This window comes from Lissotriton helveticus, chromosome 2_1 (assembly GCF_964261635.1).
Source record: "Lissotriton helveticus chromosome 2_1, aLisHel1.1, whole genome shotgun sequence".
NCBI classification, from domain to species: Eukaryota; Metazoa; Chordata; class Amphibia; order Caudata; family Salamandridae; genus Lissotriton; species Lissotriton helveticus.
In genome coordinates, this window is record NC_136059.1 from 1,960,784,535 (window position 1) to 1,961,053,975 (window position 269,441).

Here is a 269,441-nt window from a genome sequence, read left to right on the forward strand (position 1 = left end):
AATGTCCACCCGGCTATCCGACAGTAGTGGTGCACAGATCCAAACCCAGGGGGAGAAAGGAGAAGCCCCACCGTCGCTTTGGTGGAAGCCCACGACTCACCACACTCCAGTCACCACAGGATTTACTCACGGGGAGGTGGCCGGCTCTCCATACACGCGGTAAGTAACTCTGTGACACTCGGTCCACCCAGGACAGCCCTCCACTGGTATCGTCGTGCAGGGACTGGCCGGTCCAGCGTGTACATCCACTCTCCGCAGGGGCACTCACAGATTCCCACCAGCGACCACTGAAGAGCCCCAGGGGGAGGAGGGGGGTTTCCAGTGAGGACACGATCCCGTGTCTCCCAGTTCCCAAATGCTGCCTCCAAGGAAATCAGGCAACAAAGGGGGCGCCAATGTCACATCTCCCCCCCCAAGGGCCAACACCTCCAAACAGCCCCATCACCAGGTCCCGGCGTGAGGGTCCGACAGTATATCTCTTGGGCATCTAGGGGACACCGACAGCCACAAAACGCCACTTGGTGTTGCCTTCAAATGCACCGGACCCCGCTCTCCTCCTCTGCGTGGTCCGGTGCGCTCCCAGTATAAGCTCACCCTCTGGGGGCACCACTTTCAGGGGGAGTCAGCTGGTCTGCAGAGCAGCAAGGCTACTACAAAAATGTCTCTCCCCTACTCCACGGGGGTCCACAACGACCACATTGCCCGGCCGAGACTCTCCCGACGCGGCTCACCCGCCGCGCCCCGGCCGAAGCACACCGCCCGTGTTGGCTCCCCACAGGACCCCGGCCAGCCGCGTCTTCAGCCCCACCTCGAGGGTGTCTCGCGGGAGGATTACAAGCCCCCACTAGTGTCCAAATCTCTGTGTCGCCGCTGGCCGTCTGCCGATGAGTTGCGGGGCCGGACCGGCAACTTCCGGTTTCCGGCCCCAGTGTTGATCGCTCTCGCCGCGGGCAAGCAGCGGAGGGTTAGCCCAGGCCCAACTCCCCTCAGGTGGCCAACCCACAGCAGCCTCTGTTGCCTCTGCCCCTCTATGCCTGCCCTCCATTCTCTATCTGCGTGCCCTTGTCTCCTCCATCCTGCCCTCCGTGGTAATTTGCTGTTGATGCTGGCCTGCTATCAGCTTATCGCCCAGCCCTTGCACTCCTCCCAACTGCGTTCGGTTCTCTGTCTGTGTGCCCCTACCCCTTCTCGCAAGCCCTTCATTGTCATCTTGATGCCCATGCAGTTTTGCCGTCTGTGGTCAGCTTGCTGCCCCTGCCTGTGCCAACCTGCTCTCCATGCTCAGTCTGCTTCTCCTGCTCCCCTCCCCTAGACCTACATTCTCTGCCTCCCACTGGCACTTGCTGCCCCTGCCCACGCCTGCCACCCCTTTGTAGTCAGCATACTGCTACTGCTACTGCCCTTACCCTATCCTCTCCATTCTCCATCTGCGTGCACTTGCCCCCTCTCACAAATTTGATTTGATGTTTAGTTTTGTAGCACGCTTGGATGCCCTAGGGAATCTTGGTGCTGCTCCTGAAATTAGGAAGGAAAAACAAAACTAATTGCTGAAAGCCATGTTTTGAGGAATTTCGTGAAGGACAAAAGATTTGGACTATCCTTCAGACTCATGGGTAGAGAATTCCATAATTTAGCAGATCCCAAAACAAAACTTCGCCTGCCCTTTGTGGTCAGCTTGCTGCCCCTGTCGATGTCAGCCTGATCTCCATGGTAAGCTTGCTGCATCTGCTCCCATCCTCTATGCCCTCCATGCATGCTTTTGCTGCTTGTTCTCCATTTGCGTGCCCCTGCCCCCTCAGGTCTGCCCTACACGGTCCGTTGTGCTGCCAGAGCTTGTATCAGCTTGCACTCAGTGGTCAGCATGCTGCTCCTTCCTGCCTCTTTCCAGCCATGTGCATGTTTACTTCCTGCATGCACCTGCCTCCTCCCACCTGCCCTTTGCGGTCAGCTTGCTGTCCATGCTGACCTGCCCTTGTGGTCTTGATTCGAATTTTTAAATGATGTCATATTTTGACATTGAAAGGGTGTTGCAGAACAGAAGAGGCAACATCAGAGTGAAAATCCTAAGGAAGCTTGAGTCAAACTATATAATTGAATTAAGCAATAAAAATTCCTGCAGGTCTCAGTATAGAAGAAGAGCTGGCTACACATATGGATTGAATTTGTTTGTAACAAGAGCTGAAGATTTTTGTTGAGATAAGGGTTGGACACACTTGATAAGTCTGTGTGTGTGGCGAGGATTGAAACACTTGGCAATTTTTGTCCATATACGGGAAGGTGGAGTCTATACTTAGTACGTATACAGCTGTACATTGTAGTTCTGGTGATGTCAATGTGTACTCATGAAAAAATATTAATGCAGTTGGGTGCCACTAGGCTTAGAAGAGTAAGTATAAGGGACAGAGGCTAACCAGATGAACAACAACTGGACTATTGGTATTAGCTAACATTGAAACACAAGCCCACTGGGGAATGATTTATGATTGGTGCTGATGTTTGCGGCTTACAATATTGTTACTAATAATGGCGACAAAGAAGATCATAAGGGCACAAATAGTTAGTACATTTCCCCATTGGAGCATGGGAACTTAACTTATATCCCTGTAAAAACGGATAATTGCATTACATGAGGATCATAAGACATTTATGAACTTGAAGGGCGAACATAACCCAAACAGGCAAATGCATGCTGCTCAGCATATACCACTGTCGGATGTCCATGATAGGCATCAGGGAGAACCGCTGTCAGCAAGATGGAAAATACAAATAATAGCAGTGACTATCAAGACTGGTTCTGGAATGAGAATCTTTTGATGACACACCTTCGAATTTTATGTTGAGAACATACAAATGAGATTGCAAATAGTTAATCCTGACACTGAATGAATTAATATAAGAAGAACAACTCTTGACTGACATACACAAACAGTGTTCTGTTTATGTGTATGGGTGTCCGTTATTTATGTTGATAGAAGGAAGGAAGACTATTAATCTGATGAAGTCGAAAATTCCAAAACACTTAATCGAATATAGTGAATTTACTGCACAGTATCGCGGGGTGCAGGCATCGTTCTTCTAGCCTATATATATTAGCTTGAAAAAACAACGTTTATAGTAACATTTAAAAAAAAACATTTTTATTGGTATTCATCATAATCATATTAAGCCAGTAACAGACATTACCAGAATTTTACATCCCGTATGTTATGATACAGTGCGTTGGTAATACAATCAATAGCTTCACATCGTAAGTAATCTTATACGCACCTGTTTGCATCTAGGGACAACAACCCAACCAGCATAACAATAATGTGACATTTTCTGGGATATTGCATTGTGAGGTTTATTTCCCATATCTGCCACATAGATTTCCAGGATCTGGAAAGAACCTATTTTAGGGACATGCCTAAGTGGCCAGGTAGGGGGAAGGGGGGACCACATCTGGTCAATCGGCTGCTACATTAGTTCCTCCAGACATGCTTACCCATGAGGAGCCCTCCGGAGATACCTGTCTCATATGTGAGCTATCCTGGAACTGACCCATCAATCGCCTTCCCAATAAACTACTGCTTCTATCTCTAGTCAGTGTTATTTAGTATGTGCTCTCTCACTTCCTTGATCTCTAGGCTATCAGCGTTTCTCCAATTCCCACCCCAGTTCAGTCTCAGTCACTGCCATCTGAGTTTTGTTCTCGCTCCGGGTGCACCCAGTTCTCCAGGATTTCTGTCCATTGTGCAGCAATAGGGTGCCTTCGTAGACTCCTCGCCTCCTCTCTAATCAGAGCCCTACTTTATGCAGCAGCCCAGCATGTAACGTCCTGTCTCCAGACACTCACCACTGGGCCAGCAGATTTTCAGGCCACGGCTATCCTTCTTCTGGCAAGAACCAGACGCAGATTCACAAATCTGTTCCCGACTTTTTGTTTGGGTGGGTGACGGAAGAGCCCTAGTAGGCAGACCCCAACCACAAGACGAAACTCGTGTCACAGCATCCTGCTCACTGCCACGACTACATCCTCCCAGAACGGCACTAAGCTGGCACATGCCCATGTCATATGTATAAAGCATACCAAAGGGGATGATGGATGGAGTGCTTGAGCAAATCAAACACTCACCCCCAGTCAACTTATCCGGGTTTAATCCATCACCATGCTTTAGCTCACTCCACCACCCCAGGTCAGACATGGCCATATGTAAATCAGTCTGACCCTGTGCCTCATGGGAACAGTCCAGCCCGAACTGCCAAGCCATGTCTTTCCTGTACCGGAAACAAGCATCCTGGGACTGGTTTCGGATTCATAATCCTCATCAGCCACGCTATCTTGAATCCAGTGGTAGAGTGAGCAAGGGACCCACGTCTGGGCATACCCTGCCAACTTAGGGCGAACAAAGCGATGCCAAAGGGGATGATGGACGGAGCGCTTGAGCAGATCAAACACTCACCCCCAGTCAACTGATCTGGGTTTAATCCATCACCATTCTTTAGCTCACTCCACCAGCCCAGTTCAGACATGGCCATATGCAAATCAGTCTGACCCTGTGCCTCATGGGAACAGTCCAGCCCGAACTGCCAAGCCATGTCTCTCCTGTACCGGAAAAAAGCATCCTGGGACCGGTTTGGTATTCATAATCCTCATCATCCAGTCTATCTTGAATCCAGTGGTAGAGTGAGCAAGGGACCCATGTCTGGGCATACCCTGCCAACTTAGGGCAAACAAAGCGATACCAAAGGGGATGATGGACAGAGCGCTTGAGCAAATCAAACACTCACCCCAGTCAACTGATCTTGGTTTAATCCATCACCATTCTTTAGCTCACTCCACCACCCCAGTTCAGACATGGCCATATGCAAATCAGTCTGACTCTGTGCCTCATGGGAACAGTCCAGCCCGAACTGCCAAGCCATGTCTTCCCTGGACCAGAAACAAGCATCCTGGGACCGGTTTCTGTTTCATAATCCTCATCAGCCAGGCTATCTTGAATCCAGTGATAGAGTGAGCAAGGGACACACGTCTGGGCCTGCCCTGCCAATTTAGGACTAACAAAGTGATACCAAAGGGGAGGATGGACGGAGCGCTTGAGCAAATCAAACACTCACCCCAGTCAACTGATCTGGGTTTAATCCATCTCCATTCTTTAGCTCACTCCACAGCCCCAGTTCAGACATGGCCATATGTAAATCAGTCTGACACTCTGCCTCATGGGAACAGTCCAGCCCGAACTGCCAAGCCATGTCTTTCCTGGACCGGAAAAAAGTATCCTGGAATCGGTTTCGGATTCAAAATCCTAATCAGTCAGGCTATTTTGAATCCAGTGGTAGAGTAAGCAAGGGACCCACGTCTGGGTATACCCAGCCAACTTAGGGCAAACAAAGCAATACCAAAGGGGATGATGGACGGAGTGCTTGAGCAAATCAAACACTCACCCCCAGTCAACTGATCTGGGTTTAATCCATCATCATTCTTTAGCTCACTCCACCACCCCAGTTCAGACATGGCTATATGCAAATCAGTCTGACCTGTGCCTCATGGGAACAGTCCATCCCGAACTGCCAAGCCATGTCTTCCCTGGACCGAAAACAAGCATCCTGGGACCGGTTTCGGATTCATAATACTCATCAGCCAGGCTATCTTGAATCCAGTGATAGAGTGAGCAATGGACCCACGTCTGAGCATACCCTGCCAACTTAGGGCGAACAAAGCGATACCAAAGGGGATGATGGACGGAGCACTTGAGCAAATCAAACACTCACCCCCAGTCAACTGATCTGGGTTTAATCCATCACCATTCTTTAGCTCACTCCATCACCCCAGTTCAGACATGGCCATATGCAAATCAGTCTGACCCTGTGCCTCATGGGAACAGTCCAGCCCGAACTGCCAAGCCATGTTTTCCTAGACCGAAAACAAGCATCTTGGGACCGGTTTCGGATTCATAATCCTCATCAGCCAGACTATCTTGAATCCAGTGGTAGAGTGAGCAAGGGACCCTCGTCTGGGCATACCCTGCCAACTTAGGGCGAGAAAAGCGATACCAAAGGGGTTGATGGACGGAGCGCTTGAGCAAATCAAACACTCACCCCAGTCAACTGATCTGGGTTTAATCCATCACCATTCTTTAGCTCACTCCGCCACCCCAGTTCAGACATGGCCATATGCAAATCAGTCTGACCCTGTGCCTCATGGGAACAGTCCAGCCCGAACGACCAAGCCATGTCTTCCCTGGACCGGAAACAAGCATCCTGGGACCGGTTTCGGATTCATAATTCTCATCAGTCAGGCTAACTTGAATCCTGTGTTAGAGTGAGAAAGGGACCCACGTCTGGGCATTCCCTGCCAACTTAGGGCAAACAAAGCGATACCAAAGGGGATCTCCATGCCACTAGAATTAAGATATCCTGGCTGATAGCCAGAAACCGGTCCTAGGATGCTTGATTGCGGTCCAGGGAAGACATGGCTTGGCAGTTCGGGCTGGACTGTTCCCATGAGGCACAGGGTCAAGACTGATTTCCACATTTAGCCTATGGAGTGTCATATATGTCATATGCAAATAATTATTAAAGTTTAATGACGTTAATACTTGACCGCCCCCCCCCCCAGAAGTCGGATATATGCCGAGTAAGATCTTCTACACGAGAGACATCTTTTTCCCTCGGCTGCCGTGTATATCGTTTTCATCACTGCAGTTATCCTAATTGAGCTGTTAGGAATCCTCATCAGTGACACACATCTGGATTCCGTTTTTATCTACTCGAATGAGTGTCTGTCATCAGCCTGCGGCTAGTTTTTTGAAGTGGCGAGGAATCCCTATCAGTAATCTACATCTTGGCCCCATTGTATTTACCCAGATGAGTATTGGCAACCAGTCTGCGGTTCGGTAAAGTTGTTACACAGGGTGAAACTGATACCACGTTCACCAAAGCGTGAGAGAATATAAAAGTTCCTTGGCTCATGCATGAGATATACATTGACTCGAATTTTGAATTATGACAATATGATTATTAATAGGACAGCCTAAGGTGTGTCCTATCAAGTGATCCTTTGTATCCTCACATCTTTAAACATCAAATAAAGCTGTATCACCCCTACCAAGCATTCAATATTCAATGTATGTGCATAGACGGTGTTCCTGATGAAGGCAGCAGTGCCGAAATGCGCGTAGTTTTCAATTCTGCCGCTTGCCATCATCAAATCATCAATCTTCAGATATGTCAATACATACTAGTTGATATCATTGCATACCCTGAATGGAAAGCCATACAACTGTCTTTGTTATTAGTTATACGTTTATATTTATAGGAATATTTTTGTGTATCAAAAAAAATATGAAGAAAGATAAAAAAAGTATCATATGAATGATCAATGAATTTATGAATTACCTTAAAAGAGCACAAAATTAATAAAATGAAAATATTTTTCTACAATTGTAGTGGGTGATTTGCACATTTTTTTTTATAAGTAATCTGTAATCACACCTAGAATTCATTAGTCTTTTCTGTATTTAGAAGCTTGCTATAGTTTTCTTTACACAAAAGTTATATTTCCCTACGCATGGCAAGTACATTTGGTTTGTAGGGGTCCCTTATTTTTCTAAAGAATAATTATAAAAGTAACATTATAGTTGGGTGAATTGCTCAGTAACAAGGTAACATTTTAAACAATAAAAACACAGAAAAAAGACACCAGTTATAGATATAGCAGTCTCAAGTAACAATACCTTGTGCCCTAAGGTAACTATAACTCGTGCCTTCTCTATGCACACAGTTTTCTCATCAATAATTTCATTGCTATTTCTAGCTTTTTTAAATGTTAAGTAGTATTTTGTCACCATAATTAAAGCCAAAGATCGTGTGCGGCGGGGAGTTGGTCCAACCTCCTGCAGGCAGTCAGCACAGAACAGGCAGCCAACCCCCCACTGCCCATGGCCGGGCCCTGTAGCCAACTCCACCACAGGCAGTCAATGCCAAGCTGAGCACAGCCTTCAGCTGTGTGCAACAAGGGAACTGGGCCAGGCCTTGCGGTCAATCCACCAAGAAGCAACCAACTCCACGCTTAACACAGAGAGAGGGTGAATGCAGGGCTGGCTTGTGGCCAGGCCCTGTTGCCAGCCACCCCACAGCAAGCCAACACCCCCCACAGGCAGCCAGCCACCCTCAGGCTGCCAACCCCATGCTGCTAGCAGCTTTTGGAGTGTGCGGCGTAGGGTTGGCCTTCGAGCCCCAATCCAAAACATATACATTAATAGGTCCTGGGAGCCCTATCCCTGAGTTGAATTCCATTAAAAAGGAGAGGGGGATGGGGTGTCCTTGAGGCCTAATTAGGCTCTGGGAGAGAGTCTGCGCTCCACCCTCCCTTATGTTATCTCAGCCCTGGGGGTTGGGGTTCCCGGGGCCTCTCAAAGGCTCCGGGAGAGGGGCCACGTAACCCACCTCCCCAAAATAAATACATTTATATGTCATCCCCCCAGGCCATGGCCCACACAGGGTTTTTTTTTCTTTAAATAAGCACAGAGTCTGTGCTTGTTTTTTAGGTTTCGACCTGGCGAGGGGCACGCAGTGCCACTCCCAGATCGAAAACTATTGTCTACAGTAGGGATGTCGGCACCGCCTCTGCCTCTCATTGGCTAGCTCCATAAATGGAGGCTAGCCATTGGGAGACAGAGGCTGTCAATCGCGCTTTCTCTTGAAAACGCGATTCGGGGGCGTTTCTGGTGCTTTTTTTAAGCCCCGCCCCTTTGTCCCGGGCCGCGCTGCGATTGGCTGCCGGCCCGGGACACCCCCGTGACATCATTCCCGGGCCGCGCTATGATTGGCTGCCGGCCCGGGACACCCCCGTGACGTCAGCCAATCACAGCGCGGCCCGGGACCTGACTTGTTTTTATTGCCACAGATTTGCAGACTCTACATGAATTAACTGCAAAATGATTTAAAAAAATAAACAAATGTCAGACCTAGGCGGGGACCCTATATTTTTTTTTGCACTTTTTTAGTACTCATGACTAACTTTAAGATGACAACCACCACATCCTGGTTAATGTGGTGGCAGCCTATCAAATCTCAGCTGGAGATTTGTCGGCTCCACAAATCATTCACAGCATACAATATACAACATTTTTTTAGCATTAATTGCTCAAAAACTACTGAACGGATTTACACTAAATCACAAAAGCACTCTCTTTGGAGCAAGATCTATCTTTCTGCCATATTTGGTGTAAATCTTTTCAGCAGTTTGGTTTGTATCTGTGTCTAAATTTCCTATTGAAAAATGAATGGGGAAAACCTGTATTGAGACCCCCCTTTTTTTCAGCTCCCGCTTGATGGATCATCTTGAAACTAATCAAAAGTAGCACATTTTTTAATCGGGTTGTGGCACCAAAGTTATTAGCAACACAGTAACAGCATTTAATATTGGAACGCGATCCTAACTATAACTAAGCAGTGGCAACCGTACTATAGATAGTAGTGAATGCTCCCGTTCACTTCTTTTTTTAAATTTTTTTATTTTATTTTTAGAACTTTTGAGACAAGTTACAACCAGTTCAAACAGGTCTTCAAGTCCCCCCACCCACCTCCCACAATTGGACTAGATATTCAGTGTGATATCAAACACGTATCCACGTTCTTTCCATGGAGTTACACAGCCATTTAGCCAACAGCCCTGTTAATAGGGCAGGCGGCGTTGTAAGGACACAGAAATATTTACATGTTCAGATCTGAGAAAGCTAGGAGGCAACATCTCCATGTCCCGCAACCCAAGTCCAAGCATCTGTGAAAAGACTCAGCATCCAGTGCGCAACGTGTACTACACATTCTCCCCCTGGGACCCCTGTAGCTCCGCAACCAGGTCTTTGTCTGCACTAGCAGTCAAGTAGGTTTGGTAAAGCCCCCAAAAATTCTTCGGTCTGCTAGTGGGGGGTAGCAGTTCGCTGTAGATCTCAGATTGCGTGCAGCAATACAACAGATCGTGTGCCCATCTCTTAGGAGTCGGCTTCGGTCCCCTCATCCAGCAGCATGCCACTACTCTGCGCGCAATTAGGAGCCCCATGTCAGCTAGCCTACGGATTGCTTTCGGCAATTTCTTGGTGTAGCCCATTAAAGCCATCGCAGGGTCAGGGGAAATAGCAATCTTGGTGATAGTACTAAGTTCTGCAAAAAATTTCACCCAAAAGTCATTTATACCTGGGCAAGTCCATGCTAGATGGAGGAAATCAGCGTTGAGGGAATGACACCTCTCACACTCCGCAGTGGGTCTAAGACCATACCTAAAGAGTCTGGCCGACGTATAGTATATACGGTTGAGAAATTTGAAGTGGACCAACCTGTGCCGTCCATTCAAGGAGAGTCTCCTAGTGTTGGTGCAACAGTATGTCCAAGTGGCGTCATCCAACATCCTTTGTAAATCTACTTGCCAGGCTAATCTCGCTTTAGTGTACGTATTCTCCCTATGTGATTGTGACAGGTGTAAAGGTGAGTGAGCAATTTCTGTGAGGTTGTGGCCTTAATGACATACGTGAGTTCCTTCACTTCTGGCGGTTCTGCCATGTCACTCCCTAGGAGTTCCAAACAAGCATGACGCACCCTAAAGAAGTGGAATCTCGTCAGTAGTGACGGGTCCTCCTGGTCAGCCTGTGCTTGTTCCCAAGTTTTTACCACCCCGTCCCCAAACAAGTCTCCTGCTGTCTCGATCCCAAGTGTCCGCATAGCTTCCAGTACCCCCTTCTCGCACAGTGGGGACAGCCACCGCGTCCAGTCGATAGGCATGCTAGGGGAGTACAGCAGCACACCATTCTGTCTCTGTAGGAGGTTATTCCATGCATGTGTCGTAGCCGCAAGTGAATCTAGGACTCCCGTGCGGCGATCTACGGGGTCAAATATCGTGTGCGGGAGGGAGAGTGGTTGAGCAAACAAGGTCTTCATTTTCACGTGAGGTATATCTTTGTGTCCGTGCACCCATGTATGGAGGTGTGCCGCCTGTGCCACCCTATAGTATAATTCTAGGTCCGGAGCCCCCAGGCCCCCCATGCTGTATGGTAGTGTGAGGAGCGACCACTTCGCCCTTGGCTGTCCGCCCGCCCATGCAAGCCTAGTCAGTTCCTGTTGTAGTCTTTGAAAGAACATTTTGGGGAGCACCATCGGAATGGACGTGAATAAGAAGAGGAATCTGGGGAGCACCACCATTTTCATGATAGCAATCCGCCCCATTAGGGAGAGTGGGAGTTTACACCATGCGGTCACGTCATCCTCCAGCCTGCTGAACGCAGTACCATAGTTGGCTCTAAATAGGGTCTCCGGGTCTGTGTGTAATTGGACCCCAAGGTACCTGACCGTGTCCGTAGTCCAGGTGAGTGGGTATTCCATGGTCGTGGGCCGAGTAACAGGAGTCAGCGGAAATGCCAGCGATTTCGACCAATTGACTCGAAGACCTGACAATGCGCCAAAACGGACTACCTCCCTCAACACCGATGTCAAGTTGTTATCCGGGTCTCTGATATATAGTAGGGTGTCATCTGCATACATCGAGACCACTATCTTGTAGTTAGGGAAACAAATGCCCTCATTACCATGGTATTCTCGGAGGGCACAAGCTAATGGCTCAGCGACCAATGCATATAGCAGGGGAGAGAGTGGGCACCCCTGTCGAGTGCCTCTAGTGATCGGGAAAGGGTCTGTTACTAGGTCGTTAATTCTAATTCTAGCGCGCGGCCTATAGTATAGTGTTCCTATCATTTGTAAAAAAGGGATGCCCAGACCCATGCGTTGCAGCACCTTTCTCATGAAAGGCCACTCCACAGAGTCAAATGCTTTCTCCATGTCTAGGAATACTGCTAACGCAGTCCTATCTTGTCGTGTGTGTTGCATTGTGCCTAACACAGTGCGGATGTTGTATGTCAAATTTCTGCTCGGGATGAAGCCAGCCTGTTCCGGGGCAACCAGCTGGGGAGCCAGTAAGGCTAGCCTAGTAGCTAGAACCTTAGCGAACAGCTTCGCGTCCACGTTGAGTACGGATAAGGGTCGGTACGAGCTACATTCCTCCCTAGTCTTTCCAGGTTTCAGGATAGTCACTAATAGCGCCTCTCTCATTGATTCCGGCATTTTGCCCTCCACACAGATGTCATCAAAGAGAGCCGATAAGTGCGGGATCAGCTGTTCTTTGAAGGCTTTATAAAAGCCTGCCGTAAGGCCATCTGTTCCCGGGGCACTGCCTGACTTCATGCTCATTAGGGCCTCGGATATTTCCTCTCTTTCTATCGGGTGCATGAGAAATTCCCTATCGGAGTTCGGCAAGAAAGGGAGATCTATATGCCCCAGGTAATCCTCAATGTCCTCGTCTAGATCTCCCCCCTGAGCTGTGTAGAGGGTCGTGTAGTAAGTTTTAAATTAGTGAGCTATGTCTACTGGATCAGTGAGGGTGTCGCCCATGGCCGATTTTATCTCAGTAAGTATCTGGCATTTTCTCCCGCCTCCAATTATCCTGGCCAATCGCGCGCCTGGTCTATCTCGTTCACCATACACTCTAGCAGTAGCATATTTTCCCATGTGCTTGACTTCCCTGTCTGCTTCATCGTGGTATTCCTCAAGCAAGATTTTAATTTCGTTGCTCACGTCGCAGTCAGCGCTGTCTCTCTGCCTTTTTTCCAACACGTCCAGCTGCTTCTCAAGGTCTGCCAGTCGTGTACGAATCGACTTCAGTACGCCCGAGTGTTTGGAAATCGCCACCCCACAATTGTATACTTTAAATGCCTCCCAGACAGTCTGGAAGCTGTCCACTGAGCCAATATTAGTTTCGAAGAATAGGTCTATGGCTGCAGCCAGTTCGCCCCTAAATACTGGGTCCAGTAACGAATAGGGCGGGAACCGCCAAGTGAAAGGCGGGATAGACGAGCTTTGGTTTACTATCTCCAGGAGCACAGGTGAGTGGTCTGAAATAGTTCTGGGAAGGACCTTACAACTAGTAATCAGGTCTAATCTGGAATCTGAGATCAACCAGTAGTCAATTCTGGTGTGTATGTTGTGATATGCGGAGTAGTGGGAATAGCCTCCCTGTGTCGGATTGCGCGATCGCCAGGCATCTCCAAGTCCCAACGCGTCATAACACACTGTAGTTCCACCGCCGCCGCAGCCGGTTTACGGTGCGGGCCAGCAGATCTATCTAGTGTTGGGTCCAGGTGAGGTTCATATCTCCCCCCCACCAAAGGTCATTAGGGTTGTAGCTGCGAAGTTTACTCGCCAGCCCTTTGTATTGACAACAAATAAAGACATTCCCAGTCCAGTGCACCTAGAAATTACATAGCGGCCCTCCGAGTCTGCCTCTAGTGTTTGTTGTGTGAGTTTGGATCTAGGGTTAACCCACGTCAAAACGCCTCTGGCGTGTGTAGTGTATCCAGCAGCCGCCACATTGCCTTCCAGTCCCCTACAGCGTAAGATCCTACTGACCATAGTGAGGTGTGTCTCCTGAAGCAGGGCCAAGTCTATATTGTGTCGCTGCAGATAGCTTAGGACCTTGCGCACTTTTCTGTGGTCATTTAGGCCGCGCACGTTCCAAGTGAGCGCCCTAAGTCTGTCAGCGCGCACTGCGCCTATGTCTGCTGCCATTGCTTCGGATTTGCTACGCAGGCTCTCGCGGAGTGAAGGTCGCTCGTGCATTCTCTCTGTGCGTTGCTTGTGTGTCCATTACTTGCTACACTGTGTTTCGTGCTGTGCGTGCTGTGTTGCGCTGGGTAAGGTGTGTGAACATCATAGTAGTACAATTCCATCCCATCTCCCCCCCAGTCAGAAGTCCCCCCCCCTCCCACAGTAGACCATCGCCAACTCGGCCTAGCCTGAAATTACTCCCCTCCCCAAAACTCCCCAAGTGACCCATACTGGTCCCCAAAGGAACCCGTAGTGCTAACAGCGCTGGGGCAGAGGTCGCCAGTAGTAGACCAAGTAACAATTACAATTAAACAGTTTTCACAGTCCTGCTCCTAGCTTCATCACCTGGTATATATCTCTTAACGGCAGCCCACATCAATGTATCTGTACATGCCGGCTAGTGTTCTTTTCCGGGATCGTCCCCTCCACAGCCACCTAACTAGCAGGCTCCTCACCTGCCAGCCCAGGTCAGGGGCGAGTGCCTGATGTTCCGGAGCCAGCCAAAGTCAATCATAAGGTATAAAAAGTACAAGTATATCATGGAATAGTCTCACCATATCTCGGAGTTGCAGAGCTCGCACAGGCAACCCATGACTTCCTCCGTCTCCACTGTCCGTAGGATCGAGGAATCAAATAAGCAAACCTCAGCTCCTGTAGTATATCCCAGTCTTGCCTCAGGTCATCGCTAATCGGGGCGATGCAGGGGGTGCTGTGCGGTCATTCTTGCTCGTCCAAGCGGCTTGAAGGTTCCCTTTCTTCCGGCTGTCCCCTAGGGCTGTTCCTTTGTTCCTTAGTCCAAGTCTTGAGTGCCTTTTGGAGGGCCTTCGGGTCCGTGAAGAAGTGGGAGTGCCCCTGTCGGTTTATTCTTAGCTTCGCTGGGTACAGCATGGCGTAATCCAAGCCAAGATCCCGGAGTTGTTGTTTGTATGGAGCAAAGTGCCGCCGCTCTTCCTGCACCTTCGCAGTGAAGTCCGGGTATAGGGAGATATTAGCGCCCTCGAACTGCAGCTGCCCCTTCTCCCTAGCCACTCGTAGCGCGGTGTCTCTGTCTCTATAGTTTAGGAGTTTCGCAATTATGGGCCTCAGGAGGGCCCCAGGGCGCGGTTGAGGACCCAATGTGCGATGCGCCCTCTCCACAATGAACATGGGCGAGAAGACGTCGTCGCCCAGCAAGGTGGTCAGAAGCTTCTCCACAAATAGCTCCATTTTGCCTGTCTGAGTAGTTTCCGAGACTCCCGTGATTCGTATGTTGGATCTCCTGGAGCGGGCTTCCAAATCCTCCAATTTGTCCTGAATCACCTGTAGAATCTTACCCATGTGCTTGCGGTCTTTATCTAATTCCATTTGCCCCTCCTCAACTTCAGTCAGGCGTCTTTCCGACATATCTAGACGTTCCGCATGTTTGTCCACTCTTTCGGACATCCTGTCCATGCGGTAAGAGAGGGCATCGATCTTTGTCCCTATCGACGCCATACTGTCCTGCAAGCCCTTCTCCATGGTGACAAGCAATTCCTTAATGTCAGTATATATCGAGTTTTCCTGGGTCCCGGTCTGCCGCCCAGTTTCCGGCTCTTGTGGATCTGGTGCCTTCGCACGCCGCTGTTCGAATGGGAGTTTAGTTTGCGTTTTATCTCCTTTCCCCATCGTGCAGGGACAGCTCTCCGTAGTTCCGCGCCGCGTAGTCCGCCCCAGGGGGGGGGAAGGGCTCGATGGATGTTGTGCTCCCGCCGCTAGCGATTCACCCGGTTCCCTCAGACTGCTCACTGGGGGGGGGGCCTCCCTCTTCCTGCAGGCCAGGCCTCACCGACCAGGCCAAGGCGGGGGGGGGGCCCACAAGACGGATCCGGGCAGCGAGTAATGCGACCACTGCAGGAGGCCGCGAAGGGCCTAAGATGGCTCCGCTGGGGTATAGTGTCCCCCACGCCAGTCTCGGACCCCCTGGCGTGTCACCGCCGCTGTCGCAATATGGCGCTGTGGGCACAATTGCCTGAGTCGCCCGAAGGAGCGTCAAAGCAGAGCCTGCGAGACAACCCTGATGTCTGCGGGTGAGAAGCTCCGTCAGCGGTGTCGAGTCTCTTGCGTGGAGGGCGAGAGGGCCTCAGATAGCACTAGTGCTCTGCTACGACGCAAATCTGTTGCCACCAGCGCTCCTATGCCCCCCAGGCCGTTGCAACTGCTCCTAGGTCTCCCCTGTGCGGCCGCTCCAGGTCTCTCCCAATGCCGGGTGTCGTCCCTCAAGTCTCGCACTTCGGAAGCGCCGTCTGCTCTCCGCTATGTTCTGGGACCTCAGGGCAAAAGCAGGGCACTCCCCTCAATGTCAGCTGCCCACAGGGGTCCACTCACTCACCGCCGTCTTCGTCCGGGCTCCAGCTCGTAGGTGGCTCAGCACATTATCCGGCCCGCAGCAGCTCCCGGTCCTAAGACCTAACTCTCGCCGCACGTCGAGCGACGCAAGCCGGGGGCGGCTCCACTCTAGACCGGGGCTCTGCGGCCTCCGCCACCGAAGTTTCGGACGGCCGCCGCTTCCGCTCTGGTCGCCAGAATTCTCCCGCTCCAAGCACCGAATATCCCAGCAGTACTGAGGTGTTGCGTGCTGCCTTCGGTGGTCGGCGGGTGCCGTTATTTCAGGATAAATGCCGGATAAATTGGGTGATGTAGCGTAGCTCGGCGCTCAAGCGTCTACCATCGACGCCAGCAAGCTCCGCCCCCGATCGCTCCCGTTCACTTCTTATTCTCGATCTTGAGCATCTGACAGCAATTGACAATAATGATAGACACTATCCCATTGCCAAAAACTTCAGCGAAGCACACTACAGGAACTGCAATCTGCACAGATAATTTGAAATTAAACAGACCCCTACATGATAATAGGGCTGGTAATACGGTATTACAATTGAAAAGAAAAGAATCTAGATAAATCATTTAAATGAAAATTAAGGGTCCCTTGGGATGGAAACGGAAAAATAAATTAATGTCCATCTGAGTGATTACTGCAGTTTTGTTTACTGATCAGCTATGTACATAAAAAGGAGCAATTTTATTGAAAATGAAACGATCCTCAAATTCACCCATGTAAATATTGTCGACATTTGGGGCACAAGCTGAACCCACACTTTCTCCCTGAATTTGTTTAAAGATTGATTTATTAAATTCAAAATAATTTTCTTGGAGGACTGTGCTCAGACATTCAAGGATAAACAGATTATCCACAGGATTTTTGTTTTTCTCCGATGCTTTTTTAACTGCTTCTAACGCCCCCCGTTGGGGGATGTTAGTATAAAGCGCCTCTATGTACATAGAGACTAGAATATCAGGGTGTTGGTTAAACATAATTCCTTCAATGAGGCTAATAAGATGTCCTATATCTCTAATATATGCTGGAAGCACATGCACCATAGGTCTAAGAAATTTGTCAACATATTTTGGCAACGGTTCAGTAATGGAACCGATCGTTTCATTCTTTCCTCCTTAGATTAGGTTCTTAATGAGGCAATTTGAGTTTTTTTTTATTAACATTAATCTATTTCTACTTTAGTTTTCGCCCGAATGCCCCTCAGTATAGAATTGAGTATTGTCCAGCGAGGTGTGATCCTGACATGTTGTTCTACTATGTAGACCAGTGGTATAATCTCGTCTCTTTTCCAGATCAGGCTCCCAAGATTCAGGAGCTTTACATGTACTATATCGTAGTAAGAAAGACAACCACCCTGGTATCTTCAGTCTTTAACGTAACAGTTGGTATGTCTTTGTGTATATATTCATCTTTTGATGTGCACAGGGTATTCACTGGCGTCTTTCACTTTTTCACGGTTTTGTGACATTTTCTATCTTCAACAATAAGTTGATCTTGATTCCTATTTCTTCTTTCTTTTCGGATAATTCTTTCACCTGATCTTTTCCTGGCACAATGGATTCTAATATCTCCTTGTACTGTGGTGTTGGTTCTTCCAGCAGCTTCTGGCTATAGTTGTACAGTGCATTTAATGAATATGTAATTATATTATGTCTCATTGTCCTTTACAGATGATGTATTTATGTTTATTTGAAAATTCCAAGATTGAGCCCCCTCTTGTCAAATATATTTTGTTGCTTGATTACTGAATATTGAGGAAAGCATCGCCTACCAAGAATTGTATTGACTGCGCCCTGACGAAGGAACTGTGGACACGGGTCCTTTCCGAAACGCGCGTCGGCGCTCTTTTTGTGTTTTTTTGTTATAATTGCTGTGTATATTCTCTGTATTCTTTTTCACTGTGATGTCTTGTCTGAATTACTTCACTGTGGTTTAGTTGTCCATGCTAGATTGGATGAATGTAAGGATGTATGGCTTTTTCAGGTGCATGAGTGATATTTAGGTTTTGGGGGGCTATTGTATATATATATATGATGTAAATTTGGAATTGTATATATATTATATTTTTCATGTCAAATAATAAATAAGAAAAATGTTTTTCAAATAATTTCTTGTGGGACAATGTTGATGTATACAAGATAAAGGATATACTACCAATGTACTAATGTGTTACCTAGGAGAGGTTTGTTCTTGTTCTATTTTGCTCCCTGCCTTCCTCTCCTGGTATCTTTTGAATTCAGGGACCCTCTTCTGGTTTTGCAGTAAGGGACTCTCAACACCATGTCTCCCATCGTTGTTAGAGAGGCAGTAAAGTCTTTTAGCTGGTACTTCCTACCCTTTTCTTCCTGGACAGACTACACGGGTTTGATGACTCACATGCACAGATAACATTTTATCTTTTTTCTATGCACATAGTTATCCCTTGATAAACCTTGCTGAAAGTTTATCTGCAATATGGTGGAGTTTTAATGGCATGGTTAGATGAGGAAGATAATATGTTTGTATCAGACCGCCGCCACCTGCTACTAATGTTATTGATGCCCAATTGGGCCAGATAGACAGAATGTAGGATATATTTGACAGGATTTACATTCATAGGAGTTGTAAATTTAAACATGAATTTGAGTATTTTCCTTATGTAATGTCAAGGCAGACATTAAAATAAAATATATTGTCAAAGAGCTTAGAAGAATGCAGGTATATTGTTCATGAGGTGAGAATACAAGATACTTTCTTGTAGGTTTTTGAAAAATATCTATTTTAGTGAATTCAAATTAATTGATTTGGAGACTGCTTGTGCCCACCTGGGCATAACCTGAAGTACCTACATTTGATTTGTTTGTTACTGAGGTTATTAAATAAATTCCATCATAATTTTAAAACAATAATAAACATCAGGAAATAAAAAATAATCATGTTTTATTTTAAAAAACCAAAAATCGTAGTGATTAAAATTATTTTAACATATAACTTTTAACTAAATTACATATTAATGAAAAGTTATAATGCTAGTAAAAGTGGATTTTTTTTAATTATTGTTTGAAAGTTAATTATAGTAGGCGGGTCTTGGCCATAGCAAGATGGTTGCTCCCTACAGAATCTCTGCGGATGGGAAATTAGATTGGGCCATATCCCCGTTTAAGGTAGGACTTGTTGCCTCAAAATTCAGACAGAGATGTGGGGCAAACTGTTACAGACCAGAAACTGAGAATAGAGATCATGTCATGTCTATGAAAAGGCTGTAATTCAACCCGGTGCTTACCCACTACCTCCAACCAGAATGCATCGCAGGCAAGGAGGAAGACATCACCAGCTCATCACAGCCGATGCCAGCGGGTGGGAACTTGGCATCACTGAGAAGGTAGAGTGGAGCTGAAATAGAGCACCGGACAAGGAAATCTAGGAGTAATCGTGGTGTGGGCAGGTAGCATAGTAGTGATTGCACACCTCCCCAGTATCAAGAATCAGCAAATTTTGTTCCAGCTTTGCCTCGCTTAGGGAGGTGGGAAAGATCCTTACGGCAGGCCTCTGGAATAGTGTAGTTCTCTCTTCCTGTTACTGTCTAAAAACATCTTGAATCACGTGCCAGTGCTTAATTTGAGCCAGTGGTTTCATGTGCAAGCACCAGCAGTTAATTGTCAACACCAACACTTATGGCACTCTGCCACATGGTGGGGCTGTTCATCTAATTTAGAGATGAGAACAACAACAGTTGTTTATTGATCCAATATACATTACAATTACTAATACCAGGACCCTAGCCCTTCATATGGCTTTGAGGTCCTGGAACAGTCTGAATTGTCACACTTATAGAAGGATAAAGGTCAGTAGTTGTGTTGGTACTGTGATTGGCAGAGATGGCAGTAGCAATCAGTGGCACAAGCTGAAGTTGACTCCTGAGAAGGGCCCCAGCAATTTTTTTGTTTTACAAACTAAGCACTGCTATTTACAATACGACAATCCAACATCATATTATATAAGCCAGCTTTGTTACCATGGCAGCAGGAGCAGCATGCCATTCCATCAGGCTGTAGCTTGATTATCATGTGGGGGGACATAGACGCTCTGTGTGATTGGCAGCGGTAGCTGGTGAAATTTATGAGTGGTGGGGTAGAAAGAACCAACATGAACTTCACCTGACCGCCATTTTGTGGATTCTTGTCCTTTTCTTTGGTCCATTGGATTCCATCCTGCCGACCTTCAGTAATTTCTCTTTTGCTGGACTGCCTTATCTCTTTCTCCCCCTCAGGTCCCCCTCTCTCCTCTCACCAATCTCAGCCTCCGACTCTTCTCCCCCACATACCGCTCTCTACCCTTTTTATTTTAGTTTGATTTTTTTTTTTTTATTTCTCTTTTCACTCTGTAAATATGTGATATATACTTGTCCAAGTCGAATCGCTGGTAAAATGGAATCCTGAGAAAATCTACTATTTGTATATATATGTATATAGTGATAACTCTAACCACTAGTATATGTAGTAGACCTTTGTACTCACTACCATTCCTATATGATTCTTAGAGTTTATCCATTTGGATCTCTTCCTTGAGTGACTTTACAACTTGTACATTTGCAATTTTTTCTATTTGTATCTCTTCCCTGTGTGACTTTACAACTTGTACATTTGCAATTTTTTTCCTGTTTGTATCTTTTATGTAACTCATGTAATCCTAAATCTTTATGTATCGCAACTGGTTCTTTTGTAAAGCGCTCTGACACCTTCGCGCTATAGATAATCGCATTAAATAAAATAAAATAAACCTCTTCTGGAGGTTGATTTGTGGGTTGCAACTCAAACTTGGCCTACACTTTCCTGGATCATCAATGCTAATAGGAATAGCTGCAGTTGTTCACCTGATAAAAACTGCTCAGGTAACGGTTGTGAGCTTATCATACAAACTCTCAGATAGAGGGCAGGTGAATGTCTGTGAAAGAGTAATAGCCGGGAGGAGTTTCACTCAACAATTTCTGACTTCATATGACTCAGTCACCACTCACTCACCCGAGCTGCTCCCACAGCCACCAGCACCACCCAAGAAACGATCCAGACACTTCAGTCCAGACCACCCTTCAAGACCTCAGCCCATGTGCACACTCATGAAGTCCACGATCCACCACACATGAACCACCATGTTTACACCCTCCATGTTGTATTTGGGAAATGGCTCCTGTTTATGAAGGCATTCACACTGTATCCACTAATCATGGAAAGGGCAAGTGAAAAGGGAATCATTCCATTTGCGACCACTTTGCGACTGCAACTCCCATCACAATTACTGCTGCGGTAACCTTTTTATCTCGTAGTTACTACCAGGTTATCTGTGTCGTGTTTTATCCATTTGGGACAGAATTGTGCATGCTGTAAATACAACAGAAACACTGTGCTTTGTTTCATGCCATAATTTAGCAGTTTCGCATAAAGTTGACAAAACTGCATTTATTTAATTAATATGGATTATATAAACATCACATGATAAATCCCTGAAGGTAGCCCTGTTTGTTAACCTACTTAACTACAACAACAGGTTGATCTACAGTGCAAAAAGAAATACAGTAATGATCAAATAAAAATATGAGTGACTTGATTATACGCTGCCATGGCCTCCATAAATGTAGTTATTCAAACAAAATGTTTCAATGCATTTCACTAATACTTTTTTCATTAAGGAGCCTGTTGGAGAATCTATAAATGTGGTGCGCAGCATTTTATGGAGGATTCAAAACCAGAGAAGGGTTTGGAGCCCAAATCTGGCATATGACATATGCCATGACGTATGCCACAGCATGTCACATTTTTTTGGATATGTTGTTTCAGGAATAACTGTGTTAGAATCCACCCCCACCCCCCCAGAATTGGTAGTGGGTTATTTTAAAGACATATCTTTTATCTGGGTTGATTAAGAAAATAAATATTTAAAATGTACAAAAACATTCATTTTTATTTGGAGGGTCTTGAACCCTTGCCCTAGTACATGATCACGTTTTGCACTTACCACTACACCACTTAGTACCTCAGTCATTCACTGTGGCTAAACATTTTATGAGACTGTGCACAACACAGACCATCTTCCATTTCCATGCTGTTTTGCTTTCACATGCCACAAATCTACACTTGATTTTCCTTATTTATAAACAAATAGCCACTCTTTTCTTCCACTCTCAGACTTGCTCCATGCATTTCTCTTTCTTACCTAACCATTCCCAAAGTCTCATTCCACAAATTAAGGGATTTCCTTAATAGCAAGCCTTGCCCCCCTTCTACATGCCACAGCATGTCACACATTTCTGACATGCACTGACTTCACTAAAGAGGCCACCAATCTCACAGACACTGCTAGGGGTGACTTACATAGGGACATCTTTCATTTGGGTAAAATAGAGGAACAAGAAAAAGAATATAAAAACTGAATTTCCGAGGTGGAGTTTGAACCCTTCTCAAAAATCACTCATGTTCTCTATGAGCTACAGCTGTACTATCTATTGGATTGTGAGGTTTAAGTGGCCCAAAGCCATTTCATCAGGAAAGGACTGTGCCCTCCTCTCTTTTCTGTCTATGCCATTTTGTTTTTATATGCCTCAAATTCTATGTCATGACCCGGAGGCTCTGTTTATGCTTCTTATATTTTTACTACATTACCCATGCTTTCCTGTACCTCCCATGTCACATGCTCTAATTATACATGAACTACCCATATAACTATAGAAGTCACCATTTTGTTTCCTCTTTCTTTGCTGCTTCACAGCCAGATAAGTGCAGTTTAATACTTTATGCTTGTACTGACGTAATTATAGATATCTCTTATCTCTATTGCTTAGAATGTTTCTTTTCTATATGCTTGTAATGCCATAGTTGTAGGTATTTCCTACCTCTATTTGCTGTTAATGTCATGCTTTCGATGGGTTGCGGTTCTATGAGGGCAGGAGTGGTAAGTTGACCGATCACCTACTGCATGCACTACAGCGCTGGGATTTCGCCTTCATTTTCTGAACACTTACAGCGGTCGGACTCCGACGCTGCTTGCTGCCTCAGTGGAGCAGGGAGCAGACAGCGCACATCTCGCTGATGTGCACAGTCCTCTTTTACTTGCAAACAAGGACCACACAATGTGCATGTGCAGAAATTGAACGTGGCGATCAGGGATATTGATCTGAGCATTTGCTGACATTTTCTACAAGTAACATGACTTGGCTCTGTATGTGGTGCCAGGGGTGAATTCTCCCCCTACTCCCTGTCTCACAAGTATATGCTGTGTTGTATACATTTGCATAGGCTTTGCCTCAAGTGGGTTTTGTGGTCCAGGCATCTCCCTCCACATTTAAATTAAGGCATAATCCTTGGCCTTACAGGGTTAGTTCCACTCCCCCCCCCTTACTCTCTCAACTCCCAGTAAATTGAGTGTGCATGCAGAGAGAATGGCACAATGGGAGCCATATAAGGCGGAGGCAGACAACTACCATGAAGAAGGTATTGACCAGCTAGAGCGAGATTTGGTGGATGCACTGGACTGCAGTGTACAGCAATGAATGTATGATGTTACTTAGCATGCCATTATTTAGCATGCTTTTTTATGACGTTTTTACTTCGCAAGTACCTTTATTTAGCAGTATTTTATAATTATAACGCATGCCATTACTTCGCAAAATCATTGAAAACCATTAAAGTGGCATTACTTAGCAGTACATTACTTCACAGGTTTTTACTACACATGCAGATTCTTTTTTTCTTTTTTTACCATACACACCAACACTACCCTCCACGCCACCTACATTTCCCTAAACCCTAAAACACTACCCTACACTACACATACACAACAGCACTACCCTAAAATCTACAACACTTCCCCCTATACTACACATACACTACAACACTACCCTAAACCCTAAAACACTACCCCCTACACTACACATACACTACAACACTATCCTAAACCCTAAAACACTACCCTAGACTACACATACACTACAACACAATCCTAAACCCTAAAGCACTACCCCCTGCACTACAACACTACCCTAAACCCTAAAACACTATTCCCTACACTACACATACACTACAACACTATCCTAAACTCTAAAACACTACCCCCTACACTACACATATACTACAACACTACCCTAAACCCTAAAACACAACCCCCTACACTACACTACATATACACTACCCTAAACCCTAAAACACTACCCTACACTACACATACACTACAACACTACCCTAAACCCTAAAGCACTACCCCCTGCATTACACATACACCACACTAAACCTTAAAACACTACCCTACACTACATGTACACTACAACACTACCCTAAACCCTAATACACTACCCCCTACACTACACATACACTACAACACTACCCTAAACCCTAAAACACTACCCTCTACACTACACGTACACTACAACAATACCCTAAACCCTAAAACACTACCCCCTACACTACACATACACTACAACACTACCCTAAACCCTAAAACACTACCCTACACTACACATACACAACTACCCTAAACCCTAAAACACTACCCCCTACACTACACATACACTACAACACTACCCTAAACCCTAAAACACTACCCTACAATACACATACAAAACTACCCTAAACCCTAAAACACTATCCCCTACACTACACATACACTACAACACTACCCTAAATCTTAAAACACTACTGCCTACACTACACATACACTACACTACCCTAAACCCTAAAACACTACCCCCTACACTACACATACACTACAACACTACCCTAACTACACTGCCCTACTTACCTCTCTCTCCTCGTGGGCCCTCTCTTCACCTTCAACCATGGATCCACTCTTCTCCTGCTTCATGGTGTACGTCGTGGTGGATAGTCTGCAAATAATTTAATTTGCGAAGTAACCGTATATACGAAGTAACGGCATATGCTAAGTAAAGGCATGCTAAGTAGAAGCATGCGTAGTAATGGACTATGCGAAGTAAAAGTTGCTAAGTAAAAGAATAGCAAAGTAAAAGTTTCTTACCTACAGCAATCGGTGAATAAGGCCCAGGTACGGCCGCAAGGTACTTTCACGGGGCAGCTGTGCGAGTTTGCATGCCATAAAGGCTGGCAACCCCAACTTCCTCCGGCCAACAATGAGGTGGGCCCATCAAAAAAGGGCAAAGTCAAGAGTAAATCACAGCCAGAGGTACAGGGAGAAGCTTTTGCAAAGCTGAGGCACAAGAGAGAGACTGAACATGATTATAGTGCCAACCTACAGGGAGAGTCCTCTCAGTCTCACAGCTCACAGCATGCAGAGGCCCTAGACTCAGACTGCTCTTACCACACTGAGGACTGTGATGAGGGTGAGAAGGCAAGACCCAGTAAGAAGAAACGGGCTCCAGTCCATACCCTTCGGGCGCTCCAATTCAATCCCACCCAAATAATTCTCCCCAGGGAGTCCAATTGGGTTCCCCCTCCAGAGGTTGCGGAATACCTTCAAACCCATCTATAGCTGGGCTTTGATAAAGAGGTACGTGCACGCCTCTGCATGGAGTGTCCCCGCCCAGACGTGGTGGGTAAGGTTGCAGACACGCCTGAGGTAGATCCCGTCATGGTCACTTTTATGAAAAAATACGCAAGGGACCCGAAAAAGGGCCTGGATCGCTCATGTTGGATGTGCCAAGATAAACTACTTGACCTTGACCTGACAGGAACCTTGACTAAGATCTTAGACTTAGCATACTAAGCCAAAGAGTCCAACACCCCAGTAAATACTGACAATCTGATTGGCTGGGCTCAGCGAGCAGTCTGCATGTTAGGGAACACCAACTACACCATCTCTACAGAGCACCGGATATCTATCCTGATGAGATTAGATCCTACACTCAATGATCTATCCACTGGGGAAGCCTGCACAGTGGCTGACAGCCTATTATTCCGGGGCTCTCCAGATTTTGTGCCACCTAGTCGACTATATGCAAGGCCCAAATGAAGCTAAAGTGAGTATTCTGGAGAGGCCTTTTTGTCAGGGCCGGGTGCCATGGAGGGTGCACCAGGATGTGGAACCCACCAAAGCTCTCAACAAGGCTACTATGCCTGTGGGAAAGGTGGTTGGTATGGAGACCAACCAGATCCCACCTACTATCCCACTCAACCCAGAGGTGGCGGCCCCAGATTCTGCCGCAGATCCAGACAGGGACAATAGAATGCAATCCAGGACACAGGATCTACTGGTATGAGTTATTCCCTTGTGGGAAGTAATATTGGGATGAAGAGTGCTGCTAATCATAAAAATTGTACCTCTGGTCGCTCCCCACGCTGCACGGCTCCTCCTGTGCACCCGTGACTCTCCCCTCTGCTGCCGCTGCCGGGAGTTCGCTGCTGGTGTGCCCCTGGTGACTGTCTCTGCATTCTTCTGCTTAGTTGTTTTTTCGCCTTGACTTTTGCTTCTTCACTCTATATTCTGTATTTTTGTATTTTATTCTGTTAACGCTCCTTGCGCCCCTTGCCCTCTGTGCCCCCCAGCCCCACACTTCCCACCGCTGCTCCCCTGCGGCCCGCCCCCTTTTGCCTTCTGTGTCCCTTCCCTCGCCCATTGGCCACCCCGCTCCCGCCTCCCAGCTGCACCTCCCTCCCACTTCGCCTCTTATGGAGGTCGCCGCGCGGAAGCCCGTCTGCGCCCGTCCGCGCCCAGTGCCAGAACCCCTGTACCCCGCGTCCCCCGCAACGCCAGACTGTACTACGACTCCAGCTCCCCCACACGCACTCAACCCCGGAAGACACCACCCCTGCTGCCAGGCCATCCCAAAGTACACCCAAGGTCCTTTCACCTGCCGGAACTGCAGATACACCAGCATCCGGGCCGCCAAACCACCAGCCAAGAATATGGAACGCCTTCCCGTCTGACATTAGAAGTATCCACTCCTTGGCATGCTTTAAAAAAGAGGCCAAATCCTTCCTCATGGCCAAATTCCTTGGCTAACCTGCTCCACAAGCACCGAGAGACTGATTACCTTTGTGATACCCTGTTCTATTGTATGATACCCTGTGCTATTGTATGATCCTTGACTCTGTAAAGATCACTGTGTCAATGTATGACCATTTATTCTGTAAAATGTTCCTATATACTTTTTCACCCCCTCCCTCCCTCCTTGCACATACCCCTTTGACCCCCTGCCTACCATATGACCCCTGTTTCTGTATACCCCCCCTATTTATTGCTATCATTTTGTCAACCGATTCTTTCTGTATTACTCTTGAACCTGTAAAGCGCTCTGATACCCTCACGGGTCAAGTTGGCGCTCTATAAAACTTTAAAATAAAATAAAATAAAATAAAATACCAGCCAGAGAACCCAACCACCTCAGATGCATCCTCCTCAACACCCGCTCCGCTCGCAAGCACGCCATCGAACTCTGGGACCTCCTAGACTCTACCGCCCCCGACGTCGCATTCCTAACGGAGACCTGGCTGAACGCCACCTCAGCACCTGACATCGCTATAGCCATCCCACAGGGCTACAAGATCTCCCGCAGAGACCGCGCCCACGGAGTTGGAGGGGGAATTGCCATCGTCCACAAAGACACCCTCAGAGTCTCGACCAACACCGACGAAACCCTCACCACGGCCGAGCACATGCACTTCCAGATCCACACCGACCCCAACACGACCCTCAGAGGAACTCTCGTCTACAGACCACCCGGACCACGACCACAGTTCAGCGACACCATCGCCGATCTCATCAGCACCCACGCCCTCGCCTCCAAGGACTACATCCTCCTCGGGGACCTGAACTTCCACCTCGAGAACAACAACGACGCCAACTCCACCGCCCTGATCGACAATCTCGCCAACCTTGGACTCAAACAACTCGTGACAACCCCCACCCACGCCGCTGGGCACACGCTGGACCCCATCTTCTCCTCAAGCCCGCACATCTCCTTTGACCACACCACCGTACCCCACTGGACCGACCACAGATGCGTCCACTTCACCTTCAGGAAGCCCACCACTCAGCACCGCACCCAACAGTTGCCACGCCGCAACTGGGGCAAGGTCACCATGGACCAACTGACCACCACCCTCGCCCTGAGACCACCCACCGACCCCATTGACCCAGCCACCGCCGCTACCAACCTCAAACAGTGGATCATCGACTACGCCAACACCCTCGCCCCTCTCAAGATCTCCCAACCAACCACACCAACAAGAGAGCCGCCTGGTTCACAGAAGACCTTCGGACCTCCAAGCACACCTGTCGGAAGCTGGAGAAGAAATGGCTCCACGACCGATCACCAGACAGCCTCGCAGCCCGCAAGAATGCCACCCGCAGACACCACCAACTCATCAGGACCGCCTTCAAAGACCGCCTAGACAACAACGCACACAACACCAAAGAGCTCTTCAACATCGTGAAAGAACTCTCCAACCCCAGCTCCAACACCAACGACATTCCACCATCACAAGACCTGTGCGACTCCCTGGCCACCTTCTTTCACCGCAAGATCACCGACATCCATGACAGCTTCAACTGCGACACACCCGCACCCACCACCGAAACCACCATCCCCGCGACCTCCACCCACACCTGTCGCCTGACCGCCTGGTCCAACGTTAACGACGAAGAAACCATCAAAACCATGAACTCCATCCACTCCAGATCCCCTTCCGACCCGTGACCCCACCACGTCTTCAACCAAGCCAGCACAACCATCGCACCCCACCTCCAGAAAATAATCAACATCTCCTTCGAGACAGCATCCTTCCAGGACAGCTGGAAACACGCCGAGATCAACGCCCTTCTGAAGAAACCCAAGGCGGACCCCTAGGACCTCAAGAACTTCCGGCCCATCTCCCTGCTCCCGTTCCCGGCAAAAGTGACAGAGAAGATCATCAACAAACAGCTAACCCGATACCTCAAAGACAACAACATCCTGGACCCTTCCCAATCCGGCTTTCGCAGCAACCACAGCACCGAAACCACCCACATTGTCCCACCGACGACATCAGGACATCAGGACCCTGATGGACAAAGGAGAAACAGCCGCCCTCATCCTCCTGGACCTGTCAGCTGCCTTCGACATGGTCTGCCACCGCACCCTATCAGCGCGCCTCCATGATGCCGGAATTCAAGAGAAAGCCCTGGCCTGGACCACATCTTTTCTCTCCGGCAGAACCCAGAGCGTCCACCTCCCACCCTTCCGCTCAAAATCCACTGAGATCATCTGCGGCGTCCCACAGGGATCCTCCCTCAGCCCAACGCTGTTCAACATCTACATGGCACCTCTCGCCCACGTCGCACGACAACACAACCTCAACATCATCTCCTACGCTGACGACACCCAGCTGATCATATCTCTCACCGAAGACCCCCACACTGCCAAAGCCAACCTCCACAGAGGAATGAAGGCCGTCGCCGACTGGATGAAGGACAGCAGACTGAAGCTGAATTCAGACAAGACGGAGGGCCTCATCCTCGGACCCACCCCATCAGCCTGGGACGACTCCTGGTGGCCCACATCGCTAGGCACAGCCCCGGAACCCACCGACCACGCACGCAACCTGGGATTCATCCTCGACTCCACCCTCTCCATGACCAAACAAGTCAACGCCGTCTCCGCGACCTGCTTCAACACCCTACGAATGCTCCGCAGGATCTTCAAATGGATTCCTCTCGACACGAGGAAAACCGTCACCCAGGCCCTCATCACCAACAGACTCGACTACGGGAACGCCCTCCTATGCAGGAACAACAACCAAGCTCCTGAGACGGCTGCAACGCATCCAGAACGCCTCGGCACGACTGATCCTCGACGTCCCCCGACGCAGCCACATCACACCCCACCTGAGAGGCCTGCACTGGCTCCCCGTCAACAAGAGGATCACCTTCAAACTACTCATCCACGCACACAAAGCCCTACACAGCACCGGACCAACATACCTCAACGACCGCCTCAGCTTCTACACCCCCACCCGCAGCCTCCGCTCCGCCAACCTCGCCCTCGCCACAGTTCCACGCATCCGGAAAACCACTGCCGGCAGTAGATCCTTCTTCTACCTCACCGCCAAGACCTGGAACGCTCTCCCTACCAGCCTACGACAGACCCAGGACCTGCTGGCCTTCAGACGACTTCTCAAGACCAGGCTCTTCGATCCGCGGCAGCTCCTCCCCCCCCTCCAACCCCCCACCAGCGCCCTGAGACCCTCACGGGTATGTAGCGCGCTCTACAAATGCTCTGATTGATTGATTGATTGATTGTAAGTGCATATCCATGGACCCATTTGTACTGGAGACCATTCAGGGCTTCAAACTGGAATTTTATGAATCTCCAACTCATCTGGCCCCCAAAGGCAAATATATTTTTCTCAAACACAACAGGTATGCCTGACAACTCCATAGCCCAAAGGGTTCATGAGACCCACCTTTCTGTTCGAAAAGAAGGGCAGAGGTCACTACTAGTCCTACATCTAAAATATTTCAATGTCTGGATAATGTACAGACATTTCAAAATGGAAGAAATTCTCTTGCCAAGAGATATTCTACAGGAATGCGAATAGAGGGTCTGTCTGGTCCTGGGGGATGCCTACCTCTCCATCCCCATATTCCCACCTCAACGATGGTTTCTACAGTTCATATGACGGGAACAGTGCATGGAATTCAAATCCGTTTCATTCGGTCTCTCATTGGCCCCGTGGTGGTCACTAAATTGATGAGACCAGTCGTAGAAGCACTGAGGGCTTGAGGAGTATGTCCAATTGATTAAACAATCTCCTGTTGATGGCCCAGGACCTTCAGATACGCAGGGCTAATCTATCATGGACCATACAACTTCTTCAGAGTCTGGGATTCCTGATCAACTCCCAGAAGTCAGTCCGGTCACCAGTCCAGCAAATGACATTTCTGGGTTTCCAGATAGAATCAGTCCGAGCACAATTTCCTTCCAACCCAAAAGATATGCAATATCAAGAGGGAATTGAGGTCTGCGTTGTGCCAACAGACTGTATCGTTGAGGTAGATTGTCAGAATTGTGAGACTCCTGGCCTCATCGATACAAGCCATATTTCCAGGCCCCCTCCATTACAGAGCCCTTCAGAGATTAAAAATCCAACACTTATGGAAGGGTCTATCTTACACAGAACAAGTCCCACTGATGGGCAAAGCCAAGACAGAGATAACATGGTGGTTGGACCACATGGAATCCTGGAATGGTCGAGCCATTTTCTGCACCTCACCAGAAATAGGGATCGAATTGGATGCCCGCCGGTTCGGTTGGGTTGGGAAGGGAGGTGCAGGACAATGTTGACAGCGGGTCAGTGGTCGGAGACGGAGCTCAGGCTCCACATAAATTGCCTGGAACTCCTGGCAGGATCTTTCGCTATCAGGGGGCTCTCCCCGATAAAGACGAACTATTATATCTTACTGAGAATGGACAAAATCGCAGCAGTACACGACATCAACAAACTGGGGGGGACAAAGTCCCGTCTACTAGCAGAGATTACCAAGGACTTCTGTCACTTCTGCCTCGATCATTGCATCTCCCTCATAGTGGAGCATCTACCACACGAGGAACACCATAGCCGACTAGAACTCCAGACACTTACGAGATTTCAGCAACTGGAAACTTAATCACTCAGCCTTCCCAGCTCTGAACAGATTGTGGGGCCCATGTGAAATAGATCTGTTTGCATCATGACTCAATTGGCAACTGACACATTTTTTGAGCCTGCGCACAGATCCGATGCCCAATGCAAAACAACAGTTGATGGACAGAATGCAGAACAATGTCATACATTCACCCCAGTACAGAGATGTGGGCCTAAATCTATCGTTTTTTGCTCACCACACCACCCCAGTTCAGACATGGCCATATGCAAATCAGCCTTGACCCTGTGCCTCATGGGAACAGTCCAGCCCGAACTGCCAAGCCATGTCTTCCCTCGACCGGAATCAAGCATCCTGGGACCGGTTTCTGGCTATCAGCCGTCACCGCCAGGATAGCTTGACTCCAGTGGCGTGGAGAGCACGGGACTCACGTCTGAGCATACCCGTCCCACTCGGGGTGACAAATGCAAAAACAATAGTTGATGGACAGAATGCAGAACAAGGTCATACATTCACTCCAGTGCAGAGATCCGGGCCTAAATCCATCGTTTTTTTGCTCACCACACCACCCCAGTTCAGACATGGCCATATGCAAATCAGCCTTGACCCTGTCCATCATCCCCTTAGGTATCGTTCAGATCCAATGCCCAGGCGACAGATGCATTTATCCAGGACTAGGATCAGTTCCGAGGCTCTGCCTTTCCCCCATTCCTGATGATTCCTGGTGTCCTGTCACAGATCAGTAGACAAGCAGCAGAAATAATTTTGGTGACACCTTACTGGAGAGCGCAACCTTGGTTACCAGTAACTCTAACTCTAGCGAGTGCGCCTCCAGTTCTACTCCCAGTTCAGCTGGATCTCCTCTTAGACCCGGAAGGTATTCCTCATCCATTGAATCTATCAGGTCAACTCAAGCTGATGGCTTGGATGGTTTCAGGCAAAGATGGCATACCCAAGGCATTTCACAACAAGCTGCATCCTTCATCAGGCAGACCTGGCCAGATAACACCCATAAAAGATATTCTTTAGCTCGGAGGAGATGATGTGCTTGGTGCAACACATGGAGTGTTGATCCCGTGGGGGCACAACATTGTATAGTAATACATTTTTTATCAGAACTAGCATCTTCTAGTTTAGCATACCGATCAGTCATCACTTCAGAACGGCAATTTCCGCAGGACACCTTCCAGTAGAGGGTAAACTATTGGATGAACACCCTCTAGTCTGCAAATGGATGAACGGTATCCATATGGTCAACCCTCCGAGACCCAAGTATGCACCCATTTGGGACAAGAATATTGTTCTCAAATTCTTGGAGCAATGGCCTACCAACAAATACTTGTGCAAACAGCTTTCGGGCCAAGCTCACAATGTTATTATGTCTGATTTCCTCTAAGAGGGTATTGGACTTACGAGTATTGGATCTATCAGGTAGAGTATTCTCTCCAGAAGACATTTCCTGTACTATCACACGCCGCACCAAATCGATTTCCATGTTGGTAACCTATCCAAGTTTCCCAAACAGAAGTAAATTATGCATGGTGCAATGGCCAAAGGATTATGAAATCGCTACTTGTGATATGAGATAGGAGGCTGGAGGAAAACTATTAATTGCCTTACAAAAACCCTAAAAACCAGTGTCTGCAGCTACCTTTGCCAGGTGGATGAAATGACTACTGACAGATGCTGGTGTCAACATTTCTGTCTTTGTGGTGCATTGTGCAAGAGAAGCCATGGCATCCAAATCATATGCTCTCGTGTAGAAGACATCATAAGAGCGGCAGACTGGATCTGAGTCTACATGTAAGAAATACTATTATAAACCTATTGTAGATGTGGCATCTGTGGTGTTAACACAACTTTAAACTAGCAAAATCGGAGCCACCGGTCCTGACATAGAATGAAAAGGTGTCTAGCTGAAACATCAAGAATTTCCAATTTTATTAAGTACATGGAGGTGAGGCTCACCCTTTAGATGCAATTGTCTTTGAACTATAATTCAATTGTTAAAAGTGTATTGTTATAACTAATGTTGATACAAAATGTTGTTGTTTCCGTCTTATTTCTCCCACCTGATGATTTTTGGCAATAGTCTATGCTTTATATTTATGATGCCAGATTTTACTTTGGGGATCTCTCTCTATTTCAGGAAATGCCCAGAACAGCTTTGAGATGCACTCTGCTTTGGAATTATTTCCCTTGAGAGGAGTTATATATGGTGTGTTGACTCGCTGCAATTTTAATCCCATTGCAGAGTTCAGTCACGGGCTGTGGTTGGTGATACACATCCCTGTTTGATCAACTGGAATTTTTAAGTCCACGTTGGGATGTATGGATCTTTTGTGACTTTTACCCTGTTTCCCTGTGGAATACTCTGTTCTTATGGACTTATCTAACAAAGAAAGAGGACACAAAATTATGACTTCCACAGTTACATGGATAGCTCATATGTGATTGGAGCATGTGACATGGGAGGTCCAGGGAAACATGGATAATGTAGTTTGTGTTTTACTTTATTGAGATTGGCTGCTGAAATGAGTAGTACAGAAATGAGAAGCATATTCCTCGCCTCCGTGTCCTTAATAGAATTCTTGATGCGTCTGCTTTAAAAATGTTCATCCACACTTGCTTTTCATGCTTTATAAATAAATAGCCCTCCCTCTCTTTCATTTTGAGACCAGTCCCATAAGTATGTTTCTCACAAACTCCTTCTGTATAACTTCTGTCACAATTTCATATGTATTTTGCATGCCTCAAAAACTCTTTTACTTTTCAAGACTGTTAGCCACAAAATAGCTATTCATTTTTCTCTTTGTGTTCTATATAATAGGATTGCTAAATGTTTCCAATTATGTAAGAAAAGTACATTTAAAACATTCTACTGGTCGGTCTAGAACCCTGGATAACAACCAAGCAGCTTATTAGTTACTGTATTTTGCTAAAAGGTTTTTGCATCCAATAACATGAGTGAGGTCAGTTGCGCAGTTGCTGTACGCTATCTCATTGTTTGATTTTATGATGTTCGCTTTTTAACTGGTGGCTAATTACCTCTTACTTTTGTATTTTTACTTGACAGGCTCTTACCTCCACATGCTGGGGAATTTCTCTTCCTTCCTGGATCTCCCTCGTTCCGCCGCAGCTGTGTGCCGATTGGGCGGAGGGCGTTCCCGAAACAGCCAGACTTGCGTCTCACGGCAATTCTGGGTTTTTCCTATTTAACCCCTTCCGTGCTTGTGACGGAATCACTCCGTCATGAGCCACGGAAGCACTGTGCTGGTGACGGAGTGGTTCCGTCACGGCGCGGCCGCCCTGCCCACGCTGCAGGGATTCCGCACCGTCACAAGCACAGCGCGCCCGTAGCTCGTGACGATCATGGCGGCACCGCGCGGCCCCCCTTCCCCCCAGCGCCGCGGCGGAATTACCGTTGCGGCCAAGGGGTTAAACGCATGCCATGGCGGTTGCGCTTCTGGTGCGCCAAAGGCGCACCTAAGGCAAGCCCGTCTGCGTCCGGCCGGGGCCAGCGGCCAAACCCCTGCTCATTTTTGCTTGTAGCCTCGACTCACTTACTCCTCTCAAGATCTTAGGAGTTTTAAACCCACCTCTAATGATGTTTGTCAGGTTCTTGTGCCTGATGCCAGCGTCAGTTTCTGCTCTCATTGTTTATTTGATAATATCTTCCCCACCTATTCCTGGCCTGGCCCCCTCCTTTCTTTCGGAGGAGACACACCTTTCCAGAGTTGACAATTCTGGCTCACATTCAACTAAGGTTTCCCAATGTTTTAGTCTCAATTGTCCCAAACACCAGCTGCCCCCATTTCACTTCCTAGTTGACATGGATCCAGATGTGTTGAGACCTGGCGCCACGACGGGTCCATACCAGATGTGGTTGCAACATTACCACAGTATTTTGCTCTATTAGGTATAAATAGACCTCTTAAAACTGGTTTAGGAATTGCCATTTAAAAAAAAAAAATTATAACTGCAAAATTGAGGCATTCACGATTCCCAACTGTGAAGCTCTACTTTTCTCTTTCCCATTCTCACCTAATCTTACCTTTTCTAGTGACCGCATATACCCTCCCCCTGGCCCATCTAAAAACTGGGGTTCCCTGTTGACCGAATCACTTGCCCCTCTTATTCTTCGTGCTGCAAATTTTCTGTGCATGGGGACTTGAATTTTAATTTTGATGATCCTAGTAATAGATCTGCTCAAACTCTTTTGGACAATCTGTTGACCCTGAATCAAGTCCTCACCTTCCCATGTAGCAGGTCATCTTTTGGACCCTATTTTTTCGAATCTTCCTACTGTGTCCACTGCTCCTCCCATTCAGCTAGGCTGGTCTGAACACCTTGCCATTCCTTTCTTTATGGATTTCTCCTTGGTTCATTCAACGCTCCCTCTCACCATGCCAAAGAAAACTCAGAGCTGGCCTATTCTTGATATGAAGGCACTTAATGAGCTGCTTCAGCAGACTTTTCCTTCCATTTCATCTCAACTAGACTCAGACCAGCTACTTGTCGATCACTGGTTGTCTGAGGCTGTCGATTCCATTCTTCCCCTTTCGACTAAATCCCAATCTATAGTGCTTCCCCCGCTCCGTGGTTACTGACTCCCTTAGAAATGTAACAAAACAATGTAAAGTTTAGGAGAGACTGTGGAGACAGCATTACGCCCCAGAGGCCAAAGCCACTTATATGGAGGCACAAAAAAAATATCATGCTCTTTGCAGATCTGCTCGTGCCTCCTTCTATACTGATAAAATGATGTCCGCCCAAAATTGTCAGAAACCCCTATTTAAAGTGGTGTCCAATATTTTCTTGCCATCCCCCTACCTTCCATTACATTATTACAATGAACTAGCACAGTTTTTTCACAATAAAGTTGTGTCTATTCATCGTGCGCTTGAGTTGGATTCCTATTCTCATGACAACTTCATCTTTCCCACTACTCAACTTTCTGACCAGGTTCAATCAATCAATCAGAGTACTTGTAAAGCGCGCTACTTACCCGTGAGGGTCTCAAGGCGCTATGGGGAAGGGGGGGAGGGTGCTGCTACTGCTCGAAGAGCCAGGTCTTGAGGAGTCTTCTGAAGGCGAGTAGGTCTTGGGTCTGCCGTATGTGGGTAGGGATGGTGTTCCAGGTCTTGGCGGCGAGGTAGGAGAAGGATCTGCCGCCGGAGGTCGTTCGTTGGATGCGGGGGACAGCGGCGAGGGCGAGGCTGGCGGAGCGGAGCTGGCGGGTGGGTGGGGGTGTAGAAGCTGAGTTTGCTGTTCAGGTAGGCTGGTCCGGAGTTGTGGAGTGCTTTGTGTGCGTGGGTGAGGAGCTTGAAGGTGATCCTCTTGTCGACGGGGAGCCAGTGTAGGTCTCTCAGGTGGGGGGTGATGTGGCTGCGGCAGGGGACGTTGACGATCAGTCGGGCGGAGGCGTTTTGGATGCGTTGTAGTCGTCGTAGGTGTTTGGCTGGGATTCCTGCGTAGAGTGCGTTGCCGTAGTCCAGTCTTGTGCTGACGAGGGCCTGTGGCACCATTCTTCTTGTTTCGGTCGGGATCCACTTGTAGATCCTGCGGAGCATGCAGAGGGTGTTGTAGCAGGAGGAGGTGACGGCGTTGACCTGCTTAGACATGGAGAGGGAGGAGTCGAGGATGAATTCTGCGTGCATGGTCAGTGGGTGTTGGTGCTGTTCCCAGTGTGGTCGGCCACCAGGAGTCATCCTAGGCTGAGGGGGTGGGTCCGAGGATGAGGACCTCCATCTTTCCGAGTTCAGCTTCAGACGGCTGCTCCTCATCCAGTTGGCGACGGCCTTCATTCCCTCGTGGAGGTTGGTTTTGGCGGTGTGTAGGTCCTTGGTGAGAGAGATGATGAGCTGGGTGTCGTCGGCGTAGGAGATGATGTTGAGGTTGTGATGGCAGGCCACTTGTGCGAGGGGGGCCATGTAGACGTTGAACAGCGTCGGGCTGAGAGATGAGCCCTGGGGGACGTCGCAGATGATGTCGGTGGCTTCGGATCAGAAGGGTGGGAGGCGGACGCTCTGGGTTCTGACGGAGAGGAAGGACGTGGTCCAGTCAAGGGCCTTCTCTTGGATTCCGGCGTCTAGGAGGCGTGTCTTTAGAGTGCGACGGCAGACCGTGTCGAAGGCCAGGAGGATGAGGGCTGATGTTTCGTCGTTGTCTAGTTGGCGCCTGAAGTCGTCTGTGGCGGCGATGAGGGCTGTCTCGGTGCTGTGGTTTCGTCTGAATCCGGACTGGGACGGGTCCAAGATGTTGTTGTCTTCCAGGTGGCGGGCCAATTGCATGTTGACGATTTTCTCGATGACCTTTGCCGGGAATGGGAGCAGGGAGATGGGCCGGAAGTTCTTGAGGTCCTTGGGGTCCGCCTTGGGCTTCTTGAGGAGGGCGTGGATTTCAGCGTGCTTCCAGCTTTCCGGGAATGTCGCTGTTTCAAAGGAGATGTTGATGACCTTCCGTAGTTGGGGTGCGAAGGCTGCATCTGCTTTGTTGAATACGTGGTGTGGGCACGGGACTGACAGAGATCCTGAGTGGATGGAGTTCATGACCTTGCGTGTCTCGTCGTAGTTGACGTTGGACCAGGAGGTCAAGCGGTTGGCGCTGGTAGTGTTCACAGGGGAGGTGGAGTCTGGCGTAGTCTGGGTGGTCGTGGTGTTGAAGCGGTCGTGGATGTCAGCGATCTTGCAGTGGAAGAAGATGGCTAGTGAGTCGCACAGTTCTTGTGAGGGCGGGATGTCGTTGGCATTGGTGCTGGGGTTGGAGAGTTCCTTTATGATGCTGAAGAGCTCCTTGCTGTCATGTGCGTTGTTATCCAAGCGGTCTTTAAAGGAGGATCTCTTGGCTAATCTGATGAGGTGGGGATGTCTGCGGGTGGCGTCCTTGTGGGCTGCGTGGTTGTCCGGTGTGCGTTCGTGGAGCCATATCTTCTCCAGTTTCCGTCATGCGCGTTTGGAGGTCTGGAGCTCGTCGGTGAACCAGGTGGCTCTCTTGCTGGTGTGGCTGTTGGAGGGTTTCTTGAGCGGGGCGAGGGTGTTGGCGCAGTCGTCGATCCACTGTCTGAGGTTGCAGGCTGCGGCGTCTGGGTTGGTGGGGTCAGCGGGTGGGTTCTGGGCGAGGGTGGTGATCAGCTGGTCTTCGGTGACTTTGCTCCAGCAGCGGCGAGGCAGCTGTTGGCTGATGTGGTGCCTGGTTGGTTTCTTGAAGGTGAAATGGATGCAGCGGTGGTCGGTCCAGTGGAGTTCGGTGGTGTGGTCGAAGGCGACGTGGGTGCCCGTGGAGAAGACGGGGTCCAGCGTGTGGCCGGCGGCGTGGGTGGGTGCGGTGACGAGTTGTCTGAGGCCAAGGTTGGCGAGGTTGTAGATCAGGGCGGCGGAGTTGGTGTCGTTGTTGTTCTCGAGGTGGAAGTTCAGGTCCCCGAGGAGGATGTAGTCCGTGGAGGCGAGTGCGTGGGTGCTGGCGAAGTCGGCGATGGAGTCGCTGAACTGAGTTCGGGGTCCGGGGGGTCTGTAGAGGAGTGTTCCTCCGAGGGTGGTGTTGGGGTCGGTGTGGATCCGGAAGTGCAGGTGTTCAGCGGTGTTGAGGGTGTCGTCTGCGTGGGTGGCGACCTTGAGCGTAGACGTGTGGACAATGGATATTCCTCCACCGATTCTGTTGGCACGATCCCTGCGGGTGATCTTGTATCCGTCCGGGCGCCGAGGAGTCGTTCCACCAGGTCTTGGTCAAGAAGGCCACGTCTGGGGCGGAGGTGTCGAGCAGATCCCAGAGCTCGACGGCGTGTTTGAGTGTGGAGCGGGTGTTGAGGAGTATGCAGCGGAGGTGGTTGGGTCCAGTCCTTGAAGGTTTGGTGGCTCTGTCGCAGGTGAAGCTGCAAGTGTAACAGGAGAAAGGTCCGTGGGTCCGTTTCGGGGCGGCTTGGAAGCAGGTGTGGTTTCGGCCGGCGTTGATTGCCTAGAGGGTGCTGGCGTCGTAGCGGTGTTTGGTGTTGTGGCGTTCGCGGGGTCCAGGGGTTCTGGCGCTGGGCGCGGTCCAGACGTGGACGGGAGCAGAAGGGCTTGGCGCGCCAGCGGCGCGGCCTCCATAAGAGGGAGAGAGGGAGGGAGGAGCAGCTGGGACGTGGGAGCGGGGTGGCCAATGGGAGAGCCGGGGGTGGGGCCGCAGGGACGCAGCAGCGGGAGGAGTGGGAATGGCGGGAAAAGGCGGGCAGCAGCCAGTAGGCACCGGTGGAGGAAACCTGAGAACAAAATAATAACAGTGACATAGTTAGGATGTAGGAAACCAGGCAGCGGGAGCAGACGTGAACAACACAAGTATCAGGCTCGAAGCAGCTGGCAGCCGTGTGGTGGCGTGGGGAGCGACCAGCCGCGAGCAGGGTCAGAGGTCGCTTCTTCACCACTGCGCGGCCTTCATAAGAGGGGGAGAGGGAGGGAGGAGCAGCTGGGAGGCGGGAGCGGGGTGGCCAGTGGGAGAGCAGGGGGCGGGGCAGCAGGGACGGGAGGAGTGGGAACGGCGGGAAAAGGCGGGCAGCAGCCGGTGGGCACCGTAGGAGGAAACCTGAGAATAAAAAAATAACAGTGACACAGTTAGTATGTAGGGAACCAGGCAGCAGGAGCAGAAGTGAACAACACAAGTATCAGGCAAGAAGCAGCTGGCAGCCGTGTGGTGGCGTGGGGAGCGACCTGCCTGCGAGCAGGGTCAGACTTCGCTCCTTCACCACTGCGCGGGGTTGTACATGCATAATCCTTGTTTGATGTTGCTAGACATGGATTATTAAAGAAGACTACTAGAAACCTACAACCTGACTACAAGTGTCTTCTTATACAGAGTACAAAATATTTATGGCGACGAGGACCAAGGACCAAGACCCAAGCGTACTTAAGGAATGAACACAAATCCAGAGACTCCTAAGAAAACTTTGTAACCAGCGTAACTTGAAGGAAAAAAAAGGAAAGAAAAGTATGGAGTAAAAGGCAACTCAGCCCCACCAGTGTCCAGTCATCGGACGGCCCCAACCTGTTGCCTGATCTTACTCCATGGACTAGACCACAGGCAAGGTCTCTTTGTTAAGGTATGAATGGTCTGTCTTTTACCCTACCTCTTCCTGTTTTGAGTCTGCTGTTTGGATGTATCTACAGCATCAAAGGAATGGTGGCTGTTCAACATATGAGTTAGACTGAACACTGTGAACATATTCACATGTACCACACAGGAGCGGTGTGGTTGTTACAATTGGTGAAAGATGTGCGATATATGAGCAACACTGTGATTATCTAGAAAGAAAGACACACGCCGGAGAACCTATGAAGAATTGTATCTGTTCAAGTTGTGAGTTATAGTTTAACTCAGTGAAGCAAATTCACAAGTTCAACACTAGTGTGACGTGGTATTGCTAATTCTAGTGCTCAGGTAACAAGGAGTGTGTTTTCAAAGATTTTTCACAAAGTGAATATTTAGGAGACCTTCAGGTTTTTCACAACCTGCATTGGAGTTCGCAGCACAAAACTTCTTTCTGATTTTCAAGACCATTTTGACTGTCACTCAGATGGACAGTTCTTTGTGACTAGCTGTCTTTGGTGGCATGTGATTGTGGATACAACACGAATACGGTCTCACAGGAGAGTGGCTTTGTGACAGTCCAGTGCAACCCGGTATGAAACATTAATACAAGCGGGTGAAGCAAAGAATAAGAAAACTATGTCTGCATCTTGCTTCTTTTGGATTTGTATACTAATTAAAAGCCATCTGGTAGGAGAATACTTTATTTTTACAGTGTTTTAGTCGCTCACGTATTCTTCATGGTTACCTTGCAAGAGTTTACCGTTGCGCTTCATTTTGAATATTCAAATGTGTCTCGCGCACCTCACCTTGCTAATCGTGCCGCGTGGAGCTCATTCAACCTTCCATGACGTCTTCTCTTCATCACGTTCTTGAAGGCTGTAGAAAGACGTTTGGGTGCAGGAGCGCGATGTTAGCCACCGGGCTTGCGTCCCTGTACGTCCCGCCATCTTTGTATTGTAATGTCAAAGCTTTTGTTGTGCTTTGTTGCTGAGGGACGTCGGTATCCTGCCAGCCCCACCAGGTATATAAGGAAGGGGTCCCGGACAAAACAACACAATTCACAATTGTTAAATAACTCTTTACAACAAAACAGATAAATCAATGCAAAAAGATTTATTACAAATTTTGCATTTTAACCGCTCATTGGTTACTTTTCATCAATAACACAGTACAAAAATTCTTATCTATGTGCCCACATACACAACAGGGAGGGGGGTGAAATGAGGGAAAGTGCCAAAGTTTTAAAAGGAATAAAGAAATGATCAAATTCGTTCGTATACGGATATATCCAAATTCAAAAACCAAATGTTCATGTGATTCCTTGAGAACAAGGTCCACAATACTGTGCTCATATAGAGTCCTTCATAAAATTCATGTAGACCACCTAACTCCCCTTCAGCTGCTTTAGTCTAGCTTGGGGGTAGGAGTTGGTGAAGAGATTGGCGTCTACGTTTCGACCCACTTAGCACGTAGGATATTCGTCCTTACAGCGGGGTCTTCTTCAGGACGGGAAGGTTGTGGGTGGGCAACCTCCTAACATACACAGGAAGCTGAACCAAATTCGGGTCTTGAGCCAGAAGATTCCCAAACCTTAGGGGTATATTCCTGAAACCGCCCGTTCGCTTTCCTAACTCCGTCTCGCTGTTGTCCACCAGGAGCAGCCTGCCTAGCTGCTCAGCTCATCTCCAACTGTCACACACTCATACACACAGGCAACCAGGCATTCCATTAATCACAGGCACACCAACATTCCGTCTCCATCTCTTGCTCTGGCTGAGCAGCTAGGAAGACCTAGGCTGATTTACATAGCCATGTAAATCTCAGGATACAACACGCGGCCTCTATAAGAGGGGGAGAGGGAGGGAGGAGCAGCTGGGAGGCGGGGTGGCCAGTGGGAGAGCAGGATGGCGGGGCGGCAGTGACGCAGCGGCGGGAGGAGTGGGAACGGCGGCAAAAGGCGGGCAGCAGCCGGTGGGCACCGGCGGAGGAAACCTGAGAACAAAAAAATAACAATGACACAGTTAGGATGTAGGGAACCAGGCAGCGGGAGCAGAAGTGAACAACACAAGTATCAGGCACGAAGCAGCTGGCAGCCGTGTGGTGGCGTGGGGAGTGACCTGCCTGTCTCATATCTGCACATGTATTAGAAATGTTCTTCAGTGTATGACTCGTCCCACTCTCTAAGACGCTCCGTACCCTTTACTATTTATTATATTTGAGTAATGTAACTTTTACAAAGTGATGAAAGCCCGCGTTTAGTTCCTCAAATGTTAATTTTAGCCTTAGCTGTAAAATCTTTTCTTTGGTTCATGTAATTCAGTAAAACCTCTTTAAATGCATTTCTCTGCCGGTACCATGTCTCTTATAGGACCAGGGTGCAGGTAAAAAGCAGACGGGCTCAGCTTAACCATTGTTGTAGTTTCAAACAGAAACGAACACTCATGCAGAACGTCTCTTGATACCTACCACTGTTCAAACTTTTCTTAAGCCGATCTATTTTAATGCTGTGTCAGAAATCTCCCACCCCATTACACTGTTTCAAACATCAATCGCTATCTACCAGCAAGGTACCTTCGCAGTCGCACATCACAGCATTTGTGGCATCAGCGTGCACATTATGTATGTTGAAGCATTCCGAGAACATCTTACCCCTTTTCTACCATACAAGTCATTAATTTTCATTTGTGCTATCACTTAGTTTTCCTCGTCTAGAAGCCTAACGTCATAATTTTGTGTCCGGTCATGGTAAGAGGAGGCATTTAGTGTTTTTAAAAAGCACAGTTTTCAAGACAGCTGCTGCAAAGAAAGCCTACCAGCATAGTACAGAACTCTAGCTGGTGTGAATAGCCTAGTGGGGTTGCTGCTTTTGTCACAGAGATCCCTTTGTTACTTGTGATTCAGCTGCACCTGGAGCTGAGGTTGGGGTGGACTCAGGGTGCTTTTTTAAAAAAAATTATTATAATATGTTTAAAAGCACCTGCTGCAGAGTTCTAGTTTCTCGTTGCTCAAATGGGTGTAATTTCTGATGTTTGTCTGTTTTCATTAACGTTATTGCATGATTTTGGTTGCAGGAAAGCATCTAAGTAGCACACATTTAGTCATAGAATGTCACTCATAAGTATGCTGAAACTATGGCAGCTATGTATGCCATTAATTTGATTAATTGCCAGTCACTAAGGAGCCAAGAGGCCCGGTCCGGGTCAGTGCAGGCTGGCTAAGGCAGTTGTTGTGTCCTGATGGACACAGTCTAGTGTTTTTGCGAACCACTCACACTGAAATCTGCAGAAGCTATTTTTTGGTTGTCAAATTACTCATTCTCCTTTGTAAGGATCTCTGTCGGTAGCCTACAAACATTGTCAAATCCACTAAAGCATGTTTGTTACATTTGTCTGCGATTTCACCATATGTTTCCTATACGCAATGTATAACTATTTTGTTGTATTGGCCCAAAGAATAGCTACGCCTCATTGTTTAAAGTATTAGCCTCACCTACAGTGGTTTCCCTGTTCTCCTCTCCCGAAATTCGGGTCAAGTTGCGACCCTGATCACCACCTACTGAAATCCGCACTTCTTTACCCGCACTCCATTAACTACTTACGTTAAATCTCAGAAAAAAAAACATCTTTAGTCAGTCACATGACAGTCCTCTGGCCATCATCAACTAATTACGACATTCACTGAAAGCAAATCATGCCTTGGTATCACCAGAAAAGGCAGAGTAAAAGACGTAATAGGCGGGGACTTAATTTCCAGCCAATCACTTTGGGTAGCTTTCTTCCGGGCTGAGTGACGTTTGTTCAGCAGACCAATAGGGACGCCTTTGAAGCCGGAAGACGATGGTTGTTGTTTATTGCTGGGTTGTGCTTGAGTGGTAGAGGGAAGGGAGCGCTGCTGTTAGTGTTGTGTTTTGACAGTATTTTCACACGAGAATCACAGCACCAGAAGGCTTTAGTTTTTACCACTCACCAACCCGCTCGGGTCTCCCGTGCCGCCGTCGATCATGGCGTGCACTTGCAGAAACTGGCGGCGCTGGATCCGGCCGCTTGTGGTGTTTCTTTATGTGCTGGGTCTGCTTGTTGCCATCCCGTTGTGTGTCTGGGAGATGAACAAGATGAAGGTAAGAGCGGTAGTTCCCGGAGTGGCACACTTCCCCACAGATTTGCCTGAGCACAGGTTACCTGTCCTACCCCGCACTTACTACTCAATACAAGGTACATATCTTTTATTGTAAACCCGTAAAGAACTAGCGCCTGATGTGCTCACCTAAACCGTTGTCTTGGGGCCCCTGAAGGGTTTGTGTCTTCTGTGCCGCAGGTGCTGTAGGGGCTTGTGTTACACCCCTGGTTATGTGGAAATAATAAAAACCAATTTCCACACACACGTTTTACCAGTAGAACTGCATGTCTGTGCACATTTAGCGGCTATTTCAGCGAAAAATGTGCTATCTGTCAATGACAGAGCCCTATTACACCATGCTTCATTAATACATTTGGTATAGAGTGCACCACTGGTTACATACAGCACCCATATCATTCTCCTGCGTAATGGGTGTGGCTCACTTGCTACCTTGATCTTTGTGTGATGTTTGGATTTTTCACATCCACTATGACTTGGGTGCTGTAACGTTGATGATAGCACACCCACTCTGAAAATTATACCAGCACTACTGTCCTCACCTGCGGCCTTGCACTAACACAACATAGCCACGTAACGCTTTACAAAGTTCCATAATAAATAAAGGGAAGAGGGTCTAAAATTGATTGGATGGGATAGCCTATCCTGAGATCTCTCATGGATGGACTTCCCTTCTCTGTGGTATTTCTATCTGTGACATCTTTCATTGCCTACCCTGCTCTGACTTCGCCCATTGATCTCATTAATGAGGTTATTTTAGAAGTAGTGTGGTGTTTTCACATCAGCTTTACTCATTAGAGACTCTTTTGAGGCACTCTTATTACGGTTTTCTTTAACAAGAGCGGAACAAAAATTATATGTTTACGTGTTTATGAAACACAGAATCAACAAAGCTCAGATAGTTAAGAAAGCATGCACTGGTACAATCTTCAGATTATTTGTGCATTGCCGAGAGCAGAAATCGTTAATAGGTGGGATTTTCTATTTTATAAAAGTAGATTAGGGGATTCTCGGGTAACAGATTTATTACTGACATTCTATTACAGATAGAAAAAAAATATCCAAGCGGTAAAATCAATAACAGAATAAATAAATACAGCTGTGTGTAACGAACATCAGGGAGCCTATTTTGGCATGGAAGGAAATTAATAATATGTATTATTATAAATGAGTGTTTTAGATGGTTTTCTGAGAGACAATTTAAAGTACAGTTTAAGCTCTATTTGAAAGGGTGAGCTGCCAGATCAGGACTTTTATTGTCCCACCACACATGGTCTATACCATTGCCCTTTAAAGTATTCCAGTGCTGTTTTTAGGAGTAAGTTTAGATTTTGTTGAATTAGGAGAAGAGGAGTCTTTTGAAACCAACTCATTTGCCACAATAAATATGTTAATAGGAGTCCGGGCAATCAATGTGTGCCTGTGATGCACCCTAGGTCCAGATCCTACTGAAACAAAGTCACGTTTCAAAGATTGTATGTCCCATGCTGACAGGTGGATGAGCACAAACCATATGCAGTTAAATGGAGGCAAAACTGAGATCGTACTGTTTGGCAAGGCTCACTAGCATTGGTCAAACGACTGGCCCATGTCCCACTCCAAACCAGATGGTACGGAATTTAGGAATACTATTGGACAACAAACTATCAATGAAAAATCATGTTAGTTACATCATAGGTTCCCAGTTTCGGAATCATGCGTAATCTACGCAAAGTTTTCAAATGGATTCCACAAGAAGCCAGGAAACCATTAGTCCAGGGTTTGGTTATTAATCGCATGGACTATGGAAATGCCCTGCTGTCTTCAATAAATGAAGACCTCCTGTCTTGGCTTCAGATTCTACAAAACACAGCGGCTAGGCTGGTACTCCTCCTCCTGCCAAAATCTCCTTCGTCCCCTAATCTGAGACATCTTCACTGGCTTCCTGTGACAAAGCGAATCCGTTTTAAGACTCTCTGTCTAACACATAAAAGCATGTACGGAAGAGGCTCAGGGTACTGGGTAAATAAGCTAACCTGGTACCAGCCTCGCAGGACCCTGCGTTCCAGTAATGAATGACTTCTCACACCCCTCAGAATCCGTACTACTGGAAACGGAGGAAGGTCCTTCTCTTTCCGTGCACCAGCTCTCTGGAACAAACTACCTCTACATTTACGCACCATCACTGACTACAATTGTTCTAGCAAGAATCTAAAGACATGGCTGTTCGATAATTAACTGTCTCCCCTTACCTGAGCCGACCCTGGAGTTATGTCCGCGAGCGCCATGAGACCTTCGGGTGATTTGTGCACTAAATAAATGCCCCTGATTTGATTTGATGTAAACACAGATAAGGGAACAAAGCACGACCAGTTAGGGGTCAAATGTACCCCAGAGACTGTGAGTGGGGTGAGTCAAGGGTTCAAAGACAGGCCAGAGGCTTTTCATCACTTTCTGTTTTTTTTTTTTTTTTTATCAACCACATCTTGCTGCAGGAGCCAGGGACAGGCAGTGTTTACAAATGTGAGTGTAATTTATAAGAGCCTACAAAATTAATAACACAAGAAATATATTGTTTTTATGCACTGTAAAATAAGCCTCTGACATGCATTATAAATCAGGTAACGTCTTCTTTAACTAAATATCATCTCAGTCTTTTAAGCATGAGGGTGGAAATACATCTCTCTAGAATGGGCATCAGGGAGATAGCTGTGCACTGAATAGAGACATTTTACTTGCATCTATATGCCTCTGTAGTAACAAAAGCACACTGGAGACAGAGGAAAGTGGATAGTGGCAGGGGAGAGAAGAACACATCAAAGACGCTTGGTGGAAAATACATGCACTCTCATGGAGTGCTTTACAAAAAATAAAAAATTCTGCCCAAAAAGCAGAGAGGTGGTAAAGAAGCTATGCTCTATGGGATAGACAAACACAAGCCAGATGGGATCAAACAAATGAAGCCAGTAAATAGAAAGTCAACAAAAGTGAATGACAAAACAAAATGTCAAGATTAAGGGATTCCCAGTTTATCTGTTCTGTTCGGTAGACTTCAACCTAAAAAAAGAACATTATTACATGTATTAACATTTGAAGTTTATAAACGTCACTGTAGAAATAAGAAAAACGTCTGTACTGCTTTGTCATGCACGAGCCATTTGACTGGTAACAATTTTGGGATGCAGTGTATACATTTGCAATAATCTCACTGGGGTGACATTGCAATCTAATACACTACATGCTTGTTAAGCAGCGGTCTTTAACAATTTTACTTTAGCACAAACCCCCCTCTTTCATTGTTAAAACAAGCATTTACAATGCAATAGGTCTCGCAGCATTAAAGTTTGAGTTATTAGCATTGTGTATGACAATGCGTTGCATACAATTTTTAGCAAACTTTGAATTGGTGAGCAGTGAGAGTGTGTGCAAGAGTATGCTGTTCTTGAAAGCAGTGTGGTAGAGAGTGCAGGAATTTGGATGACCTGAGCAATGTGGATGATGCACCTCACGCACGGGGCTGACGCAGTTATTATTCACTCAGCTCTGATGATGCACCTCAGGCACGGGCTCACAGCTGTTATTATTCACACAGCTCTGATGATGCACCTCACGCACGGGGCTGACGCAGTTATTATTCTCAAAGCTCTGATGATGCACCTCAGGCACGGGCTCACAGCTGTTATTATTCACACAGCTCTGATGATGCACCTCACGCACGGGCTCACAGTTGTTATTCACACAGCTCTGATGATGCACCTCACGCACGGGGCTGACACAGTTTTTATTTACACAGCTCTGATGATGCACATCAGGCACGGGTTTGAACGGCTGCACGAGCTTGAAGAGCTCAGACTGGCTGATGGGATGAAAGGCTTAGAGACATCGCTCTCTGGTGCAGAGTGAGTGTGAGTGCAGAGTGAGTGACTGCAGAGTGAGTGCAGAGTGAGGGTGAGTGCAGAGTGTACATAGTATATGAATGTGTGATTGGTAAACAGATTTGTATGGGGTTTGTATGTTTTTGAGGACGGGAGTGCAGAGTGAGGGTGAGTGCAGAGTGTACATAGTATATGAATGTGTGATTGGTAAACAGATTTGTATGGGGTTTGTATGTTTTTTGAGGGCGGCAAAAATAAGATGGATTTGACCTGTCATCACTATTGAAATGTGTCTGTGTCATTATTTCATGTGTATGGGGGGCTGGGGCCCAGACCCATTACAGTCAAGATGCTGAAATATGAATGTTTATTAAAGCGTACGTGTAAGTGACAGTATTCTAAGCAAACCGAAAACAAAACCTCGCCTTAACAGTAGGTACCAGAAACAGGAGATACTGACGATGCCCTGTGCTCCACATTGAAAAGAATATAGCAATTTATGGTGAGCGAAGAATCGGCCAGGGTGCTGTCAGGAGTATTTATTCAATAATAAAGCAAAAGGGAATGGCAGCTGTGGGATTTGAACCCACGCCTCCAGAGAGACTGGAGCCTGGAGAATGGAGCCTAAATCCAGCGAATTAGACCGCTCTGCCACGCTACCACACTTCAGAGAAAAGTAATGTTTACTTCAGGACACCGATAGGATGCTGAGGTTTGATAAACAAAGCAAAATGATTAAACCACTGTAAGCATCAGATACACAAGTTGAAGGAGAGCAATAAAAATGCCTCACTGGAGAGGAAAAGGGTGGGTGCCTAGTGTGCAATTGTTACTGAACATTATATCTGTGTTACTCACAAACTGCACAACCCCAATCGAGTCTCCAAAAATGTACGTAAAGTACACAACTTTAGAGGTTTTTTCAAAGCAGTTTAGAAACATCTGCTCTAAAATTGTCCTGACTTGATAATATTCTAAGCAATAGCGCATACTGCTGGGATAATTTATTACGTCACAACTTCATAAAGAGTAGTTCATTAAAAAGTTAAGCACCAAGTTCCACAACGGAAAAGCTCATATATTGGGTGCTTCTCCCCCGCCACCCTCCATGAGACAGCCGCCTGAGTCTCCCTGCCCCCATGATGCCAATGTGCTTCTCTTCTGCCCCGGTCGTACTACCTCCACCTGGGCTCTCCATGTCACTTCTCCCCCCCGCCAACCCTCTTAATTTCTTCTGCCTTCCACGCCAGCCTTCCCCGTTTCCTGTTGCTCTCCCCATGTCCACCCCTGTATTAAATTGCATTTGTACTACTTTGTTTCTTTTTCTTTACAGATCCAACTTGGATCAGTAAATAAAAAAAACACATTTGCATCATTTGGTAGGCACATTCAAGAAAAAGGCGAGGGAATGCGCTGGTAAGAAAGGAAAATCACCAAATGGCCATTCAGTGTAATGCTTGATTGGGCTGGTAACAGGGTCGGAGCCCCAATCCACTGCGTGCGAAGTCGGTCAGGTAGGAGATTCCTGGGGAAGGAAAGACGGGAGGTCTGCCCGTTACTTGCCAGAATCGGGAAAGGAGAACGAGGGAAACAACATTAAGTCTAAGGTTAAAAACAAGGGTTTCAGAGTGTGCTTACTGTGGTGAAGTCAATTCGAGGGGAGGAGTGAATCCGAAGACAGGAAAGTCGCTAGGATCAGCGCCGGGCCACCACATTCGTGTCTGGTGAAAACCGATGTCTCAGGAGGAGTCTGAACTTCAGCATCAGAGAAAACGAAACCTATCGTGGGGCGGGACTTCCGTATTCTGAAGCCCGCGCCCACGGAGTGCCTGGCCAGAGGAGCGGTGGTGACGTGGGGCTCCCATGCCCGAGGGAGAGCCCCGCGGAGGCTGAAGAAGTCCGTAGTAGCGGTAAGTGGGCCTTACTTGTAGGGGGGTGGCGGGGGTCTCGGTGCGCTTGTATGTGTGTGCGAGTGTGTGTATGTATACGGCGGGGGGGGCTCGGTGCGCTCGTGTGTGTGTGCGTGCGCGTGTGTGTATGTGTGCGACGGCGGGGGGGCTCGGTGCGCTCATGTGTGTGTGTGCACGTGTGTGTGCGGCGGCAGGGGGGTTGTCTGTATCTGTGAGCATTGCAAGGGAATTGTGGCCTGCTCAATGGAGGGCGCGTTCTCGTGCGCGTGGCCTGTTCCTGTCGCTTTCTTGGAGAGGAGATGCGCGCGGCCAGGTCCTGTCTACTGGAAAGCTGAGTCGCTAACAATGGGTCTCTGGCGAGACAGCGCTTCGCGCTGTAAACGCCACGAGACCTAAAAAATCACCTTGAGCCCCCCACCCCCAGAATGACAAACATATTTTCCCCACAACAAATATTCTACAAAATGCTAAATACTGCAAGCAAATGACTTTTGTTTCTAGGGGAGGGTAAGACATAATACGAAAGCCAAACACTTCAATTGGGATGGCTGGGCAGAAGAAGATATTTAAAATGTTCAGTATTCATTCTCACAGTAAATACCATATGTGAATTTGAAAAATTATAGTTAGCAAAGAGACAAAATATGTAAAGGAATCAGGGAAATTGTGACATTAAACCATTCAGACATTGCAGTTACGTTCAGTTAGCCTGTGGAAGTAGATTATTAATAATCTACTGGTGCAGGGTCACCCTTTAGTCTGCGGGTTCTTAACAAGTAAGGAGGAATCAACACTGGAGTGAAGTACCATGAATCATTTATTTAGCATTTATGAATGGTAGCCCATCCCACTAGCACCATAGAGGTACTCTGGGAGAAGCACACTGAACAATGGGTTACATGGGTTTTTATAGCAAGAGATCACAAACAAGGGATACCCAGAGGTAAATAGAGCTTTGGGAAAAACACACAAATGAGGTAACGGCAAGAATCGACAGCCTTGGTGTCTTGTGCAATTGCTACGTCCTAAGGCTGAACAACAAGATATGCTATCTGAGTAAACTTTACTTGAGGATTAACCACTGTCTGAAAACCCTCAAACAGACACCAGCTGTTCTTTTGCTCTGACTCTGCATGTGTACACAGCCTACAATGCCCCAATCCAGATTCTTTACTCATGTTTATGCAGATGCAGTGTCAAGGATAGAGCCGGGCTGGAAGCAGGGCAAGGGTGAAAAACGGATGAGGCATGGCTTAATCAAAAAACGAGAGAATCAGATTTTATATTTTAACAGTCCTTCCTTTTCAGCCTATGCTGAATCCATTTTAAAAGTACATGTATTAATCTCTGATATCAATATTCATAAGTTTGTACATTTTCAGTTTGCATCATCATTTCTCGATTTGATTCATGAACATTAATCTCAGGAGGTTTAATAATATTACAAGTAGCTATAAAAGCTGTACATATCGTAGGGGCATATTGAATTCAACAACAGTAGGTGAGAAAGATGATTCCTATGGTAGCTATTCCCATTAATAATTTCCAGCCCATGTATAAATAATTCCCCATAACCACTCAGACCAAGTTCATGTTCCTTGTTCTTGATATATTTCCGCAGCTATTTTATGCGATTTAGAAATGGCGTCATAAACAGATGGGGCGCGGTCAGGTATGAACACCCAGCAGCTACTCCCGATAATGCAACATGCTCCACCACGATCAGCTAATACTATGTCTAGGACCATTCTGTTTTGTAACGTTACAATTCTCGTAATTTGAATCTCTTCCGTAATATTTCCACGAGCCATTGCTGTTTGATTAGTTACTGCTTCTACCACCCGGGTCAGACATCTAATCTTCCTACTATTTAGGGCTGCCCCAACAAAGAAAAAGAATCCCAAGTTAAAATCGACATACTGCTGTAATACTGTATCAGTTTGATCTACTTCATCTTTATTTAGAGTTCTTTTAAGTCTATTCAAAGAAATGTCATTAAACAGTCTCTGGTCTTTGTAAATAGATGCAGGTGTTAAGAATACAGGAGGAAGCAAAAAGGACACATAATAAGTTCCAGACCAGCCGACTGGTAGATGATAATAACCTTTATTTCCACAAATGAAATAAGTGTTATGTGAAGATAGGAAACTACTATTGTTCGTTCCAGTGATATTCAATATTGTCGTACAGTCACTTTTCCCCACAGGAATACTGCCAGTACTGCTCACAGCTCTGGTGACAGCAATAACAGGAGGTCCATTACCTTTGACTGTTCGAGTGTTAGGAAAAACATATCTTGTGGAGGAATTTCCTCAGCGATACTCCTCCATTTCCCATACAGTTCCTTTGGCCTGCGGGAGGCCTTCCTCATCGGGGTAACAGACCTTGTTTAACTGAGCACTGAGTCTTCCAACATCAGCTAGAGTAATATTATTGATTGCAAAGGCCCACAAAAGTGCGATCCAGCTCTACAAGGTCCATTATGTGAAAATGGCAGGGGAATGAGAGGCGTTCCTCATTTTTTCTGACGAGTTGGCATCATTCCACATACCCAGCAGTTGGTATTGTTCTTAGTATTATGAGTATGATGTAGTATTTGTATGAAAGTGTTATTGAGATAGGATGTTCGGTGCTTTCGCTCCTGGATGTTTGTTTCCGGTTCAGGGAAGACCTGGCTTGGCAGTTCAGGCTGAACTGTTCCCATGAGGCACAGGGTCAAGACTGATTTGCATATAGCTGGGTCTGAACTGAGGTGGGGAAGTGAACTAAAGAATGATCGATTCAACCCAGATCTGTGACTGAGGGTGAGTGTCTGAAAAGTTACAGTGCTCCGTCCATTATCTCCTTGTGTTTGCTATGTCTGACAAGACAGCAGCTCTGATTTCTTTCACTAAACACACACTAATGTTTTTAGCATGATATTTGTCTATACTTCCACTGCGTATAAGAAATTCGCCTGTTGGTCTTGTCTTGCCCCCCCCCCCCCCCCCCCCCCCCCCCCACACCCCTCTCGCCCCAATATCACTCCTCCCTAGGAGGCTGTCCCACATTTGTAAGTTAAGTTCGTTTTTTTGTATAGTGTCAATAGATGCTTGAGATTTATTTGCATTACAGTAACGTTGAGTTGTTTGCCCAGAACTATACTTTTTGGCCATTTGTGGAAGATGGGGTATAAACCCTGGGTTTCCAGTCATACATCGTAAAGTTTACAGACAGATGCTGCCTCATCTTAGCTCTACGTTTATAGGAAAGGACGATGATTTGTGCATGGTTATTTTTTAGGAGATACATTAGTAGAATGTATTCATTAAATCTGACTTGCAAAGTACACACTTCACATACACAATCTACATGGCACTAAATAAGAAATCTTTATAGAAGTGAGGTCAGTTTTGGTGGAAAACAATGTAAATTAGTGCTTCCACTGCAGAATAAGAAACGTGGTTTTGAGCAAAGTTCTCTTTCTATTTTCTGCCCTCTTTTTGTCTATAATAGTATGTAATGGATTGCTCCACCAAGTAACTCATTCACCATTTGGCGTTTACAATCTGTTACATATTTTTTTTTTTTACTACCCAGACTTAAAAACGTTAAAATATTGCCAATGAGCTACCCTAAATATATCTCTGATGAAAGTATTTTTGCTTTGCACTGTCTCGTTGTTTTTTTTATATCTCTTTGGGTTTTTTGCTGCCCTTCTAGTATGTGTTGTATGTAATAATAGGAGTTTATATTAACTATTTGTAATTGATTTATTAATGATATGCCTTTTTAATCAATAATTCTGTAGTAATCGTTTTCACTACTTTTATAAAAATGCCATCCAGACCTTGAATACTTCAGGTCACATTTATTGCTTTTATGATTGCAATTTTTAAACTATATGTTTAGAGATCTTACTGATCAAAAATATGCAATATATGAAATCTTTCTAGAACATGGGCAGTCATAAGTATTTTCCCAGGGGCCAAATAGTTTGGTCTGTTATGTGACTGAAAGCAACAATGATTCCAGCAGTGCGGTGGTTGGGGTGGGATTGGCGGTAAGGTAGAATTATGTACATCTAGTGGCTGCATTGCTCAATGTGAAACCAGAAAACCTACCTTAATCCTGGCTTTCCTACATAACAACATTGTTTCTTCATTATCACTTATAGGAGGACATCGAAATGCATAACTTCAGGATGTGCACTGTACAAAACATTCTCATGTGTTTCATTTAGTAAACTACTATGTTGTTCATGTATAATCGGAACCCATGCAACCCAAAGAGAGCACATAACAAATGGCTTGCTTCTTAGTTCACTCTTGGTATTCTTGTCTGCGAGCCAAGAAGAATGAATGTTTCTAAGTTCATGTTTGAAAACTATTGCTTTAGAAAAATATATATTTCACAGAGCACTGACATAATATGATGTACTAAGGCAAACTGGTTCTTCATGTTGATGAACTGCACTTTTTGAATCATGATAAGACTAATCCTGGTGTTACACTGTTGGTGCAAGATGTCTTTAAAAATTAAAGTGTTCCTTAAGATAAGTGGTGCAGGACCCCCTAGTTACTTCCTTTCTTTAAATTCAACTCTGTCGACCTCTGAGGCGGAAGCCGGAGGTGTGTTATTGTCTGTTGTAATCTGTTTTTAAAATTGATACTTTCACTGTCACTGCACTGCTTTTAAGATTCGCACTCACCTGCATGTAAAGCGCTTCGCTTCCAGCGCCTAGCAGGCTCGCCTAATTCCCCCCTGATACAGCCGAGTGAGGGCTAAGACAGGGAAACTCCCCTCCAACCGCCTTTGCCGCTCGAGGGGTGGACATGCCCACTTCGAGGCCACGCCCCCCTGCAGTACTTAAGCGCTGAATCCTAGCGCTGATTCAACTCTGTCGACCTCTGAGGCGGAAGCCGGAGGTGTGTTATTGTCTGTTGTAATCTGTTTTTAAAATTGATACTTTCACTGTCACTGCACTGCTTTTAAGATTCGCACTCACCTGCATGTAAAGCGCTTCGCTTCCAGCGCCTAGCAGGCTCGCCTAATTCCCCCCTGATACAGCCGAGTGAGGGCTAAGACAGGGAAACTCCCCTCCAACCGCCTTTGCCGCTCGAGGGGTGGACACGCCCACTTCGAGGCCACGCCCCCCTGCAGTACTTAAGCGCTGAATCCTAGCGCTGATTCAACTCTGTCGACCTCTGAGGCGGAAGCCGGAGGTGTGTTATTGTCTGTTGTAATCTGTTTTTAAAATTGATACTTTCACTGTCACTGCACTGCTTTTAAGATTCGCACTCACCTGCATGTAAAGCGCTTCGCTTCCAGCGCCTAGCAGGCTCGCCTAATTCCCCCCTGATACAGCCGAGTGAGGGCTAAGACAGGGAAACTCCCCTCCAACCGCCTTTGCCGCTCGAGGGGTGGACACGCCCACTTCGAGGCCACGCCTCCCTTCCCTCATCTCAAATGTGCCGGCCATACCAGCGCAGCGGACGAGCGCAGCGGGAGCTTGCCTAAGGCAAGCCCGTCTGCGCCCGTCCGCGCACGACCGGGCACAGGGCCAGACACTATGCCGGACCCCTCCGCCACAAGGAGACACTATTCACGACGAGATCTCCTCAGCCTTAGAGCTATTAGAAACAGTAACTGCCATGTCATATCCGATCCCACCGACCCCTTCACTATATGCAACACCTGTAAAACTGGAAATTTAACCGTTCCCAGTGCTACTCCCCCGTTTCCGGGGCTCAAAATAGCGACACTCAATTGTAGATCGCTGCCCAAGCACGCCCTACTCATAAACCATCTTATCGTCGATTACGAGTTAGATATACTTTTTTTAACCGAAACATGGATCACCGGACACTCTAACTTCGACATAGTCTCAGCCCTCCCCCCGGGCTTTCTTATCATGTCCCAACCCCGTCCTCTTGGTCGAGGAGGCGGACTGGCTATTATTCACCGAGACTATTTTACCTGTCGATCCACTGAGACTCAGAGCCAGGAGTCGGAGAGCTGCCATTTCTCGCTCCAGCTTTCCCCGACAAATTCCCTGTCGGGCCTTCTGGTCTATCGGCCCCCAGGGCACTTCGGCCCCTTCTCTGCTGTTTTTCTGGAAACCGTTGCATCCCTGGTCCACCTAACATCTAACTTCCTGATTACAGGTGACCTTAACATCCATTTCGATGACCCGTTCGACACAGGAGCATCCAACCTCATTTTTGATCTGGGCGCCCTCGGCCTCTCCCTAGCCAATTCAGGAGCCACGCATTTGAAAGGACATCTGCTCGACCCTGTGTTCTCGAATATTCCTGCCCTTCAGTTTACTAACTCCCTCCCCCTCCCGTGGACAGATCATTTCCTGGTTTCGGTCTTCCTCCCAGGTTCTTTTAAAAAACCTCATAAACCTCCAACCTTCACCAAGAACAGATCCTGGGCCAGACTCTCGGTGGAAGACTGGGCCCTGGCTCTGGATGCCACCACCCCCAGTCTCACAGCCGACCCCGCCATTGCGGACACTCAGGTCAGAGACTGGATTTCCTCCTCCCTTGACAGCCTCATCCCTTTGAAAAACCGAGAGGTCAAAAATAAGATCAAGGGCCACGCACCTTGGTATAATCCCGACCTCAGAGCGCTCCGTAAAGAGTGTAAAAAGGCCGAGAGAGTGTGGAGGAAAGACTGGCTCCACAGTAACAAAGACCTGTATCACATGGCAGTAAGACGCTACAAAACTGCCCTGAAGTCAGCCAAATCGACATACTATGATAATAGAATTAAAACCGCCACAAACTCCTCCAAAGAATCATACCGGATAGTCAAAGAATTACTGAACATCCCTACAGTACCCTCTTCTCACTCCCCCCCCCCAGACAGAAGTCAGGATCTGGCCAATTATTTTGATTCTAAAATCCTGCGGATACTGGATTCCCTACCCACCGTTAGCCCCCCTTCCATCTTGGACATAGTGGACGGTAACAACATTCCACAGCTGGACACTTTCAGAGCAGTCTCCCTCTCTGAAGTCACCTCCACGCTGGAACAAATGAAAAGCGGCTCCCCTCTTGATCCAGCCCCGGCGAGATTCCTAAAAAAGGTATCTCACAAGATAGCCCCTATCATCAAAGACCTTATCAACACTTCCTTGTCGGGAGGCATGGTGCCCCCCAACTGGAAAAATGCAGTCGTTAAGGCCCTGCTAAAAAATCCCCAACTCAACCCGGACGACATGGCTAACTACCGCCCTATCTCGCTGCTCCCCTGCTTCAGTAAGATGGCGGAAAAGCTAGTCAACTCGCAACTGTCCCAATTCCTTGAGACCAACCATCTCCTGCGCCAATCCCAAACCGGGTTCCGACCCGGACATGGTACGGACACCGCCCTCCTCTCTGTCATCGAGGAGGCAAGGGGCATTCTGGACTCAGGAGGATCGGTGGCAGTGATCCTCCTGGACCTAAGTGCCGCCTTTGATACGGTGGATCACCGTGTCTTATTACATCGCCTGGCCAAGGCAGGACTTGTGGGCACGGCGCGAGCATGGATTGAATCCTTTCTCTTCAACCGCTCCTTCCAGGTGTGGGACGGTAACTCTCGGTCAGACCCTCTTCCTCTCAAGAATGGAGTTCCCCAGGGGTCGTCGCTCAGCCCCACCCTGTTTAATGTTTACATGGCCCCCTTGGAAGACGTAGTGGCCCCTTATGGTATAAAAATAATAAACTACGCAGACGACACTCAACTAGTCGTCTCCTTGTCTCACCTGGATAACCATCCTGACAGCCTGCTGAACTGTCTTCAGGACATCCACACCTGGATGTGTGACTCGGCCTTGAAGCTGAACGGTGCAAAGACCGAGATTATGCTTCTGGGCAACAAATGGACTTCCATCCCTCCTTCTGTTTGGCCTGACTCCTTTGGCGAAATCCCCGCTCCTAAAAAGGAGATCAAAACTTTAGGAGTATGGTTGGAACCCGACCTAACCATGAAGACGCAAGCGACTAAGACTGCTGGTACGTGCATTGGTCTCTTGCGATCCGTGCGTAAGATTCTACCCCTTCTCCCTCCGCTTTCTAGGAAATTACTGATCCAGGGACTTGTCTTAGCCCGGCTCGACTACAGTAACGCCATCTATCTCGGGGCTCCGGAACACACCCTGGCCAAACTCCAACGCACCCAAAATGCGGCGGCCAGGCTTATTATGAACCTCCCCCCCAGAGTTTCAGCCAAGCCTGCCCTCAAAGCCCTACACTGGCTTCCTGTCCGCCAGAGAGTAGAATTTAAAGCCCTTTGTACCACCCATAAGCTTATCAATGGAGTTGGCCCAGCCGCACTAAGACACATGATTACACCATATAAAGCTTCCAGACCCCTCCGCTCTGACGCCGAACATCTGGCCACTGTACCTAAATTCAGGAAGGCTAGAACCGGCGGCCGTCGCTTTGCGGTCAAAGCGTCCAGAGGCTGGAACGCACTCCCTCACAGCCTTCGTCTGGAACCCTCGCACACCCTGTTTCGTAAGAAACTTAAGACCCTTCTGTTTCCTAAATAAATCCTTCCCCTCTTCCCCCCTTCTGGTCTGCACAGATTTATAGCGCGGGGATGCCTACGGGTCACCAGGCGCTCTAGAAATCACAAAATAAATAAATAAATAAATTGAGAGCCTGTTGATTTAGCATCATTTTAATGTTAGTGCTGAGTCGAGTAAACAACAGCTCAGTGCTGCTGTTGACCAAGAGCCCATATGTAAAGGTCAGGAGTGCCGCATGCCGCCTTTGGGCCGTACTTTGAGTATTACTGTTTTAGAAACTTTACCAGATTCTGATCATCAACAAAGCCTGCAGGAGCTGCCATCTTGTGCTGTCTGGAGCTGCCATCTTCTGCAGGCTGGTTGCTCAACCTCACTGGCTTTACACTCCATTGCCAGCACATTTGTGCTGGTTTTAAAAGGCCCTGCATGTGCACATTTTCACAATCCCTGCTGTCCACCATACATGGTGTGTGAGAAACCTGGTCCCTGTACCTTGATCATCGTGAACTAGGGGATCTTGCAGACACCCGCATGGACAACCCTCTGTTAAGTTCTGTGGCCCGATCAGGAGAGAGACACTATCTGAGACTGGGCTTGAGCCGTCAATGAAGCCCACATAGTGGTCATTTTGGAGCAGGCTGATTACCTGACCTCACAGAGTTTTAGCACCACCCCAGCCAACACATGCACGCTTTGGCCTTAAAAGGTCTTGTGTTTACACATTTTCACCGTCCCTGCTCTCTATCGTATCTGATGTATTGGTGATCATCTACTTTCTTTCATTTAAACACATCACCAACTGAGCTAATTTCAGTTATCAGAACAATTAAACTAACCTGTGTATCATTCCACCCTTTCAGTCCTTAGACCATCAAACCTATAGCCTTAGCATACACTACTTTTTTGGTGCCTGACCGGTCTTTCATTTCAACTGCTCTCTTACTTTAGGCACTCTATTGAAAAAGCTACATATCCATCATCTCCTGAGGAACATTTACCCAGTTGCTCAATTTTCATCTGGACTTAAACTTCTCCTGCTCACTTTTCTTCAGACATCCTCATCACCCCTTTCCAATCAGGTGTCCAAATGCTGTGCTGTATGGAAACAGTATTTGTACACATAACTAGCCTTTAGCACCTCTGAATATCGAAATTGACCCCCTTCAACTATCATACTTGTCAACATGTCCTCTTATTTCAACTTTGTTGATCACACAAGTTTACACTTCTCACACAGTTACCTCTCCAGCTACTCTTACACAGTGGTTTAAGATTTAGATGTCCGCTCTCAATCCACTCCCAGTGGACATCTCCCAAAATGCAGTCTTTGACATTCTTCTTTACTCACAATACACCACCTCTATTGGTGTCATGTTTCTCTTCATTGTCTTGAATCACCTCTTTTCAGAAAACATCTAGACTTTCTTCTTTAGAACCTTTACTTCCTGCACACTTCTCCGACTGCCTCACAGCCATTTGACACTAGATAGCACTACAGTCACCCAAGCTGGACTCCTCTAAAACTGTGATCCAATAACCCCCTCCTCTTCTGCACTTATACTTACTGAAGTTCTCCCCTTCCTTCTGGAATACTTGAAATGTCAAGCATTGCTGGCTCATTTTAACTCTCAGCCCAGCATTAGACACGAGACACATTTTGTGCTGATTATTGTATGTACACTTAAAATTTTGGTTGGAACCCTGACTTCAATCATCTGACGTTGATGGCAGAAGTGCACAATTGAGATGGATAATTAAACCTATTGTTTAGAGACCTAGGGTCAGATGTATCAAGGCTTTTACCGGTCGCAAACGGGCTGATTCGCAGAATCAGTCCGTTTGCGAACGGTAAAACGCCTTTTGGGATGCATCATCCCAAAAGGCATTTGCAAAATAGGTAATTGCAATTTTTGCGATTACCTGTTTCGCGAATGCATTTAGGGAATCGAAATGTGCGATTCACTAAATGCAATGCAAGAAGCATTCTCAGAATGCGACTTTGCATTAAGGAATCGCAAATTACCACCAACTTCAAGTTGGTGGTAATTTGCAAATTCTTAGAAAAATGCACAAAATTGCATTTCTCCAAGTGCCATGTGGGCATGCCCTTAGGGCATGTGTGTGCGCCACATGTGCACACATTACATTTTTGGGGGTGCATCGGGGTGGCCTTTTGGCCCCTTATCACCCTTGAAATTGCATGCGCAATTTGTGATTACCAATTTGGTAATGGCAAATTGCGAATGCCTTCCCATTCATTCCTATGGGCCTCTAGGCTTATAGGAATGAATGGGAAGGCATTCCTTAATAGCGAATCGCAATTTGCAATTCGCTATTAAGGAATATGTGGGAATCACTATTTCTTTTGCGAAACCTACATACATTGCATTTTGCGATTCTTTAATAGCAAATCGGTAAAATTCGCTATTATAGATTCGCAAAATGCAATGCTGATACATCTGGGCCCTAGAGACTATTCAGTTTGTGATATACGATATTTAGGTAGATCTTTGTTGTTTTGTGTTTTGAAGAACAGTTTTGAACTTAATCGAGATTCTGGGAGCCTTTATCTCAATGCATCAATAGTGCGAGTATTACATTTGTACATAGCAAGCTGTATTGTTTGCATTTCTGACTTCTATTTTTGTCTCCCACTGTTTCTAGGTGGCTGTGCACACCAGGGCTTGGTTCATTGCTGGAATCTTTGTGCTGATGACCATACCAATAACTCTATGGGGAATACTGCAGCACCTAGTGCACTACACTCAGCCAGAGCTACAGAAACCAATTATAAGGTATTCCCTTGTCGCCTTTCTGCACTTGGAATTATCAAGAAAAACTGCATATTTATTATGTTTTGTTCATATACCTAAAATATTTATGCTTTGTTGAAACAGGATACTATGGATGGTCCCAATTTACAGCCTTGACAGTGTAAGTGTTGTTGAACTATTTTTAAAAACCCGCACAAAGTACTTTCAGTTGAGCCCTAGCATGTATTCAGGGGTAATATGCTGCATAATGTTTATCTTGTTCAAAGTTGGTGATGGGTGGGTCTTGTATTTCATGATGAGTAATGTTAGTTCTTTAAGCCCTTTCTTTTGTAACACTATTCACCGTAGCATTCTGCTCTGGCAGTGTGATATTTGGAAACCTTTGTGGTGTGTTAAAGTCTAAAGCTCAGAATCATCATGAAAGGAAGCCTGGTGACCGAAGGTGTAATCGAAGTCTAGACCGTCAACCAATGTACAACTAGTGTGATTGAGGGAAGAGCCTCTGTATCTTATTCAAAGTTGTCCATGTGGTTCGTAGTACAAAAGGGGGTGGTGATGGACGGAGCATCTGAACCAATCAAACACTCACACCCAGTCAAAAGATCTGGGTTTGATCCATCACCGTTCTTTAGCCCACTCTGCCACCCCAGTTCAGACATGGCTATATGCAAATCAGTCTGACCCTGTGCCTCATGGGAACAGTCCAGCCCGAACTGCCAAGCCATGCCTTCCCTGGACCGGAAGCAAGCTTCCGAGGACCGGTTTCTGGCATTCCAGCCGTCTTCAGCCCGGCTTGCTTGAATCCAGTGGCAAAGTGAGCAAGGGACTCACGTCTGAGCATACCCTGCCACACTTATGGCGGCCAAAGCGGTACAAAAGGGGGTGGTGATGGACGGAGCATCTGAACCAATCAAACACTCACACCCAGTCAAAAGATCTGGGTTTGATCCATCACCGTTCTTTAGCCCACTCTGCCACCCCAGTTCAGACATGGCTATATGCAAATCAGTCTGACCCTGTGCCTCATGGGAACAGTCCAGCCCGAACTGCCAAGCCATGCCTTCCCTGGACCGGAAACAAGCTTCCGAGGACCGGTTTCTGGCATTCCAGCCGTCTTCAGCCCGGCTTGCTTGAATTCAGTGGCAAAGTGAGCAAGGGACTCGCGTCTGAGCATACCCTGCCACTCCTATGGCGGCCAAAGCGGTACAAAAGGGGGTGGTGATGGACGGAGCATCTGAACCAATCAAACACTCACATTCAGTCAAAAGATCTGGGTTTGATCCATCACCGTTCTTTAGCCCACTCTGCCACCCCAGTTCAGACATGGCTATATGCAAATCAGTCTGACCCTGTGCCTCAAGGGAACAGTCCAGCCCAAACTGCCAAGCCATGCCTTCCCTGGACCGGAAACAAGCTTCCGAGGACCGGTTTCTGGCATTCCAGCCGTCTTCAGCCCGGCTTACTTGAATCCAGTGGCAAAGTGAGCAAGGGACTCAAGTCTGAGCATACCCTGCCACACTTATGGCAGCCAAAGCGGTACAAAAGGGGGTGGTGATGGACGGAGCATCTGATTCAAGATAGCCTGGCTGATGAGGATTATGAATCCGAAACCGGTCCCAGGATGCTTGTTTCCGGTCCAGGGAAGACATGGCTTGGCAGTTCGGGCTGGACTGTTCCCATGAGGCACAGGGTCAGACTGATTTGCATAATGGCCATGGCCACAACTGGGGTGGCTGAGTGGGCTAAAGAATGGTGATGGATTAAACCCAGATCAGTTGACTGGGGGTGAGTGTTTGATTTGCTCAAGCGCTCCGTCCATCATCCCCTTTTGTATCGCCATGTGGTTAGTAGACATTTTGCCCCGCATCAAAAAGAACTGGAGTGGTAGCGCTGCCATGCCATGCTAGCATGGGAGATTTGCGATACATTGTTATCCCTGATGATGGAATCCAAAAGCAGAGTTCGCTCCTCCAGGATAACAGAACTAATTGCACTGTTCTTAGGAAGTTTTATCCCAGTATGTGGGATATCATTCTTGAACTACATGATTCAGACTCCACCATGGTTTGTACTCCGAGCCAGGCAAAAAAACGTGGCTTTAGAGTGGGCAGCCTCTCTGTCTCCAATTTCACCCATGTAGCTACACCTTAACTGCATTCCTGGGGGCTGAAACTGTGCCGAATTTACCATCAGGAACTCACCTCTTTTAGCATATTTTAAATATGGCAGGGATTCAGAGAGGAGGACGGTGGCAACAACGATTAATACATGCCAGTTTTTTAATGATGTCTCATTACCACCCATCACTAAATCAGGCCAGAGGATGCTGACTGTGTAACTTGAAGACTAGATATGTAGTCTTGACTGTCCATCATGTCCGATATGTGCCAAATGTAGTAGTTTTCAGAAAACTATATCAAACTTTTAGTTGACCGTGGACTAGCGTATCGAATGGCTCACACCTGGCACCGCACTTACTGACACTCTGGTGTGGTTTATCTTTGAATAAGACTTTGAACCTATATTTTATTTGTTCTCAGTTGCTTTTCTATATTTGATTACTATATTTGATTACTTTCAGCTCACGCTCACAAATATTAAATTGAAATCTTCGGTTAAACACATGCTGTCATACTTCTTGTGTTCTACCCCATTCTATTTCGAACTGGGAGCTCATCTTGTGGAGGGATGAATATGAAAATATTTCTGTGGCATCAAGCATTCAGGGTCAGATGTACGACTCTTACATTTTGCGACTCGCAAATTGATTCACTTTGCGACTCGCAAAATTACATTTTCAATAGTGTCTCAGACACTGTAAGTGGTTCCTAATGGGGTCGCAAATTGCCTGCCTCATTAATATTCATGAGGCAGGTGCTATTTGCGACCCCATTAGGAATGCCCAACACTCACAGGGATGGTGGCCTGTTGGGTTCAGCAGACCACCATGTCTGTGACTGTTTTTTAGGTCTCGCCTAGCGTTGAAGCGCGCATGCGCTGCTCCCTCTGCGAAGCTTCTTGTAATCAAGTCAATTTCAGAAGTGGAGTCTAGGCTCCGCCCCTTCTTTCCATTGGCTTGCGTCATCGTGCATGCTAAACCCTGGTTTCCATTGTCAGTGAGGCTTTTTAGTCCCTCCTTGTTACCACCCTGTCTCCTTTTGGCCCCTTCCACCCTGGCTGGATCTTATACTTACAGCGTGACACGGTGTCTCTTAATTATCCGCTAAGCACTTTTTTCACTTTTTTTTCTTGTATTAGCACAATGGCAACGCCCTACAGAGTAGCCCTCCATTGTGCGCTCTAATTTTAATGTCGGCTGTGTTACTTTGTGTTGTGTGCTTTTACTTAATATCAGCCAGGGAATAGCTGCGAAGTTGTGCTCTTTCACGCAATGTCGGCCGCGTTACTTTGTTTACCCGCGGACGCCGTGCTGCCAGGACCCCACCACAGATTCCTTGAGGGGGGGCAACAGCCGTGGTATCGGAGCACGTACCCCTAGGGTCAGTCTGGGCCGCTTCCAGAGCAGGACTACTCGGAGGAGTCCGGTCAGACGCATACAGGGTGCCAGCTATTCAGTTGTGATTCATTGGTCTTTGCCAGGCTTTGCCCGTGCACTGTGTAAAGTAAGCATGGCCTGTGTTGAGTTCCACCTGGCTAGAGGTGCTTCCTCGGCCTCCTGTGTGCGTCATCGCTTGCCCAGCTCCGGAGGGGGTCCTCGGGTGTCCCGCTTGTTGCATTTCATGGTTTTTTAGAACCGTATTCTGCTACAAATTGCCACTAAAGACAAAGTGTTGGCTTCTTTTGCTTCCAATTGTCCCTACGTGTGGAGGCTTCCATGCATGCCGGGGAGGGGTCGCTCATTAGTCACCGTAGCCGGCATAGTCCCTCTCCAAACACCTCTTCTTCATTTGTCTTCTGGACAGAGCGCCCTCTGCATGGAACAGGGCAGAGTAGTTAGCTGATTCGGTGCATTTCAATAAAGTTGTGTTCGCAGCTGAGCGGGTGCGCTCCCTCGCTCATGGTGCCTACTTTCATCGCTGAAACCTCGGGGTGGAGCCCTGGTGAAGCCGTGCACGCTCGGGTAGGCCTGTCGAACACTGCTTGCATGGTCCCCAGACTGCATTTCCATGGCAAGAATTTGCAATGCAATAGATTTTGTATTTACATGAGTTTAAGCTACTGGCATTGTAACTGAAAAGGCCTTTTATTTATGTTTTGAAAATGAAAACAAAAATAAAAGGGATTGTTATTTGCAATGTTAATAGCTCAAACTCACATGACCTATTGCATTGCAAATGCTTGTTTAAAAAAGAAACGTTTGTTTCTTTTTTTAAGAGCAGGCCCTGGGACCACAGCCTGCTCAGAAAAAATATTTTTGCATTTACAAAGGGGTAGGGGTCCCTGGGGACCCCTTCCCGTTTGCTAGTGGCTTACCACCTACTTGACGTAGGTGGTAAACTGCAAGTGTTTTGCAACCGCTTTTGCGGCTGCAAAACAATGGTACATTCCATTGTGATTCACTATTAGGAAGGTACGCCCCTTCCTAATAGCGAGAGTCACAAACGCTATAGCGTTTGTACATGCCAGGACCCTTTTTTGCGGTTGCAAATGGGCCGATTTCCTGTTTGCAACCGCAAAAAACGGTCGTACATCTGGCCCCAAGTGTCAACCTGATTCTACTGATTGCTTCCATAGTAGGAATATGATATTCCTCAATAGCATAAATATACCACTAGGCATGTACTGTGCATATTTTTACAATAATGGATCTCATGTAAACTAGATACCAGCTCAGTATTTCGTAGTTTAAACCTGAAAGAAAAACATTGCAGTCTCAAACACTCATGCAGTCGTTATGCTGAAGATACAGATAGATGATCAAATTAGGGGAAAAACTACAATTCGGTATTGCTTTTTAACATATGGCAGAGACTGCAATGTAAAAAGTGGCTGTATGATACATAAACTGGGCACCAAGGTCCAAGTTCACATTTGCATGCTAGAAGTAAGCTGCTGTTACACCGAATGGTAGAGATTGTCTTCCGTTCAGAAGGGTCAAGGGGTTACCGACACTTGTCATAGATGTAAGGTATTTTGAATTTGTTTTTGCTTGGTGAAATCCCTGGAAAAAGAGTGCAAATAGCATGCTCACCAGTGAATTTCACTAGTTAAAACATTCTCACAAGCAACTTTTAAAAACGGATCATTGGCTACCAAAATAGTATGAAATTCTATGGAAAAAATCCAAACTCATCTGACCCCTGAAACTCTTCTAGTCCCGCACGGAGCTCCCCACGGAAGGAGAAAGGGAGCTCCTGGACCTACTCCTAATCGCCGCAGCCAAGTTAGTACTAACGAACTGGAAGGACACCTCTAAAGCATCTTACAGCGGCTGGCTTAACTGGGTCACTTACCTAAGAGGAGCCGACTCCCTAGCGATAAGATACTCACCATGGAAAACCTCCTCCAGAAACCTATGGGAATCATTGGACAAGTGTTAGACCCCCTTTTGACCCGCTTTAAATCTGAACTATTGAACGCACTATCGAACAATAAAAGTGTAATCGAGCTATAAATGTACACCACTGCCACTACCACCGCGATCGCTGACGCAGCCGGATCTACTCTGTAATCTCTCTCTTTCTTTACTTATTCACACTCTTCTCTTCTCCTAATCCACTTACAGCCTACCTTTACTGTATAACCAAGCAAAAAAGGAGACCACCCAAAATACTTACTATGTAACACTTATCTTGTACCTCTCAGGATGGTTTCCCATACAAACTTATCCCTGTGCAATGTTTGTAAGTGTATAAATACCATAAATAAAAAATAATAATAAATCTGAATACTACTCTCGATACTTTCAAATCTGACCGCTGTAACCAAGTCGAAAACGAAACCTCCTTGGATGGAAAAAAACAGGGTCCCCTGATTACTTCTGTTAGATGAATGTATTCTAGTCGTACAACATAGTAGTTTGTTCTTTGAAAGTTGTCTCCGTTCATATTTCATGATCTGCACACAGCCTTCTGAAATGAAGATAAATGTCGTTGGGCTGCTATTAATGAGCTCTAATCTGGATCATAATGATCCTCAAACTCTAGGCCTGTTCCCAGTTGTTTATTACATCTGCTAAAGCTTTAACACTGTGACTGAGGGGCTATCTTGAGCAATTTAGCTTTTCCGACCAATTTAGTTTAATGTCTGTTGGATGTACGTTACTTGATGCAGGGTATCGAAACTGCCAACAATGCATGTGGCTTTAGTTAAAAATGTAGGTTTAAAATGTGGTTTAAAACTGGTGTCGCTAAGTAATTTTGTAGTGCCCCTTCGATTCCCTTATTTATCAGCCTAGAGAATGTAATTCTTCCTTTCCTGTCACATGACTAGCATATTTAATGATGTTGTATTTCCTTTCCACAAGGGTACAGTATATGATTGCTATATTTGGGCTTTCCAGAAGTAGAGATAGGCCAGCATCAGATGATTCAAAAAGTGTTATCTGCTCATATGTGTTGTTAAATTATGTGTTCACATTTTGGCTGCTCAACAAGAATTCCATGGTACCTGCTATCACAGCAGATAGTTTAAAAAAGTTTTTTGTCACCCAACTGTCGGCATCCCTCCTGATGGATGAGCTTGGGCCTTATCCTCCTTGTTTTGTGTTTTCTTTTTTGAGTCAATTTCAGGCTTCCATTGGCAGTGAAAAGAGAGCAGTGCAGGAGGAGGAATTTAATGCACGTTTTCATAAAATCCCTTTTCTAACATTCATTCCCTTGCCAATCGCCAATATTTTCAAGCCTTATGGCAGCCATGAAGACTTGTCTTTAGTATAGATGTTTCTTTCACTTCATACCCCAGCAAAACAAAGCCACTAGGTGAGCAGTCGCTCAGAAAATAACAATCTTTAACATATTTTCGATTCAAACAAAACTTGAGTCCGTTATCAGGTGCTCACATATCTCACCTGTAGGTTTGCGCTATCTCTCTACTTGATGCACACATTAGCTGTTGCTGGGGTAAATGAACCGGCCTAATCTACCTTTTAATGGAGAAGAATTAATTTTTGAAGTGCCAGACTCTGGTGACATCCATCATAGGGCAACCTCCTAAGAATAATAAAATGACTTAAGAGGGTCTCCAATGCGTCAACACCTCAGAACCATCTATATCAAGGAAAAGATTGTGATATTTCTTGTAATTGGCCTGCTGCAGTGATGTAACATTAGCTCCCGCAGTCCTTGCGGTGCGGAGGGCCACGAGCTCCAGGGGCCCCTCTCAGCACAGTACACTGAGACCAGAGTGGTAACTAGTGACTTGTATTGGGCCCCCTCCATGTACTTTGTAGGGGGACCACCTCAAGTTTCGTTACATCACTGACCTGCTGTCACTTGCAAGCTACGTGAGTGATGTTGACAAAACGGCAGTCACTGGTGCAGCATCTTTCATTGACCTTCCTGTCTGTCTTGTTTTGTACGGTCTTGCTTTATCCCTGATTTAAACTCTTTCTTCAAACTCAGGCCGTTAACAACTTTCCCTAAGTCCTTGTTGTCCACCAGCTCTGTTTGCTGTTGGTACAGCTCTTTAAGCAAGCACCAAGGTTCTGAAGGCGTAGCTGCAAAGGCTAAAATCGTGTACCAGTGGATCTGGAGGTTTGAGCAGCCGAGGGGCCCACAACCTTCACTATCATTTGCACATTGCAGCAAGGTACGGAAATTCGTATTGTCTCCAAGACTTCATTTCAGTTTCAGCTGATAAGTTTATTAATCTTTCCTTGTTGAGTAATACAGCAGTGCTTGCTGAAAAATCTATTACGTGCATGTTAGTCCGTTATTAGATCTCCAATTATGAGTGGGGACAAGGTTTAATAGATCTGTGCGTCCACTGTCTTTCCGCCCAGTTTAATTATTCAAATGATGATATAGTGACAGGTTAACTTTGCCTTCACAACTCAGCATCCTCCTTTCGTAGTTAATCAAATATCTGTTTGCCTCAAAGTACTGTCTCATGGGAACCTGTCTTCTCCAACTGCACAAAATATGTAAACCAGGTATGCATCATAAGCTTTCAAAATCGGTCATCTGTAACAGTAATAACTTTTTGATGCAATATCCTATTCAGATTTTCCCATTTGTAATAAAACTCTTTCACAAAAAACGAATACAACTATAAATTGCAAAAATAGCTCAACTACATATTTTTGTTCTTCAAAAAATGTCTTCAAAGGTATATTGCATGACATCTACAATGCATTGAACATCTCAAAGTGTTTTAAAAATGTATAAGTCATATAAAAGTAGTTTACCGTTTGTGGACAAAGTATCATTCTCAGTACCTTTTTAGAAATACTCTTTAGATAGTTAAAACATTAGTATCAAATACTAATGGCAAGGGACTTTAAAGGCTGGGCATGCTAAAATGACACGTTTTATGTATTGAACTGCACAACTACATAAGATGCTGTAGAAGTGAATGGGACTCGAAGTTAATTATCTTGCTATTAATAAAATAATGACTAAAAATCTTATTTTTGATCTAATTATATTAAGATTGATTAGATATTTGAGGAGTAGCTCAACAACTTTCAGTTGTCCAAGATCACCAACTTACCACAGAGTAGCTGGGATTCTTATGCACTTATTAACCTTTTCTTTAGGGACGCGATGAAGTAAATTCCTGTGAGTTGAATTGGCCTGAAAACATTAAGAGTGTGATTTTTAACTATTACCGATCTGCATCCCCATATCTTGCAAAACCTTACAATTTATTATGATTCCTCCATCCAAAAGGCAATCTAATAATCTTAATTCCTATACACTTCCAATAAAAGCAACAAATGTCTGTTTATGATAATCCACACGCATGTTAAAAAACAGCCCTTACCAAGGGGCCCCAGACTCCGCTAGAAACACACAATGACACATTTTAATTCATTCATATTTTAAACCAGGGACAAAGGAAAATTAATACTTTACATTTTTCAGTAACTTGAGTTCTGGACAGCATGTGTAAATAGGAAAACCGCTCCAGTGACCATCTCCAGATCTGCAATCCTTTCTCCTGTGAAATGACACAATCCATTTTCACCTTTACAAAGCTATCCTTCTCCTTTCTTTACACTGTCTTACATTAAAATTGAAGCCTTTCCTAACTCAGAAAACATGATTTGGCACTTTTCATTTTAGTCACACAACTAACAATTCATACATAACTTACTTTCACTCTTATTTCCTGTTTGATTCCTCTATTAACTTAACCCCATAGGGCAGTGTGTACTATACTTAACTTCAAGTAAGTCTTCATGAGTACTTGGCCATATCCAGCACCGTAAATTTGTTTTTGGTGGTAAAGTAATCTCCCTGTGTAATGATATGAACCTAATCAACTTACGACAGTGGCCTATTTCAAGAATGCCATTGTTTTTTCTTCTGATATATAAATTACCCAGATGCCTGTATAAACATCAGCATTGGGCTCAGTAGGAAAACTCTTCAATATGGACATTCCTCCAAATAATTTAATATTTTTCTGAGTTGACCTGGATTACGGGTTTGCACTGCTTTGCACCCTTTACATTTCAGACAAAAGGCCAGTTGGTTTAATTTTATCGGCTGGCCTGTCTCTTTGTTGCATTAATGTTCATCACAATTTATAGACTGTTCTATTTTTAACCCCAAAGAAGCTGAATTCATGTTTTGTGACTTCGAGCATAGTTTTAGTTGCCTCACATAATCTTATCTCTTTTTACTAGATGCAGGTTACACTCTTTCAGCTCCTACAAATGCCTTCAGGTTCTATTCAGCGAAAAACACGTTTTTTTACATGTGTGTCCTGTTTTTCCACCCCACCAAGCCTACTGATTTACTTAGTGTGTTTGCAGGGCATTAACCAATCTACTTGGGAAAATTCTCTTTGCAGTGCATGATTCTGTACTGCAATATCAGCAGATATAATTTTATCTAGAATGTTCGATGTACCCTTTACGCAGTGGACAATCTTGATCGAAATCTCTATTAACCTAGCACATCCTAACATCACGAAGATAGGCGATCTATATCCGAATCATCATATCCTCTCTATATCCGATGACACCCGGTTTCAGGACAGATCTTTCATGGATGCCTTTATAATGCAACGTATTTGCTCTGCACTGAGAGCCACACTCCCTACTTATCCGATTGCGCCAGAACCTATGGCCCGCTGACGTTGATAATTGAGAGCGAGACTGGTACCCATCTCATTTCCAAAATGTATAGGTCCTGTGCCGGTATTCGACCGGTGTCAGATGTTAAAGTGCGCACTGCATGGGAACGCTATCTTGGCCATTACTGACGATCAATGGGAAAAATGTTGCATGGTTACGAGAGAAGTATCCCTCAACAGCAGGCACAAACTCATTCATTTTAAAATCCTCCGCAGATTATATCATACATCAGCTTGGTCACTCAAAATTGATCCCTCCAGGCCGCACCACTGCCTGAAATGTGCCCCCCATGCGGACTTTGCCCATCTTACATGGACTTGTCCTAAATTACAGACATATTGGGAACAGGTGCATGCCACACTGGGTGCAGACATCACTGACGCTTCTTCCCACACCAGAAATTGCTCTCATGGGATATACGGTTAACTTTTCCAAAAAGATTAGGAGGTTTGCTGCACTTGGGCTGTTGTTAGCTAAACAGGAAATAGCGCTGATGGGGTAGACAAACAGCTCCTACTCTACAGACTTGGCTGCATAGCCTGGCCCGTACAGGGCGTATATTGAGGGGAAATGCCGAGAGACCACCTCACAGGTTGAAAATGGCATAGTACTGGAGGGGGTAGGATAATGGGCCATATTTTTAGACATGTGACTTTTATGTTATCTGAAGTGTCCTTAGATTATCTTGGTTTTATATGTTTGAATATTTTGATAAAGTGGACAAGTGGTAGATAAAGACTAGACTTGATGGCCACTGTAGTATCGAAGATACTGATTAGACGTACCAAGAGATTATATAACACTGTTATTTGTTATTTTGAACATCCCTCCAGCTGTGATGCATAAAAAATGGATCTATATATTGCAAGTATGTGACTGATTCGTGACGAGATACTTGACGGTGTACCACATTGGATATTGGTTGTTACTTACTGTATGAAAATTTGAAAATAAAGATAAAAAAAAAAAAACCTAGCACATCCCGATTCAACTATTCATTACTTAATATATTAGAGCGCCCTTTCTTCAGTATATATTATGCAGGATTAACCATTAGCCTCAGTATTTCATGAGCGATGTGATTATACGCTTACCAATTCTTTATGACATTTCTCTTACATAAATTATTTTGTTTTAGTGGTTCCATAGCAAACTTAGTATATCTTCCTCACCCTCGAATAGAAGATCGAAAAGTATACTGGGTGCCTAAATAGCATTTGGGGTATATATAAATATTCTTCTCTATGCCTTTTTATGCCATCGGCCCAGGTTTGTCTATAATAGCAGTCCTCAAGTTTGGGAAATTTATAAAAGAGAAAGAACATACTCTTGAATCCATTAAGATTGTTGGATAGATTTAACAATTGAACAAAAAAATTAACTGATGGAAATTAATCAATCTTTGAATTACCTCACAGTGGTACAAGTCCCTAATGAAACTATGGCATTTTATTGCCATTTTTAGGGTCAAGCCTAGCCTGTGAGTGCATGCGCTAGCTAGCGCATGCGTTCCACTTGCGAGACTCTGTTGTTTACAGTAAAGGGCTTGGAGCTCGCCTGATGCTTACAATTTGTTGGCAGCAGTGGCCTTCTTCGTTGCAGCCTTTTAATTGTCCAGCACACTGCAAACATCACAACAGTTCCTTACAGTGGAGCAGGGACCAAGCACAGATTGGTTCAACTTAATCCGTGCCTTTCCGCTGCTTCCAACATGATTGAGGTACTATTGCTCTTCCCGCACCCCTATCCACTGCCTGCTGCTTACTCCATAGCGTTGTTTTTTTGGATTCTCCTACGTTCACGAAGCGGCAGTAAACATACAGTCTTAATGAAGAAAAAATGGGAATAAAAGTATGTAGAAATGAGGAACAATGCAACTATCTAGTGGGGTGAGCAAAATGCGGGGACAATACATGCAATTATAATTGGGCCACTTTTATCGGTAATGTTCCCAATATGTATTGCTAGGCAAAATGCATCATTGAATTGTTTGTCTTGTCTTCATGCCGAAATACTTTTCACACCCTTATCCTATCGAATAATGAGCTTCACAAAATAAATGTTCCTTGCAATTGTTTTCAATATGTGGGTGGCCTTTAGACAATCCCACAAGCCTTTAGACAATCCCACAAAGGTATGTACAAAGGATTTACCTTGAAACCCCGCTATGAGGGCAGCTGCGGTGCCCCTCTGCAAGGCATTCCTATCAATTCACAACATTGTAAGAGTGAATGTTTCTGCAGAACATCTCTGAGAGCCTGTCAACCCCTCCTCCCAACACAATTCCCTTACAGATATACAAAAATCCAAATCCAAATCCAAATTTACTCACCATCCTCCTGAAACATGTCATCAGTTGAGTTAAGTGGTGTGTACATGGAGAAGTGTGGCTCACTGGTTAGAGGAGGCAGACCTGGAAGCAGATGTCAGCCCGGGACCAGGGTTCAATTCCCGGCTCGGCCGGGTCTTGAGTCCTAAAATGTCCATGGACTCGACAATTCTCGCTCCGGTGCCTACTCGATTCATGGGTTCACACTCTGCGACTCTGGGCAATAGCTTGCTTAATCTCCACAACGGCCCCTCGCGGCGGGATGCCTGGCTTTCACCTTGCGGATACCCTGCCGGGGTTATCTCACAGGGGAATACCAGGACGGGTTCCCTAAGCAAGCGCTTAGAAACCGCTCGGTGATTTGCGCTATATAAATTCCTGTACATTTACATTTACTGCTCCGGGAAGGCTGAAAATGTCAGTTACTTCCTCCCCATTATATACGAAGCTTGTACATCGATGTCATATTGTGCTGACATATGACATAAGCACAGAGAGTCACTGTGTCTAGATGTAAGCTCGGTCAGCAGTTTTTAACTTCCTGCAAGGCCTCATTAGAGTTGTGTGTCTTATGCCTGGCCGCATCTCAATTAATACAGACAATGACGGACAGATCTAGATTATTGTGTTGCAAAAGCACACCATTCTGTGAGAAGGAGCAACTCTCTACCCTAAAACTTGGAATTATATAAATTGAATGTTGACTGCTTATCAAGAAACACTTTGAGATTTTGGAAAGTTTACGTAGAGGCATGGTTGGAATTTATGGACAGAATAGTGGTACACAAAAACTAACCTGTAAATAATATAACTTAAAGTATCCACATGCATTCCAGATACATGTCTGTTTTCACAAATTCTATAATCTTATGTGTGTGGAGTCCCTGCAGTTTACCAATTACTCATAGAGTAGGGAAACGGTGACATTTCATAAATATGTTTTATTTTCCCTCTTGAAAAATAAGATTCGACAAAATGCTTCCTATTCCTACACATGTCCTAGTGGAAGTTCATGTACAGTACCACACACTGTTCTGCCCTCCCCCAGACACATTCAGGTATAAGTGTGAGCGGAATGACCATGACCAGCATGGAGAATGCTTTACCGCTAGTTATGAATATCGACAAGCACACTACGGTGAGTGTAAAACTCATCAGTCCTGCATTGTCCTGACCCTTCCTTTGACATTTTTCACCATGTGCCTTGCATGCACGAGTTACAGGTTTTTCGATTAGTGTGCTTCCCTTATGCATGGACAGAGCTTTGCAAATCCTATCCAAATAGGGGATGTCTGACTCCTGCGTCTGATGAGAAATGATTGCCAGACGCCCTAATATTCAATGAGTAAGACATGCTAACTCATGAGGTCCAAATTCAAATCGCGTTTTATGTCAATTTGAATTTCCTTCTCTTGGAAATTCACTAGAACGTCACATCGAAATCTGGACGAGGGCACAACTATTCACAACAAATGCTTTATGATTCAGGCCTTGAAACACAGGAGTACATCGCACCTATGTCAGGAAGAAGTCACAGTAAAAGTCTTGTGAATTGGGCCCCTTGTGGCAAAACAGAGGAGTGGTAGCTTATTGGTTTAGTGAAGGTTGAGAGACATTTTCATTTCCAGGCCGTTTTCAGATTCAATCCAATGAGTTGTGCTTAAAATGAAGGTGCGTCTGGCGTGCTTTTTAGGGTATTATGCTTGATTATTCTCAAAGGTGGCAGGTGCTCATTTCACAAACTATTACAGTATTGGTAGTTGGCAACCCCTTTCTCAACAGAGAGATTGACGATTGACTTAGCAGGGATCTTGAGCATCCCTTGCAACCTTTTGGACAGTGTGCATTGCTGAGCAGTGAACGGGTAGTATCGTTCAGCTACAACATAATTTCACATCCTGCTTTTTAGTTGGAAGCCTACCAGATAGCACAGCTGTCTCGGTTGCTAAGGCCATCTTGGCGATATTCAGAAAACTGACGTAGGAATGCATTCCACCTTTTGTTTTGTGGTTAGTAACTCACATTTTCTGACTTTCTATTTGCTGGCTTTATTTGCTTTCTGCTGTCCAGCCTCAGTTCATCCTGTCATGTGTCCAAGTTGGGCCCGGTAGCAATTAGTATAATTTCTGCAGGTACACAAATCCTTTTTCTTAAAGGTGCTTCCTCATTGCCACATTAACGTTTGGCACACATTTTGCATCTGCGACACGTTGACCTTACTGACGCAGAACACTTTGTTAGAATACTATCACACTGCCTTGGCATTAGTGCAAGGCCTCTCACCTGCGTAATACAAATGTCTTTATTATTACATCCATAAGGCGACACAGCTATCTGTAGAACACAAACAATGGCTTCCCGAGCACAATCTTGGCCCAAGACAAGGATACCTTTTCTATATATAGACTTTTGTTTCGTAACATAATCAGAGGAGACACTACTGCTGATCTTGAGGGGTCCCTGCATGCAGACACTTTCGCCTAGAAGCTGACTGATTGCTCCTTGAGAGGTGTCCAGTTTGTGACCAAGACTTGGTCATACACTCTTACCCACCAGGAGGGGGTTTTCTTGGCAGACCATACATTCACACCCTAGTCATGTAGGTTAGGGTTAGCATTGTAGGGGTACGCTTGATTATTATAATCTTTTTTATGTATCCATATATAATCGGTCTCAACAAGATGGCGGAACTCTTTGTTTTACTCTCTGTTGACACCTATTATGACTTTTATCTGCTTCTGTCCATTAATCATCGCAGCCCATATATTCTATACAAGAATCACTACGGTTCAATAAATATTGAAAACGCCTATTCATGTATTCTTTGTATATTTCTCTGAGCCAAAGAAAGCACAAGTGACTGAGTGAAAGTTTGTCACCACGGTTCCAGAGGGAACAGAGTTATCATGAGGGAACAGAGTTTTCATGTTCAGTTGTTACTAGAACCGTTCTCTCCCTGTTTCGGTTTATGGGGGCTAACGGCGGCACTGCTAGCTAGCTGGTCCAAAGGACAACATATCCTATGGGAGTGCATGGAATCAGTCTGGCACCATCCTAAGTTTATGTTGTCTACCAATGCGCAATTCCTACTGAATGGTGGAAACCACACAGCAGACTCTCCTCTTGCCCAAACCTTGTTAACTGTATTATTCCACAAACTCACTTTCTGTAAACAGGCCTTTAAATCTTTTTTTATCTCGTCACATATACTGGGTATTCAAAGACCGATGTCAAATGTCAGGTGCTCTCTTCTAGGGTGCTTGGTGTTTATTTTTCTTTCTCAGACTTCAAAGGAATGTGCTGATGTTTCAGAATATATCTGATGTGGTACAAATGAAGCGTATTTTTTCTACTTTGGAAGTGTGGTGGAAACAAATATTTTAATACAATCAAAACACATCAATACAGTAAGTGATGATATTAGCACACATTATCAGGAATGTGCAGTAAAACCGTATTTCGGGGCAAATGTAATGGTCATGCCAATTGACAATGTGTTCTCTGTAATGGCAGTGTGCTACCACACCAATCTACCCCTATGTAGCCCACCCTAATCTACCCCACACCACTCTACCCAACTCCACTCCAAACTACCCCACTCCTATCTATCTCACTCCAATTGACCCGCTCCATACAAGTCTACTTCTCTCAACTCCAATCTACCCCGCTCCAATCTACCCCACTCACTCCAGTCTAACCGTTTCCACTGTTCCCCAATTTACCCCCACCAATCTACCCCAATATGTCACCCTATAATCTACTGCATTCCACTCAATCTACCACACTCCACCCAGCCTGCTGCACTCCACCTCAATCTACCCTACTCCACTCTCCCTCAATCTCCTCCCACTCTGCCACTCTCCAATCTACCCCACTTTATCCTAATCTGCCCCACTTCACTCCACACTACTGCACTCCCCGATCTACCCTACTCCACTCCAATCTTCCCCATGCAAAACTACACCAACCTACATCCACTCTATTCCATCCTACCCTACTATAATCCTTCCTATCTAGCCCACTCCAATCTGCCCCACTCCACTCCTGTCTACCTGACTCCACTTAAATCTACCCAATCCACCCCACTCATTTCTTCTCCAATCTACTCCACTCCAAAATATCCCACTCCACCCCATCTACCCTACTCCTATCTACCCCACACTAACCTAATCATCCGTTCTACTACTCTCCAATCTACCCCACTCCACCCCAGTCTGCCCCCACTCCACACCAATCAACCTCAATTTATTTTACCTGACTCCAATCTACCCCACTTCACTCTACCCAAATCCACCCCACTCCCTTCTACACCCACTCCACTCTATGCCAATATACTCTTCTCCGATCCACCCCATTCCACTCTACCCCACCCCATGCCATTAACGTTTTAGCCATACTGAACAGCAACCACACCAGTGTACAGCATGGCTAAAACACATAGCCATAGGCAAAACCTACTGGCTTTGCCAATGTTTGTTAATTGTTGACTTAAATAGCTTTTTCCCATCAGCCCGACTATGTGGGGTTAAATAGGAATCAATCAGACTTTGCTCAATGCCATTTTTTGGGGGGCTGGGTGGGGGTGCTCCTAGGAGTTGTCAGTTGAACATCCAGGTCTTTAGGCCATCTCTGAACTTCTGTAGGGTAGGTGCAGTCCGGTTGAGGTGTGGGAGGCCATTCCAGGTCTTGGCGGCCAAGTAGGTAAAGGTGCAGCCACCGATTCTGCTTTTGTTGAAGTGGGGCATGTGGTTGAGGAAGGTGTAGCGTAGTTGTCTTCCGGGTTGATGGAAGTTCAGTCCGTGGTTGAGGTTGGCTGGCACTCTGTTGATCAGGGCCTTATAGGCATGGGTCAGCAATTTGAACTGCCACCTTTTTGGGACGGGGAACCAGTGGAGCTCTCTGGGTTGGGGGGTGTTGTGGGCTTTTCTCTGGTGGTCGAGGATTAAGTTGAAAGTATTTGTTAAGCGCACTGTGGCCAAGCGGCTTCCTGGCGCTGGGTGGTTACGCGGTAGCAGAAGGAAGAGGGCACCAGGGAATTACGAAGAAGAAAAGGCTTGAGCAAACAGGTGGGTTTTGAGCGCCTTACGGAAATGCAAATAGTCAGTGATAGACCTAATGAAAAATGGGAGAGTGTTCCAGAAGCGCGGGGCAAGGGTAGAGAACCTTGTGCCACCTGTTCTGGACTTACGGAAGCGGGGGACACTGAGAAGTGCCTGACTGGAAGAACGTAGGTCGCGGCAGGGGAGATAATGGGTGATCATAGAATTAATAAAAATAGGAGCCGTGCGGGCGCTGGGCCATGAAGACTATGCATCCTAGTTTGAAGAGGGCTCTCTGCAGGACGGGGAGCCAATGGAGGGACTTGAGTAAGGGGGTGGTATGATGGGACCTAGGGAGCCGGTGGATGAGACGAGCGGCCTGATTTTGGATGGTTTGGAGGCGGTGCTGCTCGTAGGCAGGGATGCCCACGTACAGGCAATTCCCGTAGTCCAATCTCGAAAGGATCATAGCCAAAACAATTATCTTAAGGGCTTCAAATGAGAAAAAACAAGAGATCTTGCGAATAATCCTGAGGGACAGAAAACAAGATGACACAACAGAGCTAACCTGCGGACGCATGGAGAGGTCCTTGCTGATTTTGATTCCCAAGGTTCTGATAGAAGCAGAAGGAACCGGGGGAGGGCCGAAGGTGGGAGGCCAAAAGGCAGAAGTCCAAGGGCTAGTAGGACCACCAGTCAGGACCAACTCCGTTTTGTCCGGGTTAAGCTTGAGATGGTTTTGGTTCATCCAATCAGAAATAAAAATAAGTGTAGTTTGAAATTTAAGAAGGGAATCGGGAGAGGGAGAAAGATCGAAAACAAGCTGAAGGTCATCAGCGTGATTGTATACGGAGACCCCCATGTTAAGCAGTGAAATAATAAGGGGATAGATATAGAGATTAAAGAGAAGAGGGGAGAGAGAAGAACCTTGGGGAACCCCAGAGGACACCGGAAGGGTAGGGGCAGAGAAGCCGGAGAGACGGACAGCTTGCGTCCGGCCTTTGAGAAAAAAAGCGAGCCAAGAATGCCCGCTGCCCTGACACGGCCGAGAAGGATGGAGTGGTCGACCGTGTCACAAGCAGCGGACAGATCGAGGAGCACCAAGGCTTGAGGGGAGTTGGAGTCCGCCTTGCTCTTCAACTCGTCCAGAACAGAGAGGACCACAGATTCGGTCGAATGGACCGGACGGAAACCCGCTTGATGAAAGGCCAATAAGTGGTTGTCCTCAATATAGGCCGACAAGCAGGAAGTGATGTGGCTCTCCAGGATTTTACCTAAGTAAGGGAGCAGAGAGATGGGCCTGAAGTTAGCAGGGAGAGTAGGATCAGAACCGGGTTTTTTCAAAATAGGGATGATGATAGCTGATTTAAAGAGGGAAGGGACTAAGCCCTGGGAAATGGATGCATTAAGAAGGGATAGGGGAGGGTCAGGGCAGCCAGAGAATAGCTCCCTTAAGATGCGAGCCGGTCCACAGTCGGCAGGGGAGCCTGACTTAACCTTCCTAAGCAGAGCAAGGAAGGATTCCTTCGAGATGAGTGAAAAGTAATTAAGAGAAGAGGACAAAGGAGGGAGGGAAGGGGGGGAAGGGGAGAAGATGTCAGTGGGATGTTAAGTTTAATATTGGCAATCTTCTCAAGGAAAAGATCATTCAAGGAAAGACAAAGTGCTTGGGAGGGGACAGGGTTGGGATTAACTCGGTCAGATGCTTGTTGTCGAGTGTTAACAATGGAGAAAATCTCCTTGGATTTGTTGGCCGCAAGTAAGATTTTTCCAGAAAAGTATTCTAGTTTAGCTGAGAGAAGAGCTCTCTTGTAATCCTTTAGAAGAGACCTATATCGATCACTCAGGAGGGGACAGTAGTTGCGCCTCCAATGACGCTCTGACTGCTTAAGAGCCAATTTAAGGGCCTTAAGATCACTAGAAAAACATTTATTGGCTTTGTGGAGGCGACAAGCTTTGATTCTCCTGAGGGGGGCGACCGAGTCACAAGAAGTGGACAGCCAGGTGTTAACGGCGTCGACTTGAAGGTCAAGAGAAAGATCAGATAAGTCAAGGAGAGAGGCCACCAAGGAAGAATGAAGGATGTTAAGGTCCACCCGGTTCCAATTCCGTGCTAAGACGTTCTTGGGCAGGGGGGGCTTATCAGTGATTGCAAGTTCAATGAAAAAAGAAATGAGGGAATGATCAGACCAAGTACAGGGAAGGACGGCGATAGAAGAAATGGTCCGACTAGCCGACCAAATCTGGTCAAGAGTATGACCATGGACATGGGTAGGGACATGAATATGAGAGATGAAATTGAGACAACGAAGGGTGTCAGAGAAATCTTTGGAAGTCTGATCTTCCCTGGGGTCACCAGGCCAGTAATTGAGGTCGCCCAGTAAAAGAACTGACAAATTGTTGATGGATGAGTCTGGCTGCAGCGTTTTGGATGATTTTCAGTCTGGTCAGTAGTTGTGAGGAGATGCACTTGTAGAGGGAGTTTCCATAGTCCAGGCAGCTGGTAATGAAGGCTTGGGTGACAGTGCATCTTGTGCTGATGGGGAGCCATTTGAATATTTTTGGGAGCATGCAGAGGCCAAGGAAGCAGACTGAGGAGACTGCATATATCTGCTTCTTCAGGGTGAGCTTGTTGTCGAGTATGATGCCAAGTTTCTGGTGTGGTCTCTGGGAGTGGGCAAGGGGCCCGTTCCACTGGCCCCCAGGACTCGTCCCATGGGGAGGTGTTGCTCCTGAAGATGAGTACCTCTGTTTTGTCGAAGTTTGAGGCATTTGTTTGTCATTCAAGCTGGTCCTGCACCTGTGGAAATTGGTTTTGGTGTTAGCGGGTTTGAGGATAGGGAGAGGACGAGCTGAGTGTCATCAGTGCATAATATAATGTTCATACCATAGTTTATGGCCAGGGGGGCCATATATATGTTGGACAGGGTTGGACTCAGTGAGGCCCTTTGGGGAACGCTGCAGATGATGCTTTTTGGGCCTGAAGTGTAAGGTGGGAGGCGGACGCTCTGGGTTCTTCCGGTGAGGAAGGAAGCAATCCATGTAGGAGTATGTAGTGTGACACAGTGTTTAAGGCAGCAGAGAGGTCCAGAAAGATCAGGGCTGCAGTCTCTCCCTGGTCTAGTTGAGATCAGATGTCATCTGTGGATGCGATTAGGGCAGTTTTTGTGCTGTGATTAGCACAGAATCCCGATTGGGATGGATCCAGGAGGTTGCTGATCTCTAGGTGGTTGAAGAGTTGGTTATTTTTTGCTGTCTCCAGGACTTTAGCTAGGAACGGCAGCAGGGAGATGGGCCGGTAATTCTTGAGTTCTTTTGGGTTAGCTGTAGTTTATTTAGCAGAAGTTTTACTTCTGCGTTTTTCCATCCTTCCTGTAAGGAGGCCGAGGTGATGGAAGAGTTGAGAATGTTGGTAAGTTCCTTACTAATTTTGCTCCTCAGGTTGAACATGTAGTGGGGGCAGGGGTCTCTGGATTCTCCTGAGTGGATGAAGCTCATGATGGTAGCTGTGGTTTGCGTGGTTAGTTGATCTCACATAGTAATTATAGTGTTTGAGGTGGAGTCGCTGCTGTTGAGAAGTCTGTTGAAGTTGTCACTGGTTGGTTGTGGGTTGAAGTATTCCTAGATTGTGGCAATTCTGTTGTAGAAGAAGGCTGCCAGGGTGTTGCAGAGCTACTGCGAGGGGGGTTATGGTGTTCTCAGTTGCTGTGGGGTTGGTGAACTCTCTGATGATGCTGAAGAGTTCCTTGCTGTGGTTGGAGCTTGCTTTGTATGCGGGTGGCTAGGGCTTCCTTTTCGGTGTTTTCAGACTTGTGATATTTACTGAGAGCCACTTTGGAGTAGGCTTGGTCGCTGGGTGTTTTGTTAGTGCACCAGATTTGTTCTAGTTATTTGCAGTTGTGTTTGGAGGCTTTTAGTTCAGGAGTGAACCAGCTGGTGTGTTTTGAGGTTTTGACGTGTTTTGCGGGTTTGAGGTGTGCGACTATGTCGGCACATTCTGTGATTGAAATTTTGGATGGCCACCATGAGTTCACTGGGTTTCCGAGGAGGTGGGAAGGGGGACTGTTGAGGGTGATGGTCCATAAATTATCCGTTACCTTGCTCCAGCTCGTATGGGTGGTGCTGGTCAAGTCCTTGGTGTTGTGGGGTTGGGTGGAGATGGAGTAGTGGACAATTGAGTGGTCGAAACAGGTGATCTCAGAGGTGTGCCTGTGTTTGATTATATTGCTGGCTGTGAAGATTGGGTCCTGGGTGTGTCCAGCTATGTGCAAGGGGTCGGTGGCGATTTGGACGAGGTCGAGGTTGTTCATGCTCTCTATTAAGTTTGCAGTGCATAGGTCATCAATGTGGAAATTGAGGTCTCTGCGGAAGATTAAGTTCTCTGAGCAGATGGCCTGGAGGGCTGGGAAGTCGAAGATGTCCTTGCAGAAGGCGGGGCGTGCTCTTGGTGGTCTAATTGCCAAGGTGCCCCTGATGGTGGACTTGCTGTCTGTGTTGAGTTTGAAATTCAAGTGTTCCATAATGGGGGTGGTGTCGTAGGCCTCTGCCGTTCAGTGGGGGGACTCTTTGTGGATGATGGCTATGCCACCTCAGTGTTTGTTGACTAGGTCTCAATGTATGACCCTGTAGCTGCTAGGAGTGGCAGTGGTGATGTCCAGTGCGGAAGCTGGGTTGACCCATGTCTCGGTGAGGAAGATGACGCCAGGAGTGAGGTAGGTGAGGGTGTCCCACATTTCTGTGGCATGTTTGTGGAGTGATCAGGCGTTTCACAAAAGGCATTCAAATTTACTTTTGTGGATATGGACTGGGTTCCTAGGAGAGTGGGGGGGGGTCGATGTTGCAGGTGAATCGATGATGTCGCAGGAGAAGGGTCCTGCCATTGATCGAGGAAAAGTTAGCTTGTTGCAAGTTCCTGGGATGAGGGCAGTTAACTCGACTCTGGAGTAGCTGTGGGTGTTTAGAGATCCAGGGGTCCGGGCACGGTCCAAGTCCAGACGTGCTTGCCTTTTGCACACCCGCTGCATGCGGCCGGTGTGTGGCCACGCTGTGGCCTCCATTAAGTGGGTTCCTGCAGGGAGGGTGGTGGATGAGGTTAGGAGAAACAGATAACTGGGAAAGAGGTTACGTTTAGGCGGAAATCAGAAAACACGATTAGGATAAAGGTGCAATGTTACAAAATGGGGGAATAAAGTCACAATTGGCGGGAGAGAAGTTAACGAATAGGCTGGAGAAAAATGTTATGGAGGCATAAAGGAGGCAAAAGTTTTATTAGGCAGGAGGAAAACCAGGTTTATGGAGGCGAAAAGGGTAAAAAAGGTTACGTTTAGGTGGGGGGAAAAAGACTGCTTATGGAGGCAAAAGGTTAAGCTTAGGTGCCAGAAAAGACTGTTTATGTTGGCCAAAATGAGGCAAAAAGGTTAAAGTTAGACAGGAGAAAAACAAGGTTATGGGAAGAGTATGAGAACAGCGGCCAGGTGTCTGGCTGACAGCAGTTACATACAGCCTTGAGCGGGAGCTCAGCCTGCAGCAGCTGGGGGAGCTGGCCCTGGTAGTGTGTGTTTTCAAGAAAATGTATAATGTTATTTTCTTTGAAACCCGATATGCGTTTGTGGTTATATTTGCACCCCCCAGGCTTACTGTTGTCAAAGTGGGCATGTTTAAGACTGCAGTTGTTTAAACATGTTATCGATTGTTATCTTGTTTGACCATCATTGTATCACCATCACTGTGCAAAGGATCGTATTTGTTATATTTATCTATGACAACATAAATACATTTTTTATGAGTCTCTTCTCTTTACAAACCTTACCATTTGCATTCTCATACTTTTCTTTAAGCAATGTTTGCACCCATAATATATTTATGTAAACACCCGCCAATTAGTTCTAGTTTGTTTATTGTATAATGTGGTTTGTATCAGACACAAGTAATAAATTATATTCCCCAGGAGCCAGAAGTGAACATTTCATGCATCTTTCTACCTGAGAGACACTTAGCAGTATTTATTTTATTTTAACCATTATCCTCCCTGATTGCTAATCATTATGCTCCCATCTCCTCTTCCTCCAATGACGGAAATAAGCATTAGTCAATAGGTCTTGCCTTGCAGGCCTACTGGCTATGTCAATTGTTATAATGAAGACAATACGTTGGTAAGTATGAAACTCTTCTTTATTCGTCTTCACACCACCACAGGTTTCAGTCAGCTGGAGGGCACTGTGGAATGTTGGCAAACAGTGACCGGGAGGAACCAACTGGGACAGGGAGGAGGGGGGTCCGGGATGTACCATGAAATGGAGATTACAACACACCTCATAACATAGGGATGAAGAGAAGAGGAGAGAGAGAGAGTGAGGGAGAGAAAGAGAGGGAGTGAACGGGGATAGAGGAGACAAAGATGCAATGCATGAATTACAATAGCAATAACTTTCCCTATACACAATAATCTCTAACCCACACAGAAGTGGACTTGGTTCTCCGAGATCTCCTGGGCTTGGGCCACTCTAACTCACTCTCTAGGTTAGAGCTTTGATCAACGTTACCCCCTTGATTGTGATGAATAATTCTGTCCATGTTCCAGGTTTGTCCATTCTCTAGTTGGACAACATTCTGCCCCACTTTGGGTATTCTGCAAGGCTCAGAGAACCTGGACGCTTCTCTTCTGTGTTGTTTGAGGAGGTCCACGCGGACCCTTTCTCCATCTTTAAACACTTGGGATTAGATATGCTTGGTTTGGTCATATCTGTCTTTGTATTTGATCTGATATTCATCCACCCTTCTGGAAATTTCACTGCGGTTGACCACATATTTGTCATTCTTTTTTAAACCTGGAGGAGACAGCCTTGTTTTAGGGACCCTTCCTTTGAGAGAGGTGAACAGGGAAACTCCTGTTACACTATTGGGGGTGGAGCGATAAGTCCAAATTATCTCCATTAAGGCAGCGTTTGCCGGTGGCCCCATAACTTCTGCCCTCTGAAGGCATTCTTTGACCATGCGGTTGATTCACTCCAAGAGTCCATTTGCGCGGGGACAATACAAAGCTGTCTTGTGATGATTGATGCCCCTGTTTGACAGGAACTTTTTCATATTTTCAGAGGTGAATTGCACCCCATTGTCCGTAACCAGGTTGTCGGGTATACCCTCCTCACAAAAACCGCTTTCCAAGAACTGTGTGAGGACCTTGGTATCGATTTGATGTACACATTTATATACCACCCAACGAGTGTGATAGTCCACTAATACTAAAATGAAACGTTTTTCAAACTCTTTAGGTTGAGGGGACCTATAATGTCTGAGCCAACTTGGACCACAGCCTGTCCGGAACCTCAACTGGAGACAGTGGGGGTTTGCGGGTTTGGTGAATCTTGTCCCTGTCGCTGCAATCCAAGCAATTTTTCACAACGTTCTCAGTCATAGCATCCATACCTGGCCACCAGTAGTCCAAGCGAATTTTGTTCTTGATGAGACTACGCCCTAAATGACCCATGTGAGCCAGCTCAACAATTTTCTCTCTTAGATTCTGAGGAGGAACCACTTTCTTCCCTCGGCAAACAATACCTTTTTAGGTCTCGCCTGTCGATGCGCATGCGCATCGAGCTTGCGAGACTATGGGGGCTTAAACAGTCTTTAACCAACTTGCAAGGAATCGTGGCGATTCCTTGCAGTGCCCTTGAAATTCAAGCTCAATGCGCATGCGCTTAAAAGCGCGTGCACATGCCCCCAGCCGCCTGCCTGCCCCTGCTGCTTTCACACCCTCTCCCCGCTCCGCCCCCTCCCCTGCCCGCCGTGTCGCATTTCTCCTCCCCCCTCCCCTTCTCTGCCTTCCCTCCGTCTTGTCTCTTTTGGGCCCCCTCCTCCTCCTACTCTCCTCCCCCCTCCTCCTCCTACTCTCCTCCCCACTCTCTCTCTCACAGCCTCCCCCAGCTCCGCCCCCTCACTTCTTGGTTGCACGGCCGCTAGGCCGTGCCTCCCCTACTCTCCTCCCCCCTCCTCCTCCTCCTACTCTCCTCCCCCCTCCTAGTGCGTTAAAAAACAAAAGAACACTGCCATCACCTTAGCAACCGCACCGGGGCAATTTCTCATTGCATTCTCCTCGTGTCAGATCCTCGCAGCCATTGCACGCTGGATCTCTTACATAGTAAATTGTAATTATGTAGTGCTTACTACCCCTAGTGAGGCGTCGAGGCACTTTACGCTGGCCAGCACGCAGGTCCAGAACCCAAGGTTAGTCCAGTGTTATGGGTTACTGTTAGTTATTGAACGTAGTCTTGTGCGCTCAAAGCAAAACATTCCATGTCGTCATTTCCGTTTCTGTGCAATGCTCTTTGTTTCACAGACGTCCTCACACGCAACTCGGCCAGCTCGGGTCACACTTCTGTCGCACAGTCCTTCCACGCCCCCTCATGCCACTGATCCGTCGTGCACACGGCGAGAACTGGCACGGATCCCAGGCACGCCCCGTGCCAGCCGTCGGTTACCAAGCGGCGCCCGGTGTTTAAATCAGGAAGATGAGATTATCTTAATTGCTGTTTACTGAGCTGCGCGGCAGGTGGTGGGGGGTTAATTACAGCCCTTGGAAGGGGAGAATGCGTGCTTTACTCCTGCCCAGGAGGCGTGGGCATGCTTACCTCATTTTACACTGAGTGTTCCATTATTTCACTGCTGCTGGCTGTGTTTTTTTTCTTGACGTGTTTTGGCCACCCCCTCTTACAAAAGCGCACCAAACGCACGCCTACACCACCCTCAAGCTACAGATTTTGAAGGGGCCACTAATTAAGCTGAACAGGTCACGCAGGCATCCTTACCGCCATCTCTGCTTTAATTGGATGTATTTTATTGTGAATAGCGCAGTAAGGCACAGAGTTGGTGTGATCTTGCGTCACACATATAACCCAGCAAAGGACCTTGGGAAACATAACTTAGAATGACATTGTTATGACATAACAACGAATGCAATATGGGGGACAGAAAGGTGTTATCGATGCATAGGGTCAGAGGTCAAACCAGTTTTGGGCTACCTCTCAGCGAGTTATATTTGCGTTCAATAACACATCACACACAAACAAGCATACACTTCATTTAAAATAAAAAAATAAAAGCCCGCCGTGTCGCATTTCTCCTCCCCCCTCCCCTTCTCTGACTTCCCTCCGTCTTGTCTCTTTTGGGCCCCCTCCTCCTCCTACTCTCCTCCCCCCTCCTCCTCCTACTCTCCTCCCCACTCTCTCTCTCACAGCCTCCCCCAGCTCCGCCCCCTCACTTCTTGGTTGCACTCTCCTCCCCCCTCCTAGTGCGTTAAAAAAAAAAAGAACACTGCCATCACCTTAGCAACCGCACCGGGGCAATTTCTTACAATTCTAGGTTTCCTTAAAATTAAAAGTGAAATTCTACCGGTGCTATGCCCATAACCTCACAGCAGGGCAACCCGTGCCAATATCAGAAAGGCTGACTGAAGCACAAACAACAAATATATATAGAATGAGCGAGTCTGCATGATTCAGACTGTTCTACTGTGTCCTTTCCTCCGTTCTACTCTCAACATTTTAAAAGTTTCCGAATGAAGCTCTGGTTGGAAATTCTTAGTACGAACCCTTCAGGTGGGCTGAAAAATGTGTGTGAGGGTTGCTCTGAAAAAGGTGCGACCCACAAATTGTAACTAGTAATGACGTAAGTAATTATATGTTTGGCTTACACGTGACCTAAAATACTGTGCATTATATGCTGTGCCACACGACCAGTTTTGGGCTACCTCTCAGCGAGTTATATTTTGGGTTCAATAACACAACACATCACACACAAACAAGCATACACTTCATTTAAAAAAAAAAAAAAAGACAAACCTTTTGGAATGTTTATGGCTTTTTTTATTTGTAATTCTTTACCATTGGCTACAGGAAACAAAAATGCTAAAGATTTACAACAAAAACCCATAAACAATTCTAAAAGCACTAACTCTAATGATGCGAGACCTATTGCATTTCCAATGCTTGTTGTATATTCAATTCTAGTCTTACATCCCAGTAATTACACAGGTTTGCCGGAATGTCACTTTTAGTAGCAGGCCGTTAATCAAGAGAGAGAGAGAGGACTAGGTAGCTAGTCTGTATCCCCAGGGATTATATGTATTATCAAAAAGGACTAGCTAATTAGTGAAGAGACTCAGAGTTTGTATGTTTAGAGGGGGTAAACCATTAGGTTTGATCATGAAGCCCTCACTCACCAACCTAGTTGGTGGCATGCTTCATCATCGGGCCCACCCAGTGACACGAGTGTGTCCCGGGTGTGCTTCGACGCCTGATTACAGCGGAGCAGGTATATTTCTGAGTGTGCAGTGTGGTGACGTGAAGGTGAAGTTTAAAAGCTATATAGTGGTCCCAGAACCCGAGGTTAATAAGTACTTTAATGACTGGGCCTCTGTTAGCATTAAAAAAGGCTAGTGGATGTGTAGGAGTGTAGATTAGGGCCTCCTGCATCCAGGTGTGTTCTACATGTTTCAGCCGGGCTTTTTCTGTTAAAACTGGCTTTCCTCAGGACCAATAAATAGGTGATAGTGCAGTCTTATTTTAAGTGAAAGTGTTCTATGTAAAAATGTGAAGCACTCGCTAAGGTGCTATATATGTATGAGGGTTATTCCCTCTATGTGCATTAACTGGCTTTTTTGCAGTTAATGCTTCATAAAATAACCTGGCATAGGTATGACCGAGATTATCAGTCGGGACCTTCCGTGAACCTGTTGTCCTGCCGAGGTATTCCGGCTGGAGGGCACTGTGGAATGTTGGCAAACAGTGACAGTGAGGAATCAGCTGGGACAGGGAGGAGGGGGTCTGGAGTGTACCATGAAATGGAGATTACATCATCAATGTTTTTGGTGATGCTGTACAGCATCAACAAAAAGAGTAAAAACAATGCTATGATGCTGTTTTCGTTGCCGGTTGTGCCATTCTGCAGGGGCATGCATACGTCACCACGCTTGTGCGGGCTAAAAAAAAGAATGCAGGTATTATTTTTTACTTTTTTTTTAATTGACCAATCTAAGATGGTAGACACCACTTAGATTAGTAAAAAAAAATTAAACTTTAAGTACTCAAAAGCACTATTTGTGTAGTAAATGGCAGCTGCTAGGTCCTTCAAAAATGAATACACCAATAAATAAAATGTAAATGGCTGTGAATGATAGGGCAGCAACTTAAGAGCAGATGGGGGCAGGTAAAATAAAAAAATAAAAAAGTAGTCGATGAGGATGGGGAAAGCAGCACACAAGAAAGAGAGCAACACAGAGGTTGGCAGTTTGGCAGGGAAGAAGCACATGAGAGAGCAGCATACAAGAGAGAGAGCCAACATTGAGCACTGGATGGAGAAGCGCAAGGGGCGGGAGAACTGGCAAACAGATGCAATCTCCTCGGGTGATTAAGCACATTCTTAAAAGTGAGCAATTGAAGGAAACAAATAAGCCAATCAAAAGGATTGTAATGAGTCTGTGCTCCAGGTAAGGGTCAATCTGAAGAAGGCGGCAAGTCGTAAAATAAGAAGCAAGCAAATGAGTCACAATAAAGCCAACCAATGGTCTGCAATGGATAGGCTGTAATCCCACTGTAGGTTTTTGGTAGGGCTGTAAAAGCTCTTTCCCAACTAGACAGCATGCCCTGTCTGGTAGGCGAAACATAAAAAATAACGGAGAGTGGAGGGGTGGAGCATAGTATGGAGACCGCACAACACATTCCTTAATTTGCGAGTCGCAATTCAGGAATGTTTGGGAATTGCAAATTTTATAGCGATTCCTACATGCACAGGCTTTTGCAGTTCCTTAATTGCGATTCCTTAATCGCAATTAAGGAATTGCAAAAGCCTACATTGATGCATGTGCCTGTTAATTTCAAAACAAAACTCAGCAGTTTCTTGCAAGTTCAAATTCTTAGTTTCAGATTCATCAGGAATTTGAGGTGGCACTTCTTCTCGTTCATTGTTTTAAGATGAATTGACAATAGTTTATTGGACTGGAGATTTCAAAATCTAATTATTTTTCCTGTGACACAGATGCTAGATAAGTCCAATCAGGTGATGCATTCTTTCTATTCGGGATTTTTCTTCTTGGCCTTTTGTCTACAGGCGATTCACTGTGACTATTCTTTGGATCGATTTTAATTGTCTCTGGTTGGCTTTGTTCTTTGGTTCTTTCAATGTCATCTTTTATTTGTTCTTTTTACTGCTCAGGCCACTTATCTCCTTGATGCACTCTCTCGACGTTTATATCTTCTTTTTTGCTGTATCTTATTCATTCACAGTCGAACTAGTGCTTTGATCAGCATCAGCAACTTGAGTCACGAATCGCTTTCCCTTGGGGGTTCTAGAGACTCAAATTTTCAGCTTGACTTTTTACACAAACTGGATCAGAGACAGTTTCTTTCAGTTGGTTTTGACTTTGCAACATTTCTCCCTCTCTGATTCTCAAACTGAATCTGATTACGGGTACCTTTCTCACGATCTTCTTTACCAGTATCTGAGACTTCTCTCCCTTCTGGATCCATACAGCAAACTTGAGCTTGGTTGTTGTCACCACTTCCTCATCTGCCGGCTTCACATTTTTCATGTGAGCCTGCATGGATCCACTGCAGAATTCCAGGACACTTTACAGCAGTGTTAGTCTCAAGCATGACCTAATGTAGCCCCTTCCATCTTAGCACCAAACAGTTCTTGCAAACCTGCTTTTTGATCAGAATCCAGTTATCTGGTTGCAGTGAGCAGCAGTGAGCTTATTTTGTCAGAACTGTTGCCAAATTCATCTGATGAGAGACAGATTTCACTACATCCGCCATAACTTTGCAGCAATCCGAAACAATATTATCCGTTATTGATACATGGGCTGCTGAAGGAATATTTTGAAAAATATTACAGCAGGATTTGGTACCATCAGAGACCCCAGCTGCAGCTAGTGATTTCTGTGCAGACAGACCCAGTGACAAGTGTGTTTGACGCTCCCATCCTGCACATCAGCAGACCCCACAAAGCGCACCATTGTATACAGTGGAGCCAGAATGTCTTGGGGACGAGCGATGAGGCACCCAACCTTATGTCGTGCCCGAACATCTTGCTAAGTAGAACCCCTTTGTGGTTGTGCTGCCCGGGTTGTGGCAGACGCTTTCCTGTGGGCCAACAGAGACCCTCTCCTGGACAGAAGGCTTGGGGGAGAGCAGCAGACCTACACCCAAGGGCAACAGGCACCCTGATAGGCTGGGGAGGTGCGTTGCACGTTCCTGGCTACTCGGTGCTAAGGAGGTCGCTCCCCTGTGTGGCAGTGAGCTGCATGACTACTCCTAGGTGACCTGGAGATACCAGCATCTGATGAGTGCTCTTGAATCACACTCCTGTTTGCAGTGTCAGACCAGACACCGTTGCAGAGCTCAGTCCCAATGAGTCTGCCTCACTCTTTTGACAGAGACGTCATTGGGGCATCTTAACCACTTCCCTGCGGGGCTAATTCCCCTGCGGTGCGGGGGGATGGTGGCCGCGCGCGGTGCTCGTCACGCTGCACAGCGGAGCTGTGCTTATGACGAGCTGAGCTCGTCACGACCCCGCCCACTCAGTGGAACGCCCCGCACAGGAGAGGAATTATCCCAGCGTGGGCGTTCCGCTGCAGTTATGACGAGCTCAGCTCCACTGTCCCTCCGAAAGGGTTAAAGTACGCACAGCGGCAATTTCTGGATGCCACAGCCCTCGACAGATTTGCAAGGTGAGACCCAGCACCTCTAGTTACCTATGTTGTAGCTCCCATAGAACCGTGGGATGCTGGCAGCAACTGCACGCCCTTGAGGTAACCCACTCAAGCAGCACTGGGGGGCGCACCCAACTTTGGGTGTGATCTTCTATGTTGATCTTGTGGCCTTAGCAGCAGAAGTCTGCGTAATAAAGGGGTTCCAGCCAGAACCCCTCCATGTTGAGCAACCTACTCTCTCTCTCTTAGAGGAGCGCCCCACTCATGAAGACTGAGGTTATCTCCCATTATTAACGGAGTAAATACACACCCCGCTGTGAAGCAACTCTCCATGGTACACCCCCCATCTCCTGGAGCAGCATTGTCCAGGTATGCCGCACTGCGAAATCATGGCATGAGACCGTACCAAAAAAGAGCCCACTGTCAAAACCTACCTCCAGCAGTCCACCCCGCGTAAACCGAAAGATGATGACTTGACCCCAACAAAACCACAAAGTGATGAACGAGAATCTGGAAGATCAGACGCAACCTATCCGCAGGGGCTCATTCCTTCATCTTTTTCAGGCCCTAAGGTGTCAAAACAGATCTACAACAGAATCTGAGCTTTCTGCAGCAAGATGGCAGTGACCTTGGCGAAAGTGGCCCTAATCGAAAATTCCAACCCTAGGCAATCTGAAGAAATTGCAATCTTGCAACAACACCTCCTCCAACTTCAAGATCAGTGCGTTCTTTTACCAACTACATGTGAGTACCTTCAGAATAGGTTCTGCTATAATAATATTCGTATATGAGTAATTCCAGCCCCCCCCTCAGATGCCATTTATCTAAAGTACCTCATGAACTCTTCAATGCCATCTTCCAGAGAAGCGACGGTGAGCCCATTCTAATGGACAAAGAACACAGGGTAGTACCTCTCCATAGAGCTGGAAAGCGGACACCCGATGTGCTGACTTGCATACACCCCTACACTGGAAAAAAAGTCAGCATGAACAAGGCTTGGACATGGGGGGCCCTCTCTCCTTCAAAAGTGCACAGCTGCTCCACTTCCAAGACCTTTTATCCACCATCCTCTCAAAACAATGCAACTTTAAACCCATCTCAGACTTTTTCACCTCGCACAGCAGTACATACCTATGAGCACACCCATTTTACATAATCTTCCTCTGGGATGGTCAAACACACAGCATGGCCTCCATCCATGAAGCAAAGCAAATCCTAGGCAATCCAGTAGAGGAGCCAGAGACTGATTCCTGAGGGAGGTTGGGGCTGTGGATTCATGACTGTGCTCTGGGATGGCTGACTGTACCCTTGGTGCGCTGGGGGATATCACCTAAGCTCCACAGAAGTTGAAAATAAATAGGTCCAAGTTTTAGATCATCTTCAGCTCGTATGATGAGGGTAAAGAGCATGACACAGACCAGACAGATTAATCTCTGTTTAATTTGCACATAGGCACGAGTGGACCTGACAACAGCATGGAACCTTGTCCTCCTTCTGAGCCTGGGCGCGGGAGGGATTGTGGGGGTGCAGTGTGTATCACTACCATTGTACTTGATGCCCATCATCTGTGTCTAGCTCTTTTTGTAAACCCCTGACGGCTCCCACCCTGATGGCCTATGTATCTACCTGGTTACCTGCAGGGCCGGACTGGGAACCAAATCCGGCCCTGGGAAAGTGCTTGGCCGGCCCCCCTCCCCCCGTGGGGTTGTGGGTGCCACCGAGCTCTTAGCCAGGGCCGGTTTTCTGCTGATTTTGTTACAGGGCCGATTTTGCAGCTATGTAATGTAATATGTGACATCATCATCAGTGCACTGCAGGGACGCTAGTTATAGTTAGCTCTATTAACTATAACGTCCGAATTTCTCTGGTTTTGTACAAATGACATGTCCAACTAACTAGAACGTCCCTGAAACCTGTGTTTTCTTCAGTGAATTTCTGAGATCAGCCGAGATCAGGCGCTTTCAGGGTGGTATGGCCCTAGGCATTCAATGAATTTCTAAGGTTTTTTAAATGCTCATTTCTAACTATAATGTCCCTGAAACCTATGGTTTTTAGGTAGAATGGGATTTTTTTTATTCACCAACATTTTCCCCCCCTTTTTTTTTTTAATGAAATAGCCTATTTTCCTTTAGGCTGTTTAATCAGTATTTATTTAAACCTGTCTGACGAGCCGGTTGCCGAGAGCCAGTTCGTCCTAGGCATTGCCAAAAAACAAGCTTTGGTTGAGGACAATGGGTCCAATCCTGTTGTCCTAGTTCTATTTCTGGTGCCGCTTATTTGGGACACTTGCCCCTTATAACCCACCGTTCCCTTCCAGTGCCTCGTATGTGAGTTCAGCGGGAGGGCATTTCCATGCACTGCTTGTTAGTCTCTGTCTCCGAAGTCCCCCGGCATGTAATCGCCGGGCGGGTCATCAGCGGAGACTTCATTTCCGAGGCCGGCCGGCTGCAATTTCTGGTTGGGTCTCAGCGGAGCATTTAGGCAGCGGCCAACAGTTTTCCTCCTGTTTAGAAGGGTGGCACTGTACTTTATCTACTCAGCCACGAAGCACGGCCTCTTGTAGCGTTAAAGGCGAGCTCCGGAGACAAAGCTCAACATTAATTTCAGTTGAAAAATAAAAAGCTCAAAATGACTCTAGCACCCAACCATAAAATGGAAAGGAAACACTCTATATATAAATCAAAATACATCTACAAGGCATTGTTATAGTCTAAAGAGAAAAGAAAATGTACTTAGCTGTTTGAGAAACCGCAAATAATATAGTTGTATCCATTGTTAGCTTTGCTGTCAAGAATTTCTTATATCAGGAGAAATACCACCAGTAATAAATAATGCCACCACTGATTCTGTGCAATCTAGCAGCCCGTGCATGTATGTTTTGGTATTTCTGAAGCACAGACCTAGCTGGCTACTAATATAGTGCTGTACAGGGATAAGCTTCAATAGTGATACATGGAGAGACTGAGAACAAAGGGGGAAGATAGAAGTATGGAAGGGGTGAGATGACAGCCTATCTGAGGTGGTGTACCTTAAAAAGGTGAATTTTGAGTTTTGTCCTGAATTTTAGGATAGCGGCTACTTTTCTCATGTTAGCGGGGATGTGATGCCAGACCTGAGGTATGTAGGCCGAGAATGCTTGCTTTCTCCTTCCTACTGAGTTACGCTTTCATTTGGCAATGTCTGGGTTCCTTGTCTGGCTTTCACCTGCAAATATTGTTAGTTCTTGCAAAGTATTGGTGTAGAGGGCATTGTAAAGATTCAGCCATTCTTGAAAATGATCAGGCTTGCAGTAGAAGCCAGTGTAGATCCATGAATGCAAAAGTGATGTGTTTGGATTCTTTTCAGCCCCAATGGGCTTTGTTCCTTTGCGAAGGATGTCTTATAGGGAAGCCAAAGTGGTGTTTGTGTTGTGTTCCGTGCCAAAAAATAAAATAACATTGCAATTTATGTTAGAGACTGATAAAGTAATTTAAAATATGTATGAGAATACTGCTCCGATATTCAGTGATGTGGCACTCTTTATTAATTAGTTACATTACTATTTAATTTCTGATTAATATAAAACATGATCAGGAGGAATCACCGAAGGTCACATAGGCGAATGTGGTTCATTGTCCTTGGGAGTCTTCATTCACCAAGCATCTTTTTCACTGTGCCAGGTTTGTTACTCACATTGGTGAGTTCAGAATAACGGTCTTACAGAACCTTATACCTTGCAATAGAATTATCCATCTGCAGCCAGCGTCATGATGCCATTGTATTCATTGTCCCTTTGTTATGATAATTTCACTGATATGTAAAGCACCATAGCATGCCAGCTTTTACAATCCTTAAGTAGGTAAACCCCCATAATATGACCTGTATCACCATTGTTCCATTGCCTCTCTCTCTACCTCTCCTGTCTTGTTTTAATTCACATTTCTCTATTTTAGGCCTATCTCTTTCTTCTCTTGTTTAATCTTACCTCTTTGCCTAACCAGTCACAAATTCCTACCTTTCTCTCTCTGACACTCCTCTATCTACTCCTACCTCTGACTGTTAACATGAAAGTACCCCCTCTCTTGCTGTTCCTCATCTTTCATTCCTAGTAATGTCTTTCTACAACTTCACCTCAATCTCTTCTACCTCATCCCTCTCACTTTACCTCTCCATCTCCGTGTACCTATTTTAACTCTGTCTACTTTGCTTCTTTCTTTTCTTCGTACCTTTCACACCCATCTCTCTACCTTCCTGCCTTACACCTTTCTTTATCTGATATATAATTCTATACTTCTCATTTCTCATTTTTCCATTTTCTGTACATCAGTACTTGCATCTCTTTATATTTCTCTCTCAATCACGTCTTTCTGTCTGAACTCCCTTTATACCTCATCCTTCTTCATACCCCACCCCCTCTCCACATTATTTTCCTCAACTCTTGCACACTTTGCCTTATTCTATTGCCTTACTTATCTCTCTACTTCTCTTTCACTTCCTAACCCTGTATCATTCTTTCAGGCACCTCACCTTTATCGCTATACCTTCTGCCTCTGCCTAACTCGCCATCTGCCTTACCTCTTTCTTCTCCCTATCTCGCCTATCTCTTTAATACATCATCTCTGTCCTTACATCCTTCTCTCTAATTTACCTCTCTTGCTGTAACATTCTCTTTACTTCTCTGTCCTTCTCCTGTCTCCTCCTCCCCCATTTATTTTACCGAGCAGATGAAGTGATCATTGTCCAACCATAGATGTGCATACATAGCATGAGCATTGGAGGGACAAAGGGAGTAAAGAGAATAAAAGCTAAAATAATAACATTTCAGCCAAATATTTTTATGTTCACTGCTACAGTAAGATTGACCGTTTTAGAGGTGGATTTGCTTGTAATTACAAGAATACAGGAATCAAAGTAAAATTTCAAGCTTCAAATGCAAATGTCTTATTTTAATATTAGGCGCATGTCCGCTAAACATCCAACAAATTACCTTACCCTGTTTTCCTTTCAATGGGAGGGACAGGCTGGTTAAGCACAGAATTTTTCATAAGACCTTACAAGACAAAAAAATGTCTGTCCAAATATAAAATAAAATGACTTTGCCAGTGATTACTCCAATATTACCTGGCTTGCGGATGGTGGGCAGCTTTAGCTCTCAATTGATTTTACCAGTCTCTGTTTCTGAAAGTTTATTGTATAATTCAATATTTCGTTGTATCCTCTGGAGTTGAATTAAAAGAAAATAGATAATAAATTCAAAAGCTGTGCTGAACAGAGGACCGCAGAAATTCATAAGATGGCACTGCTTCAACCTCCTTTTATTCATGCCAGTGTCAGTTCTTACCTAGCTTCCTACCAACTCTTTTCAGTCCTTAATTATTAACATCAAACAGCACAAACGGTGGACAGGTGGAGCCAAAGACCACTGCACATTTTACACATGTAACTACTGCATTCTAACGATGGTATCCATAAAAAGAGTAATAATAACAGAAAGTTTGGTGGAGGGTCCCAGGGACCCTCCACCTGCCTCCGGATTATTATCCCCAATCAATATTATCAAACCATACTGCTCATCCGGGAGCCTACTAGTACAACCAAACTATCTATAGAGGAGTCTCTGAACATATATATCAAGAGTAGTACTACAGAAAGAGATTACAGAGTAGAAAGACCCTTGGAAAAAGTGGGATTCCCCTCACTCACCAAGGTGATCAGTATCATCATCTGGGTATCCATCCTACCATCCACTTTACCTCTTGATCATAGAGGGATTGCTAGTGGATTGTGTCTGACATGGGTCTTGTAGGAGGATCAAGGAGGCGAGAGGAGCCAAGCTCTCAAAAAGCAAATAGATGTGATCACAAATAGTATGTGGGAGTGATAGGTGCAGTGCAATGGTGTGACAGGGAAAATTAAGAAAGGATTTACAAGAGAGAAAAAAACATTTATTGGAATATCTATTGTAATCCTTTTTTTTAAAAGTGCAAAAAGCAGTTTTCAAACATTACTGCTTGTAGGTAAGGTTGACATGTTTCAGCCTTCTGGACTCGTAGTCCACTGCTTTCTTAAGGACCTGCCTATGATTGTCGTTGCTACTGCATTAAAAGATAAAGTGACAAAACAGTGAATACACAAATAAGATAAAAATTGAAATATTGGTTGGAATTAATACAACCACATATGTCAAATACGAATCCTCCATATCGACGGGATGCAGAAGGCACCTATAAGAAAACACATATTGTAGTACTCTTAATGAACAGAATGGACAGAGTCTCCAGATTAGTGGACTATGCTGATGTGCAACAGCTGTCAACCTCAAACAACTATATATCTATAGTACAAAATAATCAATTGAAATGTTTTTGCTCACCCGTCTTGTACGAGGACTGGACCTCACCTCGTCTGGCAACAACTCAGGTCTAAGAGGCCCGCTCTGGCAAAAAAAAGGGAAGTAAGAAAGGGTAAACCTGACAACAGCCTGTGCCAGCCTTTATTACCTAGTCTCACACATGTCACTCCCTTTGTATGCCTAAAACCATCCAACTGCTCATTATGCAGAAAAAATGGGGTAATGACACAATGTCCGGTGCAGAGTCAAAACTTAAAAACATGACATAAAATGTAGCTATAGGAGGTTTACAACTCAACTCCCTTCTGCAGTATCGATAAGGATGCGGGAACATCATATGTAGTAATGCAAAGCTGTATTTACTTCCAATGTTCAGCGCCCTCTGCCCATATCATAAAGTGAGCGTCATCGTGAAAATGCCAGACCGTGCTACAATCAATGTAAAAAAAATGGAGATAAACAAAAGTATGTCTGCACTCGATGTTTATGTAAATCAGAACAAACAGGAGAATGCTAAATACGTACTCCCCCTTGCCTTCCTCAGTGTCTAGACCCCTTTTTCCTAAACTTTAAGGGCCTTATGACAAAGGCTACTCCGCATTGAAGTAGAGCTAGCTATTTGGACAAAGCACTCGACAATAAATGAAAGAAACATGCAAAGTGACTTGCCAAACAAACCAACCTCATAGGAACTCTTACCTGTCTGTTGTTGCCTCAAACTGGACCCAAGCAGGGTATGGAGGAAACGAACAGGAAGTTTGTGCGTTTTTTTATAGCGACCATAGCCCCAGCTGAATCCTCTTAGTATGGCAGACATACTTTTGTTTATCTCCATTTTTGTGAAACTGATTGTAATACGGTCTGGCATTTTCACGATGATGCTCACTTTATGATATGGACAGAGGGCGCTGAACATTGGAAGTGAATACAGCTTTGCATTACTACATATGACGTTCCCGCATCCCCATAGATACCGCAGATGGGAGTTGAATTGTAAACCTCCTATAGGTACAGTTTGTCATGTTTTTAAGTTTTGACTCTGCACCGGACATTGTGTCATTACCCCATTTTTCTGCATAATCAGCAGTTAGATGGTTTTACGCATACAAAGGGAGTGACATGTGTGATACTAAGTAATAAAGGCTGGCACAGGCTGTTGTCAGGTTTACCCTTTCTTACTTCTCTTGTTTTTTTGCCAGAGCGGGGCCTCTTAGACCTGAGTTGTTACCAGGCGAGGTGCGGTCCAGTCCTCGTACAAGACGGGTGAGCCAAAAAAATTCAATTGGTTGTTCTGTACTATACATATAGTTGTTTGAGGTTGACAGCTGTTGCACCTCAGCATATTCCGCTAATGTGGAGACTCTGTCCATTCTGTTAATTTTGAGTATTACAATATGTGTTTTCTTATACCTGCCTTCTGCATCCTGTCGATACGGAGGATTTGTATTTGACATATGAGGTTGTATTAATTCCAACCAATATTTCATTGTGTTTTCACTGTTTTGTCACTTTATCTTTTTTATTTTTTTTAAACAATTTGTATTAACATTTTGTTTGTCATAACAATACCTCATAATACAATCTTCTTTCACGGTGCTGATATAGAGAGGACGCAATTGACATAATCTGTCACATTGTCAACTTCAGAAATTGGTCCATCTAGAGCAGTGAGACTAATCGGCAGACTAAAACTAGACCTGCAATCCCTGCTAGTGGAGACGTGTTTATGCGCTAATATCTGACCAGACTCATCCTGTGGGGGATCACATATATCTCTGCGGTAAGCGATCCATTTCCCCCATATCCTAGTCCATTTCTTGGGGCACACCCTTGGGTGTAGACTTACTTCTCTGCCACCATAGCCAAGTCCATGTCGTTGCACCATTGATTGAGGATAGGGTTAAGTCTGGACCCCCAACGTTGCGCTATATTTCGTTTTGCCACTTTCATGCCTAATGTTACCCAATCCTGGCCTGCATTGTTTAAGTCTGTCAATTCCCATATGTTGAGAAGACAACGTTTGGGTTCTGGTAGAATTGTGACTGTCAGGACTTGTGAAAGTGTGCGCATCATCGCTGTCCAGTAGCACGCTATCTATGGACAGAGCCAGATAGTATGGTATAATGTACCTGGTTCTCCACACTCCCTGAGATAAAACTGTGTTTCAGCTCGGTGTATCTTATGCAATAATGTCCTAGTGTAATATGTACGATGTAGAATTTTCAATTGTACCAATCTAAGCCTAAATGGTATCGCTGCCTCCCTAGGGGATGCCAGAGCATCCTGACAGTCCACGTCATCTATGTTACCTATTTCTAGTTCCCACCTGGCCTTTAATGTTGCCGTGGGGTGCGGCCGATTGTTTACAATTTTCCGGTAGGTCTGCGAGATTTCCTTTTTATGGAGATGGCCCGTTAGAAGCCTATCTTCTAAAGGCGAGGATTCTTCCGGGCGTGTTCCTGGTGGGAGCAGAGACTACAGTGCATGTCTAACCTGTATGTATCGATACATTTCTGTCTGCGCTAAACCATAAGTGGCCTGTAAGTATACAAATGTGACCATGTTCCCTTTCTTCCAGAGATCCCCAACTTTGGAGATCCTTATCAGATCCCATTGTTTAAAACCTTTGGTATTACGTAGTACTCCAAGTCTCTTTGTATCCCAGAACGGCATAGCTTATGTAATTACTCCCTGCCATCCTAGTGCTTTCTGCTCTTCGAACCAGATATGTAACATGTGTGCCGTTGGGCCTGTGAGGTTACTTTTCCTATCCCTATTATAGAGCGCTCCCATTATACCGGTAGCTTCTAGTAAGTGGCTGTCTATTCAGTATGCTGGGTCTTCTTGGGGAATATGCAGCCATTGGTTGATGGTAACCAATTGGGACGCCCAGTAATATATTTTAATATCAGGGAAGGCGATTCCCCCATCGTACCAGCTTCTCGTAAGTTTGTGCATTGCAATACGGTGGGGGGGGGGGGTTCCCGTCCCAAAGCAGGGTCGTCACTACTGCATTTATTGATGCAAAGTACGATGGGGGGACTGGGAACGGTGTATTTTGTAATGCATACAGAAATCTAGGGAGTGCCATCATTTTGAAGAGTGCTGCCCTTCCCAGCAATGTCAGTGTGCGCCAGTGTTTGACGTCTCTTTTAAATCTCGCCACGGGCTGTGTTAGGTTTTGTGTGCAATGAACTGTGTTCAGTCATGCGTTATGAAGATCCCTAGATATTTAAAACCGTTGTCTGCTATTTGTAGTGTACATCCACGTGGGAGCCGCGGTGGGGGACCGTGTAGGATATAGAGTAGTGACTTTGCCCAGTTTATAGTATATCCGGAGACTCGTCCATAATCCGTGCAGATATCTAAGAGACAGTTAATGGAGCGTGCTGGGGATGTTAAATATAAGAGGATATCGTCTGCATATAGAGAGATTCGGTCTTCCCATCCTAACGACCATCTCAATCCAGGTATCACTGGGTTTTGTCGTATCCATGCTGCTAGGGGCTCCAGTACGAGCGCAAACAAAAGTGGAGATAATGAGCAGCCCTTCCTTGTTCCCCGTCTTAATGGAAATGTAGTCGATAGGTGGACATTCACCACTACTTGTGCCAGTGGTTGAGTATATAGCAATTAGATCCATGCGCAGAATTTTGGTCCGAAGCCCATGTGTCTAAGGACTGCAAAGAGGAAAGGCCATTCAACTAGATCGAATCCCATTCGTGCGTCCGGTGAGATAATGCCTGCGTCCTCTGGTATGGTAGATCTACTTTCTATAACACTATGCAGTCTTCTCAGATTTAGCGCAGTGTTGTGTTTTGGCATGAATCCGGATTGATCCGGGTGGATTATTGTGGTGAGATGTGGTTGTAATCTTGTGGCTTGTGTCTTAGCTAATATTTTTGCTTCCGCGTTTATCAGAGATATTGGTCTGTAGGACATACACTCCTGCGGTTGTTTGCCAGATTTATGTATCGCGACTATGGTGGCAAGGCGCTGATCTCTCGGAAGGATCCCTTTCTCTAGGCTATCTGTGTACATGGCTAGTAAGAGCGGTACGAGCTGGGGTGCTGCTTTCTTGTAGAACTCCACCGGAATTCCATTGGGTCCGTCGGCCTTCCCTGTGTGCAGTGCTCCTATTGCCTGTATGAGTTCCTCTGGTGTTATATCGTTTTCCAGGGCCGCTGCTGCCTCTGGAGGTAGTGTCGGCATATGTATATCTTTGAGGATTGTAAGATTGTTCTCTTTTGAGGCTGTGGCGGTTGGTGTACATATTTTTTTGTAATGTGCCGCCAGTGCTTCAGTAATTTGCTGCGGGGCTGCTGTTACGTGTCCATCATCTAATTGGATCTGTGCTATCCATTCACTTGCCCTCTCCTTTTTCTCCAACCAAGCCAATAACTTCCCTGCTTTGTCTCCTAATTCATAAACCGTGAGTTGTGTTTTCGTGAGTGTTTTATTAGTCTCCTCCCGTGTGTAGGCCTTATATGCTTGTTGTGCAAGGTGCAGTTTGTGTGCCGTCTCTCCAGTGGTGTCTACCGCTATGGAAAGTTCCAGTTCTAACTTACTAATGTGGCTTTGCTGTGTCTTTTTCCGTCCCGTGATTAGGGAGATGGCATGCCCGAGGAGCACCGTCTTGTAAGCCTCCCACAAAGTTGCTGGAGAGGGAACCGAGTGCTGGTTTTCTTCAAAATAGTTCTTTGTCATCTTAAGGAGTTCCTTACTAATTGTATTGTTGTTAAGGTACCCAGGGTGTATTGGGAACAGTCTACTCTGTTGCTGGGCAAAGGTTGAGTATGCAATGAGTATAGGTGAGTGATCCGATATACCCCCGGGTAGATGTATGATCTCTGTCAGTCCTAGCATCACTGTGGCTAAGGTAAAAATGTGGTCTAGCCTGGAGAGGCTATTATGTACTCCAGAACGGAATGTGTATTGCCGCTCTGTTGGATATTTGGTCCTCCAGACGTCTAACAGTCCGAGGGCTTCTGCGAACTGTACTAGCCTGAGGGTTGCACCACCATGGTCTCTATGGGTTGTCTATCCATGGATGCATTCATAGCATTGAAATCGCCTCCCATTATTAGTTCTCCACGTGGGAGTGCGAGTAGGAATTTTCCCAGGTCTGGAAAGGCATTCTGATGTAATGTCGATGGGATGTAAACTGACACTATGTTGTATATTCTTCCATCCCATTGACATGTTAGTGCAGCAAATCCCCCCTGGTCGTCCTTTTTTGTCCTGTTTATGATCAATGAGAAACACCTATTTACTAGGATCCCCACCCCTCTGGAACCAGAGGAGAATTCAGAAAGCACTATCGTTTTGAAGCCCCATCTGTCTAGGGCTTTACATGTCGTCCCTGTCAGGTGAGATTCTTGGAGGAGTGCAACCGCTGGGTTTTTACGCCTAAGGTGTTGCAAGACTAGGCCCGCTTGATTTTATCCCCCAGACCATTTACATTCCAGGATAGTACCCTCAACGGGAGACCAGATGGTCGGGAGGCCTGTGTCTGGGGATCTTCGTCACTGCTCTCCGAATTTGTGTGTGCCATAAGCGTCCTTAAAGTTTAGCCCTCCTTGGGCTATATGTAATGTAGTTTGCATTATGTCTCTTGGTCTGAATCCCAGTATAGCACCTTTTGTCAAACGTCCTCCTGAAACTAAAACTAAAACAGTTATCTGTGCCCAACCCTCCTCCCCACTCCCTGCCTCCCTGCCCAGCGGATTTAAAACTACCCACCTCCCCAACTTAGCAGAGTGCTTCAGTCCCATAACTTTGTACTTGCCTAAGGGGAGAGAGACATTCTGTGCTCCCCGATCTCTCCCACTGTGTCCTCATAGTCTGTTGTAAACATCCTGAACGATCCGATCCTACAAGCCAATCCACTATTGTCAGCCATGCCATTGTGCGATGTCTGTGGTGCTTGTCCCCCTGTTCGACCAAGTTCTTGTCAGGGTGCGGCACCGCCGTCAGTAAGTGATCTCGTAGATCTTAGTGTATTATTATGTGGGGTATCATTCTGAGACTATGCTGGCCCTAGTATCGGCGTCTACTCCTGCTTCAGTCCCAGTCTCTGTCGTTGGCGCCGATTTTGGAAGTTGTTGCCTTTGTTTCGCCCCTTGTCTATTGTATCCCTTGGCTGGGCGCCATCCTTCCAGCCAGTCTTGGGCTTCTTCCCGCGTCATGAAGATCCAGCTCCTCCCTTCTGCTTCCACCCTTAGTTTTTCTGGGAAGAGCATTGCATATTTAAGTTCTCGACTGTGCAGCTCTTTTTTGATGTCCGAAAAGTTCAGTCTAATCTTTCTTCACAGCCGCTGTGTAGTCCGGGTATATCGTCACAGTGCTATTGTCTACTCGCAAGGGGGGAGCAATTCGGGCTGCCTGCAGAATTGCATCTCGATCTCTCAAATTAAATATATGCGCCAGGATAGGTCGCGGAGGGGCTCCTGGTTTAGGTTTTCCATCTGCCACCCGGTGGGTTCTTTCCACCGAAAAGAATTTCGAAAGTCCATGTGGCTGCAATTGGGTTTGCACCAGGTCATCTACGAAAAGATCCAATGCTGGTCCTGTTATACTTTCCGGCACCCCCACTAAGCGAATGTTGTTGTGTCATGAGCGCCCTGCTTGGTCTTCTAGCTTTTTGTCCATCTGTTTGGTGGCTAGTTCCAAGTGGCGCACTTGTCGTGGCAGCATCGCAGTGTCGGTCGAAAGTGCAGCAGTGGTGGTCTCTACCTCGGACACTCTCGTGTTTATTTTGGAAAAATCTGCCCTTAACAGAGTTATGCCTCCCTGGGCTATGCCGTCTGTTGGCTGCCGTTGGCGCCCTGGGTCGGAGCCGGTGCGCCCGATTGTTCTTTAGTAAAGGCATATTTGTCAATCTGGTTGCTCTGCACCACGCGCTGTTCTTTACCCCCATAGTGCCACCAGGGGTATGTCCTTTCACTCGGCATGTGGGAGACAGTGATCGCTGCTGCCTGCCTAAGTGGAGGAATCCCCTTGTGCGGCCTCTCTGCTTTCCTGTCTCACTCTCCCGCCGTTTCAAGCTGTCCGGCGTCTTTAGGGCCTGCGTAGACCCCTGTGTGTCTCCTAAGGCGCTGTGCTGTTATGTCACGTCGCTTGCTGTTGGGGTGCCAGTCCCCGTGGAGGTATGTGTCCAACCGGTTCTTCAAATAGAGGCAGGTGGTGCACTTTTGCTGAGCGCGTTCGTGCTATGTCAGGCGCAGTCTGCTGCTTGGCTTCTGGCACTATACGTATGCTCCACTGTGCCCCTCAGAAAATTCTAGTGTTTATGGAGCCTCTCCAGTGCCCCTCTGTAAGTCCGGGGCCGTGGTCCCGGTTTGTGCCAATACCATGCCGATTCTGTGGGCTTTTGTGTCTTCTCTACCGCTCCCGCTTCCCTGTATGGATCCAAGCCGGCGCCATCGCGGTGCATGGTCCTGTTTTCTTCTGCTTCTCGATTACATCAGCAGCTGAATTCCCTGGCGGGCACCAGTTCGCTCCGGTCAGATGGTAGATGAGTCTATTTTACACACGCCGTTTCACTCACCAGCTGCCAAGTAGGTCCGCGGTGTGCCTCCGTGAGTTCAGTCGATCTTCTCCTCATTGCGGGCGGCTTCTAAAATTACTCGAGGCCCCGGCTTGATTTTTAGACTTAGGCCGCAACTCCGCCCTCTTATCGCCGGCAGCTCTGGTCCCGTTTTCTTTGTAAAAATTGCAGCCTCTTGTGCACAGGTCTTTGCGGTGCCTCTGTCTCTGTGTCTCAACGGTGCAGGTTGCATATTAATGCCAGGATTTGTGGGGAATGTCGGGCTATCGCCAGAGCTCTCCTAAGCTGTGGCCATCTTCGTTGGCCTCTAGCCATACCCCCGTCACTTTATCTTTTAAAGCAGTAGCAACGACAATCATAGACCGGTCCTGGAGAAAGCTGTGGACTATGAGTCCAGAAGGCTGAAACATGTTGACCTTACCTACAAGCAGTAATGTTTTTGAAAACTGCTTTTCACTGTCACACCATTGCACTGCACCTATCACTCCCACATACTAATTGTGATCACATCTATGTGCTTTTTGAGAGCTTGGTTCCTCTTGCCTCCTTGTTCCTCCTACAAGACCCATGTCAGACACAATCCACTAGCAATCCCTCAAGCGGTACAGTGGATGGTAGGATGGATACCCAGATGATAATACTGATCACCTTGGTGAGTGATGGGAATCCGACTTTTTCTAAGTGTCTTTGTACTCTGTAAAAAAAAATATATATATATGTTCAGAGACTCCTCTCGATATAGCTTGGTTGTTCTAGTAGATTCCTGGATGAGCTGTATGGTTTGATCCATAAAAAGAGCCCATGAAAAATAAAGGGTACTACATAAGTGAGTTATTTTTCCACATAAACAAAATGCATCTGGATATACCTTTCTTATTGTATCATGGTTTTTTTTTTGCAAGAAAATCTGGGCTTCTGTCTCTTTTGAACCAAAAGAGACGAAAATGGGTTCAAACCATAATTTGCTTGATAAACTTCATACAACAGTTAGACTTGACTAAGCCTTTATCCAAGTTAAAATCTAGTCAAATAGGTTAATTTGCATAAGGTCACAAATCTAAGTATAGCATAGAAGATATTTCCTGCACCCAGATTATGGTGAAATAGCCACCATCTCAGTATCCACAGTTCTTTACACCTATACTCTAATATCCTGGCATGAATGGTAAAAGCATAAAACACATCTCACCAGCATAACACGTTTTACTCACATTTTGATCTTAGTTCTAGCCTAAGGACACCTTCCATTTCTGACCTTCTGTGTGACATTCTACTGCATTGTGGCTCCTGTATATCTGTCCCCTTCCATTGAACTAATTAGACTAACTGCTGATAGCAGTGATTTGTAGAAGGAGTTACCAGGATTGTAAATGGTGTCCCTGGTAATTGAGACAGCCACCCTACACAGCATTAGCAGCAACTCTCTAATCATCTGCTTTTCTTTAATATAATTTCCACACATAATCTTATAATTTGCCTGTAGTCTCCGTGCCTGAAAATTTCACACCATGCCTTGTCTGTCACATGCCGTCTTTAAAGCTAAAGCTCTTAGGTGGCCATGTGTGAGTGTGATATGTTCAGCAGATAAGTAATTTTAACTGCCAGCACTTTGCATGTTAAGTTTCTTATATGACTGAAAATAGACTACAAGTCCCAGAATGCAAGTAATGTAAAAAGACAGGAATTGCCTGGACAAGGGCCACTTGACGGGAATATAAATGGCCTAACTGCACTGACACAACACTCACTTAACTGAAATCCATCCATTGTCTTGCATCTTCAGCTTCGGAACAGTACATAAAAAAAATGTTGTATTGTATTTTGTTATAGAGTTTATGTAGCACTTTATGCTCCTAAGGATGCCAGAAAGTGCTCCGCTTCTCTTTAGGTTCTGGGCGACTTTTAAAAATTCATGACTTTTCGGAATTCATGTTTGGTAGAGTGTGGGTTGAAGCAGTGGCAGCTGCCTCGGAACAGGAGAGGTAGATTTTTTTTTTAAACGTACCTTCGTCTTTGCTGCTGCCAATCGCCTCACCTCCGTCCTCTTCATCTGCACTGGCAGCACCAAACGCACCCAGACTCTCCCAGCCAATCACAATGCTGCATGATCAGCGTTGTGATTGGTCTGAGCAGCCTGTTTGGCTGCTCAGGCAGTGCCTGGGAGCCTGGACATGTTCTCCAACGGGCTGTGTCCCAGCCAGGTGGAGAACATTCTGAGTGCACATGACTTAGGGAGTGCAAACCACTCCTCACTATGCTCTGGTAAGCTGCGCCTCGCCCAGCCCGCCCCAACCTAGCTCCAGTCTGGCACAGAAAAATAAAATGATAATAACAACTGTTTATTATCATTTTATTTTTGTTTTTTGCGCTGCTTAAATAGCAGTGGGGCTCTTCTGCCTTAGCAGAAGAGCCGCCACTGGGTTTAAGTTTGGCCTCAAGTATCTGTTGGGTGAGGTGTGGGTGAGGTTTTTTCCAGATAACATTTCTTTCCCAACTCTTTCTGTGTTAACTATATTTGCCGTTTCCCTCTCACCCTTCTCAAACGTACTTGGTTGCCTTTCAAGAAAGTGAGTCACTTTGTTTGCTACGTAGAGAAGGCAGATATGGTTAAATATAGAACCTTCTCTGCAGGACAGCTGATTGTGGAATTTTGAAGGAACTTAGCATAGTAAGTCATCCATCACCTTTCAGATGCAACTGCCTGACTAGGGGTACCACAGTTTAATATGAGACGGCTAACATAACAAGGTAGGGTCTCTGAAGCCTGTGTATTTTCTAACAGTACCATTTGTCGTGGAGAATTTGCGCACTCTTATATTCTGCCTGTGCTGGATTCTATGGCAACCCCTCATTGTTGAAGGCTGCAGAGAGAAGTGGCATGTAGAGAGCCTCAAGAAATTTGCATGCTCGAAATTGTGTGCACTTATTTCCCATTTTTTCTACTAAACAGCATTGGTATTGTGTGTTAAGACAGAAACAATAAACAAGCATTGGCATAGCCAAAAGGTCTCGCTTGTGGGACCTTATAAGTATTTTGTTTTGCAGCACAATATCCTTGTAACTAAATACTTATAAGGTCCTACAAGCGAGACCTATTGGTTGTGTGTTTCAGGGGTGTTGTGGGGTTGTGTGTGTGTGGTGTTGTGTGTGTGGGGGCGTGGGGTGAGTGTGTGTGGTGTTGTGTGTGTGTTTGTGGTTGTGTGTGTTGTTGTGGCATTATGTGTGGGGTTGTGTAGTTGTGTGTGTAGTTGAGTGTGATTGTGTGTCCCTTATTGATGGGTGGTGGTGTCCCTAAGTAGTGTGCCGGGTCCATGAGTGAGGTTAGGGTGTGCCTAAGTAATGCGGTTTTTGCCATGAGTGTTGCCCCAGAGTGATGTTTGTTGTGAAAGTGATTTGTAAAAGGTGACTGTGAATGTCAGCATGTTTACATAAACAAGTAGAAACTATTCTTGTTGCGTCAATTACATTTTTTTTTTAAACGTATTGTAAGTAAACAAATGTAAAGCACACGAGAAATGCTTGCATATCAAAACATAAGAAGGACTATTTGTCCGTAAATTATGGGGCATGTAAGTAAATGTAAAATGCGGAATACGTGATCAGAGAGGAGCCAGTGAGAACGCGCGCGAAGCTAAAAGTAAAGTCGAGTGTCCATATGGACAGGGAGGGGGTGGGCTGCTGCAACTCGAGCGAGCCTAGGGAGGAGGGGGTGGTCTGCCTACTAAGTGTCATGCGTGTGGCAACAGAGAGAGAGCGTGGCGCGCGCCCTGCCGAAAGGATGCAGGATTAAAGGAGGAGTAATGTCTAGTTTGTGCTCTCCTGGCTCTGCTGGTCTGTTTACTTCTAACACTTGTTAATTGGCCCATTGTAAGGGAACAGCATGGAAGTGGCGCTCTCGGCATGCCTGCACCCCAAAGCACACTTTGTGTTTCATTTACTTTTAAGACCCAAACACAAACAAGAAGTTATGAATTGCTGTGGGTACATGATAGGCCACGGTGAGGTGATTGAGCAAAATGATAGAGAATGTGAGGAGTTTGCAGTGCCACGATAAAGGAATTGGCCTCTAACTCACTGCAGCTAGCACTTTTCACAAGTAGTCCCAGGTGACTTTTCTACACGAGTGTAATCTCACGTAAATCATTATTGTGTTTAGTGTGTCTCTTAGATTTCGGGTGCGGGTGCTTGGCTCTCAAAATGTAACAAGAAGCCAACATTTTAGAAGGGAGCGGCCGCGCTAGTAAAAAAAACAAAAAAAACTAAGTGTTCGTATTTATCTAGAGCGCCTTGATTCAGATTTGTTGGAGCTCTATAAATCGATTTATACTGCACCCATAAGCAGATTACTATATGACAGGAGGCTGTTTAACAGAAACGCCTCCCTTTGGCGAGGCTGCAGAATGCCAAGAGGCCCGGTGAATGTGCGTGATGGTGCAAATGGGGCATTTCCTTGATGGCAAAAGAAGTGTAGTATAATGTACTTGACGTACCTGCAGGGGGCTCAAGGCAGCTGCGCGAGGGTATTCTGGGGTGCAAAAGGGGCCATAAGGCCGCGGGGGATGGGGGGCAACGGAGCACAGAACTACAGGACTACTGGGGTGGCAGCGGGGTTCAGGTGAAAGGGGAGCTCACAAGAGGGGCTCGGAAAAGCCCAGAGGCAATAGAGTGGCTCGGTCCCAGAAGAGCTGAGGCTGGAAGGGGTTAATATACCACAATGGCTGCATAAAGGTGAGAGGAAGACGGAGCCTCGGTGGGTCCGTAAAGTGCTGGGAGGGCGCTGGAGCAACAAAGCAGCAGGGCGTGCGGTTTGAGGAGGCCTGAGGCTGGGACATCAGACGCTGGGGCTGCCCATTCATACCTGGGTGAGAGGAGCCACATGGCTGCAGCAAACTCTGATTACCACTGAAACTGTTGGAGAGGAAGTAGAGAGCGGCACACACGAGTTTGGTGGGGGGGTGAAACAGATGTTGAACATGCATTGGCGGGCGCAAAATTAAATTAAAATAAAAGCGGCTGCAAAATGAAATCAAAAGCGGCCAGGAAATTAAATTAAAAGCATGCAGGCGTGTGTGCCTTTCTACGTCATGAGCTGGAGCAGTATGCTCATGAACGGTATGTAGGGAAAGAAGCCAATAATCCACTAATGGGACAGGAAAAGTGAGCATGTTACAAAAGCAAACGTTACGTTACATGAGACAATAGTGACAGTTGTGCAAGTATCAAGAGCAACAAAATACAAGAGGTAGCAAACGATATACGAACACGGCCTGGGGGAAGCTGGCTGGGGAGGGGGAGGAGAAATGAAAGGAAGGCTGTGTTTGCGGGGAGAGAGAGGGGAGGTGCTGGTGTGGGAGGGGGGAGTTGCTGGTGTGGGAGGAGTGCTGCTAGGGGAGGAGAAGCCCTGGCCGTGAATGCTCGTGCATGTTGACGTGAACTGCAAGAAAACGCCGGGCTGAAACCCCTTAGTTTGAAGAGGATTTTGCCGACATGAATTCGATCCTATCCATTCCTTGCGGAATGGGACAGGCTTGACCTAAAAAGTGAAGAAATATCAAAGTATTAAACAATTAGTCCGTTTCGTTCCTGATTAGGGAGAGTTGACAGTTGTTCATACAACTCCATGACCCTTTGCTGATGGCTTAAATGCACATAGGATATAATAAATAACGTAGTTATGTTTAGGTTCTTCAAAGTGCAGCACAAAATCTGTGTGTAATTTGTCTATAAAGATGTAAATTGCCACTTTTATACTCACTTTGTGTCGGTGCCTCAACTTTTGTCAAATTGCAGTACTGAGGCGCAGGTAGGTGAAGTGATTTGCCAGGGATCACATCAATGAGAATGACAGTCCTCACCCAAATAAACATTGTGATTACTGACTAAGTAGATCGCAACTGTCAGTATTTGAACCAGGTGGCACAAATATTGGCAGATCGAGCTACTTCACCACTTATGATAACATATGTAGGACAGACAACCTTTAGAGTTCTTCACCTAGAATCTTGTAATATCTGATTCTGACAAGCCGGGGACATGTTGAGGATTACAGTTGAAGGTAGAGCAGCAGACTGCAACATTCATATTAATGGGGTGCAACAGACACAGCCAAGGCATTTTAGGGCATATTTATCAACACTTTGTGCTGGTGCAGTCACCAAAAGTGACTCAAACCAGTGCAAAGTGGTTGGTATTTACTTTCTACCACAAAACGTTTATGCGCTGGAAAGTTTTCACATGTAACACAAAGTAGCATTTTGCGCTACCCTGCATCATGGGTGGTACATGAGTTCCCACACTACCACGTATGTTTGTTGACTCAAACGTATTATCATCTAACTATGATAGGTCTTTGAAACAAGAACAATACTTCTTCTTGATGCTGGTGCAATGTAGGGGAATTGTGTGTTTTTTCATCAAACTTTGAATGTGTGCTGTACAGTGCAGCACTCTTGCAAATTGGAAAAGCATTAAAGTATGTCTGGGCAAAGTATTTTCACTGCGACTGTATCCTTCCAGTACACAATCTATGCTAGAGATCATGCACACATGTGCACGGTGGTGCAAAGGAGCATGTGGTGCTGGCAGCCTAAAAGTGTGCCATCGCTTGGGAAGCAGCATCATCATTTAGTAATTATGGCGCTTTCCTGTTCTCTCCCCTTCAAGCAACGTAGCTCAATAACTTTGGCTGTTGTGTTACATTTTATTAATTTGTGATACATCTTCTGACTCTCTCCCACTGTATGCACTTTGCAGTCTCAGCTGGGTGTCCACCAGTGCCCTTCTTCTTTGCTCTTAGTGCCTGGTAGTAAAAGCGTAGACAAATGTATTAGATTTCAGCACTGCATCAAAGTTGCTGCCCTGTGTTTTACTGGCGGGAGAAAGCAGTGCAGAGCCATATTTACTAAATGTGGCTACTCTCTTTCCCTGCGCTGTCATACAAAGTGGCTGCCTACCTCAATTCAGTGGCGTAACGAAACCTGAGGGGGGCCCCCTGCAAAGTACATGGAGGGGGGCCCCCTGATCCACCACCCACCACTTTGCCCCACCGCCAAAAAATCTGGTATATTTTGAAATGAAACGTCCAACATTTAATGAAATGCCTCTATATTTGCGTACTCAATATTCGAATAAGAAAGTAAGAAACACTCTTACCATATAAGCTAGACCATTTGTAACATTATTGTCAAGAGCAGATTATTTAACTGAGACAGGAATCAGAGCAATGCCACGGAGAGGTTGTATTGTTTGAGGAATTGCCTATCGCTGAAGAACAACTACATAGGGTCTGAATTAGAATTGGAATTGATGGAAAATAACATGAAACTTTGAAAGACAAACCCAAATCTGCAATTTAACAGACTCGACTGACAATATACATGAGCAGTACACAAGATATAACCCAGTATCCTGCCATCACCAAGAGAAATAAACTGGTGTGAATTATCTGCATGGCACACACTTGCGTCTGTCAGGGATTTTGTACAATATTAACCACTCTATAGTATTTAAAATGAACTGAGGATGCAATTTCAATATCTACCATCAGGGCTTTATTAGTAAGCAGGACATAAACAGGCAGACACACAAGGCCAAGGAAGAAAACTGCTTGGATGCTTCAGAACATTGATGCAGATGTGTGTCTATATTTATAATTTCTGTATTGTAAACAAAGCTAATTCCACGATTTCAGGTGCACATATTATAGACAGGTGCAAACAACACCATCAATACCTCCTCATGTAGGATACAAACAAGCCATATTAGCAAGTACCTAATGACATAATCTATACTAACTGTAGCTGGTGAAGCAAAGGAAAAAGTGCAACTACTTTCAAAGTGCATAATAAAAGAATCACCAATCCATCAATATACAAAACTCAAGCATGTTTTGTACAGCAATCCCCCTTTCTTCTTGCATCATGGTGAAAACACCTTCAAAGTGCACGATAAAAACAAGTGACTGGTCAAACAATAACCTGCACAACAGCATACATAAATCAAATCTAACCAGTTTAATCAGACTATGGCCCTATGGTTTGTGAATCAAGGCGCAAATATTTCACATTGACTTTTTAAACAATAATAAGTACAGCAGGGAGCAGCATACAAAAATCAAACCAGTTTAGTCAACCAATGCCCCTTTGGTTTGTGCATGAAGGTGCAGACATTTCTAAGTCACTATTAAAACAATAATAAGCACAGCAGGCAGCAGCATATAAAAATCCCTGTACTGTACCCTTCCCAGGCACACACACATCTAGCGTAGAGTCACTGCTCCGGCGCAGCAATGCACATCTACCTGAAGCAGGCCAAGGATGAGACAAGCACACAGCAGCTGAACTTTTAAAAAAGTGAGCCTGTAGGCTTCACTCCAGTGACAGGGTAAAAAGGATCTGTTCACTACTACTGATCACTACACAGTATGCAGCCACCACCGCCCTTGTGCTGCTTAACACCTACGAAGGCTGTAGCCTTCCACCACTATGAGGATAGCACTTTGGGTGCCCCTCCTGATCCAACAAGACAGCATACCGTGAGACAGACCTGTCATGGAGCACCCACATGATACGTACTCACCTATGAGAAAAATTCAGCATTGGGGTCCAGTGCTTTAAATGGGCCGGTACCCACTGGCACTGAGTACCCGCACTTCTACATTTTCTGCTCTTGAGTACCGGAACTTCTCCGTGTCCAAAGAGAGTACCAGTACTCATGGGGTAGCATGCCAAGTTCAGTGCAATTTGGCATGTACAAAAAGAAGCGCGACAGACCTGACTAGTCGGTTTTCGTGATGCACTCTGATAATCAATTGCCAATGTGCCCTCAGTGTGCTAACTACGGAGCAGCCCATATGCATTATTTAGAGCAGGCAGGAAGTTTGGGAGGGGCCCATGTCGCACTGTGATATTTGACACTCAGGCTCTGTGGCGAGAAATAGCACTGTAGGTGTGCGAGCAGGCCCTGCTAGTAGGCATATTGTCACTGTGGAAATCTAAGAAAGGGTTCCTGCTGGCATAGCAGAGTACGGATGCACTTGTTTGAAGTCAGATTGAAGAGGAAGGTGTTGTTCTCAGCATAGAACTAAATCAAATAAACTTAAACTTGAGGAGGAAGGTGCTGATGGTGAAATTGTAGCAGAGCCGATGAGAATCAAGGTTAGTAAAGTGGGCAGCAGCCAGGGATGGATAGGCAAAGCGCATGGGTCCTGCCTTAGTGTTACCTGTGGGCTGGGTTCATGGAGGACAACCAACCACAATATCCTACTGGCCACCCAGCCCCCACTATGGCCACCTGACTAGGCCACTATGCAGTGCCGGCTTTAGCACTGGTGGCGCCCTGTGCGACAATGTCTGTTGCCACCCCCAATGACCACCTCTGCCATGGAGTCCCTCACTAGCACCCTTTAACTGTGTCATTTAGTTTTATAGCACCAATCATACCAGCGTACGTTGTCAGAGCACTTTACACCACACACACATTTCAGAGACAAGCATATGTGTGTAAATCAGTGTATAGGAGATGTTACATCAGATAAGACTACAAGGTGTAGTGTACGAGTGACATGTCATCGATACTGGTAGGCAGTATAGTTTGAGTCCTTTATTTATTTATTTATTTATTAATTTATTTATTGAGTTTTACATAGCGCTGGCTAGACCCGTAGGTATCAGAGCGCTTTACATTAGGTTACACAATGGTACCGAAAATGATAACAATTACACATTACATCAAAAATAAGCAACACGTTGAGAGAGAAAAGAAAGGTGATACAAATAGAACGTTGGGGGGGAGGGTGAAGTGTGAAGGGGAGGATGAGGGAAAAGACGGCAGGAAAGACGAAAGGAAGGCTGCCCAAAGACCGACTGGGTAGGGGACGTCCGAGGAGGGAATCCACAGCCTGTCTCCCCAATAGCTAAGCAAGGTATCTCCTTCGGGCATTAGTCAAATAGCTAGATCTCAACTGACGAGGGAAAGTTCACAGAAGAAAGTCCAGTGGATAAACAGGGTGGGAACTATGAGCAAGGATGGGTGAGGGCAAAGGTCAATAGCTGGAAAGAGGAGAAGAGTAGAGTGGAGAGGGGTAGGGGGTAGGGTGAAGGAGGAGGAGGGAGATAAGGTCGGAGAGACGCAGGAGAGTTTGCCTAAAGACCGGCTGGGTAGGTGATGGTCAAGGAGGGAATCCATAGCCCATCTTCCCTTTAGCTCACGAGGTAGCTCCACCGGGCATCAGTCAAAATAGCTTACTCTTACTAGCATACTTTATTCTGAAAAAGAACAAATTCTGAATTTTAAACGTAACATCATTGTTAGGTGTTCTCTCGCATAATAACAATTGTTTTCTTCCCAAATGAACCCTTTTCGCAAGATTAGGATGATGAAAGACTGGGCAAAAAACCTATAGCTCTAACATATACCTTGCAGTTTGCATGCAACTCTAGGATGACAGTTAATTGCTCAATGTTTTATATTAGGATTTTGCCTTAGTAACAAAAGGAGCTCTCGTAGAGAAGCAGTTACCCACTGACCTATTTACATTATATGCAGTTTGTTATCTTCATGGTACACGTTCTTGGCAGCAGGCATCTTAACCCTCTGCACTACCTTAGGATGAGTCAAAACTTCCACTGGACAAACCTCCCGTCTCTTTCCAGGAAGATGATAAATCACCGGAGTCATATTGACGTTTTAATTGATGTCTGAAAATTGCTGAAGGCCAGGAAAACGGCAACAGGTGTTTTTAAAATGATATTATACATTTTTTTTAAATGACGTTCCAACCCAAGTCAACGTCTGGTGCAGGCGCACCGATCGCACTGCCCTAGAGCCAGCCCTGCCACTATGGAATGTGTAGGCGGGTCGCAGCACAAAAGGCTGTGCTTAGAGGTGGGGAGCCGAGACGAGTGAGAGGTTAGTTTTGTGGCTGTAGTTTTGGGCCGTCTTCATCTTAGCCCAGACCCCACAAGCAGTGCTATTCCACATTCCTTCCTGCCAGTCCATCACACTGTGCCTTAATAGATGTGGTTGGGGCGGGGCAGGTGTTCCTCTGGTCATTAGGCCATTCACAACTCGGCCACTGTGGGACAAGGGGCTGGGCAGGTGGAACAGCTAAACACAAAAGCAGTGTCTTTGCAGTACTCCTCTGCCAAGCACTCCTTGCACTGAGGCAAATGGCAGGTGGGGGAGAAGAGAGTGTGAGGAGGCTGAGAAGCCACACAAGGAGGCCGAGCCGGGTGTAGTGGCCTTAGGGTCGTTCGGCAGCCTAAAGGTTGTGTTTTTCCCATGCTCCCTCCCAGGCAGGCACTTCACATTCATCCCTTGGTAGGCGTGCAGTGCAGGTACCATTCAGAGGCCTTCCTGAAAGGCCAGGTTTGGCTCTACCTTTTGGGCCGTTCCCACGTCAGCCCTAAGAGGCTAGCCCAGTGCAGAAGCAATTTGTTTCAGCTGACCTCTCTCTAAGGCCATCGCATTCAGGCAATAGTGGGTGTGGGAGTTTGCAAAGGCACTGAGACCTCGCTGGGAGGCCAGGTGTGGTGTTGGCACCATTGGGACATTTCAAGCTCGACCCCAGTTTCAATGATTAGGTTACCTGCACATGTTCCGTTTTTCAAACACCAACAAAAGTACTTGCCAAAAAGATCTGTGCTTTATCTGATAACAGTTTTGACTCATCATGAGTAAGCAGAGAGGGTTCATGTGCTTGCTGCAAACACAACATGCTGATCCCAGATTTGTATTTTATGTACATAGGCATGTGGGTTACTAGTTTTGCACACCAATTAAATCTCAATCAAATTAAATGTGTGCCCCTGGCTGGGTCCCTTACCACTCCACGTAGCCCCGCCCCATAGCCTCCCCTCCGCCCAAGCCCCGCCCCACCCCCTAATCACATCTTAATATGGTGAGTACCTGCACTTATTTTTTTGCCATTTAAAGAGAAAATACATAGCAAGCCAAAACCCAACATTTTGTTGAATGTGGAAGCATAACACTGCTGCTTTAAATAGTATTTGCTTTTTCAAACCATAGCTCATGCTGGCTTGTTTTTCAGCCCTTAGTAACATGCTCACTCAAAGCTGGCCTGGCTCAATCTTCATTAGCCTGGGCAGAGAAGAGGTTAAAGTCAGCAGCACATTTCAGAGTCCGTCTGTTACACATTTTGCACAAAAGCATATTTGTTCACAAGGAAACGCGTGCAAACCCGCGGGCACATGGCCTCTTGTTTATTTTGAGGCTGGCTAAGCATCATGTCCCAGACATACTGTATACCCTTATTGCAAACCTCCATGAAGGTTCATCTCGGCACCCCTTCTTCATATGCTCACCTCCACCCCACTCTCAGCTCAGCGCCCTCTTCGCTTGAGGTTGCCTCCACCTCCTTCACCTCAGTTCCAAAAGTGCGTCCTCGGACCTGGGCACATAGAGAACTGAATAAGAGGAGTAAGGGGGTCCTCAGAGGGGCCTCTTGAGCAACGGACTGCCGGCTCTCTGCACAGGAGAGACATTCGGGCGTCGCCAAGCTCCTAGTGGTGCCCTTAGGACGTTAGAGGGGGGCGGAAGTGCAGTGCAACAGGAGGCAACCGATAAAACTGACAACATAAAAAGACGCACTTCCCTGAATTAATGTAAAAAAAGACAACTTGTGTTGCTAATGAGTTGCAGGAGGTACTGGCTTTCTAATGTACCTGCCTGTTTTGTTGTTGTGGCAGTTTGTGTGTGGAAGCAGGTGGGGGATGCACACAGGGCAAGTGCAATGCGCCAGTTTTGCTTCAAGCACTCTACAAACTGTGGCGCGCCCAGGGCACAACAGGCCACAATGCCAGCAAGGGATGTGTGCCTTCAAACCTCTATTGGGTAATAAAAGACAAACAGTACTGGGGTGCAACTGCCCTGTTAGACTCTTGGGCTCCGGCACCAGTGCACCTGCTGCACTATCGATAACTACGACTCTGGTGACTAACATTTAAATCATAGCTGCCAAGGTTTCATATTGCTTATGTGTGACATTTTCATAACTTCATTGTAATTAAGAGTGACATTCAGCGACACTTTGTCGCAAGCAAAATTCACCAAGGAAGACGAGAGAAACATATAAATGTCAGAAATTACACCCATTGAAGCAATGAGAAACTCTAAGAAGAGCTTAAAACTGCTACATAGCACCAGAAATAGAAGCCAGTAACCTAGTGCCCTTACATAGTGGTGCTGCACGGAGGGTGTTCATCGCTGCAGCCAGGCTCCAGATTCAGGGGTTTTGAGGGAAGGAAGAGGTGTGAGAAGGATACATGGGTTTGCTGCCTAGAGATTGCGTGTCGCTGCAGTCAGTCCCCAGGTTCAGGGGTCTGAGGAAAGAAGGAGGTGGGAGAAGGGGGCTCCGTACATGGGGGTGCTGCCTGCATACTGTTTTTGCTGTAGCAAGGCCCCAGTTTCATGGGTTTTGAGGGAAGCAGAGGGGTGTGATTAAAGCTTTATACACATTGCTGCCAAGTTTTCAGACTGTGACATTTCCATGGTTTCAGTGCATGAGTGACACTCAACTGCCAAATGTGTGTCACTTAGTGTAACATTTTCCTGCAAGCAAAACCAAGTAATAAAGTGGTTGGTAAAAGATAAATATTAGAAATTACACTTTTTTGATCAATATGAAGCCCTAAAATATCTTTCAACTGCAGCAAAACCCCTGAAATGGAAGGTTAAAATACTGCTACAAAGCTTTGTATACTAAGAAAATATGAAAGTAAAGCAATTATCATAAAACATCTCACATCACTCCCCCCCTCCCCCCCTCCCCCCCATGTCACTGCACTTCATTGCGTCCTAATAATACAGTTAAGTACCTGCTGCAGAGATCAAATAAACACAGGGTGGATATTCTGATGTTCCAGTCAGTACAAGAAAAGCAAAATTACAGCTGGTACATATAAAATAGTTTATCTGTATACTTCACGGAAAATATATAAATAGAAAGCACGTTTAAACGTGTTATGGGACTAATACTTAAAGTAAACGAACATAGAAATTGCAGTTACAAATGAATACATAGGATTTTGTTTCCAGTTGATATAAGTCCAGTCCTGTCAAGCGTCACGCAACAGGCGTGACGCTCACGCATTTCAGTGCGGTGATCCGCATCACCGCACTGAAATGCATTGTCACGCATAATGCCTTAGTCTCAGCTGGCACACAAAGCACACCACAAATAGTAGAAGCTGCGAGCTCCAGTGCCTGACTGGCTGCTCTCACAGGCTTCGAGCAGTTCCAGCAGCTGAGCCGGCTCTCTTCGACTCACAGTGGCACTCATTAAATGCTGCTACAATGTATCTATGTGATTTCCGCGGCGCCGCGGGGCTGGCCGTAGTGCCGCAAGGATGTGACGTCACACGTCCTGTTAACATCGCGTGAATTTGTTTTAATGTGCTGCAGTTAACTGGTTCGTCGTCACGTTGAACAGTGTGAGTTTTGCGGGCCTGACCGCGCTCGCTCACACCACACTGTTATTCGCACCTCAGCTCAGACCTGTCCTGGTCTGCAGCCAGGTCCCACCACGCTGCGTCAAGACAGGCCCAGGAACTCAATTAATAAAGAAAGGCAATGCCGCCCACCGGCATTTTATTTCAGAGCAGCCGGGGCCGGCCAACTTCAGGGCACTGGGTGAGGGCCCTGCTGCATGCAATTAAGAGAGCGCGGACCGTTGAGAGGCACTCCGGACCGGCTCGGTAAGCATGGGGCAGATGAAGAAAAGCCGAGAGTATTCATTTCCCGTACACCGCACCTGAACCCTCCCCCCCACCCCCAAGGTTGGTGTGACAGCTTTTCTCTACGGGAGGGGACCGTCCGTGCAAGGACAAAGGATCAAGGAGAGACTCGGCTTACTGTTGCTCGCCTTAAACTCTGCCGTGGCGCATACTTACCAAATGAAATAATTGCTCGTGGAGGGAACGAAGGATTTCAAAAGCCAAAGAAACTAGCGCCACAACTACTGTTAGAAGATGTTCCCCGGCCTTGTGAGGTCCTCCTTCGGTTGTCCAAGTCTGTGTGACAGGATGTTTCATTTCCTGCCTGCCATGGGGCCCCAAGGCACAGAGGAATTAATTGCTGTTTCCCTGCGCGCTTTGCTGCATGGCCCAGAGTTAAAGGAAGCCGGTGTTCGACAATCGATCACCTGTTCACCTCCACATGGCCTGGGCACATACTGTAGCTGTGCCCGGCCCGGCCAGTCAGAGCCCAACTCATACTGAGAGCAGGTGGCACAGATGTAGACTGCAGCACGGCTGTCTGTCTGACTCATCTCTGCTGTGACACTCCGGCAGCTCCTTTCAGCGGCTCACTCTATCAAGAGACCATACAAGGTAAGTTAGATACTAATTTAATAATTCACTGATGAAATTTAAAATGTTTGTTAAGAGAGCCTCTCACATTTGTTTGCTTTCGATACTTGCACAAGTGCCACCATTGCCTACGAAACGTCTGTTCTTGTGCTGGAGTGTCCTCCATTTATTTCAGTATTATACCTCTACTTGTACTTTGTACGCTTTTGTAACCTGCACACATATCACTTTTTCCTCCTGTAATGTACCGATTGCTCCCTCATGTATTTTGGTTGCTCACTATTGTCACCTTTTGATTCATGAAACGTAACGTTTGTTTTTGTAATTTGTTCACTTGTAATGTTCTCCTCATGTATCATAAGTGTTCCTATTGTGAAGCTCTCTGACACCTTCGGGTAAAGTCCCCACTATATAAAATCGCATAAATAAATAAAGAGAATGGGGAGGGGGGCCTCCAGCACAGCATATCGCATTGTAAATGGGTACACTGAAGTTGTCTGTTTGTGCTGTAAATGCAGGCCATCTCAGGGTTTAGTCTGTACTAATAAATCACCCAAACTGCTAGTGTAGTTAAAGGGTTTAATATCCTTACTTGACAGTGGTACTACAAGCAGCAGCCTTTTTTTCACCAGCACTGTGAGACTTGCTTAGTCAGAGTAAGGCAGATAATTAATATCCCTGCTAGAGAGCTGTCAGAGTTTTGTCTCATGGCTGTTTTCATTCACTATTAAGTAGAGCAGACAGTTTATATGCATACTGCAAAGAAAGTCTAACAGCATATTGTATTGTAATGAACTGTATTATATGTAGATAGCTCGGTGGATTGCTGCTTTTGTCACAGAGAACGCTTTTATTTTTGTGGTTCAGCCACACCTGAAGCTGAGGTTGGGCTGGAGGGTGCTGATTTTTAAAATAAATAAATAATTGCTTTAAAAGCACCTGCTGCTGAGTTCGACTTCATTATTGGCGAAATGTGTGTGATTTCTGAAATTTTTCGGTTTGCATGGACTTCATTACATGATTTGGCCACAAGTAGTGTAGCTCTAACTGTCATGCATTTAGTATTTAAATGTCTTTTGTAAATCCACCGAATCTATGAAAATGTTACACATAAGCAATCTGAGACATTAGCAGCTATGCCCAAATAAATGTAATTTTTGACATTTGTACGAGTCCCTTGTCTTTTACTGCTTGATTTTGCTAGCGAGACAGTGTCACTCATAGTCGTTGAAATGTCACTCATAATTACACTGAAATTATGAAAATGTCACTCATAGCAATCTGAAACCTTGGCAGCTATGTAAGTCATGTCCAGGATCCATGCCTTTGCAGACTTGAAAATAAAACTAATGGCTGGTCATTTTCCCTTGGAAAGATGTCAACACTAAACAGAAATGCATTACTCACCCGAGTGCTGCCATTCCACAGTCTCGGAGCACATGGCGAGTCACACAGAGGCAGCTCCCAACAGTATCTCGCTCTGGCTGGCAGTAGTTTTCAGTGGCAGGATAGCAAATCTTGGGGCTCCAGTCACGTATGCCAACAACCCTCTAAAAGCTCAAGTGGGTGCACACAGAGTTCATTGACAATGTCATGTCACGTGAACCTGAGCTGCGCATTGGGGCTCAGTCTGCGGCAGAATAAGAAAGCGAAAGTGTCTGTTCTCCCGAAGGGGCCCCCTGGAGCTTGTGCCCCCCCCCCCCCCCCGCACGGCGTGGGCTGCGGGGGCCTGTGTTACGCCCCTCCAGCATAGGTTTTGTACTGTAAAGGTACCCTTCAAGTACCAAATACTATGCTTGGACAATTGTTGGTCGTTCCAAATATTGGATATGTGAGGTACAGTGCACCACACATTCAATGCTTGCAGTGTAAGAACAAATAAAACCCTTTCCCCGTTTTACCCCTCCTTGTGGAACAGCCAATTTAGGCTAACTTTGCAGATCTGACTTAGCATCAAAAACCCTGGGTGGTAGCATTTGAGTGCTCAAGTACCACACGTGGATGTCCCTTTGTCACACTGTTGCGCAAAGAAATGCATAGCAGTATAGTTTCTACAAAAAGTGTAACTTCCTGGTGCGATATTGCACTGAAAAGTAAATCCCTCATCAAGACTGTATCACTTTATATGACTTTACGGCGGCGCAAAGTCTTTCTAAATCGGCCCGTATCTGTTATGCCTTTGCCTGGATCGTTTCAGTGAAGTCCAGCAACAGGAATTGTGATGCATTTTAATTCTGAAATTCATACAATTCATGTGAAAAATTAGCCACTCGGTGCTCCTTAAGCAAATGAGATGGTTGCAAATATCATGATTGTATCGGAATTAATCATTTCCTTGGTGCCAGGTTCTATTCGTTAGTGTTTTCCAATTTTCTTTACTCGTCTGGAAGCTTTATACATTGATGAATAAAGCATTTCACACTTTCATTGGTTGAACAACCTCTGCTGTCTGAGTCCATGTAAGAAATGCCTAATGGGTAACTTTGCTCTTTATGGATTCAGATTGATATTTCCATCTGCGCTTTATAAAATTGACTTACATGCCCCATTCCAAATAGATTGCCACTGCTTCCCTGTCTGTTGTGATCACTGCTGGAAACCATCTCTGGTGTGCTGGGATGATCACATATGATAACCCTGCATGGGTGGACTCTTGTCTGATGTTGCCACAATTGTAATTGGTATGTGTTAATAGTTCAGGAAGATTTTCAGTGATTAGAAGTATCAGTGACTCCCTCCAAGTGGCATTCTTTGGGACGCACTGTGGACACACACACACACACACACACACACACACACACTGTGAGTGACAACACAAGGCATAAGGTGCAATTGATCACCATGTGACACTGCTGTCTAACCATTGGTTGTGTTCTATGCCCTTGTTTTGGGGTGGGGGAGAGAACAGATGAGCAAAGCCCAGCCTTTCGCTTTGCTGGTTATCACTACGCAAGTTTGGTGGTGTGAGGCACAGGAGACAGAGCTTCACAATGCCAGACCTTCTGAGTGACAGGCTGTACTCCTTGAGCTACCACTACTATGTGGCACCTGATGAGCCACCAAGAGTTTGTGTTTGATGTATTAGAGACCCCTGAGGTGTAGCTCCCCTTAATTTTAAATCGTTAAGCTGTTGTCAATAATTGTTCCTAGACACAAGGCCAATCTTATTTACCAGTTTTCTTCACGTTTTTCCATAAAATGACATTTTTGAAGCTTTAACTACCATGCTATCTTATCGTAGAACAAAAGTTGATTTTTATCTCCATCGGTGATATTTTTTTTTAATTGAACTTTAATTGACATTTTCCTTTTTCTGCCCCTTTATTTTTTTTTTTTAGTGGATAGCCCTGAAATACCCCAACATTGCTATATATGTGGATACTTGTAGAGAATGCTACGAAGCCTACGTAATCTACAACTTTATGGTGTTCCTTACAAACTTTCTCACCAATCGTTGTCCGAACCTGGTGCTCATCCTTGAAGCCAAGGAACAGCAGCGACACCTGCCTCCACTGTGCTGCTTTCCACCTTGGGCTATGGGAGAGTAAGTATTCTTCAAATAGATTATTGCTTTTTACTCTTCGTACTGCCTAGAGGCTGCACAATTTAAAGTCTTTCTTCCATTTGGCATAATTCAAAATTGTTCATGCCTACGCCATTTGTCTATTACTAATGTTTACTATTCCACTTTTACAAAACCAGGAACTGCATTACTATATCAAACCCATAGTTTTAGTAGTTGAATTCCAGGCAGGTTAAATTGGGGATAATTCACAAATGCATGCTGTCATCTACAGCAACAGAATTCCAATCTTTTCTGCTAGAGCTAACAAAGGGAAATGAAAGCCTGAATCGGCTTGCGCGCTGTGTGGAACCGATAGCTAAATGTTGTAGCACTCTTCCAGCTTATCTAGAGCTGCAGAGGAAAGACTGTAAGTGCAGAAAGTGGGACGGCTTTTAAGATAGGTATGTAAAGTAATGATAGTGATCTGCAGAAAAGAACTGCATCATGTATTCCTTTGAAATAGTGTAACATCCTCCAAATCTTCATAAATAGACGTTTTTCTTTAACGAAACAGCTGTTCAACCCCACCTGTATATTTTCCCTTTTCTTGCTCTCCAACATTTACCAAGAATTGGCAAAGCCAATGTCAGTCATTGACCGCCAGCCTTTTGGCAATGCTTATGTTTTGTCTTTGTTTTTACAAAAGTTTATTGTTCAGGAAGCTGATAAAAAACTTTGGCTAAAGGCAAAAATGTTTTACTTTCAAAAAAGCACATATTGCCATAGTACTCCTTGACACTAAAGGGAACTATTTTCTGTGTGTATGTTGTGAAGCCTTAACTCATAGTGAAGCCAGCCAATGCCTCTTGATGCATGCCGAAGTGGGTGGAATAAAAAATGTAAATGACACAACCATACACTAATGGAGGAAGTTTGGCTGAAAACCCTTATGCGTTACTATGTTATACACATCCTTAAAAAAAACATCAAAAGTCTTGGCAAATACAGACTTAAAAAAGCCAATTTGTTTGCCATTGGCAGCCAGCCTGTTTTCTTTGAGAAAATATGAAAGAAGGGAATACAGAAACAAGCATTGGAAATGCAATAGGTCTCGCAATAGAATAGTTAGACATTTTTCTTTTTGCAAATGGAAGAGTGGCGTTGCGTGGATGAGTGGCGTTTCTGTGGATGAGTGGTGTGGCGTTGCGTGTGTGAGTGGCGTTGCGTGTGTGAGTGGCGTTGCGTATGTGAGTGGCGTTGCGTATGTGAGTGGCGTAGCGTGTGTGAGTGGCGTTGCGTGTGTGAGTGGCGTTGCGTGTGTGAAGGATTGGTAGTGCGGGCACTGCTGCTTGGGGTATCTGCGAGATTTGTGTAAGTGAATGGAGAGGGGGGAGAGAGTTGTAAGAGAGAGTGAAAGAGGCAGAATCGTTGAGAGGAAAAGAAAGTGCGAATCTGTAAGCTGAGAGATGTGGCATAACAGAAGGATTGGTAGTGCGGGCACTGCTGCTTGGGGTATCTGCGAGATTTGTGTAAGTAAATGGAGAGGGGGGAGAGAGTTGGAAGAGAGAGTGAAAGAGGCAGAAACGTTGAGAGGAAAAGAAAGTGCGAATCTGTAAGCTGAGAGATGTGGCATAACAGAAGGATTGGTAGTGCGGGCACTGCTGCTTGGGGTATCTGCGAGATTTGTGTAAGTAAATGGAGAGGGGGGAGGGGCACGGAGCTCATCAAAGCAGTAATTACAGCAGTGCGGGAGGGGGGGGGGTCTGAAGAGCGGGGGGGGGGGGTCCGGGGAGTTGAGGAGGGGTGAGGGAGCCAGGGAATTGAGGGAAAGAGTGAGTGTACTGTATACACTGAAATAGAGCACACTGCTTCCCCTCGCGGCGCTATACTTAGGAGCAGACAGAGCATGAAACGGGGAGGAACTTTAAAGCAACGAAAGATGGGTTGAGATAAGGAAAGACTGCAGAAGGAACAACCGAGACAATAAGAGAATAATGAATTCTGTATATGGAGAGAGCGGACAAGAAAAAGAACAGAAGTAGAGAACGGGTAATAGGAGCAAATATGGGCGGACAATGCAGGAAACAGTGAAAAGAGAGGAGGGTGGATGAGAAGAAAGAATAAAAGATGGAGGAGAGGAAAAAAGGTCGGCAAAGACAGAGATAAAACAGAACATAGAAAGAACGAACCTGGGAGGTCTGTGGATGGTGATTGCTGGTGATTGCTGGGAGGGTCTGTGGATGGTGATGGCTGGGAGGGTCTGTGGATGGTGATGGCTGGGAGGGTCTGTGGATGGTGATGGCTGGGAGGGTCTGTGGATGGTGATGGCTGGGAGGGTCTGTGGATGGTGATGGCTGGGCGGTCTGTGGATGGTGATGGCTGGGCGGTCTGTGGATGGTGATGGCTGGGAGGGTCTGTGGATGGTGATGGCTGGGAGGGTCTGTGGATGGTGATGGCTGGAAGGGTCTGTGGATGGTGATGGCTGGGAGGGTCTGTGGATGGTGATGGCTGGGGAGGTCTGTGGATGGTGATTGCTGGGAGGTCTGTGGATGCTGATACAGGAGCCCCCCGCTGTGGGGTGGTGCAGCTCGTCTGACTCCAGCTGCGTGCACTCTCCCCTGTCCCTGCCCTTGAGTCTGTGCTGCAGCCTCGGCTCCTGTCTGTCTCACCGAGGGGTGTTAACGAGAGCCGGAGGCGGCTCTCGCTGTGTGTTCTGGAGGGGCACGGAGCTCATCAAAGCAGTAATTACAGCAGTGCGGGAGGGGGGGGTCTGAAGAGCGGGGGGGTGGGGGGGGGTCCGGGGAGTTGAGGAGGGGTGAGGGAGCCAGGGAATTGAGGGAAAGAGTGAGTGTACTGTATACACTGAAATAGAGCACACTGCTTCCCCTCGCGGCGCTATACTTAGGAGCAGACAGAGCATGAAACAGGGAGGAACTTTAAAGCAACGAAAGATGGGTTGAGATAAGGAAAGACTGCAGAAGGAACAACCGAGACAATAAGAGAATAATGAATTCTGTATATGGAGAGAGCGGACAAGAAAAAGAACAGAAGTAGAGAACGGGTAATAGGAGCAAATATGGGCGGACAATGCAGGAAACAGTGAAAAGAGAGGAGGGTGGATGAGAAGAAAGAATAAAAGATGGAGGAGAGGAAAAAAGGTCGGCAAAGACAGAGATAAAACAGAACATAGAAAGAACGCACGAAAAACAAGCAGCAATATCGAGAGGTGGTGGGGGCAGGGTTAAGGGTAGGGAGAGAAGGCACAGGCTGGACAGGAGAAGTATGGAGAGTGGTGCAGGCGGGGGGCGTGGAGCAAAGCCTTTGAAGAGCGTTTGGCTGCCAGGGGGGCGGAGAAGCAGATTGCCTTCAAGGCAGGCAGAAGGCTCGGCCAAAGCTATTAAGCTGTTCTTCGGCAGTTTTACAAAGGCAGGAAGCGCCCCAGTTAATTGGAAAGCTGACTGGGGGTAAGGTCTAGCGCAAAAAAGGAGTGCCGGTAGCTCCATCAGAAACCACCGGCTCAAATTAGGCACTGGTCTAATGAATCAATGTACTTTTGTACCTGCAAATGCGTTTACTTTGAGACAATATGTGACTTGTTGGACATAATTGAGCTTCCTGAGGTGGCATAAGAGACTCGCTTACTGGCGCTGGGTTGGGTGTGTGGACACTCGTGCTTTGCTCAGCTGTGAGATCCATTTACACACCCGAGTAAGAGACCCAGTGAGCTCGTCGGCCTCCTGCAGAATGGGGACAAACATCTCATTAGGCACATGGGGCTGAGTGACTTCTGTTTACCATTAAGGAGTCTGCTGGTGCTTCACAAAAAGGGCACGAGTTAAGCTAGCCCAAACTTTGCCAACAATTGGCTAAGAGCACCGATTCCATTAAAAACAACAACATAGACACAAATCATAGTGGCGTTTAAATAAAACATTTGCAGAAAAAAGTGTGACATTTCCAAATTGGAACCTAATCGAAGGCACGAACCCCAGGCGCTTGACAGGCAAAGCCCCGAGCCTGCGCTTGGCGTGTTGGCAGTACAGAAATGAGAGCAGAGCAGAGAATCATGCGGATGTGGAGCTGGGTAAAGCTGAATGGTAAAAACACTACAGAGAGGTGGGGAAAGAACAAAGGACTGGAGGAACACGGGGAAAAGGAAAACAAAACCACAGGGCAAAGGCAGGAGGAGGCAGTACCCGCTCAGAGCATGAGAGTCTGCAATATATATTTATGAGTGAAGATCAGGAGACGGAGGGCATTGCTGTGGGGAGGGGGTGTAGGAGAAATGCACAAGGCGGGCAGGGGAGGGGGCGGAGCGGGGAGAGCGGCATGTGGGTGTTAAGAAGCCGGGCCTTTGAAGTGAAGCTAAGCTTCACTTCAAAAGGTGTCGGAGGAATGCGGCTGACGGCGATTGCGGCTGTGCACGCGCTTTTAAGCTCAATGCACATGCGCATTGAGCTTAAAAGTCACGGGCACTGCAAGGAATTGCCACGATTCCTTGCTTCTTAGTTAAAAGTTGTTTAAGCCGCAATAGGCTCGCAAGCTCGATGCGCATGCGCATCGACAGGCGAGACCTAAAAATGAAGGTAAGAAAGAAAAAAAGAAGATGGTGTAAAAGAAAGAGTAAGGTGCAAAAGAAAGAGAAGGGAAATAAAGAAACAAAACAAAAAGGAAGAAAGAGGCAGGCTTGAAAGAAAAAGGAATGCAAGAAAGAAAGAGGAAGGCTAGTAAGACTAAAACAAGGCAAAATGATATGAGGGAGGCAAGAAAGAAGGAAAGAAAGAAGGAAAGAAAGAGGAAGGCAAGAAAGAAAAATGAAAAAAAGGAATGAATGAAATAGGAAACAACGAGGAAAGAAAGGAGTAAGATAAAGGAAGGAACTGCTGGGCTGATTGTAGGGTCCTTTGGGGTGCGTGGAATTTGAGTCTGCTGTTCAGGTATGCTGGTCCGGGTGCGGATGTCGTCTGTTGCGGCGAGAAGGGTGGTTTCAGTACTTTGGTTTTCCTGAAGCCGGATTGGGAGGAGTCGAAGATGTTGTGCTCTCCGATGAATGTGGTGAGTTGGCTGTTGATGGCTTTCTCGATAACTTTTGCAGGGAACGGGAGCAGAGAGATTGGTCTGTAGTTTTTGAGGTTGGTGGGGTCAGCCGAGGGTTTCTTCTGCGTGTTTCCAGTCGTTGGGGAACGAGGTGGTCGCCAGGGAGCGGTTGATGATGTGGTGGCTATGTTGAAGATGTGGTGGGGGCAGGGGTCTGTGGGGGCCCCGGAGTGGATTGACTTCATTGTCTTCAGTGTGTATTCGGTGGTGAGGGCTGTCCAGCTGTCAATAGTTGGCCTCAGAGTGTCAGGGGTGTTTGGTGGGGGTTCCGTGTGTTAGTTGTCTTCGTCGAAGTTGTCGTAGATGCTCTTGATTTTGTGGTGAAAGAGGGTGCTGAGTTTGTCGCACAGGTCTTGTGAGGGAGGGATGTCAGTCGACTCGCTGGTGGGTTGGGCGAACTCATGGATGATGTTGAAGAGTTCTTTGCTGTTGTGTGCGTGTGTGGAGCTTCTGTTTTCAATCAATTTTTTCTTCGTTTTTCTGATGAGTTGGTGGTCGGCGTTGGTAGCAGCTCTGAAGTTGTTGTGAGTTTCTATGGATTTGGTGTTCCTCCAGGCCTTTTCGAGGCGGCGGCAGGTGCGTCTGGACTCTTGAAGTTCGGTGGTGAACCATCTGGCTTTCTTGTCGTGGGTGTTGTTGTTTTTCTTGAGGGGGGCTATGGTGTTAGCGCTATCGGAGATCCATCTGTGCAGGGTTCGGACTGCTGTGTTGGGGTCGTCGTTTTCCGCGATGGTTGGGGTGGAGTTGCTGAGTGAAGCGGTAAGCTGGTCGTCGGTGATTCTGGTCCAGTCTCTTCGTGGGAACAACAACCTCTACAAACGATGGCAACACTAAAGTAATAATAATAAAGTAAAGACAAACCCACTGCCACTAACCACCTTTTGTGCTGACGTGCTCTTTGTAAAAAGGCTAAATACAGTCACTCAAAGTGAAGTTAGCCAATGGCTGAAGTAGGCTGATTCACTGCCCCGCACAGTATGCTGTAGCAGGAGGAAACAAACAGTGAATGGCAAAAAAACAGACCAGAGAGGTGACTGAAAGCCCCTTTAAATAAGTATATTATACATATTATTTTAGTAAAATCAAAAGGTCTTGGCTAACACCAGACCTAACAATGGCTCCATTAAGGCCACAACAAGCAAATCGAAAGAGTTTGTTTCCAAATTGAGTGATGGTTGTGACTCACATTGGTTTAATATTGATAAAAAGGCCATTATCAAACTGATATTTCAGCTTTTAGCGAACTTCCATCCTGCTCCTATCACAACAATGCAAATACAGTAGCACAGAGGAACATAAATAATTGGTACTTGAGTAAGAGAAGTGAATCTTAAACCTTTTATATGTTGATTGTTTGCCTACTACTACAACTTCTGTGACACCCCTGTAGTGCTTTGGTACGTTGAACACAAACCAGTTTTATGAAATTATTGAATTTATATGCTTTCTCTCTTCTATGGTAGACTTGCTATCTTCTTGGTAAAAAAGGTTGAATGCAACATCAAATTGCAAACAGCTAGTAGAGTTCCTTCAAGCTTCTAATTCTTGAGACTGAGCCTTATAAATGCTTTTATTTTTATTTTGGCCTGGTAATAAGGTGTCGTTTAACCATATATTTAATCATTTAGGATAGATGACAGGACATAACAATCTGGTTATCACATCACCTTGCTAACTTGTTTTAAAATCCTTGACCGAATTATTATAGGAAGGCGGAAGACTAGTTAGACAGATAAAACAATATTAGATAGTACATAGGTTTGGCTTGTGGAAGGACTAGATACGTTGAACTGTGAATAATTAGTATCTATTTGGCATTTGTTCGCTTGTGGTCCACTTTGAATGTTGTCTTTTGAGCCAGCAGAAGTTACAGCTCCATATGAAGTTAGAAAAATGTGGCTGTACCCTGACCACTTATTATGACAGTTGTATATGAATTTTCCTAAATGTCTTCTCAAGCTTGCTCCTGATGTAAGCGAGTTGTAGAATTGAAGATCTGTACCATTGTTATGCAGATGATGTCCTCTAATTAACATGCTCAAGCAGTATCTTTCTGCTGTTGCATACCATTTTTCAGCAGTTCATGGCACCTGTAGAAGCTGTAGATTTTGTTCAATAGTAAAGTAAAAACGAAAAACTAATAATGAGTATTTGGACAGAATGTACCTTACATAGTATGTGGGTGTGTATACCTGCCCTGAGGGCCAGACTGGATGCAAAACTGGTGTCTTGACTATTTTGTTTGGCCCTGACATCACTCTACCCCAAAGGCATAGGTCTGTCCCTGACAGCGTGAGATCTCTTACCTGTCCTGTCACATGGAGGGGCATGCCAAGCATTCCCTCTGTGTAGGCAGTAGACTTCTGTCCCTTCTATTTGTATATTATGTTAAGCAGTTGTTTGTACCATGTATTACGATTTGTATTGTAACCAGACCTTTCTCTCTGTGTCAGTGAGAGCAGGATCTACTGAACTCTAGAGTGTCTCTATGTGTGCAGTCAGTGTGTGACACACTTGTGGGGGCAGGACTCTGCATTTGTATGTGTCAGAGTCCTGAGGTCAAATGGATCCTTTTTGGATTCATGACACAAGATGGAGGGTGGAGCCCCATTACTGAATTAAAGAGAATGGGACAGTGCTGCCTTTAGAAATTTCATGATGACTTTGTTAGCAAGTGGCCCGGCCATTGATTAGTTCTTTTTAGCACGGCCATTTGGTTTATGGTAGAGGTGAGAGCTAGGACTGCAGTTTCTGTTGTTCTGGATGAGTGAGTTTCTAGGCAGAGCCTGCCTTCTTCTGTTTCTGATTTACTACCGCGGGAAAGTTGATTGTAGCCAGCTTTAGAGGTCTCACAATTCATTGTGGCATGGTTATGAGTACTTCTGTTTGGAGCCAGGCCCATTTTTAATTGCGGTGTGAACCATCATTTTGCACAAACCCTGTGTCTGAAGAGCAGCCTGGAAATTACATTTAAAACAGAACCACCAACCCAAACTGGTTGTAAGCATGATACAGGATATCCACATCCTTTGCTTGGTAAATGTATAAAGGTGGTATCCAAACCACCCCACTTTGTTCCAGTCCCAGTTTCTTCTTGACCAAGGAAGAGAGTGCTCTGCAGAGTGCTCGAAGAATTGCTGTGTTACAAGGCTGTTGTCTGAATGACAGTCTGTCTCCCAGAGGAGACTGACATGAAAAACAGTTTCTGCTGGAGGAGCAGAGTGTCTGCCTGACCAGCCTAGAAACTTGCTTGCCTGCTGAGAGTGGGAAGGAGTGTTGCTGCCCATGTGCCTGGCCCTACAGGAAGACCGTTTGTGTAGGAGGAGCGGCCCAGTGTGTTTCTGGCCTGAGTGGCAACCAAAGAAAACTGATGAAGCAGAGAGAGCAATCCAGGAGAATCCTATGATGTGAAGGGTTCACTAGGCCTTTCTGCACATTTATTGAGGAGCTGCAAATAAGACTGTACCAAAGCGTGTCATTCTGTGTTTCCGGCAGCCTGCTGTGAGTGAGTGGTTTGGTGCTGTCCCCACCAATGAGGAGACAGAGATTGAATCACTACCGATTATGATGCCCCAAACCTGCCCGAAGGTTACATATGTTGCCAGACACCACAATGAACACTCGGTCTGGAGGCTGCAACTTTTGGAAGATGAAGCACCGCTCTGAAGCCAAAGCCGTAGGGCAGCTGCTGCCGAAGACTAGTTCCACCATGAACCAGCCTGCAGAGCCAGTCCTGTGAAAATTGTCCTGCTTGTGGCAGCTTCTGCTGCGTTCTACAAAGTAGGAATCCTCCCCATGAGGGCAAGAACACCACCTAGGCCTGAACTAGAACCTGGGTGGCTGCCTTTCACCTATAAATAGCTGCAGGGCTTAGCTGCACTTGGGAACAAAAGAGAGACCGAGACGTACAGGTAGATCCGCTATGCACGATTGAGATTTTTTTATACAAAGCCACTAAAGGCATTGAACTGATTTACATAATCTGAAAGAAACATTTAGTTGTAGATTCCTTACCTTAGAATCTCCCCCAGGTGTCAGACTGGATCCGGAAAGTTTTCCGTCAGCAGTACCCCTGCGCGTCGGAAGGTGGCGATGGTCGACTCCGCGTTCTCCATCGTAGTCTCCGGGTTGACGTTGCAGTAGCTACATAGACACCGTCCTCGCACGCTGATGTCAGTTGTTTCTTTTTCCGCGCCAGCAAGCCAGATCCGGAGAGAGCGGTACCCCCAGTCAATTTTTTACTGAACTTTTTTCTTGACTTTTGTCAACTTCGTTGTTGTTGAGTCCATTGACTCCTGGTGCACGAGGGATGTCCGGCTTTATGGCTTGCAGATCCTGTAACCGACTGTTGTTAACGGATCCGCACCGCATGTGCCTCTACTTCCTGGAAGAATGAAGCACTAAGTGGAAATACTTAGTGTCCCTCTGTTGCACTCCTTGAAGGTTGGATTAACCTTTTTTCTCAATTTCAAATAAGTTCCACAATAACTTAATGAAAGTTTTATTCAAAAGAATATATTGTTTATTATCCACAGTTGGTCATCATAATGATACGTCTCATATATGACTGTAAATAATTTCCACATTATCTTAGTGTCGCCACATCTTATGTACACCATCCCGTTATCCCAATGCATTTCGGGTCTAAGACCCTCCATCAGGGGACTGAATTTCCTATGAATGAAAAATTAAGGGTTGAAATTAACACAATAACCTTCTGGTATATACAAACTGTGGGTTAAATAGTGCAAACGGAGTGAAAGTCAAAAAAACACCGTCTTTCCTACTGTTAAGTAGTGTCAAAATGCTCAGAGGACAAGGTGAATGCATGTGATGTGAAAGAAATATCCATGCGAAATGTGAACGACAAGATTGGTGAAATAACGGTTATGCTGTGACCACATTGGAGCCCTGTGCATGAGAACGGTGCGAGAGACCCACGTCCGATACAATCAGAGGATCGTGAGTGCCGGTGCGGTGCGGTGAAAGGAAACCGGAGTGGCGAGGCTATGAAAAGTTGTGGAAGGGGACCGAGATGGCAAAACTATTAGAGCTTAAAGTAAAGGGTCAGAGAGCCATCTACCTGCACGAAGTCAGAGCAGTTACCGGGAGGATGCCGCGAGTTTATTTTTTCAAATTCTGTCAATAAAAAATGAAAGTAAACGTAAGACGCTGACTGGGTCGAAAATTAGAAGTAAACTGAATAAAGCAAATGCGCGAGGCGCTTACCTAGGGAATCACAAGTTGATTCTTACGATGTCTGGCGTTCGCGTTTGAGGTAGAGGTGGGACGAAAGCGCACAGTATGCTGGTGTTTAAACGTGTCATGGAGCCAGTGAAAATAGAAATCGGACTGATCCGTGTGAAGTTTGCGGCAAAAAGCTAAATGGATGGGCGCCATATTGCAAAGGTGTATCGGATAGGGGAAGGTATCCTGTGGTAGTGAGAGGAGACAAAGCGGGGTGAAAGCGTGTAAAACCGGTGAGGAGGGCTGCAGTGTAAAGGTGAAAAGTCTGTGATGAACATGGGAAAAATTATAGTGATAAGGCCAACAATAGCTCACACTGAAAAATGACTGGAGATAACAGAGGTATAAAGCAAATTACAAAACACATTTTTATGAAACATGTGAAAGTATCCAGATACGTCAATCACAAAAAACAACTGTATTCTATGCAGTCATGAAGACCTTTTGGCTAGCAAGAGTCCAATTTTTTTATCCACATAACTTCTTTTTGCAACAGTCTCTTTCTGTTGTCCACTCCTTCCAACATAGTTACGGTTTCAAATACCATGAATCTCAATTGACTGATGTTATGTCGTTCTTTGTTGAAGTGTACTGCTATTGATTATTTGTCTGATTTGGTGCGTATATTACTCTTGTGTTCTGTCAGTCTCACTTTGATTTTGCGTTCCATTTTTCCCACATAGGGGAGTCCGCAAGGACACTTCAATAAGTATACCAGATTTTTTGAGTCGCAAGTAGCGGTTGTTCGAAGTTGTATTGAGGTACCTTTGGTGGGATGTGGAATGCTTATGCCTTTTATGATATTATTGCAGTGACTGCAGTTTAGGCAGGGTTGAGTTCCTTTGTAGTTCGTGTTTGCCAGTGTTTGTGGATTGGATAGACCACACCCCCAAGTTGTGTTCCGACTGCCGGACCACGGCCCGAAGTCTTTGCGGGAGCGGTCCCGAAAGCTACTCGAGGCCCAGCAGTCGGCTCCGCGCCGCTCGAGGTACCAGTCGTGCAGGAGGTTGAGGGACCGGTCGTGGAACCAATACCATTCTTCGTCGAAGTCTTTGCACTCCGGGTCACGTAAGTCTAAGCACAAAAATAAGTCGAAGAAGCATTGTCGCTCTTCAACTTCTCCCCGTTGTTCTGCAGACGTGATGAGGGATGTGGGTGGTGCCCCTCCTGCGGCTCCACGTGCGGAACCTGCTGGGTCAGCTTCAGATTTCCCTCCCTTTCCGGGACCCAGTGCGACCCCTGCCCAGCTTCGGAGTTTCTGCGAAGCGATGCATGCCATCTTTGGGCAGCCTGACTCCGCCGGCACGTCCCGCGGACTCGGCTGGGGGCTCTGGGCCTTCAGCGTCGGCGGCTTCGGCCTCAGCGCCGCAGGGTACCCCTGGGATCCAGGCCTGGATCCGGATCCGTGCCGGTTGACCTCCTTACTCCTTCCCGGCTCCGATTCCACAGGCATCACATCCGCCACCGGTTTCGGCTGTGTCCCCAGCCGACGTCAATCCCGGCCTCCACCTCAAAGTGGACACTGAGTCGGACCGGCATCGACCGATGCCAGACCCGACGCTGATGGGTACTTTTGTGCCCCTTTTCTACCCTGGCTCTTTGAGACCAGACTGGCAACCGGAGGAGGGTGAGGAGGACTTGGAGGGGCCTGGAGACCCTTTAACAGACCAGCTGGTGTATGAAGAGGACTGGAGAGAGGAACTGGGGGAAGCCAGTGGTTTGGCTACCTCACCAGACCTTGACATGTTGTCTCCTCCTACCGTGTCTATGGAGGAGGGAGCGCATACGCAGTGGTGTTGCGTAGGGCGGCCGAGGCTCTCCACCTCAACCTACCTACGGTGGAAGTCAGGACTAACCTCCTGACAGAGGTGCTTCAACCGTCAGCGAGCTGTTTGGAGCCCTGCTGCCGTTTAATGAAGCCCTGATAGACATTCTTTTGGGCACCTGGTCCAGGCCCAACACCGGGGCTCCTGTGGACAGGATGATTGCCCAACGCCACTGCCCAGCCCCAGGCGACCCCTCTTTCCGCTTCCAACACCCTACCCCTAAGTGCTTTGTAGTCCAAGTCTCCATGTCCAAGGGCGCATTCCCTACCGTTCCCCTGGACAGGGAATCCAAGAAGCTGTATCATCTTGAGAGGAAGATGTTCTCTTCCTCCAGCTTGGGACTGCGATCGGTAAACACTGCATTCCATGTGGGACACGGTTGCGCAAGTGCTGCCTCAGTGCCCGGAGGAGGCCCGGGCTGTGCTCTCTCTCGAGCGGTTGCTGAAGGGAGAGACGCAGCGAAGTTTACCATCTGCTGTGGGCTGGATACCACAGACGGTCTTGGCAGGATGATTTCCACGTCAGTAGCCCTTCGACGCTACGCCTGGTTGCGTTTGACTGGTTTTTCCGGGGATGACCAATCCACACTTAAGGACATGCCCTTTGATGGCCGTCGCCTTTTCGGGCAGGCCAGTCCACCACAGCCCCCTCTGCAGCAGCCTCCAAATCCTCCTAATCCGGGTTTTCAGGGCCACCAAACGCCAGTGGGCGTCAGGATCCGCCATCACCTCCCCAACGTCGGATAGGTGGGTTTTGCAAATAGTCCGAAGGGGCTACTCCTCCCCTTCGAGACTAACCCCCCCATCCATGCCACCCCAGTACCATCGCATGTCAGAGGATCACCTGGCCCTTCTCCAACAGTAAGTTTTGGCACTCTTGGCCAAGGGAGCAATCGAGTGCGTTCCTGCCCTAGAAGTAGGTCGTGGTTGCTATTCCCACTACTTTCTGGTGCCCAAGTAGGACAAAGTCCTGCATCCTATCTTGGATCTCAGGAACGTCAACCGCTTCCTGCTGGGGTTTTCCGTCAGCGTGCCAAAGTCACACCTGACCCCCCTCTCAGAAGCTCCTCTTCATTGAAGCGAATCTGGACACAACACAGTTTCTGGTTTATTCTCCCGAACAGCGAGTCTGGAATATTTGGGCTATGATTCCAATCTTTCAGCCTCTATTTCGGCTTTCGGTCAGGATGGCCCTCAGGCTGTCTGGGTCTGATGGCCTCCTGCATCCTTCTAGTGGATCATGCCAGATGGCATATGCGGGCTCTGCAGTGCGACCTCAAGTTTTAGTGGGCCCAACATCAAGGGAATCTGTCCGATTGCGTCCAGATCTCGGAGGGCACTGCACACCAGTTGCAGTGGTGGCTTACGGACCAGAATTGGGTCGAAGGCAGATCCCTTTCCCATCCTCAACCAGAGTTCACAGTGGTGACAGATGCACCACTCTTGGGATGGGGCGGCCACATGGGGGAGGCGGAGACAGAGGCCTCTAGTTTCTGGCGGTGTCCGGGCTCCACATCAACCTTCTGGAGCTTTGGGTGATTTGTGTTGCACTCAAGGCATTCCTTCCCTCTGTCAAGGTAAGAGTAGTGCAGGTGTTCACGGACAACACCACCGCCATGTGGTACTGCAACAAACAAGGTGGGGTGGTCAGTTCTGCGTGTTGGAATTTCCAAGGCGCCACTCACTAGGCGACGCTTTTCGTCGCTAGTGGAGTTGCGGTCTTCTATATGCCTTTCCGCCTATACCACTTCTGCCCAGAGTGCTGAAGAAGATCAAGAACGACTGGGCCCAAGTCATTCTTGTAGCTTTGGATTGGGCATGAGGAGTCTGGTATCCGGAGCTGCTCAACATGGCCATCGATCCTCCGATCAGACTGCCTATTCGGGAGGATCTTCTGTTGCAGCAGCAGGATACGGTCCTCCCCCCGAACCTGTCCAGCCTCCACCTCCTTGCGTTGAGATTGAGCGGCGGCAGTTGACGTCGTTTGACCTGTCTCCCGAAGTCTGCGATGTTATCTTGGCAGCCAGGCGTCCCTCCACTAAGACGGTATAGGCCTGCAGATGGAACACATTTGTGGCATGGTAGACAGCAAAGGCTGTAAATCCCCTTTCTGCTTCGATTTCTGATGTTCTCTTGTCCCTCCTTTCTTTGGCCCAGCAGGGCTCTGCTCTGGGCACTCTCAAAGGCTACCTCTCGGAAATTCATGCCTTCCTTAGGCTTCTTGATCAGCCTTCTCTTCCCCTGTTGTAAATAGATTCCTTAAGGGCATTACTCATCTCTTTCCTCCTGTTCCCTTTGTAATGCCCCAGTGGGACTTGAACTTGGGGCTTACTTATCTTCTGTGTGCTCCCTTTGAGCCGCTGCATAACTGCCCTCTCTTACTTTGGAAACTGCCTTTCTGGTGGCCATCACCTCTGCACGCAGGGTGAGTGAGCTACACGCTCTTTCTTCCAAGCCTCCCTTTCTTGCTGTCCATCCAGACAAGTTTGTCCTTAGAACTAGACCTTCCTTTCTTCCCAAGGTGGTTACTTCTTTCCACATAGGTCAAACCATCACTTTGCCCACCTTCTTTCCGCCTCCACATCCTTCAAAAGAGGAAGAGAGGCTCCACCGTCTGGATCCAAAACGTGCAATTTCATTTTACTTGGATCACACAAAACAATTCCGGGTGGACGACCAGCTCTTTGTTGGTTACGTGGGCGCTAAGAAAGGTTGTGCCATGCACAAATCAACCATCTCCAGTTGGGTTGTTCTGTGCATCAAAGCCTGCTACTCTTTGGCAAAGAAGGAGCCTCCAGTGGGGCTGCTGCCCAATCCACCTGGGCGATGGCAACTACCACTGCTTGGAGTGCCCCTGAATGACATCTGTCAGGCAGCTACGTGGGCATCGCTGCACACGTTCACCAAACACTACTGCCTGGAGAGCCAAGTCCGGAGAGACTGCTTCTTTGGCTGTTCTGTTCTCCTGGACTTTCTGGTGTGAATTTAGTTCGCAGACCCACCTCCGGGGTTGGTATTGCTGGGGTACCTATTCTAAGGTAAGGAACATATAACTGTTTCTTTCAGATGAACAATCTACTTCCCTTTGGTAATTATATATCTGTAAGAAACATAGGTTAGATATAGATTCCTTACCGCCCCACCCATCCTCCCTGTTCTGCGAACTGACTTCTAGGGTTAAGAATATCCTTTCAGGGCCCTAGTTTTGTGCACCAGTGGTCAGTGTCTTGCATGCCTCTGCGCTTCTGGTATGGAAAGTCGTGTACAGAACTGACGTCCGCGCACGAGGGCGGCGTCTATGTAGCTACCGCGACGTCATCACGGCGACCACGACACCGACGACGAACGCAAAGTTGACCAACGTCACCTTCCGACGCGCAGGGGTACTGCTGACGAAAACGGTTCCAGATCCAGTCTGATCCCTGGGGGAGATTCTAAGGTAAGGAATCTGTAAATAACCTATGTTTCTTACAGATATATCGTTACCGAAGGTAAGTAACTTGTTCATTAGGTCATGGAGATATTGAGTCATCTGCACCTGAGCCTAGCGCTTGCCTACACCCTAATATAGTGAGGATAATAATAGTAGGATCTCGACCATATCAGAAGGGAAGATGGCTATGGAAGAAGGGAGGGAAAGTGTAGCCCCTCATGGTTAAAGTGCAACTTAAGACAACCCCTATTTATAAGTTGTTTTTCCTTAAATTCTATCCTGGTGCTTTATTCTTTATTGCCATGGAAGCTGAAAATCATTGTTTTATTGTCAGCTGAGGTGTGGTAGAGCACCTACATGCAACTTCCCCCAACAATCAGCAGTCTTGCTCATTGGGTAGCCATGTATGCCATGAGATATAACTTGATTCTTGGTCCTGGGGTGGAAAGATATATCTGACTCATAGGTCTTTCACCGTGGCCTCCTATCAGATTCCCAACAGCACATCCTCTCTGTAACAGTGATGATTACAGTTTTATCATTAATGGCATTGTGTCCTTCTAAAACCTCAAAAGTAACTAGCTTTTGTTTTTGGCCACCCAAAAGACGTTTTAAGAAACTCCTAAGACACTCAATACCATTCATCTGCTAAATTCATACATATGTTGCATGTCACATGAACAACTTGCTAAAGATTCAGGTAATGCTTAGTTGTATTGATTTTTGTAGCTCTTAGTCATTCTAATAGCTTGTAAAATATTTTGCCTAGTTTGAATATATATGTGGAGCTGTATGGATAAACTTGTGGTCCTTTTCTTCACAGTGTTTTGTTGTTTCGGTGCAAGTTGGGAGTCCTGCAGTACACAGTAGTCCGCCCAGTCACTACTATAATCGCTTTGTAAGTATGATCACAATGGCCTTTCTTTTATTTGTGGTAGCACCCGTTTTGACATTTTAGGTATGTAGTATGGTAGAAATAAACAGAAATAAACATTCCCCAATCAAGAGAAAGCCCACCGCGTGGAAACTAAACACCAGATGAGAAGACGACCATCGCTTCTCAGGTATAAATGGAATGAAACGAGATAACAAAGGAAAGGAGTATGTCAAATAGAATTATAACTGTTGTATTGAACATCCATTACAGGAAAAAAAAACAAAGCTGCCAAAATGTAAAATCCCTGACGAGAATCCTGGAACTTAACGTCCAGGCTTCGAAACGCGTTGGCACACGATTAGAGCACAGAGGAATGAAGAATTGAAATTCAGTCTGTGAAATAAGAGATAAACTCCCTTCCAGAAAAACTTAATTCCTTTAAAGAAAAGAGAAAAAATGTCTTTCCCGGTGCTTTTACAGATACCTGATAAAGACATTTCAAAAAGTCTGGGATCACTAATGTAGCCAGTTAAGCAACATTGGTTGATAAATATACATGAATTGGATGTATTTTCTTTCTATGTTTGTCTTTTGTAAAAGAAATGTCCAATGTGATGTAATACGCTTTATGATTTGAATGGTTTTATGATTTGAATGTTTTGTAAAATGACCAGACACTTGTCTTTTTGTGCACAGAAATGAATTTATGGGAAAAAAACAAATGTAAGTTAAAGGTATAAATAATGTACCGGAACAAACGGAAAGCAATGAGTTTGTTCATGAAGCGAAATTGTGAATGCTTACAATGAAAGCGAGGTGAAGGCCCATTCTCCTTTTTTTGAAAATGTTAATACGGCCCTGCCCAAACCTCGTCCCTTGGGCCTAACTCCTCATTTACCTAAAATGTATCCATAGCAAGCATTAATGCACTCTCATGTTCAGACAGCCTTACTTCAATGTCATTTACCTTAACCAATGAGCCTTAACTAATTCTGTAAAATAATGAGTTTCTAAACTTGTGCTGTGTCCATTTGTTGTGCTTCCACTGTTACTGTGTGTTTATGTACACATGCTTTAAACCTTGCCTCTAAGACCACCCTGTATGCTTGTGCCAAGCTAACAAGGTGGTGAGCAGGGGATATTTAGAAGTTCAATCTAGAAAGAAGGGTCTCCACTTGGACAAGGTTTTTACTTCTGCCAACTACAGAACTCCATTTCAAACAACCGCTGACTGCCTTAACCACTCATATGTTAAGGCATATGTGTGGTTTAGGCAAGCTTTGTTCTTCCTGTGTGGAAACATTACACGGGCCTCAGCCCGTGTTGTAAAGACCATTTCCCCCAGGGCAGACAAGCTCCGCCGTCAACACCTGGCTGTTCATAAGGGGCCGTTACACCTGGGTTTCTGCCACGAAAGAAGAGAACCTTGACTCGATCTATTCACCACTGTCAAGAATGTGTGATGTCCACAGTTCTGTGCGTTGGAGTTTCCAAACCGCCTAACGCTAGGGGGAACATTCCACCTACAGTGCAGCTCAGGACTTCTGTACACCTTCCCACCAATATCACCCCTGCCCCGGGTTCTGAAGAATACCTGGAACAACCGAGCCAACAGTGTAGGGTTCTGCAGCCGGGCCTTCACAGTCTCCACCTTCATGAATGGGGATTGAGCAGCAACAGCTGAACACCTTCGACAATCCTCCTGAGGGGATTGTGTCATTTTGACAGCCAGGCGTCCCTCGTCAAAAACTGTGTACGTCTGTCATTGGGACAAATTTGTGGTTTTTGTGGCACACTTCAGGTTGGCCCCCTCCAGGCCAAGTTATCTAACTTTCTGTTGTCAGCTTTGTGTCTAACTTGGCAAGTCTTTGGGCACAGTTAAGAGGTACCTTTCAGCCTTTTTATGATTGCTGGACCAGCCCTCATTATTTGTCACTGGTTGTGATGCATTTTTTGAAAGGTTTCCTACACTTGTTTCCTCTTACCCCCCAGCCCACCACCCCTTTTCTCATGCCTCAGTAGGACCTTAACTTGGTCCTCACATATTTGATGTGCACTTTCTTGGATCCACATCCTTTGTGGCTCCTCACCCTCAAGACAGTGTTCCTTGTCGCCATCACCATGGTTCTGCCAGTGAGTGAGCTTCAGGCTCGCTGTGTTAACCTGCTCTACACCACCTTCTCCACAGACAATCTGGTTGTCCTTCTTACCAAAAGTTGTGATGCCGCTGTGAGATATTGCCTCTACGCTTAAGTATAGTAGCAAAATTGTGTACCCATTGGCATTTCTAAATCGGGTAAGGAGGCAGACCAAGACACGCTGAATTGCAAAAGTCAAGACGTGTTGATACAAAGACATTAATAATTTGCAGCTTGTGATTACAAGTAAACAGATGTGTACTACGTGTTTAAAGAAGCAAAGATCAAAATAGCAGATTTTGACCACTGCATCATCCTTATCCATCGTGGATAAGGCAAAATCTATCTTTACCCCCTACGTTAAGGCAAAATCTATCTTTACCCCCTACGTTTCCTTCACATGTTGACAAAGCTGATTTTAGGCCCAAAGAAAAAGGCAAAAAGGGTTGGATCTCAAAATGGTGACGGCATGACTGGACAGATTACCTCTGTTTTACCAACATTCAAATTCACATAATTTGAGGTCATCCATCTCTAAACCCAACCTTATACAAGCAGGTGTGTTGCTGTGGACTTGACATCGATTTTAATCTCTAGCAAAGTCTGTGCGTCATCCATGTAAAGAAACAAATCAAAGCTGCAAGCCAGGATGAGATAAACCAGTGGAATCATATATACATTAAAAATTAAGGGGCAATATTTGGGCCTCAGGGACTCTGCAGGTCGGTGGTGGACATTAATGAACTTGGATTGTCCTCTTGGCTAAAAAACTGGAGAACCAAGATGGAACTGTGCCGACAAAACCCATTTCGGAGAGAGTGTCGGAAGGATAGGATAGTTGCCCGTGTTGAATGTGTAGGTCATTGCCTTTTCTTATCCAGCCCTCATTCTCCCTGTTGTGGCTGACAGTTTTAATTCTGCACGTTCATCTAGAAACAACACAGAGCTAGTTTAAGGGAAAGTGAACAGCTGAGTAATGGTGATACGTTCCCTCACCAGTGCAAGTATATGAGCGCAGCCGGAAGACAAAATAGAGAAATCTGTGAATGCTGTACTACTAATATGCTAATCAGTCGATCTTTGTTCTGGATTTTGGAACATTGTGCGTGGATTGACCAAGTTAGGCTCATCTCTTACTGATGTTGTCATTGTTAATAGGCCATAGAATGCACGGTGAGGAGTAGTCCTGGAGTGGATATATTTTTCTGCCGATGACGACTACTGTTTAATGATTTTTTTTCTTCTAGAATCTGTCAGTTGAGTGGAGTGTACGGAGAAGGAAACTTCAGCTTTAGAAATGCCTGGACGTACTTGGTTATCATCAACAACGCATCACAGCTGGTGAGTGGTGGATCTTTTCTTAACATCTGTTTACCAATAGAATAATATTCGCTGTAGGTTTGTTTGAATCTAACACTCCGCTGTTCTTGCCGCTTCACTCTAAATGTGTCACTTTTAAATGGACAAGGAGTTTATAAATTGGCTCAGTCCGGCTCCGAACCGGCACAACCCTTTTGTGACATAAACTAATATCCAGGAGGGGTGGGGAGACATAAGGACCCCATCACCATTTTATTAAGAAGCAGTCAGAGCCTTATTTATAGTGTGGAGTATGGATGTAAATGCTGCTGCAAGCTTATATTTAAGCGGGGCTTGAGGGGTGTCTGAATCTTGCCATCTCTTTGCTTCTAATTTGAGTTATTTATTTATTTATTTTTACAAACTTTATTTTTATTTTTTTTCCTGCAGTTGTTACAGTGAAGTAGCATAAGATATGCATTCAATAAAAAATCTTATATTCATGTGATATGTGCAAGATGCATCTCTTTGCAAGGGAACTATAATTTGATTTAAATATGAGGGGATTTTCTTTTCTTTCTTTCAAATATCTTACTATTTCTAGATGCTTCACATCATACATTCATGTATGAAAGAGCAAGCTTTCAGTGAAACAAGAGTAAAATGAGGTTGCCAAGTGCGAGCATGAGGTCTCAAAATGGGGTCCTTCCTGTCTGGAACACTGGTTGTAAATCATTTTGCAACGGTAGATAGAAACTATTAGCATGCTGCCTCTGATGATCCATGAGGCTGCCTAATTTGTCTCCGACCAGTGACCCGGCAGGATGAGTCATAGAATTATGAACTTGGGGAACAAATAGATGAACTGTATCACTGACTGCTTCATATTAAAGAACTTCTGGATTTTTTACGTGTGTAGTGTAAATCCTGCACTGTTCACAGCCTATATTAGGGATCACATTTTCGTTTAAGTTTCTATGTTGGTGAAAATATTGGTGTTTTACATCAGCTGAAATGTATTACTCAGATTGTTGGCTGCATTTTTTTAAATCCAGAAAGGTAAATAGAAACACAAAAGGAGGGTGGTCGCACACTGCTTCACATCCCAGAACTCCGTTTGCCCCAATGCATTATGGTAAATGCAGTGCATGATAAGACTTACTTCAGTGGTAGTCTTTGGTTTTTCTCCCTTGGAAAACATGTTGTTTCGACTGGTTCTGTACTTCTCTCTACTCATTCAAGAAATGTTGAAAAATTATACTAGAGATTATTATAATTTCTACAATGAACTACCCTCTAGCCCCAGAGCCTAAATAACTGAACTTCTCTACATACATTAAAAAAAAAAGGTGAAACATGGTAATGGAGACATTTATACTTGCCACACCAAATAACACATATATTGAGCAGAGAAATAGTGATTTAGACAAACGATAATAGTATGAGACAACCTAGTATTCAACATACCAACACATTCCATTAAACGTCCATTGGAACATATTCCTGTTAATCTATACCAATAGTTAGAACAGTATCTAGACCTAACCAATGCCATGGTCACCATTGTTTTACTTTTAGATCCTATAGGAAAAAAACACGTCTATTTACTCCTCTCTCAAACCATTTTGAAGAACACTTCTACAGTACTTTACAAATGGCAACAATGAATTTTGTCATTAATGCGGTTAGGTTAGAAAAAAAAGTTTTTTTATCAAAAATAGCTTCTTTGGTAGCAGTGTGTTAGCTCGATTTCCTCCTTACGGTAACTATGGTATTCTCACCAGTATCTGAAATGTGAGTTGAGACATTCAAATGAAAATGTACTCCAGATGTCGTATTCCTGTTTCTAATCGCACATGTATGTTAAATTATTCTCCTTTTATTTTTAATTCCATTTTCCCACATTGTCCAGTTCACAGATACATTTGATTAAATACATGCAAAAAGTGGTGACTCGTAGAGACAAATGTATAACTGTTTTACCTGTGTGTGGGTGATACACAAAATGTCCCTTTATGATGATATTACATGATGTACAATTATTTGAAGGCATGCATGGTCCCCTTGTATGGGATGGTTTTGGAAAATTTTTGGAACATTTCTTCTTGTTGACATGCAGTTCCTTTTCACTAGAACCTATGAATTTGTTTCTGTTTCAAGTATCTTCCAGTGGCTACTAATAATATTTTTACTCCGTATCGAGTATTACTGTCATCCTTGCAGACATAATTTTCTTTGTCATTGAGCAATATGTTCCTTTTCGTTTTCTCTGTTCTTTCAAATGTCTTGACGGGTATCTCCTGAGGATTTCCCCTATTGGTGAATTTCATCATTATTTCGTTCTTTTAAATTACAGTGTCCTCCAGTTTTGGCGTTTTCTGTTTTGCCCTAATCATTTGTGTGTCCTTAAGAGTTTCCTTCACTAACACGAAATGACAGATAGTGTAGCTAATTGTTGCAACCCGTGGTTTTTACTGTACAGTTCTGTATCCCATCCTTCTTTTTGTTGTACAATTCTTGCATTTAAAACTGTATTGCTGTTTTCATCCATTTTATAGGTAGACGTTACATTCTGATCACTTTGATTTTAAGTCGTTCTATTTTCTTTCCATCGGTTTTAGAGGGCATAACAGATTTGAATAGATGATTGTATAATTAATGAGTTATTATTTATGTCGCAGATGATAATTTTGTACTCTCAATGATGTAAAGTGTGTGGCTATACTTCGATGACAGGACAATGATGTTTAGATCGAACTCAAAGTAGTGCATGACTTTTGAAGCTGTTTACTATGAATCGGTGTCACTCTATTGGTGGTTGTATCCAGAAAGGCTTGCTTTATGATTCCACAGGCAATGCACTTACTAAAGTAGCCAGCAAATAGTTCTTGAAAACTTGAAACACATTGGGAAAATTAGAGTTAATAAAGAATGCACACATTTGACAGATCAGTGGTTCTAAGTGTAAATGCAATTAAATATTTGTAATGAACAAAAACAAATTTATAACTCAGCTGCATCAAAGTAGTCATTTAACATCATAAACAAGTGTAGGAGTATAATTCTGTCAAGCCTAAAAGGCTATTTTGAGTGGTGCACAGCTAACAATATCTTGTCTAGGGTGGCCTTAATGTATAGATACACATTTCCTTTCTGCTTGACAGAGGGTCAATACCTCAAAAAGCTGAATTAAAGGTGATAAGAGATGGGGACATGATAACTGTCGGCAGAACAATTTTGAATGAAGATTCGGACAACAGTTATTCTGTATATTAAGCTTGTAAAATGAACACACAAAGATGCAGAGGGGACCACAGCCCTCTTTACTTTGGTGACCTGGTGAGATGCATGTTTATTTTTGTAATCCATGTGACCGTTACACTACCCCAATCCCACAGGTAATAATTTACTGTGTTTCAAAAGACTGTGAAGCCTGGCTCAATGAAATACCAAGCAATTTCACAGTCGGCGATCATCAGCAAACTGTGACTGATCCTTCCTCCAGCTAGTGTTTCTTCTGTCTTGGCTGCTTTAAGCTCCATACCTGGGGGGGGGGGGGCGTGGCCAAGCAACATGGCAGCCAGGACGTGAGCTTCGTAGCTTCCGGCCGGCCTGCAGAATAATCGTGCTTAATCCGGTCATCCAGACTCGCAAATTAGCCTGGAACATTGCATAAATGTCAAGCAACTCAAGGTGCTTTTAAAATGTAGCCTCCCTGCACGATAGAGATTGGGGTCTGACCAGGCCTCGAGTCAGGACTGGCAAGAAAGGCGGCACAGTGCGGAGAGGTGAGTGCGATTGAAGCCCGTGGGCTGCCTGGCTGCCCCTGCGGACTGCGGCTCGTGGGGTACAATGATAGTGGTACCTATACCAATATGAAATAGAACACACTGACCACAATGAAGATTAGAGTAACGTTTTAGTCATGTACTTTTATCTTCTCTGAATTGTATTAAAACATTGATTATAGCTGTCCAGACAAACACAAAACATATATACCGCATACATTTTGAGCAGGACTCATATACATTTAAAACAACATACAGAATTGTCAAGTCACAGGGTTATTAGTAGCATCAACTATAAGAGCAGTAATCTAATAGGCATAACAATCAATTATTGGTTCCTAGTAGATTTTGCAAAGTTGATTTCACGATAGAGAAAATGCGTCGACGTTTCGACCCTGGGGGGCGATGCACTGGATGTGCGCATCAGGGGCGGGTCTTCATCAGGACTGTACAGTTGTGGAACAGCCTTTTCTGGACCTCGGCTCCTCTTGGAAACCTGGTCCTATATACGTAGTATTGGTGGTCCACCGACTCAGCCAATATCGAGATAATTCTTCGATCTCTGTATTGATTGATTGTGGCAGACCCGGTTTGCAGAAGGAAGGAGTTATACCGTGACACCCGTTTTTCAAATCAAGGACACAACGCCTTACTGATAATATCAACGCTTTATAAAAAATCAACTTTGTAAAATCTACTAGGAACCAAGAATTGATTGTTATGCCTATTAGATTATTGCTCTTATAGTTGATGCTACTAATAACCCTGTGACTTGACAATTCTGTATGTTATTTTAAATGTATATGAGTCCTGCTCAAAATGTATGCGGTATATATGTTTTGTGTTTGTCTGGACAGCTATAATCAATGTTTTAATACAATTCAGAGAAGATAAAAGTACATGACTAAAACGTTACTCTAATCTTCATTGTGGTCAGTGTGTTCTATTTCATATTGGTATAGGTACCACTATCATTGTACCCTTACAGGGACGGATGTTGTGAGTAACAAACCAGGGAATACTATATTACTGTGTATTTCAGTCCGACAGAACCATTATTATTGTTCTATTACCCACCCAGGTTCTGAGGGTTACAGGGTCACCCCATTACATGTAATGCGGCTCGTGGGGAGCAGGTTTGTAGCCTACCCCGTGTATTGGATCCCCCGTGACGTGGGTGAATGCACCAGTCGGGGTGGAGCAGACCCTAACAGCGGAGGAGCACCCCCGAAAGAAAGGCTGCAGTGCCTCAGACACGGAGACAACTCGAGAGGCCGCAGCCTGAGGGGCCAAGGCACGCACACCTGGGTGACATCGCAGCTGTGAGAAGGTGAGTCGAGGCCCGCTGCTGCCCTCTGGAGGTGTGGGACCTGTGTGGTGAACGGGGGACTGAAGGTAACTGCGACGTGTGACGGAGCGTCTGGACCTATAGAGGCCAAGAAAGGGACGATCGGCCCACTGCGGAGACAGGGGTTGCTGGGCTGATAGCAGCGGATGAGAGCACAGTCCCACGCTGGACAAATGTTAAGAGACCTGAGGCGTGGCTGCTTACAAACTACCTGCTGGCCGAATCTGCGTGGTGAAGACAGAGATCTCCTAGCGAGTCACGCGCCGGGCACAGACTATAAGGGGGCCCAGAGAATACAGGTGCACTTAATCGGCGCCTGCCGGCTGGCTGCACCTGCGTACTACGAAGCGCAGGGGACGGGCTCGTGGCCCTCCCCCCCCACCTGTGCTTTTACCACCGCGCTGTGAAGTGGAAGCACCAGGTGGAGTGGGGTAGGCCCTGGTGGTGGAGGAGCACGGTGTAGAAGAGATCACAGCATCAAGGACATCAAGACTGCGAGAGAGGCCACATCCCAGACACTGATGCCGTGAGAGAAGCCGAAGTTAACCGGGGCACCACCGCTGCGATGAGAAGTTAAACCGGTGCTGCCCTGCTACCTGCTGAAGGTGTGGGGCATGACTGCATAGGAGGGGTTCTTAGTACTTGTGGAGCGTGCCGGAGCTGCTGGACCAGCGGAGGCCTGGAACAGGGCCATCGAGCTGAGGCGGGGGTGCTGATCTGCCTGTGACGAAGAGCAATTGTCCGGGTTTAGATTTTGGCTGTAGGGGGGGTGCTCTGGAGCAAGAACTGATTCTGGGCCACACAAAAGGACCCCGGACCCCACAGGAAAAGTGAGGACGCCTGGCAGCATAGTTCTCCTCTGAACACACACATATAAGAGCCAGCAACGGGGGGGGGGGGGACATAATCTCCCACCACACCCTAATACGCAGACTTCACAACTCTGGGATCTTGGACAAGGCCCTTGGCTGGATCAGCTCCTTCCTCTCCAGCAGAACGCAGCAGGTCAGACTCCCTCCTTTCCTCTCGGACCCTACACCAACCACCTGCGGAGTCCCTCAGGGGTCCTCCCTCAGCCGGACGCTCTTCAACGTCTACATGGAGTCGCTCGCCGTCATCGTCAAAACATATGGACTCAACATTGTGTCATACGCAGACAACACCCAACTCATCCTCTGCCTCCTACGTAAGACCTTTAAATGGATCCCCATTGAACACAAAAAGACCGTCACTCACGTCCTGGTCACCAGCAGACTAGATATGGCAACGCACACTATGACAGAATAAGAAAAAACCTCACCGCAAGCTACAGAACATCCAGAACGCCGCCGCAAGACTGGTCCTCAACCTGCCAAAACACTGCCACATCTACCAGCACCTGCGCACACTGCACTGGCTCCCCATCGAGGAAAGAGTCCCCTTCAAGATGCTCACCCACGCACACAAGGCCCTCCACGACACCGGACCAGCATACCTGAACAGCCGACTCAAATTCCACGCACCCCAAAGGACCCCCCGATCAACCCAGCTGTCCTACGCCGTGATCCTACGCACCAGAAAAACCAGATCGGGAGGCCGATCCTTCTTCTTCGCAGCCAAAACCTGGAACGCACCTCAGACAGACAGCATCGTTTCCCATCTTCGTAAGAAACCTCAAAACCTGACTCTTCGACGGAACCCCTCCTTGATGGACTGGAGCCTGCAACCCCCCACCCCCACCGCCTTGAGACCCTTACGGATGAGTAGTCGCGCTTAATAAAAGCCTGATTGATTGATTGACATACCGGTGACGTGGGCATTGGGCCAGACCTTGGGCAACTGAATCTGTCCCAGCCTTTGGAGGGTAGCCTCCAATCTTCAGACAGTGTGCTTGCTCCCCCCAGCATCAATAAGGCAGAGAGGGGTCTGTAGCCAGCGTTCCCCAACCGCGGATAACCAGAGCGGCAGAGGCGCTGGGCTGGAGCCAGGTGGAATACAGCGCAGCAAGTCCCAGTAATCAGGAGTGAGGACACAGTGCCCGGGTGGGCTCCAGGAGTCCCACCCAGAAGGCAACATGGGCAAAGACAGAGGTGCCCTCACGGGGGGGGGGTCCCAACATCATCACCCAATACACTACGCCACACCATCCCCCTCAACGCATCACGCGACAAACAGGGGGAGATGAAGATAACGGGGAGAGTGGCGCCGAACTCTTACGGGCCGAGCCAATTCAGGGTTTGCGGAAGGCACTGGAGAATCATATGCAGGCGGTATCCATAGATGTCAATCTCCTGCGGGCGGACCTCCGTAAAGTAGCTGACCAGGTAGCAGAGGAAGACATTTCAGGACTTAAGGGCACGGTGGTAACCTTGAAGAGGCAAGTGGCTCAAATATCCTCCACAACAAAGGCCTTGGAGCGCCGGGTGGAAGATGCAGAGGGCCGGGCCAGACGCAGCAACATTAGTGTGCTGTGCTTTCCCGAGAGGGCTGAGGGGAGATCCACAGAGCAGCTCCTTCAGCAATGGATCAAAACTCATCCAACGGGTCTATCGGGGGGTACAGGGCCTTGGCTCCCTCGCTGCTGCCGGAAACTCTTCTGAGCGCATTCATTGCGAAAATAATGGATTAAAGGGACCGGAAGTGGATCCTGTGGGCAGATAGAGAACAACAGGAAATATGTTATGAAAATAACAAAATATCCATATACCCTGATTGCACTAAACAAGTGCAGTCGAGCGGAAGTTAAGGGACATGCAGCTTCAATACATGCTACTATATCCCGCTAAGCTCAGGGGAAGGTGCACTTCTTTGAAACTCCTGAGGAGGGATAGGAATGGTTGGGGGTCTGTGTGCTCTCCCCCGCGGAAGCAGCTGGACTGGAGGCAGCAATGGGGCACCAGACAATCACAAAGAGTCCGGCGCAAGGTGAGTGGAGTGTAGACCCCAGATGCAGACCCTGACCCAGACCAAAGAGTTACAGTTGGGGACGACGGCACCATCCTAATGAGCACTGATGTACCACCGACTTGGGCATGGAGAGGGAACCAGCGACTTTCAAAGATGGAGAGCAGACACAGTTGCTGGAACCGACAGCTGAAGTGGTCACAGAAACCCTGCTTGAACAGGAAACCGATGAGGCTGAGGAGTAAGGGCCAGGAGGCCAGCGCAGGGGTGGTGGTGGATCTTTATATATTGACTAAATGCTTAGCCGAAAGGTGAGGGTTGGGTCGGAATTGTCTGGCTCAGCGGGTAAGGTGGACTGCTGAAAGGGAATTCCAGTGGCTGGTGCATAGGGGGTTCCACCCTTGGGTCTAGGGGATCTTGGCACTAGGGCACAAATCTATGACTAGGTCAGACCTTGGCATTTCTGGGCAGGCAGGTCCGATCAGCCTGTCCTGTGGTGGATGAGAGTGATGGCTCCAGTTGGGCAACCTAGGGTATTGTGTGCGTCCTGGCACGTGTTAGGGGTAGACATTAACAAATGCACTGTTGCTTGTACAATGCCCGTGGATGGGGGGTGGGATTTCATTTCTGGAGGTTCCCTTGTTCAACTTCGTATTGACCTTAAGAGGTCAGCTATGGGTAGGCAGGGACTAGCATTAGGCGCAGCACGAGATTATTCTGTCATGGAGACAGAGTTTAGATTCCTAACCTGGAATGTTCGGGCCTGGGCACTTACACAAAGAGGCATAGGGTGTTAACCTTTCTAAAACGTCACCACATATCCATAGCATGTCTCCAGGAAACACACCTGGATGACAACTGTGCTGCCAAGGTAGCCAAATAGTGGGGAGGCCAAACACATCATTCCTCCTTCTCTACATATGCCAGGGTACAATGATTTGGGTGGCTCCGGGCATAGCGTTCACCCCAACTTATAGTGGGTCTGATATAAACGGCCGGTATGTCCTTCTGCGAGGCACGCTACACGGCAGAGAGATTACTATCCTGAACACATACGCTCCGAACACTAATGATCCCATGTTTTCCAGTTCATCCGGGAACTATTGGCTAACGAATTAGACGCCCCGTTCATATGGTTGGGAGATTTTAATGCCGTCCTTGATTCTGAGCTGGATAGGCATCCACCAAAATTTGGAACTAAACCAAGAATGACAAAAAAGCTCGGAGACGTCATGCATGAGTTAGGTGTTCGGGACGTCTGGCGGGAGTTCCACCCCACCCCACCCACACACTTTTCACGTGTCATTCACTTACTCACGGAACACACAGTAGGCTAGAGTTCTGGTCTTGAGTACTCCAACTTTTCCTGACGCAGAAATAACCCACTTGGCACACTTTCTGTCCGACCATGTCCCGGGGCGTTGCTTAGTGAGGTGGGGGACTCCCATGCTGGGTCTGAGGGGATGTAGATTTTTGCCGGATATACTTAAAGATTTGGTGGGGAGGGCCGCCCTTTCAAAGGTGGTAACTGATTACTTGGCTGGGAACTGGGAGGGACCAGCTGGGACGGCATCCTAGTTGGAGGCCCTCAAGGCAGTGGCAAGGGCCGTTTTGGGTCTGGTGTGTGGAGTGAGAAGACAGCTACTGGGGGAGCTTGATAGGGAAGGGAAAGCCCTAGCTGCAATCCAGACAAGGGATCCGACGGACTTGGATACGGGCGAGTATGAAAGTACGCAATGCACGCATATAGCGGATATCTGGGACAGACTAGACAAGCCAGGGCGTCTCCTGGCTTGGATCCTAAGCAGGGAACAGACGACCCCACAGACAACGCCTATGATGGCTGCGAGAGGGAATCTAGTCCACACCAGAGCGGGAATACTGGAGGTTTTCCAATGGCATTTAAAGCGGGTTTACACTGCAAACCCAGGGGTAGTGATCGCTATATTCCCAGCGTCTGGACTTTTGCCCACGGGTGTGACAGAATTGGACGCTAAAAACACTGTTGATGATATCCTATAGGCACTGCGAGCTATGCTGGGTACCAAGGCCCCAGGGGCTGATGGTTTTCCAGTGGCCTTTTTACAGGCGTATTCAAGCCCGCTGGCATCGCCTTTGCTGCAGGTGTTCGAGGAGGCCTTTGAGACTGGGCTGCTGCCTGCAACCTTGCAAGAGGACGAGATAGTTATGCTGCTTAAACCTGGGGGAAACGACAGAGATCCCGCGGCGTATCGGCCCCTCACCATGATAAATTCAGGTATCAAAATACTCTGCAAGGTCTTGGCAGCTAGACTGACCGGCACATAGCACACCTAGTTCCAGAGGACCAGTGCGGCTTCAAGTCAACTGTCAGCACGGGTATGAACATCAGAAGGCTGATGCACATTCTGCACGAAATGCGACACAGCAGCGAGGAGCTAGCTCTGGTGTCCATAGACTTAGAAAAATCATTTGATTTAGTGGACTGGGGGTACCTACTAGAGGTGCTCAGGGTTGCCAGCTTTGGTCCTCGGTTCCGCCACTGGGTGTAGATAATGTATACGGCACCCAGTGCCAGGGTCCGAGACATAGCAGTTCCTAAGGGTGGCAGCTGGAGTGGACATGCGACAGGGCTGTCCACTATCGCCGCTAATATTCACCCTGGCAATTAAGCCGCTGGCCATCCGGGCGCCCAGGAAATGGGGCTCTGGGGCATTAGCACAGGTGGAATTCCACTCATTATATCCCTATATGCAGACAATGCTTTGTTTTACGTCTCCTCGCCTCGGGACGCCATCCCGAAGCTCCTTCAGGTATTGAAGGAGTTTGGCGGGTGTTCAAGGTTGCCGCTAAATGCACACAAATCATTGCTCTTTTTCGTTGGATCGGTTGGCCAGCCTTCCCCGGGCTGCCTCCCACAGCTGGGTCTGCAATGGGAGACTGAGCACTTCAGGTACCTGGGTATACAAGTGGCAATAGAGGATGAACAACTACTGCAACTCAACGTCTACAAGACGATTGATGCTCTAAAGTGCTCAGTGAGCCTCCCTCTATCCTTAATGGGCAGACTGGCGGAGGCCAAAATGGTGATGCTACCCTGCTATCTATCATTGTTACAAAACGTGTTATGTTGTATACCCAGGTGGATATTCAGAATGCTGGACTCCATACTAATAGAACTTTACTGGGCAGGACGCCGAAGCAGAGTGGCGCTTGCCACACTGGCCCGCACATATGAAGACAGCGGTCATGAGGAATAGAGACTTGATCTTTATTATTTTGCCCCACAGCTTCAGCACGCTGCTCGTTGGCTAGACCAAGGGGACAATTGGGAGGAGGGGTTGCTACGCGATAGGACACCAGCTGTTAGCCTGCCGGCATTGTTGCTGGAGGTAGCAGCAATATCTGAAGCAGTCCCATATGTGGTGAGGCAGACTGCGTGCATTTGGCAGACCTCTGTGGAGCGTGCTCCGTTTCACCGGGAGCTATCTGTGTAGGACCTCACCACGGTTAGGAGGGTGATGTCCAGCATGTCACGTCGAGCATGGCAGGAGGGAGGATGCGGTATGCTGACGGACCTGTATCAAGGCGATAGCTTTATCACTTACGAACAGGTGTGCGGAGACTTTGGGCAGGGGCAGGGACAATAATTACAATATGCCAGACTGTCCAACGTATGTAAAGAGATATGGCCCACATACCCCTCGATCACGCAACACACGCTAACCTTCGATGTAATGCTTACATGCAGAGCTAGTAGACGCCTCATTTCCCTTTTGTATATGTTCATGAGTTCAGATGCGTTGGGGCCGCCAACAAGGGCATTGGCTGCATGGAACGCAGATCTGGAGGAGCCCCTGAAGGTCGGATACTGGAGGACAGTGGACGCGCTCACACGCACTATCTCTTGCAGTGTACTCTTTAGGCTGCTCCTTCATAATTATGCGCACCGTACATTTATGACCCCAGAGAGACTACATTGCACTTCTCCGCAGAGATCCAACCCGTGTTCTAGGTGCCACATGAAAGGGGCCAACTTCCTGCATCTGGCCTGGGAGTTCCCCGAAGAGCGACTCGTCTGGACAGAGGTGGTAGAGAGTGTAAGGAGAAGCGTTAGTGGTCGTGTGAAATTGACGCCAACCCTGTCTGCTGGGGCTCATAGGTAAACCTAAAAAACTAAGCAAGACAGCATACAAGCTTCTGCAACTCATCCTAGTGCTAGCTCAGCATAGAATAGCGATTGTCTGGATGGGAGTACAGGCTCCTGAGATCACAGCGTGGCTGAGAGGTGTGCCCGAGTGGACACTAGCGAAGGTGGTACATATGAAAGTGTGATGCAGAGATGAAAAGCTAGAGGAGGATTTATGGGCATGGAGGGAACTCTGCCATGACTTGCTGGTCGAGGAGCCTCCGGGAGCCCACAAAGTACATCTGGGGCGGAGATAGTACGAGCTCAGAAGGGTAGAGGGATTAGATGTTTTTCATGCATGGGGGAACTACTATGTGATTGCTCATGATAAGTGTAATTGTTGGTATGGCAACCAATGTGCCCAAGTCTATACTATCAATGAATGCTGACATTGGATAGTTGTGTGTTACTTAAAACTTACAAATAGAGTTAATTTTAAAAAAAGCTCTACACCTATTCCCTCCTGCAGTGGTGAGGATTTTATGGGGCAGGGTGTCTGAGTAGGTCGAACGTAAACTGTAATTCAGTTTTCGGATATTGATAGAGCAGCAACACGTGGTAATAGACTGGATATCTTCTTCCTGTAACTTAAACTGGAACACAGCATTCAGTTTTCTTTAGCGTGCTGGCATCAGAGAGCTCAGTCAGTGAGCTTCCGGTCAGTCATGTTCCCCCTTGGTTGATATTTTATTGTGAGTATCAGCTTTGCTATATTTTATTTGTAGTTTAAAGTTTAAATTAGTGGTGAGTGAGCCAATGTTAACTAGTAAAAAGAAGATGGCATGGAAACAGTCCTTATGTTTGAGTGGCAAAACACTTACAATGCACACTGTCCCTTGTGATATAGTGATTCCTGTTGCAAATGTAGTAAAACTTATCTGACTGTCGACGCAGAGCTTGCCATATATTGACTCCCTATGTGGAGCTTTCGATGTATAAGGGGACTGACTGTGCAGAATTAATAGGGTGCTTTTTCGTAGGACTGAGGGTAATTCACATTCCTCACCTAATAAACATAGTCTGGCATGCAGCATTTTCAAATGAACCATTTACTCATGTTTTAATAAATATAATATTTTGTCAATGTGCCACCGCCAAACTCCATTAGTAGTTTTAGACACATTTCTTGAAAACAAATGTTCAGTTGAAAATTGTTCTAGATTAAAAAAAATATCAAATATACCATCACGCTAGACATGTTAGTCTGTACAGGTGTGTACACATCGGCAAGTTAGACTTTGTCTCCCTACTGACTTTCACCTGTAAGATGTGGCTAATCAGTTTCTTTATGACATGATCTCCTGATAAATATGCAATGCCATTTCCCGTGTTTTCGAAAATACCTTTATTAAATTAAATGTCTTGTAGGATTGAAGTTTTAATTGCATTCGAATGTATGACTTTCAATCTAGTTCAAGCATTTGTGGTGTACTAAAGTTATTGCATTTCAGGACTGAATGCGTATTGACATTTTTTCTTTGCATTTTCCCTGGGTATAGTTTGCCATGTACTGCCTTGTGCTGTTTTATAAAGTATTAAAGGAGGAACTGAATCCAATCCAGCCTGTTGGCAAGTTCCTTTGTGTGAAGTTGGTTGTCTTTGTGTCATTCTGGTGAGTATATTTATCTTTCCAATACAAGTCTTTTTAGGTATGGCCTTTTAGACAGCTTTAGCTGTTCTACCAGACCAATGTTTTTCAAAATATATATATTTATATAATATACAAGTATATAGAGGCATTTCGTCAGTTGTTTTTATCCATTAGTCTTTTACACTGTCAGTCACATTTTGCTCCCACCCACCACAGTATACAGCATGGGCCAATAGATCAGCTCATTTTATTGACTACCCTCTGTGTTAATGAAGTCATTTAGCTAGTTCACAATGTGCACATCTGCTTTATAAATAGTTCTAGGACGGAAGGGACAATCTCTGCTTTATTCAGATAAAAAATATTTAAACAACTCATTGGTGCAGACCGTGATCGCTTGCCTCAGTGAAGAGCACTGCATTTTTCCAATGAATGTGTGGTAACTAGTTTCAAGTCCTTACCCCATGACATAAAAAGACGACAGTGACCACTGGCCCAATAGTTCAGGTACATACAGTTAAAAATAAAATGTCATATGCATCTGATAGAGACATCTAGCCGCAGATTCCTTAACTTGGAATATCCCCAGGCGTGAGACTGGTTCCGGAAATTTTTTGCAGCAGCACCTCTGCACGCCGGGGGACGACGCCACACGACCCCGACCTGACGTCGTCCACATATGTGGCATTCGTGAGGTCATACAAGTCCCTCCCGGCGCGCTGACGTCTGTTTCCTTCTTTTCCGCATGCAACGCGGATCCGGAGTGAGCTTCTCTGGCCTGTGTTCACATCTGGAACAGTGTACAATGCCTTTGGGCTTTAAATCTTGTGATTTCTGTTTGCGGCAAATGTCTGCGACGGACCCGCATCTTATTTGTATGTGGTGTCTGGGCGAGCACGATGACTCCCTGGACTGTGAAGCCTGCCAACGTCTGAAACCAAAGTCTCGTCAGGAGCGCTGTATGAAGCTTCTCTCGGCACGGCTGTCCCGGTCGGAGTCATCTCTCACTCTGGCTTCTTCGTCGACTGCAGGTCCCTCTACTGTTCGGTTCCGTCGTCGATCGCCCTCTGGGGTCAGGGGCCATCGTTCTCCACTTGGTAAGTCAAGGCGCTTGTCGCCCAGGTCTTCGACCTCACCTTCTTCTGTTGTCAGGGGCACTGGTTCCCGGAACTTTCCGGACGTGCGCCCCCCCTACTATCCACCCTTTCCGGGTGTGGGGACAACTCGGGCCCAAATTGAGTCTTATGCTATGGCTTTGCAGGTCTCCCTTGGGTCGTCTCCCGTTCCTGGGGCATCCTTTGGCACTCCGCTTCTTGTGGAGTCTCCGACTGACTCGCCAGCGGGTTCACCCCCAGCACCAATTGAGCCCTTGCCTCCCAGGAACGTCGTAGATATGGTGTGGTTAGGGCGCGGCCCGGTTGGGTCCCCCTCTTCGACCCGCAGTGCCTCTGCCGCACGTGCAAAGCCCCGCGGGGCTCCCTGTGGCACCGCAGGTGGTTGCCGTGCTTATAGCCTTGACTTGAGCAAACCTCAGCCTTCCGGGCAGGTGGCTGCCTGTCCGGAGCTGGGGTCAGCGCCGTCCCGGCGCCGACGGTTCGCCTCCTCGGCTGCGCCTCCGCTCCTTTCTCCGGAATCGGAGCCTGTTCTGGATAAGGCGGAGCCGGCGCCGAGGCGGCGCCAGACGATTGCCCTGCCAGCCCTGGCACCCTCTCCTTCAGAGGGGGAGCTTGTCATAGTTTCAGCGCTGGACGGTGTCAACTCGACGGCGGATGCTGCTGAGTCGGCGTCTGACGAGGCGCAATCGGCGCCGAAACGCATCATTTCGGGGCTGCGTCGACGCTGAGTTCTGGACTCTACTATAGAGGCCTCTGGAGAGAGTTTGGCGCCGCCCTCCCGCCCGACGTCACCGGAGCTAGTGTTACCTGTACCCTCTTTGGAATTTGTGTAGCCTCCTCAGGAGCTCCCAGATCCAGGAGGCTGTTCGCGTCCTCAGGAGCCCCGTCAGGATCCTCATTCTTCCATGGGGCTTTCTTCCGTGGGGCATTGGGTCAGCTTACAACCCTCCCCCACTGATGAGCTGTTTTCCCCTCCACAAAGGGCTACCGAGGCTAGTGCGGCATTTTTTAAATTGGTCTCTTTGGCCACCCACATTTTAAATATGCAACCCCCCTCTACCCTTTTATCTGCGGACCCCTTGCTTGAGGTACTCCTCCGTCCGTCTGGAAATATGGAGCCCCTTTTGCCTTTTGAGACTTCCCTTTATGATGCCCTCTTGGGTACCTGGTTGCGACCTGCTTCAGGTGACCCGGTGGCTCGTTCAGTTTTGCACTGCCACCGTCCAGCTCCACATGATCCGGTCTGTCTTTTCGTGCACCCTGATGCGCAGGGGTTCTTGTTGCAGACTGCCTTTCGTTCTGTGTCCCCTCTAACACTTCCTCCCTCTCTGGAGTCCAGGTGGCTTGAATCATGGGGTAGGAACGTCTTTGCATCCACTAGTGCTGCCCTACTGTCCTTAAATACAGTGTGTGTTTTGGCTCGGGCTACCTCTGCTCTGTGGGACTCTGCAGAGTCTTTGCATACTGCCACCTCTGAAGGTGTTCGCGTTGATCTCCTTCACCTCATCCGGGATGGCCGCGACCTTGCCGAATTCACAATCTGTTTGGCCTTAGATACTGCAGATTCTTTGGGCCGCTGCATGGCGAGTTCTGTTGCCTTGAGGCGTCACGCTTGGTTGCGAGATAGCGTCTTCCCAGAAAATATCCAGGAGCGACTGGTTGACTTACCCCTTGATGGGGTTTTGCTCTTTGATGCTCACGCCGAGTCAGCGGCTTTCGTCCTCCCACTTAGGTCCTCTTAGACCGGTCTTCTGTGGTGGTACTTTTTCATTTTGCATCCTGGATGCGCTCTGTGTTTGCCATGGGCAGTGAGCATTACGTCTTCTTTTTCCTGTCAAGGGTGATTACCCTTTTATTGGCATTCCTTGGATGCGTTTTGCTTTAAGCTGCCTGTTGGCCTGCTGTGGCAGTGTTCCACAGGTTGCTGTGTATGGTCCTCTGACTGTGGTATTGAGCTGGTGGTTCAACTCGGTAATGTCATACGGCTGGGAACTCATGATCCCGGGTTAAGTTCGTTACTGCGCTCCTTTGGCTTGGCTTGGCTTAATGCCCTAAGAGGTGTTCCCTGTTGTTTTGGGGTATGCATACTCCATGTGGGGTACTTGTATGCTATTATTTAGCTTTGTAAATCTCACCTGGGCCTGGAGATCCTGTGGACCCCATGCATCGCCTGGTGATCCATTGTACGATGTTCTATGTTTTGTCTGGGTGCCACGTGCTTACGCCATCCACCTCCTTGGGTATGGACGTGTTCTTGCTCTTTGCTAGTTCTGTCTCTACATAATTTTATGTCTATACATTTCTGTATACCTGCTAGTTGCCTTGGTATTCCTCTTCCTATGTCGCCACCTCTTTGGAGGCTGCGAGGTCTGGACCAATATCTCCATGTATGGGGGAGCTTTTCTGAGTTGTTGCAAGTTGCCCATAGGTTACTCCTTGCATCTGCTTACTGGGGTAATTTCCCAATTTGACATGTGTTCCCTTTTTTGGTGTTCGACACTGTTCGTGTCTTTTCTGGAGTGTTGGTTTTGGATTCTGTGACTCCATTCGTTAGCTTGATGTTGTTGGCCACTTCCTTTGGATATGCCATTTTTTCCAAATTATCACCTACTATTGTTAAAGCTACACCTGCGGGACAGCTCTTCTGAGGCAGTGGTCCTTGTCTACTGCCTGCAAGTCTATATTGTGGGTTGTTTCTCACTTTGGCTTCATTCTGCCCAGTCGGGCACTCTTATGCTTCTTGTGTAAGCCACTTTATGGTCTCTATGGCCGTTTGCTTGCTGCATTTTCTACCTGCTTCAGCGGGTTTTGAATACAGGGCTAATTGCCCCTTTTTGGGATTGGGTGTGCACTTGGCGTGTTTCTTGTACCGCCTGCTATTCCCAAAGCGTTGCTCAGGTTCTAGCTCTAGCCTTTGGGCTCTTGAAACCGGCTCTTTCGGTTTCCTTCTGTAGGCTAGTCTTTTAGGCTCTGGTTGCATCTCTTCAAGTTCATTTTGAGCTTGGGTCGGTGTACTCATCGTGTGCCATTAAGCGGAGAGTGGTTCTTCTTTCATTCTCTCTCTCTCTCTCTCTCTCTTTCTCTCTTTCTTTCTCTCTTTCTCTCTTTCTTTCTCTCTCTTTCTCTCTTTCTCTGTCTTTCTCTCTTTCTCTCTCTTTCTCTTTCTCTCTCTCTCTCTTTCTCTCTCTTTCTCTCTCTTTCTTTGCTCTGGTATAGGGCTCATGCCGTTCTACCTGTCATTTTTATACGGGTATGGTGTAGCGCCATTCTGGCGTTTTTAGGATTTCTACTATCTTGTTATTTCTGCTCTTCCAAGCTGCTAGGGTTGCTGTCTAGCTGTTCCACCACAGCTTCCCCCCCTTTATCCTTCACTCTGTTGCTGGATCGGATGCTTGTCGCTTTCTGTTGTTCTGTCGCAGACCCACCTTCCCTTTGGCTATGGCTGTGGTATCTGTTCTAAGTTAAGGAACCTGCGGTTAGATGTCTCTATCAGATGTACGAGTTACTTACCTTCGGTAACTATGTATCTGGTAGAGACGTTGTCTTGACGCATATTCCCGAACGCCCCCGAACGCCCACCCAGCCTTCCCATTCTGCGGGGACCTTGTCTTGCCATTGGGTTATCTCCTACGGGGGTTCAGATTGTTGCACTACCCTGAGTGTTGCCATATACAGTTAACTTCTGCTGAGGGGCTTCTTTCCTGTTATATGGTGCCTTTGATTCACAAGGAGGTACGTTGTCCTCTCCAGTTTCCTTCCCTTCCCTCCGTCTTCTCTAGTACCTTAGGTCCTGGTCTCCTTGTGCTCATCCTCTTTGAGGGTCGGTTGTGCTTTGTTTTCTACCTTTGCTTTTAGAGGGGAAAGGCCTGTCTATTCATACTTTCCTACAGTGGACTCTTGTTCTTTATGTGTTCCTTTCTTATTGGACGGCACACTTCTACATGACACTATCAGTCTATTTCTGTCTGTTGAGCTGTTCTTCCCTCGTTGCAGTCGGGTAAGGGTCTTCGCTTAGCTTGCGGGGCTCTTTCTCACAGCTTTCACTTATATGTGGGCAGTGTCTAATAATGTCTTTTACAATGGTGTCTTCCACCATCCTCCTTCTTTATTCACGGATTTTCATTTCATGTTGTGGCTCCCATTGTGCCACGGAAAAGTTTCTCTGAAGAAAACTGATGTCAGTGCGCCGAGAGGGACTTGTATTACCTCGCTGACGTCACGTACGTGGACTACGTCAGGGCGGGGTCGTGTGGCGCCGTCCCCCGGCGCGCAGAGGTGCTGCTGCCAAAAATATCTGGATACAGTCTCGCGCCTGGGGATATTTTAAGTTAAGGAATCTGCGGCTAGACAACATCTCTACCAGATACATTGTTACAGAAGGTAAGTAACTCGTACATCTTGTATCTGTAGTGTAGGAGGTCAACAGTCCTGTTGATTTGCTGCCAGGCACACCAGATGTAGTCACACTTCACCCTTGGGCCAGCCATGGACTGAGGTTAAAAAATAAATAGGAGGAGAACGCTTGGGCCTGCCCACACGTCCCTCCTCACCTCTGATGAGGCCCTGCGAAGCAGCGGGGCAAGTGACACGCCCGAGGAGTTTTGTGGCACGGCGTTTCAGCGGGCCAGTGGCAAAAGGACAACCACGCCTCCAACTCTGCAAGAAGCAGACTGCCTGCAGAGAAGGTGGGCGGCACGCAACCCAGCACAGTGCCACACATCTCTTGGAAAGGAAAGAAGAAAAAAAAAATTGCAAACATAACTATCAAGGAAGCACAGTATTGTAAAGACAACAGAACTCCTAGTCAAGAGGGGAACGGACCAGTATCAAACACACACACAGAAGTACACAATGCCTAGGTGAAGTCACCCCCAATCAAACAAAGAAAACCAAAAGGGGCAAGAGTTATACACCACCCTCAAAATAGCAAATGAGGGGAGGGGCTTCGCGCGATTCCAAGATGGACGCGTGAGCTAAGGGCTCCCGCGACCCTTTCCGCCTCCCGCGATTATCCTGCGAATGATCCTGATTATGACAACGGGTACTTTTTATTGATGCCCTGCTGATGTCCACGTCCTTTTCAAAAATCGTTTTGGCCGCCGGATGTCGGACTTACTGCACTCTGGAATTCGAGGCCTACATCGTATGCCAGCCGGGGGCTTGAGTCTCCGGGGTACCCAGGTGGCAATTGAACAACAACGGCTGATGAGCCACGCCCTCTGCCCCTGGTGTACTTTCGGTTTCGTTTTTGGTCGCTGTTGTGAACGCCCAGTCGCCGATCGGCGCTCCAGCTCTGTTCTCGTTGCCAACCTTCAGCCAGCGCTGTGTCCCTATCCTCTCGCTGTTCCGAGCTTGCCGCGACGGAGATCGTTTTGGCTGAATCCTACAGATCCTGTTGGAGCTCATTGCCCGTCATGGCGGGCAGGGCGGTCATCGAGAGGCGCACCACTAGAGGCCCGTCCCGAGGGGGGGTCGCCCAATCTCAGACCATCGATCGATTTACTCGGCCTAGGGGCTCCCCGGGCGGGTCGAGTGGTGCCCTGGAGCAAACTGGTGATGGTACACCTGAAAGCGAGGAGCCAACTCTAAAGGACATTATGGGCGCTATTGCGAGTGTCCAATCCACCATGGGCCAGCAATATGAAACCTTGGCGGCCAAGATAGATACGGTGGCGATCGATGTCACCCTCATCAGAGCGGACCTGGGGAAAACAGACGAGCGTGTCAAATCCCTTGATATCAAGACTGCTAGTTTGACCACGGATGTCTCGGATCTCCAGACCACAGTCCGCAATCTTCGGACTACTTGCGATCTGTTCGCTAATCGGCTGGAAGATTTCGAGGGCCGGGCCAGACGCAATAACGTCCGCATCGTGGGTGTCCCGGAGAACTCTGCTGATTTGCCTGTTGATATCCTGGTGGAGGACCTTGTGCTGAAACATTTGGCACCAAAAGGCCTAAGTAAATTCTTTGCTGTGGAGCGAGCTCATCGTGTCCCGGGTGGTAAGCCGAAGTTGGGAGCCGCTCCGCGGCCCATAATTGCCCGGCTCTTCAATTTCCGTGACAGGGACGCTATCCTGCAAGCTTCACGAACGAATGGACCCACCAAATTTGAGAACGTATCGATCAGTTTTTACCCGGACTTCACACAGGCAGTCCAGAAACAACGAATGGGCTTCATGGGTGTGAAGGGGCGCCTCAGAGAACTGGGACTGAAATATGCTATGCTTTTCCCGGCCCGCCTGAGAATTGAGCATGAAGAGCGTGCTTTCTTCTTTGACCGCCCGAGGTGGTTAGTGACTGGTTGGACACTTTATCGACGCGCCATGAGGGCCCGGAGAACTCGAGAGGCGCTGAAGGAGGTTTGGAGGACCAGGAGCAGTGAGTCTACATCGGCGAGCCTGATTCTATGGCAGTGGCTCAGAGACTATGTTCTGTTATGGTGTGACTGCCCGGGGGTGGGGGGGGTTTAGGGGATCTACCTCCTCTGGGGACTTTTCTCTCTTTGTGTAGGTTAGTTTAATGGGGCGACAGGCACACTGCAAGTTAGGGTGGCTTTTAGGTCTACCGCAGGGGTGCAGGGAGGAGGGTTTGAGTTTTATGGGTTCACTGGGGGTGGTGGGGGGGCTCTTTTCTCTTTGTTTGTTTCTAGGCTGTGCTTTGTTTTACACTTGCTATCATGTGGCTGTTTCGAGGTGGGGGGAGCGGTCCGCTCTCTTCTGGGGTGGGGGGTGGGGGACTTAGGGTGTTGAGCTGGAATGTTAATGGTCTTGGGGGCGGGATAAAACGTGGGATTGTGCTACAATACTTGAAGAGATGTTCCCCGGATGTGGTTTTGCTCCAGGAGACCCACTTGGTGGGCAATACATGTCATGCACTGAACAGGCGAGGTTACCGTCTGGTGGCTCATTCCGGCTTCACCTCTGGATCGAGGGGGGTTGGTATCCTGGTTAGGAACTCCCTCCCCCTGGAGATAGATGACACGGTGTTGGACGATAGAGGCCGCTACGCAGCTATTGTGAGGAGATGGGAAGGGAAGTTGATTTCCATACTGTCTATTTATGTTCCGCCTGGCCTGCAGTCTACTACCTTCTCTGACTTGGGTGAGGTAATTCTGGGTTTGCCCGATGGCTTGCTAGTGGTGGGTGGAGACTTTAATTCTGTGGTAAATGGGGAGAGTGATCGTAGCCCCCCCAGGCTCCTCCCTACATCGCAGCTATGGCTAGGGAAATTCTTGGACGCCTTTGGGTTGGCGGACTGTTGGAGACAACTGCACCCTGGCCGGCTTCAGTATACTTTCCACTCGGGAGCCCATGGTAGTCTCTCGAGACTTGATTATATCCTCGTGCCGGTGGTGCAGTTGGTCTCGGTGCGTGAAATCAAGCATCTGGCTAGAGGAATTTCGGATCACTCCCCGCTGTGGCTTCATATCGATATACATCTGGGGGCGGGGGGTTGGCTTGCCCCGATCACTCCATGGCATTTTCAGAACCCCAAAATCAGATCTGAGGTGGTCAAGTGTATGAACTTTTACTTCACTGAAAATGAGGGATCGGTGTCCTCCCCGGTCTCCCTGTGGGAGGCTTATAAAACTGTGATCCGTGGTCAAACCCTGTCTTTGGTTGCTGGTGAGAGGAGGCGCAAAAATGAGGAGGTGGTGAACTTGGAGTCTGAGATTGCCGTATTGGAGGAACGGTTGGAAGCTGGGGTTACGCCCGAGAAATTGCATGTCTTGGCTCTTAAGCAATCTGATTACAGGGCCTTGGTGACTGACTCGGCTGAGGCAATGAATCGTGTGCAGCAGGGGCGTCTGTATGATGTGGGTGATAAAGCGGGGAAGTTGATTGCTTGGCTGGATAGGCGGGACAGAATGAATCGTGTTGTGCCTCTAGTTGAGACAGTTGATGGGACGCGAGTCGTGGACCCGGTTGAGATAGTTGAGGTGTTTGCCCGGCACTTTCGGGTTGTATACGCGCCGGTTTCGAGCATGACGGAGGAGGACTCGCACTTGCTGCTTCGTGATCTTGAGTTGCCAAGTCTCTCGGAGTCGGACGGGGTGTTCATGGAGGCTGATTTTTCCATTGATGAGGTTGCGCTCGCTATACGCTCCCTTCGTTCAGGGAAGGCCTCTGGTCCCAATGGTATACCGGTTGAGTTATACAAGCTATGCCCGGATAAATTGGCGCCGTATCTGCTTCGTATGTTTGCGGCATCGCGAGACCTTGGATTTCTTCCCAGGGACCAGTGGCTGGCCTCTATTGTGGTTATCCATAAAGATGGCAAACCCCGCGAGCGCTGTTCATAGTATCGCCCGATCTCACTTTTGAATGCTGAACCCAAGATATTATTTACAACAAGGGGTGGTGAGGGACAGAGTCTCTGAATTAAGCAGAATACTCTCACCCAGTCAAGAGATCAGGGCTAGATCCAACACCGTTTTTTAGCTCATTGCACCATCCCAGTTTCAGAACCTGGCTGTATGCAAATTAGTCTGTTCCTGTCCCAGTGCATGATGGGAACAGGGCAAACCAAACTACACAAGCCAATTCTTACACTGGGAAGGAAACAAGCTTCCGGGGACCGGTTTCTGGCATTACAGCCGTCTTCGGCCCGGCTTGCTTGAATCCTGATGGTGCAATGAGCAAGGGACTCATGTCTGAGTATACCCTTCCACGCTTAGGGTGGACAAAATTATTTACAACAAGGGGTGGTGAGGGACAGAGTCTCTGAATTAAGCAGAATACTCTCACCCAGTCAAGAGATCAGGGCTAGATCCAACACCGTTTTTTAGCTCACTGCACCATCCCAGTTTCAGAACCTGGCTGTATGCAAATTAGTCTGTTCCTGTCCCAGTGCATAAGGAGTCATCTGGTGTCTCCAGAGCAAGTAATTCCACACGTGCTTCAACCCGCCGCGATGGCTGACGGCAGAATAGGTCACTACCCGGTGGCCGAGGTTCCATTTGAGTGGGAAGGGGTTGCAGGTCCTCTTCGAGTTGCCGTAAGCCCTGCCGTGCCAGTTGATTGTCTGCTGGGGAATGATATGGAGCACAATGATTGGAAGGAGGTGGAATACCGGACTCATTCTGAGATGCTGGGTACACCTGACTGGGCCTGTGCCAGCACAAGGTCCGCGACTACCCGGAAGGGGAGTTCGCCAGGGCTGGAGCATGGAACAAAGGCACAGCCAGCTGCCAGGAAGGGAAAGATCCGGGGACAGGAGAAGCCTGCCTCGGCATCCACGCCCCGTGAAATGGATAGGCCACCTGTGGTGGTGGACTTGGAGTCCACGGAGGGGGATGTTGTCTCACTGGAGAACCTACCAATCCCTGCCGGATGGCATGTGGAGGGGGGCCCAACCAGGGAGGAGTTTTGTAAGGGCCAGAAGGAGTGCCCTACCCTTGAGGGCCATAGGCGTCAGGCCGCAGCCCAGGCAGCGGGTAACATTACGGGGAACTATCACATTTATTGGGAGGATGGACTCCTCTACAGTGAACCCAAGTCTCCAGTGCACGGTTCGTCACGGGCCTTGTTTGTTCCCCAACGTTACCGAGCCTTTCTTTTAGAATTGGCTCATGAAATACCCTTGGCAGGACACTTGGGCCAGGACAAGACCTTTGCTCGGCTCGACCCTCATTTCTCCTGGCCTCAGATGAGGGTGGCGTCCGACACCTACTGTCGGGCATGTGTGTCTTGCCAAGCCAGTGGGAAAACAGGGGTGAAGCTGAAAGCTCCCCTGGAACCACTACCTGTCGTTAGCACCCCCTTTGAAAGGGTGGGCATCGACATTGTTGGGCCATTGGATCCACCTACTTCAGCTGGTCACAGGTTTATCCTGGTTCTGGTGGATCACGCCAGTCGGTACCCAGAGGCAATTCCTTTGAGGACCGTTACTGCACCTGCAGTGGCTAGGGCCCTGATGGGGATCTTTACCCGAGTGGGTTTCCCCAAGGAAGTTGTGTCCGACAGGGGGACCAACTTCATGTCAGCCTACATGCGGGCTATGTGGAAGGAGTGTGGGGTTACCTACCGGTTCTCTACCCCTTACCACCCCCAGACCAATGGTCTGGTGGAGAGGTTCAATAAAACCTTGAAAGGCATGATCAGGAGTCTGCCTGAGAGCTTGCGGAGGAAATGGGACGTCCTCCTACCCTGTCTGTTGTTTTCATACAGGGAAGTGCCGCAGAAAGGAGTGGGCTTCAGCCCCTTCGAACTTCTGTATGGGCACCCTGTTCATGGACCTCTCAGCCTGGTGAAAGACGGATGGGAAAAGGATGTGGTGAGCTATATGCTGGCCTTCCGAAGCCAAATGGCTAAGTTGTGGAAGCAGGCTTCTGACAACATGGAAGCCAGCCAGGCAGTGATGAAGGAGTGGTATGACCACAATGCTCACCCTGTGGAGTTGGAGCCTGGCCAGAAAGTGTGGGTGATGGAACCTGGAGAGTTGAGCGCCCTCCAGGATCGCTGGACAGGCCCCTTTGAGGTGATTGAGAAGAAGGGCAAGGCCACCTACTTAGTGGACCTTAAGACTTCCTGGCAGCCCCATCGGGTACTCCATGCCAATCGCCTCAAACCCCACCATGAGAGGCCCGAGGTCATCTTGATGATTGTGACTGATGGAGCTGAGGAAGAGGAAAGTGAGCCTCTCCCTGATCTATTTTCGTCTCAGGAAAAGGATGGGTCGGTGGAGGGAGTGATTCTCTCACCATCCCTGACTCCTGAACAGCGGAGGGACTGCTGCCAGGTCCTGGAGCAATATTCCTCCCTGTTCTCCCTTATCCTGGGAAGGACCCACCTGTGTACCCATGACGTGGACACAGGAGGCAGCCCACCTGTGAAGTCTAAGACCTACCGGCTGTCGAATAAGTTGAAGGCCAGCATCCATAGCGAAGTCACTAAGATGCTGGAGCTAGGAGTAATTGAACCTTCAAATAGCCCCTGGTCTAGTCCGGTGGTTCTGGTAACAAAAGCTGCCCCGCCGGGCACCACTCCAGAACTCAGGTTCTGTGTGGATTACCGGGGACTGAATTCAGTGACCCAAACTGATGCTCATCCGATCCCCAGGGCGGATGAGCTCATTGACCGGCTGGGAGAAGCCCAATACTTGAGTACTTTTGACCTCACATCAGGGTACTGGCAGAGCTCCCTTACAGATGGAGCAAGGGAAAGGTCAGCCTTCTCCACACCTGAGGGCCATTAACAGTTCTATGTGATGCCCTTTGGGCTCAAGAACGCTCCTGCCACTTTTCAGCGGCTGGTGAACAAGGTCCTTTCCGGGATGGAGGCCTTTTCTGCTGCTTATCTAGATGACATTGCCGTCTTCAGCCTCTAGAAAAACAAGGGGGGACCCTTAAGGTGGCTTTGGACCGAGGGTACAATTCAATAGTAGAAGGAACAGAGGTCCAGAGCACTTTCACGGATAAAAATTAATGGATACTAGACAGACCACAATGGGCCGCTGTTAGATTGTCCATGTCCAGCCGGACACGGAGTTTATTGATATACAATAATCAAGAGATTCATAACATTTCAATTTGGAAACAAGGTTTCAGAAATGACGGGCACAATCCTGTGCTAAACTCAGGGCAGAAAGTAAAGAGAGATATAGTGGTAGAGTAAAGGGGAGGTTTTCAGGCAAAGAAGAGTAGAGCAGACTGGTGCACTTTTTAGATCAAGTGTGCAAGTGTATACCAGAGTAGTACAAACAGCAACTAATACAAAAATAGTGACACTGTATGGCTACTTAAAAAGGTCGACGTTTCGATCCCGCGCTCTAAATTACATAGGGATCATCATCAGGACTTTATAAAATTACAGTGCCTGGTTTGAAGATTGATGCGCCCTTGGGCTGGGGGTGGACTCAGATTGTGTCCGTAGTGTGGTAAGCCATTCATAGAAATTAGTTTGCTTCGCTTCTGAGTAGAAGTAAACGACCGGCACAGTTGGCACGGTGTTTCTTTAGGATATGGAAATTCAGTTCCGGAATGGTGAGGAGCCGGAATGGGGGTGGCGACACGAATGCTTCGTGATTTCCGGGGGTGTTTTTGGTTCAGATAGGCTCAGTGAATTAGGGCACAATGGTCCCGTAGATAAGGTAGCGGTCCTTCAATAGTTAGATCCGCGATTAACCGGAACAATGTCCGTCAGATTAGCACAGGCTAACACGATCGTCTGCTGCAGACGATCGTGTTAGCCTGCGCTACTCTGACAGACATTGACGTCAGAGTAGCGCAGGCTAACAAACGGTGTTGGATCTAGCCCTGATCTCTTGACTGGGTGAGAGTACTCTTCTTAATTCAGAGACTCTGTCCATCACCACCCCTTGTTGTAAATAATTTTGTGAACCCAAGATATTGGCAAAACTTTTGGCAAACCGACTGGTCACGGTGATTAGCGAGTTGGTTCACCCTGATCAGTCTGGTTTTATCCCCCAACGCAATACTGCGCTCAATCTTCGTCGTCTTCACGGCGTCATTGCGAGGGCGGGGTCTCTCAGCGAGCCGGCCATCTTGGTTTCTCTCGATGCCTCGATGGCCTTTGATACGGTTGAGTGGCTGTATTTGTGGGCTACTCTTGCCAAATTCGGTTTTGGTCCGAAATTTATCGCATGGGTTAAACTCCTGTATGAGCAGCCGTTGGCGCAGGTTGTGGTTAATGGTAGAGCCTCGGAGCCCTTCGTTCTCGGGCGAGGCACGAGGCAGGGATGTCCTTTGTCACAGCTATTGTTCGCGCTCGAGCCCCTTGCCGCCTGGCTCCGTTGGGAACCTTCACTAAAGGGTATTCGGTGGTCCCCCGACTTCGAAGATCGTATATTATTGTATGTCGATGATATTTTATTGTACCTGACGTCCCCCCGTAAGTCGCTAGGAGTACTCTTTGATGTTTTGAGTTCCTTTGGACGTAACTCCGGGTTGGTTATTAATTGGTCCAAGTCGTGTATCTTCCCGCTGATCCTCTTTCTCTGCCCGAGTATGCCCGATCCCGGTTTCTAGTGCTGGCTTTAAGTATTTAGGGATCTATATTTCGCTTGACCCTGTGATACACTATGAGCGTAACTTGTTGCCTCCACTCGCCCGGCTTCGGTCGGACGTCGCTGCATGGTGTGGTCTACCCTTGTCCCCCCTGGGACGGGCGGCCCTGTTCAAAATGATGTCTCTCCCCCGTTTTTTGTATGCTGTACAAAACACACTTGATCTAGTGCCGGCTAGCTACTTTCATGAAATCTAGTTCCTCCAGAGAAAGCTAGTTTGGGCTGGCCGACCCCGTATCGCGTTGGCTAAGCTTACGCTGCCCTGGTACGATGGGGGCATAGCGTTACCTGATATAAGAAGATACTACTGGGCCTCTCAACTGAGCGCTGTGAATCATGCCATGTACGGTCCAGTCCCGAATCCTGCATTCGAGATGGACCGGTGGTTGTTACCCGGGGGCGATTACTACATGGCTCTCTACTCTCGGGGCGCTAGGAAGAATTTGACAGGACCCACTGAAGTGGCTGCGCGGGTGTGGGGCAGCGCGACCGCGGCTACTGGATGGGTAGATAAGTTGACCAGGGCGACCCCTCTGTTTGCCGCGGTGAGGCTTGGTGACTTGTGGACGTCAAGGGGTTTCGATAGGTGGGACTTCATCGGAATCAGCAAGGTAGGTGACCTCTGGGTTAAGAATAGAGTCAAGACCTTTGCTGAACTGAAACAGGAATACTGTTTGAATGACTCGGAATATTTCCGATACCTCCAGGTTCGTCATGCCATTGGGTCGGTTTTTCCGACCGGTTCTGACATTCCGGAGGGCTCCCCTCTGGAAGACAGGGTGCTGGACGGCCATATTCCAGACAGCACTATCTCCCTTATTTATAAAAAACGTATCAATGCTCGATCAGACTTGCTTGTTCAGCTTCGTGGTACCTGGACTAACGATGGGCTGGAACTGGATGATGAGGATTGGCAGGCTGCGATATCCTCTCCCAAAGAGGTCGCGATTCCGGCACGTTTGCGACTCGTTCAGCTGAAGATTCTGCACCGCGTCTATGTCACGGCTCCGCGACTGATGCGTATGGGTTTTTCTGAGGATGGACTGTGTCCACGTGGCTGTGGTATGCTTGCTACCTTCCTCCACATCGTATGGGAATGTCCGGAAGTTGTGTCTTACTGGACTAGAGTGCATGCGGTGATGAGTGGGGTGACGAATGTTGAGTTGCTACCTGAAGCCAGGCGCTGTTTATTGAATATATGGGAACCGAATGATTGCACTGTTGCTCAGACTCGGTGGGTCACGCTGGGAAACATGGTTGCGAAAAGGGACATTGCACAGTTGTGGGGATCTCCGAGGGCACCATCAGTCTCCAAATGGGAAGAAAATATGGACTGGTGCATGTTTAGAGAGAAGATTGTTTATGTCTCCCGTGGCAGGCCCAAAAAATTGGGTAGGATATGGGACCAATGGAATTCATACCGTGGGGAGATATGTGATCCCCCCTTTATTGATCCCCCTGACGCTCCTTGTTCCCCTTGACTATACGTTTCGGCTCCCTCCTGTATCACATTATTGATATGTTTCTGGCTCTGGGTCCCCCTCTCCCCACCCCCTCCTTTATCTCCTGGAGGTTCTCCTGCTTTTCCGTATTGCCTCTGATTGCCTCTCCCCGTCTCGTATGGAACAGACACAACAATTTAGGACACAGCCTCGTTTTCCTCTTTTTCTTGGATGTTTTTGTTTGCTTGTTTTAAAAATGAAACCTTTCCGTATCTTATCGTTATAGATTTGACCAATATAGTGTACCATTGCTGCCGGACCCTTGGTTGTCGGCTGATGAGCTGTGTAATGCTATACTGCTTTTCTGATATGTCACTGGCCGGCCCAGGGGGTTGTAGGCCTGTAATTGTATTTTCTTTATTGCTCAATAAAGGTTTTTAAAAAAAATAAATAAATAAATAAATAGCAAATGAACCACCCGGCCAAGTTATCACGGAGCACACACTCACAGGTGTACTACCCCCGTTCAACGAACTAGCTGATCCTGCAAATGCCTCTCCCAGGTGAAAAACATGGAAAGTGTGTTTGGACAATTACCTCATAGCTACACGATAGACTGATGGTGCCGGCGCCGTAAAACGTTTGTTACGTCTACATTACACAGAAGAAGAAATATACCTCTATTCAAGCACCTACCAAACACAGGCACACAATGCTCACTTTAACCCACAATTAAATCTGGACATTGAGAGGTTCAAACTGTGTCAAGCCCGACAGCGGGAGGGTGAATCAATCAACACATTCTACGCCAGGCTACAGGAATTAGCGAGCACCTGCACAGCTCATGACCAACTCAAAAGAATCCGCGCTCAGTTCATTCAGGGATGTCGGAACAAAACGCAGCACAGCCTAATTCTAAGACAACAGAATATAAGCCTGAATGACCTCTTAATCGTTGCGACATCACACAACCTGTCCGGCGCAAGAGCCGACAAGATGGACCTGGCACTAGCACGGACGCCCGTTAAGAATGTAGTCATCAAGACTGAACGAGCAGACGCCGTAAGGATGAAGGCGAGGGGAAATGCCCCCAGAGGGTGCCCACTCCAGCCCCTGAAGCACAAGTGCGGGTACTTCCAATCAATGCCTGCCATTCGTCAATTCCCAACATTACACACTCTGGGGACTCAAAGACCACCCCTCAATCTACTTACAGGGTAGAAAATTCCTCGCCTGAAGAAGAAACTTTCCTCATATCATTCTCAAGAGAGCTGAAGAGGCGCTGCATGCCGCAACCCATATGTACAGTCCACATAGCAGGGTCGGAAGTAAAAGCCGTCATTGACACCCGGGCCTCATAAATATCATGGGAATAAGGCAATGCAATCGCCTCTGACCCAGGCTGCAGCTAGTGCCGTCCAACACCAAAATATTTGCATATGGGAGTCAGTCATCATTACCCCTACCTGGACGGATGACGGTCTCTGTCCAGTCAGAAGGCCACCAGATCATGACAACAATCCATGTCATCGATCACGAAACCAACATGCTGATCAGCAGTCACTCTGCGGAAGACCTAGGCCTGGTGTTCTCTGCGAGGAGTGTAATGACTAACCAAACGGATGATCTGCTCGACCAATTCCCAAACCCCTTCAAAGGGCTGGGATTCCTCAAGCATCCTCCAGTGAAATTGCACATTGACCTGACAATAACACCAACAGCACTCTGACACCACCGTGCCACTGGTGGAACGTGAACTACAGAAACTTGAAATGGAAGTAGTAATAGAAAAGGTCTCTGGACCGACTCCGTAGGTCTCTGCGATGGTAACTACTGAGCAGCCAAAACAGCTGGGGGAAAAAAGGCTATACATTGACATGCAGCTCCCAAACAGGGCCATCCGGAGGAAACGCCACATAACCCCGACCAAGGAAGAAATAGTAGCTGACATGGTTCTCCAAGTTGGACCTGAATGCTGGGTATCACCAACTGGTCCTGGCGGAAGAAAGCAGATACATAACCACATTCAGCACGCATTTGGGGTTGCGCCGCTATAAGCCCCTCAACTTTGGCGTTGCCTCAGCGGCCGAGATATTTCAAAATTCCATACACGAGACTCTATCAGGGCTGCCAGGCATCCTAAATGTTAGTGACGATATTCTTATGCATCCTGCCATGGCGGCCGAACACTACAAATACCTCTGAGCCACTTTGAAAAGCCTCCAAGACCATGGCGTCACGTTCCATCGAGAAAAGTGTCTGTTCTTTAAACCAACAATTGAATTCTTCGGATATATATTCAACCAGAATGGAATACAAGTTGACCCCCAGAAGTCCCAAGCGATAAAACAAGCACCGCCTCCCACAACAATGTCTGAGTTATGAAGTTTCCGCGGGATGGCCACATATTATGGCTGATTCATCCGGGACCTGGCCATCTTTGCAGAACCGCAGAGGACTCTAACCGGGACAGACACCAAGTGTAACTGGGGTCACCATGAAGAAGCAGCATTCCAACGTATCAAGGATGCACTTGACAACACCACCCTGGTGTACTTTGACCCCGACAAGCACACTGAGCTGCTGGTGGATGCCAGCCCAGTGAGCCTCGGAGCAGTGCTGGCCCCGCAACAGGAATCTGGGTGTTGGGCAGCCCTAGCATTCGCCAGCAAAGCACTCTCACCCACTGAGACGTGATACGCCAAGATCGAGGGAGATGCCCTAGCGATCAAGTGGGCGAGCTGACATTTTCCCCTTTACTTGAGTAGTCAATCCTTCAAGGTCGTCACCGACCATCAATCGCTAGTCCCTCTGTTGCAGGGATTACCCCCTCATCCAGAATTGAGCGGTGGCCCATCTATCTGCAACAATACATGATGGAGATTGTTTACCAACCCGGATCGAAAAACCCGACTGACTTCCTCTCTTTTAAAAAAAAAAAGGGTAAACTTTGGGTCACCCGTTGTCTGCTAGCCCTAGATATGCCCCATGCAGTTCAGTACCCCTGCCCAGGACAAGCAAAGGTTAGGGCACTACCATGTGGTGTGCAAAAAATCTCCAGCATTACTGTGGCACCACAGGGACGAGGCGATCACCCCCATTCGGCATAGACGCACTGCGTAAGATAAGTCCTATGTAGATAACTCAGCTGGGTTTTATGAGGACGAGCAGAGATTGCCGCTACCCCTGGAAGGCACAAGCCGCTATCCAGTCATCATCTGATAGGGCTCCCAGGTCTTGCTCCCAGAAGGAGCATAGCTCTACGAATAAGTCAGGGGTGTTCCCCACCAAGGAGACATAAATCTGCAAAACCTTGTGGTTGCCCTGTAACAGTTTGGCCTCAAGCAGATGACGGGAGTTCGTCTAGGCCTATGAAGTAGGGTAAGAGGGCTGAGGGAAGAATTGGCTGTGGTAGAGGGCTTTTTCTTCTTGCAGAGTGTGATAGAATTTTTTTCATAACCAAATTTATTTTTTTACATTTAATATCACAGGTATCCACAAATAAGTAAGTAGCAGTATCACATTTGTGTTAGAATAAACCATTATACAATCAGTCATAAATCTCAGCATCTTCATCCCAACGGTAGGCTATGGTACATTCACCATCCACCCCATATCTTTTGATGTTTTTGAGGGCAGCCTCTTGCCTCGTATATTGGTTTTTCTTCGTTTGTATACCAGTCAACTCCCCTTCTCCAGATCGCAAAAGAGGGGGCCTCTGGCAGTTTTCAGTCACAGTTGTAGTCTCTTTTGGCTACTAGAGAGGCACTTCTGTGAAGATCCTTTAGGCCCTTAGGCCTACAATTTCTTCTAGGAGGCACAGGTGGGCCACAGAGGTACTCCGATCTATGTGGCGACCCAATCTCTTGCCCCACCCCATCCTCCCCAAAAAAGAGCAGGCCGGACTAGGCCAGATGTAAGAAGTCTGCGGCAGCAAAAAAGAGCATCTTGCTCATGCGGGCTGATTCTTACGGCCCAACCACTGCGACTCTAAGGGGGTTAGATACACTCATGGAGATGGCTGGTTTGGATCATCTGAAGCCTTAAAGAAATTGCCTGCTCTCTTGGGGCCAGACATGCCTCTCTACAGTCATCATCCTCATAGAGTTCTTCCACCCAGCCATTCCACCTTTGTCTTCGAATTGGTCCAGGGCATTGATCAACAGGGAGCAACAGATCATTGATATAGCATCTTCACATCTTCCCATCAGCAGCTTGGCTTCAAGGGGACTGTACTTGGGTCCGGGCATCTACTAGGAGGTGGATCGACAAAGCGTGACACAGTTACTGATACCGAAAGAATTGTGTGGGAGAGACTGTACTGATCTCACATTTCCTAAAAGGACATCTACGTACCTCTTCAGCGAACGTCCCCCAGAGATGAGATATCCATGTGATTCCCACTGAGCGAACCCCAGAAGACCAGACACCTGCCTGAGCCAGGTAGCCTGCCACAGCGGTGCCTTATCCGTAAGGTGGTGGTTGCAGCCGATGGAACAGAGTCGCTCCCCAGCAATGCAGTGTCACCCGGGTACAGGAGAGAGTTGATAGAGGGATTGGGTTACCATAAAGATGACCAAGAAGACTTTCGAGACCCAACAGGTGTAGCTCAAGTCAGTATGCCAGGTCATCCCATCCCCCCAAGAAGCCATTTATTGACCAGAACCAGATGAGCAGCGAGGTAGTAGCCATAGATATCGGACATGCCAAGGTTGCCATTGAATGGGGACTTTTACGTAGAAGCAAAGGCCATGTGATGCTGCCCCCCTGTCCTAAGAAAGTAATTTTCAAGGTCAGGGATCGACACTACATATGAGGGATTAGGCAAGGGAAGTTTGACAAAAAATAGAGATATCAGGGGAGACTCATCATCTTGAAGACAGCAATGCGTCCCATTGGATTCAACAGCAGGTGTTCTAACCTCCACAGGTCCCAATCTAAATTCAACTCCAGGGGAAGGAAACTAAGGAACTATGCCAGATCTGGTAGGCAGGAGACATGAATTCCAAGGTATTTAAAGGAGTAATGTCATACCGGTATCTCAGGCCACAAATGCTGACCCACAGAATCCCCTGCCACCACCACCAAAATTGATTTGCATGAGTTGATTCGCAAGCCAGAGGTTTCCCCATAAAGGTGGAGGATTTCAAGGCATCTAGGAACTGAGGACTGTGGGGTTCCTAGAAAGAGCAGGACATCATCCGCATAGAGAGCAACACGGTTCTCCATGGCACCGTCCCATTTCCATCCCCAAATCCGAGCATCGCACCGAATCAGGCCAGTTAAGGGCTCAATTGCAAGGGCAAACAGGGGACTAGAGGAATCCCAGACGAGTGTCCTTGTCAGATTGGAATGGGCGGAGAAAGAACACCTTTAGTAATAATAATAATACTCAAGTTTATAAAGCGCCTGTTAACACTAGGCTAGTGTGTCCCACACTGCGGTACAGACCTAAAGCACACATCCTGAAAGACCCTGAACTAGGAGAAAAAAGACAGATGGCTAATCTTAGGGGAAAAGATAGGTTTTCAGCTCCTTGCGAAAAGTAGTCTCCGAAGCCCCCAAGGGAGTGTGTTCCACTGCTGTGCCGCCTAAAAAACTAAAGGAACGCCCACCCATCCTAGCCCTCCTGATAGTAAGTATGCTGGCCTGGCCAGTCCCGATCGATTTTAATTAACGGGTAGGGGCATAAGGAGTTAGGAGGTTGTGTAGGTAGGTGGGCCACTTCCTTTGTAGAATTCGATAGCTAACACAGAGAGCCTTGAACAAGATTTGCTCCCTGATCGGAAGCCAGTGCAGGGAGACCAAGGCCCCCCTTAGAAGGGGCTCTCTTGGGTAGCATCTGAACCAAGCAAGCTGCTGCGTTCTGGATACGTTGGAGCCTCTGTATACATTTGACATTTGCTTCCAGGTAGAGAACATTTCCATCGTCCAGTCTCGATGTCACCAAGGCATGGACCATGGTTTTCCTGGCTGTGGTAGGCAGCAAGTCCAGGGTCTTCCGGAGTCCAAGCAGGACTCCAAAGCATGTGCCTGCCACTTGCCTGAAGTGGTGCTCAAACGATAGCTTGGTATCAAGCCACACCCTTAAGTTCCTAACCTGTTCGCTGGGCGTGGGGGTAGGGCCCAAAGTCTGTTGCCACGACCACACTGATGGTGCTTTACCTATTACCAGCACCTCCATTTTATTCCCATTCAATTTAAGGCAATTGATAGCCATCCAGGACGCCAGTTTTTGCAGTCATGTTGTAAAATTAATGGCTGCCTTCTCATCTGCTTGTGTTAGGGATACCACCAGTTGAGTATTGTCAGCATAGGACACGACTTTGACCCCACATTTTTCCGTAATCTGAATGAAACACGTTAGTTAGATTCCTTACCTTAGAATAACGGCCAGGCGTCAGACCGCATCCGGAAAATTTTTGTCAGCAGTACCCCTGCGCGTCGATTGCGGCTCCGCGTCCGTCGTTGGCGTCGTAATCGCCGGAAGCTCGTCGTCGGAGTACTTAGACGCCGCCCTCGCGTGCTGACGTCAGTTCTTTTTTTTTCCGCGCCAGCAAGCGCAGATCCGGGAAGAGCGTACCCTTAGTCATTTTTTGACTAACTTTCGGACTTGTTTGGTCTATTCTTTTCGAGTTGACATCGACTCCTGGTGCCGGTAGGGATGCCCGGTTTCAAGCCGTGTGACGCCTGTCACCGACTGATGTCGGTTACCGACCCCCACCGCCGGTGTCTCTACTGTCTTGGGGCCGACCACGACGACAAGTCATGCCCCGCCTGCCGGGCCTTGACGTCGAAGGGTAGGTGGGAGCGGTCCCGCAAGCTATTCCAGCTCCGGCAGTCGGCTCGAGGTCCCGGTCGAGGAGGAAGTCGAGGGGCGTGTCGCGGAGCTGCAGCCATCACCGCTCGCCGAGTTCGAAGTCCTTGCACTCAGGTAAGTCAAGGCATGGTAAGAAGAAGTCGAAGCAACGCCATCGTTCTTCGACCTCCCCTCGCCGGTCGCGCGACTCGGCTGAGGGTTTAGGTGGTGCTGCGGCTTCAGGTGGTGTTGTGGCTTCGGCGGAGCCCGCAGTGTCGCAAACAACCCAACCCCTCCGGTCCCTGGGCTCAATGCGACTCCGGAGCAGATTCGAGACTTCCTCGTAGCCTTGAGGACTCTTTCCGCTGTCGAGACCACCGCAGCGTGCCTTCGGGCCACAGGGGTCCGTCTGGGGGTCCTAGCCCTGTGCCGCCGCTGGCTTCGGCCCGGCACGGCCGGTGACTTCGGTCCCGGCGCCGCAGGACCCTATGGGATCCAGACCTGGATCCCGGTTGCCGCCGGTTGACCTCACGACTCCTCCGCCGGCACGGACCCCATCCAAGCCACCTCCGGCGCCGTCCTCTGGTGATGCCGGCCCCGGTTTCAGGCCCGGGCTCGGCGTCGGGCTGGCATCGATCGACGCCGTCTCCGACGCCGACCGGTGAGTTATTCACCTATGCCCGGCTCTGTCATTTCTGCCTGTTTATCAGGACACGGATGAAGGGGAGGACTGGGAGGGGTCTGAAGACCCTCTGGCACTGCAGTGCCAGTTAAGTCAGGACTGGGCAGATGAGCTAGGGGAGGCCAGTGGTCTTGACACTTCACCTGACACTGGCTTTCTCTCTCCTCCTTCCATGGCTATGGAAGAGGGAGATACTTATGCTGTGGTGCTGCACAAGGCAGCTAAGGCCTTGGGCCTTGAGCTCCCTGCTGCCTCCTCACCGCTCCTCACTGCCCTGTTCCGGGCGACCCCTGCTTTCTGTCCACCCACCCCACCCCTGAGAGTCTGGTTATCCAGGCCTCTACATCCCAGACAGCCTTCCCAACCGCACCACCGGACAGGGAATACAAAAGGCTGGAACAGTTTGGCAAGAAACTGTTTTCCTCCCTTAGTTTAGGGTTGCGAAGCATTAATACCGCATGTCTTTTGGACTGTTACACCCACTCTCTGTTTGATACGGTGGCGGACGTGCTGCCCCAGTGTCCGGAGGAGGCCAGGACACGGCTCGCCCCAGCTCTTGCTGAGGGGTGGGATGCAGCACGGTATACCATCCGATGTGGACTTGACACCACAGACTCGCTGGGTAGAGCTATGGCAACGACGGTGGCGATTCGTCGTCACGCCTGGCTGAGATCCACGAACTTCTCAGGGGATGTCCAGAAAACTCTCATGGACATACCTTTTGATGGCTGTGGCCTTTTTGGCGACAAAGCGGATAGTGCGCTGGAACGCTTCAAGGACTTCAGGGCTACGGCCAAGTCCTTGGGCCTGTCGGCCCAGCGCCAGCAAACTTCGGCTTTTCGCTCCTTTCTTGGCCACGAAAGGGGCACCCCCGCACATTCGACTAGCCACAGGTCGCAGAACCAACCTCAGCAGGGTCACGGACGTGCTTTCCGCCGTGGCTGAGCAGGGGGACAGAGAGCCAGTCAGTCCACATCTGCTCCCGTAGCATCTGCCTCAAAGCCTTCCTAGTCCGAGCTTTCAGGCCCATTCCACGCCAGTGGGAGGCAGAGTTCGCCATCACCTGCTTCACTGGCGTACCATCACTTCGGACAGGTGGGTGCTGCAAATCGTCCAAAGGGGCTACTCCCTCCCCTTCGAGGCGACCCCTCCAGCCATGCCACCGCAGTACCACCGCATGTCGGGGGATAACTTGCAACTTCTACGGGAGGAAGTTACAGCCCTCTTGGCCGAGGGTGCCATCGAGCGCGTTCCTGGGCCAGAAGTGGGACGGGGTTGTTACTCCCAATGCTTTCTGGTTCCCAAGAATGGCAAAGGGGGCCTACGCCCTATCTTGGACCTCAGGAGCGTCAACGGCTTCCTCCAGAAGGAGAAGTTCAAGATGCTGACGTTAGCTCAGGTTTTGGCTGCCCTGGAGACTGGATGGTAGCGTTGGACCTGCAGGACGCTTATTTCCACATTCCCGTCATGCCGGCCCACCGGCGTTACCTGTGGTTCACGATGGCTACGAGCACTTTCAGTTTACCGTGCTCCCCTTCGGCCTCACCAGTGTCCCTCGGGTGTTCACAAAAGTGATGGCGGTGGTCGCAGCTCATCTGCGCAGATCAGGGGTTCCAGTCTTCCCCTATCTCGACGACTGGTTGTTGAAGGCGGGCTCGCCCCAAGCAGTCGTCTCCCACCTCCAGACTACGGCCGACCTCCTGCATTCTCTGGGGTTCTCCTTCAACGTGCCAAAGTCACACCTGAGTCCTCCCAAAAGCTCCTCTTCATCGGAGCGGTCTGGACTCGGCGTGAATATCTCGAACAGCGGGTTCGGGATATTCAGGCTCTGATCCCGATCTTTCAGCGTTTATCCCGAGTCTCGGTCAGGATGGTCCTACAGCTGCTGGGTCTGATGGCCTCCTGCACCCTTCTGGTACATCACGCCAGGTGGCGGATGCGGGCTTTGCAGTGGGACCTGAAGTTCCAGTGGGCACAACATCAGGGCAACCTGTTCGACCACGTCCTGGTCTCGGAGGGTACTGCAAGACAGTTGCAGTGGTGGCTCACGGACTGCGATTAGGTCAGTGGCAGATCCTCTCCCTACCCTAACCGGAGCACACAGTGGTGACGGATGCGTCCCTCCTGGGAGGGGTGTGCCACATGGGAGAGGCGGAGATCAGAGGTTTCTGGTCTCTGGCGGAGTCCCGGTTTCATATCAACCTTCTGAAGCTGCGGGTGATCCGACTTGCACTGCAGGTATTCCTTCCCTCTGTCCGGGGAAGTGTAGTGTAGGTGTTCATGGACACCACCACAGCCATGTGGTATTGCAATAAACAGAACCTCTCCCTTCCTCTCTGTCCATCCAGACAAAGTTGTTCTGAGGACTCGTCCTTCTTTTCTACCCAAGGTTGTTACTGCCTTTCACATCGGCCAGACCATTACCTTGCCCACCTTCTTTCCGCCTCCGCATCCTTCAAAAGAGGAAAAGAGGCTCCACCATCTGGACCCGATAAGCGAGCTTTCCTTTTACCTAAACCACACACAACAGTTCCGGGTGGATGACCAACTTTTTGTTGGCTACGTCGTGGGCGCGAAGAAGGGACGGGCGGTGCACAAACGGACCACCTCTCGGTGGGTCGTTTTGTGCATCAAGATCTGTTATTCCTTGGCTAAAAAGGATCCTCCTGAGGGGCTGCGCGCCCATTCCACGTGGGCCACAGCGGCTACTACTGCCCTGGGACGGGGAGTCCCTTTGCAGGACATTTGTCAGGCAGCTACGTGGGCCTTGCTGCACACGTTTGCTAAGCACTACTGCCTCGACAGCCAAGTCCGGAGGGATGGCTTCTTTGGCCGTTCGATTCTCAAGGACTTTCTGGTGTGATCTTGGTTCGCAGACCCACCACGGGGTTGGTATTGCTGGGGTATCTATTCTAAGGTAAGGAATCCTAACTAGCGTGTTTCTTTCAGATGCACAAGTTACTTACCTTGGGTAATGATATATCTGTAAGAAACATTAGTTAGTGATAGATTCCTTACCCTCCCACCCATCCTCCCCGTTCTGTGAACTGATTTTTAGGGTTAAGGTCATCCCTTTCAGGGCCCTAGTTTCAATGCACCAGTGGTCGGTATCTTGCATGGCTCTGCTTTCCTGTTGCGGAAAGTCGTGTACAGAACTGATGTCAGCACGCATGGGCGCATCTAAGTAGCTCCAGTGATTTCATCTTGGCACCTACAACGCCAGTGACGTACGCAGAGCCGCACGACTACGCCGACCCATGCGCAGGGGTACTTCTGACAATAACTTTCCAGATCCAGTCTGACTTCTGGGGATATTCTAAGGTAAGTAATCTATCACAAACTAATGTTTCTTACAGATATATCGTTAGCGAAGGTAAGTAACTTGTTCTGCAAGTCAATTGCCTCAAAGTGACTCCTAACTTGTCAAAGCGATCTCTCCACTAGAAGGTAGACATGCCCTGGTTTGGAGTAATGAAAAATGTCTTCTAAGAAGCATGCAAAGTAAACAGGACCACTGATCTAAGAGACAAATGTGAACGGAGAATATCCAGCCCCTCAAAGAAACAAACAAAGATACAATGTGGTGCTCGTGCCATTCTAATTTAATAAAAAGGGTCTTTTTCATGCTTAGTCAAATGATGGCAAAGAGCAAGAGTTCAGATGTAACATGCTTAAATGCAGCGATTATCAAAACCATAAAAATGTGCAAAATGTCTAATGCAGTCGGTCAACATGCATTTAAAATAACATGCTGCAGCGCGCCAACGTTATTTACCGACGACTAAAGTGTCTCATCTCTTGCTCGTGAACGTTCACCGAGTGTTTCGATGAAAGAAATAGAAACAGGTGGCGGTTGCCATATTGAACTGGTGTGTTTGTAAACGCAAAGCGTGTGTATTATAAAAGTGCACAATTCAACAAAGAATAAAGGATGTTACAGTTTGCACAGACTAATTAAAGAAAAGGTAGTAAGAGAACCATAGTGTGCAGACAAACAAATATAAATGGGAAAGAAAAAAAAAACAGTAAGAAGAAAAGTGGAAGTAATAAAGATTGTTAATATAGTTGGAAAGCTAAACATTCAGACTTTTTGTGATGGAAAGATGATGGTGAGAGAACCATGTTATGCAGAAAAATAAGTTGAAAAAGCGGGCAATGAGAAGGAAAATGGGAGTAACAAAGGTTGTTAATAAAGTTGGGTATGACATTCAGACTGTTTATGATCGATACCAAAGTAACCATATGTCGAGATCCCACCAGGCTCAGACCGAAAGGGATAAAAAGGAATAGAAAGATTCTAGACAAGTGAAAAGGAAACGAAGGGGAGAACAGAAAAAAACTTGAGTACAACTGAAATGATATACAAATGTGATATAGGAATTTGGGACATAGGAGTTTAAGGAGAAAGGAACTTTAGGAAGCGTTCATTAGATGTGGCAGCTGTATTCAACTCGGTCGTTCAGACTGTGGGGCATAAAAGTATGCATCCTGTTAATCCAAAACGTTTCTCGTTGGATCAGGAATTTCCGGTTGTCTCTTCCTTCTTTTGACTCCACCCTTTCCAAGACCATGAAAAGCAGTTGACTGATGCTGTAGTTGTGTTCCATAAAATGCGTGGCCATTACAGATTTTGTGCTCTTGTTTCTAATGTTGCTTTTATGCTCATTGATTCTCGTTTTTATTTTTCTCTCAGTTGTCCCTATGTAGGCAGGCCCACATGGGCATTTGAGCATATATACTAGATGTTTGGAATCACATGTGGCAGTTGAGAAAATTCTAATGTAACCTTTTGTGGGATGGTTGACGGTGCTGCCTTTGATGGTGTTATTGCAGTTGCTGCAGTTCAAACATGGAATTGTACCTTTGTAGTCTTTTTGTTCTGATCAATTCCTTGAGGTTTTTGCTCCTTTTGTATGCAAATAGTGGTCGGCCTGTGAACGCACTTTTGAAGTCGGCTCCATCTACAACATTGGCCAGTGTTTGAGAATAATATTTTTGAACCTGCTACTTTCTGTAGAAAACTTGAAGAACATTACCATTCTGTTTGAAACGTTCTATCATGTTGGTGATGACCGGCTGTAGTTGTTCCTAGTCCGACACAATTCTTTTAACCCTCAGGAGTTGTGAATATGGTAGGTGGTATGTATTTTGACCGGACTACATTAGACATTTTGCTAATTTTTAAGGGTTTGATAATCGCAGCATTTAAGCATGTTACCGCTGAACTGTTGCCATCATTTGACTAAGCTTGAAAAATACCCTTTTAATTAACGTAGACTGGCATGAGCATCACATTGTATCTTCGTTTTTTTTTTGAGACACTGGATATCCTCCTTTCACGTTTGCCTCTCTGATCAGAGGTGTTGTTTACTTTGCACGTTTCTTAGAAGAAATTTTTCCTAACTGCAAACCAGAGCATGGCTACCTTCTAGTGGAGAGATCACTTTGACAAGTTAGGAGTCACATAGCGGCAATTGACTTGCCTGAGCACCATTTAGTATGAGCCTCCTTCCGGGCATGTGCGTTTTATTATTTACACACTTATTTCCCCACGTTTTTTCGTACTTTTTCAACCTAATCTCGTGTTACGATGCACTTTTCCTGCATAATCTTGATGCAGGTTGCATGTTATTCCACATAGGAGTTTGCGAGTTACCCACACTGATACTTCTATCAATAACCTGGGATAGGTGGAAAACCCACTATCCTGGCATTGCCATTTAAGTTTTGCTTTTATGATTTCTCTAGGAGCATACCCCCTAACGAAGGGCATTCACCATGCCCGAAATGCATTGGGGGCGATATGCACCTTATTATACAATGCTTCATTAATACACGTTACTACATGAATAACTGGATTAATTCTTGAAACCGTAACGAAGATTATGATGACCTAAATAAAAAGCTTTTTGCATCAACATTTTGAACTTTGATTGAACTTTGATCTGGACACAGGCAGTGCACTTGAGGGACGTTTCCCAGTGGGGAAACGCAACTGTCTTATTGAATTCTACGTCCAGGCTCAGAGGACGATACCTCATTGCACACCAACTAAACTGTGTACTTTCTCTATACAAAGAGTATTTGAACTTTGGATTACCTCCACAGGTGCGGGACCCACCAATCTATAAAAGATACAATACTGGAGAAAAAAAAGTTACTTTTCCGTACACTGTGGTTCTCCAGTATTGATATCTTTTATAGATTCACATGCGGCCCTCCATCCTCCCCCTACAGGTGCACCTTTCCATACCTCTTTTATTTGACTTACTACACTCGTGCTTGAAATCTGAGGTATGGTGACTCTGCGGGGATGGATACTCAGGGGTTTGCGATGTGATTGGCTGGAGTTTGGATGTTCCTTAATCAGGTTAACTGGTTACTAAATACTTTCAATTCTCAAGGGAGACTATCCTTTAAGCTTTGTACTTCTATTTTACTGTTACCGTGGGACTCCCACCATAACAACGTGGAAGATTCAAGCATGTGAATTTATAAAAGATATCAATACTGGTGAACCACAGTGTACAGGTAAATTACTTGGTTTTTTCAAATGTGTTGCTGGTGATTTTATGTAGGTTGGTTTTGTTGTGCCTTAAAGTTAGAGCAGCACTCTAAACATGTACCAAGAGGAGTGAACGCGTTATAGTACAGTGTGCTTAAGCTAAACAAAAGCCTGGCTGCCATATAACACTTGACTGCCACCTCCATCCCTGTTCCCCAGTTGCAATTCTGAACAGTTGGTGTTTTATAAGGTGTAATGTGCCCTTTTTTGGTTCCTTCATTGTATTCATAAAGTGACAATGTATTGCATTTAAAGGGCTGGCAATTTTAAACCGGACTTAAAAACAAAGGCTAGGAGGGTAAGGGATGAAGCCACGTGTATGGTAATGACACTTTTTTTTTAAACCGTGCCTCTGACTGGTAGGCACTGTGATTGAAGCAAACACTTGACATATAAGGAACCAATGCATTTCAATGGCATGGGGGAAGTGAGAAATGCAGCTTCTCGCAAGGGCTGGTAAAGCAAGTCAAAGTCAGTTAATTGTAGGCAGAATACTGCTTCTGGCAGTCACATATAAGAACCTGCTGCTTCTGAAGAGCCAGTAGGGCTGGGAATATGATTCATCCCGTGTCACGCAGGGGCCGGTAAAGCATGTGAAATGCAGTCAAATTTTTTTTTTCACAACAAATTTTTTATTGGTTGATTAGGCAAGGCAAGCACGTGGCTCCCCACAGCCGGAGATTACCACCACATATCATAACACATTTCAGTTTTGTGCATAGCTTAATCAATGAAAGAGGATAAAACAAACCCCCCCACCCCTACCTCCACCCCTCGCCCCAACCACCCCGCTGCCCTTCTACCCACCCATTATCCCTCCCTAACCCCTTGCACGTGATCACAACAAACTATCAGTACTTGGCATTAGTGCGCTTGAGAGGGCGCAACCCTTCAGGCTTCAGGGTCCTCCACAACCTGCATATCATCTTCTTGGTCTGTCGGGGGTTCCAGAAGCAGCCCCCTATACTCCGCCCAACGTTTCCAGATTTTATAGTGTTTGCGGGGGCATCCTCTGGCCTCAAACACTGGGCGCTCCAACCCCATGAAGTAATCTAGACCCGCCTTCCATGCACACAGCAGGGGGGCTCTCGCTCCCTTCCACGCCCTAGCTAGATCTCTCTTTGCGACCACCAATCCCAGTAAAAGCAGGTGGCGCTTGTAAATATTCCCCCCAACCCCTTCCAGTACATGAAGGAGCCTTAATCGGGGGGTGCGGGGCAGATCCCACCCCAACACCTCAGACAAGCATCCCCAAACACCACTCCAGAATCTATTCAGGCCTGCACACGACCACACGGTGTGCAGCAGCGTACCTCTCTCAGCACCACAGCGCAGGCATTCCGGCGACACGATCAGACCCGCCTTCCACAGTCGTTCCCGGGTGTAGTAGGCCCTGTGTAGGTATTTAAATTGGATAAGCCTGAGTCGTATTGCTATTGCTGTCCCTCTCGGGGATTCTAGCGCCTCCCTCCAATCATCCTCATCTAGCGGTCCAACATCCCTCTCCCACGCCTCCTTAAGGGGAAGCAGGGAGGAAGAGCAGTGTGTCACCAGTGTTTGGTATATTTTAGACACTTTCTTATCTCCCAGGTCGCCCATGAAGACCTTCGCCTCTATGGGGCTGAATTCCGGCAACGACTCCAGGCCCACGAGACTAGGCTCCAGGGCATGCCGGAGCTGCAAATAGCGAAAAAATAGTGTCTTGGGCATTTGGAACTCAGTACTAAGCTCCTGGAAGGACTTGAGGGCAACCCCGGTCAGCATGTGTCCTAGCGATGAAATCCCAACCGCATCCCATCCATCAAACCCCTGCAGCGAGGCCAGCTCGGGGAGCCTCCCGTTCTTCCATAACGGGGTCTCCGCTGTCAATCTGCCCCACCAACCCATGCGACGCAACGCCTGCCGCCATACTACAAATACCACCTGTGCGGTACGTGGCAGCCCGCGCCTCAATTTACAGAATCGTGTGCAGCGTATTGTCGCCCATTAACGAGCGCTCTAGGGCATAGGCGGGGGTCTCTTCTGTCCCCGTACCACCACTCGTTGAGTACCAATAAGTGGGAGGCCTGATAATAGGACAACAGATCCGACGTGGCCATACCACCACAGTATGTGAATAGGAAGCATGTTCGCAACGCCACCCTAGCCGCCCCTTCAACCCAGAGAAAGCGGCCTAGAACAGAGTTAACCTGGCGAAACCACTGGGGCGCGATGGGGTGGTTCTGTATCTGGTATAGGAGGCGTGGGAGCGCGACCATCTTAAAGATTGCCGATCTGCCAAATATGGTAAGAGGCATTCGAGACCATGTTTTGATATCCGTCTGGACTCTTTCCCACACCGGTACTACGTTGCGTTCCCACGCAACATCGGCGGATTCAGTGAGGAACACTCCCAGATATTTCAGTCCCCCAGCCGCCACCTGCAATGTCGCTGCCCAAGGGTCTGCCGCCACTCCACCTCCCAACACCCACAGAGTGGACTTTCGTGGGTTTAGAGACAGGCCCGAGACCTCGCCGAAGATGCGCATGATCTCCAGGACTCGGGGGCCCGACCTGCGCAGGTCTGTAAGAAAAAAGAGGACATCGTCCGCATATAATGCAATTCTGTCTGTGATGTTTCCTCCCCATTCAAAGTCCACATCTGCGCGTCGATACGCACCCAAGAGGCCAGAGGCTCCATCGCTAATGCAAATAAATATGGAGAGAGCGGGCACCCCTGTCGGGTCCCGCGGCCAATCGAGAATTTCTCGGAGACCGCCCCGGAGACTCGCACAGACGCCGTGATATCAGTGTACAGCAGTTTGACGTATGAGATGAACACTGGGCCCAGGTTTAAGTGCGGCAGGAGTGCAAACAGGTAATTCCAGCTGACCGAGTCAAAGGCTCTATCTATATCCGCCAGCAGTAGGGCCGCACCTTCTCCCCTGGCCCCCATAGCATCGATCGCCGCTTGTGCCCGCCTGATATTATGCCTTGTCGCCCTATGCGGCATAAAGCCGGCCTGATCCGGATGGACCAGGTCAGTCACATACGGAAGCAGTCGGTTCGCCAAGGTTTTAGCCAGCAGCTTGGCCTCGAAATTGAGTAGGGAGATCGGGCGATAGGAGTCTGGCCTGTCAGGGGGCCTACCGGGCTTCTGAAAGACCACCACTTCGGCATGTCGCCAATCAGCAGGCAGTCTACCCTGTGATCGTGCCACCTCCAGCGCGGCACGGTAGTGGGACCCCAGTTGGAGATGGAAGGTTTTATAAAATTCGCATGGGAAGCCACTAGATCCAGGTGCCTTCCCTGTATTAAGCTGTCCCAGCGCGTCTCCCAGTTCCTCCGCCGTAAGGGGAAGGTCTAGCGCTTTCCTGGTGTCGTCAGAGACCGTCTTCGGAGCCAGGTCTCCAATAAACTTATCGATCTCATCGGCCGAGAGAGAGTCCCGTGTAGCGTATTGCTCCTTATAGTAGAAGGCAAAGCTCGCCGCCAGCTCCGACGGGTCCGTGAGCACCACACCGTTTCTGTCGGCGAGGCCCGGAAGTGTAATCGGTTGGAAGGTACGCTGGCACAGTCTTTGAAGCATAGTACAGGATTTGTCCCCCCATTGGTAAATTCTGCTCCGCGTGGCCAGCCAAGCCAGTCGAGCCTCGTCCAGTAGCACAGAGGCGTATGATTGTTGCGCCTGCAGGAGCAACCTTACCGCCACCTCGTCCCCTTCCTCCCGACACCGCCGTTCCAGACTTCCCACCTGCGCCGCCGCCTCAGTAATCGCTTCCCTACGCTTACTGCGCGCTGCCGCACACCATGCAATATCCACCCCTCTTAAGGTGGGCTTCATGGCCTCCCAGACCACGACTGCATCTATCTCCTCCACCAGGTTCTCCCTCCAATAGTGCGCAATCGCACCTCGCAGGTGTTGAACATAGTCGGCCTGTTGAAGGTGCCATGGGGACATTCTCCAGCGGAACGGTTGACGTGCCCTCTGCAGTCGCATCCTAACGGCTACCGGGGAGTGATCCGACAATCCTCTAGGCAATATCTCGGCCACCCACACCCTGTCAAGAAAAGCATGGGGCATAAAGATATAATCCAGGCGTGAAAACGAACCATGCACAGACGATACATAGGTTTGGTCTCGCGCCCTGGGATGCATATGTCGCCACACATCAACCCAGCCCATCCCATCCACCATTGCATTCAACCGGGTAGGGGCAGCCGCTGTCAACCCCCCCTGCAATCTCCGATGATCCAGACATACCTCCATAACGTCATTCCAGTCACCCCCCAGCACTGCCAAGGATTCCGGGATGTCCGCCCACAGTGCAAACAACTTCTCAGATAGGGACCATTGCAACGGGGGAGGGGCATAGACACTACCAAAGACCACTGGCTCCGTCCCCACCAACCCTTTAATAAAAATGTATCGACCCTGTGGGTCAGACCACTGTTTCTCATGGACGTACGCCAGCCTGCGGTGTACCAGCACAGCAACCCCTCTGGACCCCCTCGAGAATCCAGCATGATACACCTGTTGATAACCAAACCTCTGCAGGCTAAGCACTTTCGTCCCCAACATGTGAGGTTCTTGCAACAAGAGGACATCCGCTGCCTCCCTCTTCCCCCACCGCAAGATAGCGCCCCGTTTGATCTTATCGAGCATCCCCCTCACATTCCAAGATATCACTCGTATGGACTCCCTGGGGAGCCCCGACGGCGGTGTGTCAGCCATTATCAAACGAAATGGGCCCATCTAGCCTCCAGCGCCACGCCCCAACACACATCTCAAGCATCAGCAAAACATTAGAAATCACGTGCATTCCACCCCTTCCACCCTCACTCCCCGTAACAACAACAACCCCCTCCCCCACCCCTACCCCAACCAACCCTTCCCAGGCCCACCCCGCCTTCCCTTCATGCCCCCACCCCTATACCTCATAGAACTCTGAAGTATCTGTCGCGGCATGGGTATCCTCGGGCCCAAAACGTAGTGCCCAAGGTCAACCATACCAATGGATCCCAACTACCCCTACAAACAGTACGAACTCCCCCCTCCCCTGACAACTCCCACCAACGCAGGAGGCAAGTAGCCCCTATCAGGAGCACCCCGAACCCCCCCCTCCCCACCCCCACTCAAAGACAAATAAGCTGACAAGCCACCACGAGAGGTGCAGCAGGCAGCCCTCAATACAGCAAAGTACTAGGAGACAGCTCCTCTTCATCTGGAGCCCAAATCGTCCCCAGCAGCACGTTCAGCCCCTCAGTATCACATCAGCCCTTGCCAGTTTGATCAGAGTCGCCTTGTGTCCCCTCAGGAGAACCACTCCTCAAAGCAGAGCGTTTTCTAGATCGAGACCGTCTGTGTCGTTTGGCCTGGGCTGTCTGGTCCCCCCTGTCCTGCGATGAGTCTCTCGATCTTCCCGGGTTCAATCCCGGCTGAGCATGGGGCCTGACGCTCACAGTTTCATCGGTCCACTTGAAGACCTCCTCCGGCTTGTCGAAGAAATGGGTGCGGGATTGAAAGACCACCCGGAGGCGAGCCGGATAGAGCAAGGAGTATTGGATCTTTAGACCCCGAAGTTTCGCCTTGGCGACGATGAATGAATGCCGCTGCTGTTGTACAAGCCTGGTATAATCCGGGAAGATCATGATCTTATGATTCTCAAAAAGGAGGGAGTCTTTGGCCCTGGCTTCCCGCAATATCGTGTCCCTGTCGTGAAAGTTCAGGAGCCTAGCGATCACCGGTCTAGGCCTCTCTCCCGCAGGCGGTTTCTGGGTCAGGGCTCTATGGGCGCGTTCAATCACGAAGCAACTGGACAGGACATCCGGGGGGAGCCAGCTCTCCAGCCACTGGGACAGAAATTGTTCCATGTGCCCCTTCTCACATCCCTCCGGAAAGCCCACAAAGCGAAGGTTATTTCTGCGCGCCCGTCCTTCCGCATCCTCCACCCGGAGCGCCAGGCCCCGCTGAATGTTCTCCGTCGCTGCCATTTTCTTTTTTAGGGTCCCCACATCATCCTCCACCACCGAAATCCGGGATTCCGTCTCTGTTATCCGTGCAACGGCGTTGCGCAGGTCTTGGCGCAATAGGGTCACGTCAGCTCCAACTGCCCCAATCTAGGCATCCAGCATGTCCCTGGACTGGGCAATGGCCGCCATAAGCGCTGCGTTGTCGGGGCCCGACCCCTGACCACCGGACGCCCCGGGGCCTCCACTCGGGCCCGCAAATTTGTCGATGGGTCCCTGCTTGGCAGGCCCACCCCCGCCTCTGGTCATGATTCGGCGCTATCCGGGGCTCCCGCCTCACAGACCTCTCAGCGATGGGTCTCACGTCACCAATGGTCACCACCAAAACAGGTCAAGCCGGACTTCTTCGCCCGCACCACTATCGCCTCCCCCTGCTGCCCTCCACGGGGATGTCAAGGGGGCCAACGGGGCAATCCACCGAGCTCAGGGTCACTGCTCCCAGGCGGCCCAAACCACGGCCGTCCACCGCCAAACGCTCGCGGCGGACGATTAGGGGGTCCCCCACACCGCAGTTCGTCACCCCAGGGCAGTCAAATGTGGCATCAGTTCCACCAGCTCCATAGCTCGTTGCTCTGGGACCCAGAGGTATGATGCGCGCACCCCCTCCCTCTCTCACACCAGTGTATCGGCACTCGGGGGATCAAACCCTGGGGGGGGGGCCTCAACTCCGCAAGAACAGGTCAGTTCACAAGCCCCCGGGCCCAGATCGTATGCAGAGTCTCACTCCGGGGGGCCCACTCCAACAGCAGTCTCGACGCTGCCCGCCCCTGCCGTTTTCGCGCTGTACCTTCGGCGACGGGTGGTCACCAAACTCGAGTCCCCGGCTCCTGCAGCCCGAGGTAGGCCGCCGCCCCTTCACTGCGCTTCGGTGGCACCGGAACTCTCTCCACCCCCGCGGGGCTTTGTACACCGCCTTTCGCCGCTACGCTGACTGCGCAGGTCCCAATCGCGGGTCCCGCCTCTCCACCAGCCTGCCGACCCTGGGTGCTTCCGGTCGGGGGTCACCAAACTCGAGGCCCCGGCTGCCCACGATGCGGGTAGGCCTCAGGATATCGCCACCGGTATTGCTACTGTCAGAGCTCCTGGAACCCCGATACTTTCACCGGAGGGCTCCCGTCAGCAACCGCAACCTCCGCCGCAGGTGTGGGGTGTTACAGGGGTCCGGAGGCCAGGATAAATATACGGATGATATCGGGCTGGCGGGAGCTCTAGCAAGCCACGTCCGCCATCTTTGCCCTCGTAGCCACGCCCCCAATGCAGTCAATTTTAAGCAGAATGTTTTTTCTGATGGCCCGATAAGGCGAGGCAGACTGTGCATTAAGCAAACAAACAGGCAGTGGAGTCTTGGCGTTGTATTAACATACTGTGTTATTGGGCAAATCACATAATCGCCTTGTGCGAACCATAAATAAATATGTGTTTGTAAAATGTAACTGGTGAATATGTAAAGTGCAGCAATACTTTATGTGCAAGTCCGCGGTCAAAACTACTTTAAAAAAAACATAGATGTAGGGCTAGGTACGAAACAGGCCCTTATAAGGCAGTCATATATAATACAATGCTGCTTCGAAAACGCTGGTAGGGTTGGGGCTTCAGTATGGTAGTGATTTTTTTTTATTAGTACCTCTGACCGGTCACTTGGCCTGTGGGTGGAGCAAGCACTTATAAGTAGTGAAATATAAGAAACCACTGCTTTTGAACAGCTAGTAGGGCTGGGGAAGTGAGTGCAGCACTCTCAACTCTTAACCTGTTTTGCTCATCTGACATCAAGATACTTGTCCACCTGTCGTCTGAAGATCACTTAAATGAATGAACACACTGCGTATTTGCTCAAGAGATCGGTATCTAGGCTCCACACAGTGGGTACCAATTCCAGTAAGTGAGCTCACTGGGATAAGGCACAGGCAGCAGAGCCCCGATCGCCTTGCATGGTTTTACTTTAAAAGATTGACAACGGCGGTAGGGCAGACGTAACGTATTCTACTTGAATCAGAAACACGGCACTAGAGCAATTGACATAACCGGTATGTCAGTTAAATAAAAGCATACAGAACTCAGCAACCAATACAGCCAACAAGAACGCGAAAAGCCATAACATTGAAAGGGACACTCGCGAGGTGAATCATATGTAAGACAATGCAAAGAAGAAATAAACGTTTATTAAATGTATAAAGTCCAATATAGCAACAGCTCAAGTACAATCTGGGTTTAAGATTTCTATCAAAAAACACAGCCCAATGTGCGTGAGGTGCCCAAGTTAAAATGGACCAAAAGCGAACATTTCAAAAACTTGGCTGGGCTGAAAGCAATGTAAGCAAGCATTTGAAAAAGCAGTTGTTTCTTATATTTCACTGGAATCTCTAGCTCGGCAAGTAAAATCAGGTTCTCCATGTGATCCAGCTCCACCAGAGGCAATGATCTCTGTAATTCAGGCCGTCCTCCCTACTATCATGAATCTCCTCAATGCTTCTATCACCTCCTGCATTGTCCCGTCCCCCTGGAAGCAGGCTATGGTACGTGCACTGCTGAAGAAACCGACTCTGGACCCTGGCGACTTCAGCAGCTAGCGCCCCATTTCCCTGCTTCCCTGGGTGAGCAAAATCCTTGAGAAGCACATCAATATTCATCTGATGGATTTTCTCGAGAATAACCAGCTGCTAGATGCCACCCAAACGGGCTTTCGACCTAGACATGGGACGGAGACCGCCTTATTAGCGGTCACCGAGGAAGCTAGAAGGATTTTAGATCGAGGGGGATCGTGGCAGTGGTCCTCCTCGATCTGAGTGCAGCATTCGACACGGTCAATCACGATGTGCTGCTCCGCCGCCTCTCCGACGTCGGAATCTCAGGTGGGGCAATACTCTGGCTCAAATCCTTTCTGAGCAACAGGTCCTTTCAGATTTTTGAGGGAGACATGGTCTCCCCCAGAAAACCTCTTGAGCTGCGGGGTGCCGCAGGGCTCCTCTTTAAGCCCTGCGTTATTTAACATCTATATGAGACCATTGGCTGAGGTCGTCCGTCCGTTTGGTAGTAAGATCATCTCATACGCGGACGACACTCAGCTAGTGGTCTCTCTGGCGCAGGAGGATGGCCAATCAGCCCAAATGGGGTTAATGAAATGTTTGTGGAAGTAAAAAGCTGGATGACGACAACCTTTCTTAAGCTTAACGGGGATAAAACTGAGCTGATGCTCCTGGGCCCCGCTGTGCCAACGCACTTTGACTCCTTCTGGCCTCCATGCCTAGGTATCCCTCTGCACCCAAGGACAATATAAAAAGCTTGGGGGTATGGCTGGACAAAGCCTTAACTTTTAACTCCCAGGCCACGAAGCTCTCCGCAACGTGTTTTGGCCTCCTGAGGATGCTGAAAAAAGTACTTCCACTCTTACCTATGGAGGCCAAGCAAGTTGCTATCCAAGGCCTGATCCAGTCTCGGCTGGATTTTAGTAACGTTCTGTACCTCGACGCGCCCAACTACACATTGCGCAAGTTGCAGATAGTCCAAAACTGCGCGGCTCGCACATTGCTCCAGCTGCCACGAAGACTATCAGCCAAACCTGGGCTGAGTAGCCTGCACTGGCTCCCGGTCCGGCAAAGAATTGCCTTTAAGGCAATGTGCATATCTCATCAATCCTTCTGGCACAAAAGACCGGCAATTAGCCGCCAACTAATCACACAGTACCACCCTAGAAAATACCTTAGTTCTAGCCAGGCCTTCCTAGCCACAGTTCCCAGAATTAAAAGAATGAGAGCTGGTGGCAGGATGTTCTCCTATAATGCCGCCAAAATGTGGAACACCCTTCCCCTCCAAATTAGGTCCAACTCTGATCTGTCATCCTTTCGCAAACAACTAAAGACTTTCCTTTTTAACGCTCACAACTAATTCCCTGGTTGATCGCCTCTGACAATGTGGCCGCACTCTCTAGTTAGCGCTTGGATGCCTCAGGGCAGCAATCGCGCTTTATAAGTTTACGTTTCATTTCATTTCATTTCATTTGCAATGCAATAGGTCTTTCATTTAAGCTAGACCTATTGCATTGCAAATGGTAGGCATCACAACCACAGGGGGAGGGGGTGAAGGCGTCGACAACGGGAGGGAGGGCAGGGAGGGGGAGAAGGCGCAGACAACTGGAAGGAGGGCTGGGAGTGGGAGAAGGTACAGACCACAGGAGTGCGGGGAGGGGTTAAGAAGGCATGGACAACGGGAGGGAGGGTGAGGGTGGAAAAGAAGGCAAGAACAATGAGGGGGAAAGCGGGGTAGGCACAGACAACAGGAGGGAGGGAGAAGGCACGGACAATAGGAGGGAGGAAGAGGGGGTGGAGAAGAAGGCACCAAAGCACATCGTGCCTGCCATAGGAGAACCTCATTAAACAAAATAGTGCTCACAGTCAAAATAACACATACCGTGTAACAACCGAAGTTAATTGGCCAATCGCCTTGGGAGGTGACAAATGAAGAGGAGGCGGTACTAAGGAGGGACTAACACGTCTATCAACGAATCAGAAGCCAGCATTTAGGACAGACAAAGACACAAGCCAATGGCAAATATAGGAGGAGAGTGGGCGGAGCCTCTATTGACCTACTCCTCAAAAGAGCAGCTCATGCACGCTGGCTCTAGGCTCGACCTAAAAACATGTCGCTATTTTAACTTTTAATTTGGTGAATCCACAGTGTGATTTTATTGCCGTACTAGATGACATACTATGCCAAAAGTCTGGGAAATAGATACATTTTTGTTCTAAACAGAAGTAGCAGGCCTTTCTCTTTCCTGACGCTTGGAGGTGGCCCAAGGTGTGAGAATAGATTCTTGAACCTAGTATTTATTAAGTGTCAGCATGCAGCATGTGAGGACACAAGCCATGAACATGCTTTCACAGGTGAGTGTCACCAGATAGTGATGCAGGCCCGGAGACACTTGGATATGCACTGTATACAGGGAATGTTCTGATGTGCACAAGCTCCAAGTACACTGACTTGGAATCCAGGAGATTCTCCTGAATAACACAGTTTTTGTCCCGCACAAAACTGGCAGCTCCTTTAAACAAACTTTTTAAAAGCCACTGGGATACAGATATCTTTAATTGAAAAATAGAGAGCGAGAACAAAAGTAATTTATGTGCGTGAGTGTGTTAACTTTTTCAAAATTCTGTTTTGTGCTTGTGTGTAGTAGTAAAATATAGCAGATGTTTATCTTCTTAGGGATACACTGACTTGAGTTAATATCTTCTCCCATTTGTATAGTCAAGATGTGTTTGTTTCCAGCATTGTGCAGGATACATTTGTAAGATGGCAGCTTGATCGAGAATGCTCTTGGGGTGTTAAAAGCCCGGAAGCGGACTTGGGGATACTTGTCAGGCTAAAATAAAAAAAAAATTGGAGTACTAAAAGAAAAATTAATGTACACACACGTCTGTGTGTAAAAGTATATACACATGGTTGGGCTAAGGCCTGAGGCGTCAAGATGGCGGTCGCACTCTAAGAGTGATCCAGACCCCCTCCGTCATCAACAGCTGCCATCCGACCGGGATTATCACCATCCGAGACCTGCTGTCACCATCACTGTGCTCTGGGCCGGTTTTCAGACAGATTGACGCCTTGCCGGCCCCTTTCTGCCCCTTGCCTGCGGCTGCATGGAGAATATGGCGGCTCCGGCTGCGGCCCACCCCAGGACTGCAAAACTTGGCCGCCGCTGAATACCCCTCCGAGAACCCGGCTGCGGCGCCGGAAAGGTGGTGCTCACCTGCAGGCCAGTCCTGCTGACATCAGAGAGGGGTGACGGAGCGCTATGGCTTGGGCCTGCGGTGCGAGGCCCGCCCTCTGTACTGGACGCCGGGGTCGGAGGTCCCTCCTGATCGCTAAGTCCGGGTGCTGCTCTCAACGGGGTAGTCGGTTGGGGGCTCGGACGGGCTCGGCCGCCGTTGCTGGTGGGCCCAGGATCGGGGCCTGTCTGCCTCTGGGCCAAATGCCTGCTCTGCCCCGTGGGCCTAGGGCGTGCTGCTGGAGATCCTTGGGCCGACCGGGAGACGAGATCCGTCGGACGGTAGCGAACCTATCCGGCTGGACCGGCAGCCGAGATCGGGCGGCGGCGAATCGAGGCGGAGCGGGCCTGGAGTCGTCCTAGGCTCTAGCTATGCGCCTGAATCACCTGCGGCCTAGACTTCTCTGCTCCCCCGGTGAGTGATTGGGCCTGCCGGGGGTGTGGACTGTTGTCCCCGGGTTGGGCCTCCCACCTTCGCCAACGTCGCTCTAGGGCCTGGGCCCTATCTGCTGCTGCACAGGCAGAGGCGGGGGACCTCTGGACCAGTTGAGGCTGATGTGTTGGAGAGGGACACTCCTTCCCTGACCTGGCTGCGCTTCCCTTGGCGCCCCGCACCCGTCTGAGTCTGAGGCTGGGAGGCCCGGCGACCTGGTGAGGACTGATCCCGGCTACCGGATCGGGTAGCGGTGACCGTGCACAGAGTTACTCCAAGGGCCCGGCCATGCCCGGGGCCTTGCCCAGTGTGGAGGGAGGACTGACCTCCGACTGGTTGTGGACCTGTTGTGCTGCCCCTTGCTCTCCCCATCACTGGTGAACGGGACTTTGGGATTGAGGACCGGCCACCATATCGGGTGGCGGGAGGCGAGGAGGTGACCTAGTGCCCCGCTCCACCCTCTTCCATTGTTTCCCCACACTTTCCCTCCTCTGGGGATCCTGGGCCGGCTCCTCTACATTGCGACCGGCCGCAGGCCCGTCTCCTGAGCTGCTTGGTGTCCCTGGCACAATTGACTGGGCTGCCCTAGGCTTGATCCTGACCATCACTGTGGTCCTGCGTGGGAGAGGCGGCCCACCTGCCTCCGCCGGGTCGCTTGGTCCCTGGTTCGTGTGTGACCCCCAAAACACACAAGATGATGGATGGGATGTTGCACAATGGCAAAACATTCACCCCCAGTCACAGATCTGGGTTTAATCCATCGTTATTTTGCTCACCAAGCCACCCCAGTTCAGACATGGCCATATGCAAATCAGTCTTGACCCTGTGCCTCATGGGAACAGTCCAGCCCGAACTGCCAAGCCATGTCTTCCCTGGACCGGAATCAAGCATCCTAGGACCGGTTTCTGGCTATCAGCCTTCACCAGCCAGAATAGCTTGATTCCAGTAGCAAGGAGAGCACGGGACTCACGTCTGATCATACCCGTCCCACTCGGGATGACAAATGCAAAAACAACAGTTGGTGGACGGAATGTTGCACATGGTGTGACCCCCTTCTCGCCTCCTCAGTGTCTACTCCGGCAAGTGGGGTTCGGGGGTGGGGATCGGCTACAAGCGTCGGGTGGCAGTGCGGTGGAACAACTCTGGCGCCTCCACCCCCCCCCTTCTTCTTTCTTTGCGCGGATCTGAGCTGGGGTACTGTAACTGGCGCCCGGACTGACCTGGTCACCCCCTGGAGGACCGCTCCACCCGGCCTGAGGTTGAGCCCAGGGTACTCTCTTCCTCTTGCTTCTATTGGGCCTGGGTGGACTTGGGCTCCCGGAGCTGAGCATAGACGGTCTGGATGTCTGAGGCCTACCTTTCCCCCCTCCCCTGTGGGACCGCCGCCCACATCTGCCTGTGCCGGACTGACTTCTTGGAGGCGATGGGCAGAACTCGCACCCCACAGAACCTTGTCCCTCCTACCCAAACTAAAATGGACCAATTTACCACATCAGATCGGGATCCTGGCGGGCAGACACCTATCACACCTGGAGTCACTGGGGGTGATCTATCCACCATCCTTCAGGCGATAAGCACGTCACAGGCCTCGGTGGAGAACAAGATTGGAAAGGTGAGGGTGGATTTGGCTCTCATCCGCCAGGACCTGCACAACGCTACGGCTCGCATCACGGAGGCGGAATCCCGTATCTCCACGGCAGAAAACGACATTGGCCAACTTAAGATCCAGGTGGACGAAAATAGGTCGAGGAGGAACAACCTGCGCCTTCTGGGTTTTCCCGAGGGAGTGAAGCAAAGCCATGCTGATACGTTTGTAGAAACATGGGTGCGCTCCTTGATGCCCAAGGAGAGACTTTTGCCCTGGTTTGCCGTGGAGTGGGCCCACCGCTCCTTGGCTCCCAAACCTCCGCCTGGAGCTTCTACTCGACCCATAATCCTGAGAGTCTTTTATTTCCGGGACAGAGACGCTATCGTTGGGGCAGCCAGGGCTCATGGTCCACTGTAGTTTCAAAACACCAGAATTATGGTTTTCCCGGACTACTCCAGGGGGTGCAGACTCAACGCCGATCCTACGATGAAGTCAAACAAAAGCTCTGTGCCATGGGCCTCAGTTATGGTCTTCTCTTCCCAGCCCGGCTCAAGGTCATCTTCCAGGACAAGACATTCTTTTTTGACACCCCCCAAGTGGCCTGGACTTGGCTCACGGAGGAGCGGCCCCTTCTGACTCGACGGGCTCCCTCTCACGCCCAGCGGGTCCCCCCGCAGCCACACCCAACCTTGCCTAAGCCCCAGCGGCACCGGACTAGGTCCCGCAAGAATAACGACCGTCGGGGGGGGGGGGGGGATTCCATTCGTCGGATGTGCAAACTCCGCACTCTCCCTCCCAGGCTCCGACTCGGAAGTCCGCCTCCCCCAGTCCGACTACCTCACTGATCGACCTGAGCAGTATCCTGGACCCCTCTGAAACCCTGCGAGACGCCGTGTCAGATTCTGACCTGTCTAGGAGCCCTGCGATCCGTGGATCCTGTGAGGATGAGAACACCTGAGCTGCACCACTCAAGAACTTTGTATCTCACTTCCGTGAGGCTCCTGCAGTAAGACGTTCTCGAAATCCCCTCGACAGGGGGCGATCTAACTTTAATGTTTCCCTGAGTTTGGTGAACTACTTTCTAATTTAATCCCAGAACTTGCTTACAGTACTGGTTGCAACGTTGTCCTAACATGATTACAGCTGTTGAAGTATCTTTTATCCGGCTACATGGAGGGGGTCCATCTCTGCCATGTTCCTGTTCCGCTAACCATTTTTGCTTAGCATTTAACCTCACTGTGGGGTTGTTGGTTTGAATTGTTGTCTCTTTTCAGGGCGACAGATGCTTTCTCTTCAGAAGTGTGGGGCGGGTGGAGCTGGGGGCAAGGGAGAGCGGACGACCGTTGTCTCCCTACAGTATGTTGTTTGTAGCCGTCTACGGGCCGCTGTTTCCTGTTCTTATCAGTAGCCGCACTCACATGAATGCCTTCGCCGAAGACACGAGGCTCACCAGTTCACACACCTTCCACCCAGCGCCTCGGGCCGCGGAGGATTGTTTCTCTTGGGACCCGGGCACCTTCGCGCTTGGGTCCCCTCATCCACATACCACCCACCTCAATGGCATCCACCTTCAATAGGACCCTCCACATCCTCTACTGGAATGTCAATGGCCTACTTGACTGTATCAAACGTACTGCTGTTCTTTGTAGAGTCCACTGACACGTGCCTGACATCCTGTTTCCACAGGAAACACACCTCCTGGGCTCAAAATGCAACTTCCTCGTCCGATACGGGTTTGACAGGGTCTGGCACTCTGGCTTTACACGGGGTTCCCGGGGTAACCATAGTACTTAGGCGAGGGCTTCACTTTACCCTGGCCAGAGCCGAGATGGACACACAAGGCCTCTACGTGGCCCTGACAGGTACGATGGAAGGTCACCCTCTTAGTCTCCTGTGTACATACATCCCCCCGCCACCATGGCCTCTGCCCTTCGCTGCCTCACACCTGTGCTTTCCTCCTTCCCACAGGGCCTGACGGTTGTTGGGAGCGACTTTAACGCCGTCCTGCAACCTTCGCATGACACGACAGGCACTCTATTGACCCACCGCCTTGCCTCTGCAAAACGCCTATCTGATTGGTCCTCTGCCCTAGGTTTCTGCGATGCCTTGAGGGTGTAGAACATCCGCAAGAAACAATACACCCACACTTCGCCGGCCCACCACACCCACTCCCATATCGACATGTTCCTGCTGCCCACTACGGACTGTCAATTGATGTTCGGGGCCTCTATATTGCCCAGGGGTATCTCAGACCATTCCCCCGTTTCCATCTGTCTTGGGACCTACCTTACTGGCACCTGTGGAATATGGAGGATGAATGCTTGGTTCCTGCAGATGCCACATTTCTTAAGTCCCTCGGCAGGAACTGAGGCTTTATTTCTCAACCAATGCTGGTTCGGTTTCCTCGCCGGGAATGCTGTGGGAGGTCGGCAAGGACTTGGTATGGGGTATGGCCAGAGGCTTGGTTCACGCGAAGCGCATGAAGCAGTCCGCTTAACTTGTACAGCTGGAAGCCCAGGCGGGGCAGTTGGAGGGAGCCCAAACTACCGATGACAGCGACGACTCCACTCGGCAGCTTACACTGGTCCGCGAAGAGATTCGCCGGACCTCGCTGGAGTCCGCTAAAATGCTTTGGCGATCCTCGGTGGCACACGTCTATGGTTTGGGTGATAAAAATGGTAAATTACTTCATAATTTAGTGCCCTATCCCAAAGCTAACGGCATTATTCCCGAGATTCGGTCTGAGACCGGGATTCACCACGTCACGTCCCGCGCCATTGCCCAAACTTTCGCTAGATTTTACACGGCCCTCTATGCAGCCCACCCTCCTCGGACCTCCCTGGCGGATTTGTTGGCTGAGACCTGAACCCAGCTGCCCTGCCTTCCCCAGACTGTCTCAGAGACTCTGGACCTTCCTTTCACTCCAGAAGAGATACCTGGGGCTATTTCACTGTTGCACTCCGGCAAGACGCCCGGGCCCGACGTGACCCCCAAGAATATTACGCGTCCTACCGAGATGAATTGGTCCCCTACTTAACGGAGCTGTTTAATCACGTAGTAGACGAAGGGTCCTTCCCGCCCGAAACTGATGTTGTCATCCCAAAGACACAGCCTCCCTCCCTTGACTGTGCGGACTACCGCCCTATCTCTCTTATCAATACAGAGGTCCAAATCTTCGCCACTGCGGTGGCCCAATGGCTCCGTCCCCATCTGCCAGACCAATGCTGCTTCATGCCTGCCCGGGGCACCCGACATTGCATACGCTGCCTCCACTTTGGCCTTGCCCACCGCCATCACCTCACCCCATACCTGGCTCTGCTTTTCATAGATTTTGAAAAAGCATTTGATACGGTGGATTGGAGCTATCTCTAGGACGTGTTGGCGAGGATGGGTTTCGGCCCAACCGTTCAGACGCCTTATTCGGGTCCTTTACTCTATTCCCAAGGCACGTGTCCTCATTAATGGTGAGCTATCTAGATGTTCCCCATCGAGAGGGGCACCCGTCAAGGCTGCCCGCTCTCGCCGCTTCTATTCACGTTGGCGATGGAACCCCCGGCCTCCCTCATCCGTCAAACCCCTCATCCGTGGTTGTGCCTGGGATCGGGCTCAGATTGTCAAGATAGCTCTGTACGCAGATGACGTCCTCCTTTTCTTGGCGGACCCAGAGAGCTCTGATCCCAGATGCTTGGGTGCCCTTTCTGCCTTTGAACGGGTCTCTGGCCTCAGACTCAACCCGGCAAAATCCACCCTGGTCCCCCTACATCCATCCCTGGCATGCTTTGACAGCCAAACGACTATTCCTCTACGCAGGCAATCGTTCAAGTGCTTGGGTGTGTGGGTCCTCTCCTACCGGAACTCGAGTTGGTTCTGAACATTACACCCTTGGTCGCTAGGGCCAAGGCGGACCTCTGGAAATGGCAATCCCTCCCTCTCAACCCCCTGGGCAGGAGTGGCCTCTTTAAAATGATGGTCCTCCCCCGCTTCCTATACATCCTAAAAAATACCATCACTCATCTCCCAGTCAGCTGGTTTCGGGAATTAGATGGCATCTTCACCTGGTTTTTATGGGGAAGCGGGAGGCTGCGACTGTCTCTAGCACATTGCTGCATTCCCCCTTTGACGGAGGCATGGGGGTGACTAATCTTCACCTTTACTACCTGGCCACAAGGCTCATCGTGATCCACGACTGGTTCGCAGGCAGCTGGTCCTACCCGGCGTACCAAGTGGAACTCAGGTTAATAGACTTTGCGCAGATCCAAGCATACCTGTATGGGAGCCCCGTGCCACAGTCTCTGCCCCCGTCACCAGGACGGTGCTCATGGCCTGGTGCACAGCCCTCCGCTACGTAAAGTGGGACCGGAAACTCACCAAACAGACGCCCCTGTGCAGCGGAGCCTGGCTGGGGGAGGTCTCATCTCTCCAAGACTTCCATCGTTGTGATCTCGTTACTAGGAGACGTCTGGGTGGGGGACCATATCCGATCTTTTGCAGACCTACACAACGCCACTCCCTCCTTCCCTCCCAATTTTACAAGTAACCTACAACTCAGGCATGCCCACCACAAATATTCCATCTCCCACCTCTTTCCCTGAATTTAGCCCCTTGGAGGCATAGGCGATGATGGAGAACCTAGGTTCGGGGGTGGGGGGGTGTATGGGGGGGGGGGGGGTAATAATGTCACAGATTTACCGCTCCCTGGTGAACAATGGCCCCACGTCCCTAGATCGGCTCCGTGCTCGCTGGGAGGGGTGGCTGGGTCACCTGGAGGAGGTGGATTGGAAAGACGTCCTTATGCACTATGTCACTCATGCACTGCTTTTTAGGACATGGAAAATATCAATGAAGGAACCTATGTTAACTTAAGGGGTGGCACCCATATGTGGCTCTGTCGTCATGTCCAGAGGTGGGAGCGGAGGTACAACGAAGGCCACTGGCCCCCGCCTGCCAGCACGAATTAACTACTGCAAGTGCTTCTGGATTTAGTCTAGTGCCTAGAAAGATTCAGAAAGTGAGAAATCTACGTTTGAAGCATCCATCAAATTTAACTCACTCAGTGCAGCCTTTAATGCCATATTTACTTAATATTTCAATCACTGTAACCTAGTCCACTTTAACAAACTCTAGGCCACACTTTATTTTAAAGATGCCATCCAAACCTGTGATGTGTGCATTCTTCTTTTCTTTGTTAATTTTAATTAAACTGTAAAAGATACTACAGAGCAGCATAGCTTTTTCTTACTCATTATTTGCACTAGGCTGCTTTATACAAAGAAGGGATCTACTTCAACAAAGTAATCTGCATCCTTGCACCAGCCTCCTAGAAGGGGTGTCAATAACATAACTTGTTAAATTTGGCCAGCTATTTCCAAGTATTATGTTTTGCGACATACAGCTTGTTGGTTGTCACTCAATTTTCCCCAATTTTTGTATCATTTGGGACCCATTGTATTTTTTTGTTGGAAAGATACATCTAAGTTATCTACGTTAACATTGTGGAATTTTTATGCGATGAACACAGAATACGTAATGTTTCCTCATTAACATTATGTTAGGAAATCAAATCTGATTTATATTGGTTACCCTTTATCACCTATCTTTCCTCACAATCATTACCTTGATCATCTAATTCCTCTTTTTCTTTCTGTACTACTCCTCTTTTCTTTAAACCAGTTTGTCCTGCTTTACCTCTCACTCGTGCTCTCTTCTATTTTCTTTATATATACACTTTCCATATTACTTATGTTTTTCTCTTAAACAATTGCAATAACTCTGATATACAAGCTCGATTTCAAGTGTTTATTTTTTTGTTATTGCTTTGTGAATCTTCAATACAAAATATTTAACAAAAAAAAAGTATTGCAACATAATACTGATATGTATCAAGGAATAGGTGAGAGAAACAGTAAAAGTGTGGTTCGCGGAAGAGATCAGAGGGAGGTGCAGGTGTCACCCCATCTCATCACAGTCCAGACTTTTTAGTCAACAACACATTGATTGCTAAAATTCTTTAGCCCTAATGTATAATGAGCAAATCAAAGTTACAAGTTTGAGAATGCCAAGAGCTGAATAACCATGCATGCCTAAAGGTGTCAAACATGTTAGTTGGCTGCTGGCAGGAATTCAGAATGATGTGAATGGTAGTTGTGCACGTGCTAGAAGCCAGAGAGGGCTGAGCCAGGGCAGTGGAGAAGTGAAGGGGCTTGCAGAGAGGCACACAGGACATAGAAGGTACAGAGGCTGTAAAAGATGGTGTAGAGTAATAGTGTAAAACGATGTTATTGTCATTGTACTGTGCCAAATGGTCATAAGAGCCCCACTAAATTTACATACCATACCCCACGAAAACTTGACACCCCTGCTTCTGCACAAATGCCTTTAGTTTCCTTTCCTGCTCCTGTCTCTGGTCCTGACTCTCTACACCTCACCTTAATACAGTTGATTACACTCACGATCTAAACAGGGGATCCATAAAGAGGACATGACCGACCCTGGTGCATTCACTTCTGAGTCCGTTAACCATTGTTATAGGCAAATTACCTGTTCTCCTTACAAACGCTAATGATGGTGCTTCTTGTTCCTAACTTACAATTCACCATAATGATTTAGAAATCTCGTTAATGATTAACTGTTCATTTTCTTTGTATTTCCTTTACAGGCAAGCTGTTTTTATTGCAGTGCTTGTCAAAGTTGGTGTGATTTCTCACACAAACACCTGGGAGTGGAAAAATGTGGAAGGTGTAGCTACAGGATTGCAGGTACATTTACAAAAAATGTAATGCTTTATTAAGGTTTACATATAAAAACCATTGTACATATTATCCTATAGCATTTTAAGCATAGTCACCAAAAAGTTTCAAGTATGACAGAGTTCATAGCTTTCGGTTGCGAGGGAACTCACTCCCCGCCCACCCAGCCAAATAATATACAATGCCACACTTCCATTAAGACAGCCACCAGTATTTGTTTAGTCCTGAGATCCATTGAACAATTGAGTCAATCTCTCGTATTCCCGGACTATCAGCTGCAATAGTGGTGGTTACACTCCCCCTCGTATCAATGTATGTCTTACACAAAGCCCAAAAGTTCTTGGGTCGGCTTCGTGATTGGCAGCAGATCACTAAAATTTTCCGTTTGTGTACTACAGTACATCATATCATTCGACCACTGTGCAATCGTAGGGGTTGGGCCCCGTAGCCAACACATTGCACGTCACCGGCAGAAGTCCCATATCCGCCAGTCTGCGTACCCCTTTAGTTATAAGTTTGGAATACCCCAATAGCGGCCGTGATGGATCCAGGGGGAGAAGCTGTTCCACAATCCGTTCCAGTTTCTTAAGTATTAAGTCCTAAAATTTGGCTAACCCCGGACACAGCCACACCACGTGTATAAAGTCAGCTCTCTGTTCATTACATCTATCGCATTCAGCCCCATCCCTCAATCCGTATCTACTGAGTCTTTCCGGGGAGTAATATACCTTATTCAAGTATTTGAAGTGAAGGAGCCTGTGTCTACTATTCAGCGATATGCGTTTTGTACTAGTACAACAATAGGCCCACATTGCGTCGTCTATCTCCCTACCCAGGTCTCCCTGCCACGCCAGTCGGGCTTCAGTATAATGGTTTGCCCTGTCATCCATGCACAGCCTATAACTTCTGGAGACTATTCTTTGCGGCGACTCAGCCATGATAATATAGGATAAAGAGGGTACTTCCGGCGGCTCCGCCAGGACCTCACCCAGGATATGTGTTAAAGCGTGTGTGAAATTTAATAAGGGGAGTTACAACTATATCTCCCGTCGCTACCGGTTCCCAGTTCTTTGCGGTGCCCTCTTCGAATAAATCCCCGACTGTCCAAGCGCCTATGGAATTGAGCAACCTTGTAACTCCTCTCTCCCTGCAGGGGGGCAGCCAGTGGCACCATTCTAATAATGCATGCGGAGAGTACAGTATAGCCCCCGCCTGCATTTTCAGGAGATGATGCCAAGCATGTGTTGTGGCGTTCACCGAGTCTAACATCCCAATTCTGCGATCTGGAGAAAGGAATAGTAAAACTGGTAGAGGCTGAGGGGAAGCCACGGCCATCTCAATATGTAAGTGTGGGGTGTCCGACCGGCCATGCATCCACTGGGAAGCGTGTGCACTTTGGGCTGACCGATAGTACAGGTCCAAATCTGTGGCACCCAACCCTCCCATGTGATATGGCAGCGAAAGGACATCCCATCGAACACGTGCCTGCTTCCCTGCCCATGCCCATGCCAGCCTAATCATCAGAGATTTGAGTCAGCGAAAGAAAGAATCCGGGAGAACCATTGGAATATTATGGAACAGAAATAAAAAACAGGTGAGGACTACCATTTTCATTATGGAGACTCTGCCTAACAGAGACAGTGGCAGGTAATTCCAATTCTCCAAGTCATCCTCTAATCTGTCTATAGCCACCCCGTAATTTTCCCTGAACACCACCTCCGAATTCATATGAATTTTGATCCCAAGATACCTCACCTACTCAGTAGTCCACTGTAGTGGATAGTCGGGCTCAAACGGCACCGTAAAGGGCGTAACAGAAAATATGATGGATTTTGGCCAATTGACCTTCAGGCCAGACAAAGCCCCGACCTGTACCACCTCACGCAGCACAGAAGAAAGGTGCTGTGTAGGGTCACGCACATAGAGCAACGTATCGTCTGCGTAAGTGGAGACCATCAACTTATATTGCAAAATCTGATGCCCTAAAATCTGTGATATTCTTGTAGTGCGCAGACCAAGGGTTCACCAACCAGCTCATAGAGAATAGGAGACAACGGGCAGCCCTCCCGCCTACCTCTAGTTATGCGTATAGAGTCCGTCACCAAGTTACCAATTTTTACTCTAGCCCTAGGTGCACTGTATAATATCGCTAGCAACTGCAAAAAAACATCCCCAACCCCCATCCGCAGCAGGACCCGACGCATAAATGGCCATTCCATGGAGTCAAATGCTTTTTCCATATCCAGGAAAACCGCCACCGCTGGTATCTCCGGCCTGGTATGTTGCATAGCGCCGAACACAGTTCGTAAATTGAAAGTTAAGATCCTGTTTGGAACAAAACCTGCCTGTTCCGGTGCAACCAATAGCGGGACGAGCAGGACCAATCAACCAAAATCTTTGCAAAGAGTTTGGTATCTACATTAAGCAAGGAAAGCTTGCGGTAGGATGAGCACTCAGACGGTGGTTTGCCTGGTTTCAAGATAGCAACTATAATTACTTCGTTCATCGATGGGGGCATAGTGCCCGTGACACACATATCATCAAAAAGCGTAGCCAAATGATGGACCATTAAGTCTATAAATGCCTTATAAAAGGCCACCGTTAGGCCATCTCCCCCCCTGCGCGCTCCCTGACTTCATACCCGAAATGTCAGTATGATTTCTTCTTTCTCCACAGGCCTCATAAGGAATTCTCGGTGTGTGTTCCTAAGCCATGGGAATTTAATATACGTCAAATATTCTAATAGCTACGGAGCCGCTACTTCGAGTAGAATGCAGCTCTGAATAACAGTCCAGAAATCTCCCCGCTATCTCCACCTCTTCCAGCAGTGAGTTCCCATATGCAGATTTAATCTCTGTCACTATCGTCTTTTCCCGCTTCTTTTTTAGGAGCTGCGCTAGAACCGTTCCCGGCCTCTCCCCCTCGCTGTACGAACGCACAGTGGTGTATTTGCCTAGATGTTTAATTTACACATCTGCGGTGTCCTGATATTCCTCCAGCCGAGCATTGAGCTCAGATGTAAATACATCATTAGCTCCGTCCTGGAGACGGCTCTCAAGCCCCTTCAGCGTGTGCTCCAGATCCGACAATCTTTTATGGATCGCGTTCAGAACCCCAGCATGCTTGGACATCTTTATGCCACAAATATATACCTTAAATGCTTCCCAAAGGATCTGAAAACTGTCAACCGATCCTATATTAGTAGTGAAAAATATTTTGACTGCTTCCCCTAGCTCTTCTTTAAAAACCGTATCCAACAGTGAATAGGATGGGAACATCCACGTAAAGGGGGGAATGGATGTCTGTGTGGTTTCAAACACCAGCAACAACGGGGAGTGGTCCAAAAGTGTACGTGGATATACTTCACAATGCCAGACCCGATCCTGAATCCGTCTTGCGGCTAACCAATAATCTATGCAAGTATGTAGGTCATGGTGTAGGTCATGGTACGCTGAGTAGTGCGTATATCCCCCTTTCTCCGGATACCGCTGTCTCCACGTATTTAACAAGTCAAGTTGTATCATCAAGTGTGTGACTGCGTGCAGATGATGTAAGTGGACCTATCTATCTTTGGATTCAACATCAGATTGAAATCCCCACACCACAGCTGTTCTCCCGCTCCACACCCACCAACCGTCTCCAATAAGGAAGTATAAAAGGCGGGATTGTCGTAATTCGGGCCACAGACATTAACTAATAAAAGTTCCACTCCCTTCCCTCTACATCTAGAGATCACACAGCGCCCCTCCTTGTCAGTGTATAGTGGCTCTAGCTTGAGAAAAGACCTGGCGTTTATCCACATAAGCACCCCTTGCGCATGTGTAGTGAAACTTGCTGCATGTACATCTCCTAACAAGCCCTTGTAGCGCAGCATGGGGCTATCTTGTGGTAGGTGTGTCCCCTGCAAGGTCGCCACGTCAATATTATATCTCGCTAAATAGGCTAGGACCTTCCTCAGCTTTCTATGATCATTAAGGCCTCTCACATTCCACGTGAGCGCTCTAATCTTGCAATTGGGGACATTCTGTCCCACAACAGGTCTGTCATGGTGGAAAGTGGTTTCTATAATCTGTCACTGCTTACCATTATGTTATCATCATGTGTACCGACCATCCACCTAGTGGCGACGTACCTATAGGTTAAAATCTTCCATCTCAAACCCCTTCCGCCCACGTCAGACTATCCCCAACTTCGCCAGGCCGTAATACCCCGCAATTCCCCCCACTATACTTTATCAATCAAACATACGTTTCTGCAACTCTTAGGAAATCCAAAAACAAATATCAAGCCCTCCTTCTCCACCCCTCCCACCATAAAGCTTCCCCAAGAAGTGTGCTAAACTCATGGGCGGATGTTTGCACAACACGTAGGAAACTAGTTCCAAACCAACAAAGTCCACACCTGCGCTCCATGTAGCCAATATGCAACCTCTGCAGTTGGTCCCACCGCCCCCCCAGCACCACTCGTCCTCACTCACCCAGCTAGTCATGGCATTCCCATCGGGTAGCACAAAAATCGTAGGACCACGAAACAGCACTCCCGTACCCGTCACAAAAACTGACATAGCTTAAACAATAAAGCATCAAATGAACATTTCCACAATTCCCAATCCATTCCCAGCAACCATCTCCCAATGGGTTCCTCCTATCTGTGGCTTTAGCAGTTTCCGCATTCAGTCTTGCTCATCTAATTGTCCTCCAACAGCACCCTCCTCGAGACCTCACTCCGGGCTGCAGCGTTTCTCCTTAGTCCACTCTTTCAGGGCCTTCTGCAGTGTCTTCGGATCAGTAAAAATATGTGATTCACCCTGTCTGTTGACTCGCAGTCTAACTGGGTACAGCATGGCGTAGTCAAGGTGGAGGTCACGCAGCTGGCGCTTCAGTGGGGCAAACTGCTTGTGGGCCTCCTGCACCCAGATTGTGAAGTACGGGTACAGGGAGATGTTGGAGCCTTCATACTGCAGTTACTGTTTCTTCCTGGCAGCTTTCAGCGCTGAGTCTCCGTCCCGGTAGTTGAGCAGTTTCCCAATGATCGTTCTCGGGAGGGGGACTCCAGGCACCGGGCGCGGACCCAGCGAGCGATTGTGCTCTTTCAACGACAAAAATGGGAGAGAATGTTTCACTTCCCAAAAGCGGAACTTTCATCTGTTCGACAGACTTCTCACTGTTGCCAGTTGGGGTTGACTCCGGAAGACCCGTAATTCACAAATTGTTCCTACGAGAGCGCGCTTCCAAGTCCTCCACCCTATCTTGGAGAATTTGCAACACTCTCCCCATATGCTTATGTTCAGTGTCCATGGTCGTCTGTGCTTCCTCAACCTCCTTAATCCATCGTTCTGACATGTCGAGTCTCTCCGCATGCTTGTCGACGCGTTCTGACATTCTGTCCATTCTGTAGGAGAGGGAGTCTATCTTAGTACCCTAGTGTGAAAAACTGCTTTGTAAGCCTTTCTCCATTGCTTCGAGCATCGAACGAATATCACCCTCCACATCTTCATTTGCTGGGTCTGGCGGATTATCGCCATCTTCCAAGGCGGTATCTTTTCCTTTTGTCTTCTTTTGCTCAAAAGCGAGTTTAGGTTGCGACATGCCGACTCTGCCCATTGTGCTATATATTCGATTCCCTCCGCAGTTTCTGGAGCAGCCTTCTATGCAGACATGTAGCACCTTTAGTCCAAATCCACAGTGAGCAATTCGTACTTCCCCCTTCTTCTACTCTGAGGGGTGATCAGCTAGTATCCGGGGCCCGTACTCCTCTTGTTGCTGTTGCGACTCCCAGCTACCGGGCCTCAGCACCTCCAAACAGTCTTTCAATATACTCTTCACTTGGGCACTGCACGCATGGGAGCGCAGTACTGATGTCGCGTCCCTCAAGAGCCAAGGTGTCTATCCAGCAGTCTACTGCCGCGTACAGTCACTTACCGCACCTCAGACGCAAGGTACTCTCCACCTCTGTCTCAACTGTTATAGGTTCTTCACGCTGTATCCATCAAGGAATGCGTGCTTCTGCTGTTCCTGACATGCGTCACAGAATTTTCCTTGTCCGTGGGGCGCATACACCGAGGGCACTACAACACAGCGCTAATACCACACACGAAATGGATCTTCCAGTGCCTTAAAGACCATACCAATATTGTGGCCTGACTCCCAGCACTGCCAGGGTGCCAGCATTAGTAGCCTTTCGATAGCGCACATTCAAGGAGCAGCCCCTGTACTACATCTGGTGCTTCCAACACTCCCTGGTGGATCTCAGTGGCCGTATGTAACTTCGGGGCCTTAACATCAGTTGCTTCAGCTCGCTACCCTATCCACATTGAACTTGCTTATGTATCCCCAGGCACCGCCACAACGCTCACCGCCGTCAGTCTCCTCAATCCGCCTCCAGCTATCGGGCCCGCAACGCAGGGGAGAACCGCCTCCGATGTCAGCAATATGGCGTCTCGCAGGCCCCTGACTGCCTCCCCGCCGTTGAAGCGTTCGGCGTCCTTCACCAGCTATGCAGATCAGGGCACAAACAAACCACAGCCTCTCTTTACTCCAGGGGTCTGTCAAACTGCCGCTCACATTCTTTCCTCGTGTGCTGGCTGTCTGCGCACTCTCACCAGCTGCACCCGCCGTATCTTCCGACGCCGGTTCCCCAGTCGGCTGTGTTTCACACTCAAGGCCAGGGATGCGGGCCCAGTGCAGGAACCTCCCCCTCCGGCAGCCGGCTCTCTCACTGAGCGGGGCGTAGAATGCTCCTGGACGGCTCCTCCTGTCCCCCAGTCTCTCCGCTGACTTTCAGAGATCAGGTAGGGGCAGATGCAGGATTAATGGCGAATATTGAGTTGGCTACGCAGAGCTGTCGGCTCAGGCGGCCATTACCATTCCGAGCAAGCTCCGCCCCCCGGACATTTTTTTTTTTACCTAAGGAATAAATAGTTTCATATTGGCTCTGTAAGGTATTGAAAGAATTGTTCTCCTGGGTACTTGGAACAGAAGAAAGAATGCCTCTACTTGGATACAGTAGTTTCCCTGTATTTTTAAACTTGACTGTCTTGAAGAGGAAACACAAGTGGTTATGCGGTTAGATTAGTTAGTGTTTCTTTTGAATTGGAGCAATAACCTGTTCTACTTTTTGTTGCTTTGCAACGATTTGTTTGTTATAATTGAGCTAACCTCCACAGTAACCTAGAAGTCCACTTTATTATAACTTCTCTAGTTCAAATTTTGAGGGGCATTTTCTGATGTATGATGGGAGTTGGTTCAAGAATATCATTGCCTGAAAGTCAAAGCTTCTGTCTGCACCAACACTGATTAGCTTTATAATAAAGAACAGTTGATAGTAAGAATATACAAGGGAACTGACTTTTATCTCTCTGTTGATGGAGACCTGTTACGTACAGTAATATTTACAATAGGCTCTGAGTAGCTCATTGCTTCCCAATTATTGGCTTTTTTTCAATCTCAGTTGCTTGTATCTTAGTTGATGGCTTTTCTTCTGCCTGTTGTATTTCTCGCCCCCATTGTAGCATAGCTTCTAAACCATTTGATGGATGGCTTGTATCATTCGACGGCACCATACCGAGGAATTCATGTTTACTTTTGTTTAGAGTGCATGTGCTTTATCTTAAATGTTCAACTTTCCTATCACACCTCCTTGTTCCTTTGTCCCTTGACAAATGAAATCATTGATTATATTTAAATGACAATAATGTTGAAATTATTGATGTGATTAGCCAACGATTCTGATATCTGTAAGCTTTTCGAAAAATTACAAAATAAATTTAATATTTTAGAAGTGAAGCACTTTTGATGTTAATTTGAAAAAGAAACATTTTATTTGTAGTCACCCAAAGGACGGATGATGAAGGGGTAGGTCACTTATGGAGAACTGGCCGCTATACACAATTGAACAATAGATCTTTTTGTTAGCCCTTTGTTCTGAAGGTTGCGCAACTAGGGTTTTAGGTAGCCATGGAGGGGTGGGTGAAGGGTCTTGCTGCAGGCTAGGCTCTGTGGCCAACTCCAACTCCCCGGATCAGCATAGCCAAAGGCCATGCACAGCGGAGAAAAGGTTCAGTCTGTAGGGTAAGCCTACCTCCCAACCGCTATTGTTTCATGCAGAGTTTAGTGTGACTCCACACCTTGATACAACCTCCACTGTGTATGTCCTAAGTATATAGTAATAGTTGCTTCTTGTGGAGAAATGGGTGTAGAACCCTGGGTACAGGCTAAACCCTGTGTCAAACTTGTCCTACGTATGGCTGAAGATTGTGAGCAGTCCAACACTATATATGTATATGTGTGTGTGTAGATATGTATATGTATGCATGTGTACGTATGCATATGTATGTACATGTGTGCATGTATAACGTATGTATATGTATGCCTGTGCATGTATGTGTATGTATGTATGCATGCATGTATGTGTATGTATGCATGTATGTATATGTATGTGCATTTATATATAATATATATATGTGTGTGTGTGTGTGAGTGATCACGCCCCGAGTGCCTACCCGACAGGAGAGGTGGTGCGGACTGTAAATGAGTGCCCAAATGGGGTTTATTCTATAAGCCCCAGAAAAAAAACGCACCTGTGAAGCTTGAAGAGACGCTTCCCAAGATAGTGCCACCTCTCAATTGACCGGGTGTGGAGAGAAGCAACTGTTGCCTCTCAGGGAACCGAGTGGTCCAGACGTACCGGAGTGCACCCCCACCCGGGTGTCCTGCCGTGGGGACAAGACTGTCCTTACACACATCTGTGTCGCTGCCTCTTCTTGCTGCTGAGATTGGGCGGCAAGGCAGATTGCGCTGTGTGGAGAAGTGCAAGGAGAAGCCCGGGACGAGGCTTGGGGAGTCCCTGGCAACTAAAACAACGAGAAAGGGATATTGGCTGAGTGAGAAGTGCTCCCCGGGAGACTGCACTTGAACTCGGTGGGTGGCAGGCTATGAGCATTCTGGATATGCAACCCCCGACCGGGTCGGGCCTGCTTGGAGGGGCAGACACAAGCAGCTGATTTAGAAAAGGAACAGGGAAAGAGGCAGGCGGAACTGGAGCAGAGCAGACAACCCAGGGCCCTGCCTAAAACTTTGCGAGGTGAGCCTGCATGCGAAAGCAGTGAGCGGCCCGCAGGGGCACAAAAATACCCATACTTGAAGTAGAGGGGTGTCGGTCGGCGCAATGATGAGCAATGATGATCCCCCGCACTGCACCCCCTCCTATTCCTGCGTGTTAAGACGGGGGATGGAGGGCCGGGACTGAAGGAGGGAAGGGCCACAACGACCACACCCAGGAGTGCCGGCCAGGCAAAGGAAGAACAAGCCTGCCAACACAGAGTGGCTAACGGGCCCACGGGAGAAACGGAAGGCCCAAACTGTGGGAAAGCACCAGAACCACCCAAGACCACATAGAACAGGCACCCACCCATTGTAAGGCAGGAAAGGACAGACTGCCCGATATGGTGAATGAAGAGAGATCCTAGGCCAGGATAAGACACAAGGAGCGGACCGCGGGTGCAGGGGGCCCACCAGGTCTTCCGCACCTCCCGAGTCGCCACCCTGGGATGCACGGCCACGCAGGGTGCTCTGACAGAACGATAGAGACCCAAAGGATCCTAAAGGAGTGTTCAAATAGCGGCCTGGTGGACTGACCACCCCGTTTTGGATGCTTGTGACAGGCAAAAGAGATAAATAACCCTTGTCCCCCAGTCTCCTGCTGGCGAATTGCACACAATATTTTACACAATCTGACCACACATCTGGGGTTGGACTGCTGGGCGGGCAAGGCACAAGGGAGGAAATAGCTGACCCTGACCGGTCACAAAACCTGCATCAGATAATAATGACCCCAAGCATCCCAAATAGAGGAAAATGGATCGATTCACGCAAGTCCTAATGCCTCAGGCGGAGGCCGCAGAGGCCGCGCAGCCGCCCTCCGACACGGCCGTGCTACTTCAGAAAATACAAAGCTCCAAAGAGGCGCTAGAAGGGGAAATCGAGAAGGTCTGCTCAGAGGTTGCTCTCCTATGCCAAGACCTACACAAAGTGTCAGAGCGACATGGTTAAAGACCTTCAAAAGAAGAGTGATGAACCTCCGAAGCACCACTGCAGATAAGATGTGGCGGCTGGAAGTTGCAGGAGACCGGGCACGGAGGAATAATCTCTGATTCGGGGGCTTCCGGGGGAGAGTGGAGGGGACCAACGTACGGGCATTCCTGGCGACCTGGCTCAGGGATATAATCTCTTCAGAAAACTTTTCATCATGCTTTGTCATAGAGCTGGCACACCGCACACTGGGAGACCCGCCCACATCGATCATCGCAAAATTCCTTAATTTCTTAGACCGAGGCATGATTCAGCACAAAATGCGCCACAAAGGAGAGTTTAAACATGAAAACTCCAAGGACATTTTTTTATTTTTTTTATTTGAGTTTTATGTAGCACTGGCTAGACCCAGAAGTATCAGAGCGCTTTACATAAGGTTCCACAAAGTTACAAAATTACATCAGTTAGAAGTTACATCAGTTACTAGAAAAACATTTCAAGAGCGTAGAAGACGAGATAAATGGAGCTTAGAAGAGAAAGGGGGTAGGGTAAAGGGGTAGGAGAGAAATAGAATGGAGAGACGAAGGAGAGTCTGCCCAAAGTCCGGCTGGGTAGGTGACGGCTGAGGGGGAAGTCCACAGCCCATCTCCTCTATCAGATAGCTCCACTAGGCATTGACCAAAAAGCGCTGAACATTTGACTCTGTCAAAGCTAAACTCAGGGCACTTCGCATACAATGTATGCATCTTTTCCTGGGGGAAATGCACTTCTTCCACTCCCCTGATGATGCATAGGCCGGGTAGAGGAAAGACTGGTCCTCCACCCTTCGAGGGAGGCCACAATAGAGCAACATAGAGTTCAGCCGGCAGAGAAAAGTCCCCATGCCCTTCTGCTTGGGAATTGCAGAAATTAACTAAAAAGTTGCCGTGCAAGAGAAGAAAAGCCCTACACCTTAAGAAAAGCAACTCAAAAACAGAGACGTACGGCAGACACGGACGGGGACCAGGTCAGTGATGGGGCTGGGGTTGTAGGAAGAGCCACATCTTCTGACATCCACACCGGGATGTCCCCCGAACGAGAAACTGCACACCCATTGGCTGCTGAGATTGCAGCTCTGGAGGGAGATCGAGAAGTAGGGACGCAGGTAATACTGGGCGAACCGCCAGACCCGGCCGTCCCAGGGACTGACACTTGAACACCATAGAATGGGCTCAGCAGGTACAAGCACAAGCCCCAAGTCAACAGACCAAGTTACTCTATTTTAGAGCTGATTTACTGGTTGGTTCAAAATGCATTAAGTGTTTTGAAAGGTTGACAACTGAGTGGGTCCGCGAGGTCGTAGACGACAGACCTCTCTATCCTCGCTGGTGAATAGTTCCTTCTCCAAGATGATGGGGCTTGAAGCTAAGGGTGGGTTATGAGGGGTGGGCAGGGCTGTTAATGGGATGTCCCATGGGTTTTGGTTATGGTACGCCGTTGTCGTTTACTTATGTGTTAGTTGCAAAGGCCATCACAGGAGGAAGTCCCTATTGGGAAGATCGGGAAGCTGAGATCTAATCCCACCTACAAGGGGTGGGACTCGGACAGGTCTTATGGCTGTAGATACCCTAGCCTGAGCCATAGAGTTCAGTGTTGACATGGAATGGTAACCGACTCGGCGATAAAATTACAAGGGGACTGGTGATGCAATTCATAAAAAGGATACACCCTGATATAGTAATGCTCCAGGAAACGTACCTACAGGGCACACAATATACATTTCTTGGTCGGGGAACATACACAGTATTGGCACACGCAGGATTTACCAATGGGTCACAGGGAGTCGCTATACTGATTAAGAAATCTCCCCCCTTTAAAACAACATGTCTCTGGCAGGATCGCATGGGCAGATATGTGGGAGTTATGTGGCAAATGGGCAGGAGAGAGGTGACCCTAATATGTGTCTATGCACTTCCAAACTCCAGGCACCCACTCTTAGTAAAATCACAGAAATTCCACTAGAAACGCCGTGAACTCTCCATGTAATTGGGGAGGCGGGGGGGGGACTTCAATGATAACATGAACCTGTTTCTGAACCGCTCCGGGGGAGCTGGATGGTCTACGGCCATAACCCCACTGTCATGATTCGCCAATGCGCTTGGATTGGTTGACCTGTGGCAGTGAGAACATCCCCAAAACACACAATTCTACTACTCTGGCACACATAATGTATATTCCAGGCTAGATTATGTCTTGGTACCTGGGGACGAATTAAAGGAGATGGGAAGGGCAGACTATTTTGGTGAGGGGTTTCTCTGCTCACTTCCCACTTATAGTACAAATAGGTACACGGGCCCCAGATCTAAAAGAGAATGACGTCTCGGCACCTAGGACTTACAATGCAGGAAAATCATGAAGGGGCTACGAGCCAACACAGAAATTTATTTCTGGGAAAATGAGAACTCAGTGCCTGCGCGATAGGGCCCAAAACCGCATCTCGTGGGCAAAGAAAAAAAGGGGTTAAATCCCTAGAAGGCCTAGTACACCTAATACTACACCTTGAAAGCCAGCAATTCAAGATAGGGACCTCAAGCTAGTCCGGCAACTTGACACACTGAGACAAAATTACAGGGACATAGCAATGCAAAATGCTAAAAAGCAGAAACTATATGAGGTGGGTGACAAGGCTGGGAAACTGCTGGCCTGGCTCAGCAAAAAGGAACAACAAAATAGATAAATACGGGAGATTGCAGAGAGCCAGGATAACACTTACACTACAGACACCCAGAAAGTCTGGGCATTCGCTGGCTACTACCGAGATTTTTGTAAAGCCCGCAGCATCGGTACGAAGATCGGAATCCAGAACTACCTGGCATGGATTCAGACCCCGGTGCTGGGTGAAGAAGAGTTGCATGACCTAGACACTGACATAACCCTGAAAGAAAAACAAGAGACAGTGGCGAAATTGAGACAGGGGAAGACACCAGGCCCTAACAGACTATGTAAGCACTGCATAGACCTCCTCGGTCCCCACTTGTTGTGCCCGTTTAAAGACGCACATAAAGAGTGCGTTTATTATGCATGATTAATTAAAATCGTTGCATACCCATGATGATAAAAATTCCATAAAGAGGGTATCCTACCACTAGACAGAAGGTCGGCAATGATTCTAGTAATACATGGTAAACCACACAATAGGTGCGACTCGTATCGTCCCATCTTCCTACTAAATACGAAAGATAAAATATTAGCAACAATCCTTGCTACCCGTCTTCTTAAATTTATTTAATCTCTTGTTCACATCGACCAATCGGGCTTCATGCACCGGCGCACTACGAGACTAAATCTTCATAGGGCCCACACCTATATCATGGAAGAGAAAGGCAATGATACATCACACATATTCCTATTGTTGGATGCCGATTAAGCGTTCGATGCATTGGCTGTTTTTAGAATGCACACTGGCCAAGTTTGGCATAGACTCCAACTTCCACAGCTGGAAATGGCGTAACACAGGGGACAACTTCCGCCCAGAACTCTGGCCGGAGAGCCACCGATTTAGTCCGTAGGGGGTCCGTCCGCATACCTTGCGGGGGAGGGGGGGGCTCAAGTTTCATTACACCAGTGCAGCTGAATAGCACTACTTTATAACATGCCGACCCCCACAGTTCAAGTAAACGGGAGGACATTGGCACACTTCCCCATCAGACGAGGGACGAGACAACGAAATCCTCTGTCACCACTTCTCTTCGCACTCACTCTTGAGTCCCTTGCTTGCCACCTCCAACAACACCCAGAAATTCATGGTTTTAAGATAACACTCAAAAGCGAGGAGGTAGAAAAGATGTCCCTCTACGCTGACGATGTTCTGTATATCACTAACCTTAAATCTACTCTCCCAGCCCTGTTCGACACTATAGAGGAGTACAGACAACACTCCGGATATAAAATAAACTGGAATAACTGGAATAAGTCCACGCTTTATAGCCCAGGCATAACCCCAGATAGGTTGCCGCTGCCTGGAAACCTTTGAGTGGCACAGGAAGGCTTTCAGTATCTAGGAATTTTCATCACCCCACACAGAGAGAGATGCCCACACCGCAACCTGGGAAAGGTCCTGCAGAACTTCAAACAAGAGGCGGAGAGATAGAGAGAGATCTCCCTCTCTTTGCTCGGAACAGCAGCTATTTTCAAAATGATTACCCTGCCACAGCTACTCAATATTCTCCAGAACACATACCACCTCCTCCATCGATTAGTCCTCATCTTATCCCCATTAACGAATGGACACACTGGGCGCAAGACCACCCCACATACCGACTATAAAGAGAACTGATGGCGCCAAGCACACGCCTACACTACGTTTATGGCAGGAGGGGTACTTCTCAACTACTGCCAGCAACAAGAGTCACCATAGAGGCATGGGAGAGAGCAACAAATGCCATTGGGTGGGTAATCGGGGCACAAAGGCTACGCCGCTCTGAGAAGGGTAGGGTTCAGAGAGCTGCAGAAATTAAAGGGTTTTGAGGCATGGGATCTCCTGGGCATTTCCACAATTGGGGATATCCTGGAAAGAGGGACACTGAAAACCTGGCCTAAAATGAGTCGGGAATATGGACTATATAGATCTCAAATCATCAAGTATGCACAGCTGCGCCATGCGTGGCAGACACAGGACATCCCCGTGTACGCTCCACCAGAGGGAAGACTACTGCAGGAAGAGCTCGTAGAGAAGGCAGTCTCCCTCACATATAAAACCATAAAGAGCAAACCAGACAATTTAAATGCCAAGGAATAGGTGGGAGAAAGACATAGGCCTTTGGAAGACACAGATTGGGAGGCAGCCTTAATGCATCTCAGAGAGAGCCATTAACGCAAGGCTACACCTCGTACAATACAAGATTCTACATAGAGTGTACTATGGCAGGAAGAAGCTCCACATGGGCAGGTCAGAAACACAAATCTGCCTCACATGTAAAGACACTAAAGGTGATTTCTGTCATACGATATAGTTATGTCCCACCATAGAAGCCTGAGTGGCCATTATTGGAACATTAGGGCTTCACTACCACTTAACCGCTTAACCCCGGATACATTGTCCTGAGGATACTGAGCGAGGTAGATGTTCCGAGGACACAAATGCTCTTTGCCTCCCTTTGTCTGGTGGTGGCAAAATGTGATGTGGCCAGGTGCTGGTGGGTGGTGGCAACTCCTATGGTGCACGATTGGATCAGGGGTATGGAGCTATATATGGCCTCCAAGCCACATACCTGAGCAGAACGTGCCCTAGAAAATCTGATAGAGTTTGGGGGCCATGGAGACGATACTATGGACTAGACCTCTCGGACACTGTACAATGATGATGAAGCATGTCACCAACTAGGTTGGTGAGTGAGGGGTCTTCTAAAGGACAAAATCTGTCCCCTATTGTGTGGCACTGTGTGCACCTCGATATCCTCTAGATAGAGGCATTGTATAGCCTCTAGGGGGTACTCCTCCATTTGTTGTTGAACACTGTACAAGACCCCATTGTGCCGTCAGCCGAAGAAGAGACTGAGACCGAACACAGACTAACACTAGTCTAGAGCATCACACAAAGACTGTCCTCATAGACTACAACTATTATAAGCTAACCCCAACAAGGCAAACTAGGGAGGATGGTATTTTGTCAATGATGCCTATTTTTTATGAGACTGACGTGGATTTGTCACTTGTATGCATTTTTCTTATGCAAAATAAAAAAATACATTGTGAAGGGGAAAGATGGTGGACAACTGAGAAGCGCTTCTTTGTCTCTCCAACCCTGCCACCAAATCAGCACAGTTAAGCGCCCTTCCTGTCATACATGAGCGCTCCTTTGGCCTCGTCCGGACTGCGGATGCTGTGAGGAACCGAGAGGGAGGCTGAGAGATCTGCCAGATGTGGATGGATAGTCCACACTGGAACGACTGCTGTAGGTGAAGCCCGTGCTCAGCGGCAAGATGGCGGCAGCCCGCCCTGGCTAACGAGTGTGTTCTGGCTGAGCTCCCACGCCCGGCTGCTGCTGAGTGGAGTAACCATGTAGCTCACCACATCCTGTCTGTGATTGTGCCTCACATGCTAATCCTGTGGCCGTCAACGAGGTGAGGCCTGCCGAAAGAGACCCGTCCAACTTGGCACCTGCCACTTGGAGAGTGGCTGGACTCCCAGCCCCGGGCAGCTGACCCATGAGAGCTTTGTGGTCCCGTGCCAGCAACTCTCCTACCAGCTCATAACTCACTAGGAGGGGGGAGCGGATGAAAGTGCCCCCAGCAGCTTAAGAGAGAAAATGTCCCTTTTGGCATGGTTACCCCCCACTTTTCTGCCTGACATCTGATGCAACCTGACTTGATTTGCCCTGGTTCTCTGACAGTCAGGGTGCCAGGGCCTGTGTTCTTTCTCAAAACTGTACCTTTGTATCCACAATCTCTGGCTACAGATAAGCTGCTTGTAAAATGTACCATGGGTACCAAGGGCACTGTGACCAAGGAAGGTCTCTAAAGGCTGCAACACCTATTGTGCCACCCTTAGAGGCCCTGTACATTAACATCAACACACTGACATTGCAGGCTGCATATTTGTAATGCAGAGAAAAGTGAAGAGTCAACATGGCACACATCCCTGTGTGCCAGGCCTACCCTCCACTGCCTAAGGCCTAGGTAAGGCATCCTTCTAGCAGGGTGCACTAGCCCTCAGGTGAGGGTACAGTGGCATGAGCCCTGTACGCCTACAGTCTCTAAGTCCATTCTACTACATTCCAAGTGTAGTAAAGCCATGAAGAGTATATTGTCTGGGAGTTGGTTATTACGAACCCCAATGCCCCATAATAGCTTTACTAAAACCTGGGTAGTTTGGTTTCAAACTCCTCCGCACATTAAACCCACACTGATGCTAGTGTGGGATTTCATGTAAAATGCTCTCAGTTGGCATCTTAGAGATGCTTCCTGAAAAACAACCAGCCCTAGTGTGGTTCCTGAATGGCTGCACGCTGTTTGCCTCAACCAGACAGGTTTCTGGACCCCTGGTTAGGGAGCCTCCGCTCACTGGGTCCATAAACAAGACTTAGTAGGTATGGAAGTATCCATGGTATGAGGTCTATACGAGACCAGAAAAACCTGCAGTTGACTGGAATCTTCATATGTTGTTGTTTTATATTTGTATGTCAATTTAAAAATGAACTGGTGTAAGAGTCCAAATCTAGCATCAATAGAGCGAAGCATTGATTGAGTATTTAAGAAATCTTTGCATCGATCTGCAGTGTTTTATACATAGTCTTGATTGAAATAAAGATCACATACAGACCAGGAAATGCGTTTAATTGGTTTGGCCGCTGAAATGACTGTATTAGCTCAGTATTCTCCAGGAAATAAAGAATGACTTCTCTGGGTTTTCTTGAGGTAGATGCATCAAAAGGATGTCCCAGTCTGTGCTCTCATTGAATGTTAAGTGATGGCCTGTCTGATAAATTAAGAAATTTAGGAAGAAAACTTTTAAAGAATGTAATAGGATTCGTTCTCTCCGTCCCCTCCGGGGGACCCTAAATGCACAAGTTATTATTGCTGCTTCGATTTTCAAGATCATCAACATGCTTCTGTAGGTTGAGGACTTGTGACTAAAGAGAATTCATTATGAGGGAAGACTCAGTAAGGTTTGTAATTTGATGCTCCGCAGCGGTCATCCACTCCTCTATATGAGACCATTGATCCCCAAGAGATTGTAGTGTAGTACTTGTCGCTTCCATATAAGGGCATAAGGCCCTAATCTCTTCCAACAGAAGGTCCATTGAAGCAATTGGAGACGGTTTTGTATTGAAAGGCGGATCTTTTTTGGGTCTTTTATTTAAAGACTTATTTGAAGTTAGTTGTGAAGAAGTTGAAGTAGAAGTTGCTGATGACTCAGAGGAATTATTTCTGTGTGAAAAAAGCAAAGGTCCTCCATCATAATGTCTTCGGACCACAGTGGGATGTTTGAGGTATTTAAAAGACTCAGTCTTCAGAGGTTAAGTCTTGCAAGCTTGCCCATGTACCAAGGTAACCAAAAAACGGTATATAGAAACAGCAGGTTATAAATAATCGGTAGACACCTGCAGACCCCAGGTAGGAGGGAAGGAACAGCAAAATTGTGAAGTTTCCACTTTAAAATAGGAGGAAGTTGAGGTATGGAATAACTCCCTACAGATGCATGGAAATATAAAAAGTCACACTTTCATTTTTTTTGTTTATTAAACCTATAAATGTTTATTTGTTTCCACTTGAAAATAGGAGGAAGTCCAGATATCTGTGCGGAATTGTAAAAAATCACAGTCTTTAAATACAGTCTATTCAAAGCCACATAGAAGCCATGAAGAAACAACAACTTAACTGGTGTGTGTTGACATTTAGCAAGCAACAAAACCAGGCAAAGTACTCAAGTAGAAAGTTTTGTGTGTTAGCCAGGAGAACATCCAGGCACATGAGTGAAACTAGATGACTAAGCATATTGTTGCGGGTGATTATAATTGTCACATTCCTCATGAAATGAAAGGTATTTCACTTGCCTGTTCAAAAGGGAGGTGCTATTGATTTAAGATGAGGTGTGGGCCTTTCAGAAAACCTCCTGTTAACATTAAGGAGGATTATATGCATGAGGGAGGAATGTCTAGCAACGAGCACTGTTTCTATCACTCCGATCCTGAACAAAATGGCAGGCGTCTCTGAAGAAAGAGAGAGAGAGACGCTCGGCCGATCTGAAGCAAGGCGCGCCTCCTGGTGCAGAAAAAGGCTGGCATGGTCCCTCTCAACAGCAAGGGGTTGTGAAGAAGTGAAGTCGTCGCTGGAAACGGCCGCAACAATCCTCTTTGTGCACGCCGGCCATGGAGCTTCATGGAGATGCCGTTTTCTTCCTTGGGTGGTTAGCCACGCCCCTCAACTCTCTGGGATTTAAAAGAGGTGTACAAAAGGGTGGGCAATAAAAATAACTAAGTGGATGTGCTTTAATATTGGCATGTTGACTTGTTAGGGGAGAGAGACAGTGTAGCATTCTTCTGGTAAATTAGGATTTTTTGAAAATAATAATAATTCAGTCACCTATAGAGGTTTTCAAGCCTGTCCTTATCCATGACACTCTTAACTGTCAGAATCGCAGCCCAAAGATTACATGCCCACCTGCAGTACTTCCTAAGCCAGTGGACTACTTTATTCAGGAGGAAGGCATGAGTTTCTGTCTGACAGGTCGAACGTTCTGGGGCATTTTTAAGCACAATAATATATTTGGTGCATCTGGGGATGCTTACCATGAGCACTGTTTTGGTTGAGAGCACAATTGGGTTGAAAATGCCTAGACTCACTATGGGGGATCTGGGACCCCGGGGAAAACGGACAGTCGAAAATGGCCCTTTGAGCGCCACCATATGAATGTGGCCTGAATATCGGCTGGCCTCCTTGTGGAATATTTATCCTTCACCCTCCTCTCTGGACCTACCACTTCAAAGGTAGGTTTACGATCGAAGCGGGCAGGGGGCCACTACTGTGGCTGAGGATAAGGATGAAACAGATTTTTGGGACTTTTAATGGATCACTGCCAGAAATGGCAGTGAGCCATTAAATTAATGGCAGATTAGGATTTTCCACCCCTGAAACCTTGCAAACAGACTCTAGTTTTAAATCAAGATCTTTTATCTTAGACAAGATTGTAGAACAGGAAATATTAAATAGGATTTCCAAGTTGTCCAATCTCCTTATACACCTATCACAGTACTCTTTTAAATTATCTTCAAGTTTGGATAAAGTTGGTGGCATCTTCTTGCCTAGGGGTCTGGCAGGCATCTTCCTTTGGGCTTTTGGAAGAGACACTGCTGGTTTAGTCTGTTTGGAGGTAGGGCATTTAGTTCTTGGGGGTTCCTTTCTTCTCATTTGGTGGGGGGAGTGGGAGGGGTAGCTTTTAGAAACATTGGAGATCTCTAAGATAGTTTGAGCTTCTAAATCATCAACAATGCCCAGATTACTAACATTTGGAACGACTAAGTCCTGAATATGAGGATACATTACCTCCTGTTGGGAGTCAGGGAATTGTATTCTGTTTTGCCCTATTCCTCTCCATTTTGCCTTTTCTGCTAACTTTCTGCTCGCTGTTTTGCCCTCTTCTGCCCTGTTTTGCCTTTTCGTCCGTCTATTTTAACCTTTTTTTGCTCATTTTTCAACCCCCTGGCCTTGTGTGCTCTCTGTTTTGCCCTCAACTGCTCTGTTTTGCCTTTTCTGCTAATTTTTCTGCCCTCCGTTTTGCCATTTTTCTACTAGTCTCTTCCTGCTGCTTCCTCAAGACCTGACTTTTCAAAGGAGACCATGCACTCCAGCACCCAGCTACCCCCAGGGGTTACAGTGCTGTGTTCTACAAATGCTGATTGATTGATAAATAGGCCATTCAGCTTTCTCCAGTCTCTGAGGAACACAAACAGACTGGCAAATGTGGGCTAAATAATGGTGTAAGTGATCCTTCCAAAGAAGTCTCGCAGGCAGTGTTTTCTCAAAAAGCCAAGGGGGTGGCTCTACTCTGGCTCTTCCTCGTGCTGATGGATGCAGAACAGACCATTCCTTGGTCCGTGCTTCGCCCAGCGGCAGCCCGCGTGCATCCCGCCCTGCGGATTAAACAAATGCACTTTATAGCGCTACAAAAGCAGGTGCAGGTCGTAAAAGCAGGAGCAGGTCCAGATGGCAGGCCTTCTCCATGGCTCCTGCAGTGTTCTGAGACTGGTAGTCCCTCCTTAGAGCAGCATGAAATGTGTCCTGTGCCGCGGATGTAATTATTGCGATTTATAGCGCCACCAAAGCAGGTGCGGGCCACAAAGCTGGAGCAGTTGCGAGCATGGATGAGTCTTCTCCACAGTATTTTGGGGCTGGTAGTCTCTCCTTAGTGCAGCCCGTGCCGCGGATGAAGCAAATTAGATTTACAGTGCACAAAAGCAGGTGCGGGGCACAAAAACAGTAGAAAGTGCGGGCGATGACTGGCCTCCTCCACGAAGCTAACAACCCGATAGCATTAAACATACAAGTCGAACCTTGTCTCATTTGTACAATAAAAGAGGTCTTTGGCATCTTTGGCTCAAAGATAACAAGAATCACAAATGTGTCAGTCCAACACACAGTAGTTCCCAATGATGTAAAATGCGCCCTAATCAATCCTTTGAATTAATTTTTTTATATATATTTTAATATGCCAACTTACTGGAACCAACTTGTTATTTTTAGGCACGCACTGCAGTTTTAAATGCTTCTAAGTGCTAAGGTCTAATTGAATAAAATAAGAGAACATTTGAAGGATCACCAGAATGTGATGTAATTTACACCAGGAACAGGTTTTGGGACAGCTCATCAGATTAACAGTTTCAGGCCTGCCAAGTATCACGCATCAGGTGTGACGCCACGCATTTCAGTGTGGTGTTCCACATCACCCCACTGAAATGCATTGTCGCGCATAATGCATGTGTCTCACAGCGGCCACTGAAGAGCTGGCTGGCTGGCTGGCTGGTAAAACTGTTTAGTATGGCAGCGCGCTGTGCCCCCACTGCTCTCACAGGCTTGCAGTTGATTAAGGCTGCTTGCAAGGATCGTGACTCACACTGATACAATGATACAATGTATCACCTTGAATCCCCGCATGTGTGCTTGAGGCCGGCGCTTGGGCGGCGCGGTGACATCACATCCTGCTGCCACATAGCCGGTCTCGAAAGATTGTAATTGAAAGTGCCAGATGCCTAGTGTTTGCGCGGCGCTCCGCAACTTTTCAAATATGGAGCTTGCAGCGTCGCGCTGCCTGCAGCAAGCACAGCTCACACCGGCGGCGCGTGCGCTATCAGCCGTTTTAATTTACGGAATCCCCGAGTCAATTCAATAATGCCAGGCGACCTGAGGGAGCCCGAGAGGAGTGAGTGGCCCACCCGGTTGCAACGGCGCCAGGACAGAGTCTGCGTGTCACTGTGGATGGAAGGCGGGCCCCGCCCGAGACTCACTGGCCTGCCAGCCTGGAGGGTGACTATAATTGAGGCGGCCGGCCAGCAAATCCAAATCACCGCGGGCGCAGTGGCTTGCAGCCTTAGTGAGCCTGTAGCCACTTCCTTACAGAGAGACGGCGTCGCTGTGTCAAGCAATTAGAGCGTCACCCGCCAAACTCCTCCTCCGGACTCTGCGACTACAGGTGTGGTGCCACTAAAGCCCTGTCCGCTCACCTGCGCTTGCCTCTCCAAGTTGTTAAAAATACTGTGACGCAGTACAGTTGCAACCATAATTATTTGTGCAGTCTAGGCCTAAATTACTTACTCATCTCTCTCGCCATCATCAATAATAATTCAGAAATGCAGCCCTCTGTATAGCACCCCCTGTTTGTGTTTATGCAGCATAGGGGCCTGTCAGTGTATACTTGCACTCAAATGTTCGGACTTGACGTCTGGCGGTGCAAGGGCCCTCACAGATAGATGATGTTGAGGGCTGCAAGGTTGCGTGAAAATATCCTTTCACGTACCACCCTAACAAACAATAACATTCATACCATGCCTGCAACCTCGGGAGGGCAGATTCTAAGCCCTATTACAGGAGGCATTGCTGTTGGCAGCTTTAAGTGACAGCGATACAAGGTCGGTAAATCTGTAGATTTACAAACAATGCGGTGCTTACTGCTTTGGGTTTAATGTTTCAAAGTACTGTAAAAAGGCCGGTGTTAGTTTACTTTATACGTTCACAAAACAGTGACTCGAGAATATGAGTACATAGCCAGCCCTGGTAAAACCATAATGTAATGAATATATTGAGTATACTGTCTGTGGCTTGCACCTTTCACATGCAATAAATAACAGTTGTTCATATTATTTTATCACATAGGTAACACAGAATCCCCAATAGCATATTTAATTATTGTTTAGTGCCTCTGGCATGTAGTTTCTAAGTGCTTTGTGTATTACTATCAGCATTCTCCTATCGATCTATGCATTATGATAGCTGCAGAGTGTGCTCTGTCGCTGAGAACTGCAATCTGTTTCGGTTAGTGGTCTTCCATTTCTGGTGTTTGCAGCACTTTTAAGATCTTAGAATTTCCTGTTGCTCAAATGCATGCAATTTCTGATATTTATGTGTTTCCCTCGTCTTCATTGCTTGATTTTGCTCGCTATAAAGTGTCACTCATATTTGTTGAAATGTCACTCATAATTATATTATAGTTATGAAAATGTCACACATAGCAAAATGAAACCTTGGCAGCTATGCAGTTCCAGAATCGTGGCTTGCTCATTACAGACATAACTCTGCCTCCTCTTTTTAAGCTGGGCCATGGAGAGTGAGTGTCCAGAGTCTGGGCACCCCTTAAATGGTGCCACCTTTTAACCAAAGATGTAGCTTCCATTGGTGCAGGAAACACAGTGACATTGGGGCCCACTGAACCCTGATTATTAATGTATTTCATCATTGAAATAGCAGCCGGGCGGAGGACTTTCCTTCTTTGCACTAGTGCCCAGGACACACTGGCTACATTACTGTTTCCAGCAAATCAGAATTGACTTCCTCTCTTTGATTGTGAATCACATCTCATGCAAATTCCCATAGGAAACTTTATTTGTATCCTTTATATTCTTGATATTAGACTTCTGCCCAGGTTCTTTTTCATCATCCCCTACGTTCTGCATGTATGCAAAACAAAATCAAATTGCATATGCGTAAGGGCTCCACAAAAAACAGCAGAAGAACACCGTAAGTCTTACATTAATTTGACTCGAGGCATTAGGGGCCATCCAGCTAAAGCATAAAAAACCTTGGCGTTTGTTCAGTGCATAACTGTCTTTTCCTCATCAAATGACTGCAGTAGTAATCATTTTGCTGAGACGGTTCCCCCTGCTGCTTCAGTCACCTCACCTCACCACATTGATTTGAGAGTTGCCTTGGTTTGGTTGAGGCTTTATTACTGCAATATTGTCAAAGAATTAGATCTTAAAACTCTAGAAACAGCAAAACAAAGCAGCCAGGTTTTGTCTTAACCTTAAAAAAAATAATATCACTCTGACACTCGGAGACATGTCCTGCCTGCTGGTGGCTCACAGAATAAAGTTAAATGTGTAAGTACTAGCAGACATCATCTGATTTGAAAGTGGGCACAGCATCTCTGATTCTTCATTGTGACAGACTTTCCATCACCTGTAAAGGGTTTTGCTTAAATCAGTAACTGCCCTCAGTGTTGCAAAGTGGCTGCATATATCAGTAGCAAGGTGTTACAGGACAAGTAGTTACATTTTGCTATAAGTGTTGCAAAGTGAGTTTATGCATACAGCTTCTAGTTTACCTGCAGTGTACATGGTTTTTGTATCCCTAGGGTGTTTTTCGGTACTTGTTTTTGCATTTTTGTATGTTGCTGGGTTCTTCTATTTAATGTCGGTAGTAATTGTTTTAATATGAAACTGTGAAAATCCCTTTCCTGTTTTGTTTTTTGAAATTCCAAACATTGTTTTTTAATTTCGAAATATACAAACATCTTTGTTTGTTTTCTTTTTAAGCTGAAACAATACTTGATAAATATAATTAGTTTTATTAGTGACTTACTTGTAAGAAGCACTTTAGCGTTAAGAACTAATATTTTTTTCCTCTTATTGTAGGATTTTATTATTTGTATTGAAATGTTCCTTGCTGCTATCGCTCATCACTATAGTTTCACCTACAAACCTTATATCCAAGAGGCAGAGGAAGGGTCATGCTTTGACTCTTTTCTGGCAATGTGGGATATCTCAGATCTTCGAGCAGATATTTCGGAGCAAGTGCGTAATGTGGGTAAGTACTGGCTGCACTATACCAATAGTCATTGAAATGTTTTAAATGTGTTTCCTTCCCATATTGTTCTCATTTTCATAAGGGAACACTTATTATATTCTTTTGTTTCACTTTATTTTATTTTATGTACTAGCCAAATTTAGTACTGACAAATACGTCTTTGCCTGGTCTGTTTTCATAAGATTTACTGAGCAGGTTTCAAGTGCCTCTCTTAGAACTCCAATTATTTACTTGTCAGCATTACAAGGATCAAACTACTGTATAAATTTACTATTGTAAATTGATACTTGTATAGCGCACTACTCACCCGCAAGGGTCTCAAGGCGCTTGTACGAATACCAGTGTGGAACCCATCCTGGCTTTCCCTGTGAGGTGTCCACTCCTGGGCACCCCCAAGGTGGAGGCCAGGCATCCTTAGCGTTGTGGGGGCCGTTGTGGAGATTAAGCAAGCTATTGCCCAGAGTTGCAGAGTGGGACTCCATGATTGGAATAGGCACCGAGGCGAGAATTATCAGGTCCGTGGAATTTTGAGCCCAAGACCCGCCGAGGCGGGGAATTGAACCCTGGTCCCGGGCTAGACCTCTGCATCAGGGTCTGCCGCTCTAATCATTGAGCCACACTTCTCCACTTTTCATCCCCAATGTTGTACTTTTTGGAAATTAGTTTGACTGGCTCACACTTTTCTAGGCCTACTTGTCACACTGCAAGCCTTATGACGTTGCTTTTCACCAGATGATTATAAATCTTTTCTCTAATATTAAAAATGATACATTTGCTTTTTTGTGTTTTCTTTTTTTAGGAAGAACTGTTCTTGGTCAACCAAGAAAGATGTTTTTTCATGAAGATCTTGATCAAAATGAGCACACAAGTTTGCTTTCTTCATCAACACAAGATCCCATTTCTGCAACCTGTTCTGTACCACCTTCGCCTTTAGGTCTCTACCAAGGATTTGGGCAAACTGTAACACCCCTGACCACACCTACAACTACAGAAGTCCCAGATGGAATCTATAGTACTCAAACTGCAGATAAAGATCTAAAGGAGGCAACCCAAACGGAATCGGATGACTCTACAGACCAAACAAGCATACACATAACATCTGGAGTGCAAAAGTGAACTTTGTTTTGTGGTATGATAGAGGGATGCTTTCTATAATGGGTTCCTCTGCTATGTAGATGCCATTCCACATCTGTAAATAATATAATGTAATATATGTTTAATATATGAAGCTGAAGCCCTACTCCCCCCCCCCCCCAACAAACAAATTGTAAAGATGATGTTTAAGTAACCTGCCTATCAGTTTGGACCCTTGATTTGTATGTTGTAACTGGTAGACACTTCGCATATGGCATTTTTCGCGACATCATCTCTACTCTGCTTTCGACCCAGACCCTGATTAAACCAATAAGCACAAGGTATTCCCATTTGAAAACTTCACAACATTGCCTACATCTTTTGTTGCATGTAATACAATTGGATATTACCCTCAAATTATGACACCCATTTGATTACAAGGTATTGGGATTTTCTTAGCCCAGAACATCTATATATTCATGTATATCCCCGCAGGGAAATCCTGACTTTTATTTTCCAATAGTCTCAATGCCTCCTGAAATTAGCTCACCTCAAATATATTGCCCATATTTCTCTTCTATCCCCTGCTCAAAACATCCAAGTAGTACATTTACATGGTCTTGCCAACTTTTTTCCCGTTGAAGTCAATATCATTGGGTAGGAATCGATATTGCTGATTCTTCCAGACAAAAGAGAGTTCTTAATAATACTAAAGGTGACCAGAATACATATGCTTTTTGTTTAAATCCCATGGACATCTGAAGTCATCTGCTCTTGAATTCAATATTTTCTGTCTAGTCGAAGATCCGAAATTACATTGCATAGCTAATGAGCCCTTCTAGTCAAGCTGGTTTTCATCTGCTACCTCACTAACTTTTTCAGTAAGAATGTTATTCATGTCTGTTCACTTTCTTGTATTGTATTCCAGACTCCCACTTATGCTCAGAGGATTGGCTTTAAAGAATTTGGGACTTGCCCGTAACATTTTGCCAACACTATTTCCGAACCTATTGGTAACTAACTCCACTCTTCCTATGCGCTCATGCTACATGCTTGATGTTTCAAGTTTCAAATCTTTATTTCGGTCACAAGACCATAAAAGATAGACACATAATATTACATCAATAAAACCATATTACTATCATGTTTAAAATCAATTTAAATTTCGAAAAAGTTTAAAAGCAGTGATAATTAATGGAAGGGGACTCTATTACCATTATTCCCTGGCCACCTTTAAAAGCCTTGTGAGTATGAACCACATTGCAGTTAGAAATTTTGACATTGCGAAGACAATTAACGGAGATAAGTCAGTTTTTAAGACTCTGTATGCCGGTTGAAGCTGTCTAAAACCCAGATTTTTAAGCAGAGGAACGATCCAATGCTTTCTACTGTTCCGATATGCTCTACAAAAAAACACAACATGCACATCATTCTCCTGTGAATTGTCGCATGCAGGGCATGCCGAAGTGCTAGGTTGTCTCGTCCATCCTTTTGTAAAGGACCTCCAAGGTAAAGTCCCATACCTCCACTGTAAGACCTGTTTTCTTGTTAGAGGGGGCATGATGTCATTCAGGACACATTCCATGTTAAAAGTGTCTTTGCTTTGGATGAAATGAGAAGTTAGTGATCCCGCATGGACGTTCGCAAGAGCTCGAGCCAGCATAAAATCATAATAGGTTTTTGAGAGCGATTTCTTTGAAATGCTAATGCTGGCTCTTTCCGGGTCTGTCCATAGTCCTGGTATTCCAAGGGACTCGCACATAGTCTTTATGTAGCTTAGCCAAGGTATGTTACTGGCTTTTGGGGTTAGTAGAAAGTCCTGGAGCTCCGCTCTGTAGATTATCAGATCTTGGCTACTCCACAGGCGGCGCCAAAACGTCAGTGGTTTGAGGCCAAGTTCCTCAGTAATTGGCCTCCCGCCCAAGTCCAGTCTTAGAGGCAGCAGTGGTGTGCTTCCAGGAAGGATTGCTAACTGCCTGAGGAACTTGTTTTCGGCAGTTAAGAGGCTTTGAGAAAATATATGGCCCCGGAGCTCTCCTCCATAGACAACTGCCCCACGGGCCTGCGCTTTGTAGATTTGTATTGCAGGACCAAGCGGGCGGTAAGATGATTTACTAGCAATTCTTAAGATACCTCCCGCCCTCTGGGTTAATTTCATAGTGGATTTAATTTGGTGTGCCCCCCACGTCAGGTTTTGATTCAGGGTTATCCCCAGGTACTCAAACGTCTTCACCCTTTCCAGGCTTACATCTCCTAACCTTGGGTTAGGTCTATTGGTCGGCATTGGGTTCAAGATCATTAATTTTGTTTTCTTCGGGTTAACTTCAAGTCCCCTTTCCCCGCAGAATTCCAGGAACCCATCTAACACCCGCTGAATGCCCATGGGGGATTTGGACAGCAGCAGGGTATCATCCGCAAACATTATTGCGGGGACCCTGCTGCCGCACACTTTCGGGGCATCAATGTTAGGAATCCTAGCCAGGTGCTCTATTACCCCGTTCACAAAGAGGCAAAACAGGGTCGGTGCAAGCACACAGCCCTGCCTTACACCTCTGCGAACGGGGAATCTTTTAGTTAATGTACCACTTTTTCCGCACCTGACTTGTGCAAAGTTGTTTTGATGCAATTTAACAAGGATTGCTAATATATGTTTTGGGACACCCATGTCGTCCATGACCTTCCATAACTTGGATCTAGGCACCAGATCGAAGGCGGCACGCAAATCCACGAATACCGTGTACAGGGTGCCGCCCTCGATCAGCGCTGTCCTCCAATAGATGAGATTCAGCCTAAGTATTTGGTCAACCGTTGAGACCCCCCTCCTGAATCCCGCCTGGTATGGGCTCAGCGTGTTGGTTTCCTCTAGCCAATTCTGTAGCCTGTCTAGCATCAACCTCCCAAAGAGCTTCAGGGAAACATCAATCAGACTGATTGGGCGGTAATTGGCCGGCAACAGAGGGGATCCCTTTTTGAAAATAGGGACCACCTCTGCTCCCAGCCAAGTATCCGGAACCCCCATTCCTCTGAGAACCGCATTGAACATTAGCCTCAAGTGTGGAGCCCATATCCCCGGCTCTTGTTTGTAGAGGTCTCCGGGTACCCCGTCTAAGCCAGGGGCTTTTGACACCAAGAGCCCTGCAATGGCAGCCTGGACCTCTTTTATCGTAAATGGTTCAGCATCTGGTGGGGTCTCAAGGGTATATGGGGTATGCGTCGAGGCATCTTCCTCTAGGGCATAGAGGGTCTGAAAATGAGTCTCCCACACGCTCGGGGCAATATTAGGCTCAATAGCTGTGGGAAGATCTTCCGAACCGTGATTCACAATTCTCCAGAATTTACGGGAGTCCCTGTTCCCCAGAGCTCTCGTAAGTTTCTCCCAGTGGGCTTCATCCCACTCCACCCTAGCATTTGAGAGGAGATTTTTGTGCGTCCTTCTTCTCAGTCTTATTTCCTCCCTGCTATGACCTGCTTTGACAGCTAACAGGAGGTCGCGTTTGGACTTACGGCACGTGGAGTTGTACCAGGTCTTTCTACATGTCCTGCCGCATCTATCGCTCCCCTTAGTAAAAAGGTCTGCCTCCATTACATTAATGAGATCTTCATCTATCGATTATCTTAAAATCAATAATATGAGACCAAGATGACATTTGGACTAGGACATAGTCCAATCTCGATTCAATTCCAATTTTATTGTAAGTGAATTTGCTTGGGACGTCTGATTTCGTGCGGCCATTACATGCCCTGAGGCCATAATTAAGTGTGAGAGCTGTTACCTGCAGGGCAAGAGGGGTCCACGCCCTTGCGTGGGGGCCGTGGTAGCCGGCACCAGCCACCTTGAATCCTCCTCTAGGGAGGGTCCATCAAGAAGGCCTGGTAATGGCTCGAAATGTACATTTAGGTCACCTCCCACCAGGTAAGGGAGCTCCCTGGGTATTTGACTCAAAAACACAGAGAGTTCTTCAATCGTATTCGACTCTCTTGATGCAGGCACCGGCCTTGAGTAAACGTTAATTATTACAAGTTTATGGGAATTAGGCCGCAGCACTAATCCATCACAGGGCCACCTCAAATCCCTTGGACACAGAGCAGAAAGAGACATAGATGGCTGTACCCAATGCCCCCTAGAACTAACCAAACCCTTCTTCAATTCCTTTAACTCTACCAACGTGGAAGGGTAATGATGCAACACTCCGTGCTTACAACCACTCAAATATGTACTGAAGGTTCATGATTGGAGGGCAGTTCATTCAGAAACCTCTGTTCTTGCCACTAGCATGAAACCGTTTCTGTGAATGTATCTCAAATGCCTGTTGTACTTAATAGTTCTTATGTGTTGAGATTCTATAAACAGGAGCAAGAAGACAGTTCTTTCATTCGTCACACCAGGATTCACTGTGTAAACCTATCTAGATTAATTTAGTGAATATATTATTTCAGTGGCAATTGTTGCTTCTCTTGTTTAAGCCACAGATGCACATAGAACACCCTCCTTGTGCTCATGCGATGTAATTCTTCCAAGTAGCATTCAATAGTCACTGGGTTCGACTCCTGCAAATGTTTCTGGATACCCAGTCTCTCCAAGTAAAGCGTCAACTGTATAATCTAAACACTATCAGAAGTCTCCCACTTAAGGATATCAATAAAAGCAATCTAAAACTGTTCCCTTTACGGGTGTTGACCCCGCTGATTGCAGTACAACTATTCTAAGTTGAGATGCTGACTGTACAACTGTGCAGTAGCTTTGGCCACCTAAGGAGATAGAGTTAATTTCATCCCAAATTACCTTGGTGCAGTCAAGCGTGTGCTGCAGTCTTTTCTGCTACTGTCATGGAATCCAGACACAATGGCAGCATACTACTTATAGAAACAGAAAGACACGTATTCCCTTTTGAACAGTTTGCTGTTTGTGGTATGAGGCGATAAAGAATCCATGTCACAACAGAATACTTTATTACAAGAAAAAACTGGAATAGGCAGATTCACTTAGCAGACCGCCTCACAGCTTGAATAATAATGTATTAATCCCAAAAGTCTTAAACCACTTTTTGCTTTGGCTGTTAAATGCGCATTTCAGCTTCTCCCTTGTGCCTGAATGATACGTGCAGAATGTCATATGCCTATTATTTGTTGCCTGCAATGTATATCACACAGATCTGGTATTCAGAAATCCACCTTTACAGGGGGTATGCTGCAGAACTACATTGAAGCTCAGAAGGAAGCCAGTATTCTTCAAAGGGGACAAGTATGGAGTATTCTTTCTGATACTTTGCCAGAGATACCAATCCTATTATGTTTTCTGTTGATACTGTTTCCATTCTCTTTCCAAGAAGGTAACAATGGGGATGATACACATGGGGGAAATAATATTCTTGACGTGGATGTTTATCTTCACAGTAGCTATTTCTTACGCAAGAAGTGTCTGTGATACTTACACTCCACCAATTATATGAGCCTATCACTTATGAAACAGGCATTGTGGTAGCCCAGAAGTGTCATAATTTGCTTATGTGATATTAGTAGAGATTAATTTGGTTGGAGTCAACCTTTCTAACATTAGCAAACCTTACCTTGGATAGTAACATAATATGCCAGTTAAGTAGCAAGCACGTATGTTTCTACAATGATGCTACTTTATAAACAGTGCCTGTATGATTTCTGGTACAGAAACACAAGGATGAATGTAAAAGGGCAGTTTCTGTTGTTATGGAAACCAAGGAGTGTCTTAATAGCTGCATGAAAGAAGTATAGAAAAGGTCAATTTCCTTGATCCTGCAGACATTTTTAGTTACTGCCCATTTGTTAAAATTCAAAGAACCATGTAAAAGTGAATTACTTTTTTATGTTTATTTGTTTATAGAGTGCATCTATCATCCCACTTGGGGTATCTAGGCACTAAAACAGGTTTTAAATAGATGTATGCTCCAGTTGCCAGTAGACAAGGGGTAAAAAAGGTCTTGAGTATCCTCCTCAATCACAGGTGGTAGGCTTCGTCCTTGAGTGAATCCGGGAGTAAGTTCCAGTTTTGAGCGGCTATGACTTTTAATAACTCATTTTGAATAAAGGATGCATTTGATATGCTGAGTTATAGCTCTGTAACAGTCCAAGTGCCTGCTAGCTAAGCCTTCAGGAGCCTGGATCAGATATGCCCTTTTACGGAACATTTTAGCATTTGCTTAGGCTTATCAGTAAAGTGATTGCCTTGGGCAATTTGGTTGTGCAGTTTTCTTTTAACAGTTACAGCTCTCGCAAAGCTCTTTATCTGACACATGATAATTTGAGTGTCCTCTGCTTTTAGCTAGTGGTAGCATGTTTCTTGGCCGTTTAAAATGTTTGTTGTATCACCGGATAAGGCAGTTTTGCAAGGATTTCCCTGCTGTCCGATTTGTCTGCACAAAGGTATTTTGACATTTAAAGTGTTCTGTAAACGTTGCTATGCAGAAATTATGCCAAAAATTAAAAATATCTAAAAACAAGATACTTTAAGTCAATGTCAAGAAAAGGATTTTGGGTGTATTTCAGCTGCGACCTACTGTACCTAATGGTAGAACACTGAACCAGTATAATCTCAGTCAGGCACTACTAAACTGTAAAAGGGTGTGACTTTTGCATTGACATGGTCTGTTATCTTCAGTGGTCATCCACAGAGGGTAAATTTCTTTGGTGTTGCTTAACCCTTTATTCCTTTACAAAGTCTCCTCCAGATTACACATTGCAATGTTTTAGCGGTAATTTTTCATTCTATACATATTTTGACAGTATAATCTGAACAGCTGACTCCATAAAAAAGACCTATGCTAGGGAAGCATAAACTAGAACATAGAATACATTAGAAATACTGAAAGGAAGGTGCACTAAGAATCTAGGTTGTATAATGACCGCCTTATCTGTAGCTGAATCAGCTGTCTCCTGTCACTGTACTTTTTTTTTATTTTGTTTTTGTTATGAAAGACTACCATTTATTAGTCACTCTTCCCCTGTTTCTAGTTCCTAAACTCTCAATGAATATTTGTGTTGCATTTTTCTCTATTTAATTGTTTTGAATATTGATGTCCCTTTGAGTGAGGGCATAATGAAAATGTAAAGATTGCTAAAAAAATAATTCTAGTGATTAATCATGTTATCTCTCCGTTGAACTCAGGCAATCACTAGTCATCATCTACATTGAAGGAAATTGGCATCCTCATATGAGTATGCTTATCATGGTAATACGGTGTATAAATGAGTGTATCTATCAAAAAACATTCAGTAAGCTCATGCATGCAGTTCTGCTTCCCCTGTCTCCAAGACTTTGATAATGGGTCCCCCTCCTCGGCCCCTATGACAACTGTAGGGGCTTACAACCCTCCACTCTTCCAGCATCGTGGTTTTCTGAATCACCGGAGTCAGAGCTTGCGTCAGAGTCCGTTGTCAGGGGAGTGTATTGAAAAGGGTACGCCGGGTGTTTAATGCATCCTCAAGTTTGTCAACCCTCCTGCTAAGTTATATATGTGTCTCCTCTTGGTCCCACTCGGACACAGCCCTATGACGGAGTGCTATCGTCGGGGCTCGCTGAGACATTCATGTGATTGTTGTTCTATGTCATGCTAATATCATGGACAGCTAACGAAACTTCTAAGTCATTTTACAGCCCTTCGGGCATCTAAAATAGCCACGAAGTCAACATTGGGTCGTAAAAACTATGGGCAGACGAGTGACACGTACCATCTTGCCCACTACTAGTTGCCAGAAGCTGTACACTGCATCGCAGGACCAAGCCAAGTGTATAAAGTCCACCGTCCACCCCCTTAGTATTGCAACGAGAACATGTATCAGGTTGAGACTCAGCCATGCAATGGAGATCTTTGGGTGTTAAGTAGGTTCTTTGCAGAAAATTATAATGCATCAGTTGAAAGCCGGCGTAACTGGAGATTGTCTTCTTTAATTTACAAACCTGTTGCCAATCAGCATCTTCCAATAGGTTGTCAAAGTCTAGATCCCACACTACACTGTCCCATTTTGGGGATTTTAACGTATCCGACCACATAGCTCTGTAATGGTGTGTAATCAGGTGTTTACTTGAACCACAGGTCAGCAGTATCTAGAGTGTATGGGTAGGTTGCGGGCTGCCAGGGAGCATGGCTAGGTGTGCTTAGCCATTTCTGCTAGACATTCATGTTGTAAGAACTTCCCCATGCCTAGTCCGAACTCTTCACAGGCATTTTTAAATTACATAAAAGACTTGTCGGGGTACAAGGCGCCCCATTGTTACCCCCCTCTTTTCATTGCTCGAAGGACATATTGGTCATCATCTGCCTGACTTGTTTTAATATTCAATTGGGAGTTACAAATGGAAGGGCGCACTCTTAAGTACTACAACTACAAACCATTACCACACCCGTCTATCTGTTTCACAATATATGGAATGTCCTTTGGTGTACCCACCCCCTCCATCAGTAGGTCAGAAAGACGACCGAGGTCCACCATTCCTGCCAATAGCTGTGTCTCCCAACTAGGGTCTGCATCCAGCCATCATGCTACATGTTGCAATTGGGTGGCATAATAGTATAAAACGTGCGTCCACCAGCTGCATATGGCGTGGTCAGTGTGGCCAGTGCTACTCTACTACGTCTACCTGCCCATAATAAGGAGAGGAGCGAGTCCAGCTATAAAAATACTTGTGCAGGGAGTAGGCACTTTGGGGTTTCTCGCCAGGTACGGGCCATGACTATGTGATATGCAATTATAGACTTGCTGCTCTTGTGCAGTCACATTGGCAATTCGATTCCCATTGGCTCGCCTGTATGTCTCCTTGCCAATAATGATTGCAGGGGAGAGGTAGCGGGATCACCTCAGCCACTGTCGCTCAATAGGCTTCTGTTAGGGTGCTGGTCCCCTGACATTGTCCATAGCACGAAGCGTTGGGCCCCCAAGCATCAATGCAATGTTCTGGGACAGTTAATTTGCTGCGGATGTCGAGCCACTGAGTCAGGGGCTCCAGAATCTGTGGTGTCCTGCGGACCAAGGGCCTCTGAGTGTCTTCACCCGACGAGGCAACGCAGGGTTGAAACTCTTCTGTATATACTGCCTAGGGGTGCCTACCATGTACGCAAGGGGGTCGGCGACGTGTGTTTCAGCTGCCACTTTGGTCTCCCACCTGATGATCAGGGTCTATCTAATGAGGTTGTGCTGGCACTCCGTCTCATACAGGGGTGAACTTCTAGAGGCCCTGCAGCCACAACGCTGCCACCGGCCCACTGCAGCTGGGCACGACCCTGGGTGTGCAGCTCCTCTTGGTTCTGGGCTGTTGTGAAGGAGCATCTGTTCGAGGGCAAGGGGACGGTACCTTTGGCCCCCACAGGGGCAACCGCTCATGACATCTGTAGGACTGAGGCCCCCAGGGCGCCCCTCACCTTATTCCAGTTGCCCAGACTCTGCCAGTAGTCTGCAGCAGCCCCCGACTGTGCCTATGGGTGACTAGATGACTCACGGGGCCTCACCGCTCCTGGTGACAGATAACCAGAATTTGTTAATGGGCGCTGGCACACAGTCCCCTTCTATGCCCGGTAGAAGTCCTCTACGGTCCGTTGCTACCAGGTCGAGACCAGAAGAATGCCCGGGAACCTCAGCGTGCCTCCACCTCCGCAGGGTTTTCTACAGGGCCACCCCCAGGCACCTTGGGAGGGCTGTGCACCTCACACGGTTCCACCTCACCTCGATGCCAGAAGGGGGGGCGGGGTCACTTGGAAGACCGCTTTGTCTGGGTTCCACATGGTCTCGGCGCTGGGCTGCAAAAAACAGGTGCTACAGGGCTTGGGCGTCGGCTCTCAGTTTCTCCACAAATTGCGCTGTGAGCTCTGCTCCTAACTAGGCCCCGCCCAGGGTTCAGGCAATGTTATGCGTTCGCCAGCAGTGGAGCTCGATGCTTCTAGGACCACCCGTCCGCAGGCACGCGGAGGTGTACCCACAAGCATTTTTGTAAGGAGTCCACGGTATGGGTTAAAGATTATTAAGGATTTTGTCACGAGCTGGACTGGAGTCGGGGGGGGGGGGCTTACGTCCTGTTGACCATGTTGCTAGGCCACGCCCCCCTTCTGGCATGTAGTATGTGATTCTGACAAAAACAGAGAGCCAGAAAAACTCATGAACAGTTAAAAATAATACAGTTACAAAAAAAAGTGCAAACCCCATTGTGCTGATGTTAACGTGGTAAATGAGATTAACAGATAAAGATAGAGAGAGTCAGGGGAAGTAAATGGTTGAGAGGACGTTTTGAGGGCATATTGCTTGCCACTAAAAAGAATAACATAGGAGCATTGGGAAAAGATCATTTAATAAAATCTGTGATGGGTGGTAGTTTTAGGGATATCCTAAATGGCAAAACAAAAGAGGTAGGGAAGAAATATGAAGGTGGGAGGGAAAAAGCAGTGTAGTGACAAGAGGTACCTCGCTGGAACAGCAGTTAAGAAAAAATAAAGGGAACCATCAGCCAATGACCGGAATTGCGAAGAGGTGTGAAAGAAAATTGTTCTTTGGAAACCAACAGAAAATATCTATTTTCAAGTTTAACACATCAAGACCAATAAATCATGTAAAAGGCAGTTTTGGGGAAAAAAGTTGTTTTATGAATTGGTTTATACCAAATTGGTATTGGTATTCATCTTGAAAATTACAGTAAATCAGTTTATGTGAAATGGGTACTCAATGATATTTTGTACATTTGTTTTCATATAAAATTACATATAAGCACTTAAGAACCTTGGGACGGAAAGCTATCTTAAGTATTTTGTTGAAGCCTGGAAAAGACTAGCATCAGACTTCCACTCTTGATCTTGAATCTCACCAGAAGGCAAGTCTCTTATTTTAGACCATCTACACGGTCACCCAGGCTTACAGGTTAAAATATTGGTCACGTAACTTAGTCTTCAAAATCTTTTAATTAAACAAATTCTCTAATGCTAAAGAGCGGAAAGCTAGGAAAATACTTCATTTGTAGGTTTTCAATGAATTAGCTAATTTGAAGATGTTAATTTACTGTCATCCTACATCTGCATCATTGGAATCCTCAGTGAAGTCATAAATGTAGAATAATTCCCACCAGTGTGAGGGGATACTTCTATGTCTCGGAGACATACAAATATATAAATATATTTTATACTATGTCTCCGAGACATAGCAAGTGTTTATTTAAGTGGAGGTGAACATTTTGAAAAAGAACAGTAAATATGCCACCTCTGTATAAATTAAGAAAACAGGTAACATTTATTTTGTTCTCTCTATCTGACATAATTATTCTAAAATAACCTACAGTGCAGCACCTACCTAAAAAGTGTAGTCCCTAAAAAGGGGCCTTAAACTTCCCATTACAGTAGAAGAAATTAAACTAAAGGGTGTGTGGCAGGTTAAGCGTGCATAAGATTCAAACAGGAATATTGTGGGTCTTATATTATGTGTACCGTCTAAATATAATTTTAGAACTATTCCAACACCCATAGAGTGGAGTGAACTTTCTGTGGAGGTGGAAGGATTTGAGAAGAAACCCAGCAACAAAAAAGTCTGATGGATAGGAAAATCTGAATCTAATTTGGGTAGGACTTTTGGACTTGTTCTGAAAACATCACTATTATGATGGATGATTGTATATGGTTCTATTGAAGATAAAGCTTAAAGATCATCGACCCTTCTAGCAGATGTAATCAGAGAACCTACTTTCCAAGTCAGATGCTGCAATGTGGCCTATGGATAGGTTCAAAGGGGGGAGCCATTGTTTCAAAAGAATTAGACTAAATTCCAATGGAAGAGAATTCATGGCATATTTGAGGAAAGGTTTTCTTCAGACCTTGCAAAAAGTATTTCATCACTAGGATTTAGAAAAAAGATGTTAGATTTGGGCCTTTTCTATATGCAATATTTGCAGACAGGTGAGATTTAATGGAGAAATACTGTCGTTTTGAATTTGCCAAGTGGCGCTAGTAAGGTATGATTACATCTTCTTGACAACTAATTTAATCCTGTTTATTTTTTTAACACCATATGATAGTTTTTTTTGTATTTTGAAATCTGACATGTTAGTGTTAGAACATTTGGCTTAAGTACATTCATGTAATCTGGAGGTAAATTTAAGTAAGCATAGTGTACGAACTCGGTAGTCTTGCTACCAAATGTAGTAATTGTACGTTTGGGTGATGTATTCTCCCTTGCATCTTCGAAAGAAGATTCGGTGTGCATAGTGGTTTCTTTTGTTGTACTAACGACTGTGGAGGCATTCTGGAACTAAACATTGCCTTGGCCTTTCTAGAACTACAAGAATCAATTTCAAGTTGAAGTGCCTAAGCTTCATGAGAAATGTGGGAATCAGAGATTACATTGGGAAACCATAGACATTTGTTTGACCAATTGATCAAATGGCATTGCCTAGTAAATTTGGTTCGCATACTCTTGGTGCAAAATTTGAGGATTTTATCTTTAGTGTGGTAGCAAAAAGATCTATTTGCAGGTACCCCATTCCAAAGAAATATCTTGAACGATGTTGTCACTTAGCTCCCACTTGTTATTTTCATTGTAATATCTGCTTAGCTGAACCCGACGGCAATTTTGGAGACCTGATTGGTGTACTGCCTGAAAAGACAACTGTCTTGCAAGAAGACCGTGCCATATTGCTTGAGGTTCCAGGGATAGAGTTCTGGATCTGGTCCAGCCCTGTTTGTTTGATTAATACATTGTGGTAATTTTGTCTGTTTGAATCAACAGTAGCTATGGAAGGATGGAAGCTTTCAATGCTAGATGTACAACTTTGAGCTCTAGTACATTGATATGATAGCGTTTATGCAAACTCAATACTTGTATCAATAAGTCTTGTAGATGGGCTACCCAAAGTGTTAGAGACACATCTGTCACTATTGTCTAAGAAAACAGGTTGTGGTGGAAAGTAGTCCATTTAAACGGATTCTCTCTCTGAGACCACAACTTCAGGGTGTTTTTGGCTTGAACAGGAAGTATCAGCTTGTCTTCCCAACTGTCCTTATGTTGGTTCCACTGATCTTACTTTCATTGTTGAAGTGGTCTCATATAGAGGCATGCACTTGGAACTAGAAACGTGCAAGAGTATGGAAGAAACTTTTCTTGCTGCAGAATGCAGAGTGTAAAGAAGTTGATAACATTTCTTCATAATGGAAGACTCTCTCTTCCGAAGGAGAAGTATCTTTTTTGTGTTCAGGGTTGCTCTTATGTAGTCAAACATCTGAATTGGTGTTGCATTTGACTTTTGATTATTGATGGCTAATCTAAGACTGAGAAGTAACTGTAGTGTAGTCCATAATCTTGACGATTTATCTTGAGGCAATCTTCAAAAGTTGGGTAAACATAAGTCTTCTTTCACGCAGGAAAGCTGCTACTACTGCAGTGTGTTTGGAAAATGTTCTCAGAGTAGATTTCAGATCAACAAGGAAAACTCTGAACTGGGAGTGTGCTTTCCCTGCTGTAAAGGTCAAAAAATTTCAGTTTTCCCATTATCAGAATATGAAAATAGACATCCTTAATATCCACCAAGAACATCCAATCTCCTTTTATCAATTGTGGATAGATTTGATGTTAAGCCATCCTGAATTTCTGTTTCCTTATCAACTTGTTGACTTGTCTTAGTTCTACAATCGGACAATATTCTTTTTTGGGGACCAAAAACATATTTGGAATAGATACCTTTTCCTCGTTGTAGTGGAGGAATAAGTTATATTGTAAGATTTTACTACTGTAATGGGTAGGTTTAAGGCTCTATGGTTTTTAAGGACTCCACTTTTCAGGTAGATGTTGCAACATAGATCCTTTTTAAAATAAGTATCTCAGGGAGAGAGAGAAAACAATTTGTAAATGCCGCCTGCTTTTTTACAAGGAGGTGACCTATTTATTGGTAGTTTCTTCCTAATGTGTACCTCCACTAAAGTAAAATATATACATAGGAAGTGACATAGCAAATGTGTTCCTGCGTCTCCGAATGCTGGCGGGAATTATTATACCTTTTGGACTTTTAGTGATGATCCTATCATGCATAAGTACATGTTACAGTGACACACACGTGAGTTGTCTCAAAGTATCTGCCTCTTGCCAAAGAGTTTACCACATATGTGGTTTTAAGCATTTATCTATGCTGAGCCCTTCACTTTCTAATTGACTGTATGTTGCTTGTTATAAGTGATTATGGGATAGGAAATGCCCTTTCGTCATAAATACCCATATAAACATTTCTAGAAATATGTCATAGGTTAGCTTTATTAAGTAATGTTAGAAAATCTGACCTAGCGTATGATCCAAATGTACAGACTGCTGTATTTAAACTGTGCTAGATAAAAGGGCAAATGTTGTTTTTTTTGCTTGTCAGAATATGCAAGGTATATCTCAACTTCTGCCATGTTTGTTATATTTCTGTGAATTGCGATCTCAAGCTGCTAACAAAATATTTAAACTTCATTAAGTATTATTGAATAGTGAATGTTTGTTTTTAGTAATTTTTTCTGTGAGGAATTTGTCTGTAGCGAAAGTCCTTTCTAAATTGTGCACTCATTCACCAAATGTGCCAACACTAAACTTTAAAAAAAATGATGGTACGTTGCACCAAAACTATCTGTAGTCATGTACATTAGGCTTCTCATTTAATAGGCATCCGTTTTATGTAAAAACAGACATTGTTAAAAAAAAGTATGAAAATGTTATTTAAAAACATTGTAAAAAAGTGTTTGCGTAAGCACACATCACTGCAACTGACCAATATTCCTTAGCAGAAACACTAACACAACTTTATCTTACTGGTGTCTTGAGTTGTTTTGAACTCATTTTACAAGGGCAAGTGCAGTCCTAGGGTTCTGTAAATATTTTGCCTTATGCACTAGACTGCGTGTTCTCAGAATGTACATGTGAGTTATTGTTTTATCTGGTACAGGAGTAAAGTTCTCAAATTGAAAGAAAAATGGTCTTCTTGCCTTCGTTGTACATACAGAAATAAAACTTGTTTTTAACTATCCGTAACCCTTACATTTTATTGTACACGGATATTTCTGTACAGCATGAAATGAAGGAGCATGCTTGCCAAGTATACTTTCTGTAGAGTAAGGTGCCAATATGTGAGCCTAAATACATCTGCCCTAAAAAAAATTATGAATCCACATATTAGTCTTGTGAATGTTATATGATTTTATTGTTTTGTTTAGAATGATTTATCCATCTTGACCAGACGTCGGCAGAAAATTATCACTGGTGATTATGTCTAATGAAGTTCAGTTCTGCAAATAAGGCAATGAAATCCTTCCACGTTGGATTTAAGACTCATTCTCCGTTTTCTTAGCTTGTATGTTACTTTCTCCATAGAAGGTTATGAATTTCTAAGATTCCTTCTTCAATATTTGGCATCTTCTTAATTTTCCAGTGCCTGAAAAATTAATCTTGTTCTTGTCGCCACCACCTTTTTGATCCAGAGAACTCTTAGGGTATGTTAAGACATATGACGGAGTCAGCCATGTTCATCTTGGCATTCACTTCTATGATGTGACAATCATAGCTTGACCATTATTACAGATACGAAATATCTTTAGTTGTGTGAGCCAGTGTTGAACACTGATATTTACTTTAGTATTGCCTTTCAAGAAATCTAACCAAGAAATCTCTGTTAATTGGGGGGCGCTTGACCGTCATGGCCGCGCTGCAGTAAAGCTCCTGCCGAACGGGGCGGCTTGTTACACATAAAAATCCCCATCCTTGGCGTAATAATTGTTTGACTTCGCCACGACCGGACAGCGGAATATCTGCGGATGCCGGGCAACCGACTTTGAGGCCTCTACGATGCGGTGGTGCGGAGCGGTGAGCCGCGGACACTGGAGGCGAGGCGAGGGTGCCGGAGTGCCTGTCTGAAGCCAGGGAATACGCGAGGTCAGGGATGTGCAGGCCCGGCGTCGGCACGGCTTGAAGATCTGTGCGGCCGCTGGGCAACGTGACGAGGAACCGCACGGGGGGACGGACCCCCGCGGCTAATCCGCCCTGGTGAATGTGAGCGCCGACGAGGGAACTTGGGGCTTGGCTGCAGGAGGTGCCCGAGCTCAGGGAGTGACGAGAGGGGAGCTGCGGGCGGCCCGCAACCGGATTTCAGAAGCCTGGCACTGGGTAACCACGCATATGGAGGCATCGGAGGAGACATTTTTATGAAACAGGACCCAGAGACAGTGCTCACGGCAGGGAGCAATTGCGGGCGGAGAGCCTTGATCACAGCGAAGACCCGAGGACACCAGCGCTGCCAGGTGGGCCGCGGAACGCCATTTCGAGTGAAAGTTGTTGCTGCGCACCCGCGAATGGCGGACAGTTGAAACAGTGCCTCCTTCTTCTGCTGTAGATACAGCTTGCCTCACTGCTTAGGGGACTGCGCGGTGACTTAGCGGCTCAGGCTCTGGCCTCGGACCCAGGATAGGGAGTTGAGAACTGCGGACCCGGGGCGCTGATACTACTCGTGGAGTGGGGGGGGGCGAGAACAGAGAAGTACACCTACTACGCCTACCAATCATTCCTGCGCGAGGTGCGCACCAATCTTACCTGCAGCACATCATGGGGTGTACTGAGCCCAAACAGGCGAAGCTGTCCTTTGATGCCAGAAAGACAACAGGCTCCAGCTCCAAAAACCGGACTCACCAGGATCCCCCAGAAACACGAGAGGACGACTGGAAGGCACTCTTGGCAGGAATGCAGGAGAACCTCACCTCCATTGACTCCAAAATGGATGCAATGAATAGTCGGCTGGACAGGGTTTTGGAGAAATTGGATCAGCACGAGGAGCGACTTAAGGAGGCGGAACACAGAGTGTCGACATTAGAGGATGGAGCAGGCACCACTAAGCAACACATGCTGCAGATGGATAAACTATTGAAGGTCATTGCGGATAAAAATGAGGAGTTGGAAGGCCGTTCCCGAAGGAACAACGTGAGGATACTGGGCCTTGCCGAATCGACAAACACTGGCAGACTGGAGGACTTTATGGAACGTCTGCTGTGAGAGCTGTTCGGTAAAGACTCTTTTTACGCCCATATGTCTATCGAGAGGGCTCACAGATCTCTGGCGGCACGACCTCCACCTTGTGCCCCACCCGGGCCTGTGATAGTTCGATTTTTAAATTATCGTGACCGGGATACTGTTCTACGCCTGGCTCGAGAGAAAGGGGAAGTGCGTTATGACAATACCACCTTGGCTTTCTACCCCGACTTTATCTAGGCAGTGCAGGAAGCCCGCCGAAAGTTCTCAGCCGTGAAGAAAAACCTGCAGGCCAAAGAGATCACGTATGCTATGCTATACCCTGCTCGATTGAAGATCAACCACCAGGGAAACCAGCACCTCTTCAATTCTCCCCAGCAAGTTGAAGAGTATTTGAAACGAGACCGTAGCGCTGAGCTGAGGGAAGAAGCCACCTGAAGACGATCCAGATGCCACTAGCCTTTGTCGGACCCTGGCTGATGGAATACTTCTGTGGCAGCTGGCACTAGCAGCCCTGAACTGTAGAATCTCCTAACCGCTGTTCCGAGTTGGTGATGTATCATTATTGTTGGTTTACTGTTGAGACAGATACTGCCGCCTGGGAACTCGCCGATGCCCCGTCATAGAGTACCCCAAGATCTTGGGGGGGACTGTATGGGTGAAATAGAGCGCTGGAGTGAAAGTGCGGGAGCTCCTAGCGGCCCCCTTTGGAGGGCATTCCCCTGATTAAGTGTTTAGATTCCGACCACTTGGGGCGGATGAAAGTTGTTGTGTTGGATGAATGAGGGGGGGAGAGGGACATTCCTGGCAAGTTGGGGGAGCCAGTGTGGGTGGGGGGAGGGAGGGAGGGCACAGGAACACTACGGGATTGAGCATTGCGGGTGTGACTATTGCACCAGGCTGATTGCGTTGGGTACACCTCATGGCTAACCGCAACGGTACTCATAATGATCTGAATATAATGTCCTGGAATGTTAGGGGACTGAATGACCCGAGAAAGCGGCGGCAGGTACTGGGATACTTAGAGCGTCATCAGATCCATATCGCCCTGTTGCAGGAGACCCACCTCCCACATGGGGGACGTCTCCGTTCGCTGCACTCTGGGCCTCTCACCGATGCTTTGCCTCCTACTCCAGGGGGGTCGCCATCCTTATTAAGAGGGTGGTGAGATTTGATGCTGGGAGGAATGGACCTTGACCCTGAAGGGAGATACTGTTTACTTTGGGGGAGGCTGTACTCTGAAGTTGTGATTGCGAATTACTATGGTCCTAATATAGATGATGTACACTCCACTCTTGTGCTACGAGGCAAGCTTAATACGCTGGGATTCACCTATATCATATAGGGATAGGATTTTAACTCTGTTATAGATCCCAAATGGGACCGATCCCATGCTGTAGCAGCGCATTACACCACCGCACAACATACATTTCAGAACATATTCGAGTCAGATTACTTATTAGATGCGTGGCGCTATCTGCACCCCTCCAAGAGAGAAGGGACGCACCACTCAGCAGTGCATAACACATGGGCCAGACTAGATTATGTATTGGTAGCACTGGGAATGGCACACTGGCTTGGCAAAGCATTACATCTGGCCCGCACATACTCCGACCACTCCCAAATCGGAGATGGAACAAGATATTCAGGATTTCTTTGCTAGGAACACTAACTCGGTGGCTAGCCTAACGACGGTATGGGAGGCATTTAAAGTGACAGTCTGTGGATGGTGCATGGCTAAGGGAGGCGGTATACTTCGGGACCTTCGGTGGGAGCTACAAAAACTAGAAGGGGAACTGGAAACACTGGAAAGGGAAATTAGTGCTGGAAGAGATTCCGGGGAGCTGCGCGCTAAATTGAGAGAGAAAATATCAGAATATGAGGATGCAGCGGACAGGGAGTGTAAATTCTGAGGGAAACACTACGTGACTCGTGTGTATGGGGAGGGGGATAGACCCGGTAAAGCACTGGCCAGCGCGATACGTGCCCCTCGGTTTCAGAACTACATCTTGGAATTGCGAGATGAACAGGGATGTGTGCGTCGGAATCTCCCAGATCAAATGGATATGTTGGTGGGATTTTACTCAAAGCTTTATACGTCACAGAGGGGTGCACCACTAGACCTTAAAAGCTATCTGGAAGACATAGCGCTGGCATCGCTCGGGACACGCAGCGCAAGTTCCTAGCACTTGACTTGGAGGTTGACGAGATCACGGAGGCTATTATGGCCATGTTGTCCGGGAAAGCGCCGGAATCCGACGGTCTTCCTATAGACTTTTACAAAGCCTTTGTGACTACCCTGGCACCCATACTCAAGGCAGTGTTTTATGCAGCCCTGGAGGATGGTCTCTTACCTGCCACGATGAGGGAGGCACAAATAATGTCACTATTAAAACCCGGTAAGTCACCGCTGCTTTGCGACTCGTATCGGCCTCTATCGCTCCTCAATAGCGATACAAAAATCCTAGCCAAAGTACTGGCGACGCGGCTTAATCTACTTCTAGAAAAACTAGTCTTACCTGACGAAGCGGGCTTTGTGCCCCAACGGGCTACAGCTCATAATCTATGAACCCTCTTAGCGGTCCTACAAGAGATTGACCCAAATTGCGCGGCGGTGGCTGTCTTTTTAGACGCCACCAAAGCGTTCGACTCTGTCGAATGGGACTACCTGATAGGGATACTGCACCATATGGGGATGCCGGTTTCCTTTGTTAACTGGATTCAGTTACTATATACTCAGCCCTGTGCCAGAGTTCTCCTTAATGGCTCTAGATCTGCGAGCTTCCCGCTCGCCAGAGGCACAAGGCAAGGTTGCCCACTCTCCCCAGTTTTATTCGCCCTAGCGATAGAGCCCCTTGCTGCGAAGTTACGACAGCACCATAACCACAGGAGCCTCATATACCCATCTCGGCAGCTGCTAGTGTCGCTCTATGCAGACGACATAACGCTGTATGTTCTAAACCCAGTATTGAGGGAAATCACCAAGTTCGGTGCGGTGGCTGGACTGCAATTAAACTGGAATAAATCTGCGGTCTTCCCCTTGACCGACCACACTCGGCCACATCCGTTGGACTAACCCCTGACGTGGGAGACAGATGACTTTAAGTATCTGGGCATCCAAGTCACCAGGGACTGGGACACTCTACTGAGGCTTAATTATGGGCAGGCCATGGACAAAGTGTCAGATAATATTTCCAAATTTTTTAAACTACCCCTCTCAATGGCAGGGAGGATATCGCTGATTAAAATGCACATACTCCCGAAATTCTTATATTTATTCATAAACATTCCGTACTACCCTGGAGCCTTCTTCTTTCATACGCATAATTCACAGCTAGTGCGCCTTATTTGGGGGGGAAAGCAAGCCCGGCTGAAATTAACTATCCTGATGCTGCCGTACCGCCTGGGCGGATTTGACGTCCCTAATTTCGAGCAATACTATTACAGCGCGCATGCACATTTTGTGGTATACTGGTTTCACCCGCCCCCGTATATGCCTCACCTTGCAGTGAACGACGGCTACATGGCCCCTGTCCCGACATCCGAGTAGGTGTATACGCCCTCTAGGGAGCGACACGGAGACCCCTCCACAGTGGACTGCACAGTCCGAGCGTGGAATTGGTTAGCGAAAGCTGAGGGTATACAACTGCTGTACTCTCCCAAAATACTCTTGCGCCACTGCCCGTTGCTGCCTGTCACGCGTGAAAGGATTTGCCAACGTATGCTAGAAAGATTAAAGTTGGTAACATGGGGGGATTTATATATTGGGGGAAATTCCGCACGAAAGAGCAGTTTTTTGGCGACCATGTGCACTCCTTCATGGATGTGTTCCTATACACGCGCCTTAGGCAGAGCGTTAGGGCTCACACCCCGGAGTTCCCACTTGAACCGGAGACATTTACATAATTACACTTAATGTTGCAACCTGAGACCCCCACACATGTCATTTCTTTGTTGTATAAGCGGGTGCATAGCGCACCCCCCCATTCATCCCGTTCGGGCCCGTCGGGAGTGGGATGCGGATCTAGACAGCCCCCTGACGGATGAACAGTGGGGAGCAGCTTGTTTACGGTCCAGGGAAGGCATGGCTTGGCAGTTCGGGCTGGACTGTTCCCATGAGGCACAGGGTCAGACTGATTTGCATATGGCCATGTCTTAACTGGGGTGGCAGAGTGGGCTAAAGAACGGTGATGTATTAAACCCAGATCTTTTGACTGGGTGTGAGTGTTTGATTGGTTCAGATGCTCCGTCCATCACCACCCCCTTTTGTACCGCTTTGTTCGCCATAAGTTGGCAGGGTATGCTCAGACGTGAGTCCCTTGCTCACTTTGCCACTGGATTCAAGCAAGCCTGGCTGAAGACGGCTGAAATGCCAGAAACCGGTCCTAGGAAGCTTGTTTACGGTCCAGGGAAGGCATGGCTTGGCAATTCGGGCTGGACTGTTCCCATGAGGCACAGGGTCAGCCTGATTTGCACATGGCCATGTCTGAACTGGGGTGGCAGAGTGGGCTAAAGAACGGTGATGGATTAAACCCAGATCTTTTGACAGAGTGTGAGTGTTTGATTGGTTCAGATGCTCCGTCCATCACCACCCCCTTTTGTACTGCCTTCAAACGGAAGCCATATCCAGTAGCTGTAGGCTTCGGTTAGTGCACCACAAGTTCCTGCATCGACTTTATCATACCCCTGAGCGTTTTACATAAGATTCACCTTAGGGAAGATGACAAATGCCTACGATGTGGTCTAAGAGGGGCGGACTTTATGCATCTAGCTTGGAGATGGCTCCGGGTAGCTTTGGAGATGGCTACGGGGTTAACTAGTATGGTGGACAAACCACTGACTCCCCAGGGTGCCCTATTAGGATTGATGGGCGACATACAAACACCGCACAAACAGTTCCTTGCCATAGGAATTCTCCTGGCACGACGACAGGTGGCCTGCAGATGGGGTAGAGGGAGAGCCCCTAAGTTTAAGGCTTGGCTCCATGATATGACCGCTTGACAGGAATACCTCCATGTGTATGCAGAGCAACTACCGGTGAGATCAAGGCCCCGGGACATATGGGGACCCTTGACAGCTCACTTACTGAGGCAGGGGAGCAACGAGGAAGGAACCGAGGGAAGGGCGTAGGGTGAGTGACTGAGATGTGTTGTGCGGCTGGAGAGAGGGTAGTGGTGAGGATGAGTGTAGTGTAGCAACGGGGGAGGGTGGGTGGGGGGAGTTGCCGCAGATCCTACTGAACTAATGGCCGAGGACCCAGAGACATTTTCTCGTTTGGCGAGTGGACTTCTGAACTTTGAATCTATGCACGGCCTAATTGCTGGACTTTGCTCTCTCGAGTGTGCGGATTGGGGAGGGGGGTTGTTGGGGTAGGGGTGAAGGGTTGGAGTTAAGGGGAGGGAGGGAGGGAGGGAGGATTTGATACGAGGTTGTAAGTTTAAGCGCTCCGAAAGAGCAGATTGCTCTAGCTGAGAATGTATGTCACCATCCTTTTATGCAATAAAGGTTTTTGAAATAAAAAAACAAAAAAAAAAGAAATCTCTGTAAATTATTTTTTAAAAGCTTCCATTGTATTGCCTTCTTGGTTTGTTTGATAGTAAGAAGTCTGTCAATGATTTTTTCATGATCAAGTAGTTCCACATCACGGACAAGGGTATGTTTAACTTTAAGATCTTTAAAAAAGAATCTTTATCTTCTACAGGTTGTCTGGTCTACAATCATAATGTCTCTTTCTGTACACTTTTCCATCTAAATTTACTGACCGGAATGAGTTGCTCCATAAGTAAGTATTTGTTCAGCACAGTATACCAAAATGTGTCTTTAGACTCTAAGGAGTATTTAAATGCTATCTTAAAAAAAACAGCATTTTAAGTTAGTGTTTGAAGGGCAGGCATGAGGTAGTGTCCAAGGGCAACGAGCTCTAGGTTTTGGTAGCCTGTACTGTGAACTATATGCCTACTGTGCTGCCCATCTTGAAGATGGAACTCTGCATCCTGGAGTGCCCGTATGACCCTCAGGGCCCCAATGTATGTGTGTGTGTGTGTGTATATATATATATATCTATACTAATATAATAAAGAGAGAGCCCAAACCTTTGAGGCGGGTAATCTCATGAACCACAGCACCAATCACAACACCCAATACAGCGTTGGAAAGGGCAGTTGCAGCAGAAGGACATAGGCTATGCAGACGCCCATCATATACATTTAAAAGGTAAAAGAACCGTGCCAGCAAAGTAGTCCCTTGTGGGCGTGTCTGCGTTGTGCTGTGGGCGTGTGCTGTGGGCGTGTGCTGGGGGCGTGTGGTATGTTCCGCCCTTCATGCCATGTCTCATATCGTGTGCTCTGGGCGTGTGCTGGGGGCGTGGGCGTGTGCGGGGCGCGGGATTACAGAAAAAAAAGCAAGCATTGTGCCCAATATTTCATTGTTTTTTCTTCCCAGGTTCTGTACATTCCAGCTCCGGGTGTCCACCCTGCTCCCTTTAAATACCCCTGCACCCCATAATCATAACCCACCCTTACTCCTTAAAATACCCCAACACCCTTAAACACTAACCCATCTTAACTCTATAAATATACCCTGTACCCCAAAACCCAAACCTATCCCTAAACCCTAAAAGTACCCCTGTACCCCAAAACCCAAACCTAGCCCTGAACCCTATAAATACCCCTGAACCCTAAATTACCCCTGTACCCCAAAACCCAAACCTAGCCCTGAACCCTCAAAATACCCCTGCACCCTAAAACCCAAACCTACCCCTGAACCCCAAACCCAGCCCTGAACCCTTAAAATACCCCTGTACCCCAAAACCCAAACCTACCCCTGAACCCTAAAAATACCCCGTACCCCAAAACCCAAACCTAGCCCGAACCATAAAATAACCCTGCACCCCAAAACCCAAACCTAGCCATGAACTCTTAAAATACCCCTGTACCCCAAAACCCAAACCTACCCCTGAACCATAAAAATACCCCTATACCCCAAAACCCATACCTATCCCTAAACCCTAAAACTACCCCTGTACCCCATAACCCAAAACTATATCTGAACCCTTAATATACCCAAACACCCCAAAACATATACCTCAGTACCCCAAAACATATACCCCTGTACCCATACTTACCTTATCCAAACATTTAAAAAAAAAACATGCTTTTACCATTCATGCATTTACAACAAATTTCGTTGTAAATGTATGCGTGGTAAAAGCATATAAAATGTAATGGCATGCGTTATAATGGCATTGCGGAGTCATGATACTTTCGTAATGAAAGTATGCAGCGTGATGGTATGCGGAAAGAAAGTTGCGGAATAATGGGTGTTTACCCTCTTCGGTAAGTACATTGGTGGCACGGCGGCCCACATCTCCAGCAACATACTTTTTCACCACCCATTTGAAAAATGCACAGGTCTCTCTCATTGATGGCCAGCACCGACACACTTTTAGACACACCTCCCACCACAAGTTCTAGAATTGCGAACTTTAGAGCTGGGGAGCAACGTTCGAATCTCGGCATCAGCTCAACATCCTGTGATTCCAGGCAAATTGCTTTGTCTCCCCGTGCCTACCACAAATGAATGTGTTCTTCTGTAATGTAAATTGTACTCATGCCATGTTGTCGAGTTCGCGCTATATAATACTGCAAGGAAAAATAAAGTAGGGAAACTCGAGTTCACACACTACTGAACGCGCACTCTTAAGTGCATCAGCAGTGCACTGTGAATCGGAGCGTTTCACAGGCCTGTCACAGATAAGAAATGCTATCAAAACGAAATCCTACAAAACAATATACTACTGGCTGGCAGCAATTCATACCCGGACAACGTCGGGATGGGCTGCTAGTGTGTGTGTGTATATATATATATATATATATATATATATATATATATATATATATATATATATATATATATATAGTGCATTATGTGCCACTCTACAACACTTACTCAATGATACTCCATTTCACGGCACTCCACTGTACAATAATCACATACTTTACTGTTGGACAAGGCACTACACTGTACAGCATGCCGCTCCACTCTACGATACCCCCACACCACATAGAATCTACTGGCATAGAGGTAGTTCAGTTGAGTAATGTCCTACAGTTGAATGTTACACAGTGCAGTTTCATACAGTAGAGTGGCAAAGAGTCTCGTACAGGGGAGTGTCTTTATTTGTGGGAACACAGTGCATGGAGGAGGTATAGTTAGTGTTGTCTGGTTAGCGCGTTGAAAAGAATGTGTATGGAGGTATGCTCCTTATAATAATTTGAATGTGGTAGATAACTTGTAAATGAAAGCTATAACTTTAGAATTTCCAAAGTTTGTGTTTTTAAGTTTGGTTTGTGTAAGGGCGAAAAACACTTTTCTTAACAATCAATAAGTTTTAACCTTTGTTTTTTTCATTGTATTTCAATATTTTAATGTACAATTTTAGTAAAAATGTGTTTTAAATTGTAGAGTCCAGTGTCATGGTGTGACGTTATGTGGAGTGTCATATAGTACAGTGGAGGAGTGTGTTGTAAAGTCTATTTCCATAGAGTGGAGTAGAATAAAGTGTAGTAAAGTATTACACAGTGCAGTGGCATGGTGTCTCATATAGTGGAGTCAAGTTTCTTAAAGTGGAGCAGTGAGTTGCATAGTGAACTGGCATGACGTACAATAGAGTAAGGTGTCGTAGGCTGTCTTCGAGTGGAGTTGGGTGAAGTAGAGTGTTGTGGAGTGTTGTAGTCTTCAGCGGAGGAGAGTGTCATAGAGTGGAGAGGCGCATCATTGAGTGTCAAACAGTGTAGTGGAGTGGCATAGAGTGTAGTCTAGTATTGTAGAGTAAAGTTGCATACAGTGGAGTAGAGTGTCAGACAGTGGAGGGGCTAGAGTGGAGTATGGTACAGTGGCGTAGAGAGGAATAAGGTGTAGTGGAGTGGGGTAGTTTTGAGTGGAGTAAAATGTCAGAGTTGAGTGACATGTCATAGACTAATGGCATGGAGTGCAGTGGAATGATAGTTGAGTAAAGTGTCACAAATTGAAATACCGTGTTATACAGTTGAGAGTAGTGACATATTTTACAGTATTGGAAAGTGTTATAGGCTACAGTAAAGTGGCATACGGTCTAGTAGAGTTTTTTTTAGAGTGAAGTGGTGTACATTACCGTGTTTAGAGTGGATTGGCATATGGTGTTATAGTGATTCATAGCGTAGAGTTTAGTGGCATATAGTGGAGTATTGTGTCATACCGTAGACTGGAGTAAAGTGGGGTGCACTGGCATACAAAGAGGTGCATACAGTGCTGTATAGTGGACTAGAGTATCGTAGAGCAGCATAGAGTAGAGTGTGGTACAGGGGCATACAGAATAGTACAGTGTTGTAAAGTGGAGTGTAGGGGTATAGACTAAAGTGTTGGAGATTGGCATACTGTGTAGTAGAGTGGAATTGCAAAGAGTAAAGTAGTGTGTCAAACAGTGGAACTGCGTAGAGTGAGGTAAAGTCTTGTACAGTAGAGTGGCGTAACAGTGTGGAGTATAATAGTGTACTGCCGTGTCATGGAGTGTAGTGGCATAGCATAGATGGTAAACTGTTATGAAATGGAGTGGGGTCTCATACAGTAGAGTGTAGTGCTGTGTTGTAGAGTATAGAAAAGTGTTGTATAGTGAATAAAGGGTTGTACAATAGAGTGTATGGGCTTGGAGTTGAATATAAAGTTGGACAGTGGAGTGTCCAGGGCTAGAGTGACGTAGAGTGCCATAAAGTGTAGTAGACTTTTATAGGGTGGAGTTATATAAAATGGGGGAGAGTCTCGGCCAGTGGGTGGCATACAGTGAATTGCCGTACAGTGGAGTTGCATACAGTGGAATAGCATATAGTGGAGTGTAGAAGAGTAGAATAGCTTACAGTGGAGTAGGATATAGTGGATTAGCGTGGAGTGCGTGTAGAGTCGAAGAAACGTATAAATTGGAGTGGCATCTCATACAGTAGAGTGGAGTGATGTGTCACTCCGTGTTGGGAACTGTCGTAGAGCGGAGTAGAGTGTTGTACAAAAGAGTGTACAGGCATAGAGTTGAGTACAAATTTGGAAAGTGGAGTGTACGGGGACATAGTGGAACAGAGTGTAGGAGAGTTGAGAGAGTACACTGGAGTGGTGCAGAGTGGAGTAACGTACAGTGGCATATCATACACTGGAGTGGCACAGAGTGGAATAGCATTCACTGGAGTGTCGTAAAGTGGAGTGGCATACAGTGTAATTGCGTATAGTGGAGTAGCGTAGGCTATAGGGGCATGAAGTGTTCCAATGAAATAGCGTAGAATAGAGTGGCGTACGGTGGAATGGAATACCATATAGTAGAGTGGCGAAGGTTGAAGTTGCTTGCAGTCTAATAACGTACACTGAAGTGACATAGTGGAACAGCGTAGAGTACAGTGAAGTGGGGTAGAGTGGTATAGCATACAGTGGAGTGGCGTCCAATGGACTAGCATAGATTGAAGTGGTATAGAGTGGAGTGGCATTGAGTAGAGTGGCGTCCAATGGACTAGCATAGATTGAAGTGGTATAGAGTGGAGTGGCATTGAGTAGAGTGGCATACAGTTGAATAGCTTATAGTGGAGTAGTGTACAGTGGAATGATGTAGACTGGAGTAGTGTAGAGTGTAATAGCATACAGTGGAGTAATGTCCAGTGGAACAGTGTAGAATGGAGTGGCATACAGTGAATTAGCACAGAGAGGGGGGAACAGCACATATTGGAGTAGCGTATAGTGGAGTGGTGTAGAGTGGAGTTGTGTAAAGTGTAATAGCGTAGAGCTGAGATGTGTACAGTGTAATAGTGTGAAGTGTTGTACAGTGGAGCAGCGTAGAGTGTAACAGCATATAGTGGAGTGGTGTTAAATGTGTGGTGTAGATTGTAAAAGCATAAAGTAGAGTGGCATCCAATGGAATAGCGTAGAATAAAGTGGCGTAGAGTGGAACACCACAGAGTGGAGTAGCATACAGTGGAATAGCGTATAGTGGAGTAGTGTCCAGTGTAGTGGCATAGACTGGATGTGTGTACCCTGTAAGAGTTGAGTGGTTTACAGTGTAATAGCGTTGAGTGGAGTCTTGTACAGTGGAGAGGCATAAACTGGAAACGTGTATGGTGGAGTGGTGAACACTGGAGTGGCGTATACTGGAATGCCATAGAGGGGAGTGGTGTATAATGGAGTGGTGTACGGACGTTTGTGAAATTTAACAGCAATGTAGATTATGGTGTGCAGAGTAACTCAAAACAGTGAATTCCGCTCCCTTGTGTTTCTCCGGATTTACCACTCAACGCAGGGCCACGCATGGTGGTCTGGCGTTGCTTTGTAAATCTGACTTGATTGTTGTGTTGCCCATGTAACACCGTGCGTGACGCAAGGGTACTGCAATACAACAGTACAGCTAGGCCATAGCTATATTTTGGGTCAAGGTATACCGCAGTAACTTTGAGGAATACCGTGTTATATGGCAGTAACAAGCCAATATATAATTGGATGATGGCTGTAGAAAATGAAAAGGCAGCCGTATTGTTTTTACTACACTTTGGCTGTGTTGAGTTAGGGTCTTGGATATAGGTAAGAGGTAGGTCTGAGTCCCTAACTATTACCACTTCATTAGAGCGGTAAAAGGTAGGGAAATGAATTTATTTATTTTTTGTGTGAGACGTCGGAAACCAGGGAGAGGGGAGGCGTCACATTCTGCGGGGGTCCCCGTCATTTTACGTTAAGCCACTGTAAAAAATAAAGATTATTTGGATCAACGACGCAGTGTGACCAAGGAAATCTATGAAGTTATCAAGCACATTGGGAGAGCAACGTGTCTTCAGCCTTAATATGAGGCAGTGAAAGGGAGGGACGCCGGTATTTTTTCATATTAAAGAGGTAAAGCAACTGCGATGCTATTTTGCATAGCTAGAAAATAGCGTGACGATTTACGTCTTCCTATAAAGACGGGAAATGAATGTATTCTGAGTAAAGCTGATTTTCAAGTAAACTGATTTAGGCCACCAAATCTAAACCTTTTAGTAAATGTACTTCAGGTCCAGTCTACCTCCAACTGCATCAGTTTCAAAATGTGTAAATGCTGCCACCTAATGGGCAACATTGGATAAGAGGCCTAGCTTGATGAAGCGAAGACGATACCTACCTAATCAGAACGTTTTCGTTTTATTTAGGACACCGAGATAATGATTATACACGTCTCTTCATTTATTTGCTCTGCAACCTCTAGAAAGCTGAAAACAAGCAAGAGACTACTTTTCCCAGAACGCACACAAGTAGGACTTCGAGACCAAACCAGAGCCCGCTAAATAGACTTTTAAATCTACACCGTGGTTTCCCACTTCCTCTTCCTCCGCACAAAGGAAGATAGATAGGCTCGGCCTCGGTTATCCCTTCAACCACTTTGCTTGGTTTGGTAAATACAAAGTAATGCAAGGCAGCTCAGTGTTGCCTTGCAAGGCACAAGGCGAGGGTACATGCAGGTAGACGCCGTCCACCCTGCCAAGAAGCTGGGCACAACTGAAATATGCTGAATGTGTAATTTTTAGATACTTGACACATTCAGCTCAGCAGCACCAGAAATGGAAGCCAAGGTTAAATGGCCATCAAGTCTCCTTTTGTACCAATATGATCCTGGCTGGGCGCAGTCTGGAGCCGCACACTGCTTGTTATCACTTCACAGGTATTTAAGCGAGGCCTGTTTTTTTTACTTTGTTCAGTGTCTGTATATAAGAGATGTGCATGGACTTTATGAATATCAGATGTGTTAATCTATCCCAATATTTACACGTATAACCATATAAATGCCACTGTTTTATTTCTTTTATAGAGCTACTCACCCCAGTGCAGAGCGTCAGACCCCTTTACGTAACATAAACATTAGACATTTGCAGTAAATAATGTAAGCGCGTAAATCAATGTACAAGATGTGTTATATAAGACAGTGAGGGTTACAAGGTGTAGGAGTCACAAGGCCTTCATAGCGCACTGTGCTATTTTAGGATTACAATTTATGAAATGCAAGTAACCAAAGGATATCTTTAGAATGTTTGACCTGTACCAGAACCTCTGTGATGCATAAAAGTAAAATTAATCAAATTTGTTTTTAAAAAAAATCTGTGTTAAAAGCAGTAACCTATTTACATAAAATAAAAATCTGTCATCTGCATGTTACATGATGTGCTTTCTATACTACTTAGATTGAGATCTGGAACTAGACAAAACACAAATCTCTCCAGCAAAAGCGATAACTTCCAGAGTGATATTACCATCATTATTATTCCCTGAGATTTACTGGGCACAAATATTTCTGCAGTAGGTGCCTTAACAATTAAGCAGAACAGATCTACTGCCATGCTTCTCCTTGTTACCAATTTCTTTGTGGCAGTTTAAAATAAAATAAATGTGTTAGTTGAGGCCCAGATTTTGCGTCTGGGTTGCACCATGTTTTTGGCACAACCCTAGAGTGGCGAAGGTTGAAGTTGCTTGCAGTCTAATAACGTACACTGAAGTGACATAGTGGAACAGCATAGAGTAGAGTACAGTGAAGTGGGGTAGAGTGGTATAGCATACAGTGGAGTGGCGTCCAATGGACTAGCATAGATTGAAGTGGTATAGAGTGGAGTGGCATTGAGTAGAGTGGCGTCCAATGGACTAGCATAGATTGAAGTGGTATAGAGTGGAGTGGCATTGAGTAGAGTAGAGTAGCATATAATGGAGTGGCATACAGTTGAATAGCTTATAGTGGAGTAGTGTACAGTGGAATGATGTAGACTGGAGTAGTGTACAGTGTAATAGCATACGTGGAGTAATGTCCAGTGGAACAGTGTAGAATGGAGTGGCATACAGTGAATTAGCACAGAGAGGGGGGGGGGGACAGCACATATTGGAGTAGCGTATAGTGGAGTGGTGTATAGTGGAGTTGTGTAAAGTGTAATAGCGTAGAGTTGAGATGTGTACAGTGTAATAGTGTGAAGTGTTGTACAGTGGAGCAGCGTAGAGTGTAACAGCATATAGTGGAGTGGTGTTAAATGTGTGGTGTAGATTGTAAAAGCATAAAGTAGAGTGGCATCCAATGGAATAGCGTGGAATAAAGTGGCGTAGAGTGGAACACCACAGAGTGGAGTAGCATACAGTGGAATAGCGTATAGTGGAGTAGTGTCCAGTGTAGTGGCATAGACGGGATGTGTGTACCCTGTAATAGTTGAGTGGTTTACAGTGTAATAGCGTTGAGTGGAGTCTTGTACAGTGGAGAGGCATAAACTGGAAACGTGTATGGTGGAGTGGTGAACACTGGAGTGGCGTATACTGGAATGCCATAGAGGGGAGTAGTGTATAATGGAGTGGTATACGGACGTTTGTGAAATTTAACAGCAATGTAGATTATGGTGTGCAGAGCAACTCAAAACAGTGAATTACGCTCCCTTGTGTTTCTCCAGAGTTACCACTCAACGCAGGGCCACGCATGGTGGTCTGGCGTTGCTTTGTAAATCTGACTTGATTGTTGTGTTGCCCATGTAACACCGTGCGTGACGCAAGGGTACTGCAATACAACAGTACAGCTAGGCCATAGCTATATTTTGGGTCAAGGTATACCGCAGTAACTTTGAGGAATACCGTGTTATATGGCAGTAACAAGCCAATATATAATTGGATGATGGCTGTAGAAAATGAAAAGGCAGCCGTATTGTTCTTACTACACTTTGGCTGTGTTGAGTTAGGGTCTTGGATATAGGTAAGAGGTAGGTCTGAGTCCCTAACTATTACCACTTCATTAGAGCGGTAATAGGTAGGGAAATGAATTTATTTATTTTTTGTGTGAGACGTCGGAAACCAGGGAGAGGGGAGGCGTCACATTCTGCGGGGGTCCCCGTCATTTTACGTTAAGCCACTGTAAAAAATAAAGATTATTTGGATCAACGACGCAGTGTGACCAAGGAAATCTATGAAGTTATCAAGCACATTGGGAGAGCAACGTGTCTTCAGCCCTAATATGAGGCAGTGAAAGGGAGGGACGCCGGTATTTTTCATATTAAAGAGGTAAAGCAACTGCGATGCTATTTTGCATAGCTAGAAAATAGCGTGCCGATTTACGTCTTCCTATAAAGACGGAAAATGAATGTATTCTGAGTAAAGCTGCTTTTCAAGTAAACTGATTTAGGCCACCAAATCTAAACCTTTTAGTAAATGTACTTCAGGTCCAGTCTACCTCCAACTGCATCAGTTTCAAAATGTGTAAATGCTGCCACCTAATGGGCAACATTGGATAAGACGCCTAGCTTGATGAAGCGAAGACGATACCTACCTAATCAGAACGTTTTCGTTTTATTTAGGACACCGAGATAATGATTATACACGTCTCTTCATTTATTTGCTCTGCAACCTCCAGAAAGCTGAAAACAAGCAAGAGACTACTTTTCCCAGAACGCACACAAGTAGGACTTCGAGACCAAATCAGAGCACGCTAAATAGACTTTTAAATCTACACCGTGGTTTCCCACTTCCTCTTCCTCCGCACAAAGGCAGGCCTCGGTTATCCCTTCAACCACTTTGCTTGGTTTGGTAAATGCAAAGATTTATGTTAACTGGCGCATCCCCAGGGATGCGCCAGTTAACGTGCGCCACAGTGCGCCACAGCTCCGCCACCCATGGTGCGCCGCATTTACAATGGGGCAAAAACGGCACAGATGCGTGCCGCATCTGTGCCGTAAAGGCGGCGCATTGCTGGAGTTGCGACGCAGCTCCAGCAAGGCTCGGGGGTGCCCTATCTGACCAATGCTGCATCAAGACCTACGCCTGCTTCAAGCAGGCTTTTGACGCAGCATTGGCCTGAAAGTGACTGAGTGAAATCTTATAGACTTTTGCGAGGCGCACCTGCCCCGGAACGCCCACCCTGCGCATTCAGCTCAGCAGCACCAGAAATGGAAGCCAAGGTTAAATGGCCATCAAGTCTCCTTTTGTACCAATATGATCCTGGCTGGGCGCAGTCTGGAGCCGCACACTGCTTGTTATCACTTCACAGGTATTTAAGCGAGGCCTGTTTTTTTTACTTTGTTCAGTGTCTGTATATAAGAGATGTACATGAACTGTATGAATATCAGATGTGTTAACCTGTCCCAATATTTACACATATAACCATATAAATGCCACTATTTTATTTCTTTTATAGAGCTACTCACCCCAGTGCAGAGCGTCAGACCCCTTTACGTAACATAAACATTAGACATTTGCAGTAAATAATGTAAGCGCGTAAATCAATGTACAAGATGTGTTATATAAGACAGTGAGGGTTACACGGTGTAGGAGTCACAAGGCCTTCATAGCGCACTGGCTATTTTAGGATTACAATTTATGAAATGCAAGTAACCAAAGGATAACTTTAGAATGTTTGACCTGTACCAGAACCTCTGTGATGCATAAAATGAAAATTAATCAAATTTGTTTCAAAAAAAAATCTGTGTTAAAAGCAGTAACCTATTAAAATTAAATAAAAATCTGTCATCTGCATGTTACATGATGTGCTTTCTATACTACTTAGATTGAGATCTGGAACTAGACAAAACACAAATCTCTCCAGCAAAAGCGATAACTTCCAGAGTGATATTACCATCATTATTATTCCCTGAGATTTACTGGGCACAAAGATTTCTGCAGTAGGTGCCTTAACAATTAAGCAGAACAGATCTACTGCCATGCTTCTCCTTGTTACCAATTTCTTTGTGGCAGTTTAAGATAAAATAAATGTGTTAGTTGAGGCCCAGATTTTGCGTCTGGGTTGCACCATGTTTTTGGCACAACCACGATGCAAAATCTTATTTTGTTATGTCTTGTAATGCACTTAAAAGTACTCATGTTAGACCTGCTAAACATGTGTGAGTGCTTAATATCTGATGTCAGTTCTAGTGGTGTCAATTCCTGTGAGGTCACTTCCTGTGATGCCACATGCAAAGT

General features: G+C 47.1%; 1 protein-coding gene across 1 annotated transcript; it reads left to right on the forward strand.

Annotated features, from left to right (window-relative positions):
* Positions 1-44,405: 44,405 nt before the first annotated feature.
* TMEM184C (transmembrane protein 184C) lies at positions 44,406-241,993 on the forward strand. Its single transcript, XM_078676898.1, has 10 exons — positions 44,406-44,720; positions 61,669-61,799; positions 61,902-61,938; positions 125,603-125,808; positions 142,195-142,269; positions 145,634-145,727; positions 159,372-159,484; positions 209,539-209,638; positions 234,260-234,431; positions 235,231-241,993. Exons 1-10 carry the CDS (start codon positions 44,604-44,606, stop codon positions 235,545-235,547), a joined length of 1,362 nt encoding a protein of 453 aa, XP_078533024.1. The 5' UTR covers positions 44,406-44,603; the 3' UTR covers positions 235,548-241,993.
* Positions 241,994-269,441: the final 27,448 nt, after the last annotated feature.

Excerpts from the sequence above, each read along its gene's own strand:
- TMEM184C (XM_078676898.1), top strand. The coding sequence starts at position 44,604 with ATGGCGTGCACTTGCAGAAACTGGCGGCGCTGGATCCGGCCGCTTGTG. Across the intron at positions 61,800-61,901 it reads CTACAGAAACCAATTATAAG|GATACTATGGATGGTCCCAA; the intron begins GTATTCCCTTGT and ends TTGTTGAAACAG. Across the intron at positions 142,270-145,633 it reads GTCACTACTATAATCGCTTT|AATCTGTCAGTTGAGTGGAG; the intron begins GTAAGTATGATC and ends TTTTTCTTCTAG.